This window comes from Podarcis erhardii, assembly GCF_964252035.2.
Source record: "Podarcis erhardii genome assembly, chromosome: 16".
Classification (NCBI taxonomy): domain Eukaryota; kingdom Metazoa; phylum Chordata; class Lepidosauria; order Squamata; family Lacertidae; genus Podarcis; species Podarcis erhardii.
In genome coordinates, this window is record NC_138514.1 from 28,546,202 (window position 1) to 28,804,452 (window position 258,251).

Here is a 258,251-nt window from a genome sequence, read left to right on the forward strand (position 1 = left end):
GTGTCCAGGTATTAGGGCAGAAATATTGGACAAGGCCAGGTGTGTGTGAAGACAAGAGCAGGGAACTTGGGAGAGATCTGGGAGTGAGATCTGGGAGTCAGGTGTATCTATTTAAGGAAAAGGGAATCATATGGTCCTACATTTGGAGATTTAAGCCTCCTGGTATTGTGATGGTAATCTTGTGCTTGTAAGAACAGAGGAAGGGGCTGCTGGATCAGTCCAATGGCCCATCTAGACCAGCAACCTGTTCTCACAGTGGCCAACCAGATGAAACCCGCAAACAGGGCCTGAGCTGCTGTGGCTTCTAGCAACTGATACTTAGAAGCATTACTGCCTCTAACGGTGGAGCCGTAGTTTAGCCATCATGGCAAGTAGCCACTGCCAGCCATACCCTCCATGAGGAGCAACAGCATGTTTAGCAGCAGACTGAAATGGGGGCTTCTGTCTAATTCTCAGTGGTTTTGTTGATTCAAGTGCAAAATTATAGGAGAAAACTGTCACAAGGAAAGACTGGGTAATGGTTTCAACTTCACATATTCTGCTGAAATGCCACCTCCTGGTTCAGTGCTCCCCTCCTCACATCTCTTGATTAAACACTTAATTTTGTTGTATTATCTTGCAGACCAGTCTTGGCGTATCTACTCACTAGAAAGTCCTGCTGGGTTCAAGACAGGTTGCTCTCAAGATAGGTTTTCATAGGAGTGTTGTGTTAATCTCACCTTAGTTTCCTCTACTGCTATTTCCACCATTTTATGCTTCAACAAAGACTTGCTGTGACTAATTTAGTGGCAGAAAACACATTTACCTTTTCCTAGACTTCACAGCATGCAATTTGAAAATCATCCTCATTTCTGCATTATTAATAGAAGAAACCAAACAGCCTTCAACCTATTTGTAGAGTACATCCAAGCTCTCGTGTAGAACATAGTTCACATTATATAAATAATTCCGCTCCAGCCAACTTCTCATGTATTTTGGTGCTCTTAGAATGTTACCACCTCTGGAGTCCTGAGCCCTTTAGGGACAGAATCTGTGGGAAAACAAAATAAATGGCAGAGCTTGGGAACAGAGAAGGCTGGTTTTTCAATCCAGGGCCAGTTTTAGAATTGGCAGTTCTTCAGGGGCTACAAAGAGAACGAGTCTCCTTGGACTTACTCGACTAACAATATCTCTGTTCTCCCCCCTCACACACACCTTTGAGCTGCTTCAAAGGGGTCCCTTCAAGGGGTTCAGCTTCTTAAGGAAGACTAGACCTTTGGAGAGAGCGTTGGGGAGGTCAGGAAATGAACAGAGACCAGACCAGAATATACAAAAGCAAAGTGGCTATAAGCCTGATCTTTATTAAAGCTGTTGCAACAGGGTGCTCCCCCCACACGCAGGAGAGAAGAGGAGAACACCAAGCCATGCGCACAAGCCCTTATATAGACATTTTAAATTGCCCGCCCTGTAGCTTAAGACCACCCCCCAGATACATCATACCTACTTCACAGAAGAGGCGGTCTACAGGAGAAAACCTGTCTGCCATGTTACCTGAGAATGATAACTGATTACATTATTTGGGCAGTCTGGCGATTCCTTTGTAATGGTAAATACTCAGTTCTTGAGTCCAGGTCACAGGCTCACCCTATTCATATCTTAAATGTGCCCTTAAGACAGGATTTGTGAAAGAGACAATGGGGAGATTTCCCATTTCCTTTAACCTTGCAAAGAAATATTTGAGGTCATTTTAGGAGAGTGAAAATGGTTTCAGGACTTTTCTGTGGGTGTTGGACACGTGGTTTACATACTTGTATGTGTTTGCTTGGTACATTTATGAACATCTATTTTATATATATAAGACCTTAAAATTCTTATAACAGGTATAGAAAATGAAGGTGAAATGCTCTATTGTGTCAGGTCTAATTTTAGAGTTGAGGGGGGCAGCCTGTGCTTTACTTTTAGACACTTAAGCACTTTCATACTTGCTCTTTGTAAATGCCATGTCCATAAATAGTATAGAATAACAATACATACATACATACATACATACATACCCAGAGGTGAAAGAGAGGCACTCATCCTGTATGCTCTGACACACCCATCCCCAGAAGCAGAAGGAAGATATAAGAATGTAATTAGAACAAGTGCTGCAATTTGCTTTTTTTCCTCTTCCCTCCCTGTCCCGTTTTCCTTCTGCGTCCTGCTTCTTAGTCCCTCCCTGCAGGTTTACAATCTAGCTTTAATGGATTGTATGTAAGCCACTTTGGGACCCCTTTTGGCTTTAGTGTGAGGAGGAACAAATGCTCTAAATAATAATAATAATAAAATAATAGGCAAGCCTATCCAGATGTTTCAAAAGTTTGTATTTGTTCTACTGTGGCTTTAACTTTCCACATGTTTCAAATTATGGTTGTAATTTTTAGATAACTTTATTCCTTTTTTTTTTGTAAACCGCTTTGAGCTTTTTTCCTACCGTGAAGCGGTTTATTCATTTCAATCATAGAATCAGAGTTGGAAGGGATCATGAGTGTCATTCTAGTTCAACCCCCGCTACACAGGAATCTCACCCAACATGGGGCTGGAACCTACGACCCTAACATCAAGAGTCTCCTGCTCTACTGACTGAGCTATATTCCTTTCGGAAAACAATCAATAAATAAATAACTGCCGCCGCCATAATTTTGAGAGCTATGGGTCTGATGCTCCAACTGCTCTGAGCACTGATTTTAACAATTGGGGGGAGCCGGAGGAGCCCTCTCTGTATGCTCAGAGGCACTGCCTGTCATCCGGGAAGCTGGCAGGAGGAGAGCACATGGCTCTTGATGTGAAAGAGCTGCCACCAGAAGACTTAGGCTTGTTTCCAAGCACATTTAGGGAGGTGTGTGAAATCAGCAAGATAGATAGATATAGGGAATCCCTCATATACTGTATGTATATATGTATGTGTATGTGTATGTGTATGTGTATGTGTATATGTATATGTATATGTATATGTATATGTATATGTATATGTATCTCTTGCTGTATATGTATATGTATCTCTGTCTCGCTGTATATGTATACATACAGAGTTGATGGCAGAAAGTGAGGAGGAATTAAAGAACCTTTTAATGAGGGTGAAAGAGGAGAGCGCAAAATATGGTCTGAAGCTCAACATCAAAAAAACCAAGATCATGGTCACTGGTCACATCACCTCCTGGCAAATAGAAGGGGAAGAAATGGAGGCAGTAAGAAATTTTACTTTCTTGGGCTCCATGATCACTGCAGATGGTGACAGCAGTCACGAAATTAAGACGCCTGCTTCTTGGGAGGAAAGCAATGACAAACCTAGACAGCATCTTAAAAAGCAGAGACATCACCTTGCCGACAAAGGTCCATATAGTTAAAACTATGGTTTTCCCAGTAGTGATGTATGGAAGTGAGAGCTGGGCCATAAAGAAGGCTGATCGCCAAAGAATTGATGCTTTTGAATTATGGTGCTGGAGGAGACTCTTGAGAGTCCCATGGACTGCAAGAAGATCAAACCAATCCATTCTTAAGGAAATCAGCCCTGAGTGCTCACTGGAAGGACAGATCCTGAAGCTGAGACTCCAATACTTTGGCCACCTCATGAGAAGAGAAGACTCCCTGGAAAAGACCCTGATGTTGGGAAAGATGGGGGGCACAAGGAGAAGGGGACGACAGAGGACGAGATGGTAGGACAGTGTTCTTGAAGCTACTAACATGAGTCTGACCAAACTGTGGGAGGCAGTGGAAGACAGGAGTGCCTGGCGTGCTCTGGTCCATGGGGTCACGAAGAGTCGGACACGACTAAACGACTAAACAACATGTATATGTATATGTGTATGTGTATGTGTATGTGTATGTGTATGTGTATGTGTATGTGTATGTGTATGTGTATGTATCTCTCTCTCGCTGTATATGTATACACACAGAGAGTATATATGTTTATCTCTTTAATGGAAAACGAAAAACATGAAACCCCTTCTTGCAACACGCGCTCGTTCCTGACTCCTCTCGCCTGCCGGGAATCTAGACCTGTCTGAGGGGTAGCAGAGAGAGAAGAGGCTTGGTCACGTGCTCACTACTCCAGAGCGGTCACGTGGCGGGACCCTGGCGTTGCCTTGGCAGCGGCGAAGGCGGCGTTAGTGGGGCTGGGGCGGCGGTGCTGCTCCTCCTGCTGCTGCTGCTGCTGCTGCTGCCTGTGGGGTAAGTCGGCAGGAGGGCTGGACTTCGGGGAGACGCCTTGCGATGGGGAGCTGCTCATTTGCATATTTGCATATTGCTATTATTATTGATTGCCATTATTATTGTTGTTGTTATTATTTTATTTCCCTCCCCCCCCCCCAGGTCCGAGGGCGGGTTACAATTAAAACACAGCATTCCTAGGAAAGCATAATATTGAAAACGGCTTAAAACAAACCAAAAGTATCTAATAATAATACTATAGGTGCATAAAGAGGTTTAATAATAATAATAATAATAATAATAATAATTGGCTCCACCATATTGCACGTTTGTGGAATAGGATCCGTCATGGCGTGGGACGTGTGTCACTTCTCCCCGATTCATTAGTGGCGTTTTTTAAAAAGGGCTCTCAATACCTAAGATCTTGTTTGTTGACAGAAGAGTCAGGAGAGGAGAGTCAGGGCAGGGATTGGACTAGTGACAAACCTCGCCAACCAAATCTTAGCAGCATGTGTGTATTCTATGTGCAGCACATCCATACAGTGCGATGCAGTGTGAAATGATGCATAGTAAATAATGTGGATATAATGTTGTGTTATTAATACGTAATTAAATGTCTAGAAACCCTACGGTTAAGGACAATAATTCCATATTGCCTGTTAGGGGCAGTTTTTAGGCAGGAGTCTCCCAGAATTATCTGGAGATGTCAGTTTTTGAACCCGATACCTTCTGTATGTGATGCGGGTGCTTGTATCGCCAAGCCCCCACCCAGACACTGTGGGGACTTACCTCTGAGTAAATGCACATTTTGCACTACAAGTGTTGTAGTCAGCTAAATCCTCCTCAGAGTAGACCTATAGAAAGTAATGGTCCTAACTTAGTCATGTCCATGATGACTTCAGTGAGTCTACTCTGATGAAGAGCTAGCACTGAGTACCACCCTAAGATTGTAAACTCCTTGGGGGCAGAGACCTGTTTGTTTCTTCCTATGTAATTTTGTAAGTCTTCATTATGTTGTGAGTGCTCTTCCCCAGGGCATCAGTATACATCATGAGTGTACAGCTCGCTGTAACCTTGACTTTTGGCAGGAGCTGGAGTGCAACAGCATCTGGAGGGCTACAGGTTGCCTTACGGAATTTTGTAGACAAAAATAGGCAGGTTGTTGCCTTGAAGGAGCTTGTTATTTAAAACAATAGGGGAAGTATTTAAGACAATAGGGGAAGTATTGAGAGATATGAGGACCCATATGAGGGCGAGTCATGATCAAAGCTCAGTTACAGATGGGGGTGGGTATTAAAGGGTCGAGCCAAAAGCCATGTGGGTAAAGGTGGTTTTCTGATGATGGATTTGAAAGGTGGGGAAAGCAGGCATTGGCACAGCTGCAGCACATGTTCAGGGACATAACATTCATGTAAAAAAATATGCTGAGATTCAGGTTTTACTATGCGGGCTGTTTAGCTGTAATAATAAACATTCACTCATTCAGGGACAGAGTTTTAGCCAGCTGTAAGAGAGCAAAGGTGGTTCCATTTAATGCTTGACAAACAGAAGACCTTCATTTGGCCTAGTAGGTGTTCATGTGTGTCAAATGAGAGAGGGAGGAGAGCTCAAAGTGTAAACACAGCATAGTCCACATACAAGATGCTTTTAATTCCTATGGATTTCCATGGAAGAGTATTCAGTGCATCCTTAACTCTCTCACTTCATCAATGAAAAGGTACCACCCTAGATTCCAGGCATGATTCCATCCACCTTCTCCCCACTGAAGGAGAGACAGGGGAAAGATGCCTGCTGGACATCAACTTTCCCCTTTTCCTTTTTGTACAGTGGAGCGGCTTCCACGGCTATGTGCATTTTGCTTACTCAGTTTAAGAACATAGGCTGCTGGATCAGGCCAGTGGCTTATGTAGCCCAGCTTCGTGTTGTCACAGTGGTCAACCAGACGCTTCTGAGAAACCCACCAGCAGGATTCGAGCACAAGAGCATTCCTCCCCTTCTTGTGGTTTCCAGCAACGGGTATTCAGAAGTATTAAAGTTATAAGGTAAAGGGACCCCTGACCATTAGGTCCAGTCGTGGCCGACTCTGGGGTTGCAGGGCTCATCTCACTTTATTGGCCGAGGGATCCGGCGTACAGCTTCCGGCTCATGTGGCCAGCATGACTAAGCCGCTTCTGGCGAACCAGAGCAGCGCACAGAAACGCCGTTTACCTTCCCGCCGGAGTGGTACCTATTTATCTACTTGCACTTTGAGGTGCTTTCGAACTGCTAGGTTGGCAGGAGCAGGGACCGAGCAACAGTAGCTCACCCCGTCGCAGGGATTCGAACTGCCGACCTTCTGATCAGCAAGTCCTAGGATATGTGGTTTAACCCACAGCGCCACCCACGTCCCATTCAGAAGCATTACTGCCTCCCAATTTGTGTGTTTATGGCAGGAAACAAAATGTGCTGCATTTCAGACATTACGATGAACCTGCATTTTTCTACGTGAGTAATAGATCATGGCCTCATTCCAATGACTCATCATGCACCCTCCGTCACCAGCTAAACAGTGCTAGAGCTAATCGTCCTCTTAGCACTGGCTCTGCATCCATCGATCTGCTTGGAACAAAAAATTTCACTCTCGATTGTGGCACAGGGCAGCCTCTGAATGCATAAGAACAAGGCTGGGGGCAGGGAGATCTGCGGGAGACATGGAAGAAGGGGCATGTATATCTGATTCAGCCAAATATGATACGGTTTGCTGCCTGCAAGGCTATTGAGTCGGGAGGAAGAAATGAACACACTTCTAGGGGTGGAGTGAGGAAGAACAGAGGAGTCTGGAACAATGATCTTTTAGGGAACAGTTGCTCTTAGACAGATAGGAAGCTGGTCTCCTATTGGCAGCACAAATGGGAAGAAAAAAGTAGATTATTTGAAAACTCTGGAGTAGTGGCGGTTAGAGGCAGGGGGGAACGGAGAGAACAGAGATTCACTGATGTCCTGCAAATGTCCGTGGGGTGATGAAGAAGGGGTCCCAAGAGAGGGGTACTAAGAAAGGACCTCTGATTTGATGAGAAAAGAGATGGAGTGAAATTTACGGGAAGCATGCAAAGACAAATTCAAGTTTTGCATGGAAATATTACAGGTTGTACCTCCTTCATTTCATGGGCTTTTCCTCCCCCATTTCCCTCTCTATAGCTGTGGGGGGGGGGAGAGACTATGCATTGAAAAACTAATTCAAGGAAAAAGAAGATTGAGTCTGGTGCATACAAGGATATTTTTTCCCCCTCCCTCTACCCTTGCTTACATTGTTCACTGCTCTTGGGGGAAAGAAAAGAGATGTAAGGCTTTCCCCCTGCTGCCTTTGAAGCAGAGATGACAAACAAGATCAAACCCAGCATCAGCCAGCACTCCTAAAGCACTTCCCCTCTTCGGAGTGCTTTGCTGACATGACTTGTGGCGAGACCAAATGCTCTCTCCAAGGCAACGCCCACCGAAGCCCGTGGAATTACAGCGGGGGCCCAGACTTAGCAGAGGCTGCATTCTCAAAATCAGGGTAGGTTTTTTTATTCCAAGACAATGAATAATTTGTGATAATCTGATGTTCTTCCAGCCTCCGGCTTTGTAAAGTATATAGTCTGTGAGTTGGTATTGCCGCTTCATTTTGCAGGGGTTGGTGGAGTAAGTTGAGATTGCGAGAGGAGGGGGTGTCTTAAAGGTTCTTGTATTGAATGCAAATTAGGATCCAATAACCCAATAGCGGTTAAAATGTTAGGCTAGCACCTGGGAAACCAAGGTTCGAATCTACCCTCGGCCATGAAGCTCCCTGGGTGACATCAGGCCAGTTACTAACTCTCACCTGCCGACTAACATGCCGACTTAACAGGAGTATTGTGATCATAAGATGAGTTCAGAGCCTTGAGCTTATTGGGGAAAATGTAGGCTATAAATGTAATAAAATTAAATCCATGAGGGAGAAGGCATGAAGATGCCCTTTTGGTAGTCATGATGTGTGATGATCAGGCAAACATATTTTTTATGCATATTTGCATTATGTAAGCCTACCTGGGAATGTCACAGTCTGTAATCACTGTATTGGAGTGTGTGTGAATGTGCGTGTGTGTATAAATGACAACATTGGCTCCAGCCACTGCCACACCTACTGCCAGCCATGCCCACTGACGTAGGGCACCCACTCCTTGAGGCTAAAACGATTGCCAGTCCCTGCTGTAGCAGCTTCCCCGCACTATTTCAGTTTATAGCCTCTCAAAAGCGTAGGAGTGAGCTGTGCATTAAAACACAATAAAACGCAACAAAACTCATAGGAATTTCTCTGCTCTTTTCTAAGTTGGCTGTGATCCTCCTGAAAGCTCATCCTTGATTGTGATCCTTTACTGAAAATATGATCCTAGATCTTGGTTTTTGTGATCCTCAAAGGGAGGTCTAGTAACACTTCTGGGTGGTGATCAGGCTTGGACTTCAGTGAGTCTCCAGGGGGAAGGAAACCTGGAGGAAGCTACTGATCATATTTCTTTTCTTCCCTTTGCAAACCTGATATACCAGTAGGACCATTCAGAGGTCACCTTTTGCAGAGCTTGGAGATGAGAACAGGGTCATTGGAGAAGACAGTCTGTAAGGCAGAGTTGGGGAACCTGCAGCCCTCTAGATGTTGCTGGATTATAGAACTCCTCCTCCTTGACCATTGGCCATATTGGTTGAGGAGTGTGCTATTGCGCTCCTGCCCTGCTTCTGGGCATCCCATAGGCATCTGGTTGGCCACTGTGAGTACAGGACGCTGCACTAGTCAGAGCTTTGACCTGACTAGTCCAAAACATCTTACAGACACAGGTTCACAATCTCTTTGTTAAGGTATGTTGGATTGAAGCCATTAGGGCATAATAGGTTGTCAGCAGTTCATTGAATTATTCCCAGAAGAGAACAGTGAGCTTTTGTTAGGTGCAGTCATTGAAAAGAGCAGGGTAGAATTTATAGCTATGTTCTGTCTCCACTTTCGGAGGCGGTATGCCTCTAAACATCAGTTGCTGAAATTTACAAGTGGGGAGAGGGCCAGCGGCGTAGCTAGTTGCTCGGGTGCCCCGGGGGCGGGATGAATCGTCCATGGGGGCAGGACAAGCTACTCACTGGGCAGAGCAAGCCAGGGCAGGGCTGTAGGGCAGCTGTGAGGGAGGCAGCGGGCAGAAGCAAGCCCCACACTGCCGTTTCGGGCAGCATGGAGCCTGCAGGCACCCAGACTGCTGCATCACTCCCAGGAGAGACGCATGGCTTGGGTGCACTACACGACCCACGGTAAGTGCTGCCCCCCACGGTGTGGCACCCAGTGCCCCCCCTGTCCCCCCAACTATGCCTCTGGAGAGGTCTGTTGCACTCAGGTCCTGCTTGCTGGCTTTCCAGAAACTTCTGGTTGGCCTCTGTGAGAACAGGATGCTGAATTAGATGTTCTTATCTATAAAACATTCCTTTTTATTGATATCACTCAAGTCCTATCTTCCAAATAAAGGTAGCTGTTGTGGTGCAGGGATTGGATTGTGCCGAGCTGGCAAGATGAGCAGCATCTAAGAGGCCAAAGATGTGGCAAACATTTATGGTACCCAGCATACCTACAGGGCAACTTCCAGCCCCTCACACACTACCTTGACTTCTCTGAGCTCACCCAGGTGACCTGTTTATTGAGCATTCATTCTGATTTGCTTGCACAAAGCTTGATCTGTTTTAATTACACAAGCCTAAATTTACCAGTGCGTTCTTGAATCTCTCCCCTACATGAACCTGGGACCCTGCCCTAGTTATCCCCCTCAAATATAGACAGGGCAATTTCAGCAATGCTTCCTCTTTTTGAAATTCCCTCCGTGGGGACACTTGGCCAGCATCAATGTTGTTTTCTTCTTTTAGGCACCAAACAAACACCTTCCTTACCCCCGTCCCCCCAAAAGCCATTGGTATTTCTAACAGTGTACTCCAAACAGTCCTTGGGAATGCTTTAAATTTTTTAAATTTTTGGAATCTTCCATGTTAAATATGTTTTCCTTCAGTGAGCCTCTTGAGAGCTTCCAAGCTGAAAAGTGGAAGATCAGTTCTATAAATGAAATTAGTGTGCTTCAGGGAAAATGAATGCACCAATACTTCATAAAAGTAACACAGTACAGGATTCTTCCTATACAGTATTGTGGCTATCTTCATGTTGCATCTCTGGGGCAAATACATAATTTGGGGGTAAGGAAGCTGGGAATATTATTTGATCAGGCCCGTGGAATTACTATAGAACTCCCAACCTTGCAGCCCTCACATCTGATTTTCTGTTTGAACCTTGTTTTATAAGTGAGTGAGGTCCATCTCACTGTAGTCTTTATTACCTTGAGCTTAAATTCTTTTCTGTCTGCATTCTCTCTCTCTCTCTCCTCTTTCATACACACACACACACACACACACACACACACACACACAGTTCTTTTTCTAAAATTGTGGCTCATGAATGAAAGCTTTCTCCATTTCCACCCTATAAGTAGATGGAAAGGGGGAGGAGGCTTTGAATACTTGGAGCAAATACTAATGTTTTGAGGTGCGAGCATTGAATTTTAAAGAACCAATCCTTGCACAAGGCGAGGGGGGAGAGAGAGAGAGACTAAATGCCTTTGCTCCAACATATCGCTTAGCAACTTGGGATTTTTAAACTCTGGGGTAGATGGCAAGGAAGAGGGATTCTAGAGAACCTGCTCAGAAACTGGGGGTTGAGCAAATACTCTTTCTCTCTCTTGCCGAACCTTCCACCCCCACATTCTGCTCTCATTATGCAAACAGTGCTGCTCCATAGACAGCTACGTTTGCATATCTCCTGGCAGTAGTGTTTTTGCAGAATGAGAGTGTTTGGACAGGGATGAGTGGTTAAGGAACAATAAAAGGAAAAGGAGGTGTATGGGTGAGAGGGAGCAAGAGGGAGCTGCCTAAAAGGTAAGAAACCTCACCCCTTTGCTCTTTGTTCCTCCTGCCAAGACCAGCAAGGCAGCAGCAAGCTGTGGGCTCCAGGTTGATAATGTAACGGGAAGCTTCTTGATTTGTTTATTCCGCTCAGACTGAGGAGAAGGGAAATGGGAGCAACCGGGCAGAGTGTAGCACTGCTTATTCTCAAAAAACCACTATAAGCCAGAAAATCTGGCTTAACATTACATGCGAAGGTGGCCTACGTGTTCCCCTTCACTTGCTTCGGATAGAATTTAAACTTACTCACTTGAGCTTTTAAATCGCTTCATGATCTTGCTCTTTTTTATCTGCCTTTGTAGTTATTAAATTCACCCTTGGTCGAGCTGTTTCTTATCTCCCTGCTTCCTGTCCTGTCCTGTCTTCCTCAAAATATTCTGCAGACTTCTTTGTCTCACAAGTTATTGAAAACTCATCTTTTCCTTCTTGTGTTTTACCTTTCCATGCACTGTTTCGCTTTTTTAATTTCTTTCCTGGTCCTGGGCTGACTGTTGAATATTTTGCATCCTTTCTCTCCTTCCCCCTTTTCCTACACTCTCCAACTTGTGGGGAGTTTCTCATTTTGCTCCAGCTACCCTCTCCTCTAATCTCATGTGCTTTTAGATTGCAAGCCAGGACTCGTTTTGCTTTGACTTCCGCACAGCGCCTGGCGTGTATCTGGTGTTTGCAATGCTGATTTTTCCTCAACCTTCCCACAGCTTGCCTTTCATCATGAGTTCCGAGTTAAATGTCCCAGTGGATCCTCCCGCATCCACTTGTTGCAGTGAGCCGGCCGCTAAGGGCATGGACTACCGAGACTGGGTTCGTCGCAGTTACCTCGAGCTGGTCACATCCAACCATCATTCCGTCCAGGCCCTTTCATGGCGGAAATTGTACCTGAGCCGAGCCAAGTTGAAAGCTTCCAGCCGGACTTCTGCGTTACTCTCTGGATTTGCTATGGTATGTTTTCATAGCAGCTTGTCTGCAAAAATCTGCTCTGATCTCTGAACCGTTTGGTCTGTAGCTTGTGGTTAATAGCTAATGTGAATGTTCTAATGCTGACCCAGGATCAGAAGCAGCCTGAGGCAGAAACAAAACCTACAGCGTACAAAAAAAACACCCCATGCATCTGCGCTCACACCATGCGAATAGCTGAGCACGAGACTCTTAATTCCAGGGTCTTGGGTTCGAGCCCCACATTAATAATAATAATAATAAAATTTTATTTATATCCCGCCCTCACCAGCCTAAGCCAGGCTCAGAGCGGCTAACAACAGTAAAATGATAAAACATTCTAAAATCATTTCATTATAAAATTAATTCAAAACAGGTTAACGGCAACCATTGGGCTAGAGTTCTGTGAAGATTGCCAAAGGAGGGGGTCAGGCTGTGCCCTGACCAAAGGCCTGGTGGAACAGCTCTGTCTTGCAGGCCCTGCGGAAAGATGTCAAGTCCCGCAGGGCCCTAGTCTCTTGTGACAGAGCATTCCACCAGATCGGGGCCACAGCCGAAAAAGCCCTGGCTCTGGTTGAGGCCAGCCTAACCTCTCCTTATTCCAAATAGGATTCCTCGCAAGAAAAGGGAAAAGTTGACAGGTATGTGCCTAAGGCTAGTCAAGTTTTTTAACACCTGTGCTAGAAAATCCCACCAACGCCTCTCCCATTCCCTGTCCTGGCAGTAAAAATAAAAATACAGCAATGGTAAATAGCTGATCATTTGATGCCCTTTAGTATCACCCCAAATCAGCTACCCTGAGTCTTGCTCTTCCTAATGGTAGGGCCAATTCTGGTTCCTGGTGCTCTTGCATACATCTCCCCTGAATGTAGAAATAAAAGCAGCTTGTCAGTTTCATTTCTGTGTCTGAAAAAAATTGGCTCCATGTGCCTTTTGGATGGCTTCAGCTCACATTATGAACACCAAATGAGAGGGCTTTGAAAGGGGTTTAGACCTTAGTTGCCTTTGGCTGACTGGCATCCAACACCCTTCTAAAATGTGTGGGGGGGTTGTTTTCATTTTTATTTTTTTGTGATCTTATGTTGTGAAGCGCCCTGAGATCTCTGGGTAGAGGACAGTATACAAATTTAATAAGGTGGGCGGTTCTGTCGAAACGGCTCTGATCGGCCCCTTCCATCTGGCACGAATAGATAACTGAGCAGGGCCTGGCCTCTTTCCCCTGCCACAGTCCTGAAGGGAAGGGAAGAGAAAATGAAACGTAAGCAGTGTAGGAGGCTTCTGTCCAGCTGTAGTAGCATGGAACAGGCATCACTTTGTATGTCATGTTATCTAAGAATATTAAGCCTTTTGTGAGCCTGCCCCCATGGGCATTTTGAGGGGGAGGCCCCGAGTGCTGTCTCACGGTGTAGGTAGGACCAAAAGACATGGATGGCAAGAGAGATGCTGCGGTGACCTGCAACCCCAGTGCCATGTTTGTCTCCCTGCCTGAGAATGTGCAAAGCTACACTTGCAGCAAGCGCAAACCTTACTGGTAGAGAAGTTAGATCAACTTGAGGCCTGCTGATGAGGACGCCTTGGAGACATCTATGCAGTAGAAACCCGAGGGTGTTGCTTAAGATGTGCTGTTGTAAAAGCTCAGTGGTGGAGTCCACGATTTGCATGCAAATGTCCTAGGTTCAATCCCTGACATCTCTAGGCAGAGTTGGGAAAGACCTGGAGAGCTGCTGCCAGTCAGTGCAAGCACTATTGAGGTAGATAGATCAGGAGTCTGACTCAGTATAAGGCAGTTTCCTATGTTCTTTGGAGCCAGGGTGTGTGTGTATTTTCATGCAAAAAGGCACTGTAGCACAGACTACTGCTAATTTGTATATTGAATTAACCTACTTAGAAAATGTTTTCCCGGAGAGACCTGACCCAGATGGTTTCTTGGTCTGGCACAATTGTGGAGTTGTTTTCAGGACACACACCCCCACTTCAGGGAGCCTTTCTGTATGTCTACTGAGGCACCCCTGTGCCAACTCAGCAACCTTCAACACGCAGGAATGTTCTACAGCGCGTGCTGAATTCACACAAGGCGTTAGCCTGGACCTTGGGCTTCCTTACAACATTGTGTGAACTGAAAGTGCACTCTAGCGCAGAGGAGCACCGAGTTTGGCTGGTCTTGGTAACCTGTCAAAATCTGTGCTTGCTAACCTTGCCCCTTTAAATTGAAAAAAGAAAAGAAAAAAGCATTGACTGGCTTTTGGGCAGCAGGGGGAAACGAGGGGGAACTGAATCGAGTATCCTGTGCAAAGAGTCATTTCACTTATGGAATAAAGGCGTCATTCCATAAATTGCCACACATTGCAAGTGGTCAGTAGCCATGTCCTTTCAGCGTTGCGTACATAATAAATTTGCACCAGATTGAAGATAAAGTCTTGGATTTTATTATGCCTGTACACCCCCCCCCCGGCATGGGTGAAATTAGCTTATCCATCAAAACTAGATCCCGAAGTTGTGACAGCCAAGCTTCCAAAAGGTCTCTATTTAAAGTCTTCCAGAATTTCATAATTATAAGGCTTGCTGCAGTCATTAAACAAGTTATACACTTTTTATTACTATTTGAAAGATCCCGAGCAGCCTCCACATGGAATGAAAAGAGGGTGATCTTGGAATCTAGAGGCGTGTTTTGCTTAGTGATTAAAGCAGCTTCATAAAACACTTTTCCCAAAAAGGAAATGCCTTCGAGGGTGTAGCTACCACATATAGGGGGGAAACCACCTGTCAACTTTTATAATGATCAAGTCCCACTTATAACAAATAATAATAAATAAATACTCTTCCTCTGGACATAGGCATTCTAAATAGTAACTATTTATAGATTTATTCCCTGTTAATTTGTCCCCTTTTTAAAACCATCTGAGCTATCCCCATGTCCCATGACAGTGAATTCCATGTTGGTTCATGCATTGAGTGAATGACAATTGCTTGTGTGGATTGTTCTTGTGGGTTAGCAGTTGTCACAGACTGGTTGGATGCAAAGGAATGGTGGGAGGAACCAGCTGGGGAATCCCCCAAGGGAAGAAAGCTCAGAGTCCAGGAATTGGTGGTGGGACAACAATGTGTGGTCGGAGGAAGAAGACTGGGAAGAGGCGGTGTCGGAAGCTGAAGGGGTAACAGGACCTAGTGAGCTGGGAGAGTCCGTGGCAAAGAGGTGTCCAGAATCAGAGGCAGAAGTTGAAACAGAAGAGGAGGGAGGCCAAGAGGCAGAGATGAGTCAGGCTGGTGACGAATCACAGGTTTCTCCCTCTCCTGCTGTGACAAGCTCCCCTCCCCTCTAGTATCCCAGAACCAGAAGAGGCATGAAAAGGGCGGAGGAGAGGTTGGCTGCACGCAGGCACAGTCTCCAATTGCTTGGAGGGACTATCAGTCTCAGCAACTGATTCATGAGGCAAGACCTACCAGGGATGAGCTGCCATGCTCATCAAGCCTAACGCTCTGCCCAGTCTGTGCTAATTGTGTTCTTGCTATTAAGGAGCAACTTGACTGGTGTGATTTACTGCCGACTCTCTCCTGGGTTTTGTAGAGGCAAGCACACACTGACGGATGTTGCTTTTCAGGTGGCGATGGTGGAGGTCCAGCTGGAGATGCAGTACCAGTACCCCCCGATGTTGCTGATTGCCTTCAGTGCCTGCACTACCATCCTTGTGGCTGTCCACCTCTTCGCCCTGCTCATCAGCACTTGCATCCTCCCCAACGTGGAAGCCGTGAGCAACATCCACAACCTGAACTCTATCAGCGAGTCCCCCCACGAGCGCATGCACCCCTACATTGAGCTGGCCTGGGGCTTTTCCACTGTCCTGGGCATCCTCCTCTTCCTCGCCGAGGTCGTCCTCCTGTGCTGGATCAAGTTCCTGCCCGTGGACTCCGTGCTGAGAAACGGCACTGCCATTGTCCAGAAGACCAGCCAGCATACAGGGTGGCAGGCAGCTCTCATCTCCACCATCATCATGGTCCCGGTGGGGATCATCTTTGTCGTCTTCACCATCCATTTCTACCGCTCCCTCGTCCGCCACAAAACCGAGCGCCACAACCGGGAGATTGAAGAGCTCCACAAACTGAAAGTGCAGCTGGATGGGCACGACCGGGGGCTGCAGGTTGTGTGATGGCCAGCGGGTGCCTTTCTGTTTGCAGCTCTGAGGATTTTCATAACAGGAATTAACCCCCAGGTGCCTAACGTTCTCAGATGCCAAAACGTTCTGGGCGGCCAGCTCTTCAAATCTGTGGGTGATGTTACTGTGTCGTTAAAACTGAACCCTTTACCTACATCTATGCAGTTGTTTGAAGATGGGCTTGTCCTTTAGCTTTCCACATTTTTAGGTGGGTGGGAAGGGAGACAGACTAAGCAATTTTTAAAAAATATGCATCAGTTTTAGTGAAGTGGGGTCGTGTTTTTCTGCAGGAGCTTATATGCAAAGTGAGGAAAGGGGTGTGATTCTCTCACCGTCAATTGATTTACAAACTTCACTTTTGGAGAGGAGTTTGTAAATCGCAGTATGTGAACATCTATGGAAATCTGTGAAATGTGTCCACAGTGACTTTTTTTACATTGGGGGGGCGGGGACTATTTCTGGAATTGTGACAAGACCAGAAACTGGGGCGGGGGGTGGATGCTATCAGAGATGAGTTTTTCCTCTGTCCAGTTCAAGTAGCTTCTATAGGGTGGAAAGAGTTCCCATTGAGAAAGCGGCTAGCGAGGGCTCCATTGCCTCTGTGGAAGGGCTGGAAATTATCTGTCTTTCAACACAAAAACCAGGTAGCAAAGAACAGAAGGGCTTTAAAGAGCACCATGTAGTATTTTACACAAGTAGAAATGCAGGTGTGAATGCATAACCAAAGTTTGTTGTTGTGTGTATATAAAAGGCTGTAGCCTGAAAATCTCTCTCCTAGCACAACCCCCAATGCGCTTTAGAATGGGCATAGTGTCCACTTGTATATTGCACAAGTTTTGTACATTGCACAAGTTTTGAAAACTGACACAGAGCAGAGCTGGTCGGCCGGTACCCCTAAGCCCAAACAGCCGCCATCAGCTGCTGCTTGAGCAGTTTTTCGTGTTTGTGTGTGCCCTAAGCTATATCGTAGAAACAGGAAGAAGAATCACATCATGGGGGTGAGACATAGGGAAGGACTGGGGCCTCTTCTTCCTGGAAGCATTCTGTTCCCTGAAGAGCTGGCTGCTTTGACACCTAAACAGCATTTATACAGGATGCCACCCACCACCACCCCTGGCCACCAATCTTCAGAGTGTGTTTGGCTAACTGAAATCAAAAATTGAGGGGCCATCCAAGCTTCTTTCTCGTGCAACAACATGAGCAACAAATTATTTGTGATGAAGTAGCCCTGTTGAGCTGGGATCAACTTTTAAGCAAACCCGCATAGCATCTGCCAGCTGCTTGAGCCGTTGTGTCCTGTTTCATGGAGGCTTACGGCATCCCCGGCGTTTCTGTGTTGCAACAACAGGATAACTGTATGGTACGTGAGAAGTTTGCGGTCATTGGGAACTGCACCTTGAAAACAGAAAAAAGTGCTCTTTTGTATGCGTAACAGTCTTGTTCTGAAAGAAAATACAGCACCTTGGACCTTATTTGCTGTACAAACACTGTTGCCAAAATGTTTAAATTAATCTGTATATTGGTAGTATGTCCTTAACAGCTATACCTCATTCCTCCTTTGTCATGCTTGGCTGCCGGCGGGACACGCTAATCATATTATAACTAATAAGTATATTGTATTTACATTTACATCTCCTCACTCCTCCCCACCCCCACGTGTAAATTGTGAAATCTGCCTAAACTGCCAATTATTAAATACTTCTAAGCCATCTTTGAGATGCTTAAAAAAAAATCTGTTACTTCTTTGAAGTCCTTTAGAGTCAGGGAAAGGCTTGTGCGATTATGGGGTACCCGAGCTCATTTCTGCACTTGGCCCAAATCACAAGCCTGATATGGATTTGATCTTCGAGTTCTTCCGAAAGCCCCAGTGATGCAAGTGCGTGGGGCTCCCTTGGCAGCACAACAGCATGCAAAGTCGCAAGTTTCCTTGAGAACAAGGCCTCCAGGAACTGGAGGGCTGCAGGTAGTACATATTGACTCTCTTAATTTTCATTGTAAACCACCCTGGGATAAATATTACAAAGGTGGTGGATAAATGCCATCAATAAATCTGTAACACAGTGGAGGGAAATCATAGAATCATGGCGTTGGAAGGGACCTGACATGTCATGAAGCCCAACCCTTTCTCTATGCAGGTAATCTGCTCAAGCATCCCTGCTAAGTGGCCCTCCAGTCACTTTAAATCAGACTGGAGGGCTACTTAGCAGGGATGCCAAGTTCATCAATTTCCAAGGTTATTCTTCCCCACTTTCAAAGGCTCATACTGCTGGGAAGTTCTTCCTTAATGTTTAGTCGGAATCCTTTTCCTTGCAACGTGGACCCAGCTAAATTACGCTGCCAATTCATGGTCTCAGAGCTTGTGTACAAATCCCTAGCATCTAGTTTTCTAGACAATTTCTCCCTGTATTGTCCTGCCTAGGCTTTTAAGATCCACCAGCAAAGCAAGTCCTCATTATTCCAGCTCTGGGTGAAGGCTGCAGTGTTTTGATCTGAGTTAGGACCTTCTCAGCGTTGCAGAATTCCCTTTCTATGGTAAGGCTGGTGCTGGCATCGCTTAGCTTTCAGCACAAGCTAAAGACTTTCCTTTTCTACCAGGCCTTCAACAACCACCTGATACAGTGGTACCTCGGGTTACATATGCTTCAGGTTACAGACTCCGCTAACCCAGAAATAGTACCTTGGGTTAAGAACTTTGCTTCAGGATGAGAACAGAAATTGTACTCCAGCGGCGCGGCGGCAGCAGGAGGCTCCATTAGCTAGAGTGGTGCTTCAGGTTAAGAACAGTTTCACGTTAAGAACGGACCTCCGGAATGAATTAAGTACTTAACCCGAGGTACCACTGTACGATGAAGTCCATGTTTAATACAGAGGAGCATATCAAGGGAGTTGATGAAATTATTTTTGCCATCTTGTTATGCTTGCTAATGTCATACCACACATTTCTTTTCCTGTGCGATAGTGTATGTACTTGTTTTATTATGTAGCCCACCCTAGGATCACCTGGTGATAAAGGGCAAAATAATAATTAAGAAGTGGGTTTGCATCCTACACTTTGGAGCAGAGGAAAGGTTGAAAATTTGATTCCATTCACATATATGCGAACCTAATACGTACTTTCTGAAACTACACAAACTGAAACACCCTTTGAAATTTGCACTTCTCTGAAATTTGCAGTGCAGTTCTCTGGCCAAGGAATATGTACAAAGGTGCATAAACTAGAGGGAATTGCGCTTAAAAATGCATGTATTAGTGAAAATGACCTAGGAACATCTCTACCCCTTGCTGTCTTCCTCGCCCTCCCTTGGACACGATCCAGTCACTATCTTCCAAGGACTGGACTTCAGAAAATAGGCACCCCACCCCAAGACATGTTTGGACATGCTCCCAACCTGGTTTTCATATTTGAGTTCCTAGCAAAAGGGCTAAAACTCAGTGGCAGAACTCATGCTTTCCATGAAGACCCACTGCCCTAACCCTAACCCTAACCCACTGGTTTCAGCAGAATGTGCTGGATGAGGCAAAACGATGGCTTGACTTGGTTCAAGGCTTTCGTTTGTGAGCAGCTGCTACCCAACAGTACTGGAGAAAATGGCTGCACAGATGGGAGTGGCTCTGGCAGGGGGGCCGTTAATGGAGAAACCGAAAAAAACAAAACTAGTAACTACCAAGGGGTGGACAGTTAGGAAGAATAGTATTTTTCATACTTTGCGATAGGCGTCAGTTCACAATAAAAATGGGTGCGTGTGAGAGAGTACAATGAGCTGGGTGACCTAGAAGCAAGAGCAAAATTCTTTTGCTGCTAATTAGTGGAAGCAGTGAACCATCCGAAGTGTGTAAAATCCAGAACAGTCTTTCTTGAAAGGCCATATTCTTGGCCATAATGAAAACGGTTGACCTTTGGAGGAATAAATCATTCTGCCAAGTCTTGTGAGCAGCTGCAGGCTAATGACTTTCAGAAGAATCCCTTAAGTCTGGAAATGGGCATTGTTAGGGAGTGACCCAGGCCCCAAAGTTTTTTTGTGGCAGGACTTGGATCTGCTGCCCTTTTCCCTCTTCTTTTTAGCATTTATTTTTAAACGTGTTCAAAGTCATAAAGCATTGTAAGTCATGCACACGTACAGCTACATTGCTACAAGAAATGGGGAACAGAAGAACAGGGCGGGGGGGGGGAGAAGTGGGAGTGGAAGAGCAAGTACAATCCCACCCTCAACTTTTTATGTTGCTCAGAGGTGGTGCCAGAACTTTCTGCATTGCTAAGTAGTGGGAAATCTCCCATTTCCTTCTTTACCCAAATTTTGTAAGGGCAAAATGCCAGCAGCATCTCTGCAAGCTTCCCTGTTGTCTTTTATGCGCATTTCCTTTCAGCATTATCTCATAAAGGCCACTGCTGCCAGCCTTGGTGCGGCATCACCATCTGCTTTGATGTCCCTCCCTTAACCCAGCTTCTCAGGTAACCAGGCCTCTCTCATCCTTGTAATCAGCTAATGAGGTCCTTCTCATCTCTATCTGGTTTCCAAGGTCTCATACCCACCACTTCTCTGTCTTAATTAAAAGTGGTATGGAACCACAGCTGCTCTGCAGACCAAGCTAAACCTTTTTGTACTGTTGTCATAAATTGTGGCTCATCAAGGATGTTTGGTTGTTTGCTGATTTGCACTTTTGATTAGTGGATTCTGGTAACATGATAGAACAATTCTCCTTCCCCTTGACAAAGCTTGTTCAAGGCACTGAATTTCTGAAGCACGTCAAATTCACTTTCTACCCTTGATCTTTTAGAAAATAAATTGCTGAGAGTCACAGCTTACGTTCTGTCAAACTCTTAAGTACTTTTAAGGCTATTACAACTGCAGTAGCAAAGGCGCCAAAATCCGTTCTTAAATTATTAATTGTAGATTTAAAAACCATTTTTGCAAGTTCGCAAATCTCTGTTCGCGTATCTAGGAATTGCAAAGCACGGTTGCCGTTTTATGTCCTTCTGTCAGGCTTGCGCCCTAATTTCTTGTTCCCAACCCTAGATTTCAGAGGAATAATTGCAGTTTGGGAGAAGAAAGGATTCTCCCTTTGTAAAGTGATCTGTGAGAAGAGACAGAGTGGCCATGTGTCCTATTTTTAAGAGGACAGTTCTCTGTGTGAAGGGCTGCCTGGTCCATCAAAAGGGAGACCAGCAGAGGTCCTGATGTTTCCCAATAAACAGTTATCACCTGGCTAGTGTAGGCACACATGAGCATGTTCAAATGTCACCAATATATTTGCCCTCTGTTTTAGCAATTCATTTTTTTCTTAATAATGTATTTGATGGCAACCCCAGTGGGAGCTGGGCAGGAGGATGCTTAAACTGTGGAACTCCAACCCCAGAGATTCCCCACATATGCACACCCCCAGTTGGTGCCGCTTGATCAAAATATTTTTAAATATATTCAAGCAGGCATCTACCTATCTGGCGCTGGTATTTTTAGCTGCTTTAGGCGTCTGAATTATAGGACTTGCACCATCACCTCGCATTCATGGGCAGTCACCAAGGTCCCAATACTCTAGCAGGGCCCACTACTGATGCTGTTCTGCCCCCGCCACCCCCCCTCAAAAACCCAGCCAGGTGCCCCCAACACTGTCAGGCAATTGGATCTGAGCTGCTAGCATAATTTTTCACAGGACCCTGAATTATGCTGGGATACTGGACTAGACGGGCTCTTCTTGTTTCCTTAATAGTCAACTGAATCAGTAACAGAACTGTTAGTTGTACCACCTGTATCCTTCTCCATGCAGGTGATTCTGCAGGTGGGGGGCTTTCCATAGCCTCAGCCTCTCTTCACCAGCAGATACTTTTAAATACTGTTCTTTCAATGCCTATTTATTTATTCATTCTGTAGCAGTCTCTCTCATAGCTGCCAGCTGAGTCATCATGAGAAAAGCAAAATACACCATTTGTGTGATATATATATGGTAGGTATTCTTCACACTTTTGAATATAATTACATGGCAAATATTAAGCTGTGTTTCGTGTCTGCATACCGGGGGGGGGGGGAATACTGGTGCAATAGAGCGTATGATTTCATCAGCCCCTAGAATCTTGTTGTGGTTACTGTCAAAGCACAGGTGCTACCTGCTGTCTGGGGATCTTCCTATTACAATTTAGTCAGGAAGCAAGCAGAGCATGGGTGGAGCAGGGTTCCCTCAAGGGAAGGAAGTATGTCCCATGTTGTCAAATGCCTTACATCCTTTTTATTTATCAGACAGCTGGGATTCTGTGCTGGATTTAAGACGTATTTTCCCAGCTTTCTAAAATTATGTTTGGGGGGGGGGAGAAGCATTAGTGTGATTGTACTGTATTATTTTTATATAAACTGCCAATCCTTGTGTGCAGGCAGAACATGGGCTACTGAAGGAGAATCTACAGTAAAGCACATTCAATTTCCAGTTAATTGCTCTTAAAAGCAGAGCAGTGAAAGTGCTCAGTCCCAGGAGCTGTGAGTCAAGGCACAGTGCAGCAAGCAGACCCCAGGGGTGTCACTGCCTGAGAAAAGCTACACCTCTTACTTATGGAGCTGTAAGAAAAAGGATGCAGGTAGCATTCCATGCAATTGCTTACTAAGAAATAGCCTGGTACCACCTCCCAGGGTTGGTGGAAATACAGACAAGGGCCTTCTCCACTGCAGGACCCAGGCTGTGGAGCCCACAACCCTGGGAAATCGCTCTTGCCTCCATTGGTATTCTGGTGCAGGCTGAAAACCTTTTCACTGCAGGAGGCGTGTCTGTTGTTCCCATTTCTGGTTCCTTCACCTTTGCTGACCTCATCAACTTCTTCAAAACAAAACAAATTCCTTCCAGTAGCACCTTAAAGACCAACACTTCATGCACACGAAAGCTCATACCAAGAACTGACTTAGTTGGTCTTTAAGGTGCTACTGGAAGGAATTTGTTTTGTTTTGACTATGGCAGACCAACACGGCTACCTATCATCAACTTCTTATGAGCTTTCTCAATTTGTCTTAATTAACCATTAACTTTGGTGATTGTTAATTGCCTTGAGTGTTTTGTAAGAAATTCAGCAACATTTAAAAATAAACAGTGTAATGGTTTAACCTGGTACGGGGCAACATCTCATAACCTTTTTACCTGTGGTGTTTGCCCTGCAGCTATTATATATGTGCAAGTTTCATGCACTTTTAATTAATCTCCTACATCTGGGGTACACTGCCCTTTCACAGGGAATAAAAAAGCCCAAGAAGTCTTGCCGGTGTCCCTTGAAATATCAGTGTGCCTAAGAGCTGGTGGAAGAGGAGCAAGGGGTTCCTTGAAAGATCACTGAAAACCACAACTTTAGTAGAATTATCAGAAAAAGACCCAAGTTTATGAAAGGCCTTGAAGTTTAATTTCTGGGGATCCAAACAAGTTAAAGAGTTTCAGTTCCTCCACATGGATGCCTATACAGGTATTCCCTGGTATGTCAGAGCTGTTTTTAGGAGCTTTTGACCCAATTCTTCCTGTTCTCCCCCAAGACTGAACTCTGCAGACAATTCTCTGAAGGTGATGCAGATACGGCGGCTTTTAATATGATGGCGATAAATGGCATGTTTCCATCTGTAGCGAGCCGGTCCATACAGAACCACTAGTGATCTCTGAGGTAAGTGAATGGCGACGACAACCTCTTTAGACAAAACTGACCTGGTGGGGGAAGAAGGGTCAGTTCCCCACTTTGTGGTGCTTCTGAATCCTCCTGAAGAAGTAGACTCTTTAGGCCAATGCTCCTGAGAAACAGCATGGGTCAAAGAGCTGTGTACCTGCTTGCTGTCTTGAAGAAAGGCTGGAAATAACTGGATATGATCCTCTGAGTCGCAAGACATGGAGAGCACAGTTGCTGAAAGCAAGTTTAAGCTAACCAGGCGTTCCCCCCAAAGCCACCAGTCATCCCAATGGGGGTCAATAGCAGCCCCTCTCTCGGGGCCATAATCCAAGTTGCACTGCTCGACTGGAGAGAAGTCCTTGAGCACAGAATGGCTTCTCATTCGAGTCACAATCTCCTGGCTGAAGCTGGGCAAGCCAGCAAAACTGCCTGCTTTCAACTTGCGCTTCTTGAAATTCACTTTGGGGCCATAGTCCTATAGGAAGGAGGAGGAGGAGGAGGAGAAAAGGTTACTTGAGCTGGTACAAAGCACTGCTTCACTTTTTCCTGGTTCAAATCTTACCTTGACCATGAAGCCTCTAGGAAGCCTCAGACAAGCTGGTCCTTAGTCCACAAATGGCAGTATGAGAATAATAATGCTGACCCACCTTACAAGCACTACCAATGCAGTTTATTAAGTACAGCTGTCCCTTAATAGAAGAAATCTTAAGAATGACATCCAGCCCACTTGTGCAACATACTTTCACTTGCGCAAATAGGTTTTCCTGTCTCACCTGCTGGCGTGATGGTGGATATTTCTGTCTGTAAAGTTGGTTTCATATAACTAAAGCATCATATTTTCCCATCTAATCCCCATTGGAGCCTTAAGATCCTCTTCAGAAGCTGTGCTCTGGGGCTCTTCTGACATATGCTCTTGGCATGTGGCAGGTAACTATCAGGGAAGTGGTGTTTTCAACAGTGACACTCTGGGTGTGGAATGCCATTCCCGGAAGTGGATGGCCTGGCACCTTTCTTATGGTCATTCAAGCACCAGGTGAAGACCCCACCCCCTTAAAACAAAGTGATTTTACTGTTTTAAACCAAAACCACCACTTTTGTGATTTTAATTAGTAGGTTTTGATCTCTCTCATTCCTGGAAGTTTAAGACTGCATGCTGTTTTTATCATATTGCCACTTAATCATACTATATTTTATCACTTTATGACTATAAGCTGCCCAGAGTACTTCTGGATAGGCCTGGGAGATATCTGGTTTTCAACATCACAATATATATCCCCAGCTAAATATCACAATATCTCGATATATAATGATATATATCTGCGGTGGCGGAGGGCCTTGCTGGGCCTCCCCACGGGGGCAGAGGCTCCTGCCATACCTCCCCACAGCAGCGGAGGTTGCGCCACACTTCCCTGCAGTAGCCAAGGGCCTTGACAAGGCTCCCTGCAGTGGTGGAGGGCCTTAAAAAGTAAGGAAGTAGTAGATTTAATAAAAATATTAAATAAACTTCCATATATTCTATTTAATATATTTTCAACTTATTTATGAACTAAACTTGCTTCTACTTTCCTTGGAGTAAGCCCATTAAATTCAGTAGGGCTTGCTTGTGAGTAGACACACATTTGCTTTTCGAAAAACACCCTCACCATCGTTCTCACAGTACCCAACCTCCCATTCAGTATAAGGCAGCCAGCTAAATCTTCTCCCCTCCATCCCCCCCACAGAAGCCCCCCTCCAAGCCTTCATAATACCAGTCTTTCCTTTTTTTATCAAAGGGAGGGAGGGAGGGCCAGCAAGCAAAGTTAGTCTCCTTTAATTTTTATTTTTTTAAAATCACCCTTTTTAATATGGAGGAAAGCTATTTAGGGGGAACCAATGACATAAACACCACCAGAAAATGAAAATGAAAACTCTTCCCCCTCTTTTTTTCACTGGTGAGGGAAGAAATAAGTGCTTTCCAGTTCTTTGTTTACTTTGCCTCTTTGATTGTCTAGCTGTGGGAGGGTTTCCCCTGGATTATTAGTAGACTCTGCATATTTAGCTGAGCTCTAAATAAAAAGATACTGGTGAAGCTGAAAGTGTTTGCTGGTTTGTAAGGACTTATCTTCATTTCTTGTCCTTAGGAGAAGGGAGAGAACAAACAGAGCAGTAGACACTGTACCTGCAAATCATCTGCAAGGTATATAGCTTTGTTGAAAGACTTATTATGTTATTTCAACAATATGGTGATTCAATGCACAGCCCTACTTCTGGATGGCAATACATACATACATACATACATACATACATACATACATACAAAAAAACTCTAAAAGAAATAAATTAGGCTGTGTATGCAGGTGTCATATTGGAAAGGCTGTATATGTGGCTATTGGAACTCACGTTGCCCCAGTGTTGGTCCAACACACTAACCACTGCATTTGAAGCAGAAAGAGGGAGATGAGGAGGAAGAGGGGAAAGCCATGCACATTTTAAAAAACCAGACAAAGTTGGGGTTGAAGGAATTTCAATTTGAGGACAAGACCTGTTTTCTTCGGCCAGACTGTGATGGCTTCCAAGCACTGCAGTCCATCAGCTCAACCATCTTGCATTCTTCATCTGCACTTATAAACCCTTCCAGTAAAAAGACTCCTGGAAACAGAAAGGCCCAGCCTGCAAATTCTGATTGCTTTTCTCCCACAGCAAAGCCAGTCAGTGGACAGTACACAAAATTTGCACTTATCTGAGAAAAGAAGAGACAGCAAATTAGACTTTTGCATTTTCAGTATGGATACTCAAGAACAGGAACAGGTAGCAGTAGTCCCACTTGCATGATCAAATCTGTATTTTTTGTTGTTCTGTGACAGTAACAATGTGCTTTTGTAGAATTAAAAGTTACTCCACAAAAAACAATTGTTGTTATGATTTCATTATCTTCCTTGAGGCTTAAGGATGATTTAAGGGAAGTCTTTCAGATACTAAAATTCTCTACTGAATCACACAGTGTTACATTAATGCTTTTTCTGATGAAGGAGCTTCTTAACACCTGAAATAGCATATGATACTTATTATCCATCTGTTGGCACTAAAAGGAAGTTAAAAAGTGGCAAGACAAAAGCAAAAAAAAAAGTTCTTTTTTGAAAGGTTTTTGAAAGGCAAAGTGAGTAAGCATTTGTTTTACTTCTGATTCTGTTATTAGTCATTTCTGACCACTTATAGTTAAAATAATAATCTGAAATAATTGGTTTCAAAGCTTTCTGCATTTGGCGTCCTTATAACACAGGTGGACATAATTATAATATAAATGGGTTTATACAAAGGAGTGGTATGACAAATACCAGGATTACAGCCCAAAGGTGTTATGCCACCAGTGGCAGACGTACATTTTGGGGGCCCTGAAGCTTGGACTCTCATGTGGGCCCCTTTGCAACCAGTAGCAAGGTCTGGGTAGCTAATGTAATCTTCTTCAATGGGGTTGTTCCACAACAGATCCCAATACCTTTATAACATTTGTGCTACTGACTCTCAAAACTTTGGGATTGTTGAAGTATATACAACAAAAAATCAATCAATTTGAGTAATGTGACTCAAACTGGTCTAAAGGGTAAAGGGACCCCTGACCATTAGGTCCAGTCGCGGACAACTCAGGGGTTGTGGCGCTCATTTCACTTTACTGGCCAAGGGAGCTGGCGTACAGCTTCCAGGTCATGTGGCCAGCATGACTAAGCTGCTTCTGGCGAACCAGAGCAGTGCACGGAAATGCCGTTTACCTTCCTGCCAGAGCAGTACCTATTTATCAACTTGCACTGCGTGCTTTCTAACTGGCAGGAGCGGGGACTGAGCAATGGGAGCTTACCCCATTGCAGGGATTCGAACCGCCGACCTTCTGATCAGCAAGCCCTAGGCTCTGTGATTTAACCCACAGCGCCACCCGCATTTACCAGACCCCAAAATTTTAAGCAATACGGACTAAAGTCACTTCTGGGGCTCCTCCAGAATTGGGGCCCCTGAAGCTTAAGCTTCATTAGTTTCATAGTAGATCTGTCCCTGTATGCCACTTGAGCATGTGGAAAACGTTATTTCAGAAGGGGCCTTTGATGGAAGTTGGAATCTAATCACAAGTTCCTCACTTGTGCCTTAGGGCTAACGGTTGTATTGGACAGTAGCTTCAGCTTTAGTGTGCTGACATGATTGAAGGCACCACCCTTGGTGATGGTTCATGTCTGTCTTTGATGTTTATAGGTTGGTTGTTTTATAACTTCTGATGGAAGCCCTCCTTGTCTTTTCCATTGTAAAAGAAAGGCAAACAATAAAGGTTAAAGAATGCAAGCAGTACAGCCTATGACACTACTGATCACTGAGGAGGGGAAGGCACTGTGCACTTTCTCCTGGGGCCGAGTGTGAAGTGACAGAAAACTTCATGGGTTGTGAACATTATTGTTATTTTAAGTGGTAGCTTAGCATCTTGAGGTGTGAATATGATCAAAACTAAGTTTAAATCTAAAATTTTAATGTCTCATCCCATTTGAGTTATGAGGGTTTGAAATTTAGAAAAATTGACAATTTTGGCCTTGTCAGACTACGCAAAAACCTTAAAAGCTCAGCCAAGAATTGAGATATGTCAAAACAAAAACTCCAATGTCTTCAGAACTTCATGGGCTTTAATATGAAATGTCACAGGATGGAATTACTTTAAAATTTAACACTGCAAAAAAGTTACAATTGAAAATTTTCCCAAAATTGTATTGATTATTTACAATTTCTAAGAGCTACCCAAATTTTAATCTTGGGATGTCAATGGGAACACATTAAAAAAATTCTCTTCTTCTTCTTTGGCGATCACTCGTAGTCGAGTAAGATTGTCTTCCATAAACACGGTTTTAACAATGAGTCCGTAAGTGACGGCGGAGACCAATTCTGGACCCACACGTCCTTCCACAGTGGGGACATTGGTTTCTGGGCGGGAGCTGATCATGGTGTGGATTTGCCAAGCGTGCCTTCCTCTTAGCACGTTTCTCATGTCTGCCCTATTAGGTTCTATTTAGGATAAATGGGTCTTCTTGGAGTAAAATATAACGGAATAAACAAGACTTTCAAACTCCCACATCAGTTACTTGGGGAATTTCTTTAACAGGTTATTCAATTGTAATGTATCTGAAAGCCTTGTCGGGCTTTCCTTTTAAAAATGTGCTCCAAAGCCGAGCGGTCTATTTTGCATGATAGAACCAACGCTTCGAAAGAATCCTCGTTAGTATTTCATTTCACGGACATCAATGAACGGGAAGCGAGTTTCACAGTTTTAACGATGTGCTGCGTGAAAAAGGGCTTTTTCCTCTTGAATCTCCCAACATGCAGCTTCGCGGGATGTCCGCGAGTTCGAGTGTTAGGCGAAAGAGGAAGGAAAACACTTTCCTCTACCCACTTTCTCCATGATTGCCATGGTCGTGTCACTTTTCCCGCGCCTTTCCCCCCCCCCCCCCCAAACTAAAGGAGCCCCAAACCTTTCCTCGCAGCGAAGTGGCTCCTGCGGCCCCTTTCCTCCCACCCACTACTATTACTGCAGCAAAGGTGGGCCACTCTGCACCCCTCGGCCGAAGGCAGCAGGCAGGGGCTCCTTCCCCTTCCTCTTTCCACACCCACACCTCCCCGCTTCCTCCAAACCTTCCCCCTCGCCCCTGAATGCCCACCCACTTCCCCCACCATCATTCCTCCTCCTCCTCCTCCTCCTCCTCCGAGGCCGCGCGTGGTACCTGCGGGGGCGGAGCGGCCTCGCAGAGCAGGCAGCCGCGGACCCCTTTGCACCCGCAGCAGCCCCCGGGCTCGCCTCCCGCTCCCCTTCTTCCGGAGGCCGCCACCGCCGCCTCCTCCTCCATCCCGACCCCGGTAGCTCTTGCCGCCGCCACCGGCCTTGTCGGGAGGGCCTCCCTCGGAGCTTCCGGTTCGCCGAGCCCTGGCGGCGGCGGCGGCAGGAGCAGGAGCCCCTTCGCCCGCCTGAGGTAAAATAAAAAGAAAAAAAGGCCCCGGGGCCGAGGAGGTGGAGAGCGGGGCTGGAGGGGGCGGGATGGCTGCGCTCCGGGCGCCTCAGGCGCGCACGCGGCGGGGAGGCTGAGGTGAAGCGGCCCGTCGCCCAACGTTCCTCCTCCCAAGGCCCCGCCAGACTGGTGGTGGCTTTAGCGGTGGGGAGGAGGGCGGACTCGATTTCCCAGCAGCGCCTTGCGCGGCGCGCCTGCAAGAGAAGCATTCTCGGGCCCTCCCGGGGCATGGCGGGAGTTGTAGTGCCGGGCTTTGTGTGCTTTAGAAGAGGGGGGGGAAAAAAAAAAAAACCGTCGCGGGCCGTTTCTCCCGTTGCCACCCAAGCAGCCGGGGGGGGGGGAGGGGGTGTATTCTTGGCCGCCTCCCCACCTCAAGATGAGTGGGGAGGGAAGAGGAAATTTCTGGGGGGCCCCGCCACCGTATCTCTGTTCTCAGACAAGGGGAGCAGCTGCCGGCCCCTCACTGCCCCTCGCCTTGGTTTTTGAGACAATGCCGCCCCTCAGAAATGGGCCGCGCGGGTCTTACGCGCCCCCCCCCCCGCACCTCGGATGCCAGCGTGAGGTGGTTTGCCTCAGGGAGAGGATCCTCCTCGCTCACTCCCGCCTCGGAGGTTTATTTCCCGCCACACCGCCCTTTCCCGTTTAAGACATTTCCCACTCCCCTCAAAGAAAACCCCCGGCTTATCGTGGGAGCTTGGTGGTACGGCGGGGACGACGACCACGGGTTTTTAAAATGAAATTAAAGCAGCAGCAGCCCTGCCTAAATATGCGTGGCGGCAACCCGCGTTTAACCACAGAGAGCATTCATTCAGAGTGCACAGCCATTAAGACTGTGCTTTCCATGTAAACCTCAGTCTCCCTGCTCCCAGAATTGATAGGTAGTAACAGTAATGCATATGGCTTTGGTGTTGTTGTTTTTGCCCCCCCCCCTTTCATTCAGAAACAAATCCGAAGCTGCTTTGCAAGACAAGGTATCATATATGCAACAATTCACAAAATCTAAAAGCAGGATCCTTCAACCCTACTCACGAGTTGTAAATTGTACAAGTGAGACAGCAGACTTGCCCTGCAACACCATGGCCCAGTTTGCACATCATGGCAAATTGTAGTTAAGTGTCTGTTCCATGCAACAAGCCACAATACTTGTGTTCCATGCAACAAGCCATAATACTAGTGTTCGGTCCAAACCAGGAATTGTGGTTTGTTTTGCTTAAAGCAGGTGGTGGCAGTTCAGCTGCAGACACCCTTCAATGAGACTGATTATCTTGGCCCGTTCTAGCCTGACGAGGTCCAGTTTTATGATATTATCTCCTTTGGTTTTCTCGATAGATGACTTTTATTGAGAGAAGGACAAGAGGAGTACAGCCTTGTAGGATCCCTTTGTTCCTCAGCATCTTTTGCTATGCTTGACCATGGTCTCCTGTGAGTTGGAGACAATGTTTTGCAGTGGTTTCACACCTCAATACTGGTTTGGTTCCAGAGACTAGTACTGGGCAAATGTGCCTCTGCCCCTTCGCAGCTGCTATAGGGCAGGATCTCTCCCCTCCCCATGCTGTTGAATGTATATATCTGAAGCAGCTGGGGAGTGTCATTAGGAGTTTTGGAACAAATTGTAACTAGGATGCAGATGACACCCAGCTGTATTTCTCTGCAGCATCTGAATCAGTAATTTGCATGTCCTAAACCAGTGCCTGCATGCAATTATGGGTTCGATAAGTGCTAATAAACTGAGAGTCCTAGTAAGATGGGTTAGTCCCAGGTCCAGGAATTAGGTTGTATACTTGCCCTGGATGGGGCTATCCCTTTCAAGGAATAGGTGCACAGTTCTGGGATGCTTCAGGGTCCATTACTGTTATGAATACATTTAAATAAGTACCTTTATTCTCTGTAAATCTCAACTTTTCACAATTAAAGAACCCCCAAAATTAGCACACGGTTTCTAAGTCCCTGAAAGACAGTTTCCGGGTACAGGATGAAAGTTCTTAGAGATAAATCTGCAGATAGATACAAAAGCAGTCAGTTAACTTGGCTGTATGTTAATATTTATACAAAGATTAAGTTTTCTGCTTAGTATAATTCAAGTTACATAGTTTTTATTTTGAACACAAAGTAGCTGTAATAACATATTACAGTATGTACACAACAGAACCCACTTGTAGGCTTCTGTGGAGTTGATGTCTCCAGCTTGCAATTGAATGCAAGAGATTTGGTAATATAGAACTGTACTTTTCTTTCTATATTCTCACAGACAGATGGTTGTTTAAAACCCTCAACCTTTGGCTCCAACTGCAGATTACTTTGTTTCTGTTTGGCAACACAATTTATTGCTACTGGATTAGGATTGTGCTCTCATTCTTTCTCTCTTTTTTCCACCAGGAAGTTTTCATCCAATATTTTTGGGCTTGCAGAAAATCAGAAAAGATTAAAAATGTCCAAAATTACCACAGAACTTCTGTTGGAAAGGGCAGTGCCTAAATCTACAAGGCTGCGAAAAATCAAAATTCTGAAGTAAGTGCAGTCATATGTTTATAAAAGAAGAAAGATAATTGGTGCAGTTAGATTTTAGTAATTTGAGTTGCTTAAGCGATTGTAATATTACTTTCACAGAAAAATCAGGGCATTAAATTAAATGCCTCAAATTACAGAAATGTAAAACTGAGCATGCATTTCCAAGCAATGCATTCTACCAATAAATATTGGTAAATATTCATTTACCAATGAGGATGGAGTCCTTTTTCTGCTTGGTTACAGTCCTTAAGATGCATTTTCAAATGGGGCAGGTACAATTCAGGAAGCATTTTATAATTTAAAAAACCCAAAGTTTCCAGTTAAGATGGTGCTGTGATCTGTAAGAGTTCCTGAACAAGAGCCCTGCCCTCCCATCTAGTCCAGCATCTTGTTTCCAACAGCAGCCAGTTTGATGGCACCAAGAAGCTCACAAATAGGGCATTAAGGTAGCTACCCATCATGCTACCCAAATATGAGAGGTTTTCCTTAACTTTCATACTTACAGACTGTCAAGTTCCCAGATCACTACTTTATCCTTTTTAGGTTGTAGGATAGGGTTTCCTCCCTAAGTTCTTGATTACTTCACAAACTATTTCTGGCCTTTACTGTTCATTAGCCACCATTGCTGAAATACAGTTTTTGCTTGTATTGCTTTGAAAACTCCACATACTATTTTAGATCTTCTGGGTTGAATCTTGTTGCTGAAAATTTTGGGGAAGGGGAGCTGTGCTCTGCTGAGCCTAGTTGCAGCGTTAACCACTAATTAACAAATTAACCTCTGCTGGAGAGCAGAGATTTTTCCAACAGTCTATACTGTTGGGATTTCTTCCTCCCCGCTTCAGTCATTAATAAATTTATTAATATAAAAGCTAATGTGAAAGAGATTCATTCATTACACCATCATAAACAATGTACAGGTATGGATGTTCTTACTAAATTTATCATTCCAAAATTCAGTTTCTTTACATGTAGGTTTTCATTTCATTTGTGCAGGTCTAGATATAATATGTAAGTTTAAGCATTACCTGTATAACTATATCTATCTCTATCTATCTGGCCTATAAAACCAATCATAACAGAAATGGAAGTACTTTCTTTTCCTCCAGTTAGTGGCTGTTGACATTCTTGCTGCTGTGAATAAATATCTAATTATCTCAACATTCCCACTTTATACTTACTATAAAGCATTGCAAAATGTTTGATGGCATGGGAGTCAGTAGTGTGCAGAACCTTTTTCTTCTTCAGCTTGTCCAAGTTGCAGATAACAACAGAAGACTTGGAACCACAGTTATTTTCTCATCTCCGCCACCTCCAAGAACTCGACCTCTCTGACAACTTGATAGAGAGGCTCCCTGACAATCTCAGTTTGCCAAACCTCCGTATCCTAAACTGTGACAACAACAACCTGGAAGACGTGACATCCCTGAAGCAGTTTCCACAGCTGGAGGAGCTAACCTATGTGAACAATGTATACCTGACAGTAAGTACAGTGCTTGACAATTAACAGGGTTTCTAAGCTTAAACCTGGAGAGCTCTGATGGTGGATGGTGAAAGGGGATGCAATGCCCCTCTGAGAAGCTGAGTGTTCTTCCTCCCCCCACTTTTTAAAAGTCAAGTTTCTAGCTCTTTGAGCAATAGAGATTAAATGTATGCCATTTTTTGCATGCCTCATGGGGGGTGAGTGGGACTGCCAATGTGTCAATCAACTCCCACACCTGTTCAGGCATTTCATTGTCCCTTGGGGTTATACTCAATGAAAGATAACAGGTGGATCTGTAACATGGTCCAAGTTCATCCTGAATGCAAGATCTGGAAAAGGGCGACCCAACTTTTCATACCAAGTAGGCCACAAGAGCACCAAGACATGGAACCCTCAGACCACAACCAAAGCCTATTTTCTAGCTTTGGAAAAAGATTTATACCTGCTAGCACGGGCTGATCCAACGCGTGGCCCAAGGGCCACGCGTTGGATCAGCCCATGCTAGACCCTGCAAGATAAAAATTCATTTTTGTTACTGTTGTGAGTTAGCTATTACTGTTGCATGGACTTTAGAGAAACTGAAATATGTTTACTTGACCAGTTAACTACCTTTTGTGGATTCACAAGAATTACAAGCATTTTTCTGTTCTTTAAACATTTGTTTCTTTGACACTTAACAGCCAAATGTTACTTAATGTTTTCAATTTTTTTAAAGGAATGCTTTAAAACCTAAAATCTCAATTGCTGGCTAACTCTCTTAGTTGTCACAGTAGGCGGGCCATACCAGGGCCGACCCAAGACATTTTGGCACCTGAGGCCAACCACAAAAATGGCACAGCCCTCCCACCATCAGGGAAGCAGGGGTGAGTGAAGATCTAAATTGGGAACAAGGATGGAAAAAAGATCTACATCAGAAACAAGGGGAACAATCAAATCAGCCTTACTCAACAACTGAAGTGGGAAACAAAGGCTTCCATGCAGGGGTGGGGGTGGAAGGAAAGAAAGAGGCCCACTCTGAATCAAGCCAGTCAGGTGCAGAGCCCACCATTTATTCCCTAGGGGTGGGAGGAGTTGAGCAGTGTCTCCTATTCTCTGAGAGGCTGCTATAGAGGCACTATGAGGGGTGGGGTCTGCCAAGGAGGAGGCAGATTTGGCTTCCAAGGAATTCTTCACAGCCATTGGTGCCACCATGGCAGCTACAGCAGCAATGGGCAATGCATTCCTTGGAGACCGAATCTGCTGCACCTGTGGATCCTTCCGTCCAGTGTGGTTGCCTCACCTTGCCTCCTCAGTGGGCCGGCCCTGGGCCATACATAGTCTATATGAAATGCTTGGTTTGGAGTAAAGTTGGCGAGATTTACTTAAAGGGCATCTTGTAAGGCTGCTTTCTTTTCTTGCCTGCCCCCCAGCCCAGTGATGACTATAAGGTCATGTTTCTTCTGCAAAATCTCCGACAACTGAATGGCAAGGATATCACCAAGCTGGCCAGCCATGTGAGAGTTGTCAATAGTCGAGAGCTGACCAGTAGGGTAAGCCATGTGATGGTTATATTTTTTGAGAGCATAAAAGAAAACTGCACATTATATATATGTTTAAAAAGCTGTTCGGTATAAATAATAGAATTTGCATTGATGGAATTACAACCTTAAATGAAATAGATACATGTAATCAGTGCTTTCCCCCCCCTAAAAAAATGTTTAGGGGTACTTCCATTTTCCTACTCATATTGAAATACTGCCCCTCAATGAGGCCAAACTTAGATTCACAAAATGTTTAGGGGTATGCATACCCCTGTGTCCCCCCACCCCAGAAAAAAGCACTGCATGTAATAAAGAAAGGTAAGCAAAGACAATCACAGTAAGATCTTAACCAAATAGATAAGATCTGAAATAGGCACATTTTGGGGATCTTCATAAATGTAAGAGGAACTGATCCAAACAAAGGGGATGCTGCCTTCATAGCAGGGTTAGCCTAGGACTGGGAGACCCAACTTATAATCCCCACTCAGGCATGAAACTCCCCCCCCCCACACACACTTTGAGCCAGGCATACTTTCTCAGCCTTACAGGGTTGTGATGATACAGTGGGTGGAAGGCAGCCATCCTGTGCACATTGGAAAAGAAAGGTTGGATATAAATGTTGGCATCCACCTGTCTCTAGAGGCAATGGAAGAGTGTGCCATCAAGGGTAAAGTCAAACCGCTGGAGAGTTACAGTGCCTGCTGTGGCTATAGAAACTAATGTGGGAGAAACATGTTTTATTGCATCTGGGGCAGATGAAGGCACCCAGTTTCGCTTTTACAGATGCAGCATAGTGTTTCTTCTCTCTACGCTCCTCCCAGCAGGCATTTCTCATCTGGTCACTGCTGTGGATACATGACCTGTCTGTCTGCAGGCATTTGGATATAAATGTAGTAACGTCTACAGCTTTGAGTGCTGACTGTTGCAGATGCCTCCAATAAGTAGGTTTACATAGTGAGCAGACATGTTTAGTATTGTACTTTTAGAAGTGCATTATCTTTGAAGGGGTGGATACGCCAACTCCCGTGGGTTCAGCAGAGGTTTTGTGTGGCATCTATTTTCTTTCCTTTAAACGTAGGACAGGTATGATTAAAACTTAGCATGAGGATAATGGCACAGCAAGCAAATAAAAAAATTAAATGAGCTTAGTTTTAATCTCAGAAATTTACCTCAGCTGCTCTAGATTCCAGTCAGGTGAGGAACATTGTCTTTACCTCTTTTGTTCTGCTGCATCCTGTCCCTTTTCTGGGTGCACAGCCTTATATATCTTCTTGTTATTTCTGCTTCACTTAACTTTCACTAACTGCTATTGCCATGAAGTAATGTTTACATTTTATAATTTAATATGTTTTTCTATCAATAGATGTGTTTCAACATTCCAGCATCACTATAATCAAATAATTTCTCTTCTTCTTACAAGAAGATTAAGTAATATTTTTGTTACTGACGCCAGCTTGACTGTAAATAACTATCTTTATTGTTCAGTATTGCCTTTTCTGTTAACATATGGTTTATTCACATAGCCTTAAGTTCACTTTGGCATGTTCTAGACCTGCAGCCAAACTGGACTAATAGTGAAGGAGACACTTGGGCACCTGCTTTTAGCAAGCGCCCATCTCAGCTTTCAATTACCTGTCAGTATGACCCAATTTGACCATTGGGTGGACACCAGATTGCAGTTTGTATCACCAGCTCTCATGTTTGTGAAGAACTGACAGGTAGTTAAAAATGTCATGTATTAGAATAGAAATAATAACCAAACATGAGAAATCTGCCCATAAAACAGAAAGTAATTTACAGATTGAAAACCATCACCAAACGTCCCCATTTTACTTGGTATGAGTTTTCAGTTGCTGTCCATCTCACCTGATGGAGCACCTGGAGCAAGGTCTGAGCCTAAAAATCTCAACACCTGGATTCTGCCAGAATCCGAGACCTGGGAGAAGAGAAGATGGAGGAAGACTGGAAGAAATTTAAGATCTATCTACAAAAACATTGTAATTTGGTTGAATGTTAAGAAGGATGCTAGATTATAAAAAATCGGCCACCACTAAATTAGATTTAAATTTGATGATAAGTGAGACTAAAGAAAATATAAAATTTTTTGGAAGAATTGCTAGATTATATTTGAATGAGTGGACATGAGATTGTAAACAAGTTGATAATTTGTTTGGAAAAAACTTTTAACAATGTAAATGGGAGCGGGAGACGCGAGGGAGTCCAAAGAAGTGATGAAACCATGTTTGTGACAGAAGTAAGATTGTTTATTATTTGTGCATTTATATTTAAAAACTTTAATAAATATTTATTTTTTTAAAAAAAATCTCAACACCTGGGCAGGTTAATACATTCAAAGGAAACCTAGGATATTCTGTATATTATTATTTTGTATGTAAGTTTAATACGCTTCTCTCTTTGTCTAGGTCAGATCTCACTGGGGGAAAAACTTCCGGAAGCAGCTGCCCAAAACTCCGTCCCCAGAGCAGTTGAAATCAGTCAGGAAAAAATTCATCAAGTCTGCACAAGCCCATGTAGCATATGGACCCAGCTCACTCAGCGGCTTCACCCGATGGCGGGTAAATTCACCCCCATTCATTCTCTGCTGCCCTTTGTATATTAGGTCTTCATGCAGCATCTGATACCTAACATAGAATCTTGATGGCAGCTGCAGCTATGCAGATAAATTGCCAAAATATAAATCAGGGGCGGGGGCGGAATCATTTGGCCCCAAAAAACAGCTCAGTGACTCTGAAATTTGTCTAGGCAAGAGGGTAAAAATCTGCATGCTTTGCCAAGAGGCCTTTCAACCAAGGATTGATTGATTGACTTGTGAAATTAACAGAAAACCAAGAACTTCAGACCGACTTCTCTACATTTTGCCTTCCTGATCATGGCAATAGGGCTTCTCTGTAAAATTCCTTATTTAAAAGTTGACGTTGCTGGTATGTTGGGATTGCTAAAAATGCAGTAGTGCTGAACGGTATTGATAAAGGGTATTAGGTTTCAGCTGCAATATCCTTTGTGGTGTTAGGGATGCCTAAACTTATTGAAATAGAGTAGGCATGTGCATGCCTTATGATCTCAAAAAATGAGATCAAAAAAATGATTTCAAAAAATGTTCTACTGACAGAAATGGAAACTAATGACTTTCAAGTAAATTGATTTGGAATTTGAGGCATAAAGCCATGCATTCTCTACAGTTGAGAAATAGCTATTTTTATTGTTTATATTATGCCTACCACAGCAAGATAAAGTCTTCTTACATATGGAGCATTCACAGTCTATCTTAGATAAGAGTTCCATGTGACTTGAAAATGTGTCTGCACACAGCTTCATCCAAAGAGATTTTTACCCTTTGCAGCCTTTTGGGGTTTTTCATAGGCACTGCAAGGCTTGAACAGTAAAATCTGGACCTGTGTTACTGTGTACTATTGTGTAGCGTCAGATCATATTAGGAGGTGGTGCATCTCATAGCCTACAAGTTTGTCAGAACCACATGTCTGCTGCTGGCATTATCTTGCATTGGCAGGGCTTGGGCATGAATGAGATGTTTAGAAGTAGTTTTGCAAGCATAGTTGAGAAGTGCACAATACTCATTAGATCAGTGTAGAGTACAGCATAAAAAGTGTTTGAACTTTCATTTTTTCAAATTTCCCAGGTTTATCCAAGCTACCTTGCCATCTTATGTAACCGGACTGCCTGCTTATAACTTTATTCTAACAAGACTCTCGCCCTGGGCCTTAGACAAGCTTGACACAGGCCTGATTATATATCCTGCTTTTTGAGGAACTTTCTCTTAAAAACAGTTTTTATAATCTTCAGCAATGTTATGCATTTGGTAGCCTTATGACTCTTTTGATAATGCTAATGGGCAACAAAATAATAACTGAATAAATTGCAGGATTCCAGTCCAATTTTTACACTTTTTGCTGGGCTACTTGAAAGAATTGGTAAAAAATCAATGCACTTGAAAGTTGCCTGAGATGTCTTAACCATGGCCATATCACAAATCATTTGACAGTGAAAATCTAAGATCTTTCTTAAGAAATGGTTCCTTTAAGCCTAGAATGAACAAGCTGATTACCCTTGTTAAACAGTTTAAAGAGGAAACTATTCTGTCTTTTAAGGCCTCTGGAGAAATGCAGAGCTGTTGATCCCTCTTACAGGTATTATAAACTGCTTCCTTTCTGCATCTATCTTGTTATTAAAATTTGACCATTCTCCATTATCTTTTTCTATTAGGTGAAAATGATTGCAGAGGAATTCTTGACTTCACTGTTAAATCAGGAAGACAAGGCTGCTCCTAAAGTGGAAGAATCGGCTGAGGAGGAGGGGGAAGAGGAAGAAGAGGAGGAGGAGGAGAAGGAGGAAGAAGAGGAGGAGAAAGATGAAGAGGAGGAGGAGGAGGAAGAAGAAGAAACAGAAGAAGAAATTATGGAAAATGCTTCAGATACTGAAAATAAGGTTGCTACTAAGGTCAGAATTTGGCAAGTGAATACCCTGACCACCTCAGTCAAATTAATATGCTTCCCCCAGTAGGTGTCAGTTAACATCTTTCTAGCTCTTGTCTTTGGAAGTTATTGGCTACTCTCACTAGCCAGTTGGGGAAAGGCAGAAAAAGGACATTGATCAGTCAGAACATTGGCTTTGCATGCAGGTTTAGTTCTTGGCATCTCCAGGTAGGGCCGCTTGCAATCCTGGAGAGTCACTGATAGTCAGTGTAGACAATACTAAGTTAGATGACCAATACCCTGATCCAGTATTGTTGCTGACAAGGAAATTATGGGTACAGTGGTATCTCGGGTTACAGACACTTCAGGAGACAGACTCCACTAACCCAGAAACAGTACCTCGGGTTAAGAACTTTGCTTCAGGATGAGAACAGAAATCACGCGGCGGCAGTGGGAGGCCACATTAGCTAAAGTGGTACCTCAGGTTAAGAACTGTTTCAGGTTAAGAACGGACCTCCAGAATGAATTAAGTTCTTAACCTGAGGTATCACTGTAATCCATAAGAGAGGCTTATGAGAGAGGCTTATAAAAAGGAGAATTCCTGGATGCCAAGATCCAAGTTTGGGGCAAGTACTCTTTGGTGAGAGAATCCCAGCAGAGATTTAAAATCACAAAATATTCAGTCAAACCAAGCCATGGAGATGGCTTGTTAAACCTTTGAAATATGCTCTTGTGAGTTCCTTCCAAAACTTCCAAGAGACCACATGTTTGCAAGTTAAAAATGGTTTACTTACAAACTCTTCAAAGGTCAGGGTCATGTGCTTTTCCATGTAGCATGTAGAAAACTTACAGAGGCAGTAAAACTTGGTTTAGTTACAGTGGGGAAATTATCTAAATTATTGGTAGAAGAACTCAGGAGAGGCTTGTTAGAGCCACATGGTTTGAGCTTGGAACAACCAGCTCAGACCTCTTTACATGCTGAGCTTCTCAGGTAGACTGAGATACAACAATAGGCTTGATTACCTTCCTCCCAAAGTGAGTAGGAGTAACCTAGCTAAGTCTCACAGGACAGTTTACTCTATACCATTATAATTAAGCATGTTGGTTATATGAGGCAGGTTATCCCACAAGTATAACATGACTTCTTAATGGCGGAGCATATGCTTTGCATGCAGGAGGACTCTGGGGCAATCCCTGGCATCAGTGACTAAAAGGGTCATCAGGAGGCAAGAATGAGAGAGGTCTGCCTGAGACCTTGAACAGCTGCTAAGAGAGTTAACAGAAGTGGACTAGATGGACTAGCAGCCTGATATTTTGTCATACATTTCATAAACTGAAGCATTAAAGTTTGGCTGTGATGAACTTAATAAGATGGTCAGCCTTCTGTAATAAGAACATAGCTTCCTCCTTATCACCTGGGCCCCACATTCATTAGGATATAAAGGGAGGAAGTTGGGAATTTCAGCCACAGAAATTAGTCTATGACCTTGTTCACCATAATACATATTAACCCAATACAAATGGCGTGGAGGCATACTTTGTCCTCCCTTTTTTTATGCATTCCTCCTATAGTCACTTTCCCTAATTCAGAAAGCATGCCGCATTCTAGCAGTGACTGGCCACTTTAGGCAGCATTGCTCTTTCTATGCCTGAAGTGGGGAAAGGGCTATAGAGAACGCAGCTGTTGGTGAGAGGTTGTGGGGTACCAATATCTTTTGTCATTGTGTATCTCAGTGCCACCCTCCCACCCCAGGAGGTAGGACAAGGCTTGCAGAGACGGGAAAATCTGAAGTGCTGTCAACACATCTCATTAATTTAAATAGGAAGATCCCCAGTGGATTTTGTTCTGTGTTTCAGAAAAACAACAGAAATGTTACTGGATTGTGGGACGTTGTAGATTGAAGTAAAAGTTGTCACTATGCTGTGCAAGCCACTGTGAAACGATAGCACAGCTTTTGAGTTTTGTTGTGAGAATGAATGAGCGAGCCAGGAGTTGCTTCTGTGTTTTGTTTTAATAGGGTACAGTAACCCCCAGCAAAAGAAAAGGGGCTCATTCCAAAGGAGGAGCAAGCAAGAGATCCCATTCTCGCAGCAGTTCCAATGAGGAAGCCTCTCCCAGCCCCAAGAAGCCCAGTCGCTTGCAGGACGAGCGCAGCCCCGAGAGGGCAAAAGCATCTCGCCCACAGACCAAGGAATCCCAGGATGCTCAGGATTCTGAAGGGGCCCATCGGAATGGAGGGCGTCTTCCAAAAGCACACAGCCACAAAAGGTCCAGTCAGCAGAAAGAGGAGCACAGAGAGGAGGATGCAAGAGATGTTTGTAGCACTCCAATCAAAGACTTGGAAGGCGAGGTATCGGGAGAGTTTTCCAATGTAGGGCTTGCTGGGGCAAGAGGGCAACCTTCCTAAAACTGGAAATTTTATAATGAGTTTGTAGGCTTGCAAAAAGCAATGAATGCAAGAAAACAAGGAGCCTTGTACCAACAAAAATATATAGAGAAACATCAAAACTGATGATTTTGATTTATTGGAGGAGATTATCAATACCCTGACATGTTTTGAGTTACAAAGCAGACTTGAATCAGGATAAACCATGTTTTTCCCATGGTAAACCAAGTACACTTTTCAAATCTTGAAAAGTAACTGATATGTGACACCCAGCGCATATATAGTTAATCAAAAGTACAAAATTATCAAGTTTATGTTACGTCATTTCCTAATGTATTTATCCTCTCAGGCTCGTTTTTTCCTGGGGTGAGCTGTTTGACTTCAAATTGCAAGTGAGAACACACAGAACTGAGTGTTTCACTGTACAAAAAAATTTCCCTGCACCTAGTAAACTACATGTTTGGGAGAAGGGTTCTATATTGTTCTTTCTGGCATGCTAGTTTTTTGTGTGCAGGGAATTCTAAGGTTCATGCGCATATCTCTATAAGTTAATAGGAATTTCCTGTAAAAAATGCAGTGAAAATACTATACTGTTAATTACACGGCTGGACAGAAGATAGATCACATTTTGCTTGTGGCATATCAGAAAAGGTTTGTGACTCCCAATTGTTTAACAATAGCAGCAGCAAAACTAGTTTTTCCACCTAGGTTAGGCTGTTTAAGTGATGAAAGTTAACTAGCAGTTTCCTTTTGTGCAAAAGGACTGTGGGTTCAGTTAGTTTTGGTAGTGAAAGCAAATTCTTAGATTCAGAATGTGCTCAGAGGCAGCCTGAGTTTTAATTCCATTTTTTGGGGGGTACCCAGTTCAGGCTTGTAGATCTTGGGGTTCTAGTAAAAATAAAAACAAGTAGGTCTGCTAAGCCCGAAGTCTGCCTAGCCCTGGTTTACTACATGCCCTTTTATAGATCTTAATCCTTCCACAGATTAGAAGACTGTGACTTCTAGTCTCAGCAGACTGTGCATCCAAGAAAAGATGATGGACATGATCAGCTCTTCCATTACAGTGGTACCTCAAGTTACAAACACTTCAGGTTACAGACTCTGCTAACCTGGAAGAGTTACCTTGAGCTGAGAACTTTGCCCCAGGATGAGAACAGAAATGGTGTGCCGGCGGCACAGTGGCAGCAAGAGGCCCCATTAGCGAAAGCACACCTCTAGTTAAGAACAGTTTCATGTTAAGAACGGACCTTCAGAACGAACTAAGTTCGTAACTAGAGGTACCTCTGTACCAGTCACTTGACTGAAGGGATGGGAAAGGTAGGGGGTGCTGCTAAATCTATGACACCCCTCTCTATCTCCCTCAGTTGGTTATTGATGAGACACAGCTGGTGTGCTCTGAAGAACATGGTATCCTGTGCGTGCATTGGAAGCACAGAAGCTCTACAGTGAGGGTCTGGGTCACAACTATTTTAACATCCCAATGTTCTGCACCCTACTAGTTTGATAACTTTCCTATCTGATGGACTGAGAGCAGGCAACAGTATGCCTACTGTTTCTTCTTAGAAGCTTTTTGTTCCACTTCAGGCAAAAGTCCCCCAGAACAGCTCATATATACTATGCAAGTTGGAAATGGAGCAGCCGCCAGCCAGTTTAAAACAGCACTAAAGGTAAAGGGACCCCCGATCGTTAAGTCCAGTTATGGACAACTCTGGGGTTGCGGTGCTCATCTCGCTTTACTGGCCGAGGGAGCTGGCGTACAGCTTCCAGATCATGTGGCCAGCATGACAAAGCCGCTTCTGGCGAACCAGAGCAGCACACGGAAATGCTGTTTACCTTCCCTATTTATCTACTTGCACTTTGACGTGCTTTTGAACTGCTAGGTTGGCAGGAGCAGGGACAGAGCAACAGGAGCTCACCCCATCGCGGGGATTCGAACCACTGACATTCTGATTGGCAAGCCCTAGGCTCTGCGGTTTAGACCACAGTGCCACCCGTGACCCTAAAACAGCACTATAGACAGCTTAAAATAGTCTGGACAAATAAAACTGTCTTTGCATGGTTCTGAAAGGGCATGATTAAATGCATATGCATACATTCCCCAGATTTAATGCATATGCATACATTCCCCAGGCTGATTAGGCTGTGAGAATAGTAGCTTGTCCTAGGACCACCCACAAAGAGCTTCAACCCAAAATGGGGTTTTGAACATGGGTCTCTGTGCCTGACCACAGCATTCAGTTTCTGCTCAGAAAACTCAAGTTCTCTCCTTTGTAAAATGAAGGCTATGCCTTTTATGCCATTGGCATTGAGCTTACGTTTACAGTGGCCTGCTTTCTTATAGGAGACGATCAGCCTGGAGCCTGTCCATTTTCTACAGTGTCACAGTAAAGGCAACAACAGGGACGACTTTAAGACCCAGTTATGGGCCTGTGTCTTTGAGCCACCACTGGATTGTGGGACGAGAAAAGGTAAGCATGGCTGAGCGGCCTTGGCAGACTTAAAAGTAAAATACCAGAGAAGGAATTATGTTAATAGTTTCAAGGATTTCATAGTGTTGTAGAGTTGAAAAGGAACCCTGAGATCATCTAGCCCTAGCCCACTCCAATATAGGAATCACAGCTAAAGAATTGCTGACAGATGGCCACCCAACCTCTATTTAAGAACTTCCAATGAAGGAGAGTCTGCCATCTTCTGAGGTAATACATTCTGCTGTTGGACAGCTCTTGCCGTCTGAAAGTTCATTCTGAGCATTAGCCTGCCTGACCTGTTCCCTGTCCTTATGTTTTACTCATTTTATCATTCCAGTGGATCGTGTATTTCTGTTTCAAGTGTGCAGGCTAGTTATACCAATTTTATATAGGCAGAAGCTGCTGTCCACAATGTGACTGCAATTTATGAGGGATAATTTATTGGTTAGACCTAGCCTTGTAATTTCTTAAGGCCCAGTTTACACACTGCTATTTGATTTGGTAAAGTCACGTTGCCATTTTCACATTGTGTACACATTGCTTGAAGGCGCCTTAAGAGGGTAAGATTTATTGCTTACTTAATAAGTAAGCTATCCTGTAACATGAAGTTCTCAGGGCAGCTTACAACATAAAACATCTGCCTTGTACTGCGTCAGAGTGAAACAATGAAAGCCGCGCCTTGCTTCAGGGGTGGAGAAAACACAAACCTCTGAAACGGTGTTCAGAGGACATGCCACAAAATCAGTTAACACGTGATTAAAGCTTGGTTGCCTTGTTGAATCACAAGGAATTAAATCAAGGCCAGTATGAGTTTTGATGAAGGACTTGAAGGAAAGGAGAAAGCTGGCACCTCAGACAAGCTCAAGGAGGAAGATCTGTGCATTAGGGATAAGTGAGTGTAGGCGCTGTACTCCAGGGAGCAGGAGCATTTTGTCTGAAAAAAGCACTGAGATTTTGCTGTATTGTTCTAGGTAGTGTTTTAAGTTTCTAGTTACATAGAGCACCTAAAATCATTGGTCAAGGAAAATGATGCTATGTTTTATATAAATAAAAGATGGTGCTTTCCCTGAGAAGTTTTAAGTTGGTATGTAAGTGTGGACACTGTAGGTGGTGTATAGTTACTATTGGCCTCAGTTGCCCATTTGTCATTGGCTGTCACTGAGAGCAAAGCAGAGATAGTACAGCACTTGGCACAATAGAAGTACTGTATAAGGGGCTATACCCACACAAAAAGTATTTCCACAGCTTCCCCACACCTCCAGGAGCTAAATGTCAGGTCAAATGGGAACACGGGGGTTACAATTACTGTTTCTTTTTTAAAAAATTCAGATCCTGTGGTGAGTTCATCCAGAACAGCAGCTACCTGTGGTGGAGACTCTGTCTGTTTGGTGGACTGCGAGACGGGCATTGTCTTGAAAAAGTACAAAGTGACTGGGGAGGTAGGGAAACAAGAATGTCTTGCTTGATCATGAATGCCAGGTGTTGGGGTTTTTTTTGGGGGGGGGGTATTGGCTGAGGGCGTTCTTCATGCAAGAATGTCTCCTGATAGGAAGTGGAGATGGTGACTTAAAACCCAGGTGCTGTGTTGAATTCTGTGTTTCCAAACATATTGTATTCTGCAAGCAAAAATTGTGTTACTGGAATCAAAAGTACAAAGCAAGCACATGAGAGCGATGAGTAGGATCTTTCCTGCCTTTCCTCCCCAGATATTTCCCTTAAGAACTCAGGTTACTAAATCTTTTATCAGAAACTGCCAACTCATTTTCATCTCTGTGACCAGAGGGACTTCCATAACAAGGGATGGGAATGAAAGTTGAAAATTCTGCAATGCTACTAAATATATAATTAGACGTTTTAGCATGCATTAGCTGTTGCTGTAGCAGCACCACCAATTCCAGGACTCATTTACGAGATGTTGCATTCTCTTTCTTACTGTTGTTTAATTTTCCTTTCACTGACAACATTCAGTCACAGCACCAAACTGTGAACAAAACCAGGTTTGACCTTCCAAATGCACAAGCAAACCGTGGTTCTCTCCTTTCTGTTTCCCATCTGCTCAGCATCCTTATTTTTGTGGTTCAGGGATCTCTGGCAATAGAACCACAGCTGTGAGTTTGGCTTGTTAAATAAGGCTTGCCAAGCACAAATAGATACTCTCTGATGCCTAGAAAAGGGAGTATTACAGCTTGTAGTTAGATGGATGGTCTTTTATCTATCTGTCAGCCTTTGAAGAACAGAGTTGGCAGTTGTGGATTGACGATAAACTCCCCACATCTGCAGGGCTAATTGCCCTTTTGCTCTGCTCAATAGTTATAAAAGGTCTCCCCTAAGAGATAGGGTCTAGCCTTTTCTTTCTTTCTTTCTTTCTTTCTTTCTTTCTTTCTTTCTTTCTTTTTGCTAAACTGGTTTTCCAGGTTGCTGGTTTGCTAGGCCTTTCCAAACTGAGCAAAACCTGCCAAACCTCCAGTTTCCCAGGTTACTGTGTGGACAGGCTTTGTAGAAGATTAACGTTCTTATTCCTCTCCCTGTACATGTATTGCTATGTATTGCTTAGCATGTTTTTGCTATGTCCTGGTTTCCCCCTCCCGCTTTCCTGATTTACTGTGTTTCATTGTTGCCCCTTTTTTGTGAAAAGTCTCTATGTAACTTGTGCTGCTTCTCTCATAACAAAATGACAATCAAGATTTATTTATTTTTTTAAAAAGATGTTTGTCAGAGCTGCCTCTAGGTCCCAGCTCACAGAGGACCAACGCCAGGCTGATGTTATGTACAAAAGTCTTTATTGAAGTTTAATTTCCATTTCAAAGCCAGAGCGTGCAGCCCTACGTCTAAACTCTAGATCGGCGAAGTCCCGTCTGAGTCTCCGCCCCTTCCACACCAGTTTAAGATCCTAGCCCTGCTCCACCTCCTGCGCTGCTCTCTTCTCCTCTGGGTCCTCCTGCCCTCTGGGGCATTGCCCTTTCTGGACTCTTCCGACGCTGAGTCGCTTAGCTCCTCCCCCTGCCTCCGGCGTGCTTTAGGACCCGGTTCCCAATCCTCACTCTCTGCTGTCCCGCGCTCCTGTACATTTGAACTTGCTTCTCGCGCCAACCCAGTGACCTTTCTCCTAACCGTTACACTACTTCTATCACTGCTTCCCTCTTCCGTGACACTGGCCGGATCTGACCTCCCTTCCGTTGTCCGACTCTCCGAGGAAGGCGTGGTAGGCTCTGCCTCGTCTCCTCTCCCTGGTGTGGAAAGCACTGGCCCCGATGCCTGGGACTCTTCCCCCCCACTCTGCTCTGGTGGGGAAGCTGGTCCTGATTTCCAACTACTGCTCTGGGAGTCCCTGCTGCCCCCTTGCTCCTGGGGCGTTCCCCTTGGGACCCCCCTGCCCCTGGCCACTGGCGCTCCCCTCTGTGAATCTTCCGATTCGCTGGAGAGGCTCATGGAATCCCTCGGACCACTGTCTCCTCCTACGCTCCCTTCGGATTCCTCCCCCTCGCTCTCCATCTCCCATCTTCCCTGTGCCTCAGCGCCTGAGCCCCTGACAATGTTATACCCTACTTTTCATTGCAAAGGCACAGAGGAGCTTTGAGCATATTTGTACCTAAAGTAGGACATTTTGTGTGTATGCCAAGTGACTGTGTGGGACCAAAGTGTTTATATACCTTTTGTAGTGCCTCTGCCTCACAGCTTGCTTTACTGATGACACTTTTCCCCCCTCCAGGAGTTTTTCACTGTTGCATGGACAACTCTGACTATGGTCACTAGTGAGGGGCGAAAGAAAAAGCACAATGTTCTGGCTGCTGCTGGGAGACGAGGAATTGTGAAGTTAATTCATGTGACTGCTGATTACTGCTACGGAGAGATCAAGGCGCACAAGAAACCCATTGCTACTGCCTGCTTCAGTCCAACTTCTGAGACCCATCTTTTCAGTAAGTCTCCCTCCATGTTCACTCAGTCAGCCCTTGCCAAAAGGCCTTTTTTCCCTCAGGCAATACAAAATAATGCTGTCTTTGTCTGTTCCATAGGTAGGACTGTTAATTTATTACAAATCTAAAGCCAGAATTTTGCAGCCGTGAAAGCAGTATCTTTCAAGTTCACCTATGGCTGATAAAATGATGCAGATTCCATAGGTATCTGCTTGATCTAATTAATTTGAATTCAATTAAACATGCAGTTAGCAGGTGCTGAACACGTGGTAACCATTTATCTCTGCACCATCTACATTTGCAATCTTGAATGCAGCCATAGCTGTTTAAGTCCATTACTTGCAGTGGGATGGAAACTGTTGCTGCCCAGCTGAAGCACTGTCACCAGATGAGGGCTGGAGTGGGCACAGTGCAGGAAGTCAGATCCATGTGAATAGGTAAAAGGTGAAGTCTACCTTCTCTTGCTGGAAATCCAATGTAAAAGGAAAAGGGAAACTTCCAAGTGAAACCTCCTGTAGGCACTAACTTCAGCAAGGCAGTGGCTTAATATGCCTTCCCATGCCCTGTTTATGACATACACTTTTAAGATGCAGGATGTTACAACATTTCTTAATTTCTTAACTCTTAAGTGGAGAAGGTCATCAATATTCTAATTTTTAACCACTGAGGTGTTTTTTCTCTCTCTCTCCCTCCTCCTTCTGCCTCGAAGCCACCTTGGGTCCATGCCTCTCCCAGGGCTCTCATTCCTCTGCTCAGTGTGGTTGTATTCACATTGTTCCCCTGGGTTCTTTTATGATGAAGGGCACGTTTTGGGTAGTTATTTTGAAGACTGCCTCTATCCTCACCAGGATGCATATTTTCTCTTCTTTCTCCCAGCTGCATCCTATGACAAGAAAATATGCATGTGGGACATTGGAGTTCCAGATTCTGATTATAATTTCAAAGAAAGGTAATGGCACCATAACCAAAGTTAGCAAAAAGGGGTGAACTGTGAATGGAAGGTGGAAACTAAAATGTGCTTCATTTGCCAGACATCTGATGGTGCTAGAGACCATTGCCACACCCCTACGCATCGCCCTCGTGCCCTCTTGCCCAGACCGATACTTGGTGGCTGGCTGTGAGCAAGGTTGCTTTGCTTGGGACATTAGACTGGATGAAAAGCAGCAGAAAAACAGGTGAGTAAATCATGCCTGGTGTTACCAGGGCAGGGGAGGTAGAGGAGAGTGGTAATTATACCACATAAGCACATTTTATACTGCTAGACCAATTACGATAATTTTACAAAGATTATGTATTCAGTTTAGCTTTCCTTGCTGGGCAGGGGTTCTCTAGGGCCTCAGTTTATTCTCATGACATCTTCAATAGTGATAATCTAGGAAATTAAGTATAGCACTGGCATAATTCCATAACAGGCAACTTACTCAACTGCACCCAATCAGAAAATAGAGGTGGCACACTTGCATAATTGTATCTATATGCAAATAAGCTTAGGCTGCTATTATCAAATCCAACTATCCTGTATGATGGCTGCAACTTCCACCTTGACGCTGAAGATAGTTTTGTAATTTATTGCCATAAATCAGGGGGCACAGGTCATGGTGCGGCTGTCGTTGATAACGCGTTAGAAGTGTACATAACTCACTATTGTGCTCCAGTTTGTTCTGCTAAAACAAATGGTACTTTTTAGTCCATTGGGTCAAGCTGCTCTGTTTAGAGCTTTTGCTGACCTCAGTACATGGAGATACCATAAGCAAATAAAAGAAATAAGGTAGCAAATATAGTGAGAGAAAATAGAGAACAGGTAACATGTATCTTAGGCTAGGATTTCCAAATTGCTTCTTCTCAGAAACCGGAGAAAATACTGTAAATAATTCTTGATTTCTTCTATAACTTCTGACGATTCACACCTTTTTCTCTGCCCTGTCATTATGTTGAGCACAGATTTATGGTTGATGAGGGATTTTGAACCAGGGTCTCCTAGTATTAAATCCATCTGGAGACTGTAAGTTCATCAAAACATAGAGAGATGCCTGTTTGTCCACGTTGCTTTAGGACTGGGCTGTTCTGACAGGTCGTACTTTCCAGGGTCTAAGGCAGATGGCTTTTCCATCATCTGCCTACCTACCTCATCCTTTAAAATAGCCATACCATGTATGGAATCTGGGTTGTTCTGCATGCAAAGCACATGTTCTGGCATTCTGAGGTCACACCCCCATAGATGCTTGCAATATAATTGCTATGGTTTTTCAAAACATGCTCCTCTGCTATGAGAACCACAAACTTACTTTTATTTATGCATTAAAAATCACTGAAAACCGAAGACATAAGTTACTCTTTAATTGTACAGTTATGGTGCTTGCACAATAGTGTTGCACAATACTTTTTTAAAAAAGTGATCTTGCTCTACCCAATGTTCCAGACCTTATGAAGTAGAATTCCAGTTCCCAGATGATGAGGGGAATGAAACAGCTTCCCATCGTGTGGATGGTCTGGCCTTTTTGAATGAAGACATTGTGGGTAAGAAATTTGCATTCAGATAGTTTAGCACCTCCTGCGACTGCATGCGTAAGGTGACATCGTTTCAGTGACCTGGTTCACATGTAACACTAAGCCAAACCTAGCTATGTGTGAATGAGCAAGTGTGTGGGTACTCAAGAGGAAAAATTGTGGCTGCTTTGCCAGCTGCTGCACAACCTTGAACTAAGCCACATGTTCGAACCCAGAGTTGTCGTTTGTCTCTGTCCATACAAACTTTGAACTGTAGCCAAGGTTTGTTCTTGGCTCACTATTTTTGTTTGCCTGGAGGAAGCAAACCATGTAACAATAAGTCAAACTGTGGCTTAGTTTTGGATAGTGCAGCAGCAGCAGCAAGGCCAGAGGGGGAAGGAAAGCAGCTGCAATTTTTCTTTTGATTATGATGGAGAACATAATACTTTCAAAGAACTCTATCATTTTGATGGTTCCATTTTCTTTTGAGCTTATGGCCTAGCTAAACTGAAGAACAGCTGTGCCTGCCTACTTTTTACAGTACAGAACTAGTTGCTTTTAGGTACTGTATATAGTGAATGTCCATTCCGGAATACTAAAAAGAATAAGCTGTCAAAATCTATGGTGGCCTTCAATCTTGAATTGTTTTGTAGAAAGATGATAAAGGATATTGCGAGGCATTTAATGCATAGAAAAATTTGTGAATGTCTTAATTATAAAAGACATCACTTGATATGATGATGAGAGCTGATCTGAAGAGTTAAGTGATTTTGAGTGATGATAACATTGGGTTGCAACTGCTAAGATTGCTGTGATCCTTTGATTGGTGAACTAAAATCATGTGTGTAACCTGGAAGTGTATATGAAAGATTGCTGTGGATGTGGTTCTTTGCAGCCTCTTTATTTTTGAGGTTGCCCCTATGCACATTTGTATTTCAGTAAAGGCCTATCTTTTCACTTGAAGCCTGCATCCTTTTCTTCTGGGTGTCTGGAAGGAATACCTTCAGTCTAGAAACCGCTCTTAAATTTCTCCATTTACTCGCACACTCCCTCGTTCATACTTAGGCAGGGTCTTGCATAGTGTTGTATGAAGTGGGCCAATGTTTGTTGAGATGTTTTAGTTACACAAGATACAAGCCTTTGGCATACTTCCCCAGCTTGCTTTCTTCTTTTGCACTTAGAAACATCTTTAATAAAATGGGGGGGGGGGGCGTTTAGAAAAAGAATAAACATTTTCTAGACAAATTGGCAGTAAGTAGACTAAAAAATCCCTTTGGGCTAATGCACACTTTTAAAGAAAGAGATAAAAGTAGACTAAATGCCAGAGAAGATGGGTTAGAAAAGTTTACAAACTATTTGGTCAAAGCTGATGACCTTCAGTGCCAGGGCACAGCATTGACTCCCTCCCATTTCCATGCTTGCCAAGTCATAAGAGATAAAGAGAATGTTGCACTTTGAAGACTTCTCTACAGAGAATGGGAAACCTCTTTTGTTCCTCATTTCAGGGTTTATGCTTTGTGAACCTGTTATCTTTATTGAAAGGCCCCAAGTCTTCCACATAGCTCCCCCTCCTTGGTGATTCTTATAGAACAGCAAGTATTCTGCACTCCATGTATGACAAGCTCCTCTCTTAAGTCATATGAAACCAGTCCTAAATGAGCACATGTAGGTGGAATAAGTCCTATTTAATTCTGTGGAACCTACTTCTGGGTAGAGATGTTGGTATGCAACTGCACTGCAAGTTACTGTGAGAAAAAAATGTATGATTGAATCAGGTGCAGTATTGGGTCCCTCAGCTTCACTTTAAGGTTATGACTTCATTTGGCTTTCTTTGGCACATTACCAGAAAGTAAATTTTGTGTTGCCATTATTAACCATCACCTTCTGTCAGACCATAGGAACATAGGAAGCTGCCTTGTACTGAGTCAGACCACTGGTCTATCTACAGTAACTGGCAGTCGCAGCTCTCCAGGATTTCATGGGAGTCTCTCTACTTAGGGAAGAGATGCCTTCTGGATACAAAGCAAGTGCTCTACCACTGAAAATTAGTGCAGTGGTGCCTCGCAAGACGAAATTAATCTGTTCCGCGAGTCTCTTTGTCTAGCGGTTTTTTCGTCGAAGCAAGCCCATTGACGGCTTAGCGGATTAGCGCTATTAGCGGATAAGCAGATAAGCGGTTTAGAAAAAGGGGGGGGGGGGGAAAAACCCCGCAGGAACTCGCAAGACATTTTCGTCTTGCGAAGCAAGCCCATAGGAAATTCGTTTTGCGAAGCACCTCCAAAACGGAAAAGCCTTTCGTCTAGCGGGTTTTCCGTCTTGCGAGGCGTTCGTCTTGCGGGGCACCACTGTATCTTAACAGATAAAAGCTAATTTCATAGGAAGATGCAGTGTTCCGGCAGCAGGAACACTACCTAGCAAGGCATGTTTCTTTTCTCTCCTCTGCAGTTACCAAGAGTTCTAAGACAGGGTCCATAAACCTCTGGAGCTGGAGCCGCTCTTTCAAGCAAGGGAAGGGGGGTCGCAGAACAGTGCAAGCCGTCATCCTGGCTGAACTGGAGTGGTCCTCAACAGATCTGCCTTACCTCACCCTAAGCACGTGTCCAAGTAAGTGTCTCCCATACTGCTGACCCTGCCCTTTTCACCAGTGCTGCTGGTGCCTTCTGCCACTTAGGTCCCTGGCAGCTCTGAGCATCTAGAGGTGCTGGGTGGCAGGCTCTGCCCTCTCATGTCTCTCAGGCATTGTATTTCATGAAGTGTGTCATGCTGGCCACCTGGTTTCCATCTCAAAAAGCAGGACAGCACCAGATAAGCCCACCTGGAGGGAAGCTGTGTAGCTGCAGCATCACTAGTGCCCAGTTGAAAGTGGGCATTGATAGCAATGCTGAGCAGGGGCTGTGAATCCAAACTTTGCCAGGAAGTGGTCTGACTATGACAGAATAATAGAGGAATGCCCCCCCCCACTTTCTGACCACCTTTTCCCATGCTTGGAGCAAAGGCCAAGTCAAGGGTGTGTCCTGCTCTGTGACTGGCTCGTGACAACCTGAGACAGCCCTGTGGTGGTTGTAGGAGCCAGGAAATCCTGAGCTGGTCCAACAGCCGCAATGTTGAAGTCTCCTATAATTATCATCTGGGATTCCTTTAACACCACAGTCAAAAATACATTAGACAGAGTGTGTGTTGGGCAACTGGGTGGGAAGTACACAAAGAGCATCTTTAATCTCTCTTAAGACTCTGTGTTAGATGCAGGCCTTATAATTCTTCCCCTAGTTCCCAATCAGGGAGAAAAAACTCTGGCAAACCACAGCAACCTCCCTCCCAAACCCTCTAGCCTGAGTTTGTGCTGCAGGGGGTATCCAGTGGGACAGAGCTGGGCAGGATCTGGCCTGCTTTGACTTCTCCACCTTACAGGTGCACTCATGCATCTTTGAATTATATCCCTCTGTTCTTCTGACTGAAACCTTAATATTGATTTGATTTGGACCCTTTTGCTCCTGCAGCAGAAGAGTACGTGTTCTGTGGTGATGAGAAAGGAAGTGTCTGGATGTATGACCTCAGCAACCACTTGTCTACTCTGAGTGCCACAAAGGAAGAGTCGTCAGTTAAGAGAATAGGGCCTTCACAGGTACAGGGGCAATTTATCTTTCTGGGGTTTGTGTCCTGATGTTCAATTATGGGACAACAGGTACAAATGTATATTTGATTTCAAATATGTTACTAGCTATTTAGAGGTTAAAGTCATTTTAAACGATACAGTAAATCACCTTTGAAAGAGTTTTCTTAACTCTAGAATTTTGTATAGGACGAAAAATGGTTTGGAACATTTACCGTATTTTTCGCTCTATAAGACATACCAGACCACAAGACGCACCTAGTTTTTGGAGGAGGAAAATAAGAAAAAAAAAAATCTGAATCTCAGAAGCCAGAACAGCAAGAGGGATCGCTGCGCAGTGAAAGCAGCAATCCCTCTTGCTGTTCTGGCTTCTGGGATAGCTGCGCAGCCTGCATTCGCTCCATAAGACGCACACACATTTCCCCTTACTTTTTAGGAGGGGAAAAGTGAGTCCTATAGAGCAAAAAATACGGTAATAAAAATGTATTTATACTGCATTCTAGAAGAAAGTGTACTGCAACAAGGTTGAATTGTATATAAAATGAGACAGTAAGCTCTTCCCTCTCAATCTTTTCTGCTTAGGTCCTGAAGTGGCCAGAACTGAAAGCAAATGGTGAGCTGCTGACAGATGTCCTGGTGAACAATGTAGTCACAGACCCCACCTTCACTTACCTGGTTGCTCTCACCGACGTAAACATTGCCGCAATATGGAAGAAAGCCTAGCTGTTCTGGCGTGGCCCCACAAGAGGAGCCACATTTTTCGCCCACATTTCAGTAGTGCAGTATTTGTGACCATTCTGGAAATAACCAAGGTTGGGGTGGGGGGGGGGGGATTTAAACTTCATGTGAATTAATTCAAGGAAAATCAACTGAAGGGTTGGCTTGAAGCCTGTGCTGGCTAATACCCACATCTTTTAACTGTGACTTTTACTTTTATTGGTGTTTTAAAGTGTATTTGTTTTATAGAAAGACAGTATTTAATAAAACTTGATAAAAGCTAGCTGAAGTTCTTTTTAAATTATGGCAGGCAGGAGAGTTGACAGGGACCATCTTGCTGAGCACTAACATCCTGCATATATCACTTAAAAATGACACACACATCCCTCAAAATTGGGAAAATGTTAAATATGTTTGAGTAGATTAAGCATTTTAAGTAGTGGTTAGGATTATTTAGAATTTAACGAAGTTTTGTACTTCTTGCCTTCCAGTAGTCTCTTTGCAAGTAGGGTTCAGATCCTCAACCTTAGAGCAGAACCCTTTTCCCTCACTCTCTTGAAACATGGCACACAAATTATATTAGCTTTGTCTCCTTCAGGTCTTTACCAGTCTTTTCAAACAAAGCAACTTGGATGAAAAACTTAAGTATACTTTATTAGCTAAAAAATAAAATAAATCAATGGGATCTCATGTCCAGCTGCCTTCTACACATATACACACATTTCTTGGAGGATGCAAAGCAATGTAAAGGCATTATTAAACACTTGCTATTAGCCTGCTATATAAGGAAAAACTAAATTATGCATTTACAACAGATAGGCAAAAATGTCATGTACTTATTCAATTCCTTCTTGTTTGTCTTTGATGGCAACCTGAAAGAGAGGCAGACAAGTAGTCTCTTAGTGAAGTTTGAGCCACTTTCTCACAGAAATCAACTATTTTGTGGTAGAGCAGGAACAAAAGGGGAAAAACAATTTCAATTAAGACTCAAACAGAAAGTAGGGGTTACATAAAGCCAGTTTAAGAGACCTTCCTTTTCTGCAGTTAATCACCTGTACTTACTACAGAAGACAAGAGTCTGGACTTCAGGTGGGTTGTATCCCATCCTTAGCCACAGCAGAATTACCAAAGGAAAACAGCAGAACCACACAGGGCCCCAAACTTTTGTGTTGCAGAGGTGGTTCTCTCACCCTCCATGGCAAACTGAATCAGATGAAATTCCCTCCAACTCACTATGAATGCGACTGCTGCCCAGGGACTAGCTCATCCCTGCAGATTTGTTTTTTTCTGAATTGGTGGATTCCATTTTGGGCCACACCCACTCAAACATGTAGCAGGGATGAGGACACAAATAATTGGGGTGGGGGGAGCGCTTAAGGTCTGTGAAAAAGTGTATTGAATTTAAGAAAGGAAGGAGGATAAAGTATCAGCACTTTTGAGAGAAAGGAGTCCTAAGGAAATGGTCCTGAGTCTCCCAAGATCTCATTGGTGCTTCAAGTGCCATGTGTCTGCCCCATGTTGAAAAGTGAGGAACCAGCAGAGGTCTTACTAGGGATGCTCCCGCAAGACACCTCTTTATAGGGGGAGCTACCCCTAGTTGAATGTGTCTCCCTATCAAGAGAAAATGGCTCATTTTTGCCTTTAAACAGTGTTTGAACCCCTGGGTCAGTCCACCCTGGACGGCTCCAAAACATCTATCCCTGGGGTCTGAAAGGACAGAATATGCCCCTGCTTCATCTGGGTGATGGTGGATTAACCAATCTGGCGGCATGCCAAGCAGTTGCCACCCAACTGCAGCTTCTTACCCTGTTCACAGCTATATATCTTGAGACACAGAGGAGACACCTCCCACTGACAGCTCATCGCCATAAAAGCAATGCCAAGGCAACTTTAAATGCGCCAACTTACCCGGAACCTCTCCTCAAGGAGGGAGAGCTCGCTGATGAGATCTGTGATGGCGTTGGTGAAGGCTTCTTGGGGACTGTAATCAGGGGTGGTCTGGACACGAATGATGATCTTATGCTCCAGTGGATGAGGGACCTTGTATCCTGCAAACAGCACCTGAGGGTCTTTCAATAACTGCCTGGGGAAGGGAGGAAGAAAAGGGACACACAGAAAGTATACTGTGAAAAATGTGGTTTGCCTTGCTAGATCAGACCAAGGACCAGCTACCTTAGGCCAGAGGAGGACAGCTAAGATGGTGAAAAGTCTGGAAACGGGGGCTGGGTGATAACTGGTTTTCAACTTCATGATATACCAGCAGCTAAATACTGTAATAGACTGATATATCACAATGTCTGAAATGCATCTTGGCTGTTGCTTCCTCCTCACCTTAGGGAAGGAAGAAGCAGCTGAGATACACCGCCCAGCTTTACAGCTGAGCAAGCCTCCATACTGCGTCCAGCTCAGATGAGCTTCCTCAAAGGTGCAGGCAGATGGAGCCCGAGAAGGCCTATAAAGCATGGTTATAAGATGAGAATGTGTAGCCTGCAGAAGGAAAGATCAAGTGGAGATGTGAAAGCTATCTTGAAATATCTGGTGGCTGCTGTGCAAAACACAGAGCAGACTTCTCTATTCTGGCAGCACTATTATTATTATTATTATTATTACTACTACTACTAAAATTTGTACACGGCTCTTCATCAGTAGATCTTAGGGAGGTTCACAGCATAAAATGACAATGTGAAAAAACAAAATACATAATAAAAATATGAAGAAAAAGAAACTAATAATTCCCACTCCTAAAACACATTTAAAAGGGCATTGGGTATCGGCCAAACATTCTCATGTTGCCGCTCTCCAAACCTCTTGTGAAGGAGCACACGAAGAAGGGCCTCAGTGGATACAGTGGTACCTCGGGTTACAGACACTTCAGGTTACAGACTCCGCTAACCCAGAAATAGTACCTTGGGTTAAGAACTTTGCTTCAGGATGAGGACACAAATCGCGCTGGAGGCCCCATTAGCTAAAGTGGTACCTCAGGTTAAGAACAGTTTCAGGTTAACAACAGACCTCCCAAACGAATGAAGTTCTTAACCCGAGGTACCACTGTAATTGGGCCTTTTCTGCAATGGTTCCCTGTTTGTGGAATGAACCAGGGAGGTTCAACAGGATCTTAAACTAGATTGGCTTAAGCAGGCTCTTAAATAATTTTAAATGCCAGGATCTTATGATCTTAAATGCCAATTAGGAGCACAGTCTACTACAGGGATGGCTATCCAGATGTCAATTCCCATCAGCCCTAGCCAGCATAGTCAAGGGTCCATGATGATGGGAGTTGCAATCCAGCAATATTTAAAGGCCACAGGTTCACTATATCTGATGCTATTCTCTACTTTGGGCATAATATCCAAGGAACTGAGGTCTCCAGAAGGAGCTTGACTTCTTTCCTTGCGGCTGGAAGGAAGTGGCAGAACATTACTACTAAAACCTGTAATGAACATGTCACATTTTACTTCCCCAGCAGCCTATATAACATCCTTGCTTTCGGTAATTTAGCCAGTCAAAAACACTTGACAGTGTCCAACAAACTCCCATTTTCATAGGTATATTTGTATCAATTTACAAGCCAAGGGCTCCCTTAAGTAATCTGGGGAAGATCACCCAGAGCCTACCAGGAGTATGGAAAAGCAACAACCTCATTGTCTCCTTGACCAGGCATAGGCAAACTCCGGCCCTCCATATGTTTGGGACTACATTTCCCATCATCCCTGACCACTGGTCCTGTTGGCTAGGGATGATAGGGATTGTAGTCCCAAACATCTGGAGGGCCAGAGTTTGCCTATGCCTGTCCTTGACCATCATCCTTGTTTGAGACAGGTGCTGCTTTCAAACAACCCCACCCAAACCTTGCTGTAAAACAAGAGCCATTGCTACTCACGACTTAATGATATTCCCCAGAGTGTGATCTTCCTTGTTGATGGTAAACAGGCAGGCATTTGGCACTTTGGTATCCTTGTTTATTGTAATCCTGGAAGGAAAAGGTGGAGCAGAGAAGAGACTTTTTAAAACTGTTTTGAAAATGCAAGGCTAATTTCAATGCCAGCTAATACAAGACTTTCCTTGATAGGAGGCAAGGCTCGTTGCATCAGCTTTGCCGAAAGCCCAACTTCATCAGGCCCCTTAACTGTGCAAGTCCTGAAGCTCACTGGTTGACTCTTGGGAAGGTCACAGCCTCTCAGCCTAACCTACCTCCCGGGGTTGTTGTGGGGACTGAATGGGAAGGGGGGGTGGGAACTATGTACGCCACCTTGAGCTCCTTGGAAGAAAAAGTGGAATATGACAGCATCTTAAAAAGCAGAGACTTCACCTTGCCAACAAAGGTCCGTATAGTTAAAGCTATGGTTTTCCCAGCAGTGATGTATGGAAGTGAGAGCTGGACCATAAAGAAGGCTGATCGTCGAAGAATTGATGCTTTTGAATCATGGTGCTGGAGGAGACTCTTGAGAGTCCCATGGATTGCAAGAAGATCAAACCTCTCCATTCTGAAGGAAATCAGCCCTGAAACTGGAAGGACAGATCGTGAAGCTGAGGCTCCAATACTTTGGCCGCCTCATGAGAAGAGAAGACTCCCTGGAAAAGACCCTGATGTTGGGAAAGATGGAGGGCACAAGGAGAAGGGGATGACAGAGGACGAGATGGTTGGACAGTGTTCTCGAAGCTACCAGTATGAGTTTGACCAAACTGCGGGAGGCAGTGGAAGACAGGAGTGCCTGGCGTGCTCTGGCCCATGGGGTCACGAAGAGTCGGACACGACTAAACAACAACAAAACTGCAAAAATAAATAAATAATCTCGGCTTCCACACAAGCTAGAAACTTAAGGAAGCGGGATTCTGGTCCACCCCCTGGCGCCCAGCAAGTGCCGCCCAGCGCCCCCCCCCAACCCCCACGGCGGATGCTCTACCACTGATATGTGGTCCCCCTTCATTTCCACCCAGACCCCAAGATGGTCACAGGCCTCCCCGCTGCCCAGGCCATTTTAGCTTCCCTCCCCTCACTCACTTCTTCTCTCCTTCGAAAAGCAGGAAGGACTCGAAAGCCGGAGGCGCGTTCATTGCTCTCCGCTCGCTTGTTTCGGCTCCCGGCGCAACGGGGAAAACCGCTTCCGGGTTGGAGTCACGCTTCCGGTTCCGGGTGCTTTTCACTCGCTCCGCAGTCCGTTCGGAGTGAAGAGCGATCGCTTTCGTACCTATAGCTCCCTCTGGCGGCCACGGGGAGAAAACGCAACCTGCCGGCCTTATTATCCCCTTTCCCGTCTTTACCTCCCCCTTGTGGACAGAGGAGGAAACGCAAGCTCCCGCCACACACACGCGCTCTCTCCCCCGATTTAAATAGAAAAGTTCCATTTAAATGTGGGAGGCTTCAAAAACCAGTTGAATCGTTTGTTGAAGACAGCAGTCCTTTTTTAAAAAAGATTTCAGCTGGCTGCTATTTATTTTTGTCTTTTTTTTTTAAGACCACCCTTTCATATGTTAGCGAGTTTCAATTTTGCTAGCTGCTTTCAACATCAATGGGTGGGGATGGAAATTGAAGCCCTATGCAAAATCATAATAAATTAATACGTAGGTACATTCACTTTTCAAGGGATGCGGGTGGCACTGTGGGTTAAACCACAGAGCCTAGGGCTTGCCAATCAGAAGTTTGGCGGTTCGAATCCCCACGACGGGGTGAGCTCCCATTGCTCGGTCCCAGCTCCTGCCAACCTAGCAGTTTGAAAGCACGTCAAAGTGCAAGTAGATAAATAGGTACCGCTCCAGTGGGAAGGTAAACGGCGTTTCTGTGCGCTGCTCTGGTTCGCCATAAGCGGCATAGTCATGCTGGCCACATGACCCGGAATCTGTACGCCGGCTCCCTTGGCCAATAAAGCGAGATGAGCACTGCAACCCCAGAGTTGGTCACGACTGGACCTAATGTTCAGGGGTCCCTTTACCTTTACCTTACATTCACTTTGGAGCAGGTGAGCCGTTTGCCTGCTGGCCTGGTCCTCGCTGTTGATGCACAGCTCCAAGGCCCTCCTGCTGTCCCTTCTTATGAATCATAGAATCATACAATTGTAGAGTTGGAAGGGACCCTGAGGATCATCTAGTCCAGTGTTTCCCAACCTTTTTTGGGCAAAGGCACACTTGTTTCATGAAAAAAATCTCGAGGCACACCACCATTAGAAAATGTTTAAAAAATTAACTCTGTGCCTATATTGACTATATATAAAGTACAGTGGTGCCCCGCAAGACGAATGCCTCGCTAAACGAAAAACCCGCAAGACGAAAGGGTTTTCCGATTTTTTTAGCGGCTTCGCAAGACGAATTTCCCTATGGGCTTGCTTCGCAAGACGAAAGCCCATAGGGAAATCTCCGGGACAGCGGGGAACCCTCCTCCCACCGCAAGCCCTGGGAACAGAGGAGAAGCTGCGCACCTTCCCCTCTGTTCCCGGACCTGTCCTGAAGGCCTGCGGCGGGAGGAGGGCTTTCCTCCCCACCGCCAACATTCAGAATGCTGTTCTGAATGTTGGCGGTGGGGAGGAAAAACCCTCCTCCCACCGCAAGCCCCGGGAAGAGAGGAGAAGCTGCGCGCCTTCCCCTCTGTTCTGGGACCTGTCCTGAAGGCTTGTGGTGGGAGGTCCGGGAACAGAAGAGAAGGCGCACAGCTTCTCCTCTCTTCCCGGGGCTTGCGGTGGGAGGAGGGTTTTTCCTCCCCACCGCCAACATTCAGAACAGCATTCTGAATGTTGGCGGTGGGGAGGAAAGCCCTCCTCCCGCTGCAAGCCTTCAGGACAGGTCCGGGGCAGCAGGCTGCTATCCGCAGCTTGGAGAGCCCTGCGGGGAAGTCCTGCAGGGCTCTCCAAGCTGTGAATGTCTGCCCCGCCCAAGGAGCGCTCTGCTTAAGAGCACCCCTCGTGCGGGGCAGCAGGCTGCTATCCGCAGCTTGGAGAGCCCTGCGGGGAAGTCCTGCAGGGCTCCCCAAGCTGCAGATGTCTGCCCCGCCCAAGGGGCGCTCTGCTTAAGAGCACCCCTCGTGGGGGGCAGCAGGCTGCTATCCGCAGCTTGGAAAGCCCTGCGGGGAAGTCCTGCAGGGCTCCCCAAGCTGCAGATGTCTGCCCCGCGCGAGGGGCGCTCTGCTTAAGAGCGCCCCTCGTGCGGGGCAGCAGGCTGCTATCCGCAGCTTGGAGAGCCCTGCGGGGAAGTCCTGCAGGGCTCCCTAAGCTGCAGATGTCTGCCCCGCGCGGAGCTCCCGCCGGGCGCGCAAGGCTTGAGGCGGCAGCCTGTTGCCCGAAGCACAGGGAGCCCTCCGGAGGGCTCCCCGTGCTTCGGGCGAGTGTCTGCAAGGCTTGCGCGCCCGGCAGGAGCTCCCGCCGGGCGCGCAAGGCTTGGGGCGGCAGCCTGTTGCCCGAAGCACGCGGAGCCCTCCGAAGGGCGCCCCGTGCTCCGCGCTGCCAGCTGCCGCCCCAAGCCTTGCGCTCTCGCCCGCCTCCCTCCCACGGCACACCAGGCAACGTCTCGCGGCACACTAGTGTGCCGCGGAACACCGGTTGGGAAACACTGATCTAGTCCAACCCCCTGCAATGCAGGAATACGCAGCCATCCCATACAGGGATCAAACCTGCCACCTTGGCATTATCAGTACCACGCTCTAACCAACTGCGCTGTCCAGGCATTTCTCACAACTGATCTTTGTCTTTAAACCAGTGTTGGACCATACAGCCCTTCAAACAGAGGACTGTTTTCTGTCAAGTAGTCTTTACCAACCTACCCTGAATCCAAGCAAAGCTGAAAGGTGTGTCTACCTTAGGGAACAGGGAAGTTGTGTTCCCCCCCCCACTCCGCTGCCCGGTGTGCTTCACAGCTCCCTTCACCCCCTAGTTGTTCACATCAGCACACTGGTGTCAGATTTGCTTGTTTGGTACACACATTAGGAGGAATGTTCTGACACCAAAAGCTGTTCAACAGTGGAAAAGAAGACCTCAGAAAGTGGTAGACTCTCCTTCGTTATGTTTAACGAGAGGTTGGGTGGCCATCTGGCAGGGATTCTTTAGCTGCGGTTCCTGCATTGCAGGGGGTTGGACAAGATGACCCTTGTTGCATTTATAGAATTGTTTTGATTTTTATGCTGCAACATTTCTGTTGCGCTGCATGTTGCAAAACCACCACGTGGCCTCTTCTGACGAAGAGAAATACCGTATTTTTTGCTCTATAGGACTCACTTTTTCCCTCCTAAAAAGTAAGGGGAAATGGGTGTGCATCTTATGGAGCAAATGCAGGCTTCGCAGCTATCAAAGAAACCAGAACAGCAAGAGGGATTGCTGCTTTCGCTGCGCAGCGATCCCTCTTGCTGTTCTGGCTTCTGGGATTCAGAATATTTTTTTTTCTTGTTTTCCTCCTCCAAAAACTAGGTGCGTCTTGTGGTCTGGTGCGTCTCTAATAGAGCGAAAAATACGGGTGAATGGATAATCAATAATCAAGCAGAGTTAGAATTGGTGAAGGACTCTCAAGATGGTTGGAGGAACAACAAATCAGAGGGTCGTACTTTATATTTCATAACAAAGCATAGGATGCATAGGCCTTTTGGCCAGTTTTGTATGAATGCAGATTAAAAAACCAGGATGGGAAATGGTAAACGAGAGAGTGGGCACGGCCTAAACTCCTAAATATGGAAGTGCTGATGGACCTTGGAGCCGACTTGGAAATCGCAGCCTCTTACAGGGGCCTGCTGTGTGTGTGTGTGTGTGTGTGTGTGTGCGCGCGCGCGCGCCTCCATGTGACAGCTTATTATTAATGGTATCTTTTAATCTCTCTCTGTGTGTGTATTTAAATTTATCAGATTTTCCATGGAAACATTAAATCCGGATTAAACTGGGCGGAGGAGGGAAATGATACAACATGGTGTGGGGACAAAGTCTGATGGATGCTGTACGTGTCCAAAATAAACCGCTGTGAAGAAATACAACCCTAAACCCAGCAAAAGCCCCTTTCAGGCCTCCTGGAGAAGGAATAAAAATCATTCCAGGTGCTGCTACCTTTTGCATTGCTGCAATGGCCCACACTAAATGTTTCAGGAAGCTCCTTCTTTTCCATCCCTGGTGGTTGCCGCTTTTCCTGTGGCTACTCCCTAGTGAGCAATAAGGTAAAATCCATATATGATCAGAGGCACTCTTGTTACCACGTAGGTTCCAAAAGGCGAGCGTTGATGCGGAAAAGCAACAAAGGGCAAACCATGTTGTAACTAGCCAGATAGTCGCAAACAAGATGGGAGGGTGTGATAAAAGAGACTTTATTCTACATCAAGAGTGGCTGCTGGCTTGGAGGGGCAGCTGTCCAGACAGATCAAACAGCCATTCCAGGGATAGAGAATAAGTGGCCCGCTGGATGTTGTTAGACTCTAGCTCCCATCAGGCCCAGATGATGGTCAAGGATGATGGGAGTTGGAGTCCAACAACACCCTCCATTCAACTATTTTTTCCCATGCAATGGCATATATTCATTTGTTTTATTGCATGCAAATTATATAATTTTAAAATTCCTCCCGTGCCTAGAGCTACTGCTGAGCTTGGAAATATATATGCCCCACCTGGTCTAGCTCAGAGGTAATTGCAGGGTTGTGGCAGAAGACTCAAATGGCACCGTTTCCCCCTCTACTCCTATTATAGTAACCATAGACTACAAATCAAGTCATGAAAGTCCCACTAGATCAGACCAGGTGCAGCACCCTATTTCCCTAGAGTGGCCACAAGGAAGTCCACAAACAGGACATGAGGCCAACAACCCTTTTCTATGGTCCAAGGTCACCAACATCTGGCATTGGGAGGTACACTGCTTTTAAGCATGGCTAGTAGACCTCTCCTCCATGGACTTCTCAAAGCCTCTTTTAAAGCCATCTAGGCTGGTAAACCAAGGCTGCAGTTCCCTTTCTTTCTCACAGCTCTGTCTTTTAATTCCAATCTGTTATCTGCAGTGGCCTGGACAATGGTAGGGCCGGCCTTAATCCCAGCTGGGGACCCTTTTTTCCAGATAATGTGGCCTTTCTGGGAGAACCATTGCTTATCATATCAGTAAGAACTCCCATGGAGTTGAGAGGGCGGACTCTCCCATTCCCCAGTATTCAGACTGCTAGCTGCCTAGGGGTACACATGTGTAAAGGCCACAAAAGGAAGAAATAAAGAGCAACATAAGAACCTAAGAAAAGCCTGTTGGAACAGCCCAGAATCCTGTTCTCATAGCAACCAACTAGATCCCTGTGGGAAACTCAGAAGCAGGATCCGAGCGCAAGAGCTCTTGCCCTTCCTGTGACTTCCAGCAACTGGTCTCCAGAAACACTGCTGCCTCGGTCAGTGGAGGCTGATAAACAACCATCATGGCTAGTAGGCATTGATAGTCCTCTCCTCCCTGAATTTGTCTAAACCTCTTTTGAAGCCATCCAAGTTGGTGGCCATCACTGCCTCCTGTGGGAGGGATTGAGTTATGCGCTACATGAAGTCCTTTCTTTTATCCTGAACCTTCCACCATTCAGCTTCACAGAATGTCTACAAGTTCTAGCCTAATGAGAGAGAGGGAGAAAAACTTCTCTTTCCATTTCTGCATGACATGCAGAATTTCATATACTTCCATCAAGCGACCCTCTTCTTGCTCGCCTTTTCTCGAAACGAAAAAGGGAATCCCCTTGATCATTTCCCTTTCCCTTTCCTGAACCTTTTCCGACTCTACAATATCCTTTTTAGGTGAGGCGACACAGCACTCAAAATGTGGCCGCACCATAGATTTGTTTAACAGCAACAGGATAACTGGCAGTTCTGTTTTCAATTTCTTTCCTAGCATGGAATTTACCTTTTTCACGCTGCCACATACGAGGCTAACATCTTGACTGAGCTATCCACTACAACGCCAAGGCCTCGCTTCTGGTTACTCATTGCTTCCCCCTCAAACACAGTAGACCACAGGTACATATTTTCAAAAGCACCTCTGTCATGAGGTCTAGAAACCTACTTTTTCTTATTCTTTTCAAACAGTTAAATCTGCAGTTCTCAAGAATGCAAAGTTCTGGATGAAAATCGCAGGCAATAAAACAACCAGCTTTGGTGTTCCATTAAGGCTAGGGGCTGAACTTCTACAGTAGTTGTTTAGGGCATTAAAAAAAACCTTGCGGGTTTTCCTTTAAAAAAGCTCCAAATTTTTTGAAATATGGCAACCCTATAGTTGCTGTTTTTTAGACTGGTGAAGATGAATGCTTTTGGGTTGGGTCTCCTAAATTGATCTCAGTTTTGTCTTCAGAGTTCAGAGGACTTGGCAGGGAGAGTCATTCCCAAAAGGAAAGGTGATGCAGGTTATGAGAATCAGGGCCCCACTCTATCCCATTTCCATCTCATCAGATGATCACAAGTCCAGAGAGAGAGAGAGAGAGAGAGAGAGAGAGAGAGAGAGAGAGAGAGAGACAGAAAGAGGAGAAACACCCTCTATTCCAGATGTTTGGCAGCAGAACTGCCCGAAGAAGGCAGACACGGGCCTAGCCTGTGCGAACAGTCACGTCTGCAGTTCCACAAGATGATTTCGGTCCTGGTTGGCCAAGTCGCTCAACCGGGAAAGCTCCTTACTGTGAATTTCTTCAAGATCTTGCAAGACCTGGAAAAGCCGGCTAGGTCCATCGGCATTTTCAGAGTCTGTAGCAGGAGAGAGAGAGAACGAACAGGATTATGTGCAGGTAGTCCATTCACGGTAGTTTGTCAATATATCAGTAAGGATGCATGAATCTCCCTTTCCTTAGTCATGCTGCAAGAAGTACCTTTTAACAACAACAAAAACAACAACAGTAAGCTGGAGAGAGCCATCTATGTTTCAGGATTCAACCCAAAGTGTTCAGTATTCTTTAAAAAGAGCAGAGGCAACCAAGGCTGAAGGCCACCGATACAGCATGGAAGCTTTCCCACTGCTGAACTTTCTATTGAACATCTTTTGATTTAGACATGTTCCCATATTTAAATTGAAATTTTTCAACCAAAGAACCCCTTGCTTTCCATACTACTTCATTACTTTTGGGTCAAGCCTTCACGCTGTTTGCCTCTGAGCTTCCCTATACCCTGGGATCTCTTTTCTAGTCTGCTGCTTTGCAGTGTTATAATCCCAGCCAAACTGACAACTCTCCCTCCCTTACAGAAGCTGGCCTGAAAAGTCTTTTGTTCCCCTTGAGAAAGTGAACTGATAAAGCCTGAAGGATCTGGAAACCAAGCCTTATGGGGAACAGTGGGGGGCGTTGGGTGTATTTAGCTTGGAGAAGAGAAGACTGAGAGGTGATGTGAGAGCCCTCTTCAAATATCTGAAGGGCTGTCACAGGGAAGATGGAGAAAACTTGTTTTCTGCTGCTCCAGTGGAGAGGAAACCAATGGCTTCAAATGATATGAAAGGAAATTCTAGCTAAACATTAGAGAGAACTTTCTGAGGGTAGGAGCTACTTGACAGTAGAATGGACAACCTTGGAAGGCGATGGACTCTCCTCCACTGGAACCTCCATTTTAAAAGAGGTTCAATGGCCATCTGTCAGAGATTATTCAGCTGTGATTCCTTCATTGCGGGGGGTTGGACTAGATAACCCATGGGGTCCCTTGGATTTGATATCCCCCCTTTCACTCCCTTTAAGGAGTCTCAAAGCGGCTAACATTCTCCTTTCCCTTCCTCCCCGACAACACTCTGTGAGGTGAGTGGGGCTGAGAGACTTCAAAGAAGTCTGACTAGCCCAAGGTCACCCAGCAGCTGCATGTGGAGGAGCAGAGACGCGAACCCGGTTCCCCAGGTTATGAGACTACCACTCTTAACCACTACACCACACTGGTCCCTTCCAACTCCATGGCTCTATGAACCAATCCAGCCTCAGTCCACTCCGCTCTCCACACTTAAAATGGTACTGATGAGTCATACCTTCATTCTGGGTCAAATGAAGATTTTCATTTTTCTCCAGAGTTGATAGTTCCAAATATTTTTCCCTTTGAACAGTAAGAAATGAAAGGGAGAGTTAGTGCACCCTAGAATTACCTCAGCAACAGAATGAGAGTTCTATGGCTTGGTTATTTATATAGTACACCATTTTAAAAAACCCATAAAACAATTAAAAGTGAGACCCACCCACTCAGCATACCTTGTAATTCAGGAAGGAAGGAAGGAAAGACCAGTCAACTTACCTCATTGCTTCTCGCACCCCAAGCAAGTGTCGGAAAATCAAATGAGCTTCTAAGTCGGGATCTAAGGGGTCATTCCATTCCCGCAGAGTAACTCCATGCCGGGTTTTGTCACAGCCCAGTCCTGGCAGGCAAAGGAGTGTTGTTGTTTTAAAGTGAGGTTTCTTTAAGGAGGCCCAGTTTTCATGAAAGGCTGGAGGGTTTTTGTTCCTGCTATGTGTTTTGAGGGAGAATACACATGTCAAAGGAGGGCTGCTGTGAGAGCTAAGCCAGGGGTGACTGAGAGTCAGTGTCCTACAGTGGTTAGAGTACAACTGGACTAGTACCTGGGAGAGACCAGGGTTCAAATCCCGACTCAGCCATGAAGCTCATTGGGTGATCTTGGGCCAGTCACAGTCTCTCAGCCTAGCCTACCTCACAGGGTTGTTGTAGGGACTGAAACGAGGAGGGGGAGAACCATGGATGCCACCTTGAGCTCCTTGGCGGGAAAAGGTGGCATATAATGGAACAACAACAACATTTGTGGTCATTCAAAAGTTACTGGACTCCAAATCCCATCATCCCTGGTCAGCAGACAAAGCTAATGGGAGTTGCAGTCTAAGAACATCTAGAAGGTCACAGAAAATGACATTTCTTGTGGCAGGGAGTTCCATGTTACCACAGGAAATGTTGGCAAGGGCTAGAACACAGAAATCCTTTTATTTTATTTTGTTGACCTGGTGTAATTCTGCCCACTTCTTCACAGCTTATATTTTGCTAAATAAAGGCTTTATTTTCTTATTTAAAAGTAAGGTTGAAGGCAACTGCCACCCTACTGAACTTTCTGATGGTAAGCGCTGTTCAACAGCGGAATAGACTCCCTCAGGAGACTGTGGACTCTCCTTTCACGGGAGGTTTTTAAGCAGAGGCTGGATGGCCACCTGTCATGGATGCTTTAGCTGAGATCCCTGCATTGCAGGGGGTTGGACTAGATGGCCCTTGGGGGTCCCTTCACAATTCTATGATTCTATGTCACTGGGGTAGCTTTGGCCAATAAAGGGCACAGTACCGCCTTTGTCCTTTTGGTGGCAGCAGCTCCATTTGTCTCCTCGGAAGACGCCTGGGTGGTAGGAACACAGCATCCCAGCGTTGTTCACACAAACCTTCCGCAAGGCCGACAGCCACTGGTTGAGCTCGTTCACACACTGAAAAGCCACGAAAGACAGAGAGGGCAGGATTATATCATCCATGCATTTGATCCAGCACAGCCCTTCAGTATACAGTACAACTGCGTTTTGCTTGTTACATTCCAGATGTTACAGGAAAATGGGGGTTTCGCTTTTGCAGCCCAAACTCCCCAAAGGACTCAGTGTTCCCTAACTCCTCCATTATCAGTCAGAGAAGAATGGATGGAGGCAGCATCCAGGGAAAGCAAGGCAGATCTTAATTCCCTCCACCTGTTGAAACAGATTCCTCCCCCCCTCCACCTTTGCAAGGAGGTGAGGACCTAGAGCAAAGGTCAGCAAGAACCTTTAAATACTTTTGAAATTGCCTAACCCCTTAGCCAAAAACCACCCAAAAGGCATCATACGTACATCACAGAAAAAAAGGCACCTTACAACATGAGGATGGCACATCAATGCAAAAATTTGTTGGAACCACTTCCTTCAAAGGTAAAGGGACCCCTGACCATTAGGTCCAGTCGCGGACGACTCTGGGGTTGTGGCGCTCATCTTGCTTTATTGGCTGAGGGAGTCGGCGTACAGCTTCCGGGTCATGTGGCCAGCATGACTAAGCCGCTTCTGGCGAACCAGAGCAGTGCACGGAAATGCCGTTTACCTTTCCGCCAGAGAGGTACCTATTTATCTACTTGCACTTTGACGTGCTTTCGAACTGCTAGGTTGGCAGGAGCAGGGACTGAGCAACGGGAGCTCACCCCATTGTGGGGATTCGAAGCACCGACTTTCTGATCGGCAAGTCCTAGGTTCTGTGGTTTAACCCACAGTGCCACCCGCGTCCCCTAATCGCCCCCCAAACACACATCTTTCCAGAGCAGTATGCCAAGTGGGGGCCTTGTCCCCCCCCAAACAGGCAAGATCTTGCGAGAGCATCCCAGAGCCCAGTACGCAAGGCAAAGCATGTAAAAGCTCTTTCTGTGCACCATGAAAACCCTGTTTTCTAGTGCTCCACCTTCCATGCATTTAACGTGTGTGATTTCAACTGGCTGGCCTTCAGCCACACACAATGCTGAAATGGCACAAGTAAAATTGTGTGTCAGATGCTCATGTTTTCTGCCCAAGGGTCAAGCAAGCAAGGCAGGTCCTGTTTCCAAGAAAGGCGTTTTTTTTTGTTTGGGGGTTTGTTTGTTTTTGTTAGTGCTGCAAAACCTGCTGGACCAATGAAAAAGTAGCAGGACGAAAGGAGCAAGCCAGGTGCCACTTCCAAGACTCTGGAGAAAACAGGCTTGCAGAAGGGGTGCTGCTGGAACCACTGTCATCACCCACTGTAGGCTCTCCCCCTCCATCTAAACTGGATCCCCAACTACAGCAACCTTGCACTGCAGGTAAGCTGTGTCTGTCTGGCCGGCCTCATTGGCGTAGATGATCTGCATGACGTGAGAGTTGCCAAAGCTCTTCTCCTCCACCTTTTCGGCTGCCCGGATGCTGGCTGGCGTGATGAAGGAGCTTTTCTGAAAAGACAAGTCCCATAAGTACGTCACAGGCGGAAGAGCCCTGTTGGGTCAGGAGAAAGCCTGTCTAATCCGATACTCTGTGCCCGTGGCTTTCTAGAACCTTCCGGAAAGTCCACCAGGCGGCCATGACAGCAGCAGCAGCAGCCCTTCCTGCTGCCTCCTCACCTTGCAGCTTGGTGTCTTGGCACAGGTGAGGGCTTCGCTGGTTAGGGAGAAGTAGAGCTTCTTAAAGGAGGACGAGAGGAGAGGGCCTTTGCTTCTGGCCTTATAGATAAACAGAGGCCCTTCTTTCACAACCTGGGTCTGCAGGGAGGGGGACTTCTGCGGGTCTAATTCTGCAAAGACAGTACAAAACCAGAACAAAACTGACTGGCTTTTATTTTTTAAATAAACACACCTAGCAATCAAAGTGTCACACACAACTTACTCTGTAAGGTAGGTCATTATTATCTAGCCCCATATTGCAGCGAGGAAGACTGAGGACTCAGCTACATTAGTCAAAAAAACAACACGCTGAATGTGTTATAAACATACAACACCAGATGGCGCCAGAGAGCAAACAAATTTTCTGTGCGGTTTTTATATCGGGTTTTTCTTTTCTTTTGTTAGAACGATTTAATTTCTGACTTATTTATAGTGTATTTTCCCCTTGTGTGTAGATCCATCCTGAGAAAGAGAAAGAATGGTTTGCCACCTAGGATCTGGCAGGGGTGAGGGCCATAGTTCACAGCCCAGTTGCTTTGCCTGTGTACACACTATGCCTCCCGCAGAGAATTCTGGGCAATGTGGTTTGTTTATCTTGCTGGGAACTGCAGCCTTGCGAGGGGTAAACAGTTCCCAAGATTCTTTGTGGGAAGGAGCGTGCTTTAAATACATGTTACATATACAGTGTGGGTGCCTGACTCCTGGTTTTCAGCTCAACCCCCAAGCGCCACCTCAAATAAAATGCTGTTCATTGGTCACACCAGTAAGAAAATGATTGCCCTGCAAGGCAACTTCCCTCCCTCCAATCCACAGAAGAATGAACCAGACCCAGTCACCAACCTTCTTTCTCCTCAATGTCAATCAATTGGAGGAGGAACTGCTTCATCTGTGTGACGCCCTGTTGGATGGTGGGCTGCAGTGGAGCCATCCAGGGTTCCTTGGTGCGGCTGACACCGGCATCCATGTTCCCCACGTTCTGAACAGCCTGGCAAGCGAGAATTCAGAGAGGTGACCACAGGTCAAGGACAGGCCTCCACAAATAAAGTGAAAAGCTGGTGTGGTGCATGGCAGAGAGGACACTGGGGCCTAAGAGACGGAGGAGACCTGTGCTTCAGGTCCTGCACAGCTAGTTCTGGGCTCCACCATTTAACAAGGATGTTGACAAGCTGGAAGGTGTGCAGAGGAGGGCAAGGGCCCGGAATCCAAGCCTTATGAGGAACCATCAAGGGAGCTGGGTATGCTTAGCTTGGGAAAAAAGGAGACTGAGAGGTGCTATGATAGCCATCTTCAAATATCCAAAGGGCTGTCAACATGGAAGATGGAGCAAGCTTGTTTCCTCCTGCTCCGGAAGGTAGGACCTGAACCAATGGCTTCAAGTTACAAGGAAGGAGATTCAAACTAAACATCAGGAAAACCTTTCTGACAGTTAAGAGCTGTTTAGCAGTGGAACAGACTCTCACGACAGGTGGTGGACTCCCCTTTCTTGCAGGTTTTAAAGCAGAGCCTGGATGGCCATCTGTGACAGGTACTTTAGTTGAGATTCCTGCATTGCATGGGATTGGACTAGATGACCCTTGGGGTCCCTTCCAATTCCAAGAGTCTATGAAGCTCTCTGGGAGACCTTGGACACAGTCAATGTGGGAAGCAGAAGTAGCGTTCAATTAGCACCAGGTGGCTGGCTCTAGGAGCTGCCATTCCCCAGAATTCCCCTGAGTGATGCTAACTCCAGGGGCATTGTGGGAAATTAAAATGGCAGCCATGTGAGAAATTAAAATGTTGGCTGGCTCTAGGAGTTGCTGTTCTCATTTCCCACAATTCCCCAGTGTGAAACTAACACCAGGGGCAATGTGTGAAATTAAAATGGGAGCTATGTGTGAAATTAAAATGGTGGCTGGCTCCAGGAGCTGCCGTTCCCATTTCCCACAATTCCTCAGTGATGCTAACATCAGGGGCATTGTGGGGAATTAAAATGGCAGCCAGCACTGATTACAGGGCCAGGATTTTCTGTGTGCAGATGCTGGGGCTGGATTTACAGGCAGGGTGCTCTCCCTTCTTGTCCAGGAGGTGAAGTCCAGGCTGGCTCTTACCTTGGCCAGGAGCAGGAGGGTGCGGCTGGTGCGGGCGTCTGCGTGCTTCTCCTGCAGGTGGAACAATTTGGGGGACATGATGGCCGGAGAGAAGAAACGAAGGCAGAGGAAACTGGTGATGGCAATGAACTTCACGTTCTGCAAGTGGAAAAGGAGTGGTAGCACAGATGTCAACATCTAAAAGGGATGGGGAAAGGGGGAGAGGAAGGGAGGGAAAGAGCCTGTGCTAGCCACCTGTCAACATCTGCAGGCCAGGCCCAAGCTCCTAGTCCTCAAGGGACAATTCTCGGCAACCACACTGCCCTGGATGCCCCCTGCAACGGCTGGTGCTGCTCAAGCGCCTGCCAAGGAAACATGATGAAAAGCCCTCCCAAGGTCCGCAGTGGGTGAAGCGGTGCAGTTCAGTGGTCAGAGCAGGCCAGGACAGAGGCGAGGAGGAGGAGGAGGATCCCACTGTGCTGACCTGGTCCTTCTCTTCGGGGAACTGCTCCCCAACCCTCTTGAAGAGCAGCTGGAAAGTGGCGCGGATGATGGTGGGACACGCCCTGGCAGATTTGGCGATGGTGCCAAGCAGGTCGCCAAGATAGGACCGAAGGTGCTGAGCGCTCTGCTGGATGACGTCGCTTTCGCTCTGGATCCGATGGAGGCTGGAGCAGCTGCCGCAGGGAGAGGAAGAAAAAGAAATAAATGAATTCCCGCCCCCGAGACTGTGCCACCTTTCCAGCATCATTGCTGCCATCTGCATAAGCCAGAGTGGTTTAGTCCAGGACCTTGCAGGGAGCAGGCATTCAAATCCCCTCCCTCTGCCGTGAGTGACCCTTGGGCCAGCCGCTGTCTCTCTCAGCCTAACCTACACTGCAGGGCTGTTGTGAGGATTAAACGGGAGGCAGGGGAAGCACATGCGTTGCCTTGAGCTCCCAGGAGGTAAGGCAGAATATAAATGTATGAACTGGTTTTACAAATAAAATCTGGTGTTTCTTGCGTAAATCGCAAACATGAGTAAACCGCAAGGGACCACAGTTTGGGCCTCCACACACGTGACCACATTTTAAGAATTTAACTGTGCTCTATGGAAATGGAACAATGTATTTTCCTAGTCATTGCTGTATTTTCCTAGTTGTAGTGGAGTGTTGTGATATACACATGTATATCATGTGTGTATGTGTGTGTGTGTGTCTGCACATATTATTGCACACCACGAACATTTCTGAATGGTGCAAGATTTTGGTGGTTCCGGGTGCTTACCCGGGTTCGGTTTCCTTGGAATGAGGGACAGGGGAGACGGGGTGTCCTTAAGATAAAGGGTTTATTTACACATTATATATATATATATACAACCTGAGCCTATGATAGAGGGGATCACATCAACACCAACACCCCAGAAGGTCTTGCTCACAGCCTTGGATTGAAGCAGAAATCAAGCACGACTCTCACTCTCTGCTTCTGCCTGCTTCTAGCCCAGCTCAGCCATTCTTGGCTATAGTTCTTCCCACTCACTAGCAGCCAGGTGAGGGAGAGGGGCCCACCCGTTTGCTTTCTGGCACAGCTTCCTTTGTTATACTACCAACAATATTGAGAGCTATCAACTCATCCAGCAAGAAGCTGGCCTTTCTGCCTACTTCACCAACCTACTCAGTTTTAACCCCTACTGAATCCAGGACCCCCAGAAATTAGAAGGGACCTAGGCATCCTGCATACTAACCGCCGCTCTCGAAACTCACAGCAATATGTACAGCCTGAGAAAGGTCCCCGATGCCGGCTCTCTTACCCAATATCCTTGCTCTCCACTTTGCTGGGATCCAGCTCAATGCATCTCTTCTCTTCAAACACTCGGTTGATTGTCGGCCCAAGGACTCTGTGGAGGTACTGCATGCCTGCCACCTGCAGATGGGAAGATTTTGGGGCAGGACAGGAGAGACAGCGGACTGAACAATCAGACGGCAGTGTAGAATCATAAAATCGTAGAGTCGGAAGAGACCAAGAGTCCAGCCCCCCTGAAATGCAGGAATCTTTTGCTCGACGTGGGGCTTGAACCCACGACCCCAAGATCAAGAGGCTCGTGCTCTGACTGAGCTATCCCAGGAGATACATAGATGGATGGAAAAACAGAAAGACATAAACATACTCAAGATTCACACAAGCAAACCACAAACCCATCAAGTACCTTCAGAAATGACTCCATTGACTTAGAGGCCAGAGAGTTGCTTCGAAACAGAGTGTTTGGCTCATCTGAAACAGAACACAGGAACATAGGAAGCTGACTTCTACTGAGCTGCCCAATCTATGATTCTAGGAACCTGGATTTGCCAGCATGTGACTGAAACCCACCCAAATTATGGTAGCACTCTAGAAATGCCATAGGCGGACAGGAACTGCCCATGCCCAGGTCCAACCAGGGCTGTCTTAAGCATATCCGGCGCTGTGGTGCAAAGATCCCTCCAGAACCACCATCCCTTTCCCAGAGTTGCCCACCTTTTTTCAGGAGGATGGCACTGCGCCCAGGTCTGTGGGGCTGGAGGAGGTGGGCAGTGGCTGGAGGGCAGCTCCTCCAGCAGGCAAGATGCGGAGGCTGGACGTGGTGGCTCTCGGCTCAGCTGGCCGCTTCGTGCTGTGGTGGCTACGGCAGGCGGAAGCTCCGGGCGCGGCGCTGCTTCAGTGTGGCATGGCAGAGGCGGGTGAGGACGGCAAGCTGATGCCAGGAGGTGCTGCGTCCAGCCTCTGCCTCTTCCCTGGCGCCCTCCAGAACTTGGCGCCCTGGCACCCCGCACCACTAGCCTCTATGGGTAAGATGCCCCTGGGTCCAACCGATCAATTTTTTTGTAGCAGGTCTGGACTTCCTCGCCCCGCCCCATGCATTGCACTCTCACCCACGTTCTAATAAAATGGTACCCCAGCTGCACAGAGCATGGTAGCCTCCCATGTCCCAGTCATGCGCCCGGGATCCTTACCGGTTTTATCCAGTTCCAGTTTGAAGAGGAGGTCCAAGAACTCTTTGGCCAACCCTTGGCCCACAAAGAGCTTGACAAGGTTGACGGCAACTTCCTGCCTGCACTCGGCGGTCGTGGTGTCGTCAATCAGGGTTATTAAGTGGACTTTCCCATCCTGCCAGGAGGAAAAAAAAGAAGGGGAGTGACTGAGGAGTTAGACCCCCAGGGAGGCTGTAACACACGTGAAACTCAGGAGGAGGAAAAAATTCAATTAAAGCGTGATGGAGAGTTTCCCCCACTCCACCTGCATGCACAAAATTAGGGGGTCTATTCTCAACGTCATCAAATATTTCTTTAACAGCGTTATTTATTTATATACACATTCTGCTCGCTTGCCAACATGGCTTCTAAGCAGCTTACAAGTGTAAAACCGAGTTACAAAATATATCCATGTGCAATCAAAGTGCACAGTAAGTTCATTTCGTCAAGGCATTCCAAGCGTGCATAATTAAGATGTACAATAAAACAAGCCCATTAAAACAGCATTAACAAAGCGATTAGATCAGGAGCTTCAGGCCTGGAGATCAGGAGAATGCATGTCTAAACAGGTGCATCTCCAAGATCGCTGTCCTACCTTTCTCCCAAAAAGCTAAAGGCAGCACGCATGGGTTCCAAATGCATTTCTATACTCACAGCAACCCTGCAAAGTAGGTTAAGCTAAGAGAAAATGACTGGTGAGCCAGCGAGCCTTACAGCTGAGTGAAGGGAAGAACCTGGGTCACCCCAGTTCAAGGGCCTGCCCGCCAAAAGCGATGGATCTCACCTGGGCACCTGCTTTAACTTCCTGACACAGAAGCTGGACAAGAGGCTGGTAGTGGAGGGATGGAAGCACTGTCTCATCCCGAAGCTGCAACTGGAGGTGTAGGGAGCCCAGGTTGCCCCTGGAAAGGAAGGGGAAAGGGGGCAATGTGATTGACGCAAACTAACTACATGGTCCCACCATGGACCACAGAATCCTTCAGGAGCGATGCTACCCAACTGCAACTCCCATCACTCCCAGCCAGCAAGAACGACTGGAGAGCCACAGGCTCCTCGGCCCTCTTCAGATAGGACATGAGCTACAGGCCCTTGTGATTTTGTAGGAGTCTTTAGGTTCTGTTTTGAAGGGACTCCCAGGGTCGTCTAAGTCCAGCCTCCCACAATGCAAGAATGGCGGATAAAGAATCCATGAAGACGGCCACCCAAGCTCTGTTTAAAAACCTTCAACGAAGGGGAGTCTGATGCCCCAGTTCATACAACCACAAAGTTATTTCTAATGTTTACCCAGACTCTCCTTTCTCACCCTTTGAATCCATTGGTTTGGGTCCTGCCCTCGGGAGAGGGAGAAAACAAGCTTCTCCATCCGATATTTGACCATGGCTCTCGTATCCCCTCTCAAGTCTTTTCCTTCTCCAGCGTTATAGCGGAACAGCAATGACTGGGTAATGCTAGGATGCAGGGCTGCATTTATGAAACCACTCTGAGGTTTTTCTATACAGTCAAGCGGGACGGAAATTTTACGAAAGGAATAAATAAATGACGTCTGCCGCCGCCCCTGGGCAGAAGAGATTTTTATGCCCCTGGCTCCAAGGAGAAACTATTTTGTCAGTAACAAGTCTATTAAGATAAGTAAGGCAAACACTCTAAAGGTAAAGGACCCCTGGACGGTTAAGTCCAGTCAAAGGCGACTATGGGGTTACAGCACTCATCTTGCTTTCAAGCTGAGGGAGTCAGCGTTTGTCCACGGACAGCTGTTCAGGTCAAGTGGGCAGCGTGACTAAACCACTTCTGGCGCAACAGAACACCGTGACGGAAACCAGAGCAGCACACGAAAACGCCGTTTGCCTTCCCGCCGGAGCGGTACCTATTTATCTACTTGCACTGGCATGCTTTTGAACTGCTAGGTTGGCAGGAGCTGGGACAGAGCAATGGCAGCCCACCCCCTCACAGGGATTTGAGCTGCCGACCTTCTGATCAGCAAGCCCAAGAGGCTCAGTGGTTTAGACCACAGTGCCACCTGCGTTCCTTAAACACTCTAGCAGGACTGTGGCAGCAGCAAAATCCTTTACAGGTTGACTTAGGGGCAAACAAGTGAAGCTCCCCTTTGAAAAACAGAGACTCACTCATCCCGCCTTGGCTTTGATTTGTCCGGTCGAAGCATAAACCACCCTTCCTCTTGTTGGACCGCCTGTAGCCCTTGGACATTGAATACTACCTGCAAAAGGAAAGGAAAAGAAAGTTGTGCTTACTCCCATCTGAAGCAAGGCCTCCCCATGTCTCCACAGCACCTCCCATTTCCAAAAAACATAACCCGATAGGAGCAGGTACGCCCATGAACAGCTTGTCTGAGGCTCAGGGCAGGAATTTTGTTAGAATAAAGTTATAAACTGGCAGGACAGGGCCCACCAGCCGGCTTAGCCCTCTGAGGCCTGGGATAAGTGTACCTGACTACCCCCAACTCTGTGCAGGCCTGGGAGCAGGGAATGAGAAAGACCTATTGGTTAACAATATATACTAAAAACTGGGCAGGGGTGGCTCAGCCACACTTCTGAGCACCCCCATAATTCAATGTTGTGAGTGGACAGTGCTCTTCTCTGTTGAGAGCCACATTCCCTGAGCGGCAGCTTTTGCCATTTATTTTTATATACGAGAAGCATTTATAACTTGCCCTCCAATTGCACAGGGCAGTGTACAAGAGGCACGCCAAATGTAGGACCGTCTTTCCCATCTGCCCGTCACTCCAAGCCTTTTCCATATCTCTATGCTTGCTGCAATCGTATTTGATTTCAAAATGTTTATTCCCCCACCTGAATTATTCCTGAAAGTGGGAATTCCTTAAAAAAAAAGTACACAGAACGCAAAGGCAGAAAACCGAAGAGATCAGCCTTTGAACAGGACAGCCCCCTTGCTAGGAGAACGTTATTCCTGAAAGCGGGAATTCCTTTAAAAAAAAGGAACGTTTAAATGTGTCTTCTTCCAAGCCCTCCTTCCCCACTGCTCACCTTCCCCAGAAAATCGTTCCTGCTGACGAGATCCCAATCCCAGACTTCGATGACGCAGACCTTCTCCACAGCCGACTCGTCCAGGTCAAACTCAAAGGTCTCGTTCCACCTTGGGTAGCAAGATTTTTTGATCACCTGGACGACAGGCAAAGCCAATAAAGGAAGCAAATTCTTCCTCCCGAAAGCAAATTCTTTAAAAGATGCTGGTGAGAACAGGAGGAGGAGGAGGAAGAGGAGGAGGAGGAAGAGGAGGAAGAGCCTGCTGGGGAGCCAAGGATGTCATCCAGACTGACCCACCCAAACTCATAAGACATGCCCGTTCACTCTCTCACTTGACCAGCTGGAGCCTCATTTTGGACCATCCCCTTCCTGAAAAAAGAGAGCTGTGAAGGTTCTTCCTGAGACGCACACACCCGCAATGTTTGGGGCAGAGTTTCCATTTGTGTGTGCTAAAAATGACCTCCATTATTTTGAGGCCTGGTCCTTATGTAGCCAAAGAGAGGGACCAGCAATTCCCCAAATTTGTCAAAGCACCAAATATCTTTCTTTTGCGGAGGGAAGGGGGAACTAATAAAAGTGGTATGAGAAAAAGAGTCAAACGGGGACTCATACACCGAGTGAACAGGGAATGGAAAGCCAGTTGGGAGGAGGAATGAAAAGGAGTATCCTGAAGTAGAACGCTTCACACTGGGACATTCTGCTGTTTTGGGCCCCACTCGCCTAGGCTTGTACAGGACTTAATATACAGTGATCATAATAATAATTTTATCACAGTGGTACCTCGGGTTACAAACACCTTGGGTTACAAACACTTCAGGTTACAGACTCCGCTAACCCGGAGTAGTACCTCGGGTTAAGAACTTTACCTCAGGATGAGAACAGAAATTGCGTGGCGGTGGCAGCAGGAGGCCCCAATAGCTAAAGTGGTACCTCAGGTTAAGAACGGTTTCAAGTTAAGAACGTACCTCCGGAACGAAATAAGTTTGTAACCAGAGGTACCACTGTATTTGTACCCTGCCCATCTGGACTTAAGGCTGGGGAAACAAATACGATAGTGGGATATATCTGGCAGGCACACTGGCTGCCTCTCCAGAGCGCAGACTCAGACCACACATTTAAAGCTCACAGCTCCCCACTCTAGGAACAGTAGTTTCACCCTTACAGAGCTGTCATTCCCAACAAGGCCTTAAACTACAGTTCCCGTGGCTCTTTGTGGGGGAAAGCAACATACTTTCTGTGCATGGCATGCACCTGCCCTTAAATGCCTTATGTAGCCCTTCCCCTATCCCCATCCCCACACCGGAATCTTGTTCTCCTTACAGCTGGAGCTCACCAAAGTTTCCTGTGTCTTGCCATTATAGCGGACTCTGACGAAGGGATCAGAGGCTCCGTTTCTGTCTTTCCGAGCCAAATCTCTGTGAAGGAAGGAGAGAGAGAGAGAGAGAGAGAGAGAGAGAGAGAGAGAGAGAGAGAGAGAATTGTTATAGATCTGCGGGTGCTAAATGCTTGGGGTTTAATAAATGTTAGGATTTGATTAGAACTGGTACGTTAAGCAGGGCTGCCATATGTCTGGGATTTTCCCGGACACATCTGGAATTCATCTGTCAGAAATAGCTCCTAGGTGGAATTTCCAAAAATCGGTTAAAATGTCCGGGGCAACCCACGTCAGAAGTGGTGGTTTTTTTGTAAAATTGTATACATCCTTATATTATATATCTACTATATTAACCCTCAATAAATTTGTGTATGTTTATTCAAAACCTGCCAAGGAGTCCAGTTCATTTTGTTGTCTTTTTAGATAATTTGAAAAAGGCTCCCAATCTTCTTTAAAGTAACAGTTGTCCTTGCCTCACAATTTGCATGTCAATTTTGCCAGTTCTGCATAGTTCATCAATTTCTCTTGCCACTGTTCTTTTGTTGGGGTTTCCTCATTCTTCCATCCTTGCGCAATCAAGACTCTTGCCACTGTTGTAGCATACATAAATTCTTTATTTTCCTTGGCAGGTCTTGTCCTACAATCCCTAACAAAAATGCTTCTGGTTTTTTTACAAATGTCATTTTAAACATTTTCTTCATCTCATTGTATATCATTTCCCATTTTTTAAAAATTTCTCTACATTCCACAGACTGACGTGGAAATGTTGCAAACTGAAGTTAAGACTGAAAAACTGAGGAACATAGAAACCCAAACTGACAGGTGCATTTAAAACACATTTCACACCCCAAATAATAGAACTCTGGGAACTGTAGTTCACCTCTGAAATTCCCAGCAAACTACCATTCTGATAATTTTTTGCGAGGGTGGGTGCTTTAAATATATGGTGTGTACACAGCCTGCCTTTATTTGAGGGTGGGGTTGCAATTTCCTTCTGCAAAATGCCTTGGTTCGGCCTATTACTCGTAACCTTATTCGCAACCTCAGTTACATAGCTTTACATAAGAGAAACAGAGAAGGCTATACAGCAAACTGAAGAATGAGCAAATTTGGGCACTTTTAGATCTGAGGCTCGGAAGAAAGCACGTAAACAAAGAATGAACAAAAAAGTAAAAGTCACATGGCATCACAATCTCTGTCACGCTGCCATGGCTCCCCTAAATTGCTCCCCTCGTTTTCTCTTTCTGTCAAAGGGCTTGTGTTGCTGTTTTCTAACATTCTTCTGTAGTATTACCATCCCTTAACACCCCCACTTTCCCAGCAGTGATGTATGGAAGTGAGAACTGGACCATAAAGAAGGCTGATCGCCAAAGAATTGATGCTTTTGAATTATAGTGCTGGAGGAGACTCTTGAGAGTCCCATGGACTGCAAGAAGAACAAACCTCTCCATTCTTAAGGAAATCAGCCCTGAGTGCTCACTGGAAGGACAGATCGTGAAGCTGAGGCTCCAATACTTTGGCCACCTCATGAGAAGAGAAGACTCCCTGGAAAAGACCCTGATGTTTGGAAAGATGGAGGGCACAAGGAGAAGGGGATGACAGAGGACGAGATGGTTGGACAGTGTTCTCGAAGCTACCAGCATGAGTTTGACCAAACTGCGGGAGACAGTGGAAGACAGAAGTGCCTGGCATGCTCTGGTCCATGGGGTCACAAAGAGTTGGACATGACTAAACGACTAAACAACAACAATAACACCCCCACTAGCCCTTAGCATATGGCTTTGCACCCTCTTCCGGGGGCCCAGCATTCAAACACAGCGTCACTCTGCACAGGCTTCCTTTTGAACATTCAATGTTTTTCTCCCGCCGAGTTTGAGAGTTTCATTTTAATGAAAGGATTATTTCCAGCAGAGAACTGGTGGATACCGCGAGACAGTAAAGAAAGGAAAATTGGGAAAGTTTATTGCTTTATAAAAACGCATCTCTGACTCACATCGCCAGATCCTCTGCTTGCACAGCAGCAATGATCAGGCATTCCCTGCTACACCCTCGCAAGCCTGAACTTTGCCTTCCGTCTCATCTTTGCTGTGCCCACCACAAAACCATGAATCCTCCTTGCGCTGTTTCATACCAGCTATGCAATTATGTTGGTTGATTTCCCTGCCCACCCCCTCTGATTTTTAACGCAAATGGTCAAAGTGGGTTCAGCATTTCTATTACAGCAGAGCTTTGCATGAAGATGATCCCCGATTCATTCCCCAGCTGGGGATCCTGGACAGCCGCTAGCAGTCAATGAATGGACAATCTGAGCTAGATGGGTCTCAGCTAGAACCACGGGTCTGACCTGGCAGAAGGCAAATTTAAATAAAAGCAAAAAACAACCCTGTAAGGTACATCAGCATTATTCCCCATTTTACAAACACGGAAGGGGACTGAGGCCAGGAGAGAGAGGCTCGTTTGTCAATAGCTGCTTGGAAGAATTCAAATCCCTACTCGGTAATGATGCTCACTGGGTGACCCTGGTTTAGTCACAGTTTCTCAGCCTAGCCTACTCCACAGGGTTGTTGTGAGGGCAACAGGGAGAGAGGGAGAGCCACGCACGACGCCTTGAGCCCCTTTGAGCAAAGGTGGGATATAGACTTTTTAAAAATCGACTAACGTATCTAGGGATTATAAGGACGGAAGTCCCCAAAAAAGATGGTTAGGTTGTTTATGTATGCAGCTAGGATTCTTTATGCACAGAAATGAAAAGAAGAAGAAGTAGTTCCCACCAAAGAAGAATGGATAACCAATGGGCTAGGCTAAATCTGCAAAGCTAACAGCTAAAATTAGAGAACGATGATTGCTTTAAGGAGGAATGGAAGCCTTTTCCAGATTGTTTGAAGAAATATTATAGTATGATGAATTTGTGAGCATGATTCGAACTACGAGCAACAGAAAGAATGAGAGATTATTGTATTGTGGTTATGATATAAAAGAAAAAAGATAGGGTGCAGCAAAGGGGAAGAATAAAAAAAACACCATGAAAAATGGGATGGGAAGTCGATAAAAGAAAAAACGATTATGTATTATATGGGAAATTTGTAATATAAAATATATTGCCAACAAAAAAATTGACTAAAATAAAATGTAGTCAAAAAAAATTTGACAAATAAAATCCCTGTGAAGGCTCAGTCTCTTAGCTGCTGTACCGTGCCAGCTCTAGAGCAAGAAAATTTATGGGAAGCACTTTCACAAGTGCTATTCACCGAAATCATTAATAATTTTTATTAATAAGCTGGAAGGGCTGTCTATCTGACCCAGCATTACCGCCCTGTGTTCCCTCTGTTCTTCTTAAAGGAACGGCACAGCTCATTCCTTCAGTCAGCCCATGATTAAGGGCTCTTGCAATTAGAGAGGGCTCAGAATGTTCCCTGACAAAGGGCTTGGCTTGATCCTCCAGGGGGGGAAGGGACAGACTCCACGCAGAGTAGCTCAGTGGCAGAGTGCATGCTCTGCATCTAGAAGGCCCCATCTCCAATCTCCAGTATCTCTGAGTAGACCTGGGAGCCAGGACAGAAACCCAAGAAGGCTGCTGTAGGCAAGACTGAGTTGCAAGGGCTGGTGGCCTGACTCAGATTGTACAGCAAACACCACACATTGTACAGCAAACACCACACCACACATGGAGCACATGAGCTCCAACAAGGAATCCTGGGATGTAAAGAGAAATAAGTTTCTTTTTATCATATGTGGTGGCCTTGTAGTAAGGTTAAAGCTTACTGGGAAATAATAATTTAATAATAATAATTTATTTATTTATACCCCGCCTGGGTTTCCCCCAGCCAGATGGGTGGGGTATGTAATGAACTGATAATGTAATGAATTGAAAATGATGTTTAATATAACATTTGTAAAATACAACAACCCAGAAGCTTTTCTTTTGGGAATTATAGGGGCAGAACTACCAAAACTGTATAGAAACTTATTCAGGTATGTGACTAGAGTGGCAAGAATGTTACTCGCCCCAAAATGACAATAAGCAGAAGTCCCAGCAAGGGAGGAATGGATGCAAAAATTTATGGAATATGCAGAAATGGTTAAACTTACCAGAAGAATAAGAAATCAAGATAACAAACTTTTAAGCAAAGAATGGAAATGGTTTATTGAATATTTACAGGTAAATTGTAAACAGATAAGAACACTGGCAAGATTATTGTAATAACCTGCAGTTTGACCAGAGTATATATTTAAAGTAAATGAATAAATGAGCAAATTACGTTAATCTGAATATGTGGAAGGTATTAAAAATAAATTTAAGGAACCGCAGAAAGAGGGGGAAGGAAGTCAAGTTTTGAAATGTCAAAATGATTGTAAAATTAGTGAAATGTATAAACTTGAAAAGCATAAATGAATGAATTTATGAATCCTGGGAATTGTAGTTTGTTAAGGATGCTGAAAACTGTAGTTCTGTGAGGGGTAAGCTACAGTTCTGAGGAGTCTTTGTGGGGGAAGAGGGGCAGATTGCTCCAGCCAAAGGGTCTGGCTTTACAGCTTGTGGAAGCATCTTAAAATCAGACAGAGGGCTGGATGGCATAAGGTCACAGGGGAGGGGAGGTTGCAAACCCTTGCCCTGCAACCTCGTCTCTGGCACAGCACAGCCTTACCTGGCATCAAACACAGTGCAGCGCAGCTTTCTCACGGCACCGCTGTCAACGATCTCAATCTGGAGATGGATTTCCCCCTGAACTTCCTCGTCTGGGTCAATTTCAGTGAGGTTCAGCCAGCCATTATAGCCTGGGAACAGAGACAGGGAGAAGGAAGCACAGGATTTTCAACTCAGGGGCAACCGTGCCCTACCCTCACAGGGATGGCACAGGGTCAAAGAAGATCACGGAATCATAGAGCTGGAAAAGGACCACAAGGGTCATGAAGGCTGAGTGCGCATTACCAGCTGGAAGCACAGATAGATTGTTTTTCTCAGTTCCGGTCGAAGCTGATTTGTTGAAAACCGCACCACAAAACAGTATTTTATTTTTTACTTTTAAAAATCTGTCTTCTTCTCTGGCGATCACTCGTAGTCGAGTAAGATTGTCTTCCATGAACATGGTTTTAACAGCGAGTCCATAAGTGACTGTGGGGGCCAATTCTAGATCCACACATCCTTCCACAGTGGGGACATGGGTTTCCGGGTGAGGGTTTGCCAAGCGTGCCTTCCTCTTAGCATGTTTCTCCCCTTTCAAGCGTCCTGAAAGTCCATGACACCTTTGGTAAAGGTTGTTCTCCATTTGGAGCACTCGCAGGCCAGTGTTTCCCAGTTGTCGGTGTTTATACTACTTTTTTTTAAAAAAAATGCTGTATACTGCCCTTCATCCATAGATCTCAGGTTAGTTCACAACACAAAAATACAGTGTAAAAATATTTCCTAAGAACTCTACTAGTTATTGACCAAAATAAATATATATATTTCCTAAGAAGCAACAAGACAGATATGGATATTGGCTAACATTATGTGTTTAACGCTTCCCAAACCAGCAGTGGGAGCATCCTGATGTGGATTAAACAGGAGTGTGTACACAGCTGGAGACTGTTAAAAACTTCTTTGACATTTTATTCTGACTCTGGAGTCTTCCTTAGCTCTTTGTCCTCTTGCCACCTAGTCCAGGGCCGGATTTAGGTTTGATGAGCCCCTAAACTACTGAAGGTAACAGGGCCCTTTATATGGCCAGCTGTCCTTTGTCAACAACAAATTGTCACTGTTATATGGTAATTTATGGACCTAATAGGTATCTAAAGCCATTTGCACATGTCACCATGCAACCAGTCCATGCAGAATGGAGGCACCCTATATATAGAAATGAGCAAACCAGTGATATTTTAGGGAGCAGGCTAGAAGGCGGGGCTCATTACTTACATCATAGGAGCCTACACAACACAAAACACTGTTGCTGTATGTAGGTTTTATTTTATTTTTTATCTTATATTTTGGAAATGTACATCCAGTTTTTTCCCCCTTTAATTTTTTGGGGGGCCCAGGGGCGCTAATCTATAGCTTGTTTAGCTTATACATAAATCCGGCACTGTTGTCACCCTGTTCATCTTTTCCAACCCATTTATTGGAACAAGCCAGTAAATGTGCTGGGTCTTGCCTATGCTAGGAAAAAGTTATGGGCTAAAGGCGTGGGATCATCCACGCCTACCTTTTGCCCTGCGCTTTCTAGGCAGAGGTTGGCACTTTAAAGCTCTGTGCCTGAGCACTTTTATTTTTATTTTTTTTGCCGCTTTTGGCACTTTCCCCAGGAAAACCTGCTTTTTAACGCTAAGTCAGAAAACAAACTTCAATTCAGATTTTTTCGCAGATTGCCATTTGGTCCGATTCAGCGGTAAAGAGCATGTTTTCATGGGGGGGGGGTGTGCTAGTGAAAAAACCCCAAAGCGAAAGCACACAGACACAGCATTTTAAAGTTCAGACTTAGAAATGCAGCAGAAAAAGGAAGTAACTCATTAGCTGCAGACAGGGAAGAGTCAGTCATGCAATGTTGTCAACGAACAGAATGCAGCTGCTGCAGTGATGCAAGAGGGAGGGAATTTCACACAAAATGAATGGACCACTTGCTCCAGTTTACTGGTCTGTTCTGTAGGGCTAGCATTGCAGACCCTTCAAATGTCCCTATTTTGCAGGGACAGTTCCGGATTCACAGAAGCTGTCCAGGTTTCTGATTTGATCCTGGAATGTCCCACTTTTCCTCAGGATGCCCCTATTTTCATCACAGAAATGTTGGAGGGTATGGAGTTATGCAACAACCCCCGCCCCCCCAGGAGCCAAGGAGATAAAGTAACTATACAACCTTTAGAAGACATATTAAGGCAGCCCTGTATAGGGAAGCTTTTTTAATGTTCAAAGCTTTATTTTGTTTTTATAGACGTTGGAAGCTACCCAGATTGGTTGGGGCAACCCAATCAGATGGGTTGGGTTTAAATAATAAAATGATGATGATGGAATAAGACGTCCCTATTTTCATCAAAGAAGCATTGGATTCAATTCTTCATTGCCAGCCTGCAACACAGTATCTGCTTTTTTTTTTACCCAAATGCCATGAGAAAAAACAAAAACAAAAATGGGACCTGTAGTCTAAAACCTCTAGACCAGGGGTCAGCAAACTTTTTCAGCTGTGGGCCGGTCCACCGTCCCTCAGACCATGTGGTGGGCCGGACTATATTTAGGGAAAAAAACAGAAAGAATTCCTATGCCCCACAAATAACCCAGAGATGCATTTTAAATAAAAGGATACATTCTCCTCATGTAAAAATACACTGATTCCTGGACCATCCGTGGGCTGGATTGTGAAGGCGATTGGGCCGCATCTGGCCCCCAGGCCTTAAGTTGCCTACCTCTGCTCTAGACTCTGGAGGAAACTAGGCTGTCAAAGGCTGATACACTGCACTGTTTAATTCTGTTGTCTGATTTCCTCATAAATGTATCTGCAATCTCATTTGATGAAAAACTGTATATGCATATCTGCAACAAATAATAATAAAAAACTATAGTGGAGCAACTCACAAAGAACTGTGGCATTACAAGTGTGCTCTGTGAGATGTTGGAGGGCGTGCTGTCCTCCTGAGAGATGAATGACCTGCATAGCAGACCCACAAAACCACATGAAAACATTGCAATATTCACACAGCCAGCTCAGGGATTTGTTCTCCAGGAGACCCTGAACCCAGGCCTAAAGCCAAGAAAGCAATCATCACCTCTGAATCTTGGGAAAGCATCTAAGTTACTGGGCAGAAACCACCCCAAAGGTCAAGAGAGGAAGATTCTTTTCACAGACACAATCTCTCTCTCCACCTCCATCCCAAAGATGAGTCACTGGGCCTCTCAAGACATCCCCTGATCCTTGAGCCAGCAGATCACGTCCTCTCTTTTGCTCCTGTTTAGGAAGGTAGACAGATAAGATGGAAGTGGGTGGAAGCAGGAGATCCAGCTGGGATCCAGTACTTGACTGCTGCCCTCAAACCTGTTCTGGGTTCAGACCCACAAGGATAACACAAAGAGAGAGAAATGGGACCTATATGAATTGGAGGGAGAAGCAGCTGAATCTGGAATCTGCATGGATAAATAGCAGAGGATTCTGTTAGGGGGGTCCTCTCACTCCTACAGTCTGTGTTTGGAATAAATTGTGCAAAACAGGAATATCTACATATCTGCATTTAATTTGCACATTCCCCTCCCCTCGCTGTATAGCTGATCATGAGCAGCAGTTACAGTATGAGAGTTTGCACAGAACAGTCAAGACTGGGTTGTGCAGAGTTCACATGCATCTCGAGGCTCAGGTAACCGTCCCATGTGTTTAAAGGCACTCTTTGTATGGCCAGAAACACTGTTTTAAAAAAAATGAATGTGATGTTACAATTTGTTGCCAAATTTGTTATCCATCAAACATCCTTGTTTACTAAGAATAAGGGGGGAAGGCAAAGAAAATGAGAAAGAAATGGGAGGTTCGCCTGCTTTAGTTATTTGGGAAGGACTCCATCTGCAGATACTGACTTTTTGGGGCAGGGACCGTGCACCAAATTTGTTCAATTTACTCATTCAAAATTATTTACCTCTCCCAACAGAGGGAATAATCTCACCTTTTGGGTGCTCAGCCAACAGACTTTGGGTGATGCAGACCTTCCCGATGACGTCGTCCCGGCTGGCACGAGAAAGGAAAACAAAAACAAAAAAACCTAAGGTAAATGAGATGTCCAAGAAACCAGAGAGTATAAGTCTGGGGCATTTCAGGTTTTATTGATCTGGACTAGAACTGAAATTGGACTGGAGGCAAGAGAGGGAGATTGTCTCACATTGAAACCCACAGTATCACCTAAAGACATGTGATACAACAACCTTTCCTGGCGACCCATCTGAGAAACCCTCTCCCAATGCTACTCCTTTTCCTTTTAGCACTAGGAACAGACACCTTTCCCCAGAATGTTATTTCCAAATGGTAAAAGAACTTCTTGGCAGTGGAAGAGGCTGCCTTGGGCTCAGGGTTCTTCTTGCTTGCACATAATTCCTAAGAGGATGAGTGCAGAGCCGGTCCTTGCCCCAGGCAGAGTGATGTACCTGCTTCAGGCAGCGGATGCTGGGAGTGGCAACAGCCCACCCGCCATTCCCCTGAACCCCACAGATAAAGTGGGAGATCTTGTGATATTCATGTTTCAATTAGCAACCAGGTCAGATTCTGTACAGGGGGGTGGGATACCATCTTGTGTTATGGGGTGGGTGGCTACAATCTTGTCCTTCACCTCAGGTAGCAAAAGGTACATATCCAGGCCTGGCCAGCCGGCCCATCTATCAGGCATGCTGTACTGTCATCCGCTCAGTAATGTGGAACATTCTGCCAATACAGATTCAGCAGGCACCTTCTGTTTCGACTTTCAAATACATGCTGAAAGCTTTTCTATTCCATCAGGCTTATGCAGGCCATTAAGAATACATCTTTCCACAATAGTTATTTTTAAGGTTTTTTTTAATATGGTCTTTATTGCATGGTTTTATGTACAACTGATGTAAACCGCTCTGATTATTATTATTTTAAATAAAGTACTGGGTAAATCATCAAACCATCAATTCTAGCATGTGGGAGGCACCTAAATTATATAATTTGGCATCGGAATGATTGGGATTAGTAATTGTATAATAATTTGGCATTGTTATAATGAGGCATTTATTTGATTATTGTAATTGAAAAACTAATAAAAAATATTATCTAAAAAAGATTATTATTATTTTAAATAAATAGTGATATATAAATATAATAATTTTTTAAGAAATGGCACCAGCCACACACAACAGGGAGGTGTCAGCAGACCCAAGCTTAGCAGTAGCACATTTATTCATTTATTTATTTACAGAAAAGAAAACTTAAGAAAGGTTTACCACTGCAGCTTTTAAGGTGCAAGGCACTATGTTTTCCAGATTTATCACTTCCACATATATTTATTTTGAACCTATTGAAATTTCTGCCGAAAGGGTAAATGCAAGTAAAATGAGGGGGGGGGGTGGCATTTCAATGAGGATGGTGTTGCGAGGATGCTCCACAAAGCTTGTGTGCACAAGAAGCATGGAGTCCACAAAAACTTGCTGCGTAGATGCAGCGCCGTTAAAAAGGAGAGCCAGGAGGAAGAGCCTCATCTCCGCAGGAAGTGATGTCATACCTGAGTGCATCTTCGTCCATGACATAGAATGACACGCAGTGGAAGGTGGGGGGGAGGTGGACTTCGTATTCTTCGCCCCAGAAAGGAAATAGTGTTTTCCACACAGTGGCTGTCCTGGTGAGAGGAAGGGAGAGATAAAAAGGACCAGGTGCTTAAAAGGAAAAGGGGTCAGCAACCTTTTTCAGCCATGGGCCGGTCCACAGTCCCTCAGACCATGTGGGGGGCTGGACTATATTTTGGTGGGGGAAATGAACGAATTCCTGTGCCCCACAAATAACCCAGAGATGCATTTTAAATAAAAGGACAAATTCTACTCATGTAAAAACATGCTGATTCCCGGACCATCCACAGGACGGATTCAGAAGGCGATTGGGCCGCATCCAGCCCCATGGCCTTAGATTGCCTACCCCTGTCATACACAATCTGAAATGCAAGGGGTAACTCATGAAAAGTATGCTTGGATTAAGTCCAGATTTGGGCCCCTTTCCTCTGCTTTGCAGGGCAAGGCGAGAGGGAGAGAGAGAGAAAGAGGGAGGGGGGGAAGTGGGTGTTCTAATGTTCACCACTTACCTGATAATGGCTTCATTGTCAATTTTCACAATGCAGTAAGGGTCACTGCTGCCTGTACTGGACAAAAGAAGGGGGGAAAATACAAATAAAGATTCTCCATGGCTGTTGCATGATACAAATTACCCCCAGAACACACTGATTCACCACAAGAAGGTGCCTAATGCAGAGTCAGACCACTGGCATAGTCTCCCGTAAGGGTCTCTCCCAGGCTTACCTGGGAAAAGCCAGAGATTCAACCCTAAGACATTTTCAAGATTCTAGTCCTCATGGGTCTGGAAAAGGTTTCATCTTGTTCAGTCTTGTTCGCCCTGACTGGCAGTGGCTTGCCTGGGTCTCAGCCCTACCTGGATACGCAAAGGATGGAATAGGGGAAGTTCTGCCACTGAGTTACGGCCTTCTTCTACATTAGAGAGATTTCCAGCACCTCCACCACCACATCCTGCCTCACAACATTCTGCCAGGGGTGGGAAGCAGTTGTAGACTTTAATCAGTGCAATTAGCCAACTAATGCTTTAATCCCATATCATTACACAGGCGCACACACACAACGCTTCTGGTCATTTAGGAGGGACGACACTCTGGCATGAAGTTGTGGACTAAGGAGGGGCACCACAGACCTCTTTTTCCCTGTATCAAATTTGGTGGGAAAGAAATGTCCAGAGCTCTGTTTTCCTCCCGGTGCAAAGTCCGCCACCCTTCAGATTTCTCTTCCCTATTATCTGGACATTCCCTATGCGATCAATGTCCCTTTTTCCCCATTTGGATTTTCAAAGCATAAGACATCTCTGGATTTAGGGCAGAAAAAAAACTGTGGGACAGCAGCAGAAGGAGAACGATAGTTGGACAAATCCGACCCAGAGATCTTTCCCAGAGGGATTCAAATTTCTCTTTGAAAGGAGTCTACAACATGATCAAGCAGAATCAGATTTATTGCTGGTCGACACAGTACTGTGGGCAAAGAACCCCCCAACTCATGCTGGAAAGAGGGGATTGCACATTCCAGTTCACATCACAGATAAGACCGTTCAAATATCCCTACTACAATTCCTATTGGTTAAGAAATTGCAGTTTACAGGCTTCCTGATCCACCCACATCATGTTTGCTCCTAAACATGTAAAACAGGTACCCCCAACAATAACATACATCCCATGTCCATTCAAATGAGCAGTTTTTACAATAGGGGTGTGTTTTATAATATTCATGAAGCATTTGAGCAAGGGTACTAGTTCTTAAACTATCATCTGCTATTTCTCCTTGTTATGTCGGGTCATCTACTTCTAATACATTCTTTAATTAATTGTAACATTATCCAGGAAAAGAGCCTCTTAGGGAGTCAAGCTTTTAAGTCCAACATTTGCTTTGTCTCAGCATCTCAGGATGTTAAGACATTTACAACTCAGGTTGTAAAACATGCAGAAACAGTTCTGCAAAGGGACCCTTCCTTGTGGCTTCTTTGAACCTCTTTGTTTGCAGAATCGGTCTTAAGGCAGGCGTGGTCATCCTCACCATACCTTCCCTAAGAATAAATATCATTTTCATTCATTTATTCCACAATTACACATGGACAAAGGAGAATTAAAGGAGTCGTGAGGCAATTTATATTAAGCAGAGGTATGGACAGGCCCAGAGACCACTGAATCTAGTTTGTCCCCATCCTCCTAGTTGTGTTCTACAGAGCCAACACCACGAAAGAGGAATCCAATGTCTGGTGCCAACCGTTGGGCCAGATATAAATAAGGCAGGCAGGTAGGGTCATGCTTAGGTTGGTAGAGCAGACCTCCATTCACCCTTATGGACCAGCCTCCATTTTTATGCATCTCCTCCCCCCCCCCCCCCAGAAAAACTATGCAAGTTAATTTGAGAGCCCAAGGATCTGGTCCATAGATGTAGCCAGGATTTTTGTTAGGGCAGGGGGCAGGCCATTTGTTGGGGGGGGGGACCTCAAGTTGCCATGTATTTTTATTGAATTTTACTTATTGGGGGGGAAGCTGCCCCCCCGGCTACGCTCATGACCTGGTCGTTCACCTGCCCAGTGGCTGCAAGGACACTTGGAACATTGCTTTCCACTACATAGCAGGTTGCAGCTAAATCCGAAAGGTTTACTGTGGATTTTCTAGGCTTAACAAAGGTTCTCTCTGTTGATTCATTTTCACCTTAAATAAATATCATCCCCACGTTATTACTGTGATCAGGCTGCAGGAAATGAACTATAAGATGTTGACCCAAGTGAGCTTAATTAAAGTAGGATAATAGCTACCACAGCACTGGAAAGCTGGCGTTTAAAAAATTATTGCGAAATAAATATTAAATTTGAAAGCATTAAAGCTTGTAAATCCATATGAACCTAACCAAACCTTGATATCATCATCTGAGGCCCTCCTTCGTGTGCCTCCTCCATGAGAGGTCTGGATGGCAGCAACACAAGAAAAGGCCTTTTCTGCAGTGGCTCCCCATTTTTGGAATCCTCTCCCCAGGAAGGTTCGCCTGGTGCCTTCATTATACACCTTTAGGTGCCAGGTAAAAAGCACTGTTGCTGTTTAAGCATAAAGATCCTATTTGTGGAGGGCAATAAATAAAACTGTTCACATTGCACTGTGTGTGTATGATATGTTTTATTAGTGATCTTAAATATATTTTGCATATCTTCCTATATACATAAAAATGTAAGGCTGTCATCACGCAGCCCCCATTGGAGGATTTGTAGTGCCAGATCACAATACTGGATATGAATGGAGTTGGGAAGGTCAAGTGAGCTTACTAGTTGCATGGGGTGGGATCTGAAAGCTTTAGGGATTTAATGTGAGGCAGAATGGCAGCAGGGCTTGTGAATGGAACTAGCAGGGGAACAGCCCCTAGTATTTATACTATATTTTAGGGCTGCCATATTTCAGAGAGTGAAAATCCAGATATAAAAGTTGTTCAGCTTTGTTTATTTCTGACCTGGTTTTTTGGGAAATCCCTCCCCCCGCCCATTCCATTCCTGACATGGGTTGACATACGTCCGGGTTTCCCCGAATATTCTATACATTTCTCAAGAAGCTAGACAATACATATAGATTGTGGTTAAAGCTATGCGTCCTCAGTTTCACATGCCAGCAGTGGGAGCTCACTGGAGCCAGAAGAAACAGTAGTATGTACACAGCCTAAGTGCAACTCTGACTCTTCGAAACGCCTTGGCTTGAATATAAAAACCAGAAAGGAATCCTGGCTGTGAAAAAAAGACCACAGAGGCAAACAAGACACTTGGCTTCCAGGAAAAGGATTTTAAAACCTTGGGGCCTCATCCAGAACATATGCACAAAGGAAGAGGAAGGGAAAAGAAACCAACTGGATATAAAAAACAACAAACAACAAACTGAAGGCTGAATTAACGTGTGCGTGTTTTCCTTTTGGATGACAAGTACTAGGAAGGGCAGATAAGGTGCCACCTTTATTTTGGAACAGTGGCAGTGCCCAAGGCAGTAATTTTCTGATTGTTTTGATGGGCTGCTGAGAGATATTAAAACCCCCAAAGGCGTCTGCAAGCACTGTTTCATGTGTACAGGTTGAGGCAGCTTGCTTACTATGTGGGACAGTACAGAAATGTGCATGAAATATGTATATGCTAACTACAGCTGTACACACACACCCCATATATTTAAACAACATTCCTCCCCCTACCTCCCCAAAAAGAACAATGGGAACTGTAGTTTGCCCCTCACAGAAGTATCATTCCCAATACCCTTAACAACAGTTCTCTCTTTGGGTTCTTTGAGGGATGCGCTGCAAAGATGGAAGACTTCCATGGGCAGCTGGTGAAGGCTGTGTGAGAGACAAACTCTCGCTCTCGCTGACAGGGCTTAACTTGCCCCTGATCAAATTAACATGGTAGGCGTCTGGGTTTCTCTTTCTCACTAATGCCGCTCTTCGGAAACACAACTAGCTGTTTAAAACCAGTGAGGAGATTTGGGGCCCAGTGCAAAGATCAATAATACCTTTCCCACAATTCCCTGACTGGAAGTGGGCTAATAGCTGTTATAAAGAATTCTAAGGTCTCAAATATAGAAAGAATATTCATAAAATGTACAAGGCGAACACATACATAAGTATATAAACCACGTGCCTGAAATAGTACAGGAGAGCAATCCTGAAGCCATTTTGACTCTCCCAAATTGACCCCAAATTGACTTAGGCGACTCAGTCCCTTGGGGAGTTAGGAAAAAATGGGGGGGGGGGTTGGCTTTTGCTGCCCATCACAAAGCACAGAGCTTCCCCTGCAATGGACAGGCCACCCTGCTGAATTATTGGGTACAACTGGACCTTGCCATTATTCCAGATGCTAAGAGTCAGACGCAGATGTTCTTACCATCCATGCTGTGAACTAGGATTTGCAAGACCGGGGTTCACAAGCCCCCACACTCAGCCACAAAACTCGCTAGGTGACCTTGGGCCTGTCACAGTCTCTCAGCCTAACCTACCTCACAGAGTTGTTGGAAGGACAAAACAGAGGGAGAACCACGAATGCCTCCATGGAGGAAAGGTGCAATATAAATGTAAATAACAATACCTCCTTCAACAATACCACTAAATGCACTCAGCTTTTCTTTTTCAAATGCTCCTCACAGGGCTTGGGTTCCCAGACCTTCCACCCCTCTGTCTTTCTCCATCTTTGGATACATTCCGGTTGAAAGGTTTTCCATCAAGAGATTTCAGAGAATGCCAAAGTGTCAATAAAGAGGCCTTTTCCAAAGCTTATGCAGTGAGTAACCAAACCATGTATTTATAGAACTGAGAGAATGGATGTTTGGAGACCTGTGACCTAACCTTCTTCCAGTCGCTTCACTGACTGCCCCCTTGAGCCCGTCCTGCTCAATCTGCCACCGTCTCAACTCAAGGTCAAATGAGCCTCTTGCTCCGATAGTGTTTCTCACTATCAGATTTCTAAAACGAGAGGGAGATGCCCAGGTCTCAAGCCTGCTTGGATATTCGCTACCACAGGGTCTCCCATATCGGGTGCCCTCTTCACGTGCATCAAGTCATTCTGCAATCACATTGCAGGCAGCAAGGCTGAGTAGCTGCAAAGTACCAGTGGGTGTGCAGTCCTTTCGTGTACACATTTTATGAAGTTATCGTGGATTAAGGATGGGAAGATCTGTTAATTTCAGTTTTCTCCGTTTCTCATTTCCCCAGGCTTTAATTCGATTCTCCACATTTCTGCAGCCAACTTGCGGGTTTTCTTTCTAAGAATCCTGATGAAAATTCTTCAGCATTTTCAGGAAAATTTCTCCTAACACACACTACTTTGAATAATGTTTTCCCTCAAAGAATTATGGGAGCTGCGGTTTGTTAACAGTGCAGAGTTCTTAGGAGACTCCTGTTCCCTTCACAGAGCTACAATTCCCTGGGACTAATCTGGGAAGGCCTTGAAGTCCTGCATTCAGCACCAGGCCTGAAATTCCTCACCCCGTCTTACTGGCAAAATGTGAGCTTCTGCTCCTTCTTCCTTGCAGACATCTTTTTCAAAGCAGTGGCAGGCTTCTGCAGGAGATCAAGCACATCAGTGGCTTAGATCTTAACATGTGCACTGTTAAAAAGAGTACTGTAAAGGCTTTGAGTGCACAAACAGAGAGTAAGTCAATAAGAAAGGTGTCATCAAATTAGAGACTTTGGAATTGCCTCTCCCGAGTTATTCGCTTGGCCATCTGCTGGGCACTTGCTAGATATGGGAAAGGTTCATTAAGTGGCTGAGGCCAGCGGGACTTCATTTCCTCTGCAAGGCAAGCAAACAGCCTCCATGGGAACAGGTTCCACGAGGGCCATTTCTGCAGCTAAGGCACAACAGACCATATGGCCACGAGGAAGGCCTTGGCAGGAGCCTGGACAACCACAAATCTATGGTTCTGTTAAAAGAAATGGCAAGTGTCAGTTTGCTCAGAGAGAGAGAGAGAGAGAGAGAGAGAGAGAGAGAGAGAGAGAGAGAGAGAGAGATGCCTATTTCAGGCTCCTCCACTTGGCTTCTAGAAGTTTCTCCCAGTGTAGAGGAGGTCATCTTGTCTTGTCACTTCCTTCCTGCCACCCAAAGAAAGATGCTTTAAGTTGATCAGAAGATGAGCAGGCATCCTGATGCAGCTGCTGACAGATCTAATGCAATCTTCAGTAGCATTCACAAAAAAAGGGCAGGGCCCAGATCGTGGCTAGTAGTAATACAGTGGTACCTTGGGTTAAAGACGCTTCAGGTTACAGACTCCGCTAACCCAGAAATAGTACCTGGGGTTAAGAACTTTGCTTCAGAATGAGAACAGAAATCGTGCAGCAACGGAGCAGCGGCAGCAGGAAGCACCATTAGCTAAAGTGGTGCTTCAGGTTAAGAACAGTTTCAGGTTAAGAACAGCCCTCCAGAACAAATTACCGTATTTTTCGCTCCATAAGACGCACCTGACCATAAGACGCACCTAGTTTTTAGATGAGGAAAACAAGAAACAAGAAAGCAATGCAAAGCCTCTTGGGCGAAGAGGCAGGAGCGCTCCCGCTGCGCTCAAGAGGCTTTGCGTGGCTTTCCCTGAAGCCAGGAGAGCAAGAGGGATTGGTGCGCAGCAATCCCTCTTGCTGTTCTGGCTTCTGGGATAGTTGCGCAGCCTGCATTCGCTCCATAAGACGCACACACATTTCCCCTTACTTTTCAGGAGCGGAAAAGTACGTCTTATAGAGCGAAAAATACGGTAAGTTCTTAACCCGAGGTACCACTGTATTATATTTCATAAAATTTATCTACCACTTGACTGCAAAAGAATGTGGTCTTCGTGTCTCAAGGATGCCGCATGCAAAGTGCATGGGTCGCCCTCTTCATTGCACCCTGCCACCTCGAGATAAGAGTCAGATGGGCAGGTGAGCCAAGGGGGTGCAACATTTGATCGTAAGTTCAGTTTGGGTGATCGGTAGCCTTAAATGCCTCATGGTGCTAGCCCTCATGCTGGGTGTTCTTTGCTTTTTGCTTTGTTTCCTTGCAACGTGCATTTAGGCAGAGCATATGACATCGGGGAGACCACACCTGGCCGAGCTAGAGCCTGAGGTGGTGCCATAAATGGATTCCTTCCTCTACTCTTCATTAATCAGCGCAGCTTGAGGCACTGTATAGCAGGAGACCAAATAATGGAATGCACACCTGAATTATCCTATTTTCAGCTCCCTGCCTTGGCCTTAGTTAATCATTTGCAAGCTAAAGGCCGAAAAATAAACAGCCATTTAATTCGGAAAAAAGGGTGCCCTGTGAGATGGGGGAAATAGAGATATCTCAGGAGCTGGATTTACAGCTGCTGAGTTCTGCATTTAACCATTTGGCTGCTGGCTGTTATTGCCAAGTCAGTGGAATAAACAGCTCCACTGATATACGGTAAGCATGAGACTTTTAATATCAGGGTCGTGGGTTTGAGACCCACATTGGACAAAAAGAGGGTTGTCGCGGATTGGACTAGATGAGCCTTAGGGTCCCTTCCAACTCTAAAATTCTATTATTCTATGAAATTTTAAGAACATGGTGGGGAGAGGGCTGCAAAAGACAGAAGGATTGTTCATAGGGCCTGAACGCCACTTAAAACCACTTAGCAAAGCTCCCATTGTAGGTGGCAGAATGAAAACTTCTTCAGTCTTTTAGCGTGAATATGTCCTAATTAACACATTTTGGCATGCAGTTCCTTCTAATGCAATGCAGTTTCAGACATCATTTTCACCAATATATTTATTTTTATGCCCATTCCCCCCCCCATATGTGGGCTTTTGTAAATGTTCTTTTGTTCAGCGACTGCATTACAAAATTTGGATGTGTGCTAATTTTGATGGATGGCTGTATTTTGGTTCTCATGTTGCTTTCAAAAGTGCAAATTTGATATACTTAACTTTAAATGTGAAGTGAATCGATTTTCTCCCTCATTCCTACTCAGGAGTGAGACTGAAGACCGAACCTGCACATAATTATTTAAAAAGCTTTGCATTTAACGTTCTCCTTTGCATTTTTTTGTTACCATTTTTTTATGTAGGGTTCAAACATCCTGTATCCTGATGTTTGATCCCATTATTGAAATGAAGAGTGTTTTTTGTTTTTTTAAGCCTAAGGGTGAGTGTCAGAATAAAGATTTAGCCACAATAAGATACGTATTCTCCTCAGGTACTATTTTAAACTTCCTGCCCCCACCTACTATCTGGTCATAATTCTGGCCACCAGTGAAGACTTGATGTCAAAACACATCTGCCCTTTGTAATATTTGAGTGTGCTCACATTTATGTTTTGATGGGCCCTTGTTTTAAATCTTATTTCTGTTGTATGCATTCTTTTACCATAAAATACACACACACAAAAACTATTTTTGGCTGAGGCTCCTGGCTCAAGATTTTCCTCCAATGGACCACAAAGAAGATTGGCCTCCACCCAAGAACATTCTCTCACAGAGCACTTCCATACACAGAGAAGGTGAGGACTCAGAAAGCTTTGTGAGAAAACTTATTACAGGCATTCCATCTCCCCACCAACCAAACTGTCCCCCAGTTACTCGGCACCAACCCTAAACTTTGCCAGTTTCATCAAGTCAACTGAGGTAGGACCTACTTGCTTAAATATGGAAGAAACCATAGGAACACAACAGTTCCATCCCCAACTTAGCAGAAAATCTTGAAATTCCCAATTTTCATTTTGAAAGATATCCACGTTTCTAGTTCTCATGCGTGGCTGCAATCTCCAAATACCACCTCCCCATGGTAAGTTCTACTGCATTCAAAGGGGCTTTCCTTCCAAATAAACATAATTAAGGGTTTAATGGTATGGATGCTTTGATTATACAACCCAGCAATTTGACCTTCGAAGAACTTCGCTTAAGGCAGATGTCCTTCTTAAAGATTTCTGAGTGTGGTGCCGTACAGAGGATGAGGGTATCTTACAAAACATTTGAAGAAAATTGAGTCGGGGAAGGAATGTGATGACGGTCTTAAATACTACTAGAAAGAGATCAAAAAAGGAAAGCAGCTATGAGCCTTCAGAGGGAAAGAAGCTTGCAACAGAGGATCTCTACGTAATTTGTTCATCTGAAAGATATATTTAATCCACTTTTTTTCTTCTCCCCAATCCTGAGTACAGACTAAGAACTTCCTCAACCCATAACAAAACATGTTTTTCTTCTGGAGGTCTCCAGGCTGTTAGCATTGAATAAACAGCTTTAAAAGGTCACACTCAAAATCATTTCCTCCCTCTGTAAGGTTTTATGCTTTGTTGACAGATCCACAAGGTTTCCAATTACCCAGAGAGCCTTCCAGTAAAAGGTACACTGGCAGGGGGAAGTGGGAGGGGTAAGAGACCCTCTCTAATATGTTGCTAAAGTGAAGTTCTTTGTTTTCTTTTTCAAAGGGGAATATTAGTCACCAGAACAAGGTAACTTTAGTGAGTATGTAAAATGTACACAATATGTGGAGTAGAAAGAAAAGAGGCCAAAACGTTTCAACCATTTCCCCCCCCATAAAGGCACAAAATAAAGTTTAGAAATCCTGCAAAAATACATGTTTGCTAGCTATGATTCGAGTCCTCATGGTTTGACTGCACCACAGCATGCTGGGATTGAACCCTTTGGCTGATCCGTCTGTTGTCTTGTTTCACTGAAGTCAAGTTGCTGACACCCTACTCGATGTCTAACTGCATAGATTGTAAGCTGCTTGGGGCAGGGAACTGTCTTGGTACTTCTATTACTCAAGTTTCCCGCACCTCACCCATTGACTGCTTAAAAATTACAGAGGGTCCAGACAGACCACATCATGATTTTTCTTCCTGTCACAGCGGTTACAATGCACTGCATGCCAGATTTTCAGGGGTTTTTTTATTGCTTCCTTCATCCGTGTTCTTTATCTGCTTCCTCCTTCTCCATCTTTCATACTCCTAATCCTTCCTAGTCCTTTCTTTTTTTAATAAATTTTATTAAGTTTTCCATTTAACAATCCAATCATATCACATTAATTATTCCAAATTATACCAATACATATTTTATAGTCCAAATATTTTGCCAAATTTAAAAAAAAAAATGGGGGGGGGGGTTTCCCATGTTTCAAGCTCAGTGAGGGTCCAATCATCTCATATTTCTGCTGCTTTTGATGTTCACAAAACCCATCTTCCAGTCTTCTTGTTGTCATCATTTTTCTTCTTAATAACCTCTGAGTTGTTTCCGCAGATGAGTTAAACCTAACATTGTTATATTTCTGTGTGAACTTTGTAAGGCTCTCCTTAAATCACCACGCGAATCCTTCCTAGTCTTTTCAAGTGCCTCCTCTCCCCACCAATTCTGGTCCGTCATGCTTACCTTGCAGGTGAATCACAAGTTCTCAGAAGGACAGAGCAGCCACTGAGCTCTACCATTTGCAGCCGTCCTTCCTTCTGTTCTTCCCAGACTTTCCATAGAGCCCCTGAGCACACCACCGTTGGGACTGCCTGCTCTAGAGCAGGATTTTCACAGGGATGGCTTTATAGAGACGACCAGGGCTCCGAGCCAATTTCTCATCCTAGCTTCAGCAAGTTCAGTGCTAGAAAATGTGTTGTGCGTTTGGGGCTTCATCAGTCCTTCCATAATGTCGAAGGTATGCAGCGCTTCGTTGTTTGCAATTGTTTTGGAACTTAGCCTGATGTCCCTAGCCTTGCATGCAAAAGGTTCCAGGTTCAGGTATAATAATAATAATAATAATAATAATAATAATAATAATAATAATTAAAAAAAATAAACCTTTATTGTCACTACACCGCCTGTGTGCAGTGAAATTAAATGAGCCCCCCCCCTACACTCAGTCTTGTTCGCGCCTCTGTGTGCTTATCAGAAGTCAATTACACCACTATTTTTTTTCCATTCAGCAGCCCAACAGCCCAACTTTTCTTTAACCTGTTGGTGCGGCTGACTATACTTCTGTATCTCCTGCCCAAAGGTAGGAGATTAAAGAAGTGCTGGCCAGGGTGTGAGTCATCCCTAAGAATTTTCCTCGCTCTCCTGAGGCAGCGGTCTCCCACGATGTCATCTAGCGAACTCCGAGGACAGCCCATGATGTCATGTGCTGTATTCACCACCCTCTGTAGGGACTTCCTGTCCGTGGCTGTCAAACCAGCGTACCACACTGTAATACAGTATGAAAGGACACTTTCTATTGTGGCCCTGTAGAAGGAGATCATCAATTTTTGTTTGACATGGTTCTTTCGCAAGACCCTGAGGAAATGGAGTCTCTGTTGGGCCACCCTAACCACCTGGGTTGTATTGATTTTCCAAGTGAGGTCTTCACTAAGGTAAACTCCCAGGAATTTAAAGGAAGAGACTCTCCACACACACACACACACACACACACACACACACACACCTGATATACAACGGGGCTAGTTCCTCTCTCTTCCTCCGAAAGTCCAACACCATCTCCTTTGTCTTGCTGATATATTTAGGTGCAAGTTGTTCTCTAGGCACCATGTGGACACTTTTTGAAACTCCTCCCTATATGCTGATTCATCTCCACCTGTAATTAAACCCGTTGGTATAATCTGCAAACTTAATAATTGCAGTGGATGGATCAGATGAATGCAGTCATATGTATACAATGAGTACAGGTAGGGACTCAGCACACATCCCTGTGGGGTGCCAGCGCTGAGCTTGAGAGAGATAGATGTAACAGGCCCAATCCTCACTATTTGTGTGTGATTGCTCAGAAAGTCTTTAATCCAATCTCATATGATCGCTTCTCGGCCTTTTGGCTAAGATCAAGTGTAGTTTAATCCAATCTCATAAGGTAGGGGACAGGTCCAGGTCCACCAGCTTTTTAATAAGAATGTCAGGATGGTATTAAAAGCTGAGCTATAATCAATAAACAGCATTCTGACATAAATTGGCATCTCTCATCCTTAAGGGTCATGCTAACTGGGACTGAGGGTTTATCCACACTTGCTTTTCCTCCACTCTTTCTAGGCACAGTCTAGACTTTACCTTTACCTTACCAGACTTTAAAGCTCTGTATCCAACCAACTCGCCCCACCTCCCACTTTTAGCTCCAGAGCTTTCCCCGCAAAACCCCGCTCTTTAAAGCTCGGTGAGAGCAATCAGCAGTCCTCAGGAAACCTGAACTGCTGCTTGCTGTGATTGAGCACTAAAGAGCAGATTTTCTTGGAGAAAGCTCAGGACAGAAAACAAACAAACTGCATGGACCTGGAGCTTTTAAATGTGGACCAGTGCCTGGAAAGAGGAGGGCAAAGTGTGGAAAAGCCCTTGCGGGGGGAGCCAATGCAATTCTAGGCTGCATCAACAGAAGCATAATGTCCAGATCAAGGGAAGTAGTAATAGTCCTGCTGTATTCTGCCTTGGTCAGGCCACACCTGGAATACTATGTCCAATTCTGGGCACCACAATTTTTAGAAGGATGTTGACAAGTTGGAATGTGTGCAGAGGAGGGCAGCCAAGATGATCAAGGGTCTGGAAACCAAGCCTGATGAGGAACAGTGGAAGGGGATGTTTAGCCTAGAGAAGAGAAGACTGAGAAGTGGTATGAGGGCCATCTTCAAATATCTAAAGGACTGTCACATGGAAGATGGAGCAAGCTTGTTTTCTGCAGCTCTAGAAGATAGGATCCGAGCTAATGGATTCAAATGACAAGAAAGGAGATTCCAGCTCCTTTCATTAGGAAGCATTTTCTGATGGTACGAGTTGTTCGGCAGTGGAACAGACTCCCTCGGAAGGTGATGGACTCTCCTTCATTGAAGATTTGTAAGCAGAGGGTTTGATGGCCATCTGCCATGAATGCTTTAGCTGTGATTCCTTCCAGCTCTGCAATCCTATGATGGGACTTGGACAGTCTAACAAGATCTGGATGGACACAGGCTTCCCACCACTGCGATGGACAGTATTGAGCTAGGTGGACCAAGAGTTGGGACATTGAAAGCCAGCTTTCAGTGTGCCTAATCCTGAAAGGAAGAATGATAATGTCCTCCCACCCAAAACACAGCACTTAAAAAAAACACAAAAAAACAAGCTTTGCAAATCGAAAAGTCATGCCAACTTTTTGACAGATTACAGTTAACCTTTAAAAAAACACCAACATTACATGAAGTGGCAGAAATCCTTTTCAAAACAGAGTACTTCCTGAACATAAAATATCAGTGTGACAGGAAGGAGGTTAGTCTGTAGCATCCATTATTATTATTATTAGCTAAAAACAATCCCACAATAAAACAAACCAACGCAATTAAGACAGCAGGCAAGGAAATAAAGGTTTCACTGTCAAGGATGTTCTGGTCACAAAGTGTGCACCAAGAGATATAGAGCTTCTTGTCACTTTAAAAAATGTTAATGGAGCAAAGAAACATTAAAAAGAGTGGTCCCTGGCAGTCAAAGATGGTACAGTCCAGGAAGATACACCTTTTTGCCATGGCCTTTGACACACAATATATATTTTTCTGGTCCCACCCCATTCCTGCGATTACAACTTATTGTAAACTGCCTTTAATAGGGAAGTTTAAATTGCTGTAACTCGCCCTGGGATCTTACGGTGAAGGGCGGTAATCAATCAACCATTATCATCATCATCACCATCACACTTCAACCTGCTGAGGTTTGGTTTTGTAAACATGGCAGCCATGAAAGAATGAAGGCCACAGACCAGGACTGCATGCAATAGTTTGCATGCATGTATTTGTTGTCTTGAGTTACGTATGCAAAGTAAGGGCTGTCAAAGTGCATCTCTCCTGAGGCTGCAATCTATTTCTATTAAGACTAGCTGTAAGCCGACTATAACATTTAAAGAGGATTAGGTGCATAACTGCAGTTTAATTTTTAAAAACAAGTTAGATGGCCACATAAATATACCAAGAGTGATTTGTCACCATTTCTCATCTTCCCCTCCCTCAGCAGCCCCCTCCTTGCATCTTTAGCTCCCTCCATCTTCCAAATGGGGCCCACAGTTGCTGCAAATCCTATTCTAGCCTCATAGAATCGGAGATGGAAGGGACCACAAATATCATCTAGTCTAACTCCCTGCAATGCAGGAATCGTTTACCCAATGTGGGGCTCAAACCCACGAATCTGAGATTATGTCTCATGCTCAACTGACTGAGCATAGAGTGGTTTCCACACAAGATGCACCTAACGGCACATGTAGCGAAGGCTGGTCAATGAGGGCAAATAAGGCACTGTCCCACCAACCTTGGCCTGCCCTCAACCAGCCCCCACTTGTCTGACTTATTGCTTACAACCATTCAGAGGTGACTGACTTCCGTCCAACTTAGAGACCAGCCACCACTGAGGGGTGTGTATGTGTGTTTTTAAAGCATAACTGCAGTGTTGGCAGAGGAATCCCAATAAGTAACAGGGTCTGAGCAAGTGCGGGGGGCGGGGGGGGGGGAATCGAATCTTTCCCTTCTCCTGTTGTGATCCCGAAGGAAAGCCATCTATTTGATTGGGGGGGGGGAGCTGCACCCTTTTTGGTACCAGAGACGAACTTCCTAAGCTCCAAAATGGATTCCCCCTGCCGCCCTGGCCCAAGGGAGCCAGTGTGGTATGGTAGTTAGCACAGGCATAGGCAAACTCCGGCCCTCCAGATGTTTGGGACTACAATTCCCATCATCCCTAGCTAACAGGACCAGTGGTCAGGGATGATAGAAATTGTAGTCCCAAACATCTGGAGGGTCGGAGTTTGCCTATGCCGGAGTTAGCATGTCAGACTAGCACCTGGGAGAGAGCGGGGCTCAGCCATGAAGCTCACTGGGTGACCTTGGAGGCCAGTCGCTGCCTCTCAGCTTAACCTACCTCACAGGGCTGTTGTGGGGATTAAAGGAGGAGGAGGAGAACCGTGTACACCATCTTCAAATATCTCAAAGGGCTGCCACATGGAATATGGAGCAAACTTGTTTTTTCCCTGCTCTGGCGGGTAGGACTCAATCCAATGGTTTCAAGTTACAAGAAAGGAGCTTCAGACTAAACATCAGAAAGAACTTTCTAACAGTAAGAGGTGTCCGACAGTGGAACGGACTCCATCAGAAGATGGTGGACTCTCCTTCCTTGGAGGTTTTCTAGTAGAGGTTGGATGGCCATCTGTCATGGATACTTTAGATGAGATTCCTACATTGCAGCGGGGTCCCTTCCAACTCTACAATTCTATGCCACCTTGGAGGAAAGGGTGGGATATAAATGCAATTTATCAATCACACACCCCTAAAAGTCTGAAGTAGTACCCTCCTGGAAAGGCTGTACCGCTCTGCCCTTCTTGAGTGTAAACACTGATCCCTATGGCTCCACTATCTCAGTTCTGTAGGCCTCAGCCCAACACACAGTAATAGAGGGCAGACAAGAAGAAAAAGCTTAGTGTAGCTGGGAGGGGCCCCAATAATAGCTAGGGATTGCCCGGGCTCTCATCCAGTTCACAGGGCACCATGACATTTCCAGAGAAAAGTTCTCATTTTAATATATTAATGGACTAGCCTTTTCAGCTGTCACAGAAGACTACAATGCAGGGAGTTGACCCGGGGCATTCATGAACTGGGGGGGGGGGGAGAAGCTGAGAGAGGAGAGAAGGGAGGCCTCCTACCCCTTCGACTTGTTTCTTATTTCATCAGCTGCTCCTGATACCGGGGGAGCACGGCGAAGGGAAGCAGCCAGAAAAAGGGTTCAAGAGACACATGATAACAGAAGGATCTAAATAAGTGATTGCCAGACTATGCGCTGCAACCAAAGACCTTGCACATGAGAAATCTGGGCTTGTACACACACAAAGAACAAGTTGTAGTTTTGCACCTGCCTGTCTCCCTCCCATTAATGTAGGGGCATCCACACAACATCCTCCCCAATCCCCGTGTGGTCTGGCTTTCCTCTGCCCCTTTAAATGTGGGGTTGGGGTCTCCTAACAGCTCTCAGAACCCTCCCCAGATTCTTTGGGGAAAGCCATGACTGGTATGATAATGGTTTAAATATATAGTGTGAATGCGGCCCAAGTCTCTCTTAAGGGGGAGGGAGGAGAAGCCATTTCCTCAAACTGCAGGTGCCCCCCTACAATGTTTTCCTTCACTTGGGTGAAGATCAGTATGATAAGGAAAGGTTTAAACAGGCTTCTACTTTCTAGCACAATGTTGTCAGCAAATCTAGGCCACCTCCGAGGCAAGCACACTTAAGAGCTGGCTGCAATTGTGAAGGGGAAGACATTCTGCACCAACCACCTGCCTCTTAAGGTATAGGAAGTAACCCATTTTGTTTTGGACCAAAACCACATTATAATTGCAAGCCAAGCTTGCAAGCAAAGGAAACTACAAATCTTTCTCAGAAGGGATCTTAAGTTCAGAGATTTCAGAAAGTTTGCATCAAAGGATATTGCCTTTCTTGTTCCTCTCCATACTGTCCTTGCAAATATCTGCATATAGTTTTTTTATTGTATTGCAATGCTTTCTTTAGAAGATTTAGCTTCTCCACCCTGAGATTGTCCCAAGGCGTTCCATAAAGCACCAAGGCCATATTCACATAATTCATGTCTAGGAGGATTCAATTCACTCTTACAGAGCAACAAGTTTTGGAGGTTCCTGCAAAGAAGGACAGGCTGTTAAACCACTCTAGCATTGTAGCTATGGGAGGGGAATATATGGGTCTCCTAACAGCTCTCAGTACCGTTAATAAACTACAGCGCCCTTAATTCTTTGGGGAAGACATGACAGCTTAAAGTGGTGACACAGTGCTTTATGTGGCAAAAATACCATCAAATGATGGGGTACACATGGAGAGCTGTATGTGCATGATGTATACATATAGCACACAGAGAGAGCAGAGGCCTAGTGCACACTACCCCCCCCTTTACACATAAAGCATGAAGACTTTGTGCAAACAAATTTTGGGCGTGACTGGAGACACTTAAGAAAGCCGGGTTCTCTTGCGCATAACTTGTGCATTGTTATACATGCAGATCTTATCCGCGTACAGTTTATGTACAAGTTACTATATGCAGTGCTTTTTTTCTTAAAAAAAATGTTTAGGGATACTCTCATTTTCCTACTCATATTGAAATACTGTCCCCTCAATGAGGCCAAACATAGATTCACAAAATGTTATGGGGTATGTGTCCCCCCAGAAAAAAAGCACTGACTATATGCATCAGGAACCTGCTTTCTAGGAGTTTATAGAAGACTTCACATACAAGACCTTACTTCAGAACTTTGCTGTAAATCACTGAAATCCTAAAAATAGGCTCGCCTTGTTAAACAGCAAGCTCTCTACTGAATAGCCATGCAAGGAATAGCAGGTCTTAGGCAACCCTTCATCTTTCTGCCCCCTACTTGCCAAAACCTGAACTTTGGGGGTAATCCATGCCCATCTTACAGAACTGCTCTAAAGAGAACTGAGAAATGATTGAAAGAGATGCATTAAGTCCTTTGTACTCTCAGAAGCACTCTCGCCAAGTTCTTTACTAGTCCAACAGCGGTCAGTGAGGATGATTTATTTGTGAAGCCCATTTCCATTTTGATTCTCAAGGGATTCTTTTAAACCATTGGGCAGTCGTTCCAAGTGAGGCAAGCATGTCAGAAGGGCAGGCGAAAGCATAGTAGTTTTGGGACCCAGGACACTTTCAATAATGCCCCTGCAAAGATATTAAGTTAACAGGTCCTGCTAACATACTTCACAGGATTGTTGCAGGAATAATAATAATAATAATAATAATAAATTTTATTTATATCCCGCCCTCCCCAGCCGAAGCCGGGCTCAGGGCGGCTAACAACAATCAACAATCAAACCATCAGATATTCACACATTCTAAAAATATTACATTATAAAAATCAATTAAAATCAAATTAATGGCAACTAATTAAGCAAGATTCTAAGCAGGTTGCCAGAGGAGGGAGTCAGGCTGCGCCCTGACCAAAGGCCTGGTGGAACAACTCTGTCTTGCAGGCCCTGCGGAAGGATGTCAGGTCCCGCAGGGCCCTAGTCTCTTGTGACAGAGCGTTCCACCAGATTGGAGCCGCAGCCGAGAAGGCCCTGGCTCTAGTTGAGGCCAGCCTAACCTCTCTGAGGCCTGGGACCTTGAGGATGTTATTATTTGCAGACCGTAGGTTTCTCTGTGGGGCATACCAGGAGAGGCGGTCCCGTAGGTACGAGGGTCCTAGGCCGTATAGGGCTTTAAAGGTTAAAACCAGCACCTTAAACCTGATCCTGTACTCCACCGGGAGCCAGTGCAGCTGGTATAGTACCGGTTGAATGTGATCTCGCAGCGAAGACCCCATAAGGAGTCTCGCCGCGGCATTCTGCACCCGCTGGAGTTTCTGGGTCAGTCTTAAGGGCAGCCCCACGTAGAGCGAGTTACAATAATCCAGTCTGGAGGTGACCGTCGCATGGATCACAGTGGCTAGGTCAGGGCGAGAGAGATAAGGGGCCAGCTGCTTAGCTTGGCGGAGATGAAAAAATGCCGCCTTTGTTATAGCTGTAATCTGCGCCTCCATAGAGAGGGAGGTATCGAAGATTACACCCAAACTCTTAACGGACGGTGCTGGCACTAATTGCACCCCCGCAAGAGATGGGAGTTGCCCCCTCAATCCCATATCATCCCGCCCCAGCCAGAGGACCTCTGTCTTCGAAGGATTTAACTTCAACCGGCTCCCACGTAACCATCCAGCCACAGCCTCAAAGCATCTGATCAGTGTGTCTGGGGCCGAGTCCGGGTGGCCGTCCATCAACAGATAGAGTTGGGTGTCATCGGCATACTGATGGCAACCCAGCCCAAAACTCCGGACAAGCTGGGCGAGGGGGCGCATAAAGATGTTAAAAAGCATCGGGGAGAGAATCGCACCCTGAGGCACTCCACACACCAAGGAGTGGCGCGATGACAATTCCCCCCCGAGCGCCACCCTCTGTCCCCGACCAGAGAGAAACGAGCGCAGCCATTGAAGGACTGTGCCCTGGATTCCCACGTCGGCAAGGCGGTGGTCCAGGAGTTCGTGATCGACCATGTCGAAGGCTGCTGACAGATCTAGAAGAATCAGCAGCCCCGACCCGCCTCGATCCAGCTGCCTACGGAGATCATCTGTTAGGGCGACCAGAGCCGTCTCGGTCCCATGACCAGCACGGAAGCCGGACTGGAATGGATCCAGAGCAGATGTTTCATCCAGAAACCTACCAAGCTGTTCAGCAACCGCTCTCTCAATCACCTTACCCAGGAATGGAAGATTCGAGACCGGGCGGTAATTGGATAGATCTAAGGGATCTAATGATGTTTTCTTTAAGAGCGGACGCACCACTGCCTCCTTCAGTTCCCCTGGGAATATCCCGGTGCCAAGGGACAAATTGATGATATCCCCCAGGGGGGCCCGCACCTCGTCTGGACACGCTCTAATCAGCCATGACGGGCACGGGTCAAGAGGACAGGTGGTGGGCTTTCCAGCTTGGAGGAGTCTGTCCACATCGGCTGGAGATATCCGGTCGAAATGGTCCAATACTGGACCCGAGGACAGTCGAGGGGCCTCCAGTTCCTTTATTGTATCCAAATTGGCAGGGAGGTCATGGCGGAGCAACAGGACCTTCTCCGCAAAAAAGCTCGCAAATGCCTCACAGCTGTGTGTCAGATTGTTATTTAAATTTGGCTGTCCATCAAGGGACGTTAAAGACCGAATTATACTAAATAATTGCGCCGGGCGAGAGCTAGCGGATGCAATGGAGGCCGAGAAGTAAGACTTCTTAGCGGCCTTCACAGCCATCTCATAGGTTTTCATAAAAACCCTATAAGATGTTCTTGAGGCTCCGTCACGGGCACCCCGCCATACTCGCTCTAGCCGTCTGAGGTCCCGCTTCATTTTCCGAAGCTCCTCGGTAAACCAGGGAGCCCGGTTTCTGCGGGGTCGCAGAGGGCGCTTAGGTGCGATCTCATCGATGGCTGCCAGGAGCTGGGTATTCCAGCCCTCAACAAGCTCAGTCAATGAGTCGCCAGGGAGAGCAAGGTCCCGCAAGGCTTGACGGAATCTATCAGGGTCCATCAGCCTCTGCGGGCGAGCCCAAATCGGCTCGCCACCTAAGCAGGGTGGGGGTGGAAAGTCAATCCTGGCTTTCAGAGCGTAGTGATCAGACCATGGCACCTTCATCGAAGGAGACATGATCACATCTATACCGGCACCAAAGATCAAATCCAGCGTGTGGCCTGCTTGATGTGTGGGGCCCGAAACAAACTGGGAGAGCCCTAGTGTCGCCATGGAAGACACCAGGTCCAGAGCCTGTGAGGAGGGAGCGGCATCAGCATGGAAGTTGAAGTCTCCCAATACCAATAGGTTAGGGAACTCCAAGGCCCAGCCGGCCACCGCCTCCAGCAGGCCTGACAGGGTGGCTGCTGGTGCGCTAGGTGGCCGGTACACCAGCCAGACAGCCAAGCTCTCCTCGGAGCCCCACACTAGGCCAACACATTCAATGCCGGGGATCGATGGCGATGGTAGAGCCCTGAAAGAACAATCTTCCCGGATTAATAATGCCACCCCTCCCCCCCGGCCCACAGTCCGTGACTGGTGGAGGACAGAGAAACCCGGGGGCGCCATCTCTCGTAAGGTAACAGTTACCCCTTCGCGCACCCAGGTCTCCATCACACAAGCCAGGTCGACCCCCTGCGAGGTAAAGAAATCTCGCAGGGTGGCAGGCAAGTCCATGCATTCTGCCCTTGGTATCCATGCATTCTGCCCTTGGTATTAAAAACTGTTTTCGTTTTTAAAATTACTACTGTACTCCTGTCATTTAACAGAACGCCTATCTTTTCTACAACATCCTGGCAGGCCAGTCCCAATGCAATATTTTTCCTGCAGAGGAATACATTGGAAAGATCCCTGGGAAAGGACACAAAGAAAACATTTCAGGGTATATTCAAAGCAATGGGCAAATGGGGATCTTGCTATAATACAAATCAGTTAAGAGTTTGCAGTGTTTGACCCCCTATGGCCAGGCAGATTTTTTTATCTGCTTCCTATTTCTTCTCCACTCATTTCATCAGAATCATGTTTATCCTGCACAGTGCTGGATTAAGGATTTCTAAAGAGAGGTGACTCTTAGCTCCAGTGTCGAAACAGATTCCAGAGCCTAAGCTTTGGCATGAAATCTGGCACAATTTAAGCCCCGATTTGAGAAAGAGAGAGCGAGGGAGGAAAATACGTTTTAACAGCGATCAGGCCATTTTGCTATTTTTAGGTGCACTGAATGTTGTGCTGTCCTTTTGTCATGCCAATGGAGTTTACGTCTTAAACCCAACTTTCATGCAGAGACTGGGAATTGCTTCAGAAACGTGCCTGTAATAACTCTGTATGTGGCATCATCAGGCAGAAGAAGCTTATGCCATGATGAGCCATTCAACAGAGCCACGGACTCATTGCCAGTTTTGCTGCCGCTGACTGATACAACTACCCCTCCGGAATCTATAACAATTCAGTGTCAGACAGCAAATAAATAATAAATAAGAATGTTGTGAACATATTTGGCCATGTAGATGAGGCTGACTTGGCAGACAGGGTGGAGTGGGAGTGGGAATACAACTGTTTGTGGGAGATAGGATGTACCTCTTCATCAAAATTGATTTCTTATTGTTACAGAATAGGAAAACATGCAGTTAGTGGCGTTTTTTGATCTCACAGAAAGAAATTAACGTGCTTGAAATGAGGACAAGGTGTTGGCTAGGGGCTGACAATCAAGCTTGTGTTTTAATTAAATGGTAATAAGTAAGCTTCCTCAGGCTAGATCTGCCGTCAAATACCAGGTACCTTCCAGATGTTTTGGGTGACACAACATCAGACTGGGGAAGGCAAAGCTAGATTTTTCAGGAGGGGGAAAAACGAACCCTGTCCCTAGAATCAGAGTGTACAGATTTTGTTTTTCAGCCCCAAAAGAGGAAGCAGGAAAGCTTCTACAATATGTTTTTAAACACCAGCTGACCAACTGAGAAAGAGAAACTTATTTCACAATTATATTTTTTTAAAAAAGCTACAAAAGTCTTAACATACAATAGAGAGGCAAAGGGCAAACCCACACAATACATTTACAGCAAATTCAACACACATTTAAAGCACATGGATTCCTCCAAAGAATCCGGAGAACTGTAGCTGCCCCCTCCCAGAGCTACAATTCCCAGCGCCCTAAACAATTCCCAGCTCTCAAAATCCATTGGGGAAGGTTATGCGCTTTGAATGTGCAACCGATATGCTTTAAATGTTTGGTGTTGATCTGCAAGAGGGAAGGGGCCGTATCCAGCATTAGTCATACTCACAGAATACTGGAATTAATAGACATACACAGGTCTAGTCAGTGGGTCTACTCCGAGTAGGTTTCAGTTGGATGCATCTCGTCGCCTACAATCTTGCACACACTTACCAAGAAACACTGCGATCAGTGGAACTTCTAAGTAAAGCACACAGAGGATCACAAACACACCGCCACTAGCTTCGTCAGCAACAAAGAACTGGGGTTTGATAAATAACAGATCAAATAACAACAACAACAATCACAAGCGGTGGGTAATGAGGAAAGAAAGCTTGGCTTGCTTGCTTGCTTTACTCACATGTCTTTGGCTGGTAGATTTTTCCCTTCCACTATTCGAATGAACAAAGAGCTCCTTTTGGCCATTATTAAGCCAAAATAATGGGAAGCAGGAAAAAGAAATCAGTTCGGGCTTTTCACAACCAACCGGTGCCGGCTGACGTCCTGCGTCTAGCAGAGCACTAGAGAAAAATCGCAAATCCAGACTGCAAATCCGATCGAACGAAGAAGGAGAAAAAAACCCCAGAAAAAAAGACTCACATTTCTATTGAACCCTACGCTTCTCTCTATATATGGAGTATAGGAAGGGCGCGCGCCTGCCCGGGTTTCCATTGCTCCGCCAATCAGCGAGCGCAAGGGAAAGGGCGGGGGCGTGGCCAGCAAAGCAGCTTCAGCTAGGATTGGCCGGCCGGCTTGCCAGCTGTCAACAGGAGCTCTTTAACTCTCCCAAGTCCGCTTTTGAAAATTAGCTCCGAGGTTGGATTTTCGGTGCAACCTGCGGGGGCTCGCACTGAATCCCGGCTACGCATCTTCCTCCCCCCGCTAAAAAAAGGAACAGTGTAGAGCTGGAGGGAAAGGGGCAATCAAAACATTATCACGGAGAAAGAGCAACAGCCCTTTTGAGGATAGATCACAGCATTTGGGGGCTTTTTCGTTTGCAGAAAGCGCGAGTAAAAGCAGCCAAATTATTCACAGCGTGCAGAAAAGATAAGAAGTGTTTTGTTTCTCCTTACTCTCATAATACTAGAGCGCAGGGACATCCAACGAAGCCGAAGGGAAAATAAAAGTCTTCTTCAAGCAGGACATAGTTAAACTATGGAACTCCCTCCGGCAAGGAGGCAGTGACGGCCGCCAACGTGGACGGCTTTAAAAGAGGATTATGGAAGGTTTATCAGCAGCAACCAAGAACCAACCACGATTATTATGTTCTGTGCTTCTGAAAACCAGTTGCAGGTGGGGAGGGGAGATTGCTGGTACATTCAGGTTCTGCTTTCAGGCTTTCCATAGGCATCTCTGAGAACACAGTGCGGCTGGCCTGATCCAGCAGGCTCTCCTTTATGTTCTCCACATCACCCAGCCTTTCAAACGGGGAGCTGAGTTTTTGAAATAAATAAATAAAAATTCCTGACCCTATCTGCATTATTTAAATGGATTTGCTAACGTTTAGTACACAGTCAGGTGCAGAATAGCCCTTGGTGGATTTGGGCTTCACTTGCAATGCTTAATGGATATTTTTTACAATGCAGGGCCTCGAACCATTCAGCTGCCCACAAAGAGAATCCCAGGATTAAGAGCGGGGTAGAAGGAATGTCCCTTATAGATAAAAGCCATCTGTCATTTCATTATTAACAACTCAGCCTCAGGAAGGGAGGATTCTCCTTGTAGAGCTGTTTCCTTAGCAAAAGAACAGACAACTTTGGAAAAGACAGAAGCCTCAGAGAACTGCTGGGGAACCGGGATAAGGAGGATTACAAACTTATTTCAGCTTGATCAGCAGCAGCAGGCATTGTGTTTTTCATAACTCACATTTCCATTCCAGGGAAGTTTTCAAGCAGCCAACAACATTATAATAATATTCAATTAAACAGTACGATACAATGTCAAATCATCATGAAGCCAAACAGTTTAGATTTGCTAACATTTAGTACCCATTCACTCACTGCCTGATAAGTGCAAATGTGGCATTATTTTTCATGGACCACTTGTTAGAGGCTACCTCTCTGGAAATGTTAACGAATTAAAAAGGAAACACACACACAAACAAACAAAAAACCAGGCATGGTGCAAGAAAGAGCAACACGTCTCAAAGATGGCACAATGGCCTTTACCAAAGGCTAATTCACATATTTATTTGCAAACGCAATAAAAAAAAAACCTCTCTTGCAACAGAGATTTCTTGATCAAGTTTGCAGAGAAATATGCAAATAAGCTCTTGATCAAGGCAATTGTGCCAAAATGTGCCAGGCGTGTTTACAATAAAACACTTCCTTGTTTGGATACCCTTCAATCATGAATAAAAAACAAAAGGTTTTACATGGCGTTTCTACTCAGATTAACCCATTGAAGTTAATGGGCATAACAAACTTACAGCAGATCTATCAGTTTCAGTGAAACCACTTTGGGTTGAACATAGTTGGATACAACCCACTACTTTTATAAGTTTCAACAAACATACCTGGGAGTTTAAAATCAGCACCTGCACAGGCTGTTTATTTAAAAGTAAGTCTGCCAACACGTGTAGGGCCAGAGGTGTTCCATTCCTGATTTAAGAGCATATAGGTGACAATATGTTATGTACTGAAGTTCTCACCCTTGGCCAGCAGGGGGATACTGTAGATAATTTTCACTCAGGTCCACATATACAAATAAGGAATTGAAAGTGACGTTCAGTGATTGGATAGTTACAGAAAGTGGTTACTGTTGCGTTGTAGTGGAGCTCTATATAAGCAGGCTGGCTGAACCCTTCAGTTCAGTTCTGTTCTGGCTTGTGAATAAACAAGAGCTGTTTGAAGAATCGCTGTGTCGTCTGATATGTTCACCCACAACTTAACACAACATGTACCCAAATGGAGAGAAAGCAAGAGCATGAGTTTAATTTCAAGATCACCTTACCTCATATATGCCCACCTGACTGCTTCAATCTGTGAAACTGGCACAGTTACATGTGCCACATAATATTCATTCTGAGTTTGTAAGAAATCAATCTTTTAGTACACTGTGGAACTCCCTGCCTATTGACAGCAGGCAGACGTCTTTCCCTTACTCTTTTTTGGCCTCTGCTAAAAGCATCTTTGCTTAGGCAAGCCTACCCAGAAATGCAGAAACTTGACATGTCTTTTAAAGTTCATCAGAGGTTTTAAAAATGTTTCAAATAATTGTTTTTGACAGTCATTTCACCGTTTTATTCCTTCTGTAAACCTGAGGTTCTTTACAATCAAGCGGTGCATAAATTTTATGAAAACAAACAAATTTCAGTGAAATATGCCAACCAGCAAACTGCTTTTTGAAACATGGTCATGTGGGTTTCCTGCTGTGGCTGCATGGGAAACCATTTTGTTCTCTTGCTTACATTGGTGGCAGATCTTAGGAGCTCTAGTAAAACCACGATGGAGATTTTGCAACCCAGAGGTGTGGACAGACTTGGAACATATGATACTGACTTGGGCCAGACAGTGGTTCAACTTGGCTAAGGGAGCTTCTCAAAAGCAGACAGGTGGTGTTCTACTTACTGACCACAGCGGGGAAATTTCAGCTGCACGCTGGTGGGAAAAAATGCCGCGAAGGACTGAAAGTTCCCTTTTCTATGCACCTCTTTGAAGAATCAGGAAGCGTCTTCCTTTCTTGGCATGTTGGCACCTTTAAGTAAAGAGCTGGGACACAATCCAGAGAACCAGATCAGGACTTTCTCAAAGGGTGAGCTAATTACTTACACCAGACAACATGATGCCCTCCAGATTTTATGGACTACAATTCACATCACCCCGACTATTGGATGTGCTGGCTAAGGTTGATGGGAACAAAAGTCCAATAATTAAAGTAATTTCTCCAGTTTCAGACAGGAACCTAACTCCTACATGGAGATGCTGAGGAAGGAACTTGCAGTCAGAAGCATGTGCTCTTCCCCTTTGCAATCAGACATCCTTAATGACTAGTTGCAAAACATCCGCAGACAGGAAGTATTATTATTATTATTATTATTATTATTATTATTATTATTATTATTATTATTATTATTAGATGGTGATGATGATGAAGAAGAAGATTAAACTGCCTTTCACTAGCAGGTGTCATGGTGGGTTAGGGGTACTCTCTTTTTCCTACTCAAATTGAAATACTGGCCCTCAAAATGTTTAGGGGTATGCGTACGCCTGCGTCCCCACCAGAAAAAAAGCACTGGTTACAACAACTTAAAATTAAAAGCTAAAACAGATCACAATCACAGATAATGGAGTAGGTCCTGAAAACACAGAGCGCAGGGATCAAATATCAGGATAAAAAGATGTGTTTTCAGCATTTGCCCAAACCTGTACAGTGGTACCTCGGGTTACATACGCTTCAGGTTACAGACTCCGCTAATCCAGAAATAGTACCTCAGGTTAAGAACTTTGCTTCAGGATGAGAACAGAAATCGTGCTCCGGCGGCACGGCGGCAGCGGGAGGCCCCATTAGCTAAAGTGGTGCTTCAGGTTAAGAACAGTTTCAGGTTAAGAACGGACCTCCAGAACGAATTAAGTTCTTAACCTGAGGGACCACTGTATAGAGAAGACAAACACACCTGTATGGGGTGGAATTCCGCAGCTTGTGGGCTGGCTGCCAAAGAGAATGCCCTGCCCTCCAACATTCCTCAGATGAAAACAGGGACATTTCTCACTCCTCACCAGCTGGCCCTCCTCCCCAATTCCCTATTTCCCACCAGAAGAAGGACGAGTACCAAAACCACCACATCAATGGGACACACAACACATGTCCCGAGAAAAACCCCTTAATCCTGATTCCATCTTATTTCATTCTTAGGTTGGTTTACAAAAAGGAAAACACGTTTTGGGACAGTTGACGTTTCCAAGGTGTCTACAAGGGCAGCCCCCCATGTAGAGCATGTTGCAGTAATCAAATCTGGAAGTTACGAGAAGATGGACTACTGTGGCACAGGCGTCTCTGCCCAAAATAACAGATCCAGATCTGCCTGTTCCTGGGACTAGCATCTGTTCTCATGCTAAGACAGGTCTTCCCCAGCCCTGCTTTGTGATCCTTTTAGCTTCCAGAGATATCAAGCTGGGAAGCTGCTGCCTCTCTGCTACTGAGCCACAGCCCCTCCCTTCTACATCTGGTCACCAGGGACAGCTAGAGCCTCCCTGTCTAGAGTCTGTTACCAAAGTGTTGCGCCTGGACTGCATATGCTAAAATTGGCATTTTCAGCTGTCAAAACACTTGTCAACCCACTGCTCAAAACTGCATCTGCCTAGTGTTAAAATTCATTTATTAGCATAATCCTGTCCAGCAGCAACGCTACTCAGGCTTCTTATTTACACAATCAGCATTTTCGAATAACAAAGATTGGAAATATTGTAGTACATATGAATTTGTTATGGTACATGACAGGGACCTTTAGATCCACGATCAAGGAAAGCAATCCAGCATCAAAATTCTTAATCCTTTTGGCCCACCCAGGGTAGGACCACTGTTCCTTTCCAGAGAACATTCCTTATAACTAAGTCATGAGGAGCAACAGCTCCACCTGCTGGTAGCTAAAAGAAATAACCGTGTAATGCATTTCAGTGCCCTTTAGCCACACCCAATTAATTACACCCAATTAACATTGAACATAGAGCTGTCTTTCAGGCATCTGGTTGTGTATCTCAATGTGTGAGGCAATTGGGCATGGTTTGGGGAAAACAGCCTCCCAGGCCCAATTTGAACCCCTAGCAGGCCAAGTCTGGTTCATGGAGTAGAGCAGGGTTTCCCAAACTTGGGTCTCCAGCTGTTTTTGGACTACAATTCCCATCATTTCCTGAGCCCTGGTCTTGCTAGCTAGGGAGGATGGGAGTTGTAGTCCAAAAACAGCTGGAGACCCAAGTTTGGGAAACAACCCTGGACTAGAGGTTCCCTACCCCTGAGACACACCATTTCGGTGGGCTTCCCAGAAATATAAATGCTGGGCCAGGTGGACGTTTAGTATAAGCTAGCAAGGTCCCACTTGTTAAGTTTAGGGAAGATTAGGGAAGTTTATAATATTTAATGCTGTATTGTTTTTAACACTCGATTGGGAGCCACCCAGAGTGACTGGGGAAACTCAGCCAGATGGGCGGGGTATAAATAATAAATAATAAATAATAATTATAATTATAATTATAATTATAATTATAATTATAATTATAATTATAATTATAATTATAATTATAATTATAATTATAATTATAATTATAATTATTATTATTATTATTATTACAGTTCTGCAAGGCAGAAGGCAGCAGGTATTTGTAAAATCAGCCGCTCCTCTTCTTCCCTCAGAGCCCATCAGCAGCTCAGGGCACTGATTGAATGCCAGGATGATTAAGTGAGAGCCCCCAAGGAATATGGCCTGCTGCTTTGTTTAGACTCACTGCCTATTTTCAGATCCATCCCACTTGCGTCTTCCCTCACACAAGCTTTTGGTTTTTCCTCCCCTCCTCCTGTTGCTGCCTCTGGCCTGTTGGCGCCTTGCACTGCAAGTCCGTGTTGTGTGTTGTGTTGTGTTGGAGAGGGGGTGGAAAGGCCAGAAAACATTCCCTACTTCTTTAGCCTGCCTTGGTAAAGATGTCAACCCAGGCAAATTCCATGCCAAGAATCATTAAGAAAGGAATTGAAAATAAAGCAAAAAGGTACCGCTCCAGCGGGAAGGTAAACGGTGTTTCCGTGCACTGCTCCGGTTCGCCATAAGTGGCTTAGTCATGCTGGCCACATGACCCGGAAGCTGTGCGCCGGCTCCCTCGGCCAATAAAGCGAGATGAGCGCTGCAACCCTAGAGTCGTCCACGACTGGACCTAATGGTCAGGAGTCCCTTTATCTTTTATGGGACATAGAGAACAAGCTGCACTACCAAAATGATTAAGGTTTTAAAATCCGCGACCAGGGGAAAGAGACAGTGGAAGAAGACTGGAAGAAATTTAAAATGTATCTTAAAAACTGTTGTAAAATTGAGGAGTGTTAAGATGTCAAGGGGTAAGAAACAGAGAATTACAGCTGTAACTAAAAAATTAAAGAAAACTTAATGAAAGGGAGCTAAAGGGATTAATGGATTAAAGGGTTGCTAAAAAAAAATAATTGTAAAATAAGGATGCAGCGAAAGGGAGGTATGGGGAAGTCGGAGGAAAGAAGGTATATGAAAATAAGATTGTGAAATTATATGTGTTTGTTTTTGATTTGGTTTGTTTGTATTATGTGTTGTGTTTGGCTTTTTGTTTATGTGTTTTAAAAAAAAAATCTGAATAAAAATATTTTTTTAAAAAAAAAAAATTAAAATGTAATTTTAGGTTATATTTTAGTGATCAAGATTTAATATATATTTTTAACTGCCGCTATATCTTAATTGTCTCTGTCATACCCAATTGCAATTCAGTGTATTCCTGTTGTGTTTTATGATTGTCCTGATATTGTAAGTGACCCAGAACTGGTCTGTGACAGTAATAATAAAATTCTATTCTGTTAACCCAGGTTGCAGCGGCCCTGAAAATGGCAAATTCCATGCCAGGGATCATTAAGAAAGGAATTGAAAATAAAGCAAATCTATGGTACGACTGCAATTTGAATACCATGTGCCGTTCCGGTCACTTCAGCTCAAAAAGGATATTGTAGAGTCAGAAAAGATCCGCCCAAATGATCAGATGGATGGAGCCACTCCCTTCTGAGGAAAGATGGCAGCGTTTGGGGATATCTTAGTTTAAAAAGCAAGTTAAGAGGCTGTGAACTGCCCTGAGATCGACGTCTGAAGGGCGGTATACAAATTTAATAAATAATAAATTAAAAAATAGGATAGAAATTTAAAAAATCATACATCAAAGTGTTTCTTCCCTCCTAACACTAGAACCTGCAGGCAACCAATGAAGCTTCATGTTGGGAGATTCAGGACAGAGAAAATGAAGTACAGTGGTACCTCGGATTAAGAACTTAATTCATTCTGGAGGTCCATTCTTAACCTGAAACTGTTCTTAACCTGAGATACCACTTTAGCTAATGGGGCCTCCTGCTACCACCGTGCGATTTCTCTTCTCATCCTGAAGCAAAGTTCTTAACCCAAGGTACTATTTCTGGGTTAGCGGAGTCTGTCACCTGAAGCGTCTGTAACCTGAGGTACCATGTACTTATTCAGGCAGCCCACAGTTAAACTATGGAACTCCCTGCCACAGGAGGCAGTCATGGTCCCCAACCTAAATGGCTTTAGAAGAGGATTACACAGATTCATAGAAGAAACGGCTGTCAATGGCTACTAGCCAGGATGGCTCTGCTCTGTCTCCGCAGTTGGAGGCAGCCATACAGAAGAATACCAGTTGCTGGAAACCGCAGGAGGGGAGATGGCTCTTGTGCTCGGGTCCTGCTTGCGAGGAAACACTGTAAGGCTGTGGGGAAGCAGCCTTAGCTAAGCCCTGCTGCAGATGCCAGGCAAAGGCATGGCTTTTAGAGGATTAAGATGGAGGAAACGGCACACTTAGAGAGTGATGGTTCCCACCTTGCCCTGTGTTTTTGGCACTGCAAGGAACTAATCCAGGGGGGCCAGGAAGAGCAGAGAGTAATATGCAGGATTTGGAAAAACAAAACAAAACTAGAGGAAGGGTCACGGGGAAATAAACCTCCATCCTTCTGTGCCAGCACCACGAAAGCTTTCGTGGGTCTGAATGTTTCAGCTGAAAGCGGGCACATCGCAGGGTGTTTTTCTTTTTGAGCACTGCTCTGCTGCCAAGATCCTCCCAGCGCTATTTTTAGCTGTTTTTCTTTCTATTTTTAAAATTCTGGTCATCGGATGACGTGGAAGTCAATGGACTTTTGTGCCCCAGATGGAAACACCGACACGAGGGGATTTCTCTCAATACGACACTTGCCATCTGCAAGGCTTTTGGCATTCACTCCAATCCCATCTTCGCTCCAGCAGATTGAATTCCATCATACACACACATTTTAAATTTTATTTCATAAAATGTATATGTTGCTGGACTTTAAAAACAACACAACTCATAGCAGGTTTTTTTTTTTTTTAATTATCAGTAAAAACAGCTAAAACAGCTATTTAAAACATTCAAATAATAATTGAAATCAGAGGTGACCTAAAAACAGATCAAGGTTTTTTAGATGCCCTCTTGCTCAGCTTCTGTGGCTTCTCTGGTTTGGCTTCTCTGGAAGTAGATTGCTGGTCTAAATGAACTTTTGGTCCATTTGAACAATGTTCTCGATAATTTCCAATAAATTTGGAGCTCTTTGTTCTCCCATTCCACCATGGGAACTCCTATGAGTAAGGAATTCTGAGCTGGTTGCTCCAAGTTCAGACCTCCTCCTTACACGAGCCATCATTATATTTCTATACAAATAATTTAGAAACCTTCACCATTTTGCAACCTAAGTCTTAGTGCCTGTGTTTTCTGACTGCTACATGGAAAAGCACATGAATTTTACCTTTGAAGAGTTTGTAAGTAAACCATTTTTAACTTACCTAACATGTGCTGTCTTTCCATGTCAAGAGAAGAGAAGAAGTATGGAAGCAACTGTGAAGGGGATATTTTAAAGGTTTAGCAGCCTATATTTCCACACTTTCCATATGCCATGGACATCCAGGGACACCCACCCATCTGCCTGTGATTCCAATGGAATCAGCTTAGCCTCCAGCGGAGACATTGGAGACAGCTTAGTCTCCAATGGTTCAGGCTGTGTTTGGTCTGCGCCAAAATAAATTAAGAGCCAGCAGTACAAAAACGTGCAGAGATGCAATATTTCTCTAAATGGACATAAAGCACTCGGCTCCATTTTTGCACGGTTTCATGGTAGGCAGGAGGGCTCTGCAGATCTTATCCAGCAACTCATCTGCCTTCTAACTGCCCGTGTGCTTTGAGCTTTCAGACTCCAACCAAAATCAAGAGGCAGCGATTCCCCACCACCAGGAGCCAAAAAATCAAGACACTCTTCCTGGTGAAAGGGGAAAGTTGGGATCCTGCGCACCCTGTCCGAGGAGTGCCAGCTCATCCACTAAGAATCCATTACACATAATTATGAGTGTCATCCACCCACTCTGGGTCTGGGTTAAAAGCACTCTGGCAGCAGCAAGGGTGTGTATCCTTCCCTGCTTCTGCAGCCATTCAACCTGCAGCTGCCCCACACCCTGACTCCCCTGGCGAACTCCTTTTGACTGCCATTGAAAAGCAGGAATGCCTGGTAATGGCAGCCTGGAATTAAGGTAACCAGAGGGAGGTTGCTTTTGTCCGCTGCTTCTCGACAAAAGGTCCCCCTGCCAGCCTCAAAGGCTGGTTTAAATTGCTCGCTTCCTACAAAAGAGGAGGTCACGAAAGGGAACAGAGGAGCCTGGAGAATGAAGCAGAAACTGGAAGAGGGAGGGAGGACCCCTCCACCATTTGTTGAGGGATTTGATTTAGGGCAGGGTGAGTATTTTCACATAGGCTTCTGCTCACCTGCTGTCTTCTGTGACTCACATCAGTAGCACTCAGGCCTTTAGCAGAAAAAGCGAGAGAGAGTGCCCCACCACCTTAAATACTATACTAGTGTTAGCAGCAGGCGGGGGGGGGGGGAGAAATGGGATTAAGTCAGCATTTAAAGGCAAGCCCACCAAATGCACGCAGACCCCCAAAATCTGCACTTTGGCAAATCTTGCAAAGCAGCTCTGCAGCCACCTTGTTGTTGTTTAGTCGTTTAGTCGTGTCCGACTCTTCGTGACCCCCTGGACCAGAGCACGCCAGGCCCTCCTGTCTTCCACTGCCTCCTGCACTTTGGTCAGGCTCATGTTGGAAGCTTCGAGAACACCGTCCAACCATCTCGTCCTCTGTCGTCCCCTTCTCCTTGTGCCCTCCATCTTTCCCAACATCAGGGTCTTTTCCAGGGAGTCTTCTCTTCTCATGAGGTGGCCAATGTATTGGAGCCTCAGCTTCAGGATCTGTCCTTCCAGTGAGCACCCAGGGCTGATTTCCTTAAGAATGGAGAGGTTGGATCTTCTTGCAGTCCATGGGACTCTCAAGAGTCTCCTCCAGCACCATAATTCAAAAGCATCCATTCTTCGGCGATCAGCCTTCTTTATGGTCCAGCTCTCACTTCCATACATCACTACTGGGAAAACCATAGCTTTTACTATATGCAGCCACCTAACGTGTTCTAAATAGGGGGTGAATTGCGCATGAAAAGGCATATACCAGTGAAGCTAACATACAGAGAGTCGGTTGAAGGAAAAAATAATAGGTATATAAAAAGGAAAATTCCTGAATTGGGCAAAATTGCACACAAAAACATGTTTAAACAAGAACCAAATGTAGCAGAAATGTGAAGAACTGAAGACTTGGAAATAAGAGAAGCTGAGAGAACTGAAATTGACAGATTTGTCCATCCCTAGTTAGAAGAGAGGCTGGTGGAATCCAGATGTCCTTTTCACTGTTCATTCATGGTGATACATGGCTCATGGTGTTACAAGGGTTGCTTACCATCTAGCCTAGGGATGTGAAGCTTCAGGCCCAAGGACTCAGGTTGGATCTACACTGATAAAAAAACCCCGCTATAAAAGCTCTCAATGCATGCAAAATCCCCTTGGTGATGGATCACTGCTCTGCAGTGCCATCTGGTGTCACATGTTTATAACACAGTTAAAACGATACAATTGATGAGTGTAGCTGGGTCCTCAGCTGGTTAGAGTGTGATGCTGATAACACCAAGGTTGCAGGTTCGAACCCCGTATGGGACAGCTGCATATTCCTGCATTGCAGGGGGTTGGACTAGATGTTCCTCAGGGTCCCTTCCAACTTTACGATTCTCTGATTGAATGTGGCCCTCCAGCCATCCCTATGTGGCTCTTGAGAATCTCCCCAGACAATGCGCCTTGCTAGCCCAGCTAGCAAGGTGTGTGCAGAGGCTGGCAAATCCTGGATGTTTTGTCTTATGCTCTTTAGTTGTTTAAAGAGCATTTTTAACGTAACTCTTCTGAGAGCATTTGTCAAAGTAGGCCCCACAAAAGATTTAAAATGAGTACATGAGCAAGCAAAGAGCATTTTGTGGAAACAGCGCTGTAACCGCCTTAGTCCATGCTGCCTGCATGAAACCTGCGTACATCATGTCCCAGACCTCTGCCACTGTGATGATGAACAGCAATTTCATGTACCAGGTAAAATGTGCATCCATTGGGAGATGACTGTTCAGAGACCCACCGCACTGCTTATTAAAGTGAATTTTTGAACAGCCTCTCTTCTTTTTATTAGATATGCCCTTGCAGAGAGAGAGAGAGAGAGAGAGCGCACACAGGAACATCGGAGGGATGATGGCTTAATCTGTGCAGTTTAAATCCCTAAAAGCAGGAGGAGAGCGATCAGCAGCAGGATGAACAGAGGGCAGCTAACAAGGCTATATTTGGGAAGTTTAAAAAAGAACAGAAAAAGGATGCTTTCATCCCACTAGCTCCTTCCCACAACTGTCTTACTATTGCTTCTCCCAGTTTGAGGTTGAATTTAAGAATGGATGAGCCCCAGAATTCTCTGCCATGAAGAGTCTTCTCTGCCCCTGGGGTAAGGAGAGAGAGAGAGGCTACATCTGAGCACGTGCAGAATACACTTTTTGGGAATTCTGGCGCTTAAGGGCAAACCATGTGTTAAACTGCAAGGGTGCCTAAGGAACACACACACACACACACACACACACACACCGTATTTTTTGTGTATAACACAACCTCTATTTTTTGGACCCCAAATAAAGAAATCCCCCATATGAACTATCTGTGTATAAGATGACCCCCCCCCCTCAAAATTTTAAACTTGAAAAAATAAGGAAAAAATATAGTCTTATACACGGAAAAAATATCGTATATCCTTAAAAAAATCAATACAGAAGCTGCAGAGGCACAAAAAAATAGTGTAAAGCCAGCACAAAGCCACACGATCAATAAAACTACACTGAAACTCAATGGTGTGTGTGTGTGTGTAAACATGCTCATTCTAGAAACCAAAATACATTACATCTTAAATATTAAAAGGCCCAGGAGAGCAAATACCCTGCTAAAATGCTGAATGGACTCTGTGTTCTAACAACATGACCTCCCTAATGAGTCACGCAAAGCCCCTTGCCCGCCTCGCCTCCTTGCCGCCTCGCCTCCTTTTCTCCTCCATGGTGGGATCGGATTTCTGCAACCTGCTGTTTATTTCAAGCTCAAAATGAGATCTGTGGACAGGTCAATCAACAACCCCTGGAACATTGGGGAGGGGGACTGCCAGCTTAAAATTGGGAAGAAATGCAGTAGACTATAAGTACAGTACAGTGGTACCTCAGGTTACATACGCTTCAGGTTACAGACTCCACTAACCCAGAAATAGTGCTTCAGGTTAAGAACTTTGCTTCAGGATGAGAACAGAAATCGTGCTCCGGCGGTGCGGTGGCAGCAGGAGGCCCCATTAGCTAAAGTGGTGCTTCAGGTTAAGAACAGTTTCAGGTTAAGAATGGACTTCCAGAACAAATTAAGTACTTAACCCGAGGTACCACTGTAGATGTGTTGTTGTTTAGTCGTTTAGTCGTGTCCGACTCTTCGTGACCCCATGGACCAGAGCACGCAAGGCACTTCTGTCTTCCACTGCCTCCCGCAGTTTGGTCAAACTCATGCTGGTAGCTTCAAGAACACTGTCCAACCATCTCGTCCTCTGTCGTCCCCTTCTCCTTGTGCCCTCCATCTTTCCCAACATCAGGGTCTTTTCCAGGGAGTCTTCTCTTCTCATGAGGTGGCCAAAGTATTGGAGCCTCAGCTTCACGATCTGTCCTTCCAGTGAGCACTCAGGGCTGATTTCCTTAAGAATGGATAGATTTGATCTTCTTGCAGTCCATGGGACTCTCAAGAGTCTCCTCCAGCACCATAATTCAAAAGCATCAATTCTTCGGCGATCAGCCTTCTTTATGGTCCAGCTCTCACTTCCATACATCACTACTGGGAAAACCATAGCTTTTACTATACGGACCTTTGTTGGCAAGGTTATGTCTCTACTTTTTAAGATGCTGTCTAGGTTTGTCATTGCTTTTCTCCCAAGAAGCAGACGTCTTTTAATTTTGTGGCTGCTGTCACCATCTGCAGTGATCATGGAGCCCAAGAAAGTAAAATCTCTCACTGCTTCCATTTCTGTAGATGTAGAAGGGTAGAAATAATGAAACGAGAAAGAAACAGTATAACAAAAGGAAAATAGACCCGCTTTGAGGAAGAAGGAAGTCTACAGGAAAAGAGTAAGAATAGAAAAATATAAAGTAGGGTAACATAAGTCCATGTGCAAGAGAATATGGATTTAAAGCTGGCTTGCCACATTTTAGATGTATTATCAGAGATGAAGGACACATTTCACCCTGGCAAAAAACACTCAAGGTGGGTGCAAAGCAGGGCCAGTGAGAGGCATGGCTTGGGTGCCAGGTTCATTAGGGATCATAAATTGATAATGGTGGCTAAATTGTTTTCAAGTGGCCAACACAAAATCCTGTGGCAAGGAGTTCCAAAGGTCACCATAGCCTCAGAGGAAACACTTATTGGGGTGAAACTCCATTCTCAAAAGAAAGGTGCCAGGGGGATCGACCTTGTCTGTATGACACTTTCTTATATAGCTCAGGTGCCTTAGCTGTGGTATATAGATGAAATTATCATCTGAAATTCAGAAAGCTAGGTCCCAAATATATACAGGGGTGTGTGTGTGTGTGTGTGTGTGTGTGTGTGTATACACATACACACACAGGACCTAGCTTTCTGAATATATATATAAAAATCCAGGTCACTGGCTGGAAGATTTGACTGCTGCTCATCTAGCAAATGCACACAACTCAGGGCCTTCTCTGTGGTGGAGCCCAGAATCTGGAACTCCTTCTCTCAGAAGGTCCAGCGAGTCATTTCCTTCCCTCTGGAGGCCGATGAGAGCAGGCCCTCAATATTGCTTAATTTGTGTGCCCACGGCTGCTGGTTTTATGTTGACTGTGTTCTGCTCATTTTCAACTACAGTACATCATTTTAATTGTTTAAAAATAAAATAAAATGGTTGTTCGTTGTTTTGGTGAGGTCTGTTTGGCCAAAACTAGCTTGTAAATTTCTACATGAATAAAACCATAGAACTGAACTGAATATTACGCAGAGGTTCAGTTCTAAGAAAAATGCATATACACGAACTGAAGGCTGCACAGAGATACCTTTCTGTTCATGCACTAATCCCATTCATGCACCAAGGCAACCTCCTCTCCCAAATATTAATTTAAAATAGCAGTTAAAATGGCACTGACTGGAAAGCTTAATAATGAAAATTATTAGGTTGTGCGTTCTTCTTCTTTGGCGACCACTCATAGCCGAGTAAGATTGTCTTCCATAAACATGGTATTAACAATGAGTCCATAACTGACTGAGGAGGCCAATTCTGGATCCATATGTCCTTCCACAGTGGGGACATTGGTTCCCGGTCAGGGGTTGATCACGGTGTGGATTTGCCAAGCATGCCTTCCTCTGAGCACGTTTCTCCCTTGCATTCTGAGTTTGAGTGTCTTCAAAGTCCATGACACCTTTTGTAAAGGCTGTTCTCCAATTGGAGCGCTTGCAGGCCAGTATTTCCCAGTTCTCAGTGTTTATACTACATTTTTTTCAGATTTGCCTTGAGACAGTCTTTAAACCTCTTTTGTTGACCACCAGCATTATGCTTTCCATTTTTAATTTCGGAATAGAATACAGTGGTACCTCAGGTTAAGTACTTAATTTGTTCCAGAGGTCAGTACTTAACCTGAAACTGTTCTTAACCTGAAGCACCACTTTAGCTAATGGGGCCTCCCACTGCCGCCACACCGCCGGAGCACAATTTCTGTTCTCATCCTGAAGCAAAGTTCTTAACCTGAAGCACTATTTCTGGGTTAGCGGAGTCTGTAACCTGAAGTGTATGTAACCTGAGGTACCACTGTAGTTGCTTTGGAAGACGATAATCAGGCATCCACACTACATGACCAGTCCAACGAAGTTGATGTTGAAGAATCATTGCTTCAACACTGGTGATCTTTGCTTCATCCACTGCACTGATATTAGTTTGCCTGTCTTCCCAAGTGATGTGTAAGATTTTTCGGAGACACCGCTGACAGAATCTTTCAAGAAGTTGGAGATGGCGTTTGTAAGTGGTCCATGTTTCACAAGCATACAGTAAGGTTAGTAGTACAATAGCTTTGTAAACAAGCATTTTGGTTTCCCTTTGAATGTCCCGGTACTCAAACACTATGCATAGCAACCCTGTGGCCCTCCATATGTTGTTGAACTACAGTTTCCATCAGCCTCAGCCAGTCTGGCCCATCGTCAGGAATAATGGGAGTTAAAGTCCAGCAGTCTGGCAGTCCCCTCATTAGCATGGCTGGTGGCGGACTCAGTCTCCTGAAAATGCAGCAATACTCCTCAAAAGCAGCATGCATGTCTCTTGGGAAAAGATAATGGAACCTGTTAAGCTACACCTGTGGCTCTTTTTTTAAAAGTCAGATTTTCTGTGGTTTGGAAAAAGTCAGAAGAATACTTATGTTGTTGTTGTTGTTTAGTCGTTTAGTCGTGTCCGATTCTTCGTGACCCCATGGACCAGAGCACGCCAGGCACTTCTGTCTTCCACTGCCTCCCGCAGTTTGGTCAAACTCATGCTGGTAGCTTCGAGAACACTATCCAACCATCTCATCCTCTGTCGTCCCCTTCTCCTTGTGCTCTCCATCTTTCCCAACATCAGGGTCTTTTCTAGGGAGTCTTCTCTTCTCATGAGGTGGCCAAAGTATTGGAGTCTCAGCTTCAGGATCTGTCCCTCCAGTGAGCACTCGGGGCTGATTTCCTTAAGAATGGAGAGGTTGGATCTTCTTGCAGTCCATGGGACTCTCAAGAGTCTCCTCCAGCACCATAATTCAAAAGCATCAATTCTTCGGCGACCAGCCTTCTTTATGGTCCAGCTCTCACTTCCATACATCACTACTGGGAAAACCATAGTTTTAACTATACTTATAGGAAGCTGTTTTATGCCAACTCAGACCATCAGGCCATTTAGCTCAGTGTTGTCTACTCTGACTGGCACCGACTCTGGGGTTTCAGGCAGCAGGGTCTCTCTCAGCCCTGTCTGGAGATGCCTTAGATTAAATCTGCGACCTTCTGCATGCCAAGCACACGCTCTGTCTCCTGAGCTATGGCCCTTCCCTCAGAAGGACAACTACAGTTCTCGGAGTTCCCTGGAAATAAGGATTTATTGTTAAGCCATTCTGCAAACTGTAGTTCTCCTTGCAATTCTCAGCATGCTGCCCTAACAAACTACAGCTCCCAGAATTCCTTGGGGGAGTTTAAAGGAGCATCACAGTGCTTTAAAGCTGTGGTGCGGATGTGGTTTTGGATTTGGAACAGATGCGCAGATTTGCAAAGTGAATTTAGCTCCTCAGCGACCAAACCCTCTATCTTCAAGTACCAGCCAGCTGTCCTCAGCACTGACTGGCTAGTGCAATTGCAAAGCCCATCCACCCCAGTTTTCCATGCAGGCTAGCGCTGATTGGTTAAACCTTGTAGCAATCACACACAGGCCCCGCCTCAATTGGCAGTCTCAAGATCAGGGCGGAGTTAGGCTGGCTGATCAAGCGCCGCTCCGGCAAAGAAAAGGCATACAAGCTGCTTGTGGAAAAACCGATTGCTTCGTTGCTATTCACTGTGTAGCTGGAAAGAAAGTGTGGGAATTTGGGGAGGGTGTATGTATGTGTTGTGTTTCTGTTGTGTTCTGAAGGGCACAAAAATAAACTGAAAAGGAGCCAGGAATTTTTGCCTGCAAGGAGCTGAATTGTGACTCTATTCTTTTTGCATCTCTATGGGAATCACCTGTCAATCATCGCTGTGACGCTCCGGCTCAGCAACTCCAGGAATGGAAGGATGCAGGAGCCTGAGCAAGATTTCACCCCACCCCCTGCAAAGTAAATATTCCAAACATAATCGTGCATAGCTGAAAAGTGGGAGCAGGCAAGTTTCTCACTGAATCAAATGAGCAGAATAGCCCCCTGCACATTTTTGCGTCGCATCTACTAAATGCGAGAAACTTACTGTTAAAAACAAATAAAAATCTGGAGATGATTCAAGGGGGAGCAACTTGACCCCCGCTCCGCCTCCCCTGCGGAGATCATTGGAGAGGGAGCTGGCTTGTTTTTTACTAAATGATGGGCCTAACCCTACCTCACAGGGTTGTTGTGAGGATAAAATGGAGAGAGGGAGAACCATGCATAACACATTGAGTTCCTTGGTGAATAAAGTGCAATAAACAAGTGCAGCAGCTGCACATCTTTCCAGTTGTCTGCAATTCCACATATCTCTCTCTCCATCCCTGCCTCTCATTCATTCATTCCCTTCCTTTTAATTTTGTTTCTCTCTCTCACGCGCGTTTCGTCATCTAACGTGGCATGCTGGAAAGCCGTTTTCTAAAAGCTACTCTTCCCCAGGTGCCTTTCCTCTAAAACCTTTCACTTAGGGTGACCTAAATCGCTTTTATTGGTAAAGGGTCCGTTCCGGTTAATTCTGTTCCGGGTTTTTACAACGTCCTGCAAAGCGGGCGGGGGCGGGGAGCAGCTTTCCCCCCTGATTTCTGTTCCAAAGTTTGCAAGAGGGAAGCTCACCCTTCGCGGATTAATAAAAGGAGAGAGCGGACGAGGAATCTGCTTCTCTCCGGGAGAGATGGCCGCTCATTTGTTTGCGGCCAAAGATCACGCTGCTGTCTACCAGAAATACAGGTTCCCACCCCCGGAGAACCTCCAAGGTGTGATCCTCTCCTACCTGGAAAAAAAGGTAAAAAAAGGGGGGGGGGCGTCGGGAGAGAGCAGGCATGCAGTCCATCAATCAATCAATCAATCACTCAATCAAGCAGCACCTCCTGCCCGAGAGGCTGCAGAGCTGCTGCCGGTCAGTGTTGGCAGGAGAGCTCGATGGGCCACGAGGAAGGATGGTTGGCTAAGTGGGAGGGTACTTGCTTAGCATGTAGAACAGGCTTCCTCAACCTCGGCCCTCCAGATGTTTTGAGACTACAATTCCCAGCATCCCTGGCCACTGGTCCTGCTAGCTAGGGATCATGGGAGTTGTAGGCCAAAAACATCTGGAGGGCTGAGGTTGAGGAAGCCTGGTGTAGAAGGTCCCAGCTTCAGTCGCCAGGTAGGGCTGGGAAAGACTGCTGGTATTGGGTACCTTTTGTGAAACTGAAAACACTAAGGATCCTCCTCTCAAAACACATCCTTGAAAATCGAAGAGTCCATGCCTTGCAGCTGTTAACAGATAAAAGCTGTATATGAGTTGTCTTCAGGAGGGAAGGAACTAATAATAATAATAAGTTTATATTCTGCCCATATGACTAGATTACCCCAGCCACTCTGGGTGGCTTCCAATAAATTTAAATACAGTAAGACATGAAATATCAAAACACCCTTTCAAAGAGTGTCTCTTGCTCTCTTGGTTCATATTATTAAAACCATTTTTGAAAAGTTTTTTTTTAAAAAAATGAGCTGTGATTCCTGCATTGCAGTGGGTTGGACTAGATGACCGTTTGCGGTCCCTTCCAATCTTACAATTCTATGTATGAAAAAAGCCTCTCCTCGATCCTGAGCAAGGGCAGAAGTTTCTAATTCCAGAACAAAATATTATTTTTCTTATCTTAGGCGGAGCTTCCAAGCTCTTAGCATTAAGTAAACAGTAAAAAGCCAAGCTCCAAATAATTTCCTCCCTTTGTAAGGTTGCATGCTTTCTTGAAAGTAAGAAGACACTGTGGTGGGTAAAAGACTGATAGATTCCCATTGCAAAGTTTAAAAGGGGTGAGGCATATTAGTCACTGGAAAAGAAAAATAGTGAATAAAAGCATTTGGCAAGATGAAAGAGGCCAAAGTGTTCCACCTGTTTTTTCAGGCAAAGATTAAGCTTGCTGGTATTGTGAAAATACTTCTGGAGATTTGCTAACTAAGATGCTACTCTTCTTGTTTGACTGCAAGAGGAAAAGCTGGGTTTGAATCTTATCCCACATTGCCTCCTACTGCGTAATCTTCACTGGCTCCTGTCATTTTCTTTCACCGAAGAGGTTTACAACCCCATCCTTTACCTATTCTGAGCTGCTAGGGGCAGGGGACTTTCCCCAGGACAATTGGAATGCCCTTGAATGTTCTGTGACATCACAGTAGCCCGGCCAATGGCAGAGAAGGGTGTGTGTACCAGGTGATGGCTGGTTTACGGCCTATTTGTTAGGGAGTGAGAACTGGTATCTGGAATAGAGAAAGATGTGGCCTTGTAAGTGAACTGATGCTATGCTTCTCAATATGTGCTGCTGTTTTCCCTCAGAAGATGACCTCCTTTCATCTGGCCGTGGATGTGGGATGTGGCACAGGCCAGAGCAGTCACCTGCTGGCGAAGCGTTTTGAGAAGGTGGTCGGGACAGACGTAAGCGAAGCTCAGATCGAGGAGGCCAAGCGAACTGCCCACCCGCCAAATGTCTCCTACCTGTAAGTAAGGGTAGACTTGGCACACATGTGTATTTAACAAGATGTTTAGACCAAGCAGTTTGCAAGAAATATTTAAAATTGCTGAAAAAAATAGTGAAAAGCAATTTCTGGGTCTGTGCAGCATGCAATGTTTTTAATTGCTTTTCACTGTTTTTATCAGCAATTTTAAATATTTATTGGAAGGTCACACCTTACTGTGTGAGTCCTCCTCTTTAAAGCACCCAGAAGTGGACTCTGGACTCTAGATATGAGAATCAAGTGGCTCTATTGTTGTCTGTGGCTCAGAATATATGCTTCTGTTACCTCATGTCGTTTTAAGCTTTTGTTAAGGGAAGCAGCAGTGCTAGAATACTCTGAAATGCCTATGTATATTCCAGCCTCTTTTTCTTAACAGTGACATGGACCGTGCATAACGTATAATTATTATTTTTATTTATTTACTTATTTATTTAGACCCTGCCCATCTGGCTGGGTTTCCTCAGCCACTCTGGGCGGCTCCCAACAGAATATTAAAAATAGAATCAAACATTAAAAACTTCCCTAACCGTAAGAATATTCTTCACAACTATGACCAGGGCGGAGGGGTGGGGTAAGTGAAGACAAGCAACAACAATAAACTATAATGTTGTTCACTGCTCCTGCTCAGGCTGCACAGGGAAAGCATTTCAGCTCCTGAAATTCATTCTGATTGTGCAGATAGAATATGACGGATAGAATTCCATAGGGCAGGATATTAGTGTGTGAAAACAATCAAGGTCCAAGGATCCCCAGGCATGCACCGCCAGAGGGGGGAGATGTCAGATATCATCCTGGTGCCCAGGCATCGAAACTTGGTCGCAAATGGCCAGTAGCCAGGTGCAATATATGCCTGGCTAATTTCGAACCCTGGTGGCGAGCACAAATTTGGCCTGGTTGCCAAGACCAGCCAACATTTGTGGCTTCTTATGTCTAGCAGAGCAGCCGCCATAGAGAGCGGAGCTTTTGCTGTGGATTCATGATGAGGTGGTTTAGGAGGCAGACGCCGCAAACCCCCACAGCCATTTTGATGACCTGAGCGAGCGAGAATTAGCAGTTAACAGCCATTTTGGCCTTTCCCTGCCCAGCGTGTGCCCTGCGGAAAAGCTCCCCTTTGAGGACCGCTCTGTGGATCTCCTCACGGCCTTCACTGCTGCCCACTGGTTTGACATTCCCCGCTTCATGAAGGAAGTGGACCGCCTTCTCAAGCCGTCCGGCTGTGTGGCCTTGAGTACCAATACCCTCGACATGCGGTTGCACTACAAGGACTGTTCGGAAAAGCTCACAGAAATCTTCCGGGAGGTGAGACCAATGGCACAGTCTTCCTAAAGGAATCATCGTTGTGGGAGGGATGGAAGGCTGAGCAGGGCTTGAGAAAAAGTCTGTTGAGGTCTGCGCTCCGGACATGATCATGCCTCATAGAACTCTAGCCCAATGGTTGCCATTAATTTGACTCTGAATTGATTTTACGATGAATTGATTTTAGAATGTATTTCAATTAATTGACTGTGATTTTATGTAAACTGTGTTACTTTTACTGTTGTTAGCCACTCTGAGCCTGGCTTCGGCTGGGGAGGGTGGGATATAAATAAATTATTTTTTATTTATTTATTTATTTATTTATTTATTTATTTATTTATTTATTATTCTATTTCCAGCCAATGTTTATGTAGCTGGAACAGCATCACCCACATACAAGAGGGAGGTTATCAGCAAGCTTGTAGAAAACCTCAAGTTTTGCAGAAGTATTTTAAAAATTGTGGGGGGGGGGGACTAAGTGAGGAGGGAGGGAACTTATAAAGAGCTGGGTGGGGAACTGGGTGGGAGGGGCATTGAAATGGAGTACAGTGGTACCTCGGGTTAAGAACTTAATTCGTTCTGGAGGTCCATTCTTAACCTGAAACTGTTCTTAACCTGAAGCACCACTTTAGCTAATGGGGCCTCCTGCTGCCGCTGCGCCGTCGCTGCACGATTTCTGTTCTTATCCTGAAGCAAAGTTCTTAACCGGAGGTAATATTTCTGGGTTAGTGGATAGTATGTAACCTGAAGTGTATGTAACCTGAAGTGTATGTAACCCAAGGTACCACTGCATAATGCAGAGAGCATGGCTGGCTGGCTGAATCACTAGGACTGTTCCACACTTTAGTGAGCAAAGGTGTTTGGGGACTTTGGTGGAGGAACACCCAAGTGGTAGAGGTCTTAAAAGTGTGGGGAAAGAGATGGAGAGAGGGGAGAGGAGAGAGTCCCCCCCCCCCCCGCTTCTTGGAATACTAAAATTTGGAATTATGCATTAAAATGGATAGAAAGTTGATTCGGGGCAGACAAAAGTAGGGGCCGAATGTGTAATGAAACAGAACGACTTCATGGAGGAGGATATGTCAATTAAGATTAGGGCTGTTGGTCTTAGAAGGTAAACTTATGCCACCAAATACCAGCATCAATGGGGCAGGAACTATTCCCTTCAAGCCCTCCTTGTGGACTTCCCAGAAGCATCTCATTGGACATTGTGGGGTAGCTTGATGGACCATTGCTCAGCTTTAGGGGGGCTCTTTGTGTTATTAAAGAGCCCAGCTGGAGAAGACTGTAACAATGATAGGAATGGAATCTCCATATTGTGCCATACTAATAAAATAAAAATGACAATTTCAATATGAAAAAAATACAATCAAAGCTATGCCTCTTAAAAAAAAAGCAGCAGAAGTTTAGGGTGAAAGTTATCTACACCTGGGGAGATGCCACATTAAAGGAGAGAGAAGAAAGAGTTGTTGCTCACTAGCCGATACCTAGTGTGCAATTGTCCCAGGACCTTTCAGTTTTCCTTTTTGGCTTCACAGGTTCAAGGCCAGATTTTCCCATATTCAAATGAAAAGATCAAATTTGTTACGGACGACTACAAAGCAATCTTTGATTCCCTGCCGCTTCAGGACAAGGAGAGGTGAGTGGACTGTACCAGATTGTCTGAAATAATCCAGCTATTTGCTGTTGTGAAACAGCAATCCTGTGCATGTTTACGCAGGAGTAAGTCCAGTTGCAATTCAGCGGGGATTCCTCCCAGGTAAATGGATCTATAGGACTGCTGCTTGCGACCTCAGCCGACCTGAGTCCAGCTGCTGAGAACTTTACTGCAGAAGGGGGCACCTGAAATGATCAAGAGATGGATGGAAGAAAGGCTGGAGCATGTTTGCAGATTTTTAGCGGAGAGAAAAACTGACAGCTTGATTTCTTTAATTCAAGGGTGGGACAAGTGTCATTTTCCCCATGGGCTGAGTTCTTTGAGGGGGAAGCGGTTGTGGGGCTTAGTGCCAAATCTGGGTGACCCAAAGCACACCCACACCCCTACTCCTCCCCCTTTGCACCTACATTACACCCCTTCTCATATGCAAACATACATCTATACACACACGTACATCACCTCCAACACAGACCATGTGTTGTAGGCTGCTATGATGGGAGAGGCCTGGTGGACCAGAGGTTTCTCGATGCTGATATATTTATTTATCCTATCTAGATGTTGGCCAATAATGCAAGTTCTCTGGGTGGCTTCCCATTTCTTATCTTACTATTATTTTAAACATATGTGTGTAGATAGATAGATGATAGATCCAGTGCTTTTTTCTGGGGGAACACAGGGTTATGCATACCCCTAAACTTTTTTGTAAATCTTTGTACTTTTGTCCATTTGCTGTATTTATTTTTCCTGATTCGAACTATAAAATGGTGGTTTTCTTGAGTCAAAATGAGAGTACCCCTAAATTTTTTTTTTTAGAAAAAAGCACTATCTCTATCTTGATATAGATACAGATATAGACTACTTAGAAACATAGAATCATAGAATCACAGAGTTGGAAGAGACCACAAGGGCCATCGAGTCCAACCCCCTGCCAAGCAGGAAACACCATCAGAGCACTCCTGACATATGGTTGTCAAGCCTCTGCTTAAAGACCTCCAAAGAAGGAGACTCCACCACACTCCTTGGCAGCAAATTCCACTGTCAAACAGCTCTTACTGTCAGGAAGTTCTTCCTAATGTTTAGGTGGAATCTTTTTTCTTGTAGTTTGGAACCATTGCTCCGTGTCCGCTTCTCTGGAGCAGCAGAAAACAACCTTTCTCCCTCCTCTATGTGACATCCTTTTATATATTTGAACATGGCTATCATATCACCCCTTAACCTCCTCTTCTCCAGGCTAAACATGCCCAGCTCCCTTAGCCGTTCCTCATAAGGCATCATTTCCAGGCCTTTGACCATTTTGGTTGCCCTCCTCTGGACACGTTCCAGTTTGTCAGTGTCCTTCTTGAACTGTGGTGCCCAGAACTGGACACAGTACTCCAGGTGAGGTCTGACCAGAGCAGAATACAGTGGCACTATTACTTCCCTTGATCTAGATGCTATACTCCTATTGATGCAGCCCAGAATTGCATTGGCTTTTTTAGCGGCCGCGTCACACTGTTGGCTCATGTCAAGTTTATGGTCAACCAAGACTCCTAGATCCTTTTCACATGTACTGCTCTCAAGCCAGGTGTCACCCATCTTGTATTTGTGCCTCTCATTTTTTTTGCCCAAGTGCAATACTTTACATTTCTCCCTGTTAAAATTCATCTTGTTTGTTTATTATTCAGTCGAAAACCCCTAAGTGGCTTAATCTGAAAAAATTGAATTCAATATATACAAAATGTGATTATTATTAAAATAATAATAATGATAAAGCAGAAATGTGGTGTGTATCATAGCTGGAATGTTTTTTAGCTTAGAAATGTAGAGAAAATATAAAAATGCCATAGATTACTATTGTTATGATGCTTAACGACATGAATAATTTATATACCGTTTTTGTGCCAAAGTGTATTCTAAATAGTTTAAAACTACTTCTACACCTGAACTACAGAAGGGGAAATAGAAATTAAAACTCTAAGAACTGTTGGATTCAGCAGGGGTAGGATCATTCTGTTGTTCTGGATGCTGGACGCGGTCAACAGAATTTCCTACACAGCCACTCTCTTCTCTAATGTGTCTGTTTCTTTCAGGATCACAGAAATTCTTGATAAACTGCCAATGAGTGTCGCTGACCTGATGGGATACATCCAGTCATTCTCTCCATACCAGATTTTTCTAAAAGCCCAGCCTGAGGCAGCAAAATCTCTCATCCAAAACACCGAACAAAGGTAAAGAAAGAAAGGTGTATTCAACCAAGTAATGCCTAACTGTTTTCTATTTGTATATATTTATTCATATTGAAACTTACAGGTTGTTCTTGGCCAAGGACCTGTCTTTTTTAAAAAAAGCTTTCCAAATTTCAGATATTAATTCCATCTCTATATCATAGCTAAGGCATCTGAGCGGCATAAGAAAGAGGCTGTGTCATCCAGATGAGGTTGACCCCCCCCCAAGGGCACCTTTATTTTGAAAACTTTGTCCATGCGTGCCCTTGCAAATAATATCTAAATGTTTTTTTCCTGTGGTGTCTTGGGAACTTTTGGAACTCATTGCCACATGATTTTGTGGCAGCCACTTTAAAGCAGTTTGGCTGCTTTTACCCTTTTATCAGTAACTAATCACAAAGTTACTACCTCCGTGATACTACAGCATCCCTAAAGGTAAAGGTAAAGGGACCCCTGACCATTAGGTTGTGACCGACTCTGGGGTTGCGGCGCTCATCACGCTTTACTGGCTGAGGGAGCCAGCGTACAGCTTCCGGGTCATGTTGCCAGCATGACTAAGCCGCTTCTGGCGAACCAGAGCAGCACACGGAAACGCTGTTTACCTTCCCACCGGAGCAGTACCTATTTATCTACTTGCACTTTGACGTGCTTTCGAACTGCTAGGTTGACAGAAGCTGGGACCGAGCAACAGGAGCTCACCCCGTCACGGGGATTCAAACCACCAACCCTCTGATTGGCAAGCCCTAGGCTCTTTGGTTTAACCCACAGCGCCACCCGCATCCCATGCAGCACCCCTAATGATAGACAAAAATGCAGCTTATATATTCAGAGCAGGAATATATTTGATAACACAGGCACCTGAGTGGCTATGCTTGGAGACAACTGTGCATCAGTAGAAATGTTTTTATTGTTGTTAGAAGTTGTATTTTAGCTCCTTTTTCTCTTATCGTACATGATGGCCTCAGGTGCTGAAGCGGGTTACAAACTGGTAAAATAAGTTTGTTTGAGTGTATGTGATAAGCAAACAACGCTAGTGGGTTTTAAAGAAGCTTTGTGAAAAAATAAGGAATATTGCAAGAATGCAAATATGTTTGTAAAGGTATTTTAAAAGGCGATACTAAATTTGGGGAATGCGTAGATAAAAATTTAAATACGGATGATTGTCAGAGAAGCTGAGGGAAGTCCAAAAGATGAAAATATGTTATTTGGGAAATTGTTTGATTGGTGATATTTGTGCAAAACTTAATAAAAAATTAATTTTTAAAAAATAAATAAGTTTGTTTGTGTTTTGGGATTGTGCTTCCAGCTGACCCCTGACTGCTTCCTCTTTAAACTTCCCTTTCCAGGATCCTGGAGACGATGGGAGTTTCATCTCGAGAGACCAAGCTGGAGCTCTGCACTCGGCACGTTTGTGTCCTGGGCTATAAGTGACTTGGATCTAGTTAACGAATGATCCTCCTGAGGAAACAATGCCAGGGCACTCTTGAAAATTTTCCAATAAAAACAAATGTCTCATTTAATCGCAAGAGGAGTGGGGGAAAGGGTGTCAAATGCACTCAGTGGACCAGAATCAGCAGCAGCAATGTTAAATTTATTACTTTTAAGGGAAGAGAAAATTGGATGTATAACAATGGGATTGGCCAAGTCACAGGTTTAAATCTGTGGTGTTCACTGGGTGACCTTGAGCTAAGAATTTGCTCTAGATGTTTTTGGCCTCCAACTCCCATCAACCCTGCAGTGCTGGCTGGGGCTAATGGGAGTGGGAGCCCAACAGCAGCTTGAGCAGAGGACCCACAAACCCCTTACTATGGGAACTAATGACCCTTTAGCCCAGAATCCCATTTCCCACAAGAACAAAGCAGATACTTCTGGTCAGCCCAGAGGCATGATTTGAAGGCAAGAGATGTGGATTTCAAATTAGGAATGCAGGCAAGGCGACAAAGCGGAGGGAGAAGAATGAGTTTGAAATGGCAAATAGATATAAGCAAAATGAGGGGAGAAAAAGGAAGAGAGAATGTTTTTTTTCAGGAAAAGGGAGAGGAGGGAATGAAGACCCAAAGGCACAGATGGTAAATTGAGCTGTAATCTTTTCCTTCTAGATACCCACCCCATAGCTGTCAACTTTCCCTTTTTTTAAGGGAAATTCCCTTATTCCGAATAGGATTCCTTGCAAGAAAAGGGAAAAGTTGACAGCTATGACCCAGCCACGTTTCTTTTACTCTCCAGAAAGTACACACTCACTAAAATGCTATGATTTGGGCCATTCTGGCTCACCTGTCAAACATAAATGTACCCCAGATGATAATGAGAAGAAGAAGAAGAGGAAGAAGCAGCAGCAGCAGCAGCTACTCTGGGTGGCTTCAAGCAAAATATAAAAAAATAATAAAATGTCAGACATTTTAAATAATGGATGGATGCTTCATGATTGCCAAGTTCTTTAAAATGCACTCCCAAACTTTTAACCTGTGCAAATGGGGACTGGGAAATTGGGGTGGGGGTTCACCCTAGTCCCAGGAGCCTAGACTGCCCCGTTAAAGGAGGTTTTTGCCTCAGACTGAGTGGCTAAAGCTTCAGGGCAGCCTAGGATTTTGGTGTAACAACAAAAAAAGAGGGGCAGGAAGGGAGAGATAATAAAACCTTACGAGGAACGGTTGAGGGAGTTGAGTATGTTTAGCATGGAGAAAAGAAGACTCAGAGGTGACACAGTAGTTATATTCAAATATAGGACGGGCTGTCACAGGGACAAAGGAGCAAGCTTGTTTTCTAGTGCTCTAGAGGATAGGTCCTGAACCAATGGATTCAATTTACAAGGAAGGAGATTCTGACTAAACATTAGGAACAACTTTCTGATGGTACAAGCTGTTTGACAGTGGAATGGGCTACCTTGGAAAGTGGTGGACTCCTCTTCATTGGAGGTTTTTTAATGGAGGTCAGGAATTCTTCGGCTGCGATTCCTGCATGGCAGAAGGCTTTGACTAGATGTCTCTAGTCTGTTTTTGGGGTCTCTTCCAACTCCACAGTTCTGATTCTGTGAAACCTATAAGAAATACTTCTGATCAGTAAGCAGCAACAAACCATTAACTAGCACGCAACTTCTCCCAACAGGCTGTGAATATTTGCGCACATTCAGACACATTTGGATTACCAGCAAAATCATTTCCCTCACAGGTGAACCCCAGTAAACAAGCAAAGGATTTCAGAATCACCTCAGGGATATTTTCCTTTGTTGAAACATTGATTTCCCAGAGCAAGCTACTGCAGAAAAAAAGGCTTTGACAGTTCAGCAAAAGCAGCTGTCATGAGGGTGGGGAATTCTGTGAAATCTGGAAACTTGTGGCATTGCCAGTTAAAAAACCCTTCCCAGTGTTATCGGGAAGTCCTCTTCTGTGAGGAACTGTATAAGGGCCATGCATTCTCACTATGGTGGAGAGTCCATCATAGCTCCTCCTCCAGTTTCAGTCATATCTGTATATCATACATAAGATATAAACCCCAAATCAGTGGATGGAACTGAGCTCCACAGCTTCCTGGGGGTGGGATGGAACCAACTGCCCTCCAATGAATTTCTACTCTGCCAAACAAAAATTTTCCACATTTCAAGGGCAGTTCTCCCAACTTCCTTAAGCCAAGATTGGAAGAACACGAGGGCAAGGAGAAAACCACAAACGCGGTCACGCCCGCTCAGATTTGCCAAGATTTTCAAAGTTGTGAGGCTGCATATCATTTTTCGCATCACTTTTCAAAGGTTTGAACTCCCAGGAAAATCGACTTTTCATACACAGAGACACGCACACTCAGATTGGAAAGAGCTGCTTTTCGTTTCCCCTCTTTCGCAAGAGGTGATGCCCAATCGCAGCTACAGCTGAAATTTTGAATTTGTCCATTGCTTTCTAGAGGCAACCTGTCTTTGAGCCTCAGAATGAAGTGGAGGGAGGAACGATCTGACGTTTTGGATTTTTGTGTTACTCTAATATTTTTGTCTCTATGGGCGAAAAGACACGGCGTCGCGTTGTCATGAAAAAAAAAAAAAAGCTTTTCTATAAACCCTGAAAGCAACAGCCAATGACTGAGCTTCCAGGGAGCCCACGTGATCCCCTCCGTTGCTCCACCCGCGTCATCTTGGGCTCTGGCAAGCCTCAGCTCCTCCCCCTTGAAGCTGTCCAATCCACGCCTTCCTCATGCTGCGAGGGGCGCTCGTTGCCTTGGCTCTGGGCTGGGCAGCCGCCTGGCTTTGGGGTCGCGGGTTCGATCCCCGCTCGTGGCTGTGGCCGGCGCGTGATGCTGAGCTGGTCCTGAGCGCCGACGATCTGAGCCGCTACACTGGGGCGGAGGAGAGCGCTGGGCTTTACCTGGCTGTGCTGGGGCAGGTCTTTGATGTGCAACGAGGACGCGAGCATTATGGGCCAGGGGGCGCTTACAGCTTCTTTTCAGGTACCTGTTTAAGCCCCCTCTTATAACACCCCCCCAAAAAAACCCCAAAATCTTTTACAGGTTGGTATGTTGAGCGTAGTCAGGCATGGCCAAACTCAGCCCTCCAGATGTTTTTGGGACTACAATTCCCATCATCCCTGACCACTGGTCCTGTTAGCTGGGGTTGATGGGAGTTGTAGTCCCAAAACAGCTGGAGGGCCAGGTTTGGCCATGCCTGAGCATATTCATCTTATTTTGCATACTGGAAGGTGTGTTGGGTGCTGGACATGCAAATAGGTGTGCGGAGTTAGACTGGACTTTGTTACTCATCAGCATAGCTCAGTTGGTTAAAGTGCGGTGCTGAGAATGCCAAGATCACAGGTTTGATCCCTGTATGGATAACTGCATATTCCTGCATTGCAGGGGGTTGGACAATGATCCACAGGGTCCCTTCCAACTCTACAGTTCTATGATTTATGTCCCTCACCCTTCCTCCCCAAGGAGCCCAGGGCGGCAAACAGACCTGCAATTTTTTAAAAAAGCAAAGCAAAACCAGTTAAAACCAATTACAGTAAAAGCCATTCTTCCACCCTCTATGATCATGGGTTTACCAAGAACAGTATTCTTTGGTCATCAAATGCCTGGGCAAACAGGCATATTTTCAGATACCTCCTGAAAGTTAATAATGACGGAGACAGAGAATGGAGGCCTTTTGTGGACTATTAAAAAATGTATATATATTACAGTCAAATGAAATCATGGGCAGGATTTGAGATAAAAGCGGGAGGGGGGGAGATAAAACAATTGTAATAGAGAATTTTTTTACGATAGTAGAAAGAGATTGAATAAGAACACTGTGGAGACGAAGGTGGGAAGTCAACTTATGAAAAAATGTATTTCATTTGAAGGTTATTGTGCAAATGGTGGAATTCCCCCCCACACACACACACACATAATGATGATGATGATGATGGAGACAGGTGGACCTCACAAGGGAGGGCATTCCAGAGACATCTCTTCCAAATTCCTGCCACATCTTGTGGGCTGGTCCTGTAATAATTTCCTTTTTTTACCATTTCACTGTTAGAATAATGATGATTAAAACATTTCCAATGTTCTTTTGCCAGGAAAAGATGCCTCCAGAGCTTTTGCGTCAGGCGATTTCACCCCAGCAGGACTGGTGGATGACATTTCGGGACTATCGCCGTTACAAATGCTGGCCATCCAGAACTGGCTCTCCTTCTACAGCAAGAATTATGTGCTTATTGGTATGTGATCAGTTGGCAGCATTGAGGGAATCACCAGCCCCATTTTGGGTCCTATCCTCGCTCACCATTCTAACAGTAGCAGCAACATGTGTGTCAGAGTGAACGGCAGTGTGTGTGTGTGAGGTGGATTAAGACCATTATCGTTATTTTTAATATTTTTCCTTCCCTGTTCATAAGATGCACAGGCAAATAAATGCATCAAGTGGAGATTCCTCCATGTCTGTAAAAATAATGGAATCATGTAATACAGCCCAAAAAGAATTATTTTTGCATTGGACCAGGCTCGGCTGAAACTTGTGTGTCAGTTTCTCAAGTATTATTATTATTACTTGTTAAACTTATTAGTCACCTGTTACCCAATTGGGGAGAAAAATACAGAAATACATTGCAGTGGTGTCCAAACTTTTTTTAAAGAGGGCCAGATTTGATGAAGTGAAGGGCCGTGAGGGCCGACCAAAGTTGTTGAGTTTTTTTAGGGTTGAAGTTGTTGAGTTTTTTTAGGATTTCACCTCAGGAAATAAACTGCCACAGGGGCAAGATTAAACCGACCAGTGGGCCGGATTAGGCCCCCAAAACGGACTTTGAATATGCCTGCATTATAGCATAGAATAGGAGGGTGGGTGGGAATCATATTGATCACATTAATATTCCATATAACTTATTTTCTGGAGGGGGAACTTGCTTACATGATGATGATGATGATGATGATGATGATGATGATGATGATGATGATGTACCAGGTGCCTATAGTTACTTCCCAAAAGTCTTGCCAGGCCCTGTGCCACCAACACTGATATTAAATATTATAAATATCACTGTGCCGATAATAAATATGATGAATGATAATTAATTGAGCTGTGACTGTACCCTTACAGGCAACCAGTTGGGGTCTGAAACCCTCTTTAATGTGGGGTATTCAGGATAGCAGATATGCCCCTTGGGCCTTCAAGTTGCCTCTTCTCCCAGGCCTTTAGCTAATTATACAATCTACGGCCTTTTAAACTGTGTGGGGTTTTTTTGATTGTTTTTGTTTGTTTACGACGGTGTGTATTTTTGTGTTTCTATCTTGTAAACCACCCTTTGTACCTTGGATGAATGACAGTATAGAAATTTAATAAATAAATAGCCACTCCACACGTTTAAAGCACTATGGTTCTGAGAGTTGTTAGGAGAGACCCCTTCCTCCCCATACAAAACTGCAGTCCCCAGTTTCCTGGGAAGAGGAATTGACTGTTAAACGACTCTAAAAATGGTAGCTCTGTGAGGAAAAATGGTTGTGTGTGTGTGTGTGTGTGTCCTAACGCCTCTTGGCACATTTAACAAACTACAGCTCCCAGAATTATATTGTGGGGGGAGGAAGCTGTGACTGCTAAAATGGGATAAGAGTATTTTAAATGCATGTTGTGGATGTGGCCTAGATGGTGGAACCTTCTAAGCTTGGATTTCATATAATCATAGAATTGTAGAGGTGGAAGGGACCATGAGGGGTATCTGCAATGCAGGAATCTTTTGATTTGGAAGATCTGTTATGACCCCTGGCAAGGGGAAGGACTATAAGTTGGGGGAGAGGCTGGTGAGTTGCTTTGATGGAGCTGCTTTATGGAGGGGCGTGAGATGATGGTGTGTTCTTTCCGTTCTTGGAACAGGCAAAGTGGCTGGGAGGTTCTATGATGAGGATGGATCACCCACTGAGGCTCTAGCACAGGCCCAAGCTCTCATCGAGGAAGGCAAGCGGATGCAGACCCGGGAGAACGAGAGAAAAAAGCGGTTTCCGCCGTGCAATTCGGAATGGAGCTCGACCGGGGGAAGTCGGGTCTGGTGTTCAAAGCAGAGGTACGGTTTGGGAAGGGTGGCAAAATGGCGGCTGGCTGAGTCTGTGGTGACTCACCAGAGACGTAGTTCTGGGACCTAGAAAATGTTTTGTTTTTCAATACATACATTCATACATACACGTAACGTAACAAAATATAACAGCCAAATCAAAAGGGGATATCTAGAACTGAACATAGCAAGACGAATTTCCATACCAAAATCAAGCATAACAGATCAATATTACAATGTTCCAAGTATCATAAATGGATTTACATTATCCCGGATCTTATTGCTGCATTACATTATAAACAACCATTTCTCCATTTCTAGATGTCCATCTTTCTCTGGTTTTGACTATATAGCTAGGCTTTAACCATGCATACTAAGTTCCACATTTTAGTTGTCCATTCTTTAATGGAGGTTGTCATTTGCCCTCCAATTTTGACAAATAACAACTCTGGCAGCAGTCAAGAGATGTAGTATTAATTCCCTGTCCTCTTTTAGTACAGTTTCTTTAATGTATCCAAATGGTAGCAGATCTGTAGTCAAGTATAACCTGTTATTGCTTCCATTTTTGTTTCTATGTGGCTTCATTTTTTTATAGTTTATTTACCCTTCAACTATTATGTTTTTAGCTTTCTGTGTATTTTATCTGTGCTTGCTTGAATTTTGGCAAGCTGCCTTGAGTCCCACTTCTGGGGAAAAGGCAGAAATAAATAAGTAATTTGCTGCTCCTGTGTATTTGCAGCGGTGGAGTTAACAGAGACTGGAACGGAGTCCCGAGGAAGCTGTATGAGCCCGGCTCCAGTCACAGCCAGTGTGTCTGCGTGAATACAGAGGGGTTGCCTTCTGAGCAGTCACAGTCCACCCAGATGAGTGACAGAGGTGACCTGGACAACCCTAACCTGCGGGAGTATGAAGGGTGTCACCCGCTGGCTGACTGGTGTGCTTTAAAAGACTGAACCATCTCTCTCCCCTCTTTCTCTCTCACACACTCACACGCATACCTTACTTGTGGTTGGGCACGACGTTTGCAAATGATCAGCAAAGCAGAATTCAGTATTGTACTCCGAAATGGCTTTGTAATCTGTGGTTTGGTGAAACTGTGGCTATTACTGTGTCTGCTGAAACTGCTGCTGAATGTTGAGCAGGAAAGCAGCTCTAAACCAGTGTCTGCTTGGTGAGACGATGAAGTCATGGTGCAAGTTCTAACCCCACACAGAGATTTCCCCCTTCTTTCCCCCACCCCAACCTCTTTAGCAAAATTTAACTACTCATCTCTAATGATTTGAACCACTATCAAGCAGATAGTTTAGGGAAGTTTTTAAATATTTAATGCTGTATTGTTTTTAACACTTGATTGGAAGCCGCCCAGAGTGGCTGGGGAAACTCAGCCAGATGGGCGGGGTATAAATAATAAATTATTATTATTATAAATTATTATAGAGCTTTTGATAAGCTCACTCTTTCCTTGCAGGGGAGCATAATTTGTATATCACAATAAACTGGTTTGTGTTAACAATAGTTTAGAAACTGAAGCTCAAGGATCATTTGCTGTCCGGTGCCATGCTGGAGGGCAGTGCAGATCAATTACCGTATTTTTCGCTCTATAAGACGCACCAGACCACAAGACGCACCTAGTTTTGGGTGGAGGAAAACAAGAAAAAAAATATTCTGAATCTCAGAAGCCAGAACAGCAAGAGGGATCGCTGCGCAGTGAAAGCAGCAATCCCTCTTGCTGTTCTGGCTTCTGTGATAGCTGCGCAGCCTGCATTTGCTCCATAAGACGCACACACATTTCCCCTTACTTTTTAGAAGGGAAAAAGTGAGTCTTATAGAGCAAAAAATACGGTATGTACTTTTTAACCTCACACAAAAATAAGCAACCTACAGCACTATTAAATCCTTCCACCAGGTGGCATTTCTGCAACTAATGAACACATGCACACCATCAAATTCAATTAGGTTTCTTTATTACAAGAAATTACACAGGCATATAAATATTGAAAAAATACATCGCTTTACAAAGACTTGAGGAAACGTTGCAAAGTAATAATAAAAACCAGTGATTTCCCAAAGACTCAGATACTTTCTTAGCCAGCCCATCCAGGCCCGTTACCTTCAACCATTATCTTCACATGCAAAAGGTGTTGGTTTACTGCAGTAACTCCAGGCAGCTTCCAGGAGGGACAAGGAGATTACAGAAGTGTCCATTCTAGAGTTGAGGGCTCTCAGTTCTCAGGACAGCAGTTGCAGTGGTCAGCTAACCTGTGGTGTGGGTAGGGGTGCTGTACCACTTCAGACAGATTTGGGCTTGTATGATAAGACTGCTGACCTATATACGAAAGAAAAATAAATTAACCTCCCTGCCTTGCTAGGGCACTTTCTTTTGTATATGAAGGAGCATTCCCTTGCCTGCTCTCTGAAGTGAGTTCAGCAGACTGGCGTAAAACCTCAACTGCTGTTTGTATGGTGGTCAGAGGAAAGAAGATTCCTCAATGTTCAGTTCAAAATGCATGCCCATTGCACAGGCAACACTATTGCATTCTGTTACCCTTTTCCAAGACGAAAACTAGTCCTTAATATCCTGCTAAATAAAGCAACTTGCTAGACAACAAAAATGTTAAGTTAGACCAAATCTCTACTTGTGAGATAGGTTTTAGATAAGTGATGTTTTGGATGGGTGGGTATCCTGAGCAGCAGCCCCTTGGATTTTCTGCCTTCTAAAAAAGAAAATTAGGTGTGAGTTGGCCTGCACAGGTGATCCCTGCTGGTTAAGGGTCAAGAGGCCAGCCTCATGACTGAGCACGGCTGGGTTTGCCAAACAAGCACATTTCATTGGAATGTGACAACACATGACAATACAGGCAGCATCTAAGGCCCCATGAGCCTGGTTTGACCCAGACTCACATCAGGCCTGTAGGAAGGATGCAGCCCACCAGCTATCAGGAGCACAGTGAACTTCCTGCTGTTGCTCATTTTCCTTGTGCAAAAAACCCAGGAAGACAGAGAATGTGTTTGGCCTAGTGGATGATCTTTGCAGGATGAAAGCAGAGTTCACAGAGACCTTTTAGAAGAAAGAGGAATGGTGGCTTGTTGCCCAAAACTGGGCCTCTTCCCCACCTCCCCACCCCCAATAGAAAGCCAGGGAGCACAGCAGCTGCAGCCAAGGGACTTTGACAGAATATCATCTTGTGTTGGTGACATCTCACAGTCATCTCTCAGTGACATTAATTGAGTTACTTTACAAAAAGGCAAGTTCCCCATGATCAGGCACCGGGCAATGGCTTCTACTGTTGCAGAATTTAATTTTTAAAGACAACTTGGAAGGGTACTGACCAAAAGTGAAGGGTTTTCCTTCTACTGAGTTCACAGTGCAAGTCACATTCAACACCTCTGCCTAAAATGCAGAACGGAAGGGAAAGGAGGACAGGGAAAACAGCCGTGGGCTGATGTTGGGTACACGGAGCTAAGAACAGGCATTCTGCCTTCTGCATCCTCAATGCACACACTACCCAAGTCTGCTTTGGTCATTATGGATTGCTTTGGAAGGAGTTTGGATTTCCTGCATCTTGAGCTGCATCCTGCATTTTGCCTTCTCGAGATGGGAAACTAAAAAGCCTTGTAGGTCTGAAAAATCAGAAAGTTGTCTAACAAAGAGGCAGCTATCACCAGAACACTAGAAATGTTTCTGGAGTGCCAGCCCCCCAAACCGTGCAGATACCCTCGAGTTTCAAAAACCTGCTTTGGCTGGGGGGTTGGCATAGACTAAAGGAAGCCCACTGCTGGGAGTCGATTTGGAGCTCCTCAGCCCCAGCTGTATACAATCCTCACATTTTTGTTAATCCATCTTCAGAACACAAAACAAGACGTTTAAGAGGGATCGTGTTTTTAGTCCCAAGAGAGGGCGTAACACGCGGCCAGTAAGCATTCCACAAGAACGGGTAATAAAAGTTCACCTCACTTGTCGAACTGGGAAATACAGATCAGAATTTCAAACTCAGAAGCCCCAGCAAAAGCTTTAGGGTTCCATTTCACAGCAAGTCAACTGATCAAATGATAGTGCAAGCTACAGCAGAATGAGATTTGGTGGACGTTGGAATCCTCTCTGAAGATCCATTTCTCTCCCTGCAAGGGCGTTTGAAACAAGGAGGCTTAGGCTAGGAGAAATAATTCCTGCTGCAGCCTCTTCCAGCCAATTCACAGGCTATGGTGGATTTCTCACCTGGTAACACAATCTTCGGGCCAGTCATGCAGACTCAGGCTTAAAAACTTTTATTAAAAGTGCTTTACAGTGATTAGTTTTGTGCAACCCGACGAAGTCCATCTAGAACCCAAAAATGCACTGCCATCCTGGAAACACCCCCATTCTCAATTTCCAGGTTCTGTGGGGCTGTGTGCACAGGCAGCTTTTGCAGTGAATCATTTGCTCAAATGCTAACAACCCAGAAGGGGTGCTACTCTGCTTTTTTGGGTTAGTCACACACATGCCAGTTCAGAGAAATGCCTGTGAATCTAGAAAGGGGAACTTTTAAGAGAGGATCGGATTCATGGTGCGTGACCGAGCTCCATCGCCAGCACCTGTGCAGTGTTAAACTGGCCTTGAAGTGACCATCTGACGTGTCAAGAGACCGTTCCCAGGTGAAATGCTACTGCCCCACTGCTTCTTTTTTCCTCCCCGGCGCTCCTCTGGAACAAGCCTTTTGTGAAAAGGGCACCCCTTCCTAAATGCCTTATTCCTCAGGGGCAGAGAGACAAAGGCAGGTCAAGAAGGTGTTGAGACAGATTATTTTGGAGCAGAGGGCTGGGGGCAGGAAGAGGAGAGCAGAGACGAGCAGGAATTCTCCCCACAAAGTGATGGCGTGGAAAACACAGTAAACCCACACATAACTGAAGAGGGTTGGAGTTCCAGTTCTTCCCCTGACAGAGGTCAGAAGGGCTAACCCCACTTGAAATGAATTGTTTTTAGCATCAATCTTCATAGATTCCCCCCACCCAAGTTGTCCTTTACTGCACAGAGCCCAGGATTTTACTGAACATATAAAGCTGTTATATCCTATAAAAAAGTAGCACTGTGGTTTTTCAGGTCTTTTTACACATGAACATATGTAAGTAGGGGATGACACATTAGTATTCTAGAAGGGGGGGGCAGAGGGGAAGAAAGAAAATGAGATCTGACGTTATAAATGATATTTCCCTCTCCCCCTTATATATATATATATATATATATGTACACAGAATGAAAAAGTAGTAGTGGTTACTAAGGTTAAGAGACACACATCCCAACCCATTCGTTCTGGAGCAGCGACAGAAGACTTTGCCACGTCCACCTCCCAGGACTTTGTTGTGTTTCTAAGAAGGCAAAGAGCTTTACGTCTGAGCACGTGGGGCGGCTTCTTGCCTGCTGTATCAGAGTCGCACCCAAACAGCCTCTTCAGCGCCAGGGTCTGCTTTCACAGGGACCCCCTTGTGCTCCTTTGGAAGAAGTGGACCCAATGGACAAAGTTAGCCGTCGTGGAGAAAATGTATGTGTGTGTAAAAAAAGAAAACCAGTTAAGGCCAGGTGATATTGGCCTAGCATTGGAGCTGCAGTGATCTCGGCGAGCGCAGCTTGGATGCAGACTCCTCAAGAGGGCCAAGTCACTAACAGCATCTTAAACGGAGAAGGCCTCGGGGGAAAAACCACGACAGCTGGGAACTCCGGGTGGTCAGCAGAGGTGCAGCTAGGACACGGCTTCCTTTGCAATCAGCTCCCACTGGATCATCACCACCACATCAGGCTCTGTGCCACCGTCACTCCTGCCTTGTCCCACCCCGTCCATCAAAGCAACTAGCCAAATCCAGATGCTCTGTGCTAGCTCCTACATTGTGTTCCCCAACGCCGAACTAGTCCAAACAGCTGGACCTTCCTTCCAACATCACTGTAAACCAGCCTTTGCCCAGCTGCTGTCCTTCGGATGATCTGGACTCGTGTTGGCTGGGGCTGATGGGAGCCCAGAACATCTGGCGGGCACCAGCTTGGCGAAAACTGCTGTAAACATATGACTATTTGCAAAGTTATCGATATGTGCTGAAAGGGCCAGCCAGCAGCTTTTCCTCCCTTCCAGGAGCCTTTAATTTGGTAATGAAGCTCGCTTTCTCTTTCTGTCTGTCTGTCCTCCCGCTGCTGCCTATTTTTTAATCTTTATTTTTAACATGGAAGAGAGCAGATTGGGAAGGGAAGATATCAATGTTCTGACAGCATTTGAGCTGCCGTTGCAGCTCCTGTTCAAGCAGGAGAAAGTGTAAAGCTTCTGTCGTAAGGCCACACAAAGGAATTCTTCAGCAAATGCATTTAAATGACAAAACCCTGTTTTGAAGACAGCAGCTTCTTCTGGGAGGGAACACTCACTGTGCATAGCACAGTTGCCCATTTTAGGACAAAAGCCAACGAGGGAACCAGAACCTTCTCTTCAGGAAGGTAACAAGAGGGGCTGGTCATCACACGGAGTTACCCAGGAATTTGTTAAGTGCTCACAATATTCAAACACCCACCCCTCCCGCACCCCACAATGTGATTGGGCTTCGAAGCAGCCCGGCTCACAGCTTGGCAGCCATTTGCACAGGCCTGCTATGTTACATGATCCACAAATGCAAAATTTTCATTTTCTCTGCCCCGCGCCAGAGTAAGGAGAGGGCCTCTCACTCAGTTCACATTTGTTCTCGCACCAACTTTGCAAGAGTTCCAAGTTGTTCCCGATCCAGTTTTCTAGCGTTAACATTCATACAAAACCCATTTATACTGGAATATAGTGTTTGCGTGGTCCCTTAAGTCAATCAGTTTCGGCCGTTAACAGGAAGACAAAATAGGTCGTCCCCCCCCGCACCCTGCAACCCACATCCCTGCGATAGGCGGTTTGCAAGGAGGAAGGAGGGGCGTGGCCTGGGAGTCACTCTCCTTTGCGCAAGGGAACTAGGAAACTCCGCCCAGAGTCAAGACGTCAAAGCAGATGTTGCAGACCCGGACAGGCTTGTTCAAGTCGAATTTGATGATGGGGATCTCCTTGGTTGAGCACTTGTGGCAGAGAAGGCGCCCGCAGTGCCGGCTGCGAGAAAGGAAAGAAAATTTCAGCCGTGCTCTTTTCTGCCTAGCTGTGTTTAACAAGAAGCCTCTCTCCTTTGCTTCCCAGTTTCCGAGGAAGTTTAGAAAGAGAGGGGGGTGTTGCTGCGCCTTCAGGGGATCGTACCCCTTTGCCACATTCATCAGGTGCTTGCTCTGAAAGCTGGCATTGTGTCCTGAGCCCCACCTAGCAGACAGACCCCCTGCCTGGACCCAAGACGACACAGTGCCAAAGGGAGCCATTTCTCTGAAGGGGAGGCTTCCTGCTGATTCATAAAGCAGCTTGTGACCGGAGATGGGAACTGGGCTGCCCAGAATTAAAAAGTCTGCGGTACCTTCATCGAAAGCAGCTCATCAGTTAATTACAGTGCTAATCAACAGGGATGGGGGAACCTGGTGACTTCCAGGTAAGACTCCCAACTCCCATCTGCCTCCCGTGGCCAACAGTCAGAGACCATGAGAGTTGTAGCCCAACAGCATCGGCATGGCCACAAGCTCCCCACCCTTGGCTTACCAAATCCCAAGAGCAGAAGAAAGGAGGTAAGAGCCCCTAAGAGCTCCAAGAACTCTCCTTCCTTGGCCTTCCAACCTGCTCCAAGCACTCTGGTGGTGGTCCAAACAAGGATTAAAAGTTATAGAGTTAAGCTACCTGGCCAGGTAGCACATGCCCCAAATGGTCCATATTGAAAACACTCTCCCACTGCGTGCAGAGCTAGGATGATGGGTGGGGGGGAAACTATGGGGTGGATCCTGTGTTTTGGACCACAACCAAAGGCACACGGTCTTCATGTTTCTGTGCACAAGATCGCTAAAGCAAGCACACTACTGTCTCATGCTGCATAGACCTCAAGTGCTTCAGTGAAGAACTCTTTGTCCTTTCCACACTGCCCATGCCCTGCCCTTGCACAGCAGGTCTGTGCTAGCCCTGAAACCTATCCCAATGGGCTTCTCTGCCTCTCCTCCCCTTCCCCAGGCCCAGTCTAGGAAGAGGTGAGAGGCAACTTTTCGCCTCCTCTGGAGGGAGCTATGCCTTCAGCCCAGGCAGCCTTCCAAGGGTGGCGGCAGGTTCTGAGCGGAACTACCTATGAAACAAATCAAAGCTGCGCCCAAGTGGTGGATCAATCCGAAAAGGCCGCCCCTTACCAGTGATGCTTCCTTGTCGTGACCCCAAACTTGGCGCTGCATTCGTAGCAATTGGAGCCATCGCACCAGGGGGGTTCTTTGGACAGCATGTCTGCGCAAGAAAGAATTAAATGCAAGAGGCTCCTCGCCAGCCTTTGCCACCATGGCTTGTGACCTACCCAAGCCCTGAATTCAGCCACGTGTACAGCTGCCTGCCAGACACACTAGACATCTCACCCTCAACATCTCACCCAATTTGTGCAGCCCCCTCAAGGGCTTGAGCTCTGATCGTGACTTCTGCTTGCCTGGGCGAAAAGGACAGAGAGGGGAGTGTGGAAACTAATTTATGGGGCAGAGGGAAAATTTGCATTTGTTGTCTCGCCCACTTTTGCCTCTAGCCACACCCACCCGTGGCATGTGGCCCCTGTAAGGTTGCCCTCTTTCAAATAATTTCACCAGCTGATCATCCCACTAGTAGAGATTTGGTCTAACTTAAAGTGGCCCTCAGACTGAGGCGGCTTCCTGCCTCTCCCTCCCTGCAAGCCTTGCCTAAAGGCCTCCTTCTTCTCTACACACAGCCCACCTGCTGCACGACAAAGAAGCAGCAGGGCTCAAGGGCACTTACCCAGCAGCCGGAAGAGAAGCTGTTTGGTCGCAACTTGATAGTTGAAGATGTTGATGCCTTGGTTGTTGTTGACGCCCAGGCGAGCGCCAGCTCTCACAATGGCCCGGCACAAGTTGGCGTTTCCCTTCATGTAGGCCAAGAGAAGCACTGGGAAGAGAGAGAGAGAGAGGAGATTTCATTGTCCGTGTCTCTGCTTAGCCAGTCCTGAAACTGCCAATTGTCCTGCACCCAGGCAAGCGAAATTCCACAGGAAGAGCCAGGAGCAGGTCAGCAATAAATCACATGGTGTCAGTGAAGTTAACTCAGGAGGCTAGGCAACTCTTCCCAGCAGGTCTTGCCCCAATGAGACAGTTGTGAGGACTTAAGGTCCCCACCTTCCTACCGCTCTCCTAGGTCCTTCCCTTGAAATCTGAGACTTCCCCACCTTGTCTGTGTTTGCTCTGCCCTCTTCATCCCACTTCTGGTTCTGGGAGATCAAGTGGGATGGAACTGGTCGTAGCAGGAGGGGGAGACCTCCTGGCTTCTTCTGCAGCCTGCTTCATCTCTGCCTCTTCTCTCCCCCCCCCCCACCCTGCCACTTCTAGACTGCTCTCTGCCACAGCCTCTTCCTGCTCACTAAGCCCTGTTGCCTCTTCAGCTTCCGACACCTCCTCCCTGTCTGTTCCCCTCTTCTCCCTCTGACCACTCATCATGGTCCCAACACCAAACCCCTGACTCCGGGCCTTCCTTCTCCCCTTGGGGACTCCTTCCACAACTCCACTGCATCCAGCTAGTCCAGGACAGCAAGACACCTGCAAGAGGACTTTGAGAGGCTACTTTGATGATGGTAGTTGCATGACTTTTTTAGCCAAACCCATCGGCCGAGGCTTACCGGTGTTCCCTTCAGCGTCTGGCTTGTCAAGAGGATACTCCGGCATGCATTCCAGGAAGAGGTCAAAGATGGCTGCCGCATTGTCCTTCCCGTATTGCCCCAGGATGTGCATCGGGGACTGACCCCTGACAAGGAGACAGAGAGGATGTCACGCAGGACAAAAGCCACGGCGCAGGGCAAGAAGTCCTCTGCTCCCCACTGCAGGGTTACGTTTTTGGGGTGGTACTTTTGGAGTAAAAGGGGAGCTTTCTAAACCCCCTATGGCCCACTGCTAGGGCTTGCCGTTGCCACAAAATAAATATTTACGAAGCTGGGCCCAAGTCCTGCTCCAAGACAAGACCAGGAGAGGGCATGGAACATCCTGCCAATACTGCAAAATTACCAAGGAATCCCTTGCACAGCCCTTCCGCTAAATGAAGCAAGCGGGAGGAGAAGCCCCTCGCCCCCCTGCTACTGAATGAGAGAGAAAATAGTACAGAGATGCTCAGAGTCCCAAAGGCGGCTGTTACATTTACCTGAGGTTAAAAGCTTCTGCATCCACAGTGCACTCTGTCAGGAGGGCACGGATGTTAGTCAGACGTCCCTGCATCACTGCCAGGTGCAGGGCTGAGAAGGGAGAGAGATGGAATGCATGATTCAAAGGGAAAGGGAAGATCTGTAGCCACCTCTCCATGCCACTTAAAACCAAAGGCTGCATTCAAATCATGCAAAAATAAAAATAAAAACCAGGTTGCATTAAACCAGATTTCCATCTGTGCAAGAATTTCACCTTGGGCAATGGAATGTTTTCCCCCCACATGCCCCCCCCCCAATCTGTTCTAGAGGTTCCCTGAATGCTCCGGAGCAGATCTGAGGGGAACATGGTTAGAGAGGTGTAAATCTCTCCTTGCACTGGCAGGACCAGGTTAGTTTAATACTGTCCGTAGGTCCTTTTTAATTTTTTTTAAGAAATCATTTTAAAGAGAGGACTCTACACAAAAAGAGTCCAACAGGAATAATGTAACCTGTATGCATTTTACAGATTAGGATGATACAGTGGTGCCTCGCAAGACGAAATTAATCCGTTCCGCGATTCTCTTCGTCTAGCGGTTTTTTCGTCTTGCGAAGCAAGCCCATTGACGGCTTAGCGGATTAGCGCTATTAGCGGTGTAGCGGCTTTTAGCGATCAGCTGAGAAGCGGCTTATCAGCAGATCAGCTGTTAAGCGGCTTAGCGGCTTAGGAAAAGGGCGAAAAAAGCGGGAAAAAACTGCGGGAACTCGCAAGACATTTTCGTCGTGCGAAGCAAGCCCATAGGGAAATTCGTTTTGCGAAGCGCCTCCAAAACGGTAAAACCCTTTTGTCTAGCGGGTTTTCCGTCTTGCGAGGCGTTCGTCTTGCGGGGCACCACTGTATTCTTTTGCACTGCATAGTTTCTTCCGCACTGTGCCCTACTTGCATTTATTTAGCTGTGAATCCTGCACTGCAGGACTCCGTGACTCTTTGGGTCCCTTCCAACTCTACAATTTTTTACGATTCTATGGCTTATCCTCACTTCTGCTCCTTATGGGTACTCCTGCCCACCTTCTCAGATTTCAGCAAGCACAGAGCACTTTCCCATTTCCAGCATCCCTCCACAAGCTTAGCAGCTAGAAACTTGGCAGTTCCTCTTTATAACGAAAGCTAAAATACAGTGGTACCTCTGGTTAAGTACTTAATTCGTTCCGGAGGTCCGTTCTTAACCTGAAACTGTTCTTAACCTGAAGCACCACTTTAGCTAGTGGGGCCTCCCACTGCCGCCGTGCCGCCAGAGCATGATTTCTGTTCTCATCCTGAAGCAAAGTTCTTAACCTGAAGACTATTTCTGGGTTAGCGGAGTCTGTAACCTGAAGCATATGTAACCTGAGGTACCACTGTACTAAGGAAACAGTTCTGAAGCCGATGCCATTTGCTATAGATGCTCCTGCACAAATGCAGCAGACACAACACGGACAACAAAGCAGCCAGCCTCCAGGCTCCAGCTCCCATCAGTCCCGGTCAGAACAGGATGGCAGGAGTCACAGTCCAACAACATCTGGAGGGCCCCATCCCTACTCTAGGCCCTGCTGAGGGAGGACTTGCTGGAAATAACACTATAGTGCCACCACGAACGCTGCTCCCAGCCTCAAAAGAATCCTGAAAGGGATCTGCAACAGTACCAAGGTGTCTGTTCTGGCCCAGGAAATCCTTTCCCTACAACAGCTTGGAGAAAGGGGGAGGACCAAGCTGGAGCTAATGATTTTGCCAGGAAACAAGCAAAAAAAAAAAAAAGAGCAGAGTTTACCATTGTTCCCGTTTTCATCCACAGCTGCAAAGTCCACTCCATTCTCCAGGAGAACTGAGCAAATGGTGGGAAGGTCTTGTTGTGCAGCGAGATGGAGAGCTGTCTGGCGGTGCTTGTTCAGCTCGTTGACTTTGGCACCTGCAAGCAGCTGTTGTGAGGAGAAGACAAGGAAGGAGGAGTTTCTCAGGGTCTAATCTAGTGGATTATATATGGCAGCCACCCATAGGCCGGTTGAAAATGTAACTCCTGTCCTCAAGCAGCTGCTACACTGGTTGCCAGTTATCTGCTAGGACCTAGTTCGTAGGACAATCAGATGCATTTTATTCTTCCTTACACCCCTGCCCCAGCCATGATGAAAACGGCAGATTTCAGGCGCCACCTTCCACAACACGTACCAGGTTACGAACAATGATTTCAGAGCCAGCCTGAACGGCAAGATGCAACGGAGTTAGCTTGGAGGCATCCTGGACCCTGGAATTGACATTTGCCTGGACACTGATCAAGAAGAGCACGCTCTCGATATCGGAACTCTGAACGGCCACGTGGAGGAAATTCCGGCCTTTGTTGTCAACCTATGGCAGTGGCAAAACCATAATTAGTCACATTTGTGAATTTCAACGCATCTGCTTAGAATGAAACCTAGTTGAACACAACCCCTGGTTTCTGACACACCCTGAGACATGTTTTATAGTTTGAAAATTTGCCATTCACTACCCTGTTCCTTGTGGGTTTCATATAGATTTTTCCTTGTCAGGAGGGGAACAGAAATAAGAGACTGGGATTTCTTAGGCATTTGATTGATGCAGTGTGTTTTAGGTTGCTTGCTTACACACACACACACGGCTGTCAACAAGAACTGCAAAATACCAATTGGTCAGTGGGCTGATATGAAAGATTGATCATAGAATCAAAGAGCTGGAAGGTACCCAAGGGTCATTTAGTCCAACCTGCTGCAGTGCACAAATCTCAGCTAAAGCATCCATGACAGATGGCCATCCAACCTCTGCTAAAAACCTCCAAGGAAGGAGAGTCCACAACCTCCCGGGTCAGACCGTTCCACTGTCAGACAGCTCTTATCATCAGAAAGGTCTTCCTGATGTTATGTCAGAACCTCCTTTCTTGTAATTGGAAGCCATTGGTTTGAGATCTACCCTCCAGAACAGGAGGGTAGGACTCGAACCAATGGCCAGCTCCAATAGCAGTTTACAGCTGGGATGGGGAAGCACTTGCACTCCAGATGTTCTTAAATTGTATCTCCAATCACCTCTGACCATTGGAGATGCTGCCTGGGGCTGAGAGATGTCAAACCCCAGCCACATTTGAGGGCCAGAGGCTGCCCATCCCCAGTCTAAGGATGCCACACATGCACATCCAAGTTTAGAGAGGATACGCAGGAGAAAAATGTTGGCATAAGGATCCGCAAAAGGGGAGGAGGGAAGTCAAAGGGGATTTATGGATTATATTTTAATTGTTTTCTTTGTTGTTGCTTGTTAACCTGAAAATGCAAAAAGAAACTCATTTTTAAAAATGTAAGTTTTTTCATTTTGTGTACACCTTCTCTCTCTCTATCCTGGATGCTGTGCAGGCCTCAGATGACACGCTGACAGTGACTGTGATGCCTCAGTCACCGGGCTAACGACACAAGAGCATGTATGAGGGGGTGCACTTTGGTCCCCTGTACCTGCTCGGCTGCTCCTGGTTCCCGCTTCAGGATCGCCTCTGCCGCCTTGTTGTTCTTGTACGTCATGGCGCAGGCGAAAGGGGTCATGCCTTGCCGGTCCCGTATGCCGAGCTGGATTTCCGGGTGCGAGATCATCAGCTGGATAATGACACCGTGCTGGTTGATAATGGCAACGTGGATGGGCGTTCTCCCTTCTGCATCCTACAAACACAGGCTGGGTTAGCCAGCAGCATGAAACAAGCATGCAACGCGTGCAAAGGTCGGGAGGACATCAGTGGCACAAGAAAGGACCCGCCAGCAGAAATAGAATAAAGCCTATGAGGCTTTTTCTGTTTCGTACCTGTGCATTTACATTGGCTCCAAACTCTAGAAGGCACTGCACCGTTTCTTCAAGGCCCCAACAAGCCGCCAAGTGCAAGGGCGTCTGTCCATCGCGGGCTTCCTCATCGCCCTCGCCGTTGGCCCCTGGCTGCCTCGGGCTGTTGACGTCGCAGCCGCTGGGAAGGAAGCAACAGTGCTACCGTCAGCCTCGACAACTGGAAGCATGGCAAGAGAACCCTGGAAGCTGCCTTGCACAGAGCTGGACCAATAAGCCACATAAAGGTCCATAAATAGCAACACCTTAGTGGTCCCGGGCCCTAAGGAAGTTAGACTGGCTTCAACCAGAGCCAGGGCCTTTTCAACACTGGCCCCGGCCTGGTGGAACACTCTGTCTCATGAGACCAGGGCCCTGCAGGATCTGATTTATTTCCGCCGGGCCTGTAAGACAGAGTCATTCCGCCTGGCCTTTGGCTTGGAGCCAATTTGATTCCCTCCCCCTCTTTCTTTTTCCTTTCTCCTCCTGTGACGAGGCTGCATTTTAATATTTTAATGTTGTATTTTAATCTTGTTTTTAAGTGGTATTCATTCAACTTGTTTTTATTATTGCTTGTTAGCCGCCCTGAGCCCGGCCTTGGCTGGGGAGGGCGGGATATAAATAAAACTTCTTCTTCTTCTTCTTCTTCTTCTTCTTCTTCTTCTTATTATTATTATTATTATTACTACTACTACTACTACTACTACTAAAGCTCAGGGCTGCCTACAATGACTGGCAGCAGCTCTCGAATGCAGGATTTCCCAAACGTGGGTCTCCGGCTTGGGTTTTTTGGACTACAGTTCCCATCATCCCTGACCACTGGTCTTGTTAGATAAGGATGATGGGAGTTGTACTCCAACAACAGCTGGGGACCCAGGTTTGGGAAATCCTGCTCTAGGATTTCAGTCAAGGGTCCTTTCCCAGTCCTATGTAGAGACAGAACATGGTGCTTTCTGCATGCAAAGGACACATTCCAAGCCCTTTCCCTAAAAAGAGAGCAGGTTTCCAGTCCTCAAGGTTGTGAGTAAAAGATTAATGGAAAGGAGGACATAGAAAATGGCCTTATATGGCATCAAAGCACTGGTTCATGTTTACACCAACAAACTGTATTTCTGGCAGGGGCCTTCCCAGCCTTTCCTGGAATCACACTCATAGAATTGTAGAGCTGGAAGGGACCCCAAGGGTCATCTAGTCCAACCCCCTGCCATGCAGGAATCTCAGCTAAAGCATCCGTGGCAGATGGCCGCACAACCTCTGCTGAAAACTCCCAATGGAGGAAGAATCCTTGGAGATCCAAGGGATTTAGCCTGGGACATTCTGCACGCAAATAAGGCAATCTCCCATAAGCTGCGCCCCCTTCCAAAGTATATTTGGCCCACTGGGTCCACACACAGCGGCTTGTCAACAGGTTGGCTGATGGGGAAGGAAAGACATTGTTTTCAGGATCCCACCAAGTCAATGGCCTATTGGTTTACAAAGCCTTAACTGTTGGCTCAAGCAGTTTGGACAACAGATTTGTTCCCGACCTGCGGATAAGGAAGCAGGAGATCTGTTCGCTGTTCTCATCGATGGCCCTGTGCAGCAGAGTCTGTGAGCAGCCTCCCGGTCCTGGACCCCAACACGTTGCATCGCAACCGTGTCTCACCTACAGGCAGAGAAAAGATGCTTAGGGGGGAACGTAGCACAGTGGTGCTTAATGTTTGGGTTCTTAATTTAAAACATTTGATTTTGATTTTGTGCTGTGAACTGCCCCAAGACCTCTGGATATAGGGTGGTATATAAATTCAATAAACAACAACATGGAGAAATACAAAGACTGGCTTCCAAAGGGCAACAGAAATCAAAGCTCTTCAGTTATTTCCCCCCTCTCTTTTAGAAAACAGCAGAATACAGTTATTTTTTACTAGAACTAAGAAGAATTTTTTAAAAAACAGACTTGAAAATAACGCACATTATAAAGCAGATGATATTAACAACAAAACAGAAGGAGTAAGGCATTTCTGGGATGAGGTTAATGATTTGGCACTTCTTTTTCTGCTTTTCTTACACAGGCAGTTAGTGGCAGCGAGGGCTTCTGTTTCTACAGTCTGTTCGTTGCTGAAGAGCCTATTAAAGACAACTGATTACCGAAGCTCTTTTTAACAACATGGCTTGCCTTTGTTATTCCAGTTTAATTTATAAGAGTATCTATCTATAAACCTGGAATTCATTTAAAAATAGTCATTGTGGTGTGTAAAAATATCCACACCATAGAATTATAAAATCGTAAAATACAGAACAACCAGAAGGGGGATAAAATGAATTATCTAAAAAATGGGATTTGCATGGGCTAAGGCAGATAAAGGTTAAAGATACATGGATAGTCTGGGAATCTGGAGGTCCCTAACTCTATCTCTTTTAGGTGAGACTAATATTCTCACGTTGCATCCGACTTATAATTTCCTCCTCCTTATACCTTTCTTGCTTGGACCTCAAGGTGAGAGGTCATCTTTAATTATCCTCTGAGAGAACCAAGGAGAAAGCATAGATTCATATGGAAGTAGAAACTTTTCTATTGCAAATCACATTATTTCCTACGATGAACAGCTTTATTATTTTCTTACCTACCTCTCTGTGTGTGATTGCAAGAAGCCCACTCTCTAAGATCCACTAGTTTAAACACTGCTCACTCTGCACACCCAAAAAGGTTTCAGCAGATAACTGACCATGTTATCTTACTAAAACCACTGAAACACAGTGAAATGATAAAATAAGAAAATACAGAACAAGATGACCAGCAGTGAATCAAAGGAATTCTCAAAAAAAAAAAAAAAAGAAGAAAAAAAAAAGCCTGGACAACAAACATGTTTTCAGCAGGGGACAGAACTGTAGGAGCCTCCCTGATTTCAATAGGAACAGTGCTCCAGAATACTGGTGAAGAGACATTAGAATCCTTTGCATGCCTAGAAACTAAAATATGATAACTGTGGGAGGGTCGTGCACACAAACTGAAGGTGCGTAGGCTGCTCAACCTGTTAAATGAGCAGCGTTTGTTCAGTCTCTCCAGTAAGCTATTAGGGGTTTTGGCAGAGTGTGCAACCAGCCCTTCTCAATATTGTACTGGAGTCCTGACATAAATTTCTGTGTAGCATTTTTCTATCTGGTTTTAGGAACCCTGCCTGCTTTAAACATTTTACACTCCCCCGCCCTCTTTTTTAAAATATAAATTTAACAATGCACTCAAAATAGTGCAACCTGTTAAAAAACCACTGAACGAACTCGGATGTGAAAGAAGAATGCATCATGCAACTCGCAGAACTTGCTGAGGATACCTTGTTTTTAAAATCCCCTTTGGTGGAACAGAGGCTACAGGAAAAGCTCCGCCAGGAAGGCAGCAGCTACTCTCAAGCTGTTGTCGTTGATAGCTGAATACAACAGCCCTGCCTCTCGTTGCCTCCCTCTCTCCTACTCACAACATCTAGGCCAGTCTTTCCCAACCTGGTGCGCTCCACATGTTTTGGAGGACAGTAGGTTGGGAATGGCTGCCCCAGGGATACTCAAACCATATCCAACTGCTGTTTCATTGATTCTGCAACCAGTGCAGTGTCTGTGAGCAGGGGGAAAGCAACTCACAACACTGTCATGCAACATCATGCATTAAAGGGAGCGGGAAAGACAATAAGGTCTGTGGCTCTCAACACCAGCCACAACCAAGCTTGCAATGCATTTCCGTCTCGGACTTCTCCCTAGGTTTCACCTCCCACAGCAAAGCCTTCTTTTTCAGTTCCTCCCTAGTTTCATTATGCCCAATGACTTGAAGAACAAAACAACGACCCCCCCCCCACTTTATCCTGGCATGCATTTTGTACAGAAACATCTCCAAGTTGATTGGTTAGAGAAGAGTGATGATGACTGTGAAAAGGATTCCAACGTCTAATAGAAGAAGATAAAAGAGGCTGCAGCAGTCACTGCTCTTACCAGAGTCGAAGCAATATCTTCCAGGTTGTTTTCCAGAGCCAGCCAGAGCGGAGGGTTCCCTCTGTCGTCTGGCACAGACATGTCTGCTCCCCGGGTGCAGATCGCATCGACGACAAGAGGGAGCTGGTTTTTGATGGCCAGCTGGAGGGCCGTCTCACCATCCTGAGTCCTGCAAACAAGCACACTGTGCTATATGCAGGCAAATAGCCACAGGCGGTGCATCACCGACAGTTTGGGGGAGGGAAGTACAGTGGTACCTCCGGTTGTGAATGAGATCCGTTCCAGAGCTCCAGTCGCATCCCAAGGAATTCGCAACCAAAGGTGCTGCTTCTGCACATGGCATGGTTTACCGCCTCTGTGCATGCATGAGCAGCGAAACCTGGGAAAATATTTCCGGGTTTGCCGCATACGTATCCAGAAGGATACATAACCGTAGGTGAACGCAACTAGAGGTACCACTGTACTATTAAAAAAATTGCAGAAAGAACAAAAGAGACGATAAAGGCTCAAAATGGTACTGAAAGATAAACCTTTATTAAGAGCCAAAGATTCATCATCCCTGAACTAATCAGCTGGGGCACAAGTGAGTCTGCGGTACCCCTTATTTTCTTTGAGGTTCTTTTAAAAGCACCATACAGAAACAAGTTGCCGTCTCATAACCATAATAGAAGATAAACGAAGATCCCATCCTTATGGTGCCAAGATAATTCAGGTGGCATTTTCTGTTATCACCCTTGGTTCTCTGTGGTGTCAACCTCCACCCACCAGCAGAACCCACTGATGCCCTCTGAGGCAAGGGGGTGTGGGAAGAGCAGAAGCAACCTGCTCAGCCCAAGCCAGCCCCAATTCATTTGCCCGAGTGTGCCTTGCGGGGGCACTGGGCCTGCCTCTGTGCTAAGACTCTTACACAACTTTGCAAGTACAACCAAGGCCTTTTTACCTGACACTGATATCTGCCTGGTGCTCCAGGAGGAAGAGGGCGCTCTTGCTGTCCTGCCTCTGTATTGCCATGTGCAGCAGAGTCTGCCCGTCTGACATCGTGTCATTGATGGAGGCCCCAGAGCCAAGCAGCTGAGCAGCAATAGTGTGCATTCCTGCCGGGGGGGAGAGGAAAGAAATGTCCAATTTATCCGTTAAATTTCTGCCCTTTCTTTCCTTCAAGGAACTCATGACTGCCTGTAGAGCTCCCACTCTCTCCCCTCCCATTTTAGACAGTCAGATAAGGCATGAGAGAACTGGGTTCAAATCCCCCATCAGTCATGAAGCTCGCTGGGGGCCAGTTGCTCTCAGCCTAACCTACTTCACAGGGTTGCTATGAGGATAAAATGGTACGGGGGGAAATGATGTATGCTACCCTTGAGCTTCTTGAAAAGAAGTAAATGCATTGTCTGTAGCTTTCATTGTCTTTTAGAAAAGTGGGACAGAAGCACTCGAAAATAAACAAATCCTTACTCTGGGACACTTTGCATGTTATGGTATTTAACAATAGGACGCCCCAAACCTGGTGACTTCCATATGTTAATAAGTGGCGCTCAACATCTGGGGAAGGTTACTCTATACAGATGAACCTTCAAACTGCAGTCCTAGGACCTGGCCTGCAATCCTGAGACTGTGCTCCCATAGTTGGAGTATGAAGCCATGTAAATTCAGCTGTATTCCCCTTTTTTCTCTTGTCTTTTTTAAAAAAAGATATTTATTAAGATTTTATATAATAGAACAAGCATACAACAACAACAAAAAAACAGATACAGCAAAAAGAAAAAAATACATCACAAAGAAACAGAAAAAGACAAGAAAAACATAAACAAGAAAAAATCCATTTTCTAACTTATTATCTATATAACCTTCTTTCTTGACTTCCTCACATCTCCCTTTTTTGTGTTCCCCTTTACACAATCAAGTTCAGCAAATTCTAACCCTCTTTCAGACCTCATTAATAATTATATATTTCAACCTATTATGTCTCCAATTTTTCTTCTCTTTTCATTATCACATTTTAGCTATTCTTTATAGCTTAAACCCTTGTGTCATTTTGTTTAAGTTTGACATAATATTACTCTGGTCTTTTCCCCCTTTTCTTTTTAAGAATTTTTGCATACTCCTTTTAACTAAATCACTGATGCCATATTCTCTTTAAATCCAACATCATTTTAACATTCAATCATTTTACAATGTTTCTGCAGGTAGTCTTTAAATTTCTTCCAGTCCTCTTCCATCGACTCTTCTCCCAGGTCACGGATTCTGCCAGTCATTTCTGCCATCTCCATATAGTCTATCACTTGCATCTGCCATTCTTCCAGGGTGGGCAAATCTTGTGTCTTCCAATATTTTGCGATAAGTATTCTTGCTGCGGTTGTTGCATACATAAAGAATGTTCTGTCTTTCTTTAACACCAGTTGGCCGACAATGCCCAAGAGAAAGGCCTCTGGTTTCTTAAGAAAGGTATATTTAAATACCTTTTTCAGTTCATTATAGATCATTTCCCAGAAAACCTTGATCTTTGGGCACGTCCACCAAAGGTGAAAGAATGTTCCCTCAGTTTCTTTACATTTCCAACATTTATTATCAGGCAAATGATAAATTTTTGCAAGCTTGACCGGGGTCATGTACCACCTATAAATCATTTTCATAATATTCTCTCTTAGGGCATTACATGCCGTAAATTTCAAACCGGTGGTCCACAACTTTTCCCAGTCAGCAAACATGATGTTATAACCAATGTCTTGTGCCCATTTAATCATAGCTGATTTAACCGTTTCATCCTGTGTATTCCATTTTAACAGCAAGTTATACATTCTTGACAATATCTTAGTTTTCGGTTCTAACAGTTCTGTTTCCAATTTTGATTTTTCCACCTGGAAGCCTATTTTTTTGTCCAAATTATAGGCCTCTCTAATTTGATCCCTTTTTTCTCTTGTCAAGATACTGCGAGAGGTTAAAGTTTTCAGGGATTTGCAGGCAAGTTGGAGTTTGAACTTTACTCCTCCCGGCAGCTTTAGGCACAAAATTTGTTTAGGTACAAATATGCCAAATTAAAGGGCTCAGATGCACTTCTGTCAGACAAACACGGCTTTCTAGCAGCCTGCGGTCGGAGGCCTGTTAGTTTGCGCTACGTTGAAACAGGAGAACAGATTCGTTTATGAGAACAACTATGAAGGGTTCCACTGCCGCTGCCACCTACTTTGGTAATCCAGCACATAAGTAGATGCTGTTTTTTTTAAAAAAAGTGAAAGCCCCACCTGTGGCTTTCCAGGTGCTGTTGAACTTCCAACCCCAATCAGCCCTATGATGTACAAGTGGAGAATATATGGCCTGCACAGGATGAGGGACGGGATCAACTAGCTACTCAGCATTAAACAGTTCACCTCCCCTCTTATTTGAAAGAGGCTCCAAGGTGGCTGTATGACAGCACACAGAGTGTAACAAGGACTGAGAGACTGGTGGGGGGGGGGGCCTCGTTTAATCTCACTGTAAACATGTGGTACAGTGACAATAAAGTATTTCTTTTTCTATTTCCCCCATACCCACTACAGACAAGTGGATGGAAAGTCATAGCACTTTATAAAGTCCCAGTGATTTCAATAGGAGAAATGGAACACAGACTTACAGTGGTGCCTCGCAAGACGAAATTAATCAGTTCCGTGAGTCTCTTCGTATAGCGGTTTTTTCGTCTTGCGAAGCAAGCCCATTGACAGCTTAGCGGATTAGCGCTATTAGCGGTTTAGCGGCTTTTAGCGGCTTATCAGCTTAGCGGATCAGCTGATAAGCAGCTTAGCTGCTTAGAAAAGGGGGGGGAGGGAAAAAAACCTGCAGGAACTCGCAAGATATTTTCGTCTTGCAAAGCAAGCCCATAGGGAAATTCGTTTTGCGAAGCGCCTCCAAAACGGAAAACCCTTTCGTCTAGCGGGTTTTCCGTCTTGCGAGGCGTTCGTCTTGCGGGGCACCACTGTAAATCTCTCTCCCTTTTGAAAGCAGCGGGATTGAAAGATGCTTAACTCCGGTTGGATTGCTCCCTTAGGGCTCCAACTACGCTCTGAGAAAACCGACTGAAATCAATGGACTTATCAGTCACGATAATGGAATTTTAAAGCGTCAACTGCTGGTTGAATACAATCCTTATTTTTTTGTTTTTTAAAAAAGGTTTCTTCTATTATTTATTGGAGTTGAGGCCACCTCTGCCCACGTGCTCCTAAAATTTCAGACCATCCATCTTTTGGTGCTTACCTGTCCATAAGGCTAATCCCAGGACTGTTTGGTCTCTGGAGTCCTTGAGACTGAAGTCAGGAATGATCTGCAGATTGTTGGTAGCATGAAGGGCATTTGCTAGAAGAGAAAACCATTAATTCTCTTTTAAGCCTGAAGTTAATCCTGTTTGCTTCGAAGATACCAGGCTGCATACGCATTATACCTTTAAAGAACATTTCCCACCCACCCCTAGAAGAGTTCTGGGCTCTGTAGTTTACCCTTCTGTAGTTGGAGGAAGTAATGACTCTGAATGCCAGTTGATGGAAGCCAATGGGATGTGGGGAGAGTGCCATTGTGCTTGGGGGTCCTACCTGTGGGCTTACCATAGCTGCATCTGGTTCACCACTGTGAGAAGAGGGTGCTGGACTAGATGGGCCACTGGCCTGATCCAGCAGACTCTTTTTGATGGTTCATTTATCTGCTTTTCTGCTCCTATTCCCTCCAGTTCCACCCCCTCCCAGCTGGGAGCTCCCCACTAAAGGCTTACCTTTTTGCTCCAGTATGACGGACACCACATCCGGGTGGTTATAAGCTATTGCCATGTGAAGAGGAGTTTGCAGGCTGACGTTATCTGCCGTGCTGGGCATCGCTGTCCCCTTTTGGGCAGGCACGGCTTTCTCCGTCTGGATATTAGGATTTGCTCCTTGCTGCAGCAACTCTGCCGTGAGGTTGGCTAGGCCATGCCGGCAAGCTGTGTGCAGCGGGGTCTCCCCCTTTAGGGAAAGGAGAATTTGGAAAACTTTAAAGACAATCGATTTCAAGTGGGAGAGAAAAGACTCATGAATTGGACTTCAAAAGCAGCTCCCACAGAGCTCAGTGCGCGACAAACAACTGTCAACACATTTGTGGCTCCTCAATTTTCTAAGCGCTGTACATCTGCTAGAACTAAGGGCTGCCTGCAGGTTCTCAATCTAAGAGACGCAATATAAAAGGAAAAAAGAGTGGGGAGGGAAGAGGAAATAAAACAGGGGAGCAGCTGCTCCTTCACTAAGGCTGGATGATGTCAGCTTTTCAACATTGAAATGTATCACTGGCCAAACAATAGGTAAAGGTAAAGGGACCCCTGACCATTAGGCCCAGTCGTGACCAACTCTGGGGTTGCAGCGCTCATCTCGCTTTACTGGCCGAGGGAGCCAGCGTTTGTCCACAGACAGCTTCCGGGTCATGTGGCCAGCATGACCAAGCCACTTATGGCGATCCAGAGCAGCGCACGGAAACGCCGTTTACCTTCCCGCTGGAGCGATACCTATTTATCTACTTGCACTTTGACGTGCTTTTGAACTGCTAGGTTGGCAGGAGCAGGGACCGAGCAACGAGAGCTCACCCCGTTGCAGGGATTCGAACCGCCAACCTTCTGTGGTTCTGTGGTTTATTTTTTTTTTTATAAATATTTATTAAAGTTTTTAAATATAAAATATAAATGCACAAATAAAATTTGTGCATTTATAAAATATAAATGCACAAATAATAAACGATCTTACTTCTATCACAACAATTTCATTACTTCTTTGGACTCCCTCACGTCTCCCGCTCCCATTTACATCGTTAAAATTTTTTCCAAACAAATTATCAACTTGTTTACAATCTCATGTCCACTCATTCAAATATAATCTAGCACTTTTTCCAAAAAAATTTATATTTTCTTAAGTCTCACTTATCATCAAATTTAAATCTAGTTTAGTGGTGGCCAATTCTTTATAAGCTAGCATCCTTCTTAACATTCAGCCAAATTACAATGTTTTTGTAGATACATCTTGAATTTCTCCCAGTCTTCCTCCATCTTCTCTTCTCCCAGATCACGGATTCTGCCAGTCATCTCGGCCAGTTGCATATAGTCCATCAGCTGCATCTGCCACTCTTCCAGTGTGGGTAGATCTTGAGTTTTCCAGTTTTTTGCGATGAGTATCCTTGCTGCCGTTGTTGCACTAGGCTCTGTGGTTTAACCCACAGCGCCACCTGCGTCCCTTGGCCAAACACTGAGATATAGCAATACATCCCAATGTTGAAAAACAGAGGGAGGAACAAGCTGCATCAGCCCCGGCCCCACAAGGCACTGGGGTGGAACTCCCTTGGCAGAATCGGCAGCGGTTTCACCCTGACACCCCATGGGGCCAGGGCCAATGCAGCTTGCTCCTCCCTCCTTGCGTCGGCCACTTGTGGCAGTCAGGTGCAGCAAGCCCCACCCGCGATATACTGCCCGGTGAAGGTGCCATGGCCCTGGGCAATGAATTGATACATCGCCCAGGCCTAACACACACACGCCCTTTCTCCATCTCATCACAGTAAAATGAGAAATGGTCCAAACTATCACCATTTTAATACTTGCACTCTACAGTAAGCAGTTATGGGCTTGCTGTTAATTTCCCTCCATGAACCAAACAGATATATGGAGTGTCTGAGCAGAGTTCTATTTCATTCGACATTCCCTTCTCTTCACCTACCGCTTTATTCCGGTGGTTAACTTTGGCCCCATGGGTTGCCAGGAACAGAGCGGCAGCCTCGTTTTCTGTCCCTGCTGCTCTTTGAAGCAAGCAGTTTCCTACAGGCAGCCAGCCACCCGGATGGGGGAGAGAGAAAGAAAAAGCAGAGTTAGAACAGGAGCCGAAATTCAAGCCGTCATCTTGCATTCTAAGCCAGGACACTGGAGGGCAGGGCACAACTGAACTGACGTGGCTTATTACTGACGTCCTTATTATTATGCTTAAAAGGTAAAGGTAAAGGGACCCCTGACAATTAGGTCCAGTCGTGACCGACTCTGGGGTTCATCTCACTTTATTGGCCGAGGGAGCCGGCGTACAGCTTCCAGGTCATGTGGCCAGCATGACTAAGCCACTTCTGGTGAACCAGAGCAGTGCACAGAAACGCCGTTTAACTTCCCGCCAGAGCGGTACCTATTTATCTACCTGCACTTTGACGTGCTTTCGAACTGCTAGGTTGGCAGAAGCAGGGACAGAGTAACAGGAGCTCACCCCGTTGCGGGGATTCAAACTGCCAACCTTCTGATCGGCAAGTCCTAGGCTCTGTGGTTTAACCCACAGCACCCACTTTTTGTCACAAGTGACCTCAAAGTGATTCTCTCCCCCCCCCTCTCTCTCTCTCTCACACACACACACACACACAAACACACACACATTATTACAAATCACAAAACACAATTAAGGTAACAGGAAAGCACCAGCAACATCAATAATAAAGCCACAGCATAAAAACCATACTATATCAGCAATACCAACAATAAAACCTCAAAATCAGTCCTATAACATAAAACACACTTAAGCCTAACCATCGCCACCAATAATTAGAAGAAAAACAAACCCAAGTAAATTTCCATCAAACCATGAACCCACAAACACCCATGCCTCCAGAAAGAAGGCGTTGCACAACTGGGGCAGTGCCACTCAAGGCCCTTTTGATTTGTCCTCTCCGATGTACAACAGCTGGAATTTTGTTTCCTCAAGAGACTCCAGTGTCTTTTTGCTCAATTCACAAAAAAGTTAGCTATCTGTAACATGCAGGCCACACACCCCTCCCACTGCACCCTCTTTTCATTGCCCTCTGTGCTAGAGCAAACCAAAAGGGTGCTTGCTTTAGAGTTTCAGCTCTGCTGTTGCCTCTTTCTTCCTTTGGCTTGTCTTCTATCTGATTTCTCAATTGCTTTCTTAGGGACTGAGTTACTGGGACGACACAATTTCTCTCACCGGTTGCTGTGTCGGGAGCATCCGTATTGCTGCCGCGCTGGATGAGCCTGGCCGCAAAGCTGTTCTCATCGAAGGAAGTGCCATTTTCCACCAGGACATCCTCAAAGGGGTTGACGGACGGGTCAGAAGACACCGTGATATACTGAACAGCAAGCCACAAAGCAGTGCTTCCTTCATGATCCTTCAGTTCCAAATCGAGCCTGGCAACGACAACAAGATTCCGATTATGCCCCACGAACAATTTCAAGTCCGGGACTTTGTTCTCAGGAGACACAAATCAAGGCTTTCTAACACTGGCCAGTTCACCGGATTTCACCTGTCTGTTTATTGTGCCTTCAACATCCAATTTTTGTATTTTCTGCCTACCAAGACAACTAGCATTCTTTTTCTCCCGATTGAGATTTGCCCATTCTCACTGGCAGCTTTTCATTTACTGGGAGGTCTTGCAACTTGAATTTGAATCCTGCAAGACCTTTTAGTACAGAAACACTTCCATTCTGCCACAACTGAGCCACTTACCCAAGCTCACCGTTCCAGCCACCTCCCTGCCCTATCGAGAAGACCCACCCAAGTGTCTGTTGCAAAACAGAACGGTGATAAGAAACACACAGTTCCACAGACAATAACTGCAAGGCAAGATGCCGGCTACGAAGGGAGGAGCAGCCTTTAGGAAAACTCTGCCTGAAATTCAGGAAAAGTCCATCGTTCCCAGACGGTCTCCTAACGTACCCAAAACTTGACAAGGACATGGTTTCTCCTATTAAGAGCACCATTCAGATAGATAATTGTATTAATCCAGTTCGCACAGACTTACTGCTTGCACTGGAGTAGCTGGCTGAATACTGGGTCATTTCTCACAACGATGGAGGCATGCAGTGGAGTCCTGGGGGTGCAGAAAGAGAAAGGGGTCAGTTGAATTAGGGCACAAGGTCTTCCAAAGGTCAAGGAGCAAGATCTCTTTTGTAAGTCGGCAACTTCTTGGAGCACGTGACACTAGACTCCTCCCTCAACTGGCTCTACCTGCTTGTGTTATTTACACCGGAGACCAACATCCATTTTAATTATTAACAGCTATTACTAAGCATTCAGCAGTTGGTTTTAGATTTACTTCTGTACCCGTCAACAGGTTTCACTTATTTTCAGTGACAGACTTAACGGGGTACAGATATTTATTTTTTGAAATCGTTTTTATTTGATTTTACAAATATAAATTTATAACATTCTAAATGCATATCCATATACAGAGATTAATCTGAATCTTGAGACTTCCCGCCCCATCCCCTCCATGGGTCCTACTGTCAGCATTTACAACTGCGTATTATTCCATATTCTATATTTTAAATCAATCCATAATATCCATAGTATTTGTTACATTACCAGTGAGTTTCAAATCCTGCTAATATTTCCATCTGCTTGCAGTGGTCTCCTAGATAAATTATAAATTTTTCCCATTCTTTTTAAGAAGTTTTTGTCCTCTTGGTTCCTGAGTCTCAGGACCCCGGTGTTTTTAACCCTGCTCCACTTCCTACGGATAGATCTGAATTACCACCGCCTGGTCACCTGGCATCTCTCCCCACCCGCTGGTTCAACACCACCTAAGACATCAAACAGCCCAAATTTCAGTCACCAGATGCCTGGGATAACAGATACGTTTTACCCTGGCACCGGAATCCCATCAATATCGTACATGCTTTTACGTGCAAAGGTTGCAGTTTCTATCACTGGTTCCTCTGCCAGCCAACGTAAGCAATACAACAACAACAACAACAAATTTTATTTATACCCCGCCCTCCCCGGCCAGAGCCGGGCTCAGGGCAGCTAACACCAATAAAATCACAGTAAAAACATAATAGGGGGGAAGGGGGGGGGGAGAAAAGGAAAAAACCCAATTTAAAATATAGGTTAAAATGCAATTTAAAATGCAGCCTCATTTTAAAGTAGCTGATAAATCAAGACCATAAGGGGAGGGAAACATAAGGGTCAGACCGATTCCAAACCAAAGGCCAGGCGAACAGCTCTGTCTTGCAGGCCCTGCAGAAAGATGTCAAGTCCCACAGGGCCCTAGTCTCTTGTGACAAGAATGTTCTACCACGTCGGGGCCAGAGCTGAAAAGGCCCTGGCCCTAGTTGAAACCAATTTAACTTCCTTGAGGCTCGGGACCTCCAAAGTGTTGTTATTTGTGGACCTTAAGTTCCTCCACGGGGCATACCAGGAGAGGTGGTCCCATAGGTACGTGGGTCCTAGGCCGCACGTACAAGGGTTTGATGGACCAATTTTTCCAATTCTGCATAAAGCATCTTCAGATGTCCAGATCAACATTTCAAGCAATAGGTCAAGGAAACATACAAGCACAACGCCACCCAACAGTCACCTTCCTTTGCTGTCCTGCATGTTCGGATTGGCTCCTGCCTTCAAGAGGGACTCTGCAATCTGTGCCATCTCTGCCATGATGTCTGGCTTGTGCTTCTTGGGGCTGTAGGAGGCCACGAGGTGCAAGGGAGTCTCCTGGTCTCCCAAGGTTGCAGCATTCACCCGGGCACCGTTTTTAACAAGGAAGCTAGCAGCAAATTTATCTCCTTTGGGGAATGAAAAGGAAAGAGCAGAAGTCAAGCAACAGGATTTTTAAAAGCACTCGCTCCAAAGAAAGCCTTGCATCAAACCCTCCCTAACAATCCTTCCCCATCTGCCATATCAGTCAGAAAAGTGTAAACGGCAGAATATTCCTTGTATTTGTAGAAAAGGAATAGGTTTGTTAAATTTTTTTTAAAAGACCCATATGCAGGGCTTTTGATGGAAAGAGGATTAGTGGTCTCTATTTTGGGTGTGTTATTAACACTGTGAGCTCAAGGTTGGCTTCTCCCTGCCCCATTTCATCCCTAAAACAACCATGTGAGGTAGGCTAGGCTAAGAGGCAGCGACTGGCCCAAGGTCACCCAGTTAGCTTCATGGCCAAGTGGGAATTTGAAGCCTGGAATCCAAAATCCTAGTCCAACACTCTCATCACCACAGCACACTCACGTAAGAAGATAAAGCAAGATTATTCAGCAAGTGCCTGGGCAACTTGTTTGGCTCACTGTGTTCTGCTTATTTAGAGTTCTGAAGAAAATACAAATAACACACGGAGGACACACAATAAAGTTGCTGGATGCCTCTCTCTTCTAAGTGACTGCTTTCCCTATGTGTTTGGATGGGGAGAAGAATGGAAAATAAGCTGTTTAAAAGAGAGTCGAGAAGCAGGCATATTTGGGAGTATCTGAGGTTGCAACACAGCTAAGACTAAGTAGGCCTGGACCAGGTTGGCCTCTTAAATGGGAGACCACCAGGAACCATATAGAAAAACAGATTTAAAAAAAAAAAAAATAAAAGTTCTGATGCATCCATATGACATGTCAATTCACATACAGTTTAGTGCTTATGTCCTAAATGGGGAAACACCAGAAATGGTGGCCCTGAGAAAGTAGCAGTCCTATTTCTGGATTTTGCTCTTATGGAGGAAGCGCAGCCTGTGCAGGTTCCACAAACAGCCCATGGAATGGCCAAGAAAGGATGGGATGGGGTAAAAAGGAAAGGAAGGAGGGAGATGGAGTTGCAGGTGCATGTGGATCACAAGGGCTTGACAGGCACCAGTTGTACATCTGAACTTTCCCATTAAGTGCAGCAATGTGATGCATCTTTAGGTGCCTCCAATCATGGAGACCCTTGCTTTCTTGTGCTGAGTAAGCATCACAGCCACCCATCAGCACACATCCAGCACAGGCATTAAGTGATGGCAACGCGTTCACCATGCCACCAAAAAATGGTGTCTACACCATTCTGCTACTTTTCACAAGCAAGCTGCCTGTAACTGGAAGCGACGCTGAGGAGCACAGAACACCCATTCCAGCACAGTGAAGGGGGATCCAAAGATTTCCTTAACGTTTTTGGCCTTTCGCAATTGCGCTTCTGCCATTAACAGAGGATCTGAACCAGATGAAGTGACGTTGCTTAAAGAGCTTGGAAGATCCGTACAGTGGAGCCTAGAACATGCAAGATGGACCAAGACCCTAAACCTGTTCTGGCAGCATTTTCAACTGTTGACAAGGTAGACTGTTGCCAGTTGTATTCCAGCTTCAAAAGAAATCTCCTGCAACGTCGGAGGCCCTTAACCTGCAGTAACTAGGGACCAAGGGGTTTTACAATTCTGGTGAAATACCTTGCCCTTCTCCTGAATTGGGAGGAGTTATAGAGGTTCTCCCAAACCTCAAACTAATTCTCAGAATGAAGGAAAGCGCCCTGCTGCTTTCGGAGACACTCTGAAGCTCAAAGCACCATGGACAAGTCCCTCTAGCTACTCAGCTCAGGGCTGGGAATGGAGGGGAAAGGTTTGCTTCCACTACCACACAAAGTTGATACTCCTTGCAGGCTCATCACAGCCAATCCCGGGGGGCGGGGAGGAGAGAGAGGGACACAAGGGTGAACACGATTTTTGGCTAGAGAACCAAAAACCCTCTGATCTTGACTACAGCTGGTATTAAGTGATATGGAAAGAAGTTTATCTTCATGGGTTACTCATACCTTGCAGAGGACTATAATTTTCCTATTATACATTTAGATGAAGTTTATTTTCTACAAGTATTTAGCCCAAGGGAAGAACAGAAATTGCTGGCCATCGGCTTGAATTGCTAACAAAGAAGGGCAGGAAACAAACCCCACTTTCTCTTGCCAGAGAAAGATGTAATTCAAGATGCTACTGCTCTGTTCCTTTGCTCTCTGCATATCACTGCCATGGCAACCAATTCCTGTCTAACTGTATGAATCCTCAAAAGGATCCCTTTTCTTGCACTGAAAACTTCAGAACCAGCAAACACACTACATGCTTTGCCAGACTTTTGGAGGTTTTTTCTAAAGCTAAGTTAATCTGCTGTGTAATGTCCAACATCAGTTCAACGACTCTCAAACTTGATCATGCAAGATGGCCCAGGATAGAAGACATTTCTAGTCTGAAGAGATCTTTCTCTCAAGTTGGAGATACAGTGGTACCTCGGGTTACATACGCTTCAGTTTACATACGCTTCAGGTTACAGACTCTGCTAACCCAGAAATATTACCTCGGGTTAAGAACTTTGCTTCAGGATGAGAACAAAAATCGTGCAGCGGCGGCACAATGGCAGCAGGAGGCCCCATTAGCTAAAGTGGTGCTTCAGGTTAAGAACAGTTTCAGGTTAAGAACAGACCTCCAGAACGAATTAAGTTCTTAACCCGAGGTACCACTGTACATGCTTACACACAACCTACTGTTTGCTGTGGACATGAAAAACAGGTGGGTGGAGGAATTTGTTTGGAAGGCGTCCTTGGTTAGTTTTTGGTTGTTTGTTAATGTTGCTAATATTGTTCTGTGGGTGTAATGCTTTGTGAATTTTATGACTTTTCCTGCGGTTGTGCTGTTCAGTCTATTTTTTAAGATGTTTTGTTAATAGTGTTTTATATAAGGTGGTTGTTTTAATGATGATTTGTTTATATATATATATATATATATAATATATTCTCTACTGAAATACAGGAAGTATAAAATTTCAAGTGCACAAGGTAAAATAAGATGTGAATAGAAAAACAACAACACCCGTGTAAAAACAAAAACTATAAACATTACATGATTGTTATTGTAGTTAACCTAAACTTAACCTAATACAGTGTTTATAAAAATGAATTCCAAATGTAATTAAATCTGCCATGGCGAGCCTACGTTTGTAGGTGACTTGTTCATGTGTTGCAAGTTTGTACGTATCTTCTATCCATTCATTTACTGATGACAGAGAGGCCTGGAGGCCAGCATTTGGCTACAGAGGGCCTGAGGTTCCCTACCCTATCTACAAATTTAAATGCTAGCACCTATGAAATCTGAGATTCCTGCATTACAGGGGATTGGATTAGGTGACCCTCAAGGTCCCTGCCAACTCTATGATTCCATGAGGTGTTTCTGCCGGGAATGTACAGAACGAATTCTTAGCTGGAAAGTGAACTATATATTTTACAAACACAGTTTATTCTTACCCCTTTGAATAGCTTTATGCAGCAAGCTCCAGCCTTTCTTGTCCACCATGTCCACATCTGCCTTGTGATTAACCAGGGTGGTTGCAATGCTTTCCAGTCTTCGAGAAAGTGCCAGATCTAAAGCAAGATCTCCGTTGTGATCTACTTCGTTTAGCTTCCCAGGCAGCTGCAGGGAAACAGGATTAGAAGTCGGGCACCGCACAGCGTGATAGCAAAAGCAGCAGATAAAAGAAAAACGAAGATTCTGGTGTTTATTCTACATTTAACGCCGCTCACTAAGGAGCCACGCAGGGCGGCAGAGAAGCTTAGGAGAGGCCATGCTCAGTGACAAAGCATGACGCAAATCCCAGGCTCAAGAACTAAGGCCGACCTGGACTAAATAGAACAATGGTTCGAACGTAAGGCAGGCTTATGGACAGTTAAAAGAAAAGACAGCGGAGGTTGTGGGGGAAGCAATAATCATTTCGAAGAGAAATGTTTTATTAGTGATATTGGGGGGGGGGGAAGAACTGTAATTGCAAACTAGTGAAGGTGTTTGTTTTTAAAAACTTCTTTCAGATGCTAAAGTCTATTCTGCTTTCTTAAGACGCAGAGGGAACTGACTTTGTAGTAATGAGCAATCGAGAGATATCTCCAAAATTCTATCCTAGTGCAGATTTAGGGGAGGATCTCTGCCTACCTGCGAATCCATTTCAATAAGATACAGGAAAACGACGTCTTCTCTCTCCACTTTAATAGCTTTGTGCAAAGGAAACTCTGTTTTGGATTTGATCATTTTATACAATAGCTGAGCACTCATACTGCTAAAGTCTTCTTTCCTTAAATCATCCTGGGGGAGAAAATCATTAATCAAGAAAGTCACATATCTTGGCTCCAAACTTTACCCCCCCCACACACCACAAGCTTCAGTCATTTCTCCAGCGCTATTTATTTATTTGTAGTATTTGTACCCTTTCCTAGTCAGAAAGGTTCCCAGAGCAGCTTACATGAAATTAAAACAACGCTCCCTACCCTCGGGCTTACATCTTAAACAAACAAGCAAACAAATAAATACCGTATTTTTTGCCCCATAGGACACACTGGCCCATAAGGCGCACCTAGTTTTTTGGGAGGAAAATAAAGGGGGAAAAATTATTTCCCTCCAGGCTGGGGCAGGGGAAGCCCCAGAACAGGCAGCTCTCCCCAAGCCGTGGGAGCCCAGCGCCGGGCTCCCACGGCTTGCGGAGAGCTGTACAAAGCCTGGAGAGTGAGAGGGGTCGGTGTGCACCGACCCCTCTCGCTCTCCAGGCTTCAGCGAAAGCCTGCATTCGCCCCATAGGACGCACACACATTTTCCCTTCATTTTTGGAGGGGAAAAAGTGCGTCCTATAGGGCGAAAAATACGGTAAATAAATAAAAACACAACATAGAGCAACCATTAAAAAGTATCAGCCATTTCTACATGCACCTGTATGGGTAACAGGAAAAAACCCAGACTTTTGGGGGGAGTCAAACTGAAAAAGTACATTTGATTGTACGTGATCAGATTTTCCCGTCTGCCTCTCAAAAGTCTATATGGCTGAATACAATTCCCAAGCATTTATTGGTTTCTGGCTTGAAAACTATAAATGCCGCAGCAAGAGCAGCACATGTGTTTCTGTGAATCTGTAAAATGATTTCCAACTCTCTTGTTTTCATTGCAATACCAGAGTTTATGGGTCTATGTTTTGTTTTGTTTTGGTTAGTGTACTATGTTTGTTCCTGTTTGTTTTATATTTTATTTTTACTTTACAAATTCAGTGTGTGTGTGTGTGTGTGTGTGTGGTGTGGTGTGGTGTGGTGTGTGGTGTGTGTGTGTTTAAAGAAATGTATGAGTGGGCAGCACAAGGAATGGAGAAAGCTGGGTTTGAAGCTATGCTACATTACTGCAAGATGGGGGTACTGTATAAATAAATTACCGCAAGCTGCTTAGACCAGCCGTCACCAATCTGGTGCTTTGTACTACAATTCCCATAAGCCCCAGCCAACAGGACCAATGGTCAGGGATGATGGGAGTTGGATGCCAACCACACGTGGCAGGCCACAGGTTCCCCACCCATTTTATTGCTCTGGGTGGTATAAGAATGCTCCTTCCGTATCTCAGCTTTGAACACAAGGCTCTCCCATGGGCATAAATCATTGTACCAGGAACATCCTCCAACATTTTGTTGTCTCAACCTGTGAGATTATTTATCCACACATGCAACATAGGCTGATGATCTTTAATGAGGCACTTTTTCTCCCACGCTGCAAAATGTTTCCACGGGTGGAGGGGGGAACACTCTTTGGAACTGAGCTATGATTCAATAATTACAGACCAGGAACTGCCTGTTTTCAGTACAGGCATCAGTTCTGCTGTCAGTGCCAAGACATCCCATTTTAAGCAGATGCATACACCAAACTGCAGACCAAATGAAAACAAAAACCTCTTTGCAAGTGGGAAGCTAACAAGGCAAAGAGAACGTGGGGCTAAAAGTCTTCTCTTCAACATGCTAGCTTTCCACATGCAAGGTGGCACTTGTTGTTTCATGGGGCAACCTTCAAACACCCAATTCCCCCGCTGTACATGGTACAGCCCAAAGCAGCTGCAGAACAGAATGTGGGGGATTTTCAGTATAGTTTCAAATTTTACAGAAATCTTTGCCTTGGAAACAGAGTAAATGCTGCATTTTTACATTAAAAAGCACATATCCTCATTTGACCTCTTGAAGCACCCCATGCTCCTCTCTCGGCGCTTACCCAATGACTAGCAATTATCTCTGCACAGTAGTTCATCAAAGTGCTGGCATTCAGCTCCTCAGCTGTTTGATAGAAGCGGATGCAGTTTCTAACGTTCACAAGTGACATGACTCCTTTTTCACACCTACCAAGACAGACAGGGAAAGAGCCGGGGGTCAGCAAAAAGGGGATTTACTAGGAGATGATTTTCATTGCCAGCATCAAAAGACTTATCTCAGTAGCTAAAAAGTATGAACACAGACCTGCTTTATAAAGTATTAGTAAAACTGAAGAAGTTCTTTGAAAGATCTTGGCCCAGATCGGACATAACTATCTCAGTTAATTAAACTAAGATATGCAAGTGGCGTGTGTCATCTCTTCCCTCTTTGCTGAGCAACAACTGAAGAGTGCCTGAGTTCATTAACCACAGTTTCCCACTGCATCCAAACCAGGAAACTATGGTTTCCATATTCAGAGCAGATCAGTGTTCAAGGAGTAGCCTTCAGCTTCAAAGGAATGGCCTGTCCTGCACTTGAAGACTTCTGAAGTTAAGATTAATATTCTTGGCTAAAAGCCTAACACCCTGCAAGACATTCACAGGAGGCATTCTGCCGTTAAGCTACCATTCATCCAGTTGAATGAGAGAGGCAAGATTTTTCTGCTTGCTGCTGCTAACACCATCACCCTGTTGTAAATAATGTCCTGATTCAAGTATCATCATCAATACTTTATTGCGGTCCAAAGACCCATAAAACATAAACCATAACAATTTCAAAACTAGATACAGTTAAAACGACCATACAGACAGATAGTAGAACCAAGGCAGTCATTTTGTTTTATCTAGGGCATAATGATCTTTGTTTCTTATAACCTCCAAAAGAAACTTTGCCACAGCCAGTGTAATACCTGATTCAAGTAATATCTGAGCATTATAATCTATTAACACACCCCTGGAATGTTGCCTTGCCCATACTGCCAGAAATAGGCAGATGTGATACATCTAGTAAAGCCAAGTTCATTTGCACACACACAAATGGGATAAATTAATAGGAGCACACAAGATCCCAGAGCAGAAGAGATTCTCTGTGTCACTACAGTCACGCTCGTTACTACAAAGTCAGTTCCAATGTATAGGTTTGACAAAGAACGTGGCGAGATTTCCTTCATTTGCTGGAGGAAGCATCAAGAGGGCCTTCTAACCCATGCGTGCAATAGGACAACCTTTACCTAAACCAACCTTCACCAGTGAGCCCAGAACACCTGGAGGTCACCAGGAAGGCTGACCCAAAGCATCCTCAGCAGATCTTTCCAAAGGAAAGAGATCCCACCACTGGTCCTGATCACAGCTGCATTTCTGAGAGTGCCCATCTTTGAATTCAAAGCCGCTTCCCAGAGGGATCCACAGGGGGAAAAACAATCACTTGCGTTAGGACAAATAGCCTGGTTAATTAAGAAACAAATGCAACCGCTCATTCAGAGACTTGCCTTTCCCTGAGGAGCTGTAGCTGAAACCTGTTTGCCAGTTTCATCAGCTCAGTCAGGAACACGTCATCTTCTCTCAGCTCCAGCTCATCTGTATAGATCCAACGCAACATCGCCGTTGTCACGGCTGGGTCAGCATCTATTGGGAGAGCATGAAGGGGATTATGATTTGGCCTTTAGAGGACCACCAGCATGCAGGGCTCTAGACCCTGCATGCACTTACCAAACCACCCCCCAACTGCACACTCAGTACTTATGCACCAGCAACCACATTTCTTATGCTCAAGACATCAGCAACGAACTTGTTTCTGTACTTACAATGTGTGTGGGGGGGAGAGTTCCTGGCATTTCCCTCACTGTAGTAAAGAAATGCAGCATCGCACTGCTGCTGTGAGTGCTAGGTGGGCATACAACCCACCCCCCGATCTCAGGAACTAGTAAAGGTTGTATTTATAGCTCTGCGGCAACAAGGGTGTTGGCTGCCTGCTCACCCCCTAGAAAGAGGAGCTGGTGGGATCACTAATATTAGAAGCTGTTTTCCAAGATGCAGCCAGAGATGTAAGAGGCAAGACGTCAATCATCTGGGGAAGCCCCGACAGCTTCAACGCCCCACCAACTCATAACTAAAACATAGTCAAGAGCAGGTGGCAGCCCTAGCGTTCTTCTTCCCCCAGCCCCACATTTCAACTTCAGAAACTGCTTGACACCTAAGTATTCTACTTTCACCTCCACTCCATTTTCATGGTGCTTAAAATGTGAGACAAGGGGCCAACAGGGAGACAGGGTTCAAATCCTGTCCACCGCCATGAAGTTCAGTTTAGGCCAGTCAACCACCCTCAGCCTAACCTACCTCACAAGCTCACTGCAAGGTAAAAGAGGGCTAGGTAAAGCCATGAATACCACCTTTAAGCTTCTTGGAGAAAGGGAGAGATAAAATCATCTAAAATGGGTGAGAGAGGTACTTTAAAATGGGTGGTCTCCAACTGGTCAATCTCCAATGATAAAAGGCACCTTTTTGGGGAGGGGGGCAGAGAAAGAGGTTGTTTTCAGGTATTCCTCCTCCTGGCCCAATTTGTTAAATAAACCCCTCAGTAAAACTCCTAGAGCAGTTTATAAACTAAAATAAACAAATTAAAAAGTAGCAGCTAAAAAACAACAACCCAATGTAGAGTTCAGCAGAATGTATAAAACCCCCAATAATTTTCCAATCCCCTATATAAATTGGTATCCGATTTAGCATGTCTGATTTCCTATCTGGTTTGCAATATATGTAGGACACCATCTTTTCCCAATGCCCGGAAGCAGCTGAACTGAACCAATTGATTGGGGGGAGGGAATTCAACGAAGCACATTAGTTATATTCAATTACAATCGTACTTTGGAAGTCGAACGGAATCCACTCCAGAAGTCCATTCGACTTCCAAAACGTTTGGAAACCAAAGTGCGGCTTCTGAATGGCTGCAGGAAGGTCCTGCAGCCAATCGGAAGCACCATCGGATGTTCAGCTTCCAAAAATAGTTCGCAAACTGGAACAGTCATGTCCAGGTTTGCGGCGTTCGGGAGCCAAAACATTCGAGAAACCAAAAGCCAAGGTATGGCTGTACAAAAAAGCTTTCCTTGGACTTAACTTCTAAACATTTTAAAACCTGACAGGTGCCTTAGGATTAACTGGATCTCCCTCTCCAAGAGAGAGAAGTCTGCCCTCAGAGGGAAATCAGGATCCCTATAGCTTCTATGTGAGGCTGCAGAAAGGTCTTGCATCCAGATTATCTCACTGATGCCAGAGTGGGCATTCTGGACCCTCCTATTCTGCCAGCATGACTCTGGGCTGGATGATAAAACTATACCATCACTGGAGCTGGAATAGTTTATGTCCTTCCCACTTATTTCATTCCTGCCCCCCACCCTCACACAAAAAAGATCCAGAACAGGACACAACACACCTTCTGCCCTCCAAATGCAAGGCCAGGCAGTTTCAACTGGACTAGTGTTGCATGCAATCATCATGTTATGAAACCATGCACTTTTAGACATGGAAACCTTTCCATGGAAAAAACAGAGCAACTGTTTTAATTCTCTTTCTACCCCACATCACCAAAGAAGGTCATCCTAATACACAAGCATGGGTGTCCCATGGTGGAAATCTGCCACCTGACAGCAGAGCCACTACAGAGGCAGAGGTGGAGGAGAGACGAGGGATATGGAGACACTGCCACCAGCTCTGCTGAGAAGCCAGGTTCCTCCTACTATCTCCTACCATCCGGCAGCAGTGTCAGGCTACAGCAGAGGAAGGAAGAGAAGTAACTCAATTCATTAGCCCAGCTGAGAAACCAGTAACTTTTGGTGCCTCCTTTCCCTGAGCTGTTTTCGATCCCAGTGGGTCATCAGAAGATCCCGCAACTACAAATAAATAATGCTCGGGCTTGCGTATTTCCTCCTCTCACCGAATCCATTTTTCCTTTTGTGCTATCGTAAGCCCGAGGGCAGGGGCTCCCTTTAAAAATAAAGTGATCTATAACGCTCTCTTTTTAACATGGCTCATTTTATAATGCAAACTTGAAATTGGCAATATAATTGCTTGTTTAGAATCAACGTCTCTGGCCAGAATTTACTCTCTCTCCATCGCTGCAGGTTTTTAGGGAAGGTGTATGCATGGGAGGGAAAGAGAGAAAGGAAGAGAAAGAGGCGCCCAACTGATTAAAAGAGCTAATTTCACTAAAGATAAAAGACTGGCATCTCAACAGTTGCCTTACATGGAATTGCTACACAGGCCGCTCTGACACAGCAACCCTCAAAACAAAAGGAATAACCGGGCTGTTTCAGACGGCTTTGTCTCCCAGCTCTGAGCGGTCTCCCATTCTGTAAGACGAACAGGCCACCACACTTAACATCCACATCATTAAAATGAAAGTGGGATGGGCTACTGATTTAACTAGCATTAAACACAGAGCTCTCAAAGGCCCATTAGCATGTTCTGGAGACAAAGGCTTCATAATTAATGGATCAAGTGCCTCTTTCTGTGGGCGGAGCACCTCCTGAAGGAGAAGACTGCAACCTCCTCCACCAAAGGGGCCTTTCATCTTTTCACTGCTCGCCCAAAGCCAATGAAGGCATCTCTCTCACCCCCCCACCCCAGCCAATCAGAAACCGACCTGACAGATCCAGCTCCTCCGTAGACACCAGGTTGGCCAGGCTCCAAGTCTCGCTGCGAGCTGCCAATACAAATTTGTGAGCGCTGATGCGCCTGTCTCCAACCTTTATCTTCAGGTCACTGGAGAAACACAAGACAAACACACACACACACACACACACCTGCGCTTAGATGACTTTGCAAACTTCTGCACAACAGCAAGGAAACTCGGGGTATTCTGCCGTAGAGGAGAAAGGCAGAGCAGTGGCGATATGCGGATTCCCCACAGCACTTTTGCAGGCTTCTTACGGTCCCAAACAGCCACAAAGAAGCCTTCAGAAAGAAGCAGGGAGTCTGCATGCTTTGTGAACGGGATAGGAAAATGCTGGCTGTGCACAAACAAGGAGGGAAGCTAACCGAGTTAGGCTTGTTTGCTATTCCCAGGCACGAGATTAAGGGGCAAAACGCTCATCTGAGAAGAAAAACGTTAGAAGAATTAGAGCGACATCTCCTCTTCTCTCAGTGATGCACCCACAATGGGCCTAGCCCTTCTAACACCATCAAGGCTGCATCTCAGGCCAGTTGTGGCTGCATGTCTGGACCTTTTGTATTTAATTTCTTTAAAAAAAAAACACACACAATCGGGGAAGCAGCTCTGATCCACCCTGTCCGTTTGGGCAGGGCTGGTAACAATTGAAAGGTTCATAGCTAAAGGATTTGCATGCTTGCTCACAGCCATGTGAAGGTTGTTTAAAGCAAGACTGGGGGTGGGGCGGGGTTGAGTGGGTAATGTGATGGGGGAATACGACAGAGATTTATAAATTTATTATTGCTGTAGAGCAAAAGTGGGGAGATAAATGAGGTAATTTAACACCGTGCGTCTCATCAGATTAAAAAAAAAATTCTTAAGAGGCTAAAAGGATGCTGCCAATTAAACAAGCACTCATTTTTTTAAAAAAATTGTATTTAGTAGAAGTAAAAAGAAAAGCAAAACAGAACCGGAAATGGCAAGCACCACCACATAGGAAGGAATGGCACCCCTTAAATAACTGCCACAAATGTTAAGAATAATCTTAGAAAAAAGCTATGCCTTTTGCTTCAGAAATATTATTTTAATCATATGGAAATTTAAACTCACTGTCAAAGTGATGGGCACACATGGCTTAAAAAAGGCATTAGTGGTTGATACATATACACAAATGATATTTTAAGAATGAATACATTGATACCATATTGGCCCGAATATAAGCCACACCTGAATACAAGCCGCACCTTTAAAATTCCGGGGGGGGGGGGGGGGAGAGAAAAAAAGACAATACCAAAATATAAGCTGCTCCCTTAAAATTCCGCAGGCACTCACACCTGTTCCGTTTTACCGTATGTCTGTTTCAGCAGTGATATCGTAAAAGCCAATTTTTGTAAGGTCACAAATTTAAGTCGCACTTTAACTTTTCATGGTCAGAATTCGGAAAAAGTATGGCTTTTATTCGGGCCAATACGGTAAGTGCACATTGTTATACACTCAAGTATTCCCGTTTAAGTGGCTGAAATAGAAAGCAAAATACAACCAAACAAAACAAGCATACCCATAATCTCCCGGTTAGCTTCTATGCATACTGAACACAAATATTCTAACAATATATTATCCATGAGCCCTTGTCAACAGTTGTATGATGCTAGGGCTGATGGGAGCTGTAGTTCAAAACATCTGGAGGGCATCAGATTGATGAAGGTTGCAAAATAGACTCCCCTCAGAAACACAACAAATACTCTATGGCATTTATGCAAGCTTCTATGTTATAGCTACAATTAATTAAACACAACAATACTAACTTGCATATTATTTCTTCCCAATAAATTCAATGAATTAAACTGATATCCAGTCCAAACCATATATAGTCTTTATGTAATACATATAATATATTATGACAGGAGGCAAGCTTTCATAGCATTTTCTATATCTTTTCTCTTAATTTAGTTATGACCGAATATACACCAACCCATATATATTCTACAACACACTCTCTCTCTATGTGTGTGTATGTGTATATATGTATATGCATGTATATATGTATATATATTTGTGTATGTGTGTGTGTGTATATATAATCACAGAATTTTAGAGTTGGAAGGGACCACGAGGATCATCCATTCCAACTCATTGCAGTGCAAGAATATTTTGCGCAACATGGGGTTTGAACCCACGACCCCGAGATTATAAGAGTCTCATGCTCCACCCTATGGTGCTATCCCTCAGGGCAATTAGGGATTAGACCAATTCACAGGTGATGGCTGATAGGTCTATCAAGCAGCATTGGCACCAACGTATTTATATATATATATTTATAACCCATATTTCTTCTGTCGTGGAGTAATGGAGCATCAAGGCTCAGAGGCAGTCCAGCAATTGAGGCTGTTTTCTAGGCCCTGCTTAGGGCCTCTCTTAAGTATTTGCCTGGCCACTTTGTGAAAACCAGATGATGAATTAGATGGCTCTTAAATACGATCCAACAAGCTTCTGTGCATTAAGACGTCTGGTGAGAAAGTGTTTAGGAGCTGAAAACAACTCTTTCTTTGCTAAGTGTTTATCAGAGCTTGGGCTGACAAGAGAGACCCTCAACTGACAAATGACCATCAACCTGTAGGCCTGAAAGGCTGAGCCTGTCTTATGTTTAATCACTGCACTATATTTAAAGTCTTTAAGTGATTTTACCACTACCACCACCACTGCATAATGCATAATGGTGATCTCTGCATTTCAGCAAACATGAAACACACACAGCTTAGTTCCAAGGAAGAGGTTTGTGAATTAAGAAATTTGGTCTTACACACTAGCTGAAAAGTTATGAGCAACAAGTTATAGGGTGTGTCCCCTTTCTCTTTCCAAAAAACACTGGACACCAAAACAGCGTTAACTTCTAGTTTTGAAGAATAGGAAGTGCTTAAGAAGCAAAGCAGAAGTATATTTGTCCAAGATAAATATTTAACTTCAAATTTCAAACAAAAAACACACACCAAAAAAGCAAAGTACATTTGTCTGGCTCGGTTTCCCAGCAAAATATGCTGCATTTATGTATTAAGTGAGCAGCAATACTTTAAAGCAACACTGTCTTTACAAGGGCCATTAACTGCACCTCTCAATCCTCCACAAATACATGCTTGGCCTGGAATCAATTATTTTGACACGAGCAAAAGAGTTTGTTTCTAACTTTACCCTGCAGGAAAACACAGGAAACTCCTTGCTTCCATTCTGTCAAGTTGGAGGATGAGCTTCTGCCTTCTGAAAGATTAGATTAGACTGCATTTCACCCAGTATAAGATCTTGGAACTTTGTTTCTTCCAATGTTCAGAAGCAATCTAATGGCTTCCATGTTATGTGTGTGAACAATATGCCTACACAGGCAAGCGTCCTCTAAAGGTGTTTAAACTATTTTGCTTTCCTGTGCTTAATGCATTGTCCCTGCTTTCTTGCAAATGGCAAACATAGTGTAAAATAGCACAAGAGATAGGAAAAAGAGGCACAGCGTTTCAGAAGAGACTGTACCCGGTAAAAGCTGAAAGGGTGTTGGTGGAAGTGAAGAATTGGTAATGGATGCAAAAAATGGAAAGGAAGTTAAGCTTATTTGTGTACAAATTTACAGCACTTATGGTTGCAAAACAAGGTTGAGGCCCAAGTGGGTAATCTGATGAAATCTTTAAAAGGCAGAGGCCGGATTCAAATGTCAGAGTCAAACCATGGCTTGGCAGATGGGGTCATAACTTAAGTTCTGCTTCACACAGCAGCAGAACCCAGCCCATGGTTCTGTCTTCACCACCACACGTTTACCTGTATTGCTCCTGCTCATACAACTCTGCTACGATGGCAAGCAGCCGACTGATGAAGGAGTCGCTGGCACTCTCCTTGTTAGACTGAGCAGCCAAGAGAGTGCATTTCCTCTCCGTCTCAGTCAGCTTCTTCTGCAACTTGACATATTCCTGACGGAGAAGCATCAGATGTTTTTCCAGTTTGGCCACCTCTTCTGCAAAGACAACGGAACGAAATTCAAAACGTGGGGCAAAAGCCGACTGGCACCTCACAGCAGCCACTCCATCAGGCTGCAGAGCACACAGAGAGGAGGGAAGCAGGCCTTTTCCATCTTCTCTACGAAGAGAAGAGCTGCCTTTGGCCCTCCCTCAACTCACACAGCGGCAGTCATTCCAACAGGCTTCATGAATTGCTTCAGTCCCAACTGACTGTTATAAGATCTGTAAGGCTGGTGTCTGAGTTTGCCTCCCTGCCTCTTTACTCATCCCTCCTCATCCTTTTTTAATCGTGTCACGTCTCTTAGATATTGAGTCTGAAGGGAAGGAACTACTGGTGCATGTTTTTTGTAAGCTAAAGCATGGGGTAGTAAAAAAGGTAAAGGGACCCCTGACCATTAGGTCCAGTCATGACCGACTCTGGGGTTGCGGTGCTCATCTCGCTTTACTGGCTGAGGGAGCTGGCATACAGCTTCCGGGTCATGTGGCCAGCATGACTAAGCCACTTATGGCGAACCAGAGCAGCGCACGGAAACGCCGTTTACCTTCCTGCCGGAGCGGTACCTATTTATCTGCTTGCACTTTGACATGCTTTTGAACTGCTAGGTTGGCAGGAGCAGGGACTGAGCAACGGGAGCTCACCCCGTCGCGGGGATTCGAACTGCCGACCTTCTGATCGGCAAGTCCTAGGCTCTGTGGTTTTACCCCGTGTCCCTAAAGCATGGGGTAGAAACACTTTATTTGTATAAACAGCTGAGTAGTGTAGCACATGCTTTGCAACCAAAAGGATCTATGGTCCTATCTATCTCTGTCTCATGTACCAGGCCTGGGAAGACCTTTGGCAGTCTAAGCAGACAGTATTGGCCTAGATGGACCAATTGTCTGGCTCAGTACAAGACAGCTTCAAAGGGACAGAGCCAGCATAGCCAATGCATTGCCTTCTGGAAGTTGTGGACTCAAACTCCCATGAGCCCCAGCCAGCACAGCAAATGGTCAGGAATGATGAGAATTGTAGTCCAACAACAACTGGAGGGTACCACACTGGATGGTCTATGCCAGGAATAACCAAACTGGGAGATGCCCTCAAGTTTATCCCTTTGCATGCACTTCTGTAGGGAATTAGTTTGTGACAAACATTCATTTTGATTCCATCAAACACAGAGGAGCTTTCTGAGAATGCACGCAATTGCACCATTAGTCATTCCACTGTATAATTGTTCATCAGTGCATTCTCTCTGCGGCGCCCAATTTTAAAAAGATGCCGGACTATTTAAAAAAAGGTTTTGTGTGTATAAGCCTTGAGATAAAAGGTGAGGACAATGACAGGCAAGGATTTCTGAAGAATCTACAGTAGACACGCTGCTAAACATCACAGAGCACTTGAGCACTAAAGCATCAGCAGAGGATCCATCTGCTGCCCCCACAAATAAATACATTTCCAAAAGCAGAAACTTCAGAAAGAACTACAATATGCCAACGATACTCCTGCCTGGTATGAAGATTCCTTCCCACCTTGCGCTGGCAATACAAATCTCCACCTTCACCCACCCCTGGTGAAAAGGAACAAGGCCAGCACAGCAAAGAATAGGCACATTTTTGTTGGTGTCAAGTCTTTCAGATTCTAAAAATTCCAGAAATGCATTCCCTGAAGTGACCAATCCTAATCCCTAATCGGACTAAAATCAATTTTAAGAGCTTCACTCTTGAGACATACTTTGACAAAGAGATTTGCTCAAGTCAAAACTTTTGGAATACCTTTTGGAAGTACTGGAACTCTGGCTTGTTGGGACCTTAGATAAGTTAAGAGCGAAAGGATTAAAAAAAAACCTAGCCGCAGCTAAATAGTAGAGTACACACTCTGCATACAAATCCCCCAATTTTGAGCCCTTAGATCAGGCACCCCCAAACTCAGCCCTCCAGCTGTTTTGGGACTACAACTTCCATAACCTCTAGCTAACAGGACCAGTGGTCAGGGATGATGGGAATTGTAGTCCCAAAACAGCTGGAGGGCTGAGTTTGGGGGTGCCTGATTTAGATGTTTCTGGACTACAGCCTGCATCATCCTCAGCCAGCATGGCCAATAGTTAAGGATTATGGGAAATGCGGTCCAACATCATTTGGGGACTCAAGGATAGGGAAGGCTGCTCCAAGAACATAGGGGACCTGCTGGCTCAGACCAGCGATGCATCTGATCCAACATTACATTCTCACAGTCACAAGCAGAGATGTGTGGAACAGCAGTCTCCCAGTAATGATCCCCAACAACTGGTATTCAGAGGTATATGAACAATGATACTGGAGGCAATATATAACCACCATGACTAGCAGCCACCGATAGTATTAATCCTCCCCATAAATTTGACTTAACACCATTTTAAAGCCATCTGAGTTGGCAGCCATGCCTTGTGGGAGTGAATTCCATAGTGCAACCATGTGCAGTGAAAAGACACACCTCCTTTTGTCTATCTTGATTCTTCCAGTGTTCAGTTCACTGGTCGAGCCTGGAATCTAGTATTATGGGAGACAGAGGGAGAACCTCTCTCTGTCCACTTTCTCTATGCCACCCATAACGTCATACAGCTCAGTCATGCTGCCATCACAATTTGTCCCTAAAGAGACCCAAACTGTTTCCCTGGTATCTCTGGGGATCTCAGGTAGGAAGCCTAAGGAACATCCGGGCTTTTATACTTGATACCCTTCAGAATGAGCAATGATAAAGGAAGTCTGAGGCTATAGGCTGCACTCCCTCATAGTGGGGGAGGTGTATGCTAAGTTATTGTTTCAATACGCTGCATCTGATGACATTAAAGAGGCTTTCTTCATTGAACTTTATGCTGTCAAATCCACCAAGAATGACTAATTGTTTCCATTAAGTACCAGCCAGCAAGATTTGCCAAAAAGTCAGATATGTGGCATTAACTGTGCTTTGATACTCTGCTAGCAAATGCATAAAGGCTTGGCTAAGATCACCATTCACATTTTACACTAGTTGTAGATATAAAAAACTGACATCGCAAAGTAGGTGTACGTTAACAAAGAAATTCTGAATCATCTAACACAATCCTTACGAGTCCAAGACTCTGGTAGTATACTTATTCCATACCAAGCATTTATTCTTAGAAAGGAGGTTACCAATATTTTAAAGGCAACTGCAATTTTAAAAGTTACACCAGAATTGAGATTATACCTGGAGCAGGGAACCAGGTGTGCAAGAAAGGCTTGCTGAGCAGTTGAGAACTGTGTGTCATGAGTCACAAAGAGCCATCGTGGAGGGGCTGGTTGGACGTGGGGGGGGGGCGCAGCTGGAGGAGCTGCCTGCAAACGACCCTGGGAAGGGGCCCAGTGGTTTTGAACAGACTTCGTCAGGGCCATGAGTGAAAGGAGATGCTCCAATAGTCAGTTATCGATGAGGAGTTGGATCCTGGGCAGGAAGGGGGTGTTCCTGTGGTATAGCCTCCCAGTATGCCACTCTGAACTCTGCACCCACTCCCCAGGGTCATCAAGAGGCAATCCCTGCACCCTGTTCTGGTTTGACCAGCCCCTACATGATGTCTCCTTAGATCTCAGGATCCTATGCAGGCTCCAGCAAGGCATGTTTAACAGTGAAAGGAACTCTACAAAGGATGCACATGGGCAGCGACTCCCTATTCAATACATACTGGTGAGTAGTGACTCCATGGTTGGTCCTTAAGCATGCTGGAACAGCTGCCTTCCATCTTAACTACTGCACTTGGCCACAATCGAATCATTTAGTTTCATGCTGTTTATTGAGTGTGCATGTTTTAATGAAGTTCAATCTTAATTCTCAGCAACCTTGAAAGGATACATTTCCTGAAAGGCAGAATATGAATAATTGTAACAAACAAAATGAGCCAAGCAAACTCAACCGCAACTCTTCCCAGGAGTCCTTCAGTTTGGACTGAAAAAAAGAGAATGAAGTCTTGCAATCTAAATACTGCCACTATATTATCCGGTTATACTGAGTGTGATGCTGATAATGCCAAGGTTGCAGGTTTGATCCCTACATGGGACAGCTGCATATTTCTGCGTTGCAGGGGGTTGATTCTCAGGGTCCTTTCCAACTCTACAATTCTATATAGAATTTACCTTTCATGGTTAAGAAAGCCAAAAGCTTTACAAGAAAATCACACACCATCACTTTAAGGCAGTGAAGGATACCAGTATTGATCAGGGAACTTTCACTGAATAATGCATAGTTAGGCATTGCATGGAATGCTTTCATCTGCAGCAGAGCATTCAGCATCTCTAGATATATTCAGAGCAGGTTGTGGTTGCTTCTTGTAGAAACCAACTACTTAGCTGGCCAGCAGATAAACCATTTGTTAAAGCAAGGGTTGGGGAAACTGTAGAGCTGTAGACGTTCTTGGACTCCAGCTTCCATCTGCCCATCCAGTATGGCCAATGGTCAGGGATTGGTAGCTACCAAGTTGGAGAAGGCTGGTCTAAACCATTAGCTTGACTGCAACTATTAAAGATAAAGGTGAAGGGACCCCTGACCATTAGGTCCAAGGTTGCGGTGCTCATCTCGCTTTACTGGCCGAGGGAGCCGGCGTACGGCTTCCGGGTCATGTGGCCAGCATGACTAAGCCGCTTCTGGCAAACCAGAGCAGCACATGGAAACGCCGTTTACCTTCCCGCCGTTTACCTTCCCGTTTACCTATTTATCTACTTGCACTTCGTGCTTTCGAACTGTTAGGTTGGCAGGAGCAGGGACCGAGAAACGGGAGCTTACCCCGTTGCAGGGTTTCAAACTGTCGACCTTCTGATTGCCAAGCCCTAGGCTCTGTTGTTTAACCCACAGCGCCACCCACATTTAGGGCAATGCTAAAGTTTATCTCCTTCTATTTGAGGACTTTTGCAAGAGATCTCTAGATGTCCAGATGGGATTTTTCCAGCCTGGTTGATATTCAAAGATGACACATACAGTTCTTCAGTGACACAGACTAAGGATAGAATGTTAAAACAACCCATTTGACTCAAAAAAGCATGTTTTAATGGCTCAATCAACTAAAGAACTGAAGCCTTATTTTGAATCTAGCTGGTGCAAATGGCTAGTGTTTTTACCAGAGGACTTATCTCTTCTCAAACACAAGTGGGAATGTCTCTTAACTGCTGTAACCTATCTATTATCTAAAAACAGGGAAGTATATGCTTTTTCTTTTGAACTGCTCATTCATGTGCACAGTTATTCATATTCAACCAATTTACTCAATAAACTAAGTAACTTCTTTAAGTGGGCAGCAATCCACATTGTTGCACAACACTGCCTCACAGCTTTTACCATTAAGCCAAGTCCTATTTACTTTGGAAAAACTTGCCCACCCACACTTTGTTGTGATTATTTATCTACTACCATTTGCTCACCCAGGGCACAGAGGACAAACCAACCAAAGACAAACACTTCAGAAATTTGAGGGGAAAGAAACCTTAAAAGCAGGTCTCTTCATTACGAAGATCTGGGTTCTTCTTATTCTCCCAAGAAAACTTTCTGAGAAATGAAACTGCGTGGACGGATCTCTGGCTGTGAGAGGAAGTCAGTAAAATCTGCCAGATCATCACATGTAGGTGTTGCACAATTTTCAGTACTGTTTAAAAAATCCAAGTCATCTCTGAACATCCCAGGAAAGTGAAATGACTATATGGAAAGCAAATAAAAATTTACTAAACGGATATGCAATCTGTGACTGTGTGTGCATGTCACAGTAAATCAGAAACCATTCCACAAGAGCACAGAAGAAACACACCACATTCCTTGGCGCAGCATTACATCCAAACTAAGATAGTAAACCAAGGATTGTTCTTGGCTAACCAATCATGGTTTGAGCAAAACAAACCATGAACCTGGGTGCAATGCTAAGCCAAGGTTTGAGTTTGTTTCCTCCACAACACTGCTAAACAAGCCGGATAAGAGCGCTCATTTTTAAACAATTTGATAGCCTACTCTGATCAAAAGCTTGTCCTCTACATTATCAACAAAAATTAGTCCTACCATCGGTTATTATATACATCTGTCATTATTTCAGCTGCAAAGTGTAGTTACAGTTAGGTGGGTATCCTGCCTAAGGTTGCCAGAATCATGGCCTAAGGAAAATTAAAAAGTGAATTTTCTTAGATCAACCTTAGCCAATCTGGAACTCTTTGGAGGTTTTGGGAGGCAGCTCCCATTAGTTCCAACTGGCAAAGCTGTTGGCAAGGGCTGCCTTGGATCCAGACAATAACTCTGAAGCCACTTTACAGCAAAGGCGAAGTACTGCTGGTCTGTTGGCCAGATCCAGTCCAGGGTATATTCCCATCTGACCCCCAGTTTATCCTCAGCTCCAGTGCTCCTCAATCCCACCCTGCATTCCTTCCCGCCTCCCACCCTGATGAAAGAGCAATGGGTGGGGGAAGCACTGCCTGCTGGGAGCCACTGCTTGACAGAAGGAGAGAGAGGCAGGTGACACATGTTCCATTCCTCAAAGCGACAACAAAAACAAAAGCATGTGGGTGGGCTCTTGTTTTTGCACATTTCTGAAACTTCCCTTTTATCTTGAATAGAGCAGAAATGCACAAGGGCTACGGATCTGGGCTAATAAAAAATTGGCCTCTTTTCTTTTTTAGAATGTAATAAAAATAATAATGTTCTTGGATATGCAACTGAACAGCTCAATCCTAAAGAAATGGTCATTCATTCATTGAGGTGAGACTAGCATTTAGGTATGGGTGCAATCTTATGGTCACTTACTTGGCAGCTAGTCCTTTCTAAATCTAATGCCACAATCCTACACACACTAACTAGGGAGAAGCCCCACTGAACTAAATTGGACTTCATGTCTGTAAATCTGCCTTAAACAGGACCCCATGAAAATATGACATGAGCTGTAGTCTTAAACATATTTACAAAATAGTACATGGGGCTGGATTTGTTTAGCACTGCAACCTAGCTTGCTTCATGCAACAAAACACCCTATTCTAAGTGCATTTACTACCAATGAAGACTCACTGATGTCACTGAAACCTTCCACAAATGGAAAGAGCTGGGTCAAAATCCCACATCAGCCATGAAATTAACCAGACGAACTTGAACCTGCCACTGTTTCTCAACCTAACCTGTTTCAGAGATTTGCAGGGAGGAAAATAAGAGGTGAGAAGGGATAAGTATGTATGCCACCCCAAGCTCCTTCAAGGAAAAGAAATACAAACCCTTACATACATTTCCTGCTATATTTTTCCAGGAACAAGTACATTCAAGGGCCCTCCCTACCACACACATAAGCCCAATGCTCAAGGAAACATCCATGAGATGGGTTGTGGGTTTGAGCCACAAGTTCAGCAAAAATATTCCTGCATTGGGGAGGGCAGGTTGGACTAGATGACCCTTGTGGTCCCGTGCAACTCTACAATTCTAGGATCCCTCATCTTCTTATCCTCCGCAAAAGAAACAACTGAATAAACTTCCCTTTGCTTTTAATTGCTTTTGTTCATATCCCTCACCAAAGGCTAACTTTTTATGGATGCTTTCACAAAATTCCTTAGTTCTTATCTCCTAGTGAAATGAAGCCCACATAGATACAAGTAAACCTAATGCACATTCCTCCCCACTGTTAACCTTGGCTTCAGCCTGCCTCCCTCTCTGCCTCCATCCTCCACACCACCTCTAGACTTTTACATTGTAAGCTGTTTCAGGCAGAGACCTGTTGTCTTGCTGTAATTCTATAAAGCACCATGCACACAGACTGCGTTATGCATAACAGAATGAATCTCTTCCAGCAGGAACCTTCCCCTGCCTTGTTTTGCCTCTGTAAAATAGCATGCACACCAAGGACCCCATGGGCCATGACTACTATTACTAAGTAGATCCCAGCTTTGGGTGGGATCTAGCACCACTTCAGTTCTTGGGCAGCCTTCTCTGTGAAGGGCCATTCACACTGAGGGTACTGTATAAATGATAACAATGACTGCACTCTCCCTGGGCCAGAGACATGTTACAGAAAAGCAACATGAATACACAAAATAATATGGAGGTGATTTTTATAATCCTTTACAAAAAGTTCGGAAGAGTTACTAAAGTGTCTTAAAGCCGCTGTGCTGTTGTGGGTGTGCAGGAAACAATGTATGCCTTAACTGAAGTTGTTTAGGGGATACAGTACTAACAATCGAGGCAACAAGCTGAGTTCTAAGCAGCTGAGATATGGGAAGGGTCATACGCACAGAATTTGAATGCAGAAGGTGCCAGGTTCAATCCATGGCATTTTCCACTGGACTCTTAGAAAGCTGCTACTGATAGGCAACTAGAGGGAGAGACTGGCAGATCTGCACCATACATTAAAAACACACCCAGAGCACATTTAAAGCACATATATTTCCCCAAAGAATCCTAGGAACTATAGTTTGATAAGGAATGGTATATCTGTGAGGGGTAAACTAGAGTTCCCATGATTATTTGGAGGGCGGAGGTTGTGTGCTTTAAGTGTTTGCTGAATGCAGTTTAAATCTATGGTATGGATTTGCCCACATGTAACTCAGTGGGGCCAACTACACTTTTTCATGTAGAAGGTCCTAGGTTCAATTAAAAGCACTAGATGCCAGGAGATAGGACAGACAAATGGACACACCATTACCACCAGTCAGTGTAGAAAGTGACACTGTATAGGGCAGACTCTTTATGTTCCTAAGTGGGTGGGTGGGTGCATGCATACAGGGGTGGAGTGATGCCACTATGACTCCCCCATTTCAAAGAAACACCTCCTATCTAGGATGATAGTCTTCCTCTACTTCCACACTTAACTCACCAAGCAGAAAGAGTTGTTGGAAAAGTCTCTCTCACGCCCCACTGCATACATACAACACCCCACCCAGGGCCAAGTAACACTCACTCCCAGGCGACCTCCTCACAACCCTTGCCTTGCCACAGTAGTTTATGCATCGATTACTTCAAGACTGGATTACTGCAATGTGCTCCTGATCCGGAAGTTGCAGTTCATGCAGAATGCTGCAGCATGATTGCTGACAGCAGCAAGGCATCGTCAACCCATAACACCTGTGCTCAGAGCCCTGCACTAGTTGCCAATTTGCTACTGAGCCAAGTTCAAGGTGTTACTATTGGCATATGAAGCCCTCAACAACTCGGCACAAGTTTACTTTATCAGATGTGCACCCACTCAATGGCTTTGATCAGCGGAATCAGCAGTACTTACAGATGCCACATCATACCCGTTCCGTATTTGTAAGAGCTCGGTCCTTTAGTGCACCTTGGAACTCCCTGCCTATTGAGAACAAGCAGGCGCCTTCACCGTTCTCTTTTTTTTGGGCACCTGCTAGAAGTCTACCCAGAAAGCCAAGATACTTTTAATCTGCTTCAGTTATCTTAACTTTTGTATTTTGAAGGCAGGGTTGTGAATTTTTCTATATTTTAGTATTTCATCCTTTGCAAATTGCTTTGATGTGTGTGTGTTTGCGTCCTTTTTTTTTGTTTGCGTGCCTTTTTTTGTTTGCCTGCCTTTTAAAATCAATGGTCTATAAATTTTACGGCGCCAATAAAACAAACCCTGCGAGGTAGGTCAGGCTGAGGGGCTGTGACCTGCCCTCAAGGTCACTTGGCCGAGATGGAGGCGTGGCGTGGGGAGGATTTGAACCCCGGTCTCTCCCAAGCCCTGGTCCACATTCTCTCTAACCGCTGCACCGCTATGGCCTCGCCTACCTCCCAGGGCTCTTGTGAGGATGTAAGACGGGGGTGGGGAAAAGGTCCACCTATCCTGCCTCGATCTCCTGGGGAGGGAAGAGAGTTAAATAAAATACTACCACAAATAAACGAGGCACGCCCAAACACTCCCCCCCCCCCGCCCTCCGAGCCGGTTTCAATCTGCCCCCACCCCGCAGCACCAAAACCACTGTTAGCTAAGCGCTCCGCCCCACAGAAAAACCGCCTGAGGTGGGAGAAAAAACCCTCCCGCTCCTCAAGGTGCAGCTGGCATTGCCGCCGCCGCCGCCCGCATCGCGCATACCTTCCGCCATGTTGGCCCTGGGCCGCTGCCTCGGAGCTCTCGCGAGATCTGAGGTGAGAGCGGGAGGCGGAGGGGCGAGATAGAGAGGGGGGGGGGGAGGAGAGAAAAGGAGGCGGCGCGCGCACGCGCAGTAGCGGCACAGCCTTCCTGACTGGGCTGAAGTTATGGCCGCTAGGAAGAAGCTGCAGGAGGACCACCGATTTCGGGTTTCGAAGGAACAGTTTTACATCGCGCGTTCTTTTCCGAGGTCTTCCTTCCCCGCCCCGAGGGCGATGTGCCTCTGAGCACGTGCAGAGTACCACCGCCTCTGCTCGGAGAGGAAGTTTTGTCTTGCTTTTAACAGCGAGGCCATGGCCAAAGTGCCTCTCTGAGCATATTTTTATTTTATGTACTCAAGGGTGGCGTACGTGGTCCTCCCGCGCCCTCATTTTTAACCTCAACACACCAACCCTGTGAGGTAGGCCGAGAGGCGGGGACTGGCCCAAAGCCACCCAGGTTGAGCTTCCTAGCTGAGCTAGGATTTGAACTGTGGCCTTCCAGGCTGTAGTCCGACACATCAATCCGTTTTAAATATTGTAAAAAGGTAAAGGGACCCCTGACCATTAGGTCCAGTCGTAGCAGACTCTGGGGTTGCGGCACTCATCTCGCTTTATTGGCAGAGGGAGCCAGTGTACAGCTTCCGGGTCATGTGGCTCGCATGACTAAGCTACTTCTGGTTCACCAGAGCAGCGCACGGAAACGCCGTTTACCTTCCCGCCGGAGTGGTACCTATTTATCTACTTGCACTTTGACGTGCTTTCGAACTGCTAGGTTGGCAGGAGCAGGGACCGAGCAACGGGAGCTCACCCGGTCATGGGGATTCGAACTGCTGACCTTCTGATCGGCAAGCCCTAGGCTCTGTGGTTTAACCCACAACGCCACCCGCATCCTAAATATTGTGCTTTAATATTAATACAGTATTGTGTTGCAATCTATCCTGGGACCTTAGGTTGAGGGGTGTGCAATAAATAATAAAAAGGAGAAAAGAGAAGACTGCCTTTTGTAAATTAGAACACATGGCCACTCCGCTGCCATAACAGAAGTGTAAATGCATTTGCTACCTAACAGGGCTTTTGAAAGGTCAGTAAATTTTTATGAGTGTTTTTAAAAGATTTCTTTTTTTTTTTGCACACAATAGACGAAGAGAACCAGCATGAATCCACTAACCAAAGTGAAGCTGATCAATGAGCTGAATGAGCGTGAGGCACAGCTTGGTGTACAAGATAAGGTCTCCTGGCATGCAGAGTACAGTGACAGTGCTTGGGTATTTGTGGGTGGTCTTCCCTATGAGCTGACGGAAGGCGACATTCTTTGTGTGTTTTCACAGTATGGGGAAATTGTGAACATAAATCTGGTGCGTGATAAGAAGACAGGGAAATCCAAAGGTTTCTGTTTCATTTGCTATGAAGATCAGAGAAGCACCATTCTTGCGGTTGATAATTTTAATGGAATAAAGATTAAAGGAAGGACAATTCGTGTGGACCATGTGGCTAACTACCGCCCACCAAAAGACTCTGAGGATATTGATGATGTGACAAAAGCTCTCCGAGAAAGTGGATGTGGTGCTAAAACACCTCCAAGTTCACCAGAGTCTCCCAAAGACAGTGAGGTGGTGGTAAAGAAACACAAAAAAGAGAAATGCAAGAAGAAGAAAGAGAAAAGAGAGCACCAAAAACGGGTGAAAGAGGAACAGCTTGCAGGCTCGCCTCCTAAAACCAAGATCAAAGTGGAGAAGGAAGACCCAAAGTATGAACGGCATGCCAATGTGAATCAGCAGACCTGGAGTAGCACATCTGGGCACAAACATGCAAGCTGGGCACAACATAAACGGGAGTCTAAGTAGGAGCATGCGAGAGTTAGGTCTCCAGACAGCCACAGACAGGGACAGGAAAGAACAGAGAATAATACACAGAAGCACAAGAAGGTAGATACTCCCCAAAAAAGGCCCCGAGCAACAGAAAGCAGATGAACCTGGGAGTGATGTGAGAGAAGAGAAGCCCTGCAAGGAGTCGTCTTCAAGCCACCACAGACCTGACATGCAGGGGAGCCCTGAATCCTTGGTGGAGTTAATGTTGTGTGCTGTTGGCCTCCGTTTTTTAAGTAACTTTGGATTGGTTTTAGAAACAGAATAATAAAATTTGCATATAGACCAAGTCTTTACATGTTGTTTTTGTGTGTGTAAAAATTAAATTCTGCTTCTCCCTGTCCTGTATGGGGGGGGGGGGGGGAGAGAGAAAATCTTTTCTGTAAACTTGTAAGTTGTGTGCCAATAACAGGATAGTGATGGAGAAAAATAAAAATTAGAACAATAAGTGTTAGAACATTTATCTCCACTCCTTCGTAGTAGTACAGAATCTGGAAGAAAATGGGTTTCTAATAAACACTGTAATCCTTTTATGTACCTGAGAATAAGTCCCACCGAACTCAGTGGAGTTTACTCCTGTGTAGGCATATAGACTACACTGCTAATTATGTCTCTTATTACAGACTTGGGCCTCTGTGGCATTTGCTAAAATCCAAAAGCAACACTACAGTAGAACTTTACATTAGGACCAAAGTAAGATTGAAAAGGAGCAAACCCAAGTTCAGAGTTTCAGTGAACTGAAGTACGATGCTACCACTGCATTTTCAGTTTTCCTAGTGGCCGCCATTGCTACCTAAAATTTGATTGTGCCAAGAGCTGTCTAGATCTTTAATATGCTATCCAATCCTAATATTTTCCAGGTTGGGAAGAAGGAATAAAGTAGCATTCTTTGTAGTATCCCATTGAATTCCATTAGTAGTTGCTGTTGACATTTGTCTGACTCAAGAAACAGACAGATGGAGTGTGCCTTTGGAGGTCAAACCGCTGTGTTAGCAGCACCGAAGTAACCGCCCTGGGATGCAAGCCAGGGCAGTGCGAACAGAGGTCCTGGGTTGCCCAGATGACAAACCCCACCTCTCAGCCTCATTGATGTGGTCCAAAGGAAAGCAGAGCAATATGTTTTGGCACCAACTTGGCAGGAGTTGCCGGAAGGAGGCATACAAAGTGCCATGCAATCATCTTAGGAAGTCCACTCCGGATTTCTGCAGGGTTTACTCCTTAGCCATTTCTTCTGAAGATGTGCAAGATAGTGGAGGTTTAGGATCAGTTTTCCTTCTCCTAGATGGGTTACCTTCCCAGGTTGGCAAGCCTCATCTGCCCCTCACATCCTTCTACAGCACATGCAGAAACAGCCTTCTTTACCACTAGACCCACTACTGGTCTCGTTTGTTCAATCTGCCAGAGCATGTATTCACATTTTAGTATTTTAGTACAGTAGAATAATTCCTGCACATACTTCCATAGTAGCCAGTGATGAAAAAGCTCCTCCCAGAAGTTTGCTGTGTACCCCAGCTACATCCAATGCAAAAAAGAGAATGAAATGTGCCGTGTTAACTACCTTAAAGAGGGACGCGGGTGGCGCTGTGGGTAAAACCTCAGTGCCTAGGGCTTGCCGATCGCATGGTCGGTGGTTTGAATCCCCGTGGCAGGGTGAGCTCCCGTCTTTCGGTCCCAGCTCCTGCCCACCTAGCAGTTCAAAAGCACCCCTAAGTGCAAGTAGATAAATAGGTACCGCTTTCTAGCGGGAAGGTAAACGTCATTTCCGTGTGCTGCGCTGGTGCTGGCTCGCCAGAGCAGCTTCGTCACACTGGCCACGTGACCCGGAAGTGTCTCCGGACAGCGCTGGCCCCCGGCCTCTTAAGTGAGATGGGCGCACAACCCTGTAGTCGGACATGACTGGCCCGTACGGGCAGGGGTACCTTTACCTTTACCTACCCTAAAGTCAGAGTACAAAAAATTATTTACATCCTGCCTAAACTACCCTGGCCCATTGTCATGAATGATGGGAACTGAGGTCCAATATTCAGACAACCACACATTCTCCACCACTTTTACACTGGCGTGAACTGGTCTGAGACCTGTGGGTATAGGGCAGTATACAAATTTAATAAAGTATAATAATAATAATAACCATCTACAAAAGCCCCATGATTGCCTGTGGAGGACCAGATATCTGACACCAAAATTAAATTTACAGATACAAGGGATAGGGCTTTTCAGTGGTGTCACTCCCTGAGGAAATCTGACAGGTCTTTAGATACGCTGAAGACATTTTCTTGTAGTGCAATACTCAAAATCATAATCCCTATGGTCTGCATGCATACTTAGGTACTGCTTTTAAAATTATAAATTGAAGTGGTCTATGTCATTCCTAAGAACTCAGGAAGCTGCCTTATACTGAGCCAATTTAATGGTCCATTTGCTCAGTATTGTTCACACTGATTGGCTCTCCTGTGTTTCAGAGACACAGGAGTTTTTCCTATCCTTACCTGGCAATGCCAGGAATTGAACCTAGCATTTTCTGCATGCAAAGCAGATGCTCTCCCACTGAGCTAAAACCCTTCAAGCTTCTTTTTACGATTCATACTTTTAGTAAGATAAGCAATGGAAATGTTTTCCTGAAAGACAAGATACAAATGAATTTAAAAAGTCAGGACTGGAAGAGACGTTTCTACTGAACCTTGGATCCAGTTGGCATCTTGCCTCCTATGCCCACCAATATACCCTTCTTAACAGAGACAGGTCAGCCTTTCCTGCAGTTTGTGCAGTGACCTGTAAACCTCCAGAAGGCAAGAAAACAAGCTGGTTAATATCCCAAGAACCGCACTCTAAAAGCCATCTGTATCAGGCCCCGAAAGAAGAATAGGAGAGACATTCCCATTTCTGAATAACTGTTCTAGGGGTGAGCTTGGAAAAAAGAAACCAAGCTTATTTCCAACAAAAGAAAAAAGCATGCAGTTGTCACCTTGCTGGCATCCATCTGTCTCAAAGTATGTGTGTGTGTGGTGTCAAACTGCTGCATTAGCATTTTCTTCCTGGTCACCAACCAACCAATAACAGGAACTCTTCCACAGTAGTCCTTTAAATGGTGTAACAGTGTAAGAACTTGCAATCAACCACAACACAGATTTAAGCAGACATGTTCAGAACCAAAGAGTAAGTCTAATGCCAGCAGTAGCCAGGACACAACTTGTTATAAAAAGCAAGCACAAAATAATGTTGTAACTTCATATAACACAATGATCAATTAGATTTTAGCCTTAAAAGTTTTGACAGCTTCTTCAAAAAGATGTGGTTTAATTTGTCTGAAGTGGGAAATATCCCCCAGCAACCCCCTCCCAAACCATTCTGGATCCTTTAGAACTGACAAGAGTTAGATTCCTGCTCTCTCCTAGGCCCCCTCCCCTGCCCACTTCCAATGGAAAAGTCAAAGCTTTCCCACAATCCAGCTGGGTTCTCTGCTCAGCCCTGCTTCACCCAAGGTGACAAGAGAAATTCTCCTCCCTCTCAAACTGCCATCACAGCAGTGCAGTTTGTGTTCAAGGGACAAATAAGTGAATGCTTTGTTGGGAGACCTTATTATTCCACATCCAGCTGGCCGCCTTTTGGATCACAATAGCTGCCCTAGAAACACTGGGATATTTCCCTTCATATTTTAATTATGGAATAGATGGCCAAAATGTAAGACAACCCCCCCCTATGTCTTACGCAAGCAGAAGAGCACAAATGCTAGCCAGCTGGCTGGCATGGACTCTCCTCCCCCCACCTCAGCAGGAGCCAAACAATTTTGGTTCTTGTTTGAGCAATTGTCTAAATCCAGCTATTGTGTCTGGGTACTAAACAGCTCAGAAGCAGCAAATACATCTGTCTGGCTAAAAAGAGAGCACTTAATTAAGTACCATTTCTAATTCATGGCAGCTTAGAGTAACTTTATGCTGCTGCATGTACCCAGACAAATGGGACAAAATATTGCTGCTTTTAAAGAAAATCCAGAGGCAAGAACTCCCTACCTCTATTTCAGGATTTAATTGTTGTTTCTTCTAATTGGCAGGTACCAATGGTGATTCCCCTGGCATTCATAACTGGTACACTATTTTCCTCTCTGAAACCTAGCATATGTTCCCCCCCTTCCCCATAATTCCTTTTGTTTGAAATGGTAGCCCTGAAAGCAGGCAGGTCTGGCCCACTGCTTATAAAAGTGCTTCTGCTTAAAGGTTGCTTTACAAGCACATAGATCCATCCATTCAAACCCAATGCAATTAACTGCGTTCAACAAAAAAGCCACAGAAGACCCATTCAACTCAGTCCCTCTGCTATGTTAACAAATGTTTCCTTCTACCAGAAGGATATTTACATGGCATTAGAGGCTGTACTGTCACTGTAAAATGAGGGCAGTTAGTATGTTTTGTCAAGAACTGCAGGGGCAAATGCATGATGCAGCACTACTAGGGACCTGTGTGTACTTTTTCGTTCGTGTCATGTAACTCAGCCTAAGTGCCACCTGCCCCCACATTATACCATAGGGAGGCTGCTACTATTCCTTTGTGGATTCAGAATTAAAGCAAGCAATTTGCCTCCAGCCACTCCTTTGAAGCACTGCTGTAAACAGCAGAAACAAATTGCTGCAGAACGAAAAGACCAAAGAAGCCTACAAGTAAATCCTACAGTGAATATAACATTGCAAGATTAAATGCCTCAAATGAGGAGAGATTACACTGGCCCAGAACATAAAGCCATTGTTGCAAGGAGTTTTGCCATTAAGAAGGGCCTCTGCAATGGTGCCACCCCCCTCCCTCTCAGTATGGTCATTTTATTTATTCTTCCTCCATATCAAAGGGTGCTGCTGGATGGGTGTTGACTGCAGAATCAGTGCTCCTCAGGCATGCTTTTTTAATATATAGTGTCCACACAAAGTTAGCATCAAAATACCAGCCCACATTTCCTTCCCCCATTTACTCTCCCCAGGAAAAACCTGGTAAATAAAATAACCATGGTTGTCTATGACCTGTTTGCAAATTAATCCCCAGTCTGGAAACACCCTGAGTCTACAGTTGAATATTATACTTGTCCAACTTTGGCTTATGTGAACAGTTAATTTCCAAAGGAACAACCACTCAGTATTTCAACCAAAGCAAAATTCAATGCATTTTTTCTATCTTCTGCATTATCAGGTTACAGTCACTTTCCATGGAGGTTCACTGAACTCCTTAGAAGTCAGTTTCCAAGAATACGAGTCACCTTTTGATGAAGTCTCAAGCAGTTGTTGTCCATCGGCTACCAACATCATCATGCTTAATGCTCTCTGAAAATGTGCTCTCATTTTTTATACTGCATAACAGCCAACTTGACACCAAGCTATTGGAAAAATTTATATTTTGGAAGAACTCACTACAGAAGGTGACAGAATTCCAAAATCAAGTTACATGAAAATATACATCGCAATTTGTCTTTATACATTAAGTGAGGAAAACCTGCAGGAGATCAAAAGGCAAAGAAATATAAGGAGGGGGGAAAGAGGAAGAAGAGGGAAAGGGAAATAGCATTTGATAGCAAAACCAGAACTCACTTGAAAGCCTACAGCTCTGCATGCTTTTATTTATCCAACTTCAAACCAGGCAAGAAATCAAAAGAAAGCAGTTCATCCTATATTGGGCTAACATACTTAGCTGACCACTTCCAAAACAAATGCTCTCAACCCTTTTGGGAAAGATAACAGGCTCAAGGGTGCTCCACAGCTGTAAAATCTTATTGCTACATCCAAGCCAAGAGATGAGCACAGCTGTGTCATAATGCAAGGGAAGGAACTGCACCTCCTGATGACAGTGCTCAAGTCATCATTAGAATCAAGTAATAGATCTGTGTTGTATTTATGTAATCTGAAAAAAAGGTAAGGGGGAAGGGACAGCATTACAAAGGTATTAAACTTTATTAAAGTGAGAGATTTTAATGAATCTTCAATGGCTGAAAAGAAAAAGTTAAAACAGAATTTTTAAATCCTAATTTGTTTTAGACTGACATGCTTCACGAGAAATTTTAAAGACTCATAGGGAAAACCAGGGAGGGGGGGAGAAGAGAAAAATGGAAAACCTGCTAAAAATCTTTAGAATTTACACGATTCTTATTCTAACTACAAGACAGCATTATTTGGTACAATGTGTATTTGTGGATGTACATGAACAGTATATATTATCCGGATCATGTTGTGCTATGTACACATCTTTACAATTCTTCCTGAAGGTTAAAGCAGTTCCATTAGTTTTCAAAATGCGCAAATCCTTGTTGGCACTTGTTAGGCTCTTTGTCAGCATTAATAACTGGCATGTTTTATTGCAGCCCAGTTCCAGCCAGTGTCTGCCAACTTGGTATAAACAGAAGTCCAGCATTAGGTGGATAGAGTGCAGGAAAAACAGTGCCATGTTCCTCAATTGGAGACCTACAAAGGCAAGAACAAAGAACCATCAGCCAAACTAGATCTAGTCTTTATAGCATCATCAAATGACAGGCTGCAGCAGACCGAAAAAGAAAGTTCTCTGTAGCGAGTGCTTCCAAGATAGGCTGATATGAGAACTCTCAGTACCAGCATCTGAACTGCTGTTCAGAGCCCCAGTTAGGTTTGCTCTAGGGTTGCTTTCCGGAGGCCAGTCCTACAGGGAGCACACAACTAGAATACTAACACATTGAGCATCTTCTGTACTTAAGTATTTTACAGAGATTCAATAGAACTTTAACTGCCATTTCCTAAACTAAAAACTATGGTTTGATCTTCTGCAAGCCCCATTTGAAAAACAAATATGTTGAGGGGCACATCAAGTTGGCAGCATTGCCTTAGTGAAATACATCAGAATGTTCAAGTTACAAAAGACCTACACACATCACTGAAAAACCTGTGTTTTCAGCAAAGTTGTATTCAGCCACGCATGTTTTTAGCCACTTCTGACAGGAACAGCTCACTCAAAAAGACTGCTCCATCTACCAACTGAGTGTGTAGGAGAGTCTGTTCTTTACATCAGTGTCCTTTAGGTGCTACTTCCCATTATTCTCATTAAATATTTCTGTGAAACTTACAAATTTGTATACTTTGAGCAGGTTGTTGCCCAGTTAAAGGCATCTTACTTATTTACAGCAAGAGCAATGGGAACTGAAGTATCAGGGCTTCAGGGCTCACTTGCTGAGACCAAGAACACTATAACCTTAGTTGTCAAACCTACTCAGCTACAATACTAGCATGGTTTCTTTTTCCCTCAGCAGCTACTAAAATTAAGCATCCCAAAAGCATCAATAGTAAGTGGGAGTAGCAGTACAATATACTGTGCCAAAATGGTAGTTTGGCAACTCAAACCATCAGTGGCAATAACATGCCAGCTGCAGAGAGGAAATCTGCCTGCAGTAAAACATTCATTACAGGCAAAAGACACAAGCATTTATATGGCACATGCAGTAGTCCTCTACAATGTGCAATGGGTGGGATTGCTTTTTTGTACAGGCCACACAACTCAGCTAAGATATCCCTGCATTCGGAAGGCTTACTGCCCAATAAGTTTCTCACTGATTGAACAACTGAGAAGCAACCCCCAAACCCAAAATTAGAGATACGAGTGTCCTGTTAAGGGTGTAACCCCATGACCACCCGATACCCAATGGAGTGTTTGAGGGAATCTTGAAAGGGGACTAACTCAGCATTTAATGAAGCCAAGTGCAAAGTTCAACCACTGGGGTGAGGGGCATATCTGCCAACACAGACAAGCAGAAGCCTAGTTACCAAAAACAGCTAGTTCTCATATACATACATCAAAAGCTGCATGTTTAGTTTTCAGCTGGCAACACCAAGATTCTTTGGAAATCATCAGTTGCAGGATTACCATCAGCAGTAACCACAAGTGCTACAGAGACACATACAAGCAACAGAGACTAATGTTTTACCAACTCTGGCACAAATTATTAAGCAAAACATGTTCCATTCATGCAGGATGGCTTAGCTTTGGAGTGTACTACTGGAGTTATATTAGGCAAATAGGCTTCTGCTGAAAAGCTGACATTTTCCAGACACGACTACTACTTCTTTTGCTGAGGGCAGGGGTGGGATAAGAGTTATAACTTTACTTATAACCAGGTGTTGCATGGAGATATCAGCAGTGTCCAGTCCTGCTTAGTGTTCACCGAGCCCCTGTTCACCGAGCCCCTGACACCAGTACTTTGTCTTTGAGGAAACAAAAAGCTAGAAGGCTGCACTATTCTCAGGTTCTGTAAGTATCTCCAAGTACGCGGGCTAGTCTTTGACATTTATGTGTCTTTTAAACGACTTCTGAAACAGGTTCAGGCCCCAGGTTTGGGACCCAATACCTAAGCCATAGCGTCGTCTGGTTCTGCTCCTTGTACACTCAGCCAGAGCTTGTGGAGCTGCAATTTTTTTTAACCCCACTCTTCCCTCCAAGGAAGGGAAGTGTGACAATACATGGCCCTCTCCCACACCGCCCCTTATTTCCACAGCACAGGAAGCATGTTACCCCAGTAGCTTCTGCTTCTGAGCAGGGATTTAGACTGGGTTCACACAGCGAACTATACCACTTGGGCTCTTGCTAGGATTTTTCAGGGACTGGGGCTATGGACAGTGTTCTATCATGTGTATCAAAACTCCAGTGCTGTATGCAATGTTTAAAACATGTTTGTTTAGCCAAGGCTATTCCGACGTGTAGAAGTTACATGTGTTTTCTTTTCAGCCACAACTGGTTTTTATCACCTTTTGATTATTTTTCATACCTGTTTTTAATTGATTTAATGTTTTATAATGTTGTAAACTACTTAGAGGGTTCTCCCTCCATCAGTCAGTATATAAATTTTGTTTAAAGAAGAAATGGTGCTCTAATTTCAGTTTCAGGAGCCTTTTGTGACTGGAGTGGGAGAACTGTGGTGTGAGTGTGTAAAATATGAAAATACTACAATATATAAATATAATAAAATAATCTGGCCTGAACATTAAAGAACTATCTCCTAGCAATAAAGGAAAACAAAATCTTATCTGCTGAATAAATGCAGAAGCGAGAGAGAGAGGAAATACACACTTGTAGAACGTGAATACTTACCTCACTGCCTTGAGCATTCAACATGTAACAAACACTTTCTGGATTTTCCAATGCAAAATGGAATTTTCCATAACCTTTTTTTTTAAAAGAAAAAACCCTACTTACCCTGAAAAAAAGTGAAGCTACTAGCTGCTGAATTAAGTGTCACTCAAAAGCAGTCTCTTGGCTTTTTCTTACACAGCGGGCAACTTTCCTTTTGAATTCTCCATTTCTATCTTCCCTCCATTCTTTCTGTAAATTAAAATCCAAATTTCAAATGATTCTTCAAGCCACCACAAGTAACTTCATTAGGGTTATATGTATTCTAAGCTAGAAGAATCAACATTCTGTGCCAAATCCTGCATCTTGAGTAAGTTAATCAGATCTGCGTAATCAATCATCCTGCTCTTTCCACTTAGCAAGACATACCAGGATCAAAGCAGAATATTGAAACCACAGTTCCTGAAACACTTCCTTCTACATTTTCAAGTCCAATTTGGCAGTACCAGGAAAAACTCCAAACTCATGGACAATTAGAAACCATATTCCATGCTTGTATAAGTTCAGTCAGAGGTTTAAAGGTATGCAGCTCTTTCTGAGACAAAGAACCTAAACAGAAGTGATACTCCACTATATGCAGTGGTGTATCAATCAAGTAGGAACTCTTCTCAACCTAAGCACACAAGATGAGCAGGAAAGGGCAGGTACATATAAATAACTGGACAACTATAATGTAATACAGTGGTACCTCCAGTTACGAACGGGATCCATTCCAGAGGCCCGGCCATATCCCGAAAATTTCACAACCAGATGACTGCTACTGCGCACACGCATGGCGCAGCAGAGTGCTTCTGCGCAAAGCGCGCAGAGTGCTTCTGCGCATGCAGCAAACCCACTTCCGGGTTTGCCGCGACCGTAACCCGAAGATTCCATAACCTGGAGGTTACGCAACACGAGGTACCACTGTAAGTGTATTTACTACATACATGCCTGTCATTGAGGGGAAGCTTGTTCACACAGTTAAGCAGCCATATTTGTAATCTTTTTTTTTCTTATTTAAAAAAAAAAAAATCCAGAGATGATGGTCACCTCTGAATATGGACAGCAAAATAGGGAGAAACTCTTATTACACTTGAAATTATACCATGACCACATTACTTTTGTTCAACTCCTATCCCTTTTATTACTAAAAAGTCATCTTAAGGGGATAAAGCTGCGTGCCGTGAAACCATTCCACGGTATTTCAACAGTAATGCTGGGAAGAGATTTATTTACAAGCTGCAAGTCATACCGCTGCATCAACGTTAGCAGGAGAGTCACCGTTGGGATCTGCCAGCATAGAAATTACACTAATCATTATGGTTTCCACAGTATGGATGGGAAGCCAGCGTTCTTCAGGTTTCTCATAGCCATATTTGTCTTCACCAGGTTCATGAAGGATGGAAATACAGACATCACCATTTTTATCAACTACCAAGAAGAAAAAACATAGAATTTCAGAGCCTTAACATCGTAGCAGAAGTCCTGTCTTCAGATAACAGTGAAAAGCAAAGTAGTGAGCTGATGGAGAGTTTTGTCCTCTGCTATGGCTATCAATTCCACCCAACTATTAAGGATAACATTAATAGGAATATTTGTCAGAAACATGGAGTACAAGTGTTAATAATGAGCAAGATTCAGTCGACTGACAATAGGATTCACAACTAGTTAATATATGGAATTTGCTGCCCAAAGATGTGGTGATGAATGTTAGATAGGGGAGGATAAACCTATCAATGATTATCAGTGATGTTCATGCCCTGTTTGTGGAAGCATGTGTCTGGCTCTTGGGAAGGGCAAGTTGAAACAGATGGACCTTTGGTCCAATCCAGCAGGGCTCTGCTTACATTCACAATATATGGATCCACCAGCTAAACTGGAAACTGCAATTCACCACTGCTAATTATCTTTATCTTCAAATACACCAGTAGAAGTATGCCGTTAGTTGACTATAGCAACTGCTGTGTAATCCAATACACAATTATTTCCATTTTAAAAATGGGGAACAGAGGCTAATCCGAAAACAGGTCCCAGTGAAGGAGGCCCTATTCATTGTTTCACATTGTGCTGATGTACATCTTACAGTGGAGAGGAAAACAGCTTTCTCCATTGTGGCATCTATCTTGTGGGATGATCTCAAAGTTTCCACTGAAAATTGAAAATGTACTCAAGGCATTTCTCTGACCATAAATACTGGCTCCTGGCACTCCTGGCTTCTGTGGCTGACATTTTAACTTGGTTTTATTTAGTTGTTTTGTTGTGATATTGTTTTGTTTGTGGATCACTTTGGAATTTCTTTTCGAAATGAAAGGCATAAAATATGAATTATTTTAATAAATGATAACTAAATAATCCAAGGAAACTAAGTTATCCAGAGTCAGATGAGGCTTAAAATTCCAGTTTCCACACTTCAAATTTAAAATACTACCTAATTTTCTATATTAGACTGTATGCAAGCAGTGTACTGAGAGCCTAATCACCCAACTGTCACATGGATGATACCTAACCAATATTTTAATAATTTTATTGCTGCATTTATATCCCACATTTCCTCCAAGGAGATAAAGGTGGTATGCATGTATTTTCACAACAATCTTGAGCGGTAGTTTATGTTGTATATCACCTGTGGCCAATATATCATACCTACAGTTAAAGGAAAGACACAGAAACCAGTATTTTTTCCTGAACCCAAATATTTACATTCCTTCCTAATAATTTCCCATTATCCAAAATTGGGGCTCTCAACTTAGTTCATATTCATTCCAGATGCAAGACAGAACAACACACTTTACACATGACATCAGCGTCTTACCATTTGGATGCCATATTTCTGTGATAAACTTCATTTTTGGCGGCCTGAGTGGATAGTCCTTTGGGAAAGTAAGGTGAGCTTTGAAGACGCCGCCTTCACTGGAAAAAAAAAAGGGAGAATTTTCAGTCACTGCATTAAGAAGTTTCAAGTGATTTAAGTTCACCATTGCTTTGAATTTAAGCAGTCATCAGATCCTAGTACAACACTTTGAAGCATTACTAGGAATGGTTATTTATTAAATGGCAGAGCAAGACGTGTATTTCCCCAAGCAATACCTATTCTGGGGCTTCAGCATCAATTTCCCAGAATATATCTCAGGATTATTATTTATTCCAGGGGTTCTCAAACTTTCTACACCCAGAGTTCACTTGAGACAACTGAAAAATTCTGAGGCTCACCAGTCAGGAAATGGTGGTGGTGCATCAGTGCCTGTCATAAAATGGTTGCAGATGGAAGGCAGAATTTGGCACTATCAGTTGGCAATGACCAATATCTAATCAAACTCTGGAAATTTCTCAGTTCTTTGCCACAGTGTTTTCCTTGGGGCAAGGAGTCCTAAAGCTCACCCTTTCCTCAAACCAAGAATGGGCATTTGCTCTGGAGGTACTGTGACTCACTCTTCTCATTTCAGGGAGAATCTGCTGAACCACAGTATTATGTGAAGACTCTCTTTCATCTTTTCCCCAACCTCTATGCACTTGCCACTCAAAAGTAATTTTTGTATAATTTTATTTTCAAGAATAACATCTAGGTACAGAATAATAAAAATGTCTTCAGCAGTACAGATATTTGCCATTTTTGAGACAGTAAAGGTCATTGCTAAATCTGATGAATGCAATACGTCAAGTAACATAGAACAAATAATTACTCCGCCCAGATAAAAATTCTTTTTTTGTTTGCAAGCTACACACCGTGCATCCTCCAGAATAAAACTTCAGCAGAACCTCAAAACTATTTAATTTACCCACGTCCTGTAACTACTTCTTCCAGTCTATCACATTCAACCTGTACTTTATTCTACCTCCTGCCCCCCCCCCAACCCTACTTCGGGTTTCTTACATCTCTCCTCCATGGTCATTTCACATTCACTACGTCCTTCTACAACAACCTTCTTTTCTATTCCCAGTTTTATTTATTTATTTATTATTAACAAAAAAAATACCCCTTTAACTCACTTTCTAATTTCTTTGAGCACCTCATCTGGCCCTTTTCACTCAGAAGAGGGATACCTTCCTACACCCACTTCTCTGTAGTCCAGCCACTTTTACTCAGCATCCAATGAATCACTGGTGCCAGCACAGATCGAACCAAAAGGCTATGACATGGCTATGAAGCAAGGTAGGCAAGCAAGCAAGGAGGCACTGTGCAGACTGTGGCCCACCTGAAAGTAGCCCAAGGCCAATGTTGGGGCCCAACCCACTAATTGAGAAAAACTTATTTAATCAATTCCTTAAACTTCTTCCTCTTTAGTGAATGGCTCAATGGGTCAAGTCTACAATTTCAATAGCAAGTACTGGAGAACCATAATGCATTTAGCCTAGGGTTTGCTAGTTTAAAAATCAGACTTAAGTGTTATGTGTGGCAATGCCAATTGAAGTAAGTCTCACTGATTGTTAAATGGGATTCGTTTACAAGTACACATGCTTAAGCTTAGGCCTTAAGTTTATCTGCCTTTTCTGCTTTCCCCCTTCACTGTACTGATGAGGTGGTACTCAAACCACTAGTCCAATTAATGTGTTGGTAACCACAAGTAGATAATGGTCTGGGTGGTACCGTGCCATGTTTGCTTTAAAGAAACACTGACAGAGGAAAACTAGACACAGTCCACCAAGGCACCAATAGAAGTAAGACCTATCTTTACTTGCCGTACATGAACTAGCTACATATAATAGATTACAGAAATTATATGCTAACACTGCTATATGGCAAGTCTATAATGAACTCTTAAGTCTACTTGAATGTAACAATATTTTCTTTATATGAGCCCCATCAACTGAAAAGGCAAATTTTTAAAATGATTATTCACAACCCTTAGCTATTTGTTCTACTTTGCTTTGCTCTTTTGTTGTTAGGGGTATGTTGGCATTAACAAAGCACAACAACAATAATAAAAAGATTGGGATGGGGTAGAAAGAAGGGAGGAGCATGTCTACAGTACAACTCTATCCCCTGCCTCCCACCTGTCCCAATCTTTGGAATTGTAGTTTAGCTAAAGCACAATAAATTCTGATAGATATCCCTAAGGTAGAAGAGGAAAAGCAGAAAGAGAAGGGGACATGTATATTTAGTTACACTGGAACTATATTGTAGGTATGGATTTGAACACCCACTAGAACAGAAGACATCTGAACACCTTAACACCATATGCAGATTGAAACTTTCACTAAAGGGGAATAAAAAAAAGCTTTCAGGTTTCTGTGGGTACAGGACTGGCAAACATTTGTTCCAAAGTAAGTGTTGCAGATCCACATACACATTTCACAGTCATATCTATTTAATGAATAAGCCAGCTTGTTGGCTTTGTGCCTAAAATGGCATTTTGTATGAGGCAGGTGTTAACACTAGGACAGATGCCTGAACTTGAACATATTAAATAGGAATAGTGGCAAGACATGCAGTTTCACATAATCAATGCCATTTGCAGCTAGCACCTATTCAAGAAAGTAGCCTTGTTTTTCTGGCTCTCTTTTACATCAGGAGCACGACTAGAGAAATATTTTAATTTCCTAGGCAACAGTATCACACTTCTTTCTAGGTGCCCATGCTACCAGACACCAGATATTTTTCCAGGCCTTGCCATTTGTATACCCAGTATTTATTCCAATTAATATGCCAACAAGCAGAAAGTGATTCATTTGCCACCTTCTATTTCACAAATGGTCATAAGCACATAATTCCTCAGAATTTTTCCTTGAGAAGTTACATTTAAAGCTTTAAGGCCCTGTTTTTGTAGCCAAAGACGGAACAAAGACCACCCTAAGCAAACCAAATTATTCAGATCAGAGCATACAATATGGTCCCCAAGATCCTCAGGAGGGGCTCTATTTTGCTGGTTGCACCACTACCTACTCTGCATGGAAAAATGTGTATTTATGATGTACCACTTTTCTTCCATGAACTCAAGTGAATGGCAAGGGTAGTCAGTGTGATGCCCACCAAGCAGTCTCCCATCAAGCACTGGCCAGTCCCAATACCAGCTTAGCTCTAGAAAAGTTGCTGCATTATATGCCTTAAGGTCCTAGGGATGTCTCCCAGCAATTTACACATAGAGTTGAGTATAAATGATGCAAGCTTCAGTGTTTCCTGCCTCCAAACAGCAGGAGGAGCACAACCCACTTGCCCTGTCAAACAACTCTTGACTCCAGTGTAGCACAAGTAGATACTCGCAAACAATGAGCAGAGACCATCATCTTGCAATGGAAGTCCCCAAGCCTCATACATCATGGTGCATGTCGTTTTTACTTGCAAACTGACAGTGCAATCCTAGGCATGTTTACTCAGAAGTAAATCCCACTGTGCTCAACACAGCTTATTTCATAATAAGTATGTTTAAGATTGCCACCTCAATCTGCCTTATGATGCCTTAGGTACCTCCACCTGAGGAATATGGTAATGGCAATTGTCTTTTATACGAGACCCAAAATTAGAATAATATCATGTTAGCCAGCTGCCATGCTATTGTGGTTGTCAAGACCTTTTCTCTGGTCCTGAGCTTTGCTTATTGGTGCTAGCTGGATACTCAAGTGTTTGGGAAAATGTCTGTTTTATATGTGTACACTTTAGTTCAAGTGATAAAGGAAGATAATTTATTTAGGTCTCAAACTTCATGAACCAAAAAAAGAGAAAAGCTTGCCCTGTTCAAAACATTTATCCTTCACTCCCTCCAAAGTCTTAAGGGGAAGCTTGTATCTAGGTCTTGCTATAGTTTTGCTTTCAGTCAGTTATTCATAGTGCAAGTCTGTCCTTGTGCCCTGCAGGGAGACAGAATATTATCTACATGGAGACTGAAACAAGTAGCTAGTTTTACTTCTTACAAACACAATATTACAAGTTATCCCCTTTAGATTTAGGATAGAATTACTGTAACCCAGGATAATTCAGACTTCAAATGCATACATTTTATACCACTATTTAATACCCTGCTCCATATCAAATCAGTCTTGAGAGGGCAGAAGAAGCTAGTTATCAAAATATTAGATGCTTAAGCAAGCAGGTATTTTAGTTAAACAGCTAGGGATACTTACTACAGTGTATCTGGTGGACCAATAATAAGAACTTCCCATCGATATAGATCATTGTCATCTATTAAACCTGCTGAAAATCCTTCCACTGGGTTTTTGTTGAGCTCTGTTCAAAAAAGAAAAAATATATATACTGTTATAGAAGAGGTAACATTTACATATGTCTTGTGCTTCATTTGTAACAAGCAAACAAATAACTTTCAGAGCTTATCCAAGTGCTCTTTAAGTTAGAACTCAATTGTTCTATGCCACATTCTCAGGGTCCCTAGTTTGCTCCTTAGCTCATAAACACAAAGCTCATATTCAATGATATACCAAATGCCCAACACATAAAGCCATTTCAGAGAAACCAAGTTGCTCATTCCTAGCCATATGGTCCTACTCCCCTGTAAGCCTCCAAACTGACTTGTGGCTAGATTCTTCTTCCCTGAAAGAATGGCTATCTAATTACGTATGCTACAACCAACTATAAATTCCAATAAAACATAGTTTAAAGTATTTTACCTTGTTATTTAGCCAATAAGCCTGCTATGATCACCTGTACAAGCTAGTTGCCCCATAAAGTTGCCTACATAAAGGCTAGGGGCAAGGGAAAAATTACCCCTTCTGCTTATTCTGGGCCTTCACATCTCTAGTTCCTTCCCTTGGGCAAAAAAATGATGTCTTTTATAATGCAGAATACTCATACCAAACCTGACCATCAACTTCAGTTTGTCATTATTTACTTAGGCTGTAAGTTGGTCTAAAAATGTGTTTACACACTAAAGAAAATTATTGCTTTATTAAGATACAAATAAATCAAGGTTATAGGCTATCCATTAAATCTTTTGTGTGAAGAATAAATCCAGATCCCAGTTGCTTTCCAGGTGCTGACTGAGAGCAGCCTAAATTGCTTGTGACCTGCAAAAGAGCACTAGTTACCACGTGAACCCGCCAGGCAACCAAGGTCAGCTTCAAAGGCCCTTCTCCGTATGTCCCCAGCTAGTGAGAGCAAGCCTTTTTTGTGGTAGTGTCTAAACTGTCAAATTAATTCCTCAATATTTCACCAAGTACCTGCCAAGGTAACAAGAGGGTCAAAGTGGATCCTATTCCCTTGCATTTAGCATCCCTTCATTTTATCATGTACTTGTTGTTTTATTATGGTAGTTTGCTGCTTTTATTAACAGCTTGCCACTTCATTTTATGGTTTTTAATGCTGTTTTTGTGGGTTTTTAATTCATTTCTCTGTCATCCCCCTTGAGGACTTTTGAAAGTCAAAAGGTGGACATGTATTTCTTAAATAAGAAGCTATTAAACTCTTTGTGAGGCCTAGACAACCAGTTACCATTCACCCACAAGTAATGGGCATAGAAAAAAGTTTTCCAAACTTTTCATGTTGGTGACACACTTTTTAGTCACACTTTTTATTTGCATCATTTAGCGACACAGTAATTCAGCTTTACTAGCAAACCAGAGGTTAAACTAACCCCTTTCCAGCCCCAGGAGGAGCATGGGGAGCGTTCGCGCAACACACCTATACACTGCAGCCGACACACTAATGTGACACACAGCTTGGAAAGCTCTGGTATAGAATTTACTTTATTTTACACAGCTTTGAAGTGCAGGCAATTTTAAGAAGCCTGTTCAACTGAAGTGCATACCCTAGATCGGGGTTCCCAAACTTCATTCAGGTAGTCTGAGGCATAGCTGTGGATTTGTGGTTGTTACCAAGAAATCACCAATGAATTGAAGTCAGCAATAATTATTTCCCATAACTAGCACCTGCAGTATCTTCAAACATTTACAGAAATGTTCTTAAGGTTTTGTTAGTGTAAGCATAGTCTTCTGATAAATTCAAACCTTGACCCTGTTGCAATCTAACTTCCCAATCTTACAGTCCAAATACTTGGAAGAAAGTTTAACTGAAAGTATGGGCATGCTAAGGAACTAAATATGCTTGGACAGAAGCAAAAATGAAATGAAATGAAATGAAATGAAATGAAATGAAATGAATAGACTAGACTACAGGGCAGAAGCAGCCATCTTCCAGATGTTGATGGGACTACAACTCCCATCATAGCAAATGGGAAGGGATAATCAAAATTTTAGTTCAACAATATCTGGTAGTCACCACATTGGCTGCTCTGTACTAGACGGTCACAAGCCCCAGATACTAGAAACAAACAGAAATGCACACATTACATTATCTAAAAGGTCAAATAAATATGACTGTGGATGTCATTAATATACCTAGAATATATCACTTATGAGCCTTTAAAGTACATCCTGTGTATCACATTGCAATCCTTAAGAGCCACCCTATAAGGTAAGTCAGTGGTACTGCAGCATGGGAAGCTGGAAAAAATGTGGCTTGATATACAATAATCCAAACTGGGGACTTCCCAATTTGTCTTACATCCTGATCAACATTCTATCTGTCCCTGGTGATTTGCAGAAGGCACAGCAAGAGTTGAATTCTGTTGCAACACTCTTCCAAGCCTTACTTTTTCCATACACTGATAAAATTCACTTGTCTCATTTCAATACACTTTTAAAGTGTTGCCCCCCTAGTAGAGAACACAAAATCTACCCATAGTAGGGACAGCTGATTGTTTTCTCGCAAATCTTTTAAACAGATTGTACAGGAAACTTGATTCAAGGTTTGCAGGATGACATAATTTGACACAGTTGTGGTAAAGGGCAAAAGCAGAGTAGGCCGTGGACTTAACTGGATGCCACAACCGTGTTTCAGGTTGAAAAAAATTACTAACTATCATGGGGTCACAGAGTCGAACACGACTAAGACAACAACAAAAACTGATGCAACGGACATGGTCCAAACCACAGAGGAAGAACTATGTGCATCTCCACTAAGGTTAGCAAACAGAAGAAACAAGTTAGTTTGCATAAAGCATTTCCCTAGTTATGCTCTTTTTTTTTGTTTTTCAACTGATGTTAAGAATGACCCACAGAGGGAGACAGCACTCTTGTATTTAGCAACAGCTTTAATCCCTTGGCTCCTTTGGTTTTTCTACAGTAAAGTTGCAGACTTTTGAAGTTACTCTATCTTTAATGCAGTGTTTTGAACCAAGCACAAAGTCTGTTGTACTGAAATGCCACTGTAAAGTAAATCTCAAGACCTTGCCTTCTGTGCTGTCCTCTTGTGACAAGGTTATGGCCTGAAATGGAAATCTGACTCATTCTACTCCAAGAGTGCTTTCATTTGGTACACCAAGATGGCAGTGCCAAGAATTTAAAAAACCAAGTAAACAGTCTTGACTGTGCCATGGATCAGCAATCCAGTTTGTAGCACAAGCTGGGATTTACAATAACTTCCACAACCAAGTCCAGGGTTATAAGCCAAAAAGGAAACCGTGGCTGAGATATGGCTTTAGTTCAAAGCTGTTATGAGCAAGCAGCACTCCATCACTGGTTTACAGGGAGAGGGCTCTCTATACAAATCCAAGTGAATCAAATCGGTACAAGTCAACAAAAATGACTAAGCAGGAAGAGCCCTATGGCTAAAGGAGCAACTATGTATGGTATATCGACTTTTCAACTTCCGTTGGTGGTTGCAGCCTGCCATTTCAAAGGAACCTGTCTGCCACAGCACTCTGAACACCAAGGAAACAAAGAAGTCAGGGCTTTCCTGAATAGCCTGTAAATGTGCAAGCTAATAGGATCATAGAATTGTAAGTCGCCTTGAGTCCATCAGGGAAAAAGGCAGGGTATAAATAAATTTAACAACAACAGAGTTTGAAGGGACCCATAGGGGCATCTAGTTCCACCCTCTTCAGTGTAGGACTTGCAACTAAATAATCCCTGACAGATGGCCATCCAAGCTCTGTTTAAAAACCTCCAATGAAAGAGTATCCACCACCTTAGATCAATTATCTTATCAACTGTTCAACTTTAGTATTTTGTTTCTGGTGCTGTGTCTAACTTAAATTGTCAATTCAACAGGGCCTGTCTATATATTTTATGCAGCACCTAGTTTTTAAGTGCTATAAATATAAGCTGAGAAAACCAATACCTACAACTATTGATTTCAGGGAGATTTATTATTACATAGAAAAGAATACCAATAAACCATCACATATAAAACAATAGAAAAGCACAGTGCTGATGAGAGATGGGGTGGAAACTGTTGCTAAGATCATTTGGTTGTTTCAGTCTGCTGACATGCCTGTATTCTTTGTTTACATAGAAGATTTTAATTTTTGTCCTTATTGGACTTTAGCTTTGTTTGCTTTATGATGGAGCTCCTATTTTGTTATTTACTGAACTTGTTTTTATGGATTCTGTATTTTTTCTATATTATTTTATCCATATATTTCTATATTGTTGTTGTTATTGTCCCCTGCTCTGGAACTGAAAATATTCAATGAAGAGCAGGTTATAAATACTTAAATGATTAAAAATAATTTAAATTAAATTAAAACCAGCCAACAACTGAAATTGTGGCATTCAACTTCATAGTGGAGGCACCTAGGAAATATATAAATACAGTGGTACCTCAGGTTAAGAACTTAATTCGTTCCAGAGGTCCATTCTTAACCTGAAACTGTTCTTAACCTGAAGTACCACTTTAGCTAATGGGACCTCCCGTTGCCACCATGCTGCCAGAGCACAATTTCTGTTCTCATCCTGAAGCAAAGTTCTTAACCCGAGGTACTATTTCTGGGTTAGCGGAGTCTGTAACCTGAAGCATCTGTTACCTGAGGTACCACTGTATGGTGAAAAAGGTGAAGGGCTCCATGAAAAATGATTTTGGCAATCCTACCCGCCATTGAACCCAATGAGTTCTGACTATAAGTGATTTTGGCTTTAGACGCAATACCCCCATGTAAGTTGTGGGCCTAATGTACTTGCCTGTTAAGCCCTAATGGTTTGAAATTCAACACCAACACCCTGAACTACATTTGGAAACAGTGCAGCTATCAGCAAGGCTCATTTAATGCTGGTGAGATACACTACAATATGTGGTCCTAGTTAGCAATCTAGTTGCTTTATTTTATAATATGGTAACTTCAGTTTCTGATCAATATTCAAAAGAATGCCCCACATATAACACACTGCAACAATCCAAATGAGGGTTTACCAGAAACTATGCCTGAACTATCCCTGCTTAGGAAAGGCTACAACTTCTGCACCAACCTAGGCTTGTAAAAGATGCACAACATCAGTAAGGCCTCCACTGGGGCTCCAATGGCAGCGATGCAGCTAGGAGAACCTTAGAGATGTGCACCTGACCTATCAGGCAAGTCCAGCCCCATCCATAACAGGTTAAACACCTTATCATTATAAACCAACAAAACTCCTACACAGCAGTACACAGCTTTGCTTCCTCATTCCTTGAATTTGTAACCAAAGCTTAGATCAGTATTCTAGTACTGCATTGTCTCATGTGAACTAAACTACTGCAACATGCAAAATCGTATGCTACCTACTGGTTTCTTTGGACACTAACATTCTACTTTAATCCAGACCCAGTGCTCAGTAACATGGTTGCAAGAGGGCTGTTCCCCTCTGGCCACTGTAGGCTTTGCAAGGCAATAAAGCAACAAGAATGCTGAGGAAAGGTCCTTTTTACATCACTATACTCCCAGCACCTCCACAACGTTCTTTATAAAGAGTTCCAAAACCCAGCAGCAGTTGATACCATCTGTCCGCTGAGGCCTCAACAACTCAAGGAACATCCTATTCAAGGAAGAGAAGATAAGTTTTAGTGAGAACTTCAGCGATTCCCAATTAACTAATTGGGACCCCTGTTTTTCAGGGGTCTGAAAGTATTGTGGACTCTTTTTCTCCCCAAAAGCCAACACACAGACCACCTACTTTTGCAAATTTTGATATCTCTATGGTAGTTTTGTTATGTGAATAGTCCCAATGACCCCCTGGGTGGGTTACACAGACCCCTGGTGTCTGTGGGCCACCAATTGGGAACCACTGATCTAGAACATTTTGTTACCTAATTCTACTATGCAAACAGCTTTAACATCATATCTATAGATCTGTTTCAAGACACTGGCAACTACAGACACAGGAATATTTGCTTTCTCAAATTTCCACCAGATGTTTAAAATCTCCACTTTATTACAATGTCAGTGCCTACCATCACCTCTTTTTCCAAGACTTCCAAGGTGTCCAATGACATTGGAAGGCTGTCTTACCACTTTTCACTATAGCTTGTAGCTATCAAAAAGGTGGCTCCCTTAAAAAATAAACAATTCCAGACTTCTGGAATACTGTCTTGAAAGTCCTGCTTCCATTTATCTTTATATTACTGCTATTTAACAAGATCTACAGAATTGCTAGTATCTGGTATATCTTAGCATATTATTTCAATTTATTTATTACGAATAAAGCCCCTTATTATTTAAGCACTAAGTTATACAAGCAGTAACCATGTCCCTCCATTTAATTAATCAATTGCTTCCCATAAAAGCATCCCAAAACATTTATCACAGTAAACATGTACTTTGGGTTTAATGATACACTAGATAAGCTGGAGATCACCAGCAAACCAGCTATGTTTGAGCTGAGGAAATTCAGTAGTGATGCTGAATACACAAACTAGTCATCAGTTATCAGATGAGGGCCACTGAAAAGCACAGGAATCAAGCTGCAAAAAAGCTGGTTTGGGGTGCAGCTATTTGGATCTACATGAGCAACAATGTTAAAATGATCCAAATTTGACATACTAATGCTTACTTGCCAGGAAGGCTGATTTAGGAAGATGAAGAACTACAGCTTTGTAAGAGATTAGACAACTGTACACCTGTTTCAGAATGGATTAAGTTTTCCATTAAGAACAAGTGGCCATACAAGTTATTCTTACCTGTAACACAAAAATGGGAAGGCGGAACCCACTGCATAATGCCAGTGTACAGTTACAGAACCAAAGATTTAAAACTGTAGTATAGAGTGAAAGTAACGTAAACATTTTGCTAAAGTTTCTGAAGAATGTGAAATTGCTTCAATTTATTTTATGGGAAGCAACAAATAAATGAAATTTAAATAAACAAGATTGTCCCTTCAACATTCTGCACCCCTTAGTGCTACAGTACTTTTTGGTGCCAGGTATACCATTTACAACATTAGAAATTTTGTCTATAAATTCATAACTAGCTGTGGCAAAGTCTTCAAACCAAACAGCAGGAATAAAAAAGTAAATCTTTTCAAAACAGTCAGCATAAAACTGGGAACAGCAGCTTTAGTTCAGGTTCCAACTAGGGAACATAGGATGATCAGCTGCTATACAGCTATACAGAGTCAAGCCATTAGTTCACATAGCTCAGTACTTTCTACACCATGGGTCGGCAAACTAAGGCCCACAGGCCGGATCAGTACCAACTGCCTTCTGGATCCGGCCCGCGGACAGACCAGGAATCGCCGCATGGATCACTAGCGCATGTGTTCTTTCCCTCTCCCTCACATGGCGGTGGCGGTGCCTCCTCCTCTCTCCCTCCTCCTGGCTTCTCCCCGCCCTGCCTAGAGGAGGAAGGGGGCTGGGCTTTGTTGGTGCCAGCAGCAGCAGAGCTTGAGCAGCTGCCATTTTAAGCAGCCCCTCCCCGGAGCCCTTTCGTGCACCTCTCATCATCCCACCCCCGCTGCCAGCCCCTGCTGCTTGCAAGAAACAGGTAAGCAGCCACCAGGGCTCGTCCGGTGCTGTGGAGAAGGGAGGGGCGAGTCATGGGTGTGCATGGCTTATAGTCCAGCCACCCAGAAGGTATGAGGGACAGGGGACCAGCCCCCTGCTGAAAAGGTTTGCTGACCCCTGGTCTACACTGACTGAACAATAGCTCTCCAGAGTTTTTGGCATGACTCTTTCCCAGCCCTACTTGGAAACACCAGGGATGAAACCTGGGATCTTCTGCTTCTAAGGCACCTGCTCTTCTGAGCTACAGCCCTCCCCTTGAATTTAGGAAGTAGTTGCTATCCTTATCTGGCCCCAAGCCATTTTTTTCTGGCCACCCAAGACACCATAAATTCTGGCAGCATCAGCAATTTTAAAAAAAAGTAAAGTAGACACAGGCGGAGCCCAGCACCTTGATGAGAATGGAAATTGTCCCCAATCCTGGACATCAGAGTAATTATTTGATGACTGAAGTAAAAGCACTGAGTCACCCCACCTTCAAGTAAGTTATGGGGAGAGAATATGTTCCTGTGTGTGCAGTTTGACCACACAAACTTTGCTCACACCCGTATCTGGCATGCAGCCCTGAAGTGTGAATATGACCCTTGGGTCAAAAAAGACGAATTACCTCTCATTTAAGGAACTGGATGAGCTTTTTTAGGGTTCCAATACTTGCAGCAAAACTGTAACAGGTTCATGGACCAAACAGAAGCCATTTTCCTGCTTTCAGTTGCACCATGTTGCATTGTGCCCTTTTAAGTACAAATAGATATTAGAATCAATTTCTTGAGGAAGTTTGGCTACATACATGGGTCATTCAAAATCCATTTATAGCCAGCATACACTCTAAATCACTGCTGTAGGTTGACACCTTGAACAACAGTAGTCCTTTCAGAATTATGCAGCGGCTTGTGTATTTTGCATGTGCACGCACAGACACCATACTGTAACATATGAAAGCATCCATTCATTCATATTTTTTGGCTCAACTCTCTAGGGAGCAAGCAAAATGTTGTCATAAGTCCAAAACTGATCATACTCTAGTACACAAGTGATTAGGCTAGATGCAAGTTTTGGTGGGAGGAAGTAAGCTCATTAGATAGTAAGTGGTTCTACCAACAAGAGAACTCAAGAATTCCAAAGAGTAAATATCCTGACTGACTGGATTAGGGCATGACCTCTTAAACTGAGAAGATAACCTAAATGAACATCAATCAATCAATCAATCAATCAATCAGTTTCCAAAACAAAAGGGATTCACTGTGGAGGAATAGCTATTTAAATCAACAAGACCATCTACTCACTAAGCTTAGCTTCTCTTTCCTGTTTTGTCAGTATGGTCTAACCACCAATAGCAGCAGTTGTAAAACAGCTCTGACACCTCAGCTCAGGCTTGCCAACACTCTGTGCTCTCACAAATTGCAGTTGTTTTATTTTACACTTGGCTCAGCACAGGCCTGCTTGTTTATCTTTCCCACAAGCTAAACTTAACAGTACTGGAGACCCTTCTGCCAATCCAATACTTCTTCCACTTCTGTATCACTGCCCTGTATTTCAAAAACAGGTATGAATTGAGCATGTTGGCCTGTGTTCTCAAACTGTGAAAGTCTATGGAGACATGGTCACTAATGCAAATGGTGCAAACTTGTCACTGAGACAGACTAATAACACATGTCTCTAGCTTGCATCAAGCATGAACGGTTTGCTGCTGCTTTCTAGTCAGGACATACATGAAGAGTGCGCAGAAAAAATGTCAAAAGCTGCTAAGGCAAACCTTTATTTCTTCATGATATTTTTACTTCCTTAGAAATCCTTACAATACTTTATTTTGTCCAGTGCTCAGAGAACATGCAACTTTTCAGCAGGAATTATGACAAGAAAGGGGAACATAGAGAAATCAAGTCTATTTATTGTGTCAAGAACTTAAACAAAAAGAAAAGTTACACAGCACAATTGCTAGTACGAGTCTTTGGAATACCGGTAGCTTCTGTTCTGCCATGGGAACTTGAATGTTTAATAAAATTACCATGTTGCCTAATAAAATTCAGTAAAAAACAGTTTAGCTAAAATAATTATTAAAAAGGCAACTACTACTAAGGCAATAAAACTCAAGCAGGATAACCCAGTAATAATGTTCACGAAAGACTACAATCATATTGAATTGGGCACATAAAGTTGTGCAAAACAAATACTTATACAGTGGTACCTCAGGTTACATACGCTTCAGGTTACATATGCTTCAGGTTACAGACTCCGCTAACCCAGAAATAGTGCTTCAGGTTAAGAACTTTGCTTCAGGATGAGAACAGAAATCGTGCTCCGGCGGTGCAGCAGCAGCAGGAGGCCCCATTAGCTAAAGTGGTGCTTCAGGTTTAGAACAGTTTCAGGTTAAGCACGGATCTCCGGAACGAATTAAGTACTTAACCCGAGGTACCACTGTAATTTTTCATTTATAATGCCATTTAAGTGGATTATTACCATAACCTTTTGCTTCATAATGCTCCAATAGGAATTGACACTCAAATTCAAGTTGACAGTATTTAATCCAGGCATAGGCAAACTTGGCCCTCCAGATGTTTTGGGACTACAACTCCCATCATCCCTAGCTAACAGGACCAGTGGTCAGGGATGATGGGAATTGTAGTCTCAAAGCATTTGGAGGGCCGAGTTTGCCTACGCCTGATTTAATCACTTCATATTTGGACTTGTCATCTTCCTTAGATTTGCGCACATGTAAAAAAAAAAAATACAAAGTTTGTTTCCACTAAGCCACCTTTGGTTGCCCGCCCCCCCGAAATACAAAAAGTGGCCACATTTCTGAATCAGAAGCTGTATATTCTTCTAATGCTGATTAGTCAAAAAGTTTGTCTTTTCAAATTGATGTAAAACAGCTCAGAATTGTAGCTAGTTTCATTCCCAGTATTTTGGATCCAGCTGCTTCTATATAAAGATTAGCTTTATGTATTGATGATGGATATTATTGCTGAAAACCATTTCCTGAAGCTTTTGAGATTTATTAGGCTGTGTCCAACTAAGTTCAACTCCAAGTAGATTCATTGAAATTAATGGACCTATGTTAGTAAAGTCCATTAAGTTCAATGGGTCTACTCCAAATATTAGATACAGTTCAATGCAATTGTGTATTTAATATAGGGCAATTCATATCCTATGAAAAAAAACAAAAAACAAAACCCTGAGATTTTAGGTTTTGCCCTAGATTAAATATATAGCTTTGCAGAATTCAGTTCCGGCAAAGAACAGTATGATAAGCGAAAGGTGAAGGGACAACAAGGATCAGTGACCAGATGTCATAAAGCATCGACCAATACTGTAAAAGTTTCCGATTCTGAATGCTGCAGCCTTTTGCATGCACTGCCTTTATAATGGGAAAAGTACATATCCAAAATAAAATCTGTTTGTTTGGGTTTTTCTGAAGCATGAAGGCTGAAAGTCTTACAAATCTAAGTTTGATGCCAGAGACTAGATCTGCCTCATGCAGTGTTCTGCGCATGCGGATTTATAAAAGCCAAATAGTCCCGACAGTAAGCTGCTCTCATCACTGAAGTGATTTACTGTGCTTTAAAGGTCTTAAAGCATCTGTTCAAAGCTTTAGCTGCATTTACAATTTCTACAGCCTAAGAATGGGAGGTCTGAAGGCATCAAGTGAGATGTTGCCTTGCCTAATTGTGATCACATTTGCAAATTCTTGTTTGTGTGCCATATTCAACTAGAATTAATGCTGAACAGTGCTACTCAAGAGCTTCACATAATGAACCACACAGGATTTCCATACATGAAACTACATTACTGGTGCAAAGACATGCTTGGCAAACAGTTCTCTTGAACCAAGAGCCTCAAAAGCAAAATATTCTGATGCTTTAACTCTTCTCAGTGAAAAGACTGGTTTATCATTTGGATCACCAAAGCTTGAACATACTAAATTAACATTTTCCTTGTAGTCAAATCTGGGCTGGAAATACATGTATCCCAAGGAGAAAGAATCTTAGGAGACCACAAGAGATCATCTGGCTAATGGAAGAAAAGTATTCTCCTACTGGCAGAAAAATAGATAGATACCTACCTCCTGGACCATTCAAAAATCAAAAGAACCAAGGGAAAAGAACTGAGCTCAGCTGTATTTGAATAACCATCCATACTGCTGTGAAGAAGCTAACCTCACACTTCTGCTAAGATGGAGTTCAAAGATACTGTAAAGAACAAATGTTTTAGGATGGATCAGAGGGTGGTTATGAATGAATGAATTTGAAAGGACACTTCAAGGGGATGTCACTACAGATGGGAAACCAATAAAGAATTAACTAGTCAAATATTCAGTAGAGCCAAGAACACCACAATCTAAGAGACTGCTTCTTTTAATTGCATCATTAATTCTGTCATCTGACATAAAGGCAAGAGTCAGTTCTTTGCTCCTCATCCCTGTAGGGGGCAGGGTCCAGTCCCTCCCCCCACAACATAGTTTACAAAGCATTTAAAGATTACCTCTCTTGTATAGTTTGCTGCCTGTTATTTCATCCATTTTAAAAATGTCTGTAGCTGGTCTATTCTTGCAGTTCCAGGATAAGAAACCAAGAACTGCAAGTTGCATGAATATCAATCACACATTTATTCTATGCATTGCACTATTTTAAACATTTGATAGTTTACAATGTCATTGCTTCATAACTGTCAGGAAAAAAGAAGCCTTTAACTGTTCACATACCTTGTTGCTTTAAGTAAAATAATCAGCTAGTCAACAAGTCAACACTCTAGATTGTGACTGGAACTAGTAGGTCTCATACAAATATATCCATTCCACCAGTATGTACTGGTCTGTAGACCAGTTGCAGCATGCAGCCTCTATCTGGTCTCTCATTCCAACCCCCCCTCCACCCTCCCAGCTATGCTCTACCCACTTCTACTATGCCTGGTCTCTTTCCAAATGCCAGATCACCAAGTATGGAACAGCCACACTAGCCACTACACTCCATAGTGGGACCTTTCAGCTTATGCTGCAACTGTGCATTCTATGCTGCTCACTGAGGCATTCCTTCCACTTATCTCTCCACCAACATCACAATGAGTGGAGATCAGCAGATGGGCAGTGCAAGCTCAGAGTCCTTGCCACACAGTACAGTAAGTGAGCCACCCAACCAGAACGCGGCACCTAGAGAGGTCTTTGAAAAGATGTGGTAAGCCCTCTGAGCTCATAGGCCCCACCACCTGGTCTCTCTCATTCTTTCTGTGAGACACACACACACACACACACACACACACTTCATATCACACAACACAGCATTTCATCATAGAATGTTACATTTGCATTCAATTCACACATTTCACTTTGTTGAAAAGGACTTTACTTAACAGAAGATTAACAAGACTTTCAAAAATCTACAAAAACTACATCTTAAGTATCAATTTTCCCACAGTTAAGAAACCTGGTCATACTAGGCATAATATTGCTTTAAGATACCACTTTTTAAAAAAAGGTATTCTATCTGACCACGCAGTAGAGTAATACAACTTAGAACAGTAGAGATACAGGTTTTATAAAGTGCACAAATATTTATCATAAAAAACTTGTGCATCTTAGAATCTGCTGTTCTGTTCAGTTGCATTTCCAAACTGTGCTGTCCAAGCTCTTTGTTTCACAGTTGCAAAGTACTTCATACGCCAGCTAGGAAGGGGCAGGAAAGAGAGTACAGTGGTACCTCGGGTTAAGAACTTAATTCGTTCTGGAGGTCCATTCTTAACCTGAAACTGTTCTTAACCTGAGGTACTACTTTAGCTAATGGGGCCTCCCGCTGTGCCACTGCCATGTGATTTCTGTTCTCATCCTGAAGCCAAGTTCTTAACCTGAGGTACTATTTCTGGGTTAGCAGAATCTGTAACCTGAAGCATCTGTAACCTGAGGTACCACTGTACTGTAGAAGAAATGGAGAGAAAGCATTCACCTGATGGTTGGAAGTTGGCCCACTGTACGCAACAGCTCTCCATAATAATTAATATAAACTCATTTAAGACATTGTCTGCTAACAGTTCTATTTTAAAGTTACCCCAAATCTTCCTAATGTGAGATTCAATGCCCTGTTCCCCCCCCCCCAAGTCCAACAGTCTGAGAAACTTCCATGGTGAAGTTTCAGCATGATCAGGCTTTTTCAACTGTAAACCTTACAAAAGAAGATCCAGAATTTTCTCCTTCAAGGAAAATTATCATGTGAAGTGCTATTAAAGCAAGGAACTTGCTTTTGAAACACATTGCTCTTTTTCTATTGAGGGAAAAAAGTGCTATATGCAAAGGAAATCCATACTATGGCATATATTGATGCAGCTTTCTGGTTAGTGAACCTACAGATATCTTACTCATATAATGGTAGCACTAAGCTACTGGAGTAAGAAGTTACCGTATTTTTTGCCCCATAGGACGCACCTAATTTTTTTGGGGGGGAGGGGAATAAAGAAAAAAAATTATTCCCCCCCCCCCAGGCACGGGGCAGGCGCAGGGGAAGCCCAAGCTTCCCCCAACCCCAGAACAGCCTGCTATCCGCATGCCCAGGGAGCCGCGCCGGTCTCCCCAGGCTTGCGGAGAGGTGCACTCTTCAGCGCGCACCAGGCTTCGGAATGCAGGCAGCTCTGCGCCACCCTCCGGAGCCCGGTGCGAAGCCACGCGGGGCTCCAGAGGGTGGCGCAGAGCTGCAGGAAGCCCAGGAGCGCAGGCAGCTCTGCGCCACCCTCCGGAGCCCCGCGCGGCTTCGCGCCGGGATCCGGAGGGTGGCGCAGAGCCGCAGGAAGCCCGGGAAAGCCTGCATTTGCCCCATAGGACGCACACACATTTCCCCTTCATTTTTGGAGGGGAAAAAGTGCGTCCTATTGGGCGAAAAATACGGTACTTTTAATACTACATCACTACCAAGGCAACATCAGACTCAGTCACCCAAAAGGTGTTAATTAACTATGCATAGCTTCTGCATCCTTTTAAGCCGCCTGGCTTTCTGTCCAAACTGCAGGAATTATACTGCTTAAGGCATTGCTACTTAATGGGGATCAATGGCACCCTCAAATGTATGCTTGAGTTTCTCAGCTCTTGTAATAGTTACCTTAGTAAACACCATTCCAAGGGGAGAGAACACCATGTATCCCAAGTAGTTGTCTACAATAAATCTGAATCTTGTGGCACTCAATGACTAGCAGATTTATTGTGGCATAAGGTGCCACAAGAAACTTGTTAAGTCTTTCAGGTGTCAAAAGATGCTTTCCCACCCTGCAACAGACTAAAATGGCCAGCTCTCAAGAAGTTAAGTGCCTAATAACACAGCTGATGTATGTGTGACAGAAGTAGACAGTAATACAACTTGCTAACATTCTGTTTAAAGATTAGAACAGCTGAAAGTGGAACATAAGTGCCAGTGAACAGGAGAGGGGTGGGAACATAAGCAGGACAAGGGAGTAACCCTCTTGGAGCAGTGAGACATAGGAAACACAGAGCTGGGAAGTCTGAATTTCCTGATCAGTCTTTTGCGAGGAGAGTTCTTTAATCAAGAGGAAGTTTTATTTTGCAGAGATTCTGACACAGAACATAATTCGAACAGAGCCCTGTGAGATTTTTGGCAGGTTTTTTTTTATTATTAAAAAAAGCCTTGTCTGGAATATGTATCTACGTCTACCAGATCCTGTTGTAACTAAACACATACTGATATGGACACATATAATGTGTTATTATACCCACTTCAAAGGAGTTCTGATCCATATACCCTGAAATCTATCTTGGAAATTTCAACTTTTGTCATATTCACATTAACTTAGTATTATGAATAGCATTATATCATCAAGGGTCCACAACTTTTGGCTGGCCCTGGAAGCCAGATCAAACATTTGGGTCACCAGAACCTGACCATTCACTGGTCCCTGGCCTCACACGTTTGCACATGGGACAATCCTTCATTTGAGTTTGGATCTGGACTTAAACAAGTGTTGCCCAAGTGTCCCAGGTGGCTCAGCAGCTTAGTGTCTAAAGAAGCCCACACCATCCTTTCCAGCTCTGGAAATGGAGGTGGGAGGGAGGTTGTCTGTTTGGTTTAGCACTGCCAAGAAACAGCCTTCTGCCTAGCCTTGGTACTGAAAAGAGAACAGGGATCACTGCACAACAGGTGGGATTATTTCCAAGGACTTCTCCAGATCAAAGGCTGGGAGGAAGGCTGGGATCTTTACACTTGTCAGAGGGCAGCATGGAGAGCAAAAATGTAGAATCCTGCCTCAATCCCGGTAAGAAGCACAAGGTTCTGCAGCCATATCACTTGCTGGAGTAGAAACTGCAAGTGTCAGTTGGATATACATCCAAATGTCAATGCCATCTTTCTCCCTTCCCTTCTCTGTCTCTCTTTCGGCCACTCACAAATAAAATCGTAACACAATTTTAAAAGGTGACTACGCAAAGCAAAAAGTAAACTACTTCACTGCAGAGTAACAATAAAATACAAGCAACTATCAATTCACCTGTGTCCAATTGAAAAGTGACCGTGCATGAATGCATCCTGGCGACCCAGAAGCGGCCAGAAGAAGGGGAGTAATGGGGTAACGCGCGCTCTGCCGACGTGCATGGGTGTCAGGAATGTAACCCCCATGCAAATCAGCCATTACTTGTAGCAGCAACCAATATAATTACAACTTAACAGTATAAACCAGCACCATTATTCAATTAAAAGCTGAGTTAAACCACTAATCCTTTGACCCATTTAGAAGCAGTCAACAGTGCTCCTCTCATAAGAAATTTCACAATGCTAGAGCCACCACTGAAAAGGCCTTGTATTGTGTGCCCACCAGCCTGATGGACCTTACCGCTGGCCTCATGAGCAGAACCTTTGCTGCCAATCTTAAGGTCCAAGTGCAGGTGATCCTTCCAATAACTTGACCCCAAGTAATTCAGTGCTTCAGAGATAACTGGATGCAAGAATACACTGGCAAATAGTGCATCCAGTACAGAACTGGTATAATATGGCCATGGGACAGAATAGAAGTTTAGCTAGCACTACCTCAGAAGGTCATCTCTCTAAAAACTGTGCTGCCTATTCACACTGCATTACTTCCAGTGGGTTGTGCAGTCACATCCCGATGCAATATCACTCAATTTTTACATGTTATTAGAACTGGATCAGGATGTAAGCATTTGAGATTGCACTATAAAAAACCCTAAAGGATTATGAGCATATGAAGGTGCCTTTTACAGAGTTAGCTCTGTAAAGTCCTAGACCTTAGGCAGAAGGGCAAGCCCAACTCACAAAGATCCTTTTAACCAGAGATGCCAGGAATTGAACTAGAACATTCAACATACATGCACAGCAGGTACTCTGCTACTGAGCTATAACCATTCCACAAATTAATAGTACCCTATCCAGGGCATGGATTTAGACATGTGGTTTGATTGCATGTAGGCAGTGTTAGAAACCCGGATATACAATCTAATCACCAAATAGTACCTTGAGCTATGGTTGTCCCATTAAGTTTACTGTTACTACTACTATTTTCATTTCTATAAGCTGCAAAATTCACTTGGTGCCTGGCTAACTTCAAGCATTGCATGTAGATTTTCGTAAGAAACTCACGATGTGGAGTGCAGAGGGAGGAAAGTCTTACAGATCCATTTATATTCATAAAAACCCTGTTTTTACATTATCCTTTAAAAAATTCTCTACCTAATACCAAGCTACATTAATTTCTTCATCTTTCTGCCATCAATCCAGCATTTTTATGTTATTTATTTCAACTATTTACATATATTGCTTAACACTACTGTTTCTAATTGGTGTTCCAATTATATAAATATTATGTTAACAGAAAAATGGAATCCTTAACTGTCCCTTCTATCCTCCCCAACCCCTTTGGGGTTCCTAGAGGGCCAATTATGTGTGTTGCAGTCACAACTCAGAGTTCGTATTAGGGGCAATTCATACTAGTATCTTGTTCTTACTGCATGTTGTGGAGTTTGATACTCTGATTTTTCCATGCAGATATACAGGATAACATACATGATACAAAATAAAAAATACCTACTTTCGCATTGCTACAAAAGGCATTTTGACAGTTGACATAGTACTTTACACAATTAAAATAATGTAACATTTGTATTTAGCTGCTGTACTAGCATATTTGAGAGGCAGTATGGTGTTATTTGATAGAGCCAAAGCAAACAAACCTAGGTATTTACTTGCCTTGCATTTAAGATTAAAGGCAACTTTATAAGACACCCTGCATTGCTTTTAGTAACTTTAACCTTCTGTTGGCATTTAATAGGCTCCTTTATTTTATACTGCTGCAGCAATCTTTTTCCTTCCCCTTGTACACCCCTTCTGATACTCTTAAACCAGGGCCTCAGCCGTTTAATATATCAAACTCCATATATCTGATTATTGTATTGTAATCTGCAAGTACCGGTATTTTTACACAAGGCTGTAGGTTTGACCAACACCTTAATCAAAGGACTGGTGAATCTGTATGGGGAGAACGACTTCATTCTCACAGGAGGAGTCAAAGAGGCTACAAGAAAGCATGAACACAGGAGTTGGGAGGAGGAGGAGAAGAGAAGTGACACATGCTGTTTTCTACACCCAGCACTGCAGCCACTGTTGGCTCATTTCTCTTTCGGTCTGGCAATGAGTAGCACATGGGGCTACACTGCATGTCTAACCACTCAGGAAACCTATGTGCATGCCTGCTGGGACAGGACAAGCTCTGAATCAGTAGCTAGAGTGTTAGCAAAGCAAGGCCAGGGACAAAGGAAGGGGGAGGGGAGTAGTTATGAAGCAAGTTTGGAAGCAAATTAGATAAGTGAAGGAAGCAGCCAGTCTTTCCAACAACATCCTTTCCAGTGCCCCAAACCCCATAGTAAGGTTACAATCCTTCACAAATTTTATCCCCAAGCTTCAGATCTAGTCACTTCTGATCCAAAAGTTCACTACCCACATCCTGCCACTTCTGAAAAAAGCAGCCTTGAGACAATGATCACCTAGCTAAGCAGAAGGGGTTAGAAAGGAACAACCTTGGCAGCAGTGTCAGCAATATTGAGGGGGGGGGCACTGAGGACTATGATAGCTCTCTCTGTTATGGATTTAAACAGTGCTTTTTTCGGGGGGGGGGAATGCAGGGGTATGTATACCCCTAAACATTTTGTGAATCTTCGTACTTTTGTCCATTTACTGTATTTATTTCCCCTGATTTGAAGAATAAAATGGTGATTTTCTTGAGTCAAAATGAGAGTGCCCCTAAACATTTCTTTTAGAAAAAAGCACTGGATTTAAAACATTAATTCCCCTGAAATTTCACCACAATATAATAACCTACAAATGTCAACCTTACCCTGCTTTATTCAAAATAGGCAATGTACAATGTTATCCTATAGACTGAGCAGGAATCTAGATTCCTGTCCACCCACCCCAGTTACAGAAGACACAACTTGCTCCCAATTCCAGCTGTCCAGTAAATCCTCTATCACTCACATAAACAATCCTCAAACTTCAACCTGTTTCTCCTCTCCAGTTTCCAGTCCTTCACATGGGAACACTCATGGAGGAACAGGAGGGAGGGAAAGAAGGACAAAAGAAATCAATGTAGCGCCCCAAAGCATTCTTTAATAAACCAAATTTAATGCACGGTTGACCTCCCTTCACACAAGGTGCCTGTTAGCTATGGGGATGTCACTTTCATACAGTACCACTGAAAAAGCAACACAGTTGGTTACATTTTCAGTTCCTCAGGCATGACCAGAGTTCAACTATTAATGCTTTAAACTCAACAGCTAAGGTTCCACCTCCAAATAATGGTACTCATCTTCACAACTAACCAGGGCCTGTTTCTCCATTTATGATTCTAATCATTCCTTCTGCACTCTACACACACTTTATGTTCCCTTCTGTTTGTCACCTCTTCATCTTCCATCACCATTTTGCACCCCAAACATTCATGTCCACCCCAGCTACACAAGCCACACCTTGCTCTGTTCGATCTGTCAAATAACTCATCTATCATTCACATAAAGAACCTAGTCTATCCTCAAACGTCAGAATGTACCTCCTCTCTAGCTTCCCCCCACTTCATCTAGGCACTTTCAGCCCTTACTTAACCCACCCCAGCCTGCTTACTCTTCCTTCATTTCCAAGTCTCACTCAGAGCTCTCAGGCCATCCCCATCAAACTTTACAGCTACCCAAAGTTTGCCTCACTTAAAGTCTCCTTAGCGACTGTTTGCCAGCCTGTTCCCATTACCTCTCAACTTACCCAAACTTACCAGCCCAACTGATCGCCAAGATCCTTCTCGCACTTCTCATGCCCCTTCTCCAACTCACTCAGGTCTCCCCACCCCTGTACTCCTTCCCAGCACATTTCCAAGCCACTCCTCCTTGTTTTAACTCCAGCTGCCCTACATAGCCGGCTTACCATCTCCCAGCCCTTTATCACGCCTCCTATCTTTCCCCTCATGGTGCCTAGCTATCTGTTCACGTTCAGTTCTTTGCCAATTTCTGTACTAGAGACTGGAGAGCAGGAATATTTAAAACCCAGTAACGCTTCTTTTGTACTTTCGAACTCCTCTTTCCATGCACAAAGATTGCCCCAACCAAGCTCAACCCCATGATCTGCCCCCCCCCCCGACCTCACCCACTTATCCACGCACTCCCTAAGTTGCTTTTACACCCTACTTGCTGTGTCAGAGCCCATGCCCTCTGGCCTCTATCGCTCTATCTAACCCCACCTCCCTCGTTCCAGCTCAGCCACCTTTTTTTACTCCTCACCTCAGCACTCCCTACTCAGGTGACGTAAGTAAGGGTTCCCCCACCTCCAACTAAACTACATGGAGCCCCTTTCTGGAATAAGCATCGCCTACCCCTGCCCAGTGATCCCCACACTCCTCCTAGTTACTTAGCACCTATTTATCACCAGTTATCGCCCATTTATTACAATTCCATATACCCCACCTTTCAGAATACAAAAACCTTCCAAGGCAGCCGACAAGAAGTCACCAGAAACCTTCACCCAGATCACTTGATGGCAGATCACCCAGCAAGGGGTGGGGGAAAGCCCACCTAGAACCCCCTACCTACCCTCCAATATTCAGGCGCCCCACTTCACTTCCACCCTACCTCAACACTCCCACCCTGCTTCTTACGTTCTCCCCCTTCCCCCAAAGCCCCCTACCCCTCCTCACCACTTTAACCTAGTGCCCCCTTTTCGGGGAACTTTCCTCCCCTTAGAGCCCCACGATCCCTACCCCTGCCTCACCCCCTACTTTTAGCTCTTCCCCCGCTCCCCAAACCAGCGCCCTCCGACCACGTTTCACACCACCCCTCCCCCAGCCCCACTTCCTCCCACCGCCTCCCCTCAGGAAGCCCAGGCCGGCCAGGTCCGAGGGGGGCAGGGAGAGACGGGCCTGCCTGCCTCTGCCCGCGCTGTGGTGTGTTTTGCCCCGACCGGCGGACGGACCGACCTGCCAGCTGTCTCCGCAGTAGCAGCGCGGACTGGAGCTCCGTCATTCTCCCCGCCGGTGCCCGGGGAGGGGAGTCTGGGGCGGCCGCTGTGGAGGCGACGGCGTGCTCCTCCTCCTCCTCCTCCTGCCGGGCTAGAGCCAGCCGGCTAGCGCTCGCCCCTCCTCGCTCGAGCCGACCCCGCCGCCGCCGCCGCCGCCGGGGGCCTTCCCGTCCTCTCAGCGGCGCCGCCTGGCGTCCCTCGTCCGGGGGTTGGGGGGGAGGAAGGGGGCGAGGGGGAGGGGGAGCAGCCGCCGCCGCTCCTGAGGAGATTCTGAGGCGGTGGCGGGCGACGCGTGGCGGAAGAGGAGGGGTCCCGCCAGCCCCGCGTTTCTCTCTCTCTCTCTCTCCCTCACGGAAACCTTCCCCTCAGCTTCTGCCGCTTTTTCTCTTCTTTCCCTCTTCCTTTTTTTTAAAAAAGGAAAAATCTTTCCTTTCTCTCTTTTCCAGCCCCCCCTCCCCTCTTCACGGAATTTCACTGCACTCGGGCGCCGCGGCGCGCAGGCGCACTGCTCGCTCCTCTTTCCGCGCAGGCGCCTTCTCTCGCTCTTTCGCCTCCTTTTCTTTCTCTCTCGATGGTCCGCCTACAAAGGAGCGAGGGAGGCGCCCGCCATGTTTGGAAGGTCGGCGGGTGGGAGGGAGACAAGCAGCGCTGTGTAGGGAGGAAGGTTGATTCAGTGAACTCGGCGCCATCTTGGGAAGGGCAAGAGCCGTCCTGCCTGACTTTGCTAACCCTAAAAGTTTGTCAAAATGGGGGGGGGGGCGAGCGGGGAGAATTTGTTACTCCAACTTCGCACAAGGCACGCACACAATTTTAAAGAATTGTATTTAAAATGTTTATAATACGTCCTTCATTGTATAAATTCGTGTGTGGACCAAAACTGTAATACACAAATTGTGGCTTTCAAATCTCACGGTTGTGTGTTTTATTTGTAGTTTTCTGTAATTGCTGCCTTTTTATTTTTATTTTATTAATTTTAATTTCATAAACGCAGATCATATTAGAAACGCAGAGCATATTAACAACGCAGAGCATATTAGAAAAGAAAGCAAATACTTCATATAATCAGGTCATAGGTCGGACAAGAGACAGTAGTACATTATTGAAATGGTAGAATCTAAGATTAAATACAATTATATAAACAATATATCTATTCATAATGTAACAAAAGGATCTTTTCTTCACAGTAACCAGCGATATAGATATTTCAGTGAACTCGCACCGTTGCTGAGCTTAAGGCCCAAGATTTCCTTGTTTTGTAATTGTATGTTTTTATTTATTTATTTATTTATTTATTTATTTGGTGCTCTTTTTAACCTTTTCATGGTGCTTTGTGGGATAGTAAAAACTGGTCTCAAACAGCGTTTGCAACAGCCCATGACTTTTGTTTATTTATAACTGAGAAACACCAAGCTCTCACCTTACTTCCTGACACATTGTGAAAGGGTTTTTGTTGTTTTTGTGTGTGAGAGAGACTTTAACAGGCAGTAATTTTCACAGGTGAAAGCTACACTGTGGAATTTCTGCCTGCCTGGCTGCTTGCAAAAGCACGAAAGCGCCAGCAGAAAAGGAAGATGGCAACTGCTAGTCTCAAACCTTCTGCCTATTGGCACAGTGGTGAGGAAACAGTATTGCAGTTTCGGGCTTGGAAAAAGCACGATTAAAAAGCATGTGCAACTGAAAGCAGATTTGGGGGCTAATCCTTGGAGAGTACTATATTTTGTAGAAGGTTCTAGAAAGGGAGGTAACAGGACTCAAACAGCAACTTCTGCCGCAGCAACCTTTTGCCCTAATCCCTGCAGTGTGGGGATTCTCTCTCATAATGAAATAAACATACTCTTGCTCCTGCATGGGGCATCTTAATGTATTTTTATTCAGTAAATTCCAGAGTTGGGACCTCAGACTGCTGCTGTTTGTAGTTGCTCAGCATTCTTTGCAGCTTCACAACAGCCCTGCAGGGTAGGTTGCACTTAGTGAGAGAGTGATTTGCCCAAGAGCTTCATGGCTGTCAAGTTGCTAAACTACAGTCTACAACCATGGAGGCTGTTTCCCTTGACTCCCATCCTGCAGGGCTTTCACCACCTCATTCACATACAAATCTTTGTGTGATCTGAGTTGCAACCTGGCAACTCTTACCAAGCTGTGTCCACACCACTTAAGAGTAAAATCTTCATGGTTGTGGAGCAGAAAGGCATGTCCATGCTGCCCTGTTTAATAAATAGATCCAAAGAGATAAATGAATTTCATTATTAGCTTCCTCACCACTTTGTTAATTACAGTATATACATATACAGTGGTACCTCAGGTTAAGTACTTAATTCGTTCTGGAGGTCTGTTCTTAACCTGAAACTGTTCTTAACCTGAAGCACCACTTTAGTTAATGGGGCCTCCTGCTGCTGCTGTGCCGCCACTGCACAATTTCTGTTCTTATCCTGAAGCAAAGTTCTTAACCCAAGGTAATATTTCTGGGTTAGCGGAGTCTGTAACCTGAAGCATATGTAACCCGAGGTACCACTGTAGTTAAATAGAACTGTGAGCAACACCTGCTACCTCTCACAGAACTATAGTTCTCAGCACCCTGAACAAACTACAGCTCCCTTTGAGGGAAGGCGTCAGGGTTCCAGGAAAATAGCTTTGGCAATCTCTCCCGCCATTGAGCCCAATGGGTTTTGATTGTGTGATTTTGCCTTTGGTGCAATCCCTGAAACATAGCCCCATTGTAAGTTGTGAGCTTACCGGATATACCTGGTCATTTGTTTTATGTATGTGCCGTGTACATCAGATTGCACGTAAGTAGCATCTGCTTAAAATAAAAAATAATAATTAAAAATAAATGCATGGTGTGGATGTGTCCAAAGAAGCCTGTGTAGGGAGAGCTTGGAGGCATACTGAAGATGCACATCAGCAATTAGCAATAAGGCAGCCAACTAAGCAAGCCCAATGAGGATCTGGTCCCAGGCTTCTCTATTACGGAGAAATGCATTTCCATTGAAATGACAGCAATGATTTTGACATTTGCATTGGTACATTTAAATCAACACAAGCAAATTTTAAATAAATCTGTGTGAGGAATTAGCCCGCTCCACCCTCTGCCCTCTCCCGGGAAAGTTGCACATGCACATGCACAGTGCACACAAACACAAAATCTCTCTACCCCTCCCAAAAAATTCTGAACATTCCCATGGGAAGAGAGATGTACAGGGCGAGTCTTTTAAAAGAGGCCCCATGGAACATGTGTAGTCTGTAACCATAGGGCCTCTTTTAAAGGACTCACCCTGTACATGTGGTCTCTCTCTGTGTGTGTGTGTGTGTGTGAGAGAGAGAGAGAGAGAGAGAGAGAGAGTGTGTTCATATATGACTGACAGAGAGAGAAAGTTCATATATGACTGACTGAGAGAGAGAGAGGTGCACATGTGCTTAATCTGTGTGGATGCAAGTGAGTGTGGTTTGGGCACCTTGTATATTTTCCTGGTACAGGGGGATACTCCCTGTTGTTATTAAGCAGCTACAGCATAATTGTGTGTATGTTGCGGTGTGTGTGTGTAAGAATCAATATTGTGTGATCTCCACAATCAGGACCAGCAGGACATCACCGGCTGACTATGGTAAGTCTGAGGTTGTCCAGGACAAGGGGAAGCAGCAATAAGTGCTTGCTCTAATTTTGTGGTTATGGCACACCCTTAAAGGGTAAAGGGACCCCTGACCATTAGGTCCAGTCGTGGCTGACTCTGGGGTTGCGGCGCTCATCTCACTTTATTGGCCTAGGGAGCCGGCGTACAGCTTCCGGGTCATGTGGCCAGCATGACTAAACCGCTTCTGGTGAACCAGAGCCGCGCACAGAAACGCCGTTTACCTTCCCACCAGAGCGATAGCTATTTATCTACTTGCACTTTGACGTGATTTCGAACTGCTAAGTTGGCAGGAGCAGGGACTGAGCAATGGGAGCTCACCCCGTTGCGGGGATTCAAACCGCCAACCTTCTGATCGGCAAGTCCTAGGCTCTGTGGTTTAACCCACAGCGCCACCTGCGTCCCATGGCACACCCTTACAACAGGCTTTATCCCCATGACAGCCATTTTGTGACTGGTGCCCACAGCACACACTCAAAATTCAAAATGTGCCCCCTGGCCCAAAGAGGTTAGCAGCCCCTGACCTAACTAATCCAGCAAAGTGAGCATTGGGAGAGTTTTGATGTTCTGAACTGAACCTGAGCTGTCATTAATGAATTCTGACTCAGAAGAAAACACCATAAAACATGCCATTTATATAAATAAGGAGATAATAGAATTTTGGGTGTGCTTTTTTCTTAGTCTCCCTCTCCTGCCCCACCACACAAACACCCCACCACCCTGACAGAATGATAACAGCATATGAAGTGGGGGCAGAGGAGGGGTGGCAGTTGGGGGGAGGCAGGTGTGTACTGTGTTCAAAATGGGGGCGACTGGGGCAAGTGAGTAATACAATATGGAAGATCCATTAGCTAAGGTTTTTGGATGAAAGCCAGGTTAGACTAACTGAGTTAGGAATTTATTAGTAATAATGGACACAGGCCAACCACAGTTGATTATTTTATTTATTTTATTTCTACGCCACCCTTGCCATCTGTGGATCACATGGCAATTTACAATATAAAAAACACAAAAAATGCATACCATAGTAACAAACAAAAGCTATAACCCCACACATGCATTGAAAGCATAAGCTTCCCCAAAGAATCATGGCAACTGTAGCTTACTGTGTGCAGAGCTACAATTTCCAACACGTTTAACAAACTCACAGGTTTCTTTGGGGGAAGTAATATGCTTTGAAGGTATGGTGGGTACCCAGTCATAAGTTCCCAAGTGGATTCATGTACTGTTAGCCAGAGACTTCTGCCTGGACTCTGAAATTCCTAACTCTCTCAGCATCTCTTTTGCTCCTATGGCCCTAGGAGTGATAAGGGGTCCAAGAGCTGGCAAGAAACCAAGGCGACTGGAAGTGGGGATGTCAAGATCAGGCATAGACAAAGTCGGCCCTCCAGGACCAGTGGTCAGGGATGATGGGAATTGTAGTCCCAAAACATCTGGAGGGCTGAGTTTGCCTATGCCTGGTCTAGATCAAGTGGTTCCTCCAGGTCTGTGGTGGAGTGAAGATCTGCTTGAGGGACCTGCTCTTCCTCTGATGAGGTTCCAGGTCTGAGAGGCCAGATCTTCTGAACTTTTCATCAAGTAGGTATAGGATGGCTCAGTTAGCCACTAGGCTACATAACCACTCTAAAGGGTTTTGTAGCCTGGTGGCATGCGTAAAGGGAAGCCTTAACTCTTCAGACATGCTAGGACGAGCACTTAAATCACTCTTAAAATATATATATATATATATATAAAAGTTTTGCTGGCCATCAATCTGCCTGCGAACACACACTTCTGACAATGCTATTAATAGAAAGCTTGATCACAGTTCTGGGTACTGAAGGTTACACGCAATGCTCCAGTATCTGAGCCATACTGTGCAATATCATAAGGTCATCTCTTGACAGCAACAACATACCCTTATCTGAGCTGGAATCTGGCCCGAGGATGGCATCAGGTACTATATCAATGTGGGTGTCGAAACCACCTGCATTTCAGCCACCACTCGAGGTCTGGAGAAAGTGGGGTGTTGTCCTGCCTTCCTCTCCCACTGCAGGGTCTTGTAGGACTCACTGGCTGCTTGCCATGCCTTCTGATTTATAAATAAACCCTGGACATTCTGTGGATCAGCTGTGGCCAGACAGCCACGACTTCTCTGTGTCAGCAGGGTCACGGCTGGGCTTCCCCCCAGCCCACTCTTTCAATCCAGTCACCAAACTGGATCTCCAGGGACCAATCTCAATTTCACCAGGCTACGATGGCCATATAAAACTGACTTGTGATATGGTCTATGCTCACTTGATCTAGGTTCTCAGCTACCTCTTGTCAGGGTTGTCCCCTCAGCCTGACAGCCAGCAGATGGTGGGCAGCCTAAGGGCTCGTTGACACATTGCACCAGGTGGTGTGTTGGAACTACTTTGTCTTTATAATGAAACCCTAAGATCCGCCAAACAGAGCCAGGTGCCAAAGAGCAGCTCAGGGGGAGAGGAATACACTTCCAATTAAGGAACAGGGAGCCTGCTCAGACCAGGGATGATTCGTGCTGGCTGAAGCTGATGGGAGCTGTAGTTCAAAACACCTGGAGGGTGCCCAGTTGTGGAAGGTGGCTATACCCAAAACCCCAGCTGTCTAACAATAGGTTATCTAGTTACAGGTAGGTAGCCGTGTTGGTCTGCCATAATCGAAACAAAATTTTAAAATTCCTTCCAGTAGCACCTTAGAGACCAACTCGTGCATGCACATGAAAGCTCATACCAATAACAAACTTAGTTGGTCTCTAAGGTGCTACTGGAAGGATTTTTTTTAGTTTGTTTCGAATAGGTTATCTGCAGTTCATTGGCGGGCTATGTACTGCACATTGCCTTGGTGTTTGTGTGCATGTTTCAGGATGTTTTGGGCTGTGATGGCTGGTGCTGATGGGAGTTATAGTCCAAAACCTCTGCAGGGTGCCAGATGGGGAAGAGTTGCTCTAGAGCAGTCTTCTCAGTTGCCCCGTTTTACAGCACCTTGGGCCAGTCACAACCCTCGCAGGGTTGTCGGGAGGATAAAAATGGGAGAGGAGAACCCTGTACCCTGTACGATGAAGGGTGGGATATAAGTGTAATGTCTGGGTGGATGCAGAGGAATGGTGGGAGGCCCCAGCTGGGAGAACCCCCAAGGGAAGAAGGCTCAGAGCCTGGTGGTGGGGTGGCAATGAGTGGTCAGAGGGAGATGACTGGGAAGAGGAGGGGTCAGAAGTTGAAGAGGTAAGAGGGTTCAGTGAGCAGAAAATGTCTGTGGCAGAGAGCAATCCAGAATCAGAGGCAGAAGCGGAGGCTGGAGAGGAGGGGGACCAGGAGACAGAGATGAGGCAGGCTGCTGAAGAATCCAGGGAGTCTTCCTCGCCTGCTGCAACCAGCTCTCCTCCCCTCTGGTCTCACAGAACATGCAGAGAAATGAAGAGGGTGGAGCAACGAAAGACAAGACGACGGAGGCTTAGGCTGCTGGGGGAGGACCTGAGGGAGAAGGAGCCTCAGGGAGTGGTGGGAAGGCCTTACCATTGCCTCATTGGGGCAAGACCTACTGGGAAGAGTTGCTGGGATCACTAGGCCTGCTGTTTAGTGTTGTTTTTTAATAAAGAGTAAATACACTGATACCAGTGTTTTTTATTGTGAACCTACTCCTGACTCTGGCTCCAGGGGGAAAAATACCACATATACAAACATGGGAGGGGAAACCCTGGTGGCGGAATCAAAACAGCCCCATAAGGACTGAGCATGCTGAGTGGACAGAATACTGGCTGACTGGAGGGGGAGGGGGAGTGAGGGGAGGGAACGGGATGGAATATTCTAGAAGGCACCATGACTGGCTAGCTTCCTAAAACCCCAAAACAGGAGCACTCCACACACACTGCAAAATTTTGTTGCAGGTCCCTGCTTGTGTAGTATTTAACATCCCTCTGACCTGATGCCTTGCTCCATTTTGGATTATATTTCCCTACAACGCAAGATCCATAGCTGTCAACTTTCAGATTTGAAAATAAGGGATCAGCAGCCTCACCTGTCCCGGGGACAGTCTACGGGATATCTAACAATCCAGGATAGCAGCAGGAAGCAGCGGGAAACGGCGCTGGAATAAGGGAATTTCCCACAAAAAAGGGAAGGTTGACAGCTATGGCAAGATCACACTGTTGGGCTCATATGTATCTCTTCACCTCCTAGCGTCTGTAGTTGTTGTGATCTGAGAAACCCTTTGGGGGAAAAGAACACACGGGTTCTCTTGGCTATATTTGGTGACTGAATTTCTCCAGGCAATTCGTCTGGTGGCTTTGCTCCTCTGTTTTCTCAGGAGCCCCTTTGATAAACCTCCAGATCATGCTGCTTCGTACAGTCTTTCAAGCGAAGGAACTGTTTTGAAATGGATAACCCACCTCCCTTCTTTGGGGCCAATCCTGTCTGATTTGGACACCAGCAGCTGACAGATGGAGAAAATGTTAGATTTGGACACTGGAAACTGAAGGTTTGGGTCCCCAATGAAATTAAGCTTACAGGTCATTTACAGGTCAGCCTAGTCTACCTTACAGGGCCGTTGTGAGGCTAAAGCAGCACTCTGTCTCCTTGGAAGAAGAGAGGCGGAGTGCTAAAGAAGGAAATAAAAACAAGTATTTAATTTGTTTGTTGTTAATTAATAAGCCCTGAACATTGACAGAATGGAAGGGAAGGATATGAATTATTAGAAAGAGGGAGAGTTGGGAGAGTGGGCAGGTTTGACCACCTTGCCCCATGCTAGGTTATGAGGGGTTTGAGACATACTTCAGGAGCTGTAGTGTGTAAAACAGCAAGCTAGGCGCTTGCATCCTGCTGTGATTCGATTTCTAGAGACCGTCTAGGGAGGGAGTTGAACCCCCAAGAGCGAGACCCCTAACAACTGCACAAAATTTCAACAAAGCATTTTCTCCTCAGAGGCAAAACGCGGACAAGGGTTTGGCAGAAAGCTGAGGTTGTGTCTGGTAAGCGCAGTTATTCTGTGAACCATGTGCAGATGCATGGCTGCTTTCATCATGGACTCTGGATTTCAAGATTTGGATCAGCCTGGCAAACGTCCGTTTGTTATGGGCAGGAACCTTTTATTACCTTTTATTGGCGTCTGCAGACATTGGTGTGTTACCAAGGCAGAATGCAGAAGACTGAATCATCTGGAAGGCAGAGGCATGAGTTCATTGGCAAGCTTTCTGGACTGCAGCCAAGTCACTGTTTTCTTTCCAGTAATCTCTGCCGGGGAGATCTCCCCAAAGGAAGACGAAGAAAGACATCTAATCCCATGCATATCATTTCAATGCACATCCCATACACGTTTCTCTCGGCGACGCCAACTGTTTTGCAAGCACTGGCAGCGCAGGAAGGCTGTGTGCGCCTGCTGCTCAACACTGTGCCTCTGAAAAAAATGAAAAAAATAGAATTATACTTAATGGGATAAATGCAGGGAATTGCGTAAAAGGTGCCAGATCATATGCAAAGTATTCTTGGATGTCTATAAGGAATTCAAGGAACACACTGTCTCTGTAGGCTGCCAGTTTGAAAGTGTGTTTGTTATTGTACACAGGGAAAAATGTTTGTCCTAGTAAATAGATCAGCTAGGAAGCCGCCTTGCACTGTGTCAGATCCTTTGCTGATCCACCTTTAGCCTTGTCTACACACTGACTGGCAGGGTTTCAGACATTCCCAGCACTGACTGGAGATGGGGGGGGGGGTTTAATCTTCTGCATGCAAATCAGGTGTTCTGCAATTGAACTGCAGCCCTTTAACATACTGTTTGCTGATGCTCTTGTTAAACCATTGAGTTTCACCACCAATTCAAACGCAGATCCCCCCCCAGACCCTAATCTACCTCCTGTCCATCTCCACATGCATTAAGTTCCTACATGGTCCCCCATCCAGACCCTGACTAGCTCCAAATCTGCTTAGCTTCACCAAAGCCTGCTGCATCAAACTAGCACAATATTTTGGCACTGGTTTGGAGTCCATTAGACAAGGTTGGATTTTTTGGCGTTAACTTGTGACCCCGATTTGCTGTGTCAGTTACTCAGTTTGGGGGGACAGCACAAAATGTGGGGTTCGCAGCAGTAAACTAGCACAAAACTTTGTCATCTGTTTTGGATCCAGAATTCTGGGGTCACACATTAATAGAGCTGCTGCAGCTCATCATATGATGATGATGATACCTTTATTGTCAATGTACAACCTGTGTACAGTGAAATATGCTTCTAGATCAGAGACTCTCCAGATGTTGGACTGCCACCAGCCCCAGGCAGCATCGCCAGTTGTCAGGGATGATGGATGTTGGTAGTTCAACAGCATCTGAAGGATCACAGCTGTTTCCTGTGCAGAATGCACCGGCAAAGCAGAACCCCACCTCACCCCCAGCAGCTTAGCTTTTGACAGGTGGGTGGGATCAACTACCTACCAGCCACCTGACACCAGAATGACATCAGAGGATTGACGGGTGGGATGCCTGGTCCACCTGCCAAATTTGGCCCATGGGGTGGGGGAGATAAAATCCGGGCCCCTGGGGCCAAAAATATCACTTACCCCTGACCTAGTACAGTGGTACCTTGGGTTAAGTACTTCATTCGTTCCGGAGGTCCATAGTTAACCTGAAACTGTTCTTAACCTGAAGCACCACTTTAGCTAATGGGGTCTCCTGCTGCTGCTGCGCCGCCGGAGCACAATTTCTGTTCTCATCCTGAAGCAAAGTTCTTAACCTGAAGCACTATTTCTGGGTTAGTGGAGTCTGTAACCTGAAGCGTATGTAACCTGAAGCGTATGTAACCCGAGGTACCACTGTACATTTCTCTGATGAAAATAGGGACATCTTATTCTGCATCAGGAAGATTCTCTCCTGTTTGATCTCACCGTACACATAGACATCTTACACACATAGACATCTGTCACATTGAGCCAATTACAAGCTCTCTGCCTAAGCTACCTCAGAGGAACGGTATAAAGAAAAAATATGCAAGGGACATGATAATGTACAATGCCTACAATAGATAAAGGGAACAAAATAAAATTTTAACTGCCTCTGGCACAACGGAAACCAAAGCGCATGGAAATGCTGTTTACCTTCCTGCCGCAGCAGTACCTATTTTTCTACTTGCACTGGCATGCTTTTGAACTGCTAGGCTGGCAGAAGCTGGGACAGAGCAACGGGAGTTCGCCCCATCAAGGGGATTCGAACTGCCGACCTTCTGATCAGCAAGCCCAAGAGGCTCAGTGGTTTAGATCACAGCACCACCCTCTCCCTCTGAATTTTAGGTGCCTTGAGTTGCTGTCAGGAAAAAAGGCAGGAAATAACAACAATAAAAACAACAACAACAACAACAACAACGAGAATGATCAGGAACATACCAGAGAGTTAATCCTACTGAACTCAGTGGGCCTTAGTTCTGAGTAAAAATGCTTAGTATTGCAGTGTAAGACTGCCTGCTTTCCAGTAGCCACTATGAGCTGCCCTAGGGAGGAGGGTGGCAGCAGCAGCCACAGAGATACCATGGTGAAGGCATGGAGAGGCCACAGAGGTGTGCTTCCTTGCAGCCCCCACTGCTGCTGCCAACATCACTCGGGACAAGCGCCAGCTCTTCCTCCTCCCCAAGCTCAGCAGTGGTGGTAATGGCAAGGGAAACAGGGACATTCTGGGATCAAATCAGAAGCTGGGATGGCTTTTGTAATTCCGAGACTGTCCCTGAAAAATAGGGATACTTGGAGGGTATGAGAACCACTAATAATAATAATAATAATAATAATAATAATAATAACAATAATAAATTATTTGTACCCCGCCCATCTGGCTGCGTTTCCCCAGCCACTCTGGGCGGCTTCCATAAAAACCAGAAATACACTAAAATATCCCAGATTAAAAACTTCCCTGAACAGGGCTGCCTTAAGATGTCTTCTGAATGTCAGGTAGTTATTTATTGCTTTGACATCTGATGGGAGGGCGTTCCACAGGGTGGGTGCCACTACCGAGAAGGCCCTCTGCCTGGTTCCCTGTAGCTTTGCTTCTCGTAATGAGGGAACCGCCAGAAGGCCCTCGGCGTTGGACCTCAGCGTCCGGGCAGAACGATGGGGGTGGAGACGCTCCTTCAGGTATACTGGGCCAAGGCCGTTTAGGGCTTTAAAGGTCAACACCAGCACTTTGAATTGTGCTCAGAAACGTACTGGGAGCCAAAGTAGGTCTTTCAAGACCGGTGTTATGTGGTCTCGGCGGCCGCCCCCAGTCACCGGTCTAGCTGCCGCATTCTGGATTAGTTGTAGTTTCCGAGTCACCTTCAAAGGTAGTCCCACGTAGAGCGCATTGCAGTAGTCCAAGCGGGAGATAACTAGAGCATGCACCACTCTGGCGAGACAGTCCGCGGGCAGGTAGGGTCTCAGCCTGCGTACCAGGTGGAGTTGGTAGACACATATGCCACTTGAGACTCCTTGGAGAAAAAGGTGGGATATAAATGCAATCAGTCCGTCAGTCAAAAAATTAAGAAAGGGTGGGGGGGCAGAATGCAAATTGCAATTGGCCACAGACCTCGAAAGGGACCACAGAAAGTGTTGGCTGTACTAACTTGCTGCAATGTTGTTGTTTAGTCATTTAGTCGTGTCCGACTCTTCGTGACCCCATGGACCAGAGCATACCAGGCACTCCTGTCTTCCACTGCCTCCCGCAGTTTGGTCAAACTCATGCTGGTAGATTCAAGAACACTATCCAACCATCTCGTCCTCTGTCGTCCCCTTCTCCTTGTGCCCTCCATCTTTCCCAACATCAGGGTCTTTTCCAGGGAGTCTTCTCTTCTCATGAGGTGGCCAAAGTATTGGAGCCTCAGCTTCAGGATCTGTCCTTCCAGTGAGCACTCAGGGCTGATTTCCTTAAGGATGGATAGATTTGATCTTCTTGCAGTCCATGGGACTCTCAAGAGTCTCCTCCAGCACCATAATTCAAAAGCATCAATTCTTCGGCGATCAGCCTTCTTTATGGTCCAGCTCTCACTTCCATACATCACTACTGGGAAAACCATATCTTTAACTATACAGTGGTACCTCGGGTTACATACGCTTCAGGTTACGTACGCTTCAGGTTACACACTCCGCTAACCCAGAAATATTACCTCGGGTTAAGAACTTTGCTTCAGGATGAGAACAGAAATCGTGCTCTGGCAGCAGCGGAGGCCCTATTAGCTAAAGTGGTGCTTCAGGTTAAGAACAGTTTCAGGTTAAGAACGGACCTCTGGAACGATTTAAGTACTTAACCCGAGGTACCACTGTATGGACCTTTGTTGGCAAGGTGATGTCTCTGCTTTTTAAGATGCAATATATCACCCTAAATTTCTCCGGTGGCGACGTAACCTCAAGAGCTGCTGTGCCTTTAATTTCTGAGCGCCAAGCCAAACTTCAATTCCACCAACTCCTTGCTTGGAACAGCAGCTGATTGCGCAACCTTTGGAGACCGTAATTGGGAGTGAGTCTCTTTTCTGCTGTGAGTGAGGAGCCTGGGGAAAACAAGCGTCATTTGAAAACAAAAGAGCGCTATTACTGTCACCACCGGCTCTCTTGAATCATTATTGGCTTATTTACTTATATTTTTGCAAGTGGGTTCAATGCAGCAATTCTCGTGCCTCTCTTTTTCCCCCACCAGCCTTTTCTGGGGGAACCTGGGGTTGCTCTGTGGCACATCCTTGGATTGAGGTATGAATGCATTGGATGGATGTACAACCTTCTGGGCTCGATCGGCCTTATTGGGAGCAAGCGCTTCTTCCTGTTTGCAGCTGATTGGCTGGTCCTTGTGAGGACAGGAAGCTGCCTCCCCTTCCTGCCTGGACCAGCGTTTTAAGATTTAACATAAGACATTCCAAGAGTTCTCTGCTTGGCTGCTAAGTCACTCTGTGGATTGTCATATCTGTCAACTGCCCCAGAAAAAACCGGAACACCCCGTTTTTCCTCGCAAGGGGACAGCAGCCAAAATGGCCACTGCGGTCTTGTGTGATTTCAGGCTGTACTTTTTTGGGGCATGGAACCAAAATAAGCATTGGGGGGCACACAAGATCACTGTACTTTTGGGGGGCAGCAGTCTTGCACAGCACCCAAAAATGTGCATTTTGGGGTGCCATGCAACCTTCATGACCTGCAGCTGCAACTTTGCCAAAGTGCCCCGGCGGACTGCTTCCAGTAACAAGAGTTTGAGTGGCATTGGAGCAGCTGGCAAGGGGGAACACTAGTTCTGGTGGGCTGTGGGAAGGCAGCAGTGAATGTACATCTTATCACACTGCCTTTCCAAACCACTGCCCAAGATAAGCGCCCCAATGTGACTCATGATAGGGCTGGCCTTGAGCTGCTCAGCCTCATCGCATTCAATATTTTTTCTCTGTGCTGTACTTTGAAAACAAAGACATGTACAAGGTTTCAGCAATTACTGGAGGTGGGTAGCACTGACTGGCTAGTCTCCATCTCATCGTCAAAATCTCTCTACAATCCCTAGAGCTATTTTCCAACTCCCCCTGCCCCAAACCAAGTTTCCTTGTTTAGAAGCATAACAGTAGCAAAAAGTGGAGGAAGAATTAGGTGGAAGCGAACTTGGAAGAAAGTGTGCATCTGACATATAAATTTTGATGCCAGAAAGGATCTGAGCTTGTTAACCACTGCGGGTTTTTAAAAAATCACATCTGTCTTCAACCCTTAAAAAAAATAATCAATTATCTCCTCCGGCCTAGAAACTCCACCAAGATTAGAATTCAAGGTTACCTGTTGAAATAAATGAGCCAAGGTTCCATGAGACAAAATAAAGTACTTGCTCACACAAGGCATAAGGAACACACAGGATTCACTGGGGAAGGGGCGTAGCTCAGTGGGCAGAGCATCTGGTTTGCATGCAGAAGGTCCCAGGTTCAATCCCTGGTATCTCTAGGCAGGGCTGGAGAGAGTACCGGTAGCTGTCTGAAACCTTCAAGAGTTCTGCCAGTCAGTGTAGACGATACTGATCTGAATCACGCAGTACGGTATTGCGTAAACGGCAAAAAGACCCAAGGCCTGAAAATTGACTTCTTGTTGTTGATGCCCTGTTGCCAAGGAACCATATCGCTGTGTGTTCTTCCTCCCGACTCAATACCAGGCAGTTTCCTGTGTTCTTATAAGGTGCCATTTATTTCCAATGGCCTTGCTCTTGAGCAGTTCCTGCTCCTTTCAGGAAGGTTTCAGCAGCAGAACCTCTTGACCCTGAAGTATCTGTTCTGACTGGCAGCGGTTGCCCAAGAAGTCAAGCACAGCCCTTTTCAAGCCTTGCTCCCCGCTGTTCTTTTCCGTGGAGCTACTGAGGAGGCAAAAACCTTCTGTACACAAAGCACCCGCTCTCCCCAAAGCAACAGCCCCTTCAGAACTTGGCCAGCACCATCTGAGTGTCACACCTGAGATCAGGAATGAATAATACGAAGACCCCGTGGCCTGGCCATGAGGTCTGCATCTGGGGACACCACTACCTGCAAACCATCACCCTAGTCATAGTTACCCGTTTGTACTTTCCATCTTGTTGAACATTTGGGATTGTTTGCTGTCTGGCAGATGGAAAGAAGAGAGACAGCTTACGAGTGACAAGTCCTTTTCTCTCCTTTCCCACACAAGCAAACTCTATGCTTTTGGTCACGCTGCACCCCTCATCTTGATAACAGCTGTGGGATCCTGGTTTTGGGTGGGTGGGTGGGTGGGAAGAGCTTGAGACTAGTAAAAATAAGAGAGAGAGAGAGAGAGAGAGAGAGAGAGAGGGAAAGAAACCCTGTCATCCTGTAAGGTGTCAAAAACACAGGGATCTGTATGTAATCATCACGAGACCCCATTCAGATCCACCTACAGTGGTACCTCGGGTTACATACGCTTCAGGTTACAGACTCTGCCAACCCAGAAATAGTACCTCAGGTTAAGAACTTTGCTTCAGGATGAGAACAGAAATCGTGCTCCGGCGGCGCAGCAGCAGCAGCAGGAGGCCCCATTAGCTAAAGTGGTGCTTCAGGTTAAGAACAGTTTCAGGTTAAGAACGGACCTCCGGAACGAATTAAGTACTTAACCTGAGGTACCACTGTATTATGGAGGCTTCAGCCAGGACCCCACTGAGGGTATGGATATACTCAGGGCCTCAAGGCTTTTAGGAATTAGGAAGGTCCAACACGCACCCCTGTGACTGACATGGGAGATTTACAGTCAAATCTGACAATGCATATTCTTGCGAGTTGGCATGGGAAGGGAGAAGACCACAGAGCCACATTGCTGATAGGCAGACCCAGAAATGTAATTGCTAGAGAGGACTTGATGTGATGTCATTTCCCCTCCTCTCTTGGGCAGGAAGAATGGAAGTAGTATTTCCTGTTCCTTCCCGCTCTCTTTTTTCTCTTCCACCACCAGCAATGGGAGCACACGCAGATCCAACTCCACCAGCATCAAGCATATACCTGAGGCTGCCTATACTGTAGATAGAAGTCTTTTGCTTGCATTTATTTTACTGCTGCTGCTGCTGAGAACTAACACATGACTGTAAGTAAATAATACTTTAAACTTACTTCTCAGTCTGTTGTCCGGTTCTTGGTTAAGCGGGGTGAGAAAGGGGGAGCCAGCTTGCTTTGCAACTGGACTTACTTACTTACTTTAGTCCTATACTTTTGGATTTTCTGAAATCAGGTAACTATTATGGACAGAAGTGTTCTGAATTGCCTGATGGAGTAGGAAGGTTTTCAGCAGGCATTCAAAACAGAAGACACAAAACAGAAGACACAATATTCTCCCATGCCCCAGTGAAGCAAGTTGGGACATGACCCTGATGGAGCCCCTGGCCATCTCACTCAGCCCCCCCTTTCAGATCTCTGCTCCCTCCTCCCTCCCTTGGGGCTCCCCACTCTGCCCACACCATCCCGCTGATGGACCCTTACGCACCGGACTTCCGGGTTAGCGCGAACGGCTAATGGCGGATTCCCTCCGAGCTCCGGAGGGAATCGGCTCTACTGAGGACGGGTCTTGCCGTGCCGGCGACACGGGGACCCTCAGAAACCGCAGGCGCGGAAGCCTGCGGACTTGGTGACTCGGTGGGCACCTTAAGCGCCCTCCCCGACCCACGAAGAGCCTTTTTAAAGGCTGCGGAGAGGGTACGGAGAGTGGCGTGGTGCTGAGAGTAGACCGCTACCTCAGTAGAGCGAAGCCGCAAGCCATGGCCGGAGAGCGCTGACTTTTCTTCCCAAAATTTGGACTGGATAACAAAGGACCCGTGAGTAGTGGAATTTGGACTTTAAAATTTTTATCCTGTGAATTTGGTACGATCGGGGGATGTGTTAAAGGGAAGTCCGCACCCCCTCTACTTATAGACGTTTCAAAGCAAGGAACGGAGAATTAAGGCGGAATGAATACTGTTTTGATGATTTAAAAGTTTCTCACAAATTTGATAGAACAAGATTTTTGTGCTGGAGAGAAAGGGAATTTGGAACTTTGTGTGTATCCCCCCCAAAAAACCCGGGAGTGTCCTATTTGGGTGCAGGAGGAAGAAGTGAAAGGAGTTTGACAGCTGTCAAAGAAGCTGTCAAACGGGCGGACAAAGTAAAGAATTTTGCTATTTAACAACTCTTGGAATTAAAGCTGATACATTTGGACTGAGGCGATTGGAAACAAAGTATTGATAATAACAAAGTAATAGATTATTGGAAAAGGACTACTAAATAACTGAAAGCCCCCTAGGGGGAATTAGTGACATTACAATGGCTGCAGAGGGAAAATTACTGGCGGAGATAGAAAAAATGTTTTTTCTCGTGGGAATCCTGCAGGAGCAGAGTATGGCTCTGAGTAAAGTTTTTATGACCTTGAATCCTGAAACAAACAACTCTGCTGAATGCACAAAGGAGACGCATGATAAAAATTCTGCAGCTGAGCAGGAAGAGATGCCTTTGGAATTGACAGAGAAAAAAGAAGGAGTTCAGACACTACAAGTGGAAAATATCAACCAGGAATCTGCAGTGTTAGAGTATGAGCAAGAAGACCTCTGGATTACAGACCTGCGAAAGATGAGAAAGAAGAAGAGAGAAGCCCCTGGAGTACTTGGAATATTAAAACTAGAAAGAACAAAGCAACATGATTGGGACTTTTCTCTTGAGTATGGAAAACTAGATGGTCTTTCGCAGCAAACACTCTTCAACATTCTGGATGAAAGAAAATATGATGTGACTCTGACTGAACTCCTTCGGGGTCTTAGGACCATCAAAGAGGACTACCAATATAGTTGGCAGAGAGGGACTGACAGAGAATCAGACGCCTCGGACGTGAGGAATCCGGGCTAGAACTACTTTTTGTTTGTTTTCTGGACATTTGTCTAGGAAGGGACAGAAACCGGGGCAGGGGGGGGAGAGAATAGAACTATAAAATGTTATGTTTTGTTTTACTTGGTCAATGTGACCTATAATTAATATAATAAAGGGAAAATTTGTGAAGGGGAAGTTAGATCGACCTTAAAAAAAAAAGAAATTAATGATTATAAGAGAATTGGATAGTTGAATATAGATAAACAAAAGAATTTAATCTTTAAAAGCAATGTGAATATCTTTAAGAGGTTAGGTAAGAACTTGCTGAATTAATTTTGGAATTGGGATGTAAGAGGAGGGGGTGGGGGGAAGTCAATGAAAGTGGGTAAAGAAATTTAGGGTATGTAATTGTATTTGTGTGTTTGTTTGTCTTTGTCTTTGTGTGTGTGTCTGTTGTTATAAAATGTAAAAACCCAATAAAAATTATTTTAAAAAAAAAAAAAAGATGGACCCTTACGCACCTTTGCCTGCCTCCCTTTGCCCACACATCTCTGCTGTACTTCCAGAAGACAGTGCCGCTTCCGGGGGGAGGAAGAGGAGGGGATGATACGCAAGCAGAAGGTGAGAGCGTGGTACACAAAAACACATGCCTTTGGGTCCCATGCTCTGGTGGGAGCCAACTGACTCTCGCCAGACCGTGGGACCAAAAAATATGCATCTTTTGGTGCTGCTCACTGGCATGAGTAGATTAAGCTGGCAGGCAGGAAAAGACTGTACAGTGGTACCTTCGTTCTCAAACTTAATCCGTTCCGGAAGTCTGTTCCCAAACCAAAACGTTCCAAAACCAAGGCGCGCTTTCCCATAGAAAGAAATGCAAAATGAATT

The 258,251-nt window shown here is 44.8% G+C and overlaps 10 protein-coding genes and 2 long non-coding RNA genes across 17 annotated transcripts; 5 read left to right on the forward strand and 7 right to left on the reverse strand.

Moving 5' to 3' along the window:
* Positions 1-6,540: 6,540 nt before the first annotated feature.
* Positions 6,541-17,930, forward strand: ORAI2 (ORAI calcium release-activated calcium modulator 2). Its single transcript, XM_081843623.1, has 3 exons — positions 6,541-7,702; positions 11,838-12,078; positions 15,672-17,930. The coding sequence occupies exons 1-3, from the start codon at positions 7,596-7,598 to the stop codon at positions 16,215-16,217; spliced, it is 894 nt and encodes a 297-aa protein (XP_081699749.1). The 5' UTR covers positions 6,541-7,595; the 3' UTR covers positions 16,218-17,930.
* Positions 17,931-23,569: 5,639 nt separating this feature from the next.
* On the reverse strand, positions 23,570-29,693 carry ALKBH4 (alkB homolog 4, lysine demethylase; the record flags this gene model as incomplete). The annotated part of the gene is made up of 3 exons (XM_081843615.1): positions 23,570-24,319; positions 26,366-26,563; positions 29,571-29,693. 3 exons carry the CDS (start codon positions 29,691-29,693, stop codon positions 23,645-23,647), a joined length of 996 nt encoding a protein of 331 aa, XP_081699741.1. The 3' UTR covers positions 23,570-23,644.
* On the forward strand, positions 29,681-55,677 carry LRWD1 (leucine rich repeats and WD repeat domain containing 1). 3 transcript variants are annotated; one of them, XM_081843512.1, is made up of 17 exons: positions 29,681-29,816; positions 32,229-32,360; positions 33,606-33,840; positions 35,250-35,369; positions 37,784-37,936; positions 39,603-39,836; positions 41,830-42,162; positions 42,802-42,849; positions 44,540-44,666; positions 45,996-46,105; positions 48,376-48,583; positions 49,457-49,529; positions 49,612-49,755; positions 51,000-51,097; positions 53,513-53,671; positions 54,565-54,689; positions 55,260-55,677. In XM_081843512.1, the coding sequence occupies exons 2-17, from the start codon at positions 32,281-32,283 to the stop codon at positions 55,398-55,400; spliced, it is 2,388 nt and encodes a 795-aa protein (XP_081699638.1). In that variant the 5' UTR covers positions 29,681-29,816; positions 32,229-32,280; the 3' UTR covers positions 55,401-55,677. The 3 variants fall into 3 exon arrangements, with proteins under 3 accessions (XP_081699638.1, XP_081699637.1, XP_081699639.1); XM_081843511.1 differs by lacking the exon at positions 42,802-42,849; XM_081843513.1 differs by lacking the exons at positions 29,681-29,816; positions 32,229-32,360; positions 33,606-33,840 and adding an exon at positions 34,606-34,703.
* LOC309331460 lies at positions 35,524-37,800 on the reverse strand. Its single transcript, XR_014151862.1, has 2 exons — positions 37,693-37,800; positions 35,524-37,272 (listed from the first exon to the last, which is right to left on the reverse strand). It is a non-coding gene; the product is annotated as an uncharacterized lncRNA (long non-coding RNA).
* A 350-nt stretch (positions 55,678-56,027) lies between the features above and the next one.
* Positions 56,028-60,536, reverse strand: POLR2J (RNA polymerase II subunit J). Its single transcript, XM_081843658.1, has 4 exons — positions 60,397-60,536; positions 59,275-59,364; positions 57,303-57,477; positions 56,028-56,266 (listed from the first exon to the last, which is right to left on the reverse strand). The coding sequence occupies exons 1-4, from the start codon at positions 60,447-60,449 to the stop codon at positions 56,231-56,233; spliced, it is 354 nt and encodes a 117-aa protein (XP_081699784.1). The 5' UTR covers positions 60,450-60,536; the 3' UTR covers positions 56,028-56,230.
* Positions 60,537-64,643: 4,107 nt separating this feature from the next.
* RASA4B (RAS p21 protein activator 4B) lies at positions 64,644-114,390 on the reverse strand. 3 transcript variants are annotated; one of them, XM_081843509.1, is made up of 21 exons: positions 114,122-114,390; positions 91,606-91,657; positions 91,036-91,149; positions 89,467-89,528; positions 85,500-85,629; positions 80,812-80,893; positions 79,479-79,613; positions 78,600-78,691; positions 77,261-77,378; positions 76,459-76,612; positions 75,675-75,739; positions 75,279-75,391; positions 73,974-74,166; positions 73,511-73,648; positions 72,264-72,408; positions 71,385-71,554; positions 71,079-71,216; positions 69,597-69,732; positions 68,552-68,672; positions 68,292-68,356; positions 64,644-67,039 (listed from the first exon to the last, which is right to left on the reverse strand). In XM_081843509.1, exons 3-21 carry the CDS (start codon positions 91,053-91,055, stop codon positions 66,903-66,905), a joined length of 2,214 nt encoding a protein of 737 aa, XP_081699635.1. In that variant the 5' UTR covers positions 91,056-91,149; positions 91,606-91,657; positions 114,122-114,390; the 3' UTR covers positions 64,644-66,902. The 3 variants fall into 3 exon arrangements, with proteins under 3 accessions (XP_081699635.1, XP_081699634.1, XP_081699636.1); XM_081843508.1 differs by having other exon boundaries at positions 91,606-91,662; XM_081843510.1 differs by lacking the exons at positions 89,467-89,528; positions 91,036-91,149; positions 91,606-91,657; positions 114,122-114,390 and having other exon boundaries at positions 79,479-79,587; positions 85,500-85,631.
* Positions 114,391-132,368: 17,978 nt separating this feature from the next.
* On the forward strand, positions 132,369-140,972 carry LOC309331410 (putative methyltransferase). The gene is made up of 6 exons (XM_081843632.1): positions 132,369-132,589; positions 134,120-134,280; positions 135,384-135,597; positions 137,130-137,230; positions 139,318-139,455; positions 140,799-140,972. The coding sequence occupies exons 1-6, from the start codon at positions 132,479-132,481 to the stop codon at positions 140,881-140,883; spliced, it is 810 nt and encodes a 269-aa protein (XP_081699758.1). The 5' UTR covers positions 132,369-132,478; the 3' UTR covers positions 140,884-140,972.
* A 1,171-nt stretch (positions 140,973-142,143) lies between these two features.
* Positions 142,144-143,532, reverse strand: LOC309331449. Its single transcript, XR_014151849.1, has 2 exons — positions 143,245-143,532; positions 142,144-142,489 (listed from the first exon to the last, which is right to left on the reverse strand). It is a non-coding gene; the product is annotated as an uncharacterized lncRNA (long non-coding RNA).
* A 64-nt stretch (positions 143,533-143,596) lies between these two features.
* On the forward strand, positions 143,597-148,382 carry CYB5D2 (cytochrome b5 domain containing 2). Its single transcript, XM_081843635.1, has 4 exons — positions 143,597-143,883; positions 144,990-145,130; positions 146,777-146,963; positions 147,691-148,382. The coding sequence occupies exons 1-4, from the start codon at positions 143,631-143,633 to the stop codon at positions 147,902-147,904; spliced, it is 795 nt and encodes a 264-aa protein (XP_081699761.1). The 5' UTR covers positions 143,597-143,630; the 3' UTR covers positions 147,905-148,382.
* A 2,819-nt stretch (positions 148,383-151,201) lies between these two features.
* ANKFY1 (ankyrin repeat and FYVE domain containing 1) lies at positions 151,202-200,346 on the reverse strand. Its single transcript, XM_081843459.1, has 25 exons — positions 200,298-200,346; positions 190,100-190,292; positions 186,296-186,414; positions 183,147-183,282; positions 181,683-181,806; positions 179,605-179,754; positions 178,926-179,091; positions 175,267-175,471; positions 173,710-173,778; positions 172,896-173,095; positions 171,639-171,736; positions 169,685-169,910; positions 169,177-169,275; positions 165,893-166,046; positions 164,953-165,121; positions 162,522-162,640; positions 160,981-161,137; positions 160,641-160,841; positions 159,355-159,531; positions 158,960-159,107; positions 157,175-157,265; positions 156,660-156,784; positions 155,789-155,935; positions 155,185-155,275; positions 151,202-154,027 (listed from the first exon to the last, which is right to left on the reverse strand). The coding sequence occupies exons 1-25, from the start codon at positions 200,305-200,307 to the stop codon at positions 153,895-153,897; spliced, it is 3,507 nt and encodes a 1,168-aa protein (XP_081699585.1). The 5' UTR covers positions 200,308-200,346; the 3' UTR covers positions 151,202-153,894.
* LOC309331415 (RNA-binding motif protein, X-linked 2-like) lies at positions 200,291-202,485 on the forward strand. The gene is made up of 2 exons (XM_081843648.1): positions 200,291-200,350; positions 201,475-202,485. Exons 1-2 carry the CDS (start codon positions 200,306-200,308, stop codon positions 202,177-202,179), a joined length of 750 nt encoding a protein of 249 aa, XP_081699774.1. The 5' UTR covers positions 200,291-200,305; the 3' UTR covers positions 202,180-202,485.
* A 5,071-nt stretch (positions 202,486-207,556) lies between these two features.
* Positions 207,557-239,616, reverse strand: UBE2G1 (ubiquitin conjugating enzyme E2 G1). 2 transcript variants are annotated; one of them, XM_081843670.1, is made up of 6 exons: positions 239,440-239,616; positions 218,355-218,457; positions 214,111-214,208; positions 212,551-212,729; positions 211,386-211,511; positions 207,557-208,633 (listed from the first exon to the last, which is right to left on the reverse strand). In XM_081843670.1, the coding sequence occupies exons 1-5, from the start codon at positions 239,483-239,485 to the stop codon at positions 211,425-211,427; spliced, it is 513 nt and encodes a 170-aa protein (XP_081699796.1). In that variant the 5' UTR covers positions 239,486-239,616; the 3' UTR covers positions 207,557-208,633; positions 211,386-211,424. The 2 variants fall into 2 exon arrangements, with proteins under 2 accessions (XP_081699796.1, XP_081699797.1); XM_081843671.1 differs by lacking the exon at positions 239,440-239,616 and adding an exon at positions 238,246-238,348.
* Between the last annotated feature and the right edge of the window lie 18,635 nt (positions 239,617-258,251).

Bases quoted from the DNA above. Each gene is read 5' to 3' on its own strand.
- ORAI2 (XM_081843623.1), top strand. From the start codon at position 7,596: ATGACTTGTGGCGAGACCAAATGCTCTCTCCAAGGCAACGCCCACCGA. The intron at 7,703-11,837 runs GTAGGTTTTTTT...ACCTTCCCACAG, and splicing joins GCTGCATTCTCAAAATCAGG to CTTGCCTTTCATCATGAGTT. The intron at 12,079-15,671 runs GTATGTTTTCAT...GTTGCTTTTCAG, and splicing joins TACTCTCTGGATTTGCTATG to GTGGCGATGGTGGAGGTCCA.
- LRWD1 (XM_081843512.1), top strand. From the start codon at position 32,281: ATGTCCAAAATTACCACAGAACTTCTGTTGGAAAGGGCAGTGCCTAAA. The intron at 42,163-42,801 runs GTATCGGGAGAG...TGTTAATTACAC, and splicing joins TCAAAGACTTGGAAGGCGAG to GGCTGGACAGAAGATAGATC. The intron at 42,850-44,539 runs GTTTGTGACTCC...GCTTTCTTATAG, and splicing joins CTTGTGGCATATCAGAAAAG to GAGACGATCAGCCTGGAGCC.
- POLR2J (XM_081843658.1), bottom strand. From the start codon at position 60,449: ATGAACGCGCCTCCGGCTTTCGAGTCCTTCCTGCTTTTCGAAGGAGAG. The intron at 57,478-59,274 runs GTGAGTAGCAAT...TCCCTTCCCCAG, and splicing joins CTGGGGAATATCATTAAGTC to GCAGTTATTGAAAGACCCTC. The intron at 56,267-57,302 runs GTAAGTTGGCGC...CCTCTCTTTCAG, and splicing joins TCCTTGAGGAGAGGTTCCGG to GTTGCCATCAAAGACAAACA.
- RASA4B (XM_081843508.1), bottom strand. From the start codon at position 114,186: ATGGCCAAAAGGAGCTCTTTGTTCATTCGAATAGTGGAAGGGAAAAAT. The intron at 76,613-77,260 runs GTGAGATCCATC...TCCTCCTGGCAG, and splicing joins AAGTTAAAGCAGGTGCCCAG to GATGGGAAAGTCCACTTAAT. The intron at 67,040-68,291 runs GTATGACTCATC...CTCCTGCTACAG, and splicing joins TCATTTGACCCAGAATGAAG to ACTCTGAAAATGCCGATGGA.
- LOC309331410 (XM_081843632.1), top strand. From the start codon at position 132,479: ATGGCCGCTCATTTGTTTGCGGCCAAAGATCACGCTGCTGTCTACCAG. The intron at 135,598-137,129 runs GTGAGACCAATG...TTGGCTTCACAG, and splicing joins TCACAGAAATCTTCCGGGAG to GTTCAAGGCCAGATTTTCCC. The intron at 137,231-139,317 runs GTGAGTGGACTG...TGTTTCTTTCAG, and splicing joins CCGCTTCAGGACAAGGAGAG to GATCACAGAAATTCTTGATA.
- CYB5D2 (XM_081843635.1), top strand. From the start codon at position 143,631: ATGCTGCGAGGGGCGCTCGTTGCCTTGGCTCTGGGCTGGGCAGCCGCC. The intron at 145,131-146,776 runs GTATGTGATCAG...TTCTTGGAACAG, and splicing joins CAAGAATTATGTGCTTATTG to GCAAAGTGGCTGGGAGGTTC. The intron at 146,964-147,690 runs GTACGGTTTGGG...GTGTATTTGCAG, and splicing joins GTCTGGTGTTCAAAGCAGAG to CGGTGGAGTTAACAGAGACT.
- LOC309331415 (XM_081843648.1), top strand. From the start codon at position 200,306: ATGTTGGCCCTGGGCCGCTGCCTCGGAGCTCTCGCGAGATCTGAG. The intron at 200,351-201,474 runs GTGAGAGCGGGA...TGCACACAATAG, and splicing joins GAGCTCTCGCGAGATCTGAG to ACGAAGAGAACCAGCATGAA.
- ANKFY1 (XM_081843459.1), bottom strand. The intron at 161,138-162,521 runs GTCGGGAACAAA...CTTCCTTCCCAG, and splicing joins TCCTGCTTCCTTATCCGCAG to CGGCTGCGACGTCAACAGCC. The intron at 160,842-160,980 runs GTACGAAACAGA...CTGTGTTTGTAG, and splicing joins GAGCCAATGTAAATGCACAG to GATGCAGAAGGGAGAACGCC.
- UBE2G1 (XM_081843670.1), bottom strand. From the start codon at position 239,485: ATGACGGAGCTCCAGTCCGCGCTGCTACTGCGGAGACAGCTGGCAG. The intron at 214,209-218,354 runs GTAAGTATCCCT...TTTTTTTTCCAG, and splicing joins GGTCCACCAGATACACTGTA to TGAAGGCGGCGTCTTCAAAG. The intron at 211,512-212,550 runs GTATGACTTGCA...TTTAATTTACAG, and splicing joins CTGCTAACGTTGATGCAGCG to AAAGAATGGAGGGAAGATAG.